Source organism: Eptesicus fuscus, chromosome 18, assembly GCF_027574615.1.
Source record: "Eptesicus fuscus isolate TK198812 chromosome 18, DD_ASM_mEF_20220401, whole genome shotgun sequence".
NCBI classification, from domain to species: Eukaryota; Metazoa; Chordata; class Mammalia; order Chiroptera; family Vespertilionidae; genus Eptesicus; species Eptesicus fuscus.
Window position 1 is genome coordinate 51,454,355 of NC_072490.1, and position 288,358 is coordinate 51,742,712.

The 288,358-nt window shown below is 45.7% G+C and overlaps 2 protein-coding genes and 1 pseudogene across 3 annotated transcripts; 1 reads left to right on the forward strand and 2 right to left on the reverse strand.

The window, feature by feature from the left end:
• Positions 1–26,333: 26,333 nt before the first annotated feature.
• ADAMTS9 (ADAM metallopeptidase with thrombospondin type 1 motif 9) lies at positions 26,334–187,159 on the reverse strand. 2 transcript variants are annotated; one of them, XM_008146269.3, is made up of 39 exons: positions 187,045–187,159; positions 186,050–186,450; positions 180,389–180,551; positions 156,447–156,736; positions 153,894–153,977; positions 153,688–153,797; positions 152,718–152,758; positions 152,505–152,610; positions 147,480–147,626; positions 145,904–146,045; positions 143,603–143,716; positions 137,335–137,480; positions 129,449–129,630; positions 129,186–129,322; positions 127,674–127,791; positions 127,326–127,421; positions 119,466–119,632; positions 119,244–119,373; positions 118,044–118,170; positions 107,177–107,387; positions 106,503–106,667; positions 104,270–104,434; positions 101,206–101,328; positions 98,492–98,596; positions 98,187–98,354; positions 96,015–96,284; positions 91,611–91,772; positions 89,197–89,373; positions 63,405–63,572; positions 55,957–56,130; positions 45,507–45,680; positions 41,783–41,977; positions 40,561–40,693; positions 39,711–39,805; positions 39,518–39,612; positions 39,299–39,432; positions 37,626–37,717; positions 33,336–33,440; positions 26,334–26,423 (listed from the first exon to the last, which is right to left on the reverse strand). In XM_008146269.3, the coding sequence occupies exons 1-39, from the start codon at positions 187,157–187,159 to the stop codon at positions 26,334–26,336; spliced, it is 5,817 nt and encodes a 1,938-aa protein (XP_008144491.2). The 2 variants fall into 2 exon arrangements, with proteins under 2 accessions (XP_008144491.2, XP_028008484.2); XM_028152683.2 differs by lacking the exon at positions 153,894–153,977.
• LOC114233322 (U2 spliceosomal RNA) lies at positions 150,073–150,248 on the reverse strand (annotated as a pseudogene).
• On the forward strand, positions 184,482–225,598 carry LOC129152166 (lysine-specific demethylase 6B-like). Its single transcript, XM_054729862.1, has 2 exons — positions 184,482–184,923; positions 225,386–225,598. The coding sequence occupies exons 1-2, from the start codon at positions 184,565–184,567 to the stop codon at positions 225,444–225,446; spliced, it is 420 nt and encodes a 139-aa protein (XP_054585837.1). The 5' UTR covers positions 184,482–184,564; the 3' UTR covers positions 225,447–225,598.
• The last annotated feature ends 62,760 nt before the right edge of the window (positions 225,599–288,358 follow it).

Here is a 288,358-nt window from a genome sequence, read left to right on the forward strand (position 1 = left end):
CTAACGAGCTTAGTGCTGGTGGTGGCGTCTCTTAACGGTAATAGCTCATTCAAAGTTCTGGATGATTCTTTTGTGCAGCCAGGATCCAGAGCCACTGGGCCTCCAGTCGGACCAGCCGCGGCAGTAGTGCCAGAGGGCTTGTTAGAACAGAGTACCGGTCGAACCCGGGGTGTCTGACTCAGGTCTGGGCTGGGCCTGGGACTTGGCATTTCTCACACATTCCCAGGTGATGTCGACGCTGCTGGTTTGGGGACCACACTGTGAGAGCCACTGCCATAGAAATATAACGTGGATCACAAAACTCTCGATTTCAATGGCTTCTCTTTGCACTTAAATACATTTTTTTAAAAAAATTGATTTTTTTACAGAGAGGAAGGGAGAGGAAGAGAGAGTTAGAAACATTGATGAGAGAGAAACATCAACCAGCTGCCTCCTGCACACTCCCTACTGGGGATGTGCCCACAACCAAGGGACATGCCCTTGACCGGAATTGAACCTGGGACCCTTGAGTCTGCAGGCCGACGCTCTATCCACTGAGCCAAAACGGCTAGGGCTTAAATACATTTTTAAAAATTCACCTTCTGTGCCATGGCCTGCCGGCAGGATGTGGCCCTCCTCTCTCGGGGCTCTCACGCCCCTGCTCCAGCCACCACCTCCCGCCTGCCTCCTGTCCACGCCCTCGGCCCAGGTGGCTCCTCCTTTAACTCAGCTCTCGTCTGCTTGCCTTTCGGTCTTCAGCATGGAAATGTCACCTCCTCCCAGAGGCCTTACCTGACGGTCCATTCAACGTGTCTCACTTGCCCTCTGCCCTTATGCTCGGTCCCCGCACCTGCTTCTCTCCTTTACAGCACTTCCCACCACGCGCGCTGATTCCCCGCCTGTGCGCACTTACATTACACCCACGTGTGCCGGAGTGCGGGCCGTGTGAAGGCAGGGACTTCGTCCTGTTCGTGGCCCTGCAACTGCAGTGCTGGGTGAGTGGTTACCGAGTGGAAACTGGAACAGAACACAGAATGAGAGCAGGTAAAATTCAGTAACAATAAGAACAGGAGCATTTCCCCCGAGGGTTACCATGAGCTGGTCTTTTCACATTCTATCTCTAATCCACGCAATGACCTAGAAAAGCAAGTAGCTTTATCTTTAATTTACTGATGTGGAAATGAAGACCCACAAAGGCAGATTTGGCTGAGAGCAAACAGCTAAAAGGGGCAGAGCCAGAGGGATCCGGGCTGCCCGCTTCTCAGTCACCATGAGATATAGCCGGGATACAGGAGTGAAGGAAGGAAGGAAAGAGGGAGGGAGGGACGGAGGGACAGAGGGAAGGGCAGGAAAGGTGGAGCTTGAAGAACTCTTCCCTCGGGGAATTTTAACGGGAAACTCTTAGCCAAGACAAAAATGAAAAACTGAGCTATAATCAAAGAACCCTCGCCCTACTTTGCAGTTCTCTGATCCTCCCACCATCTATTTCTTCAGAAAAGAATGATCATGCAATGATGGCTGCCTCAACTTTTAAGGCTTTTTAGTAGCTTGCCCAGAGCATTTGGAAGAAAAGCCCAGAAAGGGGATGGAGAAGGCAGGACCTGAACCCAACCTGCTTCCGCACGGCCCACCCTCGCTTCCGGGCACAGTACAGTTGCTCGTTCAAGGTCCTTCCGCAGCCACTGCCTCATGACTACATCAGGTTAGGAGGTACTAGACGCTATAACAGATAACCCTGCCCTCCCCATCTTAACCTAAAAAAAGTTTATCTTTCCAGTGAAGTCCAAAATCAGTGCTCCTGATGGGGGGAGGGGGGCAAGGGAGGGGAGGGGGCATTCCCACCTTGGCTGGGGAAGGGGGAAGAGTGGAAGGTTGATGGGCCAGGCCTGAAGGCGAGGCACATCACTGACCCACATTCAGAGGCTTCAACTCAATGCCATCGCTATACTTAGCTGCAAGGGAGGCTGGAAAGAGAGCCTGCTTCTCAGGTTGGGGGCAGCAAGCCAGTTTCCGCCTCACTCCCTGAGCTCTGAGGGGAGCCCTCCACCTGGTGTCCCCCTCTCTCTGGGGACAGAACTTCCTCACGGCAGAGAAGACTGTGAATACCACCGCCCGGGGAGGGGCCACCTCGACCTTCCATTCCCATCCCTGAGGAAATGAGGTCTCCAGGGTTTCCCTGTGAGGAGGCTGGAGTTGGGGAAGGAGGGAAGGAAGAGGAGGCTGGATGCACCAATTTGCTCCAGGCCAGGCTTGGCTGAGAGAGGGAGACAGCTTGTCACCACTTTAGTGTGAAAAGTCTACTTGAGGCCCATTCTAGGTGTTTCAAAATTACACGGAACAAACACTGAGCATCGACAGTTCGGCAGACATTGGCCTTTGGGACACCAATAAAGAAAGAATATGACATAAGCCCATTCTTCAGCTGGTTGAGATTTTGAAAACATCTGGATTCAAGTTTTAAATAATAATATTCAATATTATATTTAGCACGTAACATAAATGATCTCATTTAATCTTCACAATAAGAGGTAAATTCTATTATTATCCCCATTTTACAGAGGAGGAAACCGAGACCTAAAGAGATGAGATAATGTCCTAAATCTCACCACTCTTACAAGGCAGGAGTGGGCCCTAACTACAACGCCCTGTCCCTGTTGTTAGATTGCAGCTCTGTGTGCCTCCGTCACAGCACAGGCACGATGCAGTCGGCCGCGGAAGGCAGGAGCCACTGTGGAGTTCTGAACTGCTTGAAAGTGAGAACAGGTGGAAGCTGCCCTTGGCGCTAAGCAAACTGTGTGACCCTGGAGAGAGAATCCCTCTCTCACCCTTCAGTTTCCTTCTGTAAAATGAGGGAGCGGGCCCAGAGGACCTTACACCCTTTGTTCTTATAAAAGCCACAGGGCTAGTGGGAAGGGCAGAAGCTGTCACAGATTCCCATTCTTTCTACCTATCTGAGCCTTTGTATTCCCATCTGTGAAATGGGAATTAGGTCTGATTTGCTAAGTTTCCTTGTCCTGGTGTCTGACACAGGGAATATAACAGGAGCTCAATAAATCCCTCTGCCCCCGCATCTCACACCTGACTGCGGATGGCAAGAATGTGCGAGCAGAAGGCAGATCTCAAAGCTTCAAGCTGCTTCTGAGAGTGCAGGGTACCTGACCCTGCATCCTGGGAACCAGGGGCATCTGGGGAGCATCTGAGGACTGAGTGTGACATCACACAAAGCCTCCCTGCCCCGCCAGCCCCCTGCCTGCCCCTGCCCTAACCCTGCAGCTCCAGCCCTAGACAACCTGGGTCCCCAGCAATCTCTCAGAATCCCCAACAGGCGAGTTCAGGACTTTGGGGCACAGGCTGTAGCTGTCCCCGCAGCCCTCTCCAGCAGCCTTATTTCTTAGGATGGATTTGGAATGCTCCCAGGAGCCCTGTAGCCTGGCAGATACTGAGGAAGGCAGAAGGGAAGGCAGCATCTTGGAACGGTTGCCTGGTTACAGTGTGGCCTGGACCACCTGGTCTCCTCCCCTCCAGCGCCTGGGAGAGCCTGCTGAGGGTGGAGGGTGGGGAGGGAGAGGGCACATGGCCGTGTGCAGGGAGGAGAGGCAGCTCCTAGACACTGTGCCTCCCCTCCCACCCCACTGCCCAGGGCCAGGCCCTGCTCACTGGCTGACCAGCTGTAGAATTAGGGCACGTTCACACAGCCCAGCCATGCCGCCCTTTAAAATCAGGCTCAGCAGTTGAGCATCAACCTATGAACCAGGAGGTCATGGTTCGATCCTGGTCAGAGCACATGCCCGGGTTGTGAGCTTGATCCCCAGTAGGGGGCGTGCAGGAGGCAGCCGATCAATGACTCTCTTTCATCATTGATCTTCCTATCTCTTTCTCCCTCTCCCTTCCTCTCTGAAATCAATAAAAACATATATAAACACACACACACACACACACACACACACACACACACACAAATATGAGCCTAACAGTACATAGCTCATGGGGTTCTTGCAAGGCTCCCGAGGAGATCACATAGGAAAAAGGCAGTGTTGGGGCCAGAACCCAGGTGGCCGAACCCCAGGTGGCCGGACATCAGCAGCCAGTGCTGCCAGCCCGAGCCCGAGCCCGAGGGGGCGCCATCAGAAGGCCGTCAGGAGCGGCTGCCTAATTCGAGGTCCCAGTGAAAAAGGACAGGCGGGACCCCGTGTTCGGAAGGCAGGAAAGAGGGGCAGTTGGTACTGACCTGTGACCTGGTTGTGCTCGCGGGCAGCCTGTCAGCAATGGGCCGCCGTGCTCGGTACTTGGGTACTCGCTACTAACGCCCTGCCCCCTTGGGCACGGGGCGAGCAGACCTTCTCGGGAGCTGCCCGCACCTGGCATGTGGGGCACGGCCGTGCTGCCAGGAGCTGGGAGCAGGGAAATGGAGCCAGGAACCCCTTTCCCACAGGCCCTTTGCCCACCACACCGGACAGGCAACCTTCCCGCCAGGAGGCACTCGTACCTGATGGGGTGGGGAGAGGCTCACCCCTGCTGGTTTGCCCACTGAATACCCCACCCTCCCTATGCCCAGGCCCCGGACAGGCGTGGGGTGATGGGACCAGGAGAGTGGGGAGGGCAGGTGGGGCCAGGCCTGCGACACCAGGGGGTGGGAAGCTGGACGGCTGAGAACCCACCTGGGGAGGTGGTGGGTCGGGGGGCTTCACAGGAACGGACACCCAACCCTGACAGCCCGCTCTGGGGGCCAGCAAAGGCCAATGTAGAGAGACAGTTACTAAGAACAGAGAGACAGGACAGCGACAGCACCGCACCCCACGTGCAGCCGGTCCTGCTGCTGCGCGCCCCGTGGCGACGCTGTCCCCGCTTCTCGCCCGGCTGTCGCTAACGCCCCTCTCAGGGCCTCGGTTTCCCCTTCTCTCCATGGGGGGCAGGGCTGCCTGGGGTGTGCACCCTCTTCCAGCTTCCAGAGTTTATGACCTCGAGTCCACTGATGCACTAGACACGGCAGGTCCCTTCCCCTCTCCGGGCCTCAGTTTCCCCACCTGTAAGTCAGGGTCCCAGGATCCCCACAGCCTCACTAGGGGTAAAGCTTGAAGAGGCCCCTCCTCGCGCCCCTCCTGGTCTGAGGGGACCGTTTCCTCCTGTGGAGGGCGGTTAAGTTCAAGCAGGCGCTGGGTGTGGGGCTGGCGGGACATTCCTGGCGTCTTCCCTCCGCCCCCAGTAGTGAGCTTGGGGGCCACGAGGACAGAGAGGCGGGGTGCCCTGTGCTGTAACCGGAGTGTCTGTGCCCCTGTGAGATGACAGAGGATTCGTGCTGGCCCTGCCCCTCGGGCCTGGCCCAGGGCTGTCACACCGTAGGTTCCTGCGTGACAAGGACATCTTTGTTCTGACACTTGGTCTTTGCCCCGTTCCTGACTCGGGGCTCCTGGAACCCTTGTCATTGCGGGGTGACAGGAGTGTCTTCTGTTCAGTGAGGGGACTCCGGGTGGCCCTTGGATGGGGCTGGGCACCAGGAAGACCAGGCCATCATCAGAAGCTTGGAATTCTCAGCCCGCCCCCCAACTCCCGGGAAGGGAGAAGGGCGGAAAAAGGAGCTAGTGAGCCACCATGTCTACGAGATGAAGTCTTCACACAAACCCCCAAAGTGCGGGGTCCGGAGGGCTTCCAGGCATGTGGGCACATCCCTGTACCGGGAGGGTGACACCCCAATTCCGCAGGGACAGGAGCTTCTGCTGGGGACCCTCGCGGACCAGGTACCTGCTCATCTGGCTGTTCGCCTGTGCCCTGTACTGCAGCCTGTGATAACCGGGTAAGCGTGTGTTTTCCTGAGGTCTGCGAGCTGTTCTAGCAAATGGATCGAACCCGAGGCAGGGGACATGGGGACCTCCAATTTGTAGCCACGTTGAACGGAAGTTGTGGGGAACTGGGGACCCACTCCCTGTGATTGGCATCTGAGGCAGGACTGCTCTTGGAATGGAGGCCTTCCCCCGTGGACCTGACGCTGCCTCCAGGAAACAGTGTCAGAATGCAGTTCAACAGGAACCCACCTGGTGTCAGGGAACTGATTGGTGGCGGGGGCAGGGGGAGGGGGGAAGGGAGGACGGGGGGGGGGGCACATCAGAAGTGATCAGAAGTATCAGAAGTGAGGTGTTCTGTGTGAGAGTAAAGGGGAGAGACACAGGAGCAGAAGTCTAGGTTTTCCCCCAATTCACACCCCGTCCCATAATTCTTACGTTAAAGCCTTAACCCCCAATGTGAGGGCCTTAGGGTTAGATGAGGCCGTGAGGGTGGAGGATTAGTGCCCTTGTGAGAAGAGACGCCAGAGCTTCCTTTCTCTGCGATGTGAGGACAGGGAGAAAGACCATCTGCAAGCCAGGAGGAGGGCCCTTGCCAAGATCCGAGTCTGCTGGCGCCTTGATCTTGGACTCCCCAGTCTAGAGCTGTGAGAAATAAATGCTTATTGTTTAACCACCCAGCCTAGGATATGCTGATAAGGCAGCCGCCCACGCAGACTAATGCAGCCTGCAGGGAAGGCGCCCAGGAACAGGAGGCGAAGATCAGATCATCAGAGGTGAGAAAGCAGGCAGCCCTGGGCAGTTCGTTTGTTCATTCATTCATTCCTTCATTCATTCCTTCATTCGTTCGTTTACCTGGACGGTTGCAGTGGCTTCTGCCCCATCTCTCTGCTTCCGAGCAGTTATTCCCCTTTAATCCGTTCTCTTCACAACAGCCTTAGAGAGCTCCTTATATGGTAAACAACCACGTCCTTCCCTCCCGAGACCTCCATCTGTTAGGATTAAGTTCAGCTGTGACAGGTAACACACCAACAGTCTCTCTCTCATAGAAGCACTTGGCGCTGGGTTATCCAAGACACATGGAGCAGCAGCTCAGTGGGGTCAGAATCAGGCTCTATCAGCCGGAGGCACCTCCATCCCTGGCCTCCATGTCCAAGGTCACTGCAAAGTCCATCATGGTGCTGGGGCTCTGGCCATTTAGTCTGTGACCCGTGTGGCAGCAAGGGCAAGGGTCACTTTTTCTTTCAAAGACACTTCTCAGGAGTGACATACCCCACCCGGGCTTGCCTTCGAGGGCTGGAGCTTAAGTGCCATGCCCACACCTACAAAGGAGGCTGGACAAGGAGCCCACATTCCAGGCAGCCACGAGCCCAGTCCAACTCTGGGTGCTTTAGTGAGGAAGAGGGGGAAGGCGATACCGGACAGAACTGATACGCGGCACACAATCCTTCCCTCGCTCCTCTTGTACTCGGAATAAAACCCACACTCTTCACTGTGGCCACACAGCCCATCTCATCCCTCTCATCACACCGCACGCCATCGCTTCCTTGGGTTTGTCGAGGGCCAAGGCTCTTTCTCACGCCGGGTGTCCCCCATGCTGTCCCCTCGGCCTGGGACGGGCCCGAGCCACTCTGCATGCTGGCCCGACCTGTCCTTCAGGTCTTGGCTTCCGTTTCACCTCCTGAGAGAGCCCTCCTGACCACGCTGTCCAGCACAGTGCTCCCCACCATTCTTGGTTGACGCCTGCTTCTCCCTCTGTACCATGCCTGGCGGGGAAAGGATTTTATTACGTTATCCGATAAAAAGCAAGACCGTGAGCGCCAGCATCCTTTCCGGTTGATTTCCGCCTCAGAAAGGCAGCTCTGTGGGGGGAAGGTTTGTGTCTAGTTCACAACTCTGTCCCCAGAGACTCTCTGGACAAATATTATTGCTCGCCCGCTGCGTGCTGGACTTTAAAGACAGGAGCACGTTCAGGGCTCAGCGCAGGGGCCAGGAGAGGCACTGGGGTTCCCGGGGCCAGACCCAGGCAGAGGGGCCGCGGGGAGGGGACTCTTGTCCCACTTTTAACTTTTCTGGCCTGTTGTTTACTCTTCAGTCTAGGAGCTTTACATCCTTCCTGGAAGAGAGGCAGGTAACAACAAATACAAGATAAAAGATTTAAGGGATTTGGGTGTGTCCAGTTGCCAGGAATAGAAACCTGCTCTAACCAGTGGAGGCCTCTCTGAATGGCAGGGCCCGGCAAGCATCGGGCCGTCTACTGGGGTGTCTTAAAGGGCGGCGACCAGAGGTGTTCCGAAGATAGCTCAGCCTCCTCAAGCTGGTCTCATGAAACCGCTTATTTTGTTTATAAGAACTTGGTGAGTGAGAATGAACGGGTTAGCCACGTAACTAACATCCATTCAAAATACGTAATTGAGCAATAACTGATCTGGATTTAGGACTTTAAAATCGTGCTAAGTATATGATCTGTAGTTTTAGAACACTTTAGATACTTTAAGGATTACCATATTTGTTAATTTAATAGCTTTATAAAAATTATTTAAGCATCTAGAAAGATCTGTGAATATTACAAATGAGCTACTAAAAATGAAACTGAGTACTCAGAATTTATAAATGTAGGTTAATTAAGTTTGCAAATGCAATCAAACATTTTTCAAATGTCTCTTAGGAAGATGTATAGGCTGCGCTTAAACCCTTGCTTTTTTAACATGTGACTTTTAATCATTAATTTCTAAAACCAAGATGCACTTCAGAAGAGCATTTTCTATACCCTCAGACCACCGAGGACTCTAAACATTCTTTACCACATTTATCCCTCGTCAGAATGGAAGCCTCACAGAAGAATATTTTGCGTGTTGCTCACGCTGCAGTCTCGTCCGCAGGCTTTCTAGCTCACTGCTGCTCAGGAGAATGCTGAGTGGGTGAAGATGACTACTTTTTGCCTCTAGGTCCTAAATCAGGGCTGGGGAACATCCGGCCCCGGGGCCGTACAAGGCCGTCAAAATCATCTGGTCTGGCCCTGCCAGGGCAAATGGGTGAGTTAGTTAAATGTTTGACTAACTACAGCAGGCTAATTTTTAAGTTGATAATTTTGTATGGCCCGAGAATGGTGTTATAAACATCCAAATGGCCCCTGGTAGAAAAAAGGGCCCCCACCCCTGTATGATCTCAGCTCTTCGTACACCCTGAAGAGACAAAGACCAGTGGAGGATGGTCCTGGGACAGGGCTCGGGCCCTGCCTTCCTGGGCTCTCTGCTCTTCAAGGGCATCTATACTGGCTGCCTCCTCCATGAAGCCCCCCACTGGCCTCAAGGAGCATGTTACCCCATTTACATGACTCACCCGGGTGAGGCTACTTTTGTGCTTAGTTCATCTCCTTTTCTGCTGGGCTTAAAAGCTCTTCATTCTACACCACGCCAACATCTTCCTATGCCTTTCCAATGGACGGATGGATGGACGGACAGATGGACAGATGGGTGGATGAATAAACAAACAAACAAACAAACAAACAAACGGCGCTTGTGTGAAACACTGTGCCCACTGCCGCCGCCAAGGTTGATAGCCCCGACTGTGCACTCAGCCTGCACGGACCCAGTGCTCCTGGCTTCAACCCACGGTTAAGAAATATTGAGAATCTTCAGGATTTACAAGTAAATGCTAGCTTCAATCTGCTCAGCAGGCAAGATGAAAGGAAAAGCTGGCTTCAGGACGCCAGTGGCAACATTTAAAGCTGTTTGCTTAAGATATGTCAATAGATACCTGCAGAGGTAAAGACCTCCCAGTCCACGCAGGCCTTGGGGGGAGATTCAACATGGTTTACATATTACAAACAGAAGGAAATCCGGAGGGAAGGAGCGGGAGGAGATAAGTCTTTAGGTAAATAGTTTGGGAGGCACCAGAGCCGCTTCCTGGGGTGGGCCGTGACAGCCTGACGGAGGGGGTGGCTGGCTGTAGCTGGAGAGCAGGGTGAGCAGGAGAAATGGAATCGACCAGGATTCAGAGCCAGGCCTCTCACATTTTAGTGCACCAGTGAGTCCCCGGCAGCTTGAGGAGGCAGCTTGGATTCAGCGGGCCTGGGTGGGGCTGATTCTGCGTTTCCCACCGGCTCCCAGGAGCACTGGGGATGCACTCTGAGGAGCACAGTCTGTGGCATGAAAACATACACACCCTCCAGACACCTCAGTGCAACAAGACAACCCCACACCCAGAAGTACAAGCAGGGCCAGCGCTGCTTTTACTAGTATTCTTGTCATGTAGGTGTATCTTAGCGTGAACCACCTAAAAATTCTGCTGAGGTTCATTGATTTGCTCAACAAAAAATTACCCAGCATCAGACACTGTTCCGGGTTTTGAGGATATAGCGGGAAGCAACCATGACAAGGTCCCTAACCTTGGCGAGTTCACATCCAGTAGGGAAAAATCAGACAATAAACCCATACACACATATAGAAATACACAAGCAAAACAAGATAAAATTGTTTCAGTTTGTGATAAACGGCAAAAGAAAACGAAACAGGGTTATGGGTCAGAGAGGGTTTGGGAAGGAGAGCTGCCGGGAAGGGATGAGCGTAACCAGCCGTGCAGGGTCCCCAGGCTGAGCATCCTAAGCAGCAAGTAGAGAAAGGCTGGTGAGTTTGAGGAATGGTGTCTTGCTGTGGTTGAAGTACAGTGACCAACGGGCAAAGAATTAATCTGGAGCCAGAGTGTGGTAAGGAGCTGGGGTTTTATTCTAAGGGCGATGGTAGATGGTAGATGGTAGATAAAAGGTTTCCAACAGAAGAGTGATATGGACACTTTTAAAAGACCATTCTGATCGATCTTCAAATCACTAATAGAGGCCTTTACGTACCTCCTGGTAAAATAAAATGTGGAGGACACAGCATCGCTGATAGATAGTCTTGCAGAATATGTCTATAAACCTAACACCTAGTTTATAGGAACTGCGGGAGATAGAGGGTCAAGTTCAAAGACATCTCCAGGAAGCACTCAGAAAAATGCAGGTGGGACCATGGGTTGCCTTTCTTCTCAACAATCAGTGGCATGAAAAAGGGAGGGTGCTTTAGACTAAAAGGGAATTTAAAGATATCACAATCAAATGTTTGCAATGTGTGGGTCTGAATTGATTGTAGTTCCAATAAAGCACCTGTAAGAGACATTTTGGGGACAACTGGAAGCATTTTAAGGTGGAAACAGGATCTTAGGTAATAACGAAAAACTACTGTAATTATTTTAGGTGCCAGAAGGCATTGTGGTTAAGGAGGAGACAGTCCTTATGTTTTAGAGGTGAAGATTGAAGAATGTAGGAGTAGAAACTCACAATGTTTGAAATTTGCTGGTGACTTGCTTCTAGTGAATAGAATTAGTGAAGAGTTGCATGCCCCCTCTGAGATTCGGTTCTGAAAGCCCCTGACTTCCATTTTGCTGGCACCGTTTGGCTCTTTCTTAGCGCTTGCTCACTCGGATGAAGCAAGATGCCCTGTCATCAGCTCCCTGGGGAGACTGGCTGGGCCAGGGACTGAGGACAGCCCCACCAACCGCCTGCGAGGAGCCGAATCCTGCCAACAACCCTGAGAAGGAGCTGGGAGCAGATGCCTCCCCAGGCAGCCTAGCGATGACTGCAGCCGGGTCCCCGTCACCATGTGCGGCTAGGAGACCTAAAGGGGTCTCAGATCCAGCTAAGCCACACCTGGTCCCCTGCTGCATAGACATGGCTGTGAGATAAAATAACTGGTTTTAAGCTGCTAAGTTTTAGGGTGGTTTGTTATGTAGCAATAGATAACTATAGACAGATAAATATTGATATAGATGAATAACTATATAATATAACACACCATTATATAGATTTATCATAATCCACTTTCCTAATCTATTCTAAGGGGCAATTAGGTTATTTCCAATACTTTTGCTATCCTACCTAATAAAACAGTAATATGCTAATTGACTGTACCTTCGCTCTGCCCACAGCCAATCAGGGCACTATGCAAATTAACCCAGTAAAGATGGCGGCCCCCACGCACTGCCCCGCCCCCCATCACCACGGGAACCAGGGCCAGCGGGAGGCGCCGGGGACTCCTGCTGCTCCCATCGCTGAGCGGCTGAGGGAACCAGGGCAGCGCCCGCCCCGCGCCACTGCCGCCCGGGGCCAAGCCCAGACCCTGAAAGAAGGCGGAAGGCAGTGGCCAGAGCCAAGGCCTGGGTCCCCGGTGCCAGCAGAACACTGGTGCAGGCAGCCAGGTGAATGAAGGTCTATTGCACAAATCTTGGTGCAACGGGCTTCTAGTTATAAATAATATGGCAATACACACGTTAGTCCTGTCATATCCTTAGGAAAGCATTCTCTGTTTTCTTTGGTTAAGCCTTACTGGAGGATATTGTTTCCACTGATTTTTGTTTTAGAGAGAGTGGAAAGGAAGAGGGAGGGGGAGTGAGGAGAGAGAGAGAAACATCGATGTGAGAGAGCCACATCAATTGGTTGCCTCCCACATGGCATGCACCCCAACCAGGTACATGCCCTGGACTAGAATCAAACCCTTGACCCTTGGGTTCACTGGCTGGTGCTCTAACTACTAAGCAATGCCTGCCGGGTCAGGAAAGTATTCCTAAGGTACACTCTTAGTTTGGAGAATTACTGAATTGTCCTTCTGAAAGTCACCAATTTATACTCCCATCAACATGGCTTAAAAGCATTGCAGGGGGAGCCCTGGCCCCTGTGGCTCAGTGGTTGCAGGCTCGATTCCTAGTCAAGGGCATGTACCTGGGTTGCAGGTTCAATCCCCTGGCAAGAGGCAACCAATCGATGTGTCTCTCTCACATTGATGTCTCTCTCTCTCTCTCTCTCTCTCTCTCTCTCTCTCTCTCTCTCCGTTCCTCCCCATCCCATCCACTCACTGTAAAGTTGAAAGAAAAATTAGGATTAACAACAACAAACCAAAAGAAAGCAGTGCAGGGGAGAATACTTCTGCAAATATTGAATAGTGTCACTTTTTCTTCATTTGACAAATGAAAAAGATTCTCATGGATGTTTTAATTTATATATTATTGATTATGAAATAAATTGGGCATTTTCATTTGCTTGTCATTTAAATTTTCTAACAACTATCTGTTTGTGCCTTTTCATCATTTTTCTTTCTAAATTTTCCTTTTATTCTTATTCCTTTTTTCTTTTATTTTGTTTTAAATTTTCTTCAGTAAGCACTTCTTTAAGAGGTTGCTCATATTTGTTAATGAAATAATGCCTTAATCTGGCAAATAGTTTTCTCCTAGTTTATCTTTAGACCCTGTATATGGTTTTGCTTGTTTATTTGTTCATATATAAATTTTTTACTTTTATGTGATTAAATTAGTGATTTTTATTTTTTTAAAAAATATATTTTTATTGATTTCAGAGAGGAAGGGAGAGAGAGATAGAAATATCAACGATGAGAGAGAATCATTGATCGGCTATCTCCTGCATGCCCCCTACTAGGGATCAAGCCAGTAACCTGGTCATGGGCCCTTGACCAGAATCGAACCTGGGACCCCTCAGTCCGCAGGCTGCAGGCCAACCCTCTATCCACTGAGCCAAACCAGCTGGGGTGTGGTTTTTCTTCTTTATATCTTCTGAGTTCATGTCGACTATAAAAAGATCATCTTACTTAAGGATGTTGGCGGTGAGAAGGATGATGGCAATGACATGAATGGAGGGAGGGAGGGATGATGGACATTGACTTCATTCCCTGTGGGCCGGTCTCTGGGCCTGAGCTCTGTGCACTTCATGTCATGTCATCCTTGAACTTCCTTAGGAGACACATGCTGTGTGGACTCTGACTTACAAACGAGGAACTGGGTTCCAGGGAAGGAAGCTACCTGTGCAGATTTTAGAAACCCACCGGAACCACCGTGCACTTGCAAAGACCGATTCTGTGTCCTTCCCTGAGTTTACGCCAGCACTGAGCACTGGGTCTCTGTGCCCGCAAAGCGCCCTCTGATTAAAATGCTGTTTCATTACCAAGGAAACCCTCTACTGCACAGAAAGTGGAGCCATCGGTGATTTGCACGCACCAGGAGGCAGACGTGGGGATGGTTGCTGAAAACCCGCTCCTCTGGGCCTGGCACAGAAGCGGGCTCTCAGAACGGCTCACATCCTGTACCAATTAAGTCTTCGGAGCGACAATGGCTTCCTGATGTGGAGATCACTTTGAAACGTGTCCGCTGGTGGTTAGAGCCATTAGTCCCACTGGGGCTTCAAGGACAAGTACAAAGAAAACATTTTGTAAATTGCGCAAGCAGCATGGATTTGCCAACCCCTGGGTTAGCCCAAACTGGTCAAGCAACTGCTTTTAACACTGTTTCCTAAGAGGACTAATTCCTGGGGAGATGGAAAACAAACCTCCTTCAGACAACACTGGGCTTCTTAAGGTCTCTCTGCGCCAGGCAGCTATTGTGTGAAGGGCTTGGCTCGTTCCTCCCACGAAGAGTTTTTATTTCAGGCCCAAGATCAAGGGGGGGCAAGTGAGTCCAGCGCCTCTCGCCCTTTCTTTCCTGGTGGGAGCATGGCTGGCTGCTCGGGACACTGAGGAAGGCAGTTCTGAACGCTTCCCGGTCAGAGTGAACGCTGGGCCACAGAGAAAAGGGATAGGAGGGAAGTCTAACCAACTGCACAGCGGCCTCATCGCGACCTCCAGGGGCTGGGACTCAGCTGCCCGTCGGGATGTAGTTGAGCAACCACCGGGAAGGGTCCTGCGATTCTGTCTTCGTCGGCTCGCTCAGGTGCAACAGGTTCTCATTCCTCCTCTTCCGGTGTGGAAGCTCCTGGTGCGGCCTGTCAGCGTGGCGGGAGTGAGGAGATACTGGCTTTAGCCTCGGCATTGCCCTTTCAATAATCTGATATTCCGGACGCAGCTGCTCACCTGCATCTCACCTACACTGAGTGGCGAAGACTCTGGGTTTGGGAGTCAGGCTGTTGGACTCTCTTAACCCTCAGTTTCCTCATCTTTAAAATGGAATAAAAATAGTGGCTCCCCTAAACAGCTGTCCTGAGGGGACACGTGCAAAGTATTTAGGGCTCCAAGTGAATGGTACCCTCCGGAGTGGCTCTGGCCTTTCACACAGTGCACTAGTCAGGGTTCTCCAGAGAAACAGAACTGTAGGAGTTTTCTATCTTTAGATAGATGTTTAGATATAGATATAGACATATAGAGAGATATAGATATAGATATAGATATATGGGTATAGAGATAGAGATAGAGATAGAGATGAGAGAGATAGAGATAGAGGTAGAGGTAGAGATATAGATATAGATATAGAGATAGGTATAGATATAGAGATATAGGTATAGATATAGATATAAATATATAGGTTTAGATATAGGTGTAGATATAGACATGGACCTAGGTATAGGTATATAGAATTTATTATATGTAGATATAAAATATGTAATATTATACCATTTATCTAACCATCTGGAAAGATTTATTTAAGGAAGAGACTCACACAACTGTGAGGCTGGCAAGTCTGAAAGGTGCAGGGCAGGCTGCAGATGGGCCCAGGAAGAGTGGAGGGTGCAGTCCGAAGGCATCTGGAGGCAGAATTCCCTCTTCCTCAGAGGATGAAGTCTTTCCCCTTAAGGACTTCAACTGATTGGATGAGGCCCACCCACAGTGTGGAGGGTCATCTGCTTTACCCAAAGCCTACTGATTAAAATGCTCATCACACCTAGGAAACACCTTCACAACTGCATCTGGACTAGTGTTTGACTAAAACCTGGGTACCCTGGCCTGGCCAAGCTGACACACGAAATTAACCATTACACATAATAAAATGGTCAGTAAATACAATTTTCATTATTCTGATGATGAAGTTATTATTATTATTGACCTATACTAGTATACCCTTTCAGGTCCCTTCTAGTCATGACATAATCCTTGATCCACACTTTCATTCACATTTTGGGAAAGAGAACAAATTGCAGTATTCTGTAAGCAAATAGAATCTGAGGAGGAATCTTACACAAACCCTAGTTTTCTCACCTCTAGGACATGGAGTTGAGGTAAAAGTTGGGGCCATACCTTCCCCACAATAGCCTTTCCCAAATCGAAGCATGCATGATGCATGCATTTACTCATGCATTGCATGTATTTTCTAATAGCTGAGAGATATTGAGTACTCACTACATGCAGTGTTCTAAATGTAACAGCACATTGGATCCTCACAGCAACCCCATGACATGGGTGTCATTATCATCCCTCATTTCACTGAAGAGGAAGAGGAAGCCAGGAGTTAAGAGTCATGGCCAAGGTTACACCGCCAGGGAGTCGGGGAATGAAGACAAGCCATTCCATCATGTTCCAGAGCCTGTGGGTACTGACCACACACCCACCCTGGGCAAATGCTAAGTGCTGGAGTGGCGGGGTGCGGGGAACCGCCACTGTCTAGAGACTCACTGCTGAGTGGGAAAAGTCGCCTCAGAAAGGTGGGTCTCCCTTTGTGCATAGAATCACCTGGGAAGCCTGTCCAAAGGCAGATTCTCAGGCCCCATCCCTACAGCCACTGACTGAGGAAGCTTGGGTATGTCCAGGGACCGCACAGGAAGCCCCTGAGTCTCCTTCCTTTGCCCTGGCTGTGCTGGGCTCAGAGGCGCCCAGAGGTGGCCCTGTTCAGCCCCTGTGAGGCTGAGCATGAAGCAGTGAAGAAGTATCTTAGCTCAGTGGTCGGCAAACTCATTAGTCAACAGAGCCAAATATCAACAGTACAACGACTGAAATTTCTTTTGAGAGCCCACTTTTTTAAACTTAAACTTCTAACACCACTCCTTCAAAATAGACTCGCCCAGGCCATGGTATTTTGTGGAAGAGCCGCACTCAAGGGGCCAAAGAGCCGCATGTGGCTCGCGAGCCGCAGTTTGCCGACCACGGTCCTACCTTATCAAGAGAGACAAAGAAAGCACCTTACCAAGTATATCTAAGAAAGTCTCTGTACTTAGCAATGGCTCATGTCCTAAAAGACTGTCATAAGCTAAGAGAGGCCCCATAAGCCTTGAAGCAGGACAGAGACATGAGGCATGAGAGATCCCAGACCACCACTTTAGTACCATAAGAATTCCATGTCCTAGGAAGTATATCTAAAAACAGAGTTCTTGTTCAGTCTTTGGACCAAGACAGGAAGATGTTTATATATAAGAACAACATGCAAAATTCAATCAAGCAGTCTACCTGTTCACAGACTTTGAGATGCTAGGGGGGCGTGCACGAGGGAGGGAAGTTTAAGCATATGTGGCATTTTAATCCAGGAACATGGGCTATGGAACATCCTTCTTTTGAAGTGAAAGGTCATTGACCTAAAGGCCAGTGTGGCCTAGTAGGGATTTGGACAATCATATCAGCATCTGGCCAATATCTCTGGCCCTTAAATGTGTGGAAAAGGTGTAGGAAACAGAATGACCTCCACATCTCAATCTCCACACCTGTGAGTATGCTACCTGACATTCCACAGGGCATTTGCAGATGTGATTAAGTTAAGGCTCTTTTATAAGGAGGGTATCCTGGGCTACCTGGTGGGCCCTATGCAATCACACACACAGGAGGAGGCAAGTGAGTCAAACTCAGAAAAAGGTGACATGATGATGGAAGCAGAGGTCAGAGAGGGAGGTAGAGATTTGAAGATGCTTCCCTGCTGGCTTCGAAGATGGAGGAGGGGGCAACAAGCCAGGGAATGCAGGCGGCCTCCAGAAGCTGGAAACGGGGAGGAGGCAGACTCTGCCCTGGAGCCTCCAGAGGGAACACAGCCCGGTCGCTGGTCCATTTTAGAGGGCTGGGCTCCAGAACTGAGACATAACATTTGGGTTGAGGTCATTTGTTGCAGAGCAATAGGAAATGAGTGAGTGCAGAGCTGGAGTGAGAAGAACCACCCTGGGATCTGCTGCTCTCAATGCGTTTACCCTGACCGGCCCCTGAGTCTACAGCGCTGAGTGAGCACATGGCTTTTAGTCATGCCAAGAGCAAGATCTAAGATCTAAAAACGCTTCAGGGAATCAGGACCACCGTATGAACATGTGTGTGCTAAGGAATATGTGAAAATTTGATAGATGATAGTTTATATAATAGTAATAATTTTAAACATTTGAACTGTTAGAGTGGTAGTTTATAATGCCAATTTAAAATGTGTTTTAAGTTAAAACCATACTAAATTAATTTTCCACTTTGAAATATTTAAAAGAACCTTAAGTCTACTGATTTATGTAATATTTATATTTTTGTATTTATAAAGATTAAATAGTTAGAAAGAGCTCCATAAGTTAGATAAAGGAAGGATGTATGACAGAAATAAAATTCATGAAATGTATAAATACTGTATAAAATATTAGAAGGGTTTTAATTGTCTAAGTCATGAATGGAGCAAACATCATTCAGAAGTTTTTCAAAAAGTAATTGCTAAAAGCTAGATTGGTAAGTAAAATAATAGGATTTGTAAGCTGAACTCTGAAGCTTTTTAAGAACTAGGTTTTTGTCCTTGGAAATGTAATAAATTGAATATTAGTTGTCTTTTTTTATGTACACACACCATCCTCAACCACACAGACACTCCTATCAATAGCCTGTAAGGCAAGCACGTTAAACTCGCAGCTCGGAGTCCTTATTGGGCATCATTGGGATTCATCGTCTAAAACTAGCCAGGTCACCTACTGAGCAGAGGAAACATGTGCCGGGCTGCAGCAAAGATGGCCTTCAGGTTTTGGGGGGAAATTGATATTTGATATTTAAAAAATAGTCTTCATGAAAAAATACATGCCCTAAATTCATGGTCTGGTCTTATTTTTAATTTTGAGTTATATGTTTGAGGGGAATAACATAATCTTTTCAGGGCCTAGGACCTCAAAATGTCCTTGCAAAATCACCCCTGAAATAAGCAGAAAAATCAGATACAGAGAACGAACTAATGGTCTCCAGATGGGAGGAGGTTAGGGGCTGGGTGAAAAAGGTGAAGGAATTAAGAAATACAAATTACCAGTTATAAAAATAGTCACAGGGATGTAAAATACAGCACGGGGAGTGTAGTCAATACCCTTGTAATAACTATGTATGGTGTCAGATGGGTACTAGAATGATCAGGGTGATCACTTTGTAAGTTACATAATGTCTAATCATGGGGTTGTACACCTGAAACTAATATAATATTGTATGTCAACTGTAATTGGAAAATATTTTTTAAAGGGAATTCTAAGCCATGCTACCACATGGATGTTATGCTCAGGGAAATAAGGCAACTAGTATATGATTCCACTTATAGGAAGTGCCTAAAGCAATCACACTTACAGACACAAAGTAGAGTGGCAGCTGCCAGGAGCCGGGGAGGGGAGATGGGGGTTGTTTAGGAAACAACAACCTGTTTTGTAAGAGGAAAGAGGTCTGGGGTGGATGGTGGTGATGGTTGCACAACAATGTGAATGTACTTAATGCCACTGAGCTGTGCACTTAAAAAACAGTTAAGATGTTAAGATTTGTGTTATGTGTATTGTACCACAGTAAAAAACATTAAAAAAAAAAAAAAAAGTAAGCAGTAAAACCCTGCAGGCTTAACAGTGCAGTGGCCCAGACTCCAGACTGAAATGACAGAGCCGGCCCTCTCCTGCCACCTGTTGGTGACAGGGAGCGTTTCCCAGGTGGAGGCAGGCTTTTATGGTGACCCAGGGCTCTGTTCCTGGCTATGGAAGCTTTCCAAGAAGGAACTTCTTAGCAGCCAGTTTAAAACACGATGATGAACAACATAGACTGATGAACAAGAACAGACCCAGAAACAAGGAGGCGTGGACCAGACTGTCGGGCCTCAGAGGGAGGGGAGGGGAAGGTGTGGGTAGGGGGGAGAGATCAACCAAAGGACTTGTGTGCATGCATATGAGCCTAACCAGTGGTTAAGGACAACAGGGGGTTGGGGGCATGCGTGGGGAGGGGTGTGGAATGGGAATGGGGGGATGAGGACAAATATGTGATACATTAATCAATAAAGAAATTTAAAAAAATAAAATATAAAAAAATAAAAATAAAAAAAAACAAAAAACACGCTCCCCGAGGCGCTGGGCGTGCCTGACTCCTGGACCTGCTTTGTTTCTTCCTCTAGTGCTTCCCTCCATCCGCCACCCTAGGTTTTGCTCGCTATTCATTATTTCTGTATCCATCCGAAGAGGAAGAAAAATCAGCACGCTAAAGCAGAGGGAGGAACAGCATGTGTGGATGCTCTGGGAATGCAAGGCACTGGTGCTCAGGCAGAGACATGACACGTCGCCATGGGATAGGGACGGCCACGGTGGGAAACTCGGTCAGATTTAGTTCAAGAAAAGAATCGCAGAGTGTTTTACTTGCGTATTTGTCTCTTGTCTGTCACCACTAAAATGTAAGCTCCAAAAGGCAGAGGTTTCTGTAGGTTTTGTTCACTGCTGTGGCAGATGCAGTTGCCTAGTCTCCTCTCCTTCCTGTTAGTAACAGTAGCCCCTCTGGGCAGTAGCTGGGTGTGCCTTGCCAACTAGAGAGTACACTTCCCAGCCTCCCTTGCAGCTACATGAAGCGATGCATCTAGGCAATTGCCAGTAAGTTGTGAATAAAAGTTCTTCTTTAACTTCCAGGTCTTGCCTTAAAATGGCTGTCCCCTTCCTGCAGGCTAGAGACAGACATGGTGAGGATGAGCCTTGTAAGGACGATGCCTCAGAGAATGGCCAAGCCACAAAACAGCAGGAGCCCGAGTCCTCTGATGCCATGCAGACAGAGCCACCCCCAGCCCTCCCCCCTGCCCCCCGCCTACCCATCCCTGCACAGCAAACGGAAGAGGAATAAATGCCCATCTTATTTTGGGGTCTCTTTGGCATAGCCTCTGTTATGAAATGCATTGTCTTCCCAAATTTTATATGTTGGAGCCCTAACTCCTAATATGACTGTATCTGGAGTTAGGGCTTCTAAGAGGTCAAATGAGGTCATAAGGGTGGAGCCCTAATCCAACAGGATGGTAGGATGGTAGGATGGGGGTCTTTATAAGAGGAAGAGACACCAGATCTCTCTCTCTTTCTCTCCCCACACTGGGAAAGCCCATGTGGGGACACAGCAAGAAGAGGGCTGTCTACAAGCCAGGACGAGGGGCCTCACCAGAAACCAATCTTAGCAGCACCCTGATCTTGCACTTCTAGCCTATGAGGAATATATTTCTGTAACCCAAGCCACCCAATTTGTGGCATTTTGATATGGCAGCCCTGAAGGACAGCCTCTTGGTCTACATCCTAATACACTGCTGAACCTCCAGTGTCCAGAACAGAGCTTGGAAATTAGCAGAGAGGCAATAAATATTCTTTGGATAGATGAATAAATGAGCAGAATACAAAGAGAGTGTTTAATGTGTGCAGTGATATAAAAATGTAAAAGATGAATGGATTTCAGCAGATTGTATCTGTCCACTCATCCACCCGTCACCTTCCCATCCCCCTGTTGCTATTTAGAATCAAAGTGGAACCTTATCTTGTACTCATGCCAGTCAGTGCCTTCTCTCCCACAGCCCACCCTGCACTTACACACCGCCAGTGCCTGTTCATTCCACCACCAACATCACTAATTATCTGGCATTGCAATGGTCACCGCTCTAGCCCAGGCTCTGTGATCTCTTCTTACTTTGATAGCTGCTTCCAAACCTTCCCTCCGCAGTCTCTGTACCTGAACCTGTTGCAGAGACTTCTATTTGCCTCTTTCCAATCCATGTGCCTTCTTTCCTAGGATCAGATTCCTCGTTTCCTGCAGTGTGACCGTGCTCTCTGTGAAATGCCTAATTTCCCCCATGCCCCGCAGCCCAGGTGCAGCCACAGGGCTCAATTCCGGCTGAGCAGGTACAAGCGGAATCTGTGGGTGAGGCTTCTGGAAATCCTCTTACAAAGAAGGACAGAGATCTGGGACCAGGCCACCTGTTACACACCCACCATTCCTTTTTCCTTGTTGCCTGGAATTGGGGAGCGATTGCTGGAGCTCTAGCAGTCACCACTGAAATGCGGAAAATTGAGACGTACACAGAGAAAGAACCTCCAGCCCTGATGACCTTGTGGAACTGCCACACCCTCCGGGTTGCCTCCCTCCAGGTTTAATTTACACATCAGTGAAACACACCTTCCAGCGTGTAAGCCATTGCAGGCAGGCTCTGTGATTAGCCGCTGAACGCCGCTCCTAACTGGCCCCAAACCCATGCCTTCTCTGCCGTCAGCTTAACCTTGCCGATCATGCACATTCTGAGGGCTGCTCCTGGCACCACGGTGCAGGCTCAGAGGGGCTGCAGCAAACACCCAATCCTGCAGGGCAGCGGGGAGGACTATCAACAGCCTCATTTCACAAGGCTCAAGGTCATTCAGTTAGCAGATGTCAGGGGAAGGACTAGAAGCAAGGTTCAGATGATGTTGAGGAATGACAGGGATGGGACTGGGACTGTGGTGTGAGCTATGGGACTTGGAGACTTTACACATGCATGTGTGTGCGTGCATACAAACACTCACACACATGCACATAGGTGTGTGCATAAAACACACACACACAATTGGAATCTAGATTGGACACCTGCTGCTTCAGCCTATCTTCATACCATCTGCCCTTTTCTGCTGACAGAACTCTTCTGTTGTGGGAACTGTCCCTGTTCCAACTGAAGCTGTCAATCACTGGACATGACCCCAATGGGCATGTGGTCCCGCCTCCACTGCACAATGTGAAGGCTCCAGAAGTGGCCTTGTGACTCAGTCAGTCAGAGCTCTTCAGGGACTGGCCCTTATTCGCTGTCTGTGACTGAGGGCCTGTTTGCATCTCGAAGACTCTGTCTCCTTCTCGATAGAATGATGAAAATTTATTACCTGCTCTCCTGAGTAGTCACGGGGATGAGCTAAAACAATTCAGTAAAGGGCCTGGTATATGGTGAATGTCCACTTACCATTAGACTTCTTTGAAAAGCTCTCATTTCTATAGACACCATTAGTCTATAGTGTAGAAATTACTGTTAAAAAATAGACAGTTAAGCTCCCAAATCACACTTAAATCTGGTTCATTAGTTCATTTGTTCTCTGTCACACAGATGAGGTTTATATCTCTGATTTTTGGAAGAATCACTTCCACTGATTTGAGTGATAAAAAGACACACTTGGGGACAGTCCCCATCCCTTATCTGTCTCTAAAATAGCAGCTGTAATTGCTGAGATTAGGAACTCTGCATTTCTTCTCAATCTGGCAATCTTAAAAACTACAGACATTTTCATTCCCACTTGAATGAGAGTCCAGAAACCATGTGGAACACAACTGTTTGGACGTGGTCATGGTATTTATTCATAGTATACTATATTTTCGCAATGTGTTAACAATGGAGAACAGCACGTATTCATACACTGAGTATACCCTCTCCTGGCGCGCTCTGGAGTTCCGGGGCGCGGAGAACACTGCCAGGTTTTTCTTCATCTCTTTGGTTTATGGAAGTCGGCAGGGTCTGCCAGGGGGTGTTGGCAATGACTTCCCTCCGGTCAGGTCGGAAGGCAGGAGGACCATGGCTTTGGCACTTCCATTTGGAAAGACGTAGCACAGTGGGGTGATGGACGATCAGAAAGACGGGAACCTGGTTCCCCACAGTTCATGTCTTGTCACAAATGCTAATCACTGCAGCAGCCATGAACACTGGCAGGGTCTTGGGCTCGTGGCCGGAGGGAAAGGCGTGTTGCCAGCCAATGTTTTCATGCAAAAGGCAATGACTAAGCACCTGGCTCTGGACCTCCCGGTATTCTGGTGGTGCTGAAGGCCAGCCGTCCTATGTATGCACCCTCGTGTCGCAACTGGTAAACTTGGGCGTCATTTCAGAAAATGTTAGCAAAATGCTGAGAGGACCTCTCCTTCCCAAGGCCCCTGGAATGACGGGGCCCTCCCAGTGGGGCCCTCCGTTTTCACGCGGAGGGACTAAGGCACCATGAACTGAAGCAAAGCATATTAATAACCATCACAATACAAAGAACAGAGTACAACTCTCTTCCGAGAAAGACATGTCCGAAAATAGGGTAAACAGCTGGTCTCATTCTAGCCAAGTGATTCCGTCCACTGGACAATGTCCTTCGGTTCCTCCCTTATTAAATGTGTTTGCATTTCTGAGTCTGAAGAGCATTTAAATAATACAATAGTAGCACCAAGGCAGCAATTTTGTTCCCAGAGTTCACATGAAACTGAATAGATACTTAATGTAATTCATAGCTGGTACAATCTGTGACATCACTAAATTCCTTACTGGCTAATGATGCTTTCATAGAAATGGCAAATACCGCTGTAGCACCTTGATGATAGCTAGATTGTTTTAAAAAACAAATTACAATTTAAAAAAAAAAAAATGAGCAATAAAAAGATTTACATATAGAAAGTAAACAATAGTGTACCGTGATAATGAAGGATCACTTTTGTCATAATACTACATATAATGTAGAGTACGTAAAATGCAGTGGTCTGACTGCAAGGAACAAAATATTGCAAAAGGCAGTCGTAATAGAATCATTTTACGTACAAAAATATTACATCACAATAAATAATTTCAAACATAAATATTAAACTTTACATCATCAGGACATTCCACAAATATACACACCCATATCCGGAGATATGGGTGTGTATATAGGTTTATATATGCATATGTATATGTACACACACACACAAGCATACAAGTCCACACTCGCACGCACGCACGCACGCACACACACGCCCAGGTTTTAGGTGGAGGTATTGCATTACTATCCTTCATCCATCCATCACGGCTTCCTCTTCAGGGCACCTGGGAACAGATGAGCCAACCAAGAAAGGTCAATCTTCTGTCTCAAATGTCACAAGTCAAGTGTAAGCAACCCACACATTTTCACATATAGAATGAGCAATCACACATTATTCTCTTAGATTTTACAGGTAATGTATGTTTGCTATAAGAAACCTGTAGATTTCAGGGGAGCATAAAGAATAAAAAGTCACTAGCCGGAAATTCCCACATGAGAGAACGCTCTTCTCATACTGGTATATTTCCTTCTAGGCTTTTTCCTATATGTACATGTAAATATTATGTAAAACACATGCAAACATTTCTTTACCATATGTAAAGTATATAAATACACATATAACGGGGATCTCTAGTCACTTGCTGACTTTGCCTGCCTTCATCCCGTCTTCCCATTTCCGGTAACAAAACCCTTGTGCGTTGGGAACTATGTCTCTTCCAAATGAAGCTGTCCATCACCCGATTCTAGGTGGGTACATGATCTCCATTTCCTGGACATTGTGATTGGTTCAGAAGTGGCCATGTGACCCAATCAGAGCCAGAGTTCCTGTGCGGAATGGATGCTGGAGATGAGCATTTACTTGGGACCACGAGCTGTAAGGGTGGTGTGAGCTTAGAGCTGCCAGGGGCCATGGTGCGGGGAGATGACCTGCCTGAGAAGGAAGCCGTTTAAGAGACAAGCATTGCTGATTGATGGAGAAGGAACGAGTGCGGATGACTCAGTTTGAGCCTCTGGATCCAGCCATGCCTGAAGCCAGCCCACTGCTTGAATGGCTGAGTTATTTAAGACAGTAAGTTTCCTTTTGGTCTTTTGCCTCTTGCAAAGGAAGTAATCCTAACTTGAGATCATAATTTTGAATTTAGATGTTTAATTGAACCTTGAAATACTGCTTTATAAGTGACCACTAGGTTCTCCTGTGCCAGGGTTTTAAAGAGCTTCCCAAGGTAATGGGCTGCTGGAAACTGGACGGCAGTTAGTGGGTGGTCACATGAGCAGCTTGAGTTCTTCCCTTGTGGCTGAAGGCACTGGGGCAACAAAAAGAGGGACCGACTCCGCCCTCTGCCCAGCAGAGAAGGCACTTGTCGGCATAATGTAGTTAGACCAGGGGTTGCCAAGCTTCAACAAGCACGGCTCTCCTAGGCATTATTTGAATGCAGATGCTGGTTTCACAGGTCTCAGGTGAGGCCTGGGATTCTGCATGTTTAACAAGCTCCCAACTGCACCCAGAGTGTGTGCCACAGTGCAGTCAAGAGGGCAGGGGCTCTGGTGCAGGACACGCCGGGGCTCTGCCAAGGGGACTCATTGTGCCCACAGGCAAACTGCCTACTGTGTGGGCCCCGGCTCCCACCTGTAAAACGAGGAGCACAGCCCCATGTGTGGCTTTCTTGTGAGGATTCCATGAGATGATGCCTGCAAAGTGCTGAGCGTGGAGCCCGGCACCACAGTCAGGGCGCAGGGAACTCCCTAAGTATTATTATTACAACACTCCAGGCAGCATTGGCAAAGGTTGAGTCACCCACATCCAAATTCTTTGTCCTAAAAACACAGATTCCTGCAACCACCAGAGACCTCCTGAGGCAGAGCCTGCGGAGACGGAGCCCAGTGGCAGCAGTTTAACCAGCTCTGCAGCCAACGCTGACGCAGGAAGCCTCAGACCCCAGGGTGGAGGGCAGATGAGCAGGAGAGGAAAAAGCAGGACAGTCCCCTGTCTGGGGACAACGGACCTGGCCACATTTGTTACTCATTAGGCTATGGAAAGAATGAGGTAGATAGATAGACAGACAGACACAACTTACCTACCTTAACTATAAAATCCGAACCTCCAGGCCAGTGCCTGAGGATGGAGTGCATTTCCCACAGTAACCACCGCATGTCCCCACGACTCGGGTGCCATCCTGCAAGGAGATGCATGCCATTAGACTCCCCGCTTGGCCAGAGTTTCCAGCGCCTGCCCTGGCTCTGCAGGCAATCACTCCTGCACACACAGGAGCAGGCCTTCTAAAGGCAGCGGCACCTGCACCTCACTGTGGGGGAAGCTGGGGTGACGGCCGTGGGCTCAGTGCAGCCTCCACCCACTTCCGTATGGCCCACAGGTCAAGCATAGTATTGACGTTTTTATTTTACTTTATCTTTTACTTATTAATGTTGAGGGAGAGGAAGGGGGAGACACAGAGAAACACTGATTTCTTGTTCCACCTATTGATGCATTCACTGGTTGCTTTTGTACGTGCCCTGACGGGGATCGAACCCAGAACCTTGGCGCATCAGAATGACGCTCTAACCAACTAAGCTACCGGCCAGGACATGTGTACATTTTTAAACAGTGTAGAAGAAACAAATAATAATAATAATAATAATAATAATAATGCTTCTTGACATGTGAAAATTTTATAAATTCAAGTTTCACTGCCCATAAAGTTTTATTGAAATGTAGCCTTGTTCATTCACACCACGCTCCCAGGGTTGAGTAGCTGGGACAGCTCTCGTTGCTCTATATTGCTACTCTGCACACTGCCAATCACGGTGACACCTCTTCAGTCGACAGTGTTTTGAGTGCCAGGTGTATTCTTTATCATAACATTCTGCTTTATTTTTTATTACTAGTTTCAAAACAAGAAAAGAAGAGAAAAGTGGACTCTGGATGCCACACTTTAAGGTACAGTGATGTGTTGATTATTTCGTTATCAAATGGAGAGGGCAAAGCCTGGGCTTTATTTCCCAAGGACATCACAGCTGTGCGAGGAGAAAACACTCTCAACCAGCGGTCGCCAACCTTTCGGACCTCACGGACCACTGGTCTGTGGACCCCTGGTTGGCGACCGCTGCTAAACCAGTGTGACCAAACTCGGCCTTCATCACCATGTTCCCAACTCACGGGCGAGCAAGGCCCTAAGTTCAGAATGTTTAAAAAGGAGTATCTCACCGAGGCATAATTTCTTCATAAAAATAAAAAATGCAACGAGTAAATAAGTTTCAAAGTGGCTTGTTTGTTAGCCAAGAATGGAAACAGTTTACCCATGAAATCTTGTTCGATTGCAATAGCCAAAGAAGTTTGTCCAGAGAAAAGAAACCTGTCCTTCGCAGATAAAGTTGTCCAACCCCTGGACTAGAGCAGGGGTGGGGAACCTTTTCTCCGCCAGCGGCCATTTGGATATTTATAACATCATTCACGGGCCACACAAAATTATCAACTTAAAAGTCAGCCTGCTACATTTGGTCAAACATGTAATTCACTCACCCCTAATGCCTTGGCAGGGCCAGACCAAAGGATTTTGTGGGCCTTACATGGCCCGTGGGCCGGACGTTCCCCACCCCTGATCTATAGTCTTGTGTGTTCATTCCAGATACCATCACTTCCCTCTACCCTGCCCCGCGGCAGCTCTGAATTTCCTTGGGCTGTTTATCTGACGTGCTCTTTACACTAGGCCTGAGCACATGTCGTTCCTCTCCCTGGAGAGCTCTGTCCTCCTTGCCCTCTGTGTGCACTGGATCAGCCCAACTTTTGCCTGGAAAGTCCTTCAGGACCCAGCCCAGGGGTCCTTCCCTTGACATGCCTTCCTGACCCAGTTACTGCTACACAGCAGCCTGTAAAATTAGGCAGTTCCTCCTTTACATCTGTCTTCCTGCTAGAAGGTGAGCCCCAGGCTGGCAAGACAATGTCAAGTTAAGATCCCAGGGTCTCCAGAACCTAGCACAGTATACAGGGTGGGCAAACGCAGGTTTCCAGGGGAAATATGGAAAACAATGCAATAGTTAATAAACAGCAATACAAAAGTAAGTGTGCTTCACACACTCACACTGTGAACCTGCGTGGCTAAAGTGATACTAAATATGCACTTGTTGAATGAATGAATGAATGAATGAGGCTGAGGCGCACTCTTCTTTTTGATCTGGGATTCGGATCACTCTGCTTGTTAGTTCTCCTAACACTTCACCATGCAAGGAAGAACTTGTTTAACTGGCATCTCCCACACTATGAGTTCCCCGAGTCGTGGTACCCCACTACCCCCCGCTCTGCACAGTGCTTGGCATCTTAGATGTTTCCCATATGCCATTCACTATTGGGAGTAACACTGATGGGCCATCGCGTGCCTGCATTGGGTTACATTCCCAGAACTGGGTCAAAGGCCATGGATATTTGGTTCTTAAGGCCAAATTAGGAAAGTGTCTTGCAAATAAGGATACTCTTATTAGACATAGAACGTTGCCAAGTTAACAAATAAAGAGGACAAATTAGGTTCTCTCTCTTTCATATTTGCATGCCTTGGGGTATGAGTGAGATCAGTTGGGGGGTTTCTATCACCCCAATGGTCCTGGTTTTAAGGCCCATGTGAGTTCTGGAGCGAGTCTGACGCCAGCAACTGGATCTGATGCCAGACCAAGCTTCTAGCCAGGAACCTTCTCCCAGGCTGAGAATTGGTCTGGTGGTGGTAGGATGCCAACATGCTAGAATGCCTCTGTCTCATCAAAGCTTGAGCTTCACCTAAACTCTCTCCTGACCCGGTGGAGAGAGGACCTGCCGGCGGCGTGGGGCTGGTGCTGCATCTTTAAGTAACTGTAAGCCCGGGGCACCTGGGAATGGGGGTGATATTAGTCTCTCCTGACAGGTTTGCTGTAAACCAATGAAGGCATGTAAAGTGCTTGGCCTAGCACTTAACCTAGTATTTGTGGAATATTCGCTGTCTGTATCATAAGGGTGTATTTCCTCTGTGCATCTCCATCATTGCCTGTTGTCATGGAGACGAGGAAAGGCTGGTATTTGTAAAACCATTGATAATGACTTTGCAATTGTCATGTTATTTCATTAATTGGGACTCTGCTAATGTGATTTAGATAAAAACTAACCCCAAACTTATTTTTATTACAGAACAACAACAACAACAACAAAACGTACTGGGGAAATGCATAGCATAAAGTGGTTGCCATGGAAACAGTGCCTATTATTGAGAAAAGGGTCTGTTTTCCAGCATTTTAGAAGCACCCACTCACCTACAACAAATCAGTAATTGTAAATCGCTTTTATTTCTTCACTAAAGCAAATGGAGCTTTCTAGAAATAAACCCTATGACTTCAATGAACATGTGGTAGCCAGCCTGGTTTGAGCTCTTACATATATTAAGATGAATGACTCTCTGCACCATTAAGGATGGTTTATATTTCATACTTTCCCCACCTTCTCTGTTTCCTCAGTCAATATGAGAGGGGAGGTCTCCTGGTGCCTTAGCGAAGCCAGCAGCTCTGGGACTGGAGTGTGCTCATTTACCTTTCTTTGGCACGTGCTGGTGGTGAAACTGCCCCTAAAACCTGGCATGTGGATGGATGTACATTTTCAATCCGGCCCCAGACAGTTGCATACATATGAATACATGTATAAACGTGCCTGATTTCTAGAGGGATGCACAGCGTAGAAGCACAGATGTATAAGGTGATGTCACTACACTGTCTGTAGTGTGACCTTTAGGCGTGGCGGACAGCTGGGTTTTCAGAAGGCATCACGGGTGGGAGGCAGTCCACGGTAGAGAAAGGAGACCTGCTTCTGTACCACAAACACACGTTTACCTCCTGCTACCTTCATGCCACTGGCTGTAAGGGAGCTGGACAGGCACCAAGTCTACCTCCTCTAGGGCAGCACAACTTCACTCATTTTACACTTCACAGCGATTCTTCTATTACAGCTCCTCCTCTACCCTCCTCCCCCGCAACCACACAGGATTGCCAGCGGGGCCCTGGGGCCAGGCCGGAGGTCTCAGAACACAGGCCTCCAGCCCCCTATTCCCAGGCGCACACAGAGGGGGTGCCTCTCCCATGCAGCCCAACGGGATCTCCTTTCCTTCTCCCTCTGATCTCAGCTCTGGGCCACGCACCCCCTTCTGTCTGTCCATCCCTCACACGCGAGCAGAGTAGAAACGCATTAGCACCTGAGCCACGCAGGTGCAGAGAAGCCTCTGCCTAGAAGCCGGTCCCTGGGCCCAGGGGCTGTCCCACCTGCTTCACTCCTGGGTGGGGTGGGGTCCCATGTGGACAAAATCCACGTGGTGCTGTGGATACCAGAGGGCCCGGGCTCAGCCTTGGCTCAGCCTGCAGTCCCCTGGCCTTCCATCATCATCTCAAGGAAGCCCGCTTCCTTCGCCACCTCCACCAGCTCCTAAGAACTGTGGCCAGCCTCAGGACTGAGACAATGTTGGATAATCCAATATAATAAAAGGCTAATATGCAAATCGACCGAACGGCGGAACAACCGGTTGCTATGATGCGCACTGACCACCAGGAGGCAGACACTCAACACAGGAGTTGCCCCCTGATGGTCAGTGTGCTCCCACAGGGGGAGCACTGCTCAGCCAGAAGCCGGGCCCGTGGCTGGCGAGCGCAGCGCTAAGGATGTCCGACTGCCGGCTTAGGCCCGCTCGCCCAGGGGACATTGTCGGAATGTCCATTTGGGCCTCCCCAGGCTGGCCGAGTTTCAGCCAGCCCCGGAGGTGGTGCAGATGCAGGGTCGGGTCTGAGAACCACTGATGTGGGGGACTGCTAGTTTGAATAAAGTCACAGATTTCCACCCTGTGTACTTAATCCCACCTCTCAAGCCCCATGCTTGCTGTGATGCTTCGAGAAGGAGATAAAATAGAAGTTTCCTTCCAAGTGCCTTTGGCTGCCGAGGCCTGTTCCCACGGAGCATCCCTGGGGTCAGGCGGGAAGAGCGGTGTTTCCTACAGGGGCTGCCTGCAGCTAGGGCTGGCTCAGTCTGGCTCCAGAGGAGGCAGGCATAAGGAATGCCCCACACACCCTGGCGATTATTTTGAGCGCAGGCTCTCGGAACTGTTGTGGAACACCAAGATTTAAAAGGAAAATGCTGACAGGCAACTGTGGAACCGATTCCCTCCTGCACAGGGGAAACCGCGCCCAAAGCTTGGGGAGCAGCCAGGGGATCTTGTCCGGTAGTAATCATTGTTTCCACAAGGTGGCGCTCCCGGCTGTAACTATTTTCAGTTCCTTGAATAAAACTGCGATATTGACTTTGGCTGCCTAACAGAATTGAAACTTGTAACGCAGTTTCCATAGATGGCTTCCTACATAATGATGCTTCATGTCTGACCAGGTTTGGGGCAGTTAATTAGTTTTTTGTTCCTCTGGGTCATTGAAACATAATAATATGTAGGCCCTGGAGGGCAGGGGTAGGGAAGAGCCTTATAATTTCAGGGCCCATCCTAAAGCATGCGTGTGCTGCTCTCAGCTCTCCCCATCCTCTTCAGTGCAGGGAAAAGATATAATGATTAATTTATGCACAATTGATCTAATTAGAGGTAGTTGATTGGCTGAGACAAGAGGGAGTGAGACCGTTTTCTTTTCGTTTTTTTTTTTTTTCATAGACACAAATATAACTGGCAGCTTAAAACAAGGGAATCGGGAAACTCAGATTTTCCTGGGAAGTCACAATGGGATGAAGCTGCCTTTCCCGAGGGGAAGCAGATTGAACTGCTTCTTTATATTCTGATTTGATAGGATTAGCAAATAAAAATACAGGATGCCCAACCAGGGGTGAATTTCAGATCACCAACAAATACTTTTTACAATAAATATGCCCCATGTGATGTTGAAGACTTAATAATAAAAAAAGGTTCCTTGTTTATTTAAAATTCTAATTTAACTGGGCATCCCGTATTCTGTCTGTCAGCTCTACACCCCATTTCCAGTTCTCTTTTTCCTCCTTCCTTCCTCACACTCCAGAGGGGGCCTTGGACAGGGGTCATGGCTGGGGTCAGCCGGGGCCATGGGCCGTGCTCTGTAAGTTTCCCCGCGTGTCCCTGGGCCGGGTTCCCGCCGCAGGTTCACAGGACTTCTGAGGGAGCTGGGAAGGGCAGTGGTTTCTGCTCTGGCTGAGCATTAGAATCACCTGGGGAACTTCAGATTCTACCCCTGCTTCAGGGATGCCATCCCGTGACAAGCGAGGCCAGGGCACGTGCATGTTAAACTCTCCCGGGTGATGCTAATGTACACCCAGGCCGGGTCAGGGCGTCTCCAGCTGTAGGTGCTAATGCACCACCTGGCAACTTGCTCCAGCGCGGACCCCGACTCAGAGGCTGCGGCCCGAAGCTGCATGCAGCTCCCAGGTGATCTGGAGGCTCTAGCCACATGGACACACCTTGAGGCTCAAGGTTTTAGAGCATGAAAAACTGACTATTGTAGAACCCATGCGTGTTTCCCCAGCTCTCCAGAAATTGCACCCAAGTCATCCTTTTTTCCCAGCCCTGTTTGTATTTCAATTTTTCTTAAACATCCTTTCCCCTAAGCCCGTGGTCGGCAAACTGCAGCTCGCGAGCCACAGGCGGCTCTTTGGCCCCTTGAGTGTGGCTCTTCCACAAAATACCACGGCCTGGGCGAGTCTGTTTTGAAGAAGTGGCCTTAGAAGAAGTTTAAGTTTAAAAAAGTAGGCTCTCAAAAGAAATTTCAATCTTTGTACTGTTGATATTTGGCTCTGTTGACTAATGAGTTTGCCGACCACTGCCCTAAGCTCAGAACAGGGACTCCCATGTTGACTAATTGCACGGTGTCTGGTGCTCACACTCGCCGGGTGGCTTCTTGCTGCTCCCAGCCTCCGGGCCAGCACCCACTACCCACCTGCAGGTCCCCGCTCACATCTCCACGGAGAACGCTCACCCACACACTCTTAACCTTTGATTTGTTTCCTAAATTTTCTGACGCTTTGCAAAATGGTTTGTAGAAAGGGACAGCACATACGTACACCGCAGACGGCAGGGGTAGGAAGGAAGGAAGGGAGACCGAGCCCGCCCTCCCGCTCAGCGGCCCCTTACCGGTGACTTCCTAATGTTGGAGACGGCATAGTTCCCTTGCGAGATCCATCTGGCGGACTCGGTTAAAGAAAGGCCTGTTCCGTACAGGTTGATGCTAAAACGACCCTGGAAAATGGCCAACGGAAAGGATCGTTAGTCCACGTGACGTCCCAAGCAAAGGCCGCGCAATCAAAGGGAACTTGGAAAGGAGGCGGGTGGTCATTCACAACGAGTTCCTAATTATGAAGGGTTTTCTTTTTTGGGGGGAGAGGGAGTAGGTCTGGGCCAGACCCTTTACAAGCATCATCTCATCCATCATCACGAGAGCTCTGTGAAGGAGTTTCCTTCGCAGATGGGGAAACTGAGGCCCCGCAGAGCTGCTTGGCTTCTCCAGGATGCCGTGCAAGTCCAACCCACGTTGTTTTCCTGACTTCAAAGTCTTTGCTCTCAACTAACGCAGCGACCCTGATGTTGCCCGTAATTATCAGATTCCTTCAGGAACAAAATGCCACAACGTAATCTTTCTAACAAGATCTCGCTGCCAGAGCTGCCTGGGCTTGGCTCCCCGGCAGAGCACTGGGTACTGAGCACAGCAGGGCGGGACTTCAAAGGCGCGGCGCGGTCTCCGGGGCGGCCAGCAGAGGGCGCGCGCGGCCTGCTCCCGGCCCCTGGACCCCTCTGACCCAGGGAGGCCCCCCCTCCAGGCTACTGGGGTTCCTTTGGATACATGGCCCTAGTCTGTTTCCATATTTCTTCCTAAAGAGGCGGTGCAGAGAGCTGTTCTCTTGCTTTTCCCATCCGTCTCTTCCCCTCCCTCTCTCTTTCAAAAAACGGCTTTGCAGAGGCACCTGAAATAGTTTCTTCAGAGGGAAGGCAGGGGAGTGGAGGGGTAAGGGGGAGAGATCAACCAAAGGACTTGTATGCATGCATATAAGCCTAACCAATGGACACAGACAACGGGGGGTGGGGGTGGGGGGTAGGGGTGGGGGATGAGGGCATCAGTGGGGGGGTAGGGGGCAGTGGGGGGATAAGGACACATGTGTAACACCTTAATCAATAAAGAAATTAAAAAGAAATAGTTTCTTCTAGAGGTTTACTCCACGCGAGCAGTTCCCGAGTGAAAACGATCCTCATGAACACGCTCAGGGCGAACGCTTCCTCCTGAACCTTACCACCCAGTCCTTTGTCAAAAGCCTTAATAACGCCACGAGGGGCGGCTGGAGCCCCATCAGCCCGAGTGTGAATTCAGCTCTTTTCCCGGGCAATGAGAGAGACCCTGACAGGTTTTCAGCCCCTGGGACCCCGGCTTGTCTGTCCGCAGTGGAGGTAAGTAATAGTCCTGTTTTCTGGGGTCAGCGAGCAGCTCACACAGAGCGGCAGCACTGTGGGGGAGGTTCGCTTCCCTGACAGGTGTTTCCACGTCCAGGCTGAAGGAGGTTCTGATTTGTGACATTTGTCAGACCACAGGGGCAGCCTGCATTTCCTGGCTCCTGGTGCACAAATTAACGTGATCTGACCTAACCTGTGAATAAGAGGGGGTTAGGCGGTAACTCGCTATCTGGCAGAGTAGCTGAAATCTTAAAATGTGCCCTGCGGTTATTTTGTGACAGCCCCTAGGGTTGGCGGTGGTTAATCTGAGTGTCCGAGTGGCTGTACCGAGGCAAAGCCGCCCTGTGGTCCTCAGACACTGGCTTCTGCCGGCTGGATTACCCAGCAGGCCACTTTTCTTTTCTCTCGGTCATCCCCACCCCGAGGACTGTTCCATACCCCCTCTCATGCCCAGGCCACACCACTGCCAAGGACCCCTCTCATTTCTCCCTCCCCTTCCTGCTTCCCAGGCACCGGCCTATCCCACCGGCACTGCAGAAGGTAGTCAAAGTTCTTAGAAGGTCCAGGCGGCTGACCTGGCTACTAGCCCAGGAAGTCACCCCCACCCCCCCTGCACAACCCCCCTGACCTGGTGTCCAGGGTCTGAGCTGCCCTCTCCGAGCAGGTGAGCAGGTGACACACCTGAATGGAACACGCCCTCCTGCTCTCTCCTCCTTTTCCGGTTCAGGGATTTGATTGGCAGTAAGTGTCCCAGCTCTAAAGCTGAGGACTGCCAGGGGGGAAAGGACTGCTGGGAGGGGGGAGGGGGGGGAGACCTCTGTCCTTTCTCGCTCTAGTCAGGGGCATCCTTGTCCCAAGGCCTATCTTCAGGGTCCGGAGGGCAGGCGAGTTTTAGCTACTACCTCTGTTGCTGGTTTAAAAGAGAAACAGGGATGAAGCGCCATGCATACACTAGGTGACCCAGAAAGCTTGGCGAAGGACATGCCTCAGGGTTTGCTCTCTGCTCGGACGCGAGTGAACGCAGCAGAAATCCTGCCTGGAAACAGGGTCAGCCAGACAAGCAGGGCTGCCATTTGCACTCCGACACCTGGGGTCAAACCCAGCCTCTATGGCGCACCTGCTGTGTGGGTCTGGACAGTCACCCAGCCTTTCTACACTCAGTGTCCCCATCTGTAAGTAGGGAGTATTCTCATAGGACGCTGTGGGGGTCAAATGAGATGCTGACTTACAAATGCTGAGCACAGCGCCTAGAGCCTCGTAAACAATAAATGCTACCAATACCAGCATCAGAAAGTCAATGACAAGGTGGCATTCACTGGGTTATGATTTAAAATATATACATATTCTGGTATATCTTCAGGTGAGGGCTCTTGGGGACCCCCCCTCCCCTTATGATAAGTAAATCCCCAAAGTGGCAGCGATGGGTAAGGCAGAAGAAGCGGACTGTCAGAGCATCCCAGGTCGGAGGATAAACCATCCTTGAGCAGCTCGCACAGCCCTGCTTTTCAGACCTTTCCCGAAAAACCGATTCAAAAACTCACGTGGTTCATCTACATAGTTGATGCTCAATAAAGGAAAATACTTCTTTAAGTCTCCAATATGGTTCAGAGAATGGGCTGGGAAAAAATACAAATTAGCCTCTCACTAGCTTTGGGTTTGCTCACTGCTTCAATGTCAGGATTTAGCAAATCGATCCACTCATTTGTCTCTAAATTAGTGGAATAAGTGAATGCGAATTCACTCCAGTTATTTAAGCTCCCCCAAAAGATGCGCATACAGAAAAGAGAGACCCCTGAGACAGTTGACAAAGGCAGGGCGGGCTGGTCTATTCGCTGCTAAAATGCAGCCCTTACAGGGGGTGTTTGAAGTCCCCAACTGCTCTAAAGAAACTGCACTTCAAAAGTTTCCAGCCCTGGGTGATGGAGAAAAGGCCCCTTTCACCATCATGTCCTTTGTTTATTTTCGTTCCCCCCCTGAGAGCTTCTTTCTAAAGCTTGGGGCTGAGAAAACACTTCCTTAAAGGAAAATTCAGATGCGTTTGTCTTGGATGGTCCCTGTGGCTGGGTGTAAATCTCTCCTGGGAGTCCGGAGGCACCCCCTGGTCCCCACCCCCAGGCTTTCCAAGGTGCACAGGCAGAGGGGGAGAGTCCGGGCCTCCAGCGAACCAAAGGAAACCCGGGGGCCACGTTCTCCTGCCAATCACCTGGCTCCTTGTTTGTCCTGCAAAGACTGGCGGCTGTCCTGCCGAAGTAGCCCCGGCTGGTGGGGACAGCCAGGCCGATGTTGCAGAAGGAGAGCTAAGACCTGTGGCCCGGGAGAATGGGCAGGAGGCCTGCGGGCCGCCGGGCTGCGGAAGCGCCAGTGCAGGGGGAGAGGGTGCGTGTGCGCTCCCGGTCTGACCACGGCACGTTTCACACGTCTGAGGTCGGCGACTGCCTCTCCATGCCACACACCAGCCAGGGTTTTTAATGGTTGACAGGGGTGTGTTGGAGTCCTCTGCACTGGCTTTTGAGAGCTGATTGCATCTCTCCCCAGCTCTCCATTTAGTGACATAATGTCCATCCATGCTTGAAATCAGTCATGCGGGTGGGAGGTATTTGTACCACGGAAATCGGCAAATGCTACAAAGCAGGGCTGTTCTTTCCTTTCTTGGAGGGCTAGCCAGCCATTAAACATCCACCAGCATGTCACTGACTTGGTAATATTAATTTTATTACCACTTGCTTAACCAAGCTGCTTGCTAGCCCACATCTAATTTGTTTCTAAATGTTTACATTGCAATAGGTGCGTTTTGCTGAATGCGGAGGTTTGGCGTGTGGCTGTGATCGGTCCCTAAGGAAACGCTCCTAGGAGCGGAGTGAGGCTAGATGAGAAGCGGTGAGCATTTGAGGGGCTCCTGGGGCAGGGACCAAGCTGCCCCCAGAACAGCTGTTCTAACTGCATTCCCAGCAGCCAGGCCCGGGGCAGGCTCCCGGCACATACCTGCGGGCACTTGGCGGCACTGTAGCAGTCCCCAGCGGTGGCAAAGGGCACGGGATGCCCTTCGCTCGTCCTTGCGAATTGTAAGTCCGTGGCTGTGGAGTTCGGAGAAGGGTTAAAGGCAGAAGAGAGGTGACAGCGGGAGAAAGAGGCAGGGAAGGGACCGGATATTAACGAGGAGAGAGAAGGGAATAAGAATAGTAAAAGAAACAACAGGAGGGAGTGGGAGAGGAAAAAACACACACGGTATGATTAGTGAGCAAACGCATCCAGATGTGCTCTGGCTTCTTCCTCGTTGCGGGTCTGGGAGCCTCTCCCTGGGTTGTATCAGCCCTGACTGTCTCCTCACAGCACGGAAGCCCCCAAAGGGGGTCGAGGTGACTGTATGAATCATGTGTGAACCGCCTCACTTAAACACATTTCAGCGGCCGGCGGGGCGGGGGGGGGGGGGGGTGCAGGATTGTGAACCTGCTGCTCACGGCCGCCGAGGCTTCGGGACCAGGGAAGGAAGTCAGGAAGGTGTTTCCGGCGAGTTATTCCTCGAGGCTTCCCCTGTCCTCCCGTGGCCCAGTGTTATTGCCAAAATGTGGAGCAATTGGAACCCACATCTTGAAAGTATTAATGGCAGTTTCTCAAGTTTGGGGCTAACTTGTAGTTTTTTTTAAAAAGCCCATAAAACAACGGGCTCGTGTTTTTAACTGTCTTGTAGCTCTTGAGACCAGCTCTGGGAGGGGAAGGCGACCGGGTCAGGAGGCAGACGGGATCCTGCAAAAGCTGCCGCTGGGGGAACTGGAGGCCGGGGCAGCTTGTTACCTTTCTGCCGTGTCTTTCTGGAATCTTCCTGCAGCTTACCACATTGTGGTGGGAGGGACATCTGAGGGACCCCTCACCCGGTTCTGCAGGAAAGGGGCCCTGGCAGGAGCCCTGGGCCTTAGCTTGGCGGGGAGGGGGGGTCTGAGTGAGAAACTGCAGACCCCTGCCATTAGCCCTAATGGTCCAGCTAAAAGCAATTAGAAATATCTTGGTACAAATGAGGTGCAATCCACCTCAAGAGGAAAGAAGTGCAATATCATGGGTACATTGTTAATGAGGAAAAATTAATTATTCATCACTTGTTTTTCCTCTATTTAGGGGACCGTGTTTGGCTGTTTGAGCTGCAGTAACCACTCCCATGATTAATGTCCCTAACAAAAATGCAGTGTTGGCCAGAGTATAAAATCAGCCCACGCGCAGGCCGTTTTTAAAAGGTAATTGTGTGCTCCATTTATCTTGTGTGAATCAACCATCAGAAGAAGTTAGCTGTATGCCTGTGTGTGCGTACACCGTGTGTGGGAGCCATGCCCACACGGGTCTCCAGTGCCTGCTCACCCCTGCTTGACCTCAAGGCCTCAATTCTGATGTCACTTTTGGGGGTGCTGCTCTGACTCCTCCACTGCAAGGGGCCCCTTTAATATGCCTCCATCTCCTCCATCCATTCGTCATCACAGGTCTGAGGGCCCCGATGAGCAGGCACCTTCCCAGCGGGGCCCACCCAGCAGGGACAGAGGGGAGCAGCCCCACCCTCAGGGTTAGGACAGGGGATGTTGTCCCTCCTGGCATCCTGGGCACCAGGCCCGGCCGCCAGGCTGACCGAGGGGAGGACAGATGAGCACTCCCACATGACACCCCGAGCTTACTTATTATCTGCATGGTGCCCAGGTCGATCCTGATCTTCTGGAAGCTGGAGAAGCCGGCTGCCGTGTAGTCCTTCCGACACTGGCAGTCGTCGCGCCGGCTCCCGTTGTAGGGACATTCGGTCGGGTTGTGCAGCCTGCACGCCAGGGAGAACGTTCTGGTGAGGACGGACGGCGTCCAGGAACCCGCAGGGCTGGGCTCCCCGAGCCGAGCTCGCCTACCTGTGCCCGTACACCTCGGAGAAGTTCTCCGCGTCCCCGCGCACCAGGGTCAGGTACTCCTTGGGGTGGTCGGACTGCATCCCTGCACAGAAGATCTGAAAGGGAGACCGGAAATTCCCCAGGGGGCGGCTCGGAACAGGGCCAGGCCCGGCCGCTCGCGCCCCATGCTTTAGGGAGAGGACTGCTGCCTCACCTTCAGGAGCTTCCCCTGGACGGTCAGGAAGTACTCTCCGTCTTCCGTGGCGCCGCTCAGGTGCTTCACCTCCCTGCAGTTCTGGGGTAACTCGCCTGGAAAACACGAGGTGCCACATGGCCTGAGATGCCCTGGGGTGGGCGTGTCTCCTCAGGCTCGTCAGCAAAGGGGACGGTTTCTCTAAAATAAATTGCATATATCTGAAGTGGGCAGGCAAACAAGTGAACAGAAAACCCTGTTCTTCAGCCCTGGCTGGTTTGGCTCAGTGGATAGAGCATTGGCCTGCAGACTAAAGGGTCCTGGGTTTGATTCTGGTCAAGGGCACATGCCCGGGTTGTGGGCTCAATCCCCAGTAGGGGTCATGCAGGAGGCAGCTGATCAATGATTCTCATCATTGATGTTTCCATCTCTCTGAAATCAATCCTACCTAATAATAGACAAATACGCAAATTGACCGCACCTTCGCTATGCCCAAGCCACGCCCACCAGCCAAGCCACGCCCACCAACCAATCAGGACGAGTATGCAAATTACCCCAACCAAGATGGCGGCTAATTTGCATATCAAGACAGCGTAGAAAGAAGCCAAGAGCTGCCGAAGGGAGCAAAGCTGCAGAGAAGCAAGCAAGCCGGGGGGAGGAGAAGGGAGGAGCAGAGGCGGGGCGGGGGAGAAGGGAGGAGAGCAGGCGGGGCAGGGTAGAGTGCAGCAGGAAACCGTATTGCAGGATTTTTCCTGCAACGGGAATGCTAGTAAAAATATATTAAAACACACACACACACACACACACACAAAAAAAAAAAAACCCGCTGTTTTTCAGGCTCCAGAGAGGCGGCTTCGCTCAGCCAACTTACAGTTGTAGATATTATGGCAGGTTTTTCTCTCTTCCGGCTTCAGCTCCGCGGGGCAGAGGTGGCTGGGCTGGTCCTCATTGGTCAAGCACTGCACGGATCGGTGCCGCACCCCGAGGCCACAGGACACTGAGCACTGCAAGGAGAGCAGGGTCAGCGGCGGGCCAGCCGGGCACAGGCGTCACGGCAGACCCTCTGATGCTGAAACAAACAGCTGACTATCGAGCATTTACTATGGACTCGTCCCTGCGCTGAGTTTTACTTCTACCATTTATGCATGCCTACTACCTACAGTTCCATATGCATGTGTACATATGATGTGATATAGAGTTATATTCTCACCTCAGTCTTAGAGTGACCCTCTGATAGCAATGCCATTACTCTGCTTGTGCAAAGCAGAGATTAGGGCTCCAATGTTAAATTGGTTCCAGGTCCTGGTGGAGCCAGGGTTCACACGCTAACACTTTCAGCGACGCCTATACTTCTGCCCAATCACTGCGATAACAGGATATGTTAGCCCAGGCGTGTTACCCAGACCTGCAGGGAGCCGGGGGCTGCGGTGATTTCCCAGGGCAGCTCCAGTTTAAAATCTTCTCCCTCGGCCTGGCCAGTGTGGTTCAGTGGTTGAGTGTCCACCTATGAGCCAGGATCTCACAGTTCAACCAGTCAGGGCACATGCCCGGGCTGCAGGCTCAATCCTCAGTGGGGGGTGTGGCCGATCAATGATTCTCTCTCATCACTGATGCTTCTCTCTCCCTCTCTGAAGTCAATAAAAATATATTTAAAAAAATAAATAAAAGCTCTCCCTTGTACCCCTTACACGACAGGATTATTTCCCGATGCAGAAGGCCTAGACCACACTGACTGCTCAGCCACAGAGCGACGTGGCGAAGTTCTAGGTGCTTTTTAATTTTTAATTGTGGAAACTGTATGCAACTTAACATGTGACACTCGGACATAAGTGCTTTTTCTGTATTAACCCTTTCTTCTTCACAACCACCTATATGGCAGGTGAGGCAACTGAGGCCCGGAAGTTCTGCCCTTGCCCAAGGTCATTCCACTGGGAAGTGGCCTATGCGCCCAGCAAGCCCATTGGGAGGTGCTCACGGCATTTCTCACCAGGTCTCTTCTAGAAGGAGGATGACAGGGTAGGTCAGGCAGGCCGTGTGACGGCGGGGTTTTCCATCCCACACTCTGTGATTGGATAACTCAACCATCTACTTACGCTGCCCCAGTTGCCCACTCTCCAGGTGGCGGAGGCCGGGCACTCCCTCAGGTAGCAGGGGTGCACGCTGGGGGGCTGCGTGCCCGGGCAGTTGGTGGCAGCTTGGTGGCCGTACTCATAGTTCTCCTTCCCGGTGTAAATCTCGCTACAGGAGACCAGCCTTTGCTTGTAGCCCTTTCCGCAGGTCACCGAGCACTGAGGAGAGAGGGGTTGAGGGAGAGGCTGGGGCAGGGCCCAGGGCAGCCGCCACAGACCCCTGCCCTCCGAGGCGGGCATGCCGAGCCTGCAAACAGCGCTGCGAAGGCTCTCCACAGCCGCCCCAGCACGCAGGAGACCGGGACCTCCTGCATCTGTGCTCCCGCTGCCCCACTGGGTGCCTGGGTGCCTCAAGCACCCTCTGTGGATTTCAAGGGGAGAGGGGGCTGGGGGTGTGGGGGAGCCCCAGCTGTCATTGGTTCCATTTACAGCCTCCGCAGCCCACACCCTGGCTTTCCCAAACCGACAATGACCACATCAGAGAACTGACCGAGTGGGATGCAGAGAGAGCCCCAGCCGTCTGGGCTGAGTGTCCAACCTGAGCGCTTAGCCAACAGGGGACCCGGGACAGGCTCCTCTTCTGCTCAGTGGGGTTTGCTTTTCCATCTGACCTCCACCAATTCCCTTCCCTCTTCTCTCTCCCTGGCTACATATATTGACCAAAATGTTGCCTTTCTGCTTCTCTGTCTGTCCGTCTGTCTGTCTCTCAATCATGCAGTCACGGAGCCCGTCTGCCATGATCAGCATGCATTGAAGATGCCCAGAGGCACGGAAAAGGAGGAGAAACAAGTATCTTACTAGTGTCCCACTCCGTGATGGGACACCTAATTGGTTATTGATTTTATACGCGGTTCAACCTCCCCAGCGAAGTATTTCATGTATTATTTAACAATAAATCTGAATGACAGTGAATTTCGTTTTGAAGGTATTTTTAGTCAAAGTCATCAAATAACTGGCCGTCCCTTGTGACGGTGCCACCTGAGTTCAGGTGGAGCATGAGGACTGAGACCACAGCTCTCCGAGGGGCGCCCTCCCGGGACAGTCCAGCAGTGGCCGGCGTGTGCTGCTTCTCTGGGCCGAGGGACCAAAGCGTCCCTTAGCTCTTCCGCACTCTGAAAGCCACAGCCTGCTCTCTCCTAACTGCCTGAGCCGTGCTCTCCGCCACGTGGCTCTCCTCCTGAAACTCCTCCCGGGAGAAAGCTGTCCTTGAAGGCCTGCCAGAGGCAGGAGGGAGCAGGCCCGCCGCACGCACGCACGGCACCCTCCCGGGGCTCAGGGCTTGCCGCGCTGCCTACGTCTCTTCCTTCTTTGGCAGCCGCTGTTCAAATGCCGAAGACCCGGCTGACGCCAGGCCCGGGGAGTGTGAGGCCCATCTGGGGTGTTTCACGTGTGGGCAGATGGCTGAGGGCTGCCCTGGCCAAGCTGCGGGTTTAGCGTGTACCCAGCGCTTGCGTGCGGTGACCTCAGTCCGCGCGAATCTGAACTGGGCTGTGTGTCTGCCAAGGCAAGTCCTGAGGATCACCCACCCACAGAGCAGCCCGTGGCCATGGATGGGGGCACAGTGGCTGACAGGCAGCTGCTGATGGAACTGAACCCAAATATGGTCAGGGTTTACTCGGAGGCCTCCGCTTCTAAAGAGGATCTGGAAGCACGCACCCTGCCTCTGGCTCCCGAATGCATTTCAGAGCAGAGCTCCGAGGTGGAGGAGGCTCATCCCTGGGGGTGTGGGTGGGGGGCAAGTGCAGAGGTGGGGAGGTCCCAAGGTCAATTCTCTCTGCTTTGGGGTCACCTGCTGGTCATGAATGTGGGTTGCTTTTCTAATTCAAAAATAACAGTGAAGTGAAACAATAAGAATGTGGGCTTCTGGCCTCAGTGATATCTTCTGCCCGACAGGGAAACACATCAGCCCTGGGAATCCGCTTTTGGATCTGGCCCCGGCGCCCAAATTCAGGAGGCCGCGCTGCAGGGAGGAGCCCAGGAGCCATGGAGGGAATTCTGGCCTCATCCTTTGGCACCCTTCCCCGCACAGGGCCCCTGCCCTGTGGTCCTGTGTGGAGTCCTGTCTCCAGCCCTCTCAACTTTGCTTGTACATTTGCACATTTTTCAATCTATGACACATCTGGGAATTGGCAGATGTGTAGAACACTTTTTTTTTTTTTTAAATCTTCTCCCTATGTCATCCTTTAGGGCAGTGGTTCTCAACCTTCCTAATGCCGTGACCCTTTAATACAGTTCCTCATGTGGTGGTGACCCCCAACCATAAAATTATTTTCCTTGCTACTTCATAACTGTAATTTCGCTACTGTTATGAATCGTAATGTAAATATCTGTGTTTTCCGATGGTCTTAGGCTCTACAGCAGCGGTTCTCAACCTGTGGGTCGCCTCCATTGGAAAACACAGATACTTACATTACGATTCATAACAGTAGCAAAATTACAGTTATGAGGTAGCAACGAAAATAATTTTATGGTTGGGGGGTCACCACAACATGAGGAACTGTATTAAAGGGTCGCGGCATTAGAAAGGCTGAGAACCACTGCTTTAGGGGTTAAGATTAGGTTTTAAAGCTATAGGAATAATGACTCCAGACTTAGAGACCAAATTCCTCTAGCAGAATAACAACACACCACAGACCGGCTGCGGTGACGGGGAGTGTCCCCTGCACAACAGAAGGCTTGGCAGCACCCCTGGCCGCCACCAGATGCCAGGGGCATCCCACTCCCTCAGTGGGACAAGCAACAATGTCTCCAGATGTTGCCCAATGTCCCCGGGGAGGGAGGCAGAGTCGCTGGAGTAGAGGATGGAGAGACGGAGCTAGAAAAGACTTCAGGACCAACTTTCATAGGAACAATTCAACACTTGCAGACCTGAAGAGCCCTGGGCAACAGTGGGCGCCTCTGCCAGGAGCTGGGTCCTTCCCCTTCGCACCTCTAGATTCTTCTGGGCAAATCACAACTGGTTTGGATGTTACAGATCTTTCAGTGTTTGGAAATATCACAGTAATAGAATCATGCTATTATTGCTGTTGTTGGATTAATGATAAAAAGTGTCCAGATAGGCACTGTCTGCTGGAGGAGATGGTGAAAAATAGACCCCTGAGATTCCTTGGGGAATAATTATGGGAAATTATTTTGTTCCTGTGAGCAGAGTTGTTAAATGGGCAACCCCCATCTGGCCCATGAATGTGTTCGGTTTGCCCCACACAATGTTTCAAACAAGTAACTTGAGTCCACATTTTAAAATTAGGAGACCTCAGATAAAACCCCAGGCTGTGTCCTCTCCTGAAAGATCAGGTTTGGACCCACATTTCTGCACGGCCTCCGCGCGTGGAAGAGAGCCGTCCCATTACACACATGCGCTAGTGTGCCACAGTCTCCGCCTCTTCCTGCCGCCTCCCGGGCACGAAGGCGTTTTCTTATACGTAACTCTCTCCTGCACAGAGAGGCATCTTCTGAGTGTGCAGCCTCGGTTCTGATGTCTCCCTAATCATACCAGCAGGGCATCGAAGTGAACCACAGAACCAAGAGTTGAGGGGAGCTCACCCCCTCATGTGTCCTCCCCAGCACGCACACGGGGGCCTGGCCCGGGAAGGTGGAAGGACTTGTCTGAGACCTGCGCTCAGGGGCATGCCTGCCCTCCCGTCCTGCTTCCCTCACGCCACTGTGACCGCTGAGTCCCCAGACGTACCTCCGACCACTCTCCTGTGATCCAGATGTACTCGCAGGGCTGCACACTGCAGCTCTCACGGTCCGCAGGCCGCTTGCTGGGGTCGCAGTGCCCGCTGTGCACCTCGCCGCCTTTGTCCTCATCCACACACAGCACCCTGCGGTACCTGGCGCCTTCGCCGCAGGTCCTGGTGCACTGCCGAAGACAAGCAAAGAGGGCTGATGTGCAGGGGTATGGAACAGTGATGTCCTGTTCTCATGTATCTGATATGCTGCCTATTGTGTACAGAAGGAGATCTTCTTGCTGTAATTGCTCGTTTTCCTGGCTAGCACCCCTTTATGAGCAGGGGTTACCCGCAGCACTGCCCCGGCACAGCCCGCAGCAGCCGGTATGCAGCTGCCTGCATCAGGAATGGAAACGGGGGGTGATGAATTTCAGGTCTGCAAAGACCTAACGGTCTGTTTACTTAGAACACCTACCCCGCTCAAATATGGAATGCTTTTCAAACAATGGCCAAATGGTTTTCAAACTATTATTTAGTCACTTCCCTGTCTCAAGAGGTGACTGAATACTTCTTAAGTCAGGGAAGTCATTACCTGTCCACGTGGCCCATTTCATCTTAAACCAGGACTAAATGCCTCTCTGCGGGTCCCAGGCTATTGTCCTGGTGGCCGATGGCAGGCAGCAGGGAGGACAAGCTTCATTTCTCACCAGTGACCCCTCCAGGCCTCGAGGAGAGCTCTCCTGTGGCCCTACAGCCCTTTCTTCTCCAGGTGACCTGCTCGTCTGGCCATTCAGCAACTATTCACCAGGTTCCTAATCAGGGCCAGGCCGAGAGTGGACAGGGTGGGGCAGTCCCTGCTCTCCCAGAGGAGCGTGTGTGTTTCGGTAGCAAAGCCAGGCGGGACCGGCTGAGGGAGCCGGGGAGTGAGTGCCAGGAGCTATGATCTCCATTTTCAGATGAAGAAACTGGGACCTGGAAAGCCCATATGACTTGCTCCAGGTCACACATCTCTCTGTGCGGTAGGAGGGACTGATCATGGTATTCCCAGGAGCCAAAGAAGGAAACAGCAGCTGGTATGTGTTGTCCTGGGATGACCTATCTCTATGCTGTCCATTTGAGTTTGGGAGCCAATTTCACTCAAAATTCTTTCCTGAGAAAAATGGACAGATACATGCAAAAAAACAAAACAAAACAAAAAAAGAAAAAGAAAGAAAGACAGAAAGAAACTAGACCACTTTCTTACACCAGGTACAAGAATAAACTCCCAGTGGATTAAAAACTTAAAACTTAAGACTCCCAAACCATAAAACTCCTAGCAGAAAACATAGGCACTAAAATCTCTGACACTTCTCTTAGCAATATGTTTTCTGATATATCTCCTGGGCAAGGGAAACAAAAGAAAAAATACACAAATGGGATTACAACAAAGGAAACCATCAACAAAAGGAAAAGATCAATTAATTACTGATTGGGAGGAGATATTTGCCAATAACGCAACTGATAAGGGGTTAATCTTCAAAATTTATAAAGAACTTATACAAGTCAACACCAAGAAAACAAGCAATCCAATTAAAAATGGACACAGGACCTGAATAGACACTTCTTCAAAGAGGACATACAGATGATTACTAGACATATAAAAAGATGCTCAATGTCACTAATCATCACAGAAATGCAAATTAAAACCACAATGAGATATCACCTCACACCTGTCAGAGTGGCTACCATCAATAAATCCACAATCAACAACGGCTGGCAAGGATGTGGAGAAAAGGGAACCCTCGTGTACTGTTGGTGGGGATTTAGATTGGTGCAGCCCCTGTAGAAAACAGTGTGGAGTTTCCTCAAAAAAGTTAAAAATGGAACTGCCTTTTGACCCAGTGATCCCATTTCTGGAAATATATCCTAAGAATCCTGAAACTCCAATTCAAAAGAATATATATCTACCCCTATGTTCACTGCAGTGTTATTTACAGTAGCCAAGATATGGAAGAAACCCAACTGCCCATCAGCAGATGAGTGGATAAAAACTTGGTGGTACATGTATGCAATGGAATGTTCCTTGGCCATAAAAAGAATGAAACCTTACCACTTGAGACAGCATGAACAGACCAAGAGGGTATTATGCCCAGTGAAATGTCAGTAGAAAAAGACAAATACCATATGACTTCACTTATATGTGGGGTCTAAAGAGCAAAATAAACAAACAAAATAGAAACAGATTCATAGATGCAGAGAACAGACTGATGGTTGCCAGATGGGAGAAGAGTTGGGGGACTGGCAAATAAGATGCAGCGATTAATAAGTACTGATTGGTACAACACAGTCACGGAAATAGAGAGTTCAGCATAGGGAACACAGCCAATGATATTGTAATAACAATGTGTGGTGCCAGGTGGGTACTGAAATATTGAGGGGATCACTTTGTGAAGAATATGATGGTCTAACCAATATGCTGTACACCTGAAACTAATACAAAATAATATTGAATGTAAACTTTAATTGAAAAATACAATTTAAAATAAAGAAATTCTTTCCTGATATTATTATTATTATTATTATTATCATCATCATCACCATCATCATTCTTCTTCTTCCTCTCTCTCTCTCCCTCTCTTCGTCTCCTTCCCTCCCTCTCTCTCTCTCTGGTAAAATAAGGGTAACATAGCCATCTTAAAGTGTACAATTCAATGTCATTAAGTTATCCATAATGTTGTGCAATAATTACCCTATCTAGCCAAAACATTTTTATTGCTCCAAAAGGAAACCCTGAGCCTGTTAAGCAGTCACTCCTCCTCCCCTACTCTCCTCCAATCTGCTTTCTGGCTCTATGAGTTTGCCTATTCTGGGTATTTCATATAAATCCAATTATCCAGTACGTGTCCTTTGGTGACTGGCTTCTTTCATTTAGCAAAATGTTTTCAAGGCTATTCCATGTTAAGCATGTATCCTGTTTATGGCTGAATAATAGTCCAATGCAAATGTTGATGGATAAATAGGGGTAATTATTGCACAACATTGTGGGTAACTAAATGCTGTGGACATGCACGTAAGCCTGATTTCAATTCTTTTGGCCGAATTCCCGGGAGCGGAAATGCCGGGCCACATGACTTCTGTGAGCTGCTTTGCTCTTCAAGATGCCGAAGGGATGCATGGCGTGTTCTGGTAGCCCCTTATCATTTGCAAACTTAACTCGAAATTTATTCCTGCTGCTTGGAAGAAAACCGCAATGTCTATAATGTGAAGTTATTTGTAACTTTTCTGGGGCACAAATATGAATCAAAATCACTATGAGATGAGCACAGAGGAGCAAATCGCTCCCAACCAGTGTGGGGGCTGGTGGGCCCGGGGCTGGCTCCATGCTGGTTAAGTGGTTTGGGAGTTTTCTGTCTCCCTAGAGGGTGCTGGGAATGACTGCGAAGTAATAATGTTTTTGTTTCTTCATTTAAGAAATGCCAAATAAGTTAGGGAGCCACTGAATGTTACAAAACAAAACAAAGACGTGGTTAATCTGTGATGTGTAGGTATAGGCAGGAGAAATACTTAACTCCCCTCAGAAAAAGCAGTTCCCTAGAAATCAGGACTTGGTGGCTCAGAGGATGAGGCTGAGCAGCGGCCTGCCCCGGGGCGCCTGGGCCCCGTGCCTTCCCTAATCCACAGGGCTTTCCTTGTGTCAATGAGTAACAGCTTAGGGCAGCAGTGCAGAGAGTACTAAATCCTTCCTGCTCGTTCAGTGCTTCTCTCTTGGTTTTGAGGAATGTGTAACCACCATCAAAGCTCTTTTGCCAATGGCGGAAAGGGAGTTGGAAACCTTACCTTGTGTCGAGGTAAGAAATGCCCAGACCTGTAGAGGATATTAATGAGTTTCTTTGAGCCAAACTGACAATTGCCAGGAAGCAAAATCTCAATGGATGGAGAAAATGCTCTGGAGAAGGGCAGTTTGCAGCTTATTTCATACATTAGAATCAAAGCGGGAGGCGTAAGGAGGGTTACATGAACCCACTGTGGTAGATTAGGGGGGGTGGCAGCAAGCAAGGCGGGAAGTCTCTGGGATGGAGAAAAGGCAAAATGGAGAAACGCGTGCTTCCTTTACGTGAGTGGGCACAGGACAGATCATAATTCAGTTCCCAGCACACGGAGATGGTGTGCGGGAAGAGGTAACAGTGAGGGCTCTGGTCTCTGCTCTCGCAGGAACGAGGGTGAGCCCTGCGGGGTCTGGGAGAGGAGATTAGCTGACATTCCAAGGCCTGTTATCTTGGAAGCAGAAAGACAAGAGCCGCTCAGTTAGCTAAAGAGTGACCTTTGCCAGGGAGGCCACAGGCCTGGGACGTGACTTCCGGCCATGCCTCGCTTTTGGTTCGGAAGTGTTCTGTCAGACCACCCCGTGTGCTTACTGTAGGTCTCTGAGTTTGTGAGGCCGCCATGCGGGCCTCCCCTGAGCTGTCAGGTTTAGGGTGTGGCCCCCTTTTTGCCCACAATTGAGTGTAACTTTTAGAAAAATGAAGGTGAGATGTGCGTGCGCTGCAAGGAGTCTGCAGACGCTCTGGAGTCGCAGCAGCTTGTCTGCTGGCGCCTGGGCCCGAACCAGAGCCGAGGCGGGTGGTCGGAGCACCCCAGCCCCATGCTTTTGGATGATCAGCCTTGGGTAACATCACCCGCCCTCTGATTTATGAACGCTTTTCTTTCTCCTGGAGAATGATCTAGGATGTCCTGAAAAACAGCTAGAAAGATCCACTAGCCTCATTTTAATTCCAAAAGCTTTCCTCAAATTTCATTGCAGCTTTTAGGATAACGTACGCCGAGTGCCTAAGTCTTAGCGTCAGCCTCCTGGACTCGCAGCCTCACTGACGCAGACAGCAGACAACAGCGCCGGGCTGCCCCGAGCCTGCCCCTGCCTCGCAGGCCGCGTGCGCCTTTCACTGTGCCCAACAAACGGGGACAACTTTCCAAATCTGAGGGCAAGACCTAAAATTAATGTTTAAAGTTCGATTTTATTTAGCCAGGCCGGTTGGCCACAGGGGAAAGGTCTAAAAAGGGTGACACTTTGGGTAGAAACTGTCTTTCTTTAAAGATTGTAATCAAGCTGCTTTCCACTTGATGTCTCTATGGAGGATGGAATGGGTCGCCCACTTCCAGGGCCCGGCTATCCTTGTCAGACAGTGTGAGCACAGACCCCCACCAGACGGCATGGGCACCCCCCTCTCCTGTCCCCCGTCAGACGGTGTGGGCCAGGACAAACCGATAGCTTAGCAGCACGCCCTCTGTGTGCTGCGTGGAGGCCTGTGTGCTAAGGAGCAGTGCTGACCATCCGTTTACCTAACATTCCTTTAAAGTAAAAAGAGAAAAAGCCGTCTTTAAATGACCAAGAGGGTCTACTCTCAAAGCCAGGAATGTGGACTGTAGACATGTTTATCCCAATATAGTATATTTGCAAGGAAAAAGGCAGAGACAAGGCTGTGGAGACATTTCATAACTTTCAAGTCATTCGCACTCCCAGGCAATACTGTCAATGGGCCCAAATCCGTGCTGGGCGCGGAGGTGCAGCCCTGACACCCCACCCGCTCTGTCTTGGTCATGACACAGGCGGCTGCTCCCAGCCGGGGTCTCTGTCAGAACAACAGGCAAACTGGTGGCCCTGGGATTCACGTTTCGGGCACCTCATGTGGCTGTGTGAGCAGATGTGGGCTCACAACAGACTGACCGCAGCCGAGGACAGGGCGGGCTCCCACAGCTGGAGGGGTGCTGGGGGACAGCAGGCGGGGAGCAGGAGGCGGTGAGCGGCGGCCAGGGGAAGCTGGCCCTGGCTCAGGGGAGCTCCGCGTGCCTGAGGCTCGGGATGAATGACATCAAGGGGAAGGGGGGCTGGGTGACTATAGCAGCTTGGGGTCGCGAGAGCCTTCGATCTGGGATAGGGACTCCCAAGGAGGGCAGAGGTCAGTCATGAGGGGCTCATCAACCTCCTACAAGGCTCTGGAGAAAACCCGAACCCTTGCCTGGGCTACAGGTCGCGTCATAACCCTGCCCCTCCTGCGCCCACCCTCATAGCGTCTGGTCCCCACCCCCTCTCCTGCGATGCTGCGCTTTTCGGTACAAAGGCCCTGCGCTCTGTCCTCCCTCTTCCTTCGACCTGGAATCACCTTCGCTTGCCCTTGGCCCCCTGACCACCCTAGAGACATAGGCCCGGCCTGTCATTCTCTGTCTCTCTCGCGGCGCCTCGTTTCTTTCCGGCCACCGCACTTTTAACAGTTGGCAATTTCATGTAACGTGTTTGCTTGTTTTCTCTCTGTCAACTCCACCATGGCATTTCCGTAATCTCTACTGCATCCCTAATGCCTAGTGCCTGGCGCTTTGCAGGAGCTTGATAAAGATTTTTTGAATGAATAAGAAAGAGCTGGTATCCGGCCCTTGTACACACATGAAAACCTGATCACTCCCTATTGGAAACTTGATGAAAACTTTGTAGCCACTGACCAAGGACCTGCTGCTCATTTCTAACTTTTCTGTGCTAAGGCGATAGATAACGTGGGAATCACTCCACAGCTGATCTCAATCAAAGTTCTTAGAATCCAAGTCCCCGCCCTGGGCCAAACAGCTGTGGGATGGCAGCTTGCAAAGGCCACACATGCCCGAGCACAGCTTGTCCGTGGCAATATGACAGGGAAACAAAACAGCTGTTCTTACAGGAACACAGGAATTTGCTTGCCTGTTCTAAAAGACATTCCAAAGATTTAAAGAAGAAAGGCCATGGATGAGCAGTCATTGTTCTATAATTCCTTCCTTCCTTCCAACATCATCTTGTCCCTCCATTCATTTTATTCATTCAACAGTGCCTTCAATGCTTGAGGTACTGTGCTAAATGCCCGGGGAAACTCGGGAGAAGTAAACTCTCTGACCCCAAATAGCTGATAACATAGATAAGGAAAACAGGGACAACACTTCAGAGCGCTAACTGCTAGAGCTGAGTGTTTTCAGGCTGCTGTGGGGAGGGCATCTGACTCAGTCATTGGTGTGGAGGGGTGATCAGCACAGGCTTCTGAGAGGAAGTGACCTCTGAGGCTTGAAGGACAACAAGGGTGACTGAAGCAAGGGAAGGAGCAGGGCAGCCTCGCTGTGACCCAGAGTTACTAGGAAGGAAAGAGAGTTTTCCAGGCAAAGAAGAAAAAAGTTTGCAAGTCCTGGGAGGTTTATTCCTTAATGCTGAGAGATGCATAACCCACATGCTCACAGTTCAAATTTGATTGAAAGTCCTCTGAAAGCTATAAGAAAAAAATTTGTCAGATTATAATACTATTACTAAGTAAATCCTTTGTGGTTGTAATTTTCAAAGGAATTGAAAAGTACTGTTTTCCTTTTTACAAATTCAAACAGCCTCCTGAGCATTATAAGTCTAAAATGGATTAAAGACTTAAACATAACACCTGAAATCATAAAACTCCCAGGAGAAAACATAATGGGTCAGTTTCTTGGCAATAGTCTTGGCAATGATTTTTTAGATTGACACCAAAACCAAAGGCAACAAAAGCAAAACTAAATAAGTAGGACTATATTAAACTGAAAATGAGCAAAGGACCTGAATAGACATTTCTCAAAAGAAGACAAATGTCCAACAGACATATGAAAAAGTGGTCGACATCACTAATCATCAGGGACATGTAAATCAAAACCATGTCTCCCATCAAAATCAATACCACCTCACACCTGTTAAAATGGCTATTATCAACAAGACAAGAAATAACAAGTGTTGGCGGGGATGTGAAGAGAAGGGAACCCTCATGTGTGAATTGGTGTAGCCACTATGGAAAACAGTATGAAGGTTCCCCAACAAATTAAAAACAGAGCCATCATATGACCCAGCAATTCCACTTCTGGGTATTTATCCTAAGGAAATAAAATCACTAACTCAAAAAAATATATGCACCCCCATGTTCACTGCATTATTTATAATAGCTAAGAAGTCACCTAAGTGTCCATTAACAGATTAATGAACAAAGAAAATATTATATATATATATATGTATATATATATACATATATATACACATATACATGTGTATGTGTGTGTGTGTGTGTGTGTGTGTGTGTGTGTGTGTACATACACACACAATGGAATATAATTCAGCCATGAAAAGGAAGAAAATCCTACCATCTATGACATGAATGAACCTTGAGGGCATTATAGTGATATAAATCAGACAGAGAAAGACAAATACTGTATGACCTCACTTATATGTGGAATCTTTAAAAAACAAACAAACATAAGTATAGAGAATAGATTGGTGATTGGCAGAGGTGGTGGGGTGGGGCGTTGGGGGGAAGTGGGTGAATGAGTGAAGCTGGTTGAAAGGTACAAACTTGAGCCCTGGCTGGGTAGCTCAGTTAGTAGAGTGTCATCCTAAAATGCTAAGGCTGTGGGTTTGATCCCTGGTCAACCAATGAATGCATAAATAGGTGGAACAACAAATCAATGTTTCTCTCTCTCTCTTTAAAAATCAATTACAAAAAAAGGTAAATAAGTCCCGGGGATGTAATGTACAGCTTGGTAACCACAGTTAAAATATCCTATCACATATTTAAAATTTGCTAAGAGAGTCTTAAAACTTCGGATCACAATAAAAATAATTTATAAATATGTGAGGTGATATTAACTATAACATAGCTATTTTTAATAATAACTAAACTTACTGTGGTAATTATACTATAACATACACATATATCAAATCATGTTTTAACTGAAAATGAATACAATGTTATATGACAAATATACCTCAATAAAACTGGAAAAAGTGGCATTGTCACAGTACTGTAAAATGATAATAAAAAAGAATGCAGTATAGTATCTCATAATGGTTTAAGAGGAAACAAACTTGGGATCGAGTCTTGCTTCTTCCACTTGCTAGGTGTGTGGCACTTGGACAAATGACATTGGCTCTCTGAACCTCAGTTTTCTTGACTGCAAAATGGGGTAGTAATAATAATACCCACTTTGTCTAGTGGTTGCAAAGATTAAGTGAGGTGATGAACATGAAACACTTAGCCCAGTGCGGGGCACAATTTCTCCCTGTTCTAAAAACCATTCCTGGTGAGAAATTTCTGTCTTATTATCCATATCTCTGAACCTTTTCCAGCATGCACTTTCCTTTTTAAAATTAAGTTTATTGGGATAACATTGGTTGATAACATTATATAAATTTCAGGTATACACCTTATAACCTGGCCTCTGTATACTGTATTATGTGCTCACCACCAGAAGTCTAGTCTCCTTACGTCACCATATATTTGATCCCCACCCTCTTGATCCCCACCTCCTTCCTCTTGTAATCACCATTCTGTTGTCTGTATCTATGGGTTTGCTTTTTGTTTGTTTTATTAATTTGTTGCTTTTAGCTTTATATTCCACATATCAGTAAAATCATATGGCTCTTGTACTTTTCCTCCTGACTTATTTAGCTTAGCATGATACTCTCAAGATCCAACCATGTGTTCACAAATGGCAATATTTCATCTTTTTTATGGCTAAGTAGTATTCCATAATATACACACAGGGTGAGGAAAAGTAGGTTTACAGTTGTTAAGTGAAACACAGTTTATTCTTGTATTATTATTATTTAGGAACTACGGTATCACTTATTTGTAATACAACTATAAACCTACATTTGCCCACCCCTGCGTGTGTGCCACATCTCCTTTAGCTAATCATTTGTCAAAGGACACTTGGGTTGTTGCCATGTCCTGGCTATTGTGAATAACAGCATGCATTTTCTACTTCATTCCGATGTCAGTGGATGTGGTTTTGCTTCCTAAAGCTCTTTCCCCCCCTTTTCTACAATCTGATCTCCTGATACAGAGGTTCCCTCCTACTAATGTCTTTCTTTGCCAGCCAAACGTTTCCCCAGGGACCTCTGGTGTATTATTTAACTGAGCGTTAACCTGAAACATTAACGTTTTCTTTAACCAATTATTAAGAGGGAGAAAAACAAGTCTGTCTGTTTCTGCATCAACGGAGCAGTTCTTCAGATGCCCTCATTTTTCCGTGTTGAAATACTTCGCTAATTAACCGGGATTTCGGTGAGGGCCCGTCTTCTACCTCACAGCCAAGACCTGGGCGCAGGACGCGTACAGGGGAGTCCCAGCTCGAGTCTGTGGCTGTCTGCACTAACACAGAACGGCCAAGGCTGGATACACATATTTAAAATATTTCCTCCATTCCCCCTCCTCCTGGGACAGTTATCTGCAAGCATTTTGCCTTAGGCAGCCGGACCAGGAACCTTCAAGGATGTAGAGAGAGGAATTGTGCAAAAGGAGGAGCCGCCCCACCCGGGTGGGAGTGAGCTGCCTGCCTCTGGCCGCAGACCTCTGGGTCAGAGCCAGCCCCGTCACCGGGCTCGAAGGCTTCACCGGGGACGGATGTGATGACGGGAAGGGGGTTGAGCAAATGCCTGGCAGGTGCCCACTTCATGGCTCTACTTACTTCTTGCCATTCCTCTGCCCTCCAGGCGTAGAGCGGGCACAGCGGGGCTCTGCAGGTGCGCTCCGACTCCGGCCTGGTGTACGGGTTGCACTCGGTCTCTCCGGCTACCTTGCGAGGTCCCAGCTGACAGCCCACATTTCTCCGCTGCACGCCTTGGCCGCAGGACACAGAGCACTGAGAAGACAGAGTGTGTAAGTGGGAGCTGTGGGTCACTGTGTGGAGGGGGGCGGGGAGAGTCACAGACCTGGGGAGGCACCCTCATCCGATGCCTTTCACAGCTACCACAAGGGTTTCTAATTTCCAGTGAAGGAGACCCACTGCCTGCGCATGTCGGGGAGGAGGAGGATGTTGAAGTTTGGGGAATCTCTAAAGTGAACAAAACTCTTAGGATGACTGAAGGGGTTGGGAGAGATCATTGGGAAACATTTAGTACAACCTAGAAACAGAGCTGCCCCGTGAAATGGGAATCCCAAATGATGGCTGTCCGGGAGGATTTGAGGCTCTTGAAAATGGGCACTGCAGCACTCTACAGGAATAACTTCTCGGCAGGTTAAAAGAATAACCCAAGGAGAGGAAGTAGAAGAAATATTTCTCCAGCCTCTTCCTCTTTCTATTCCTGGAGATGGATGACTTTTTTTTTTTTTTTTTTAACTTTGGCACTCACTAAAGTATTTCTGTCTATCTACAGCCTAAGATGAATACATAGGAATAAAAGCTGACGAGGTAAAAGCCTTTCCGCGGGCATCATGTTTCAGCTCCTGAAAAATACTGCTAATCAGGCTGAACCATTTGGTTGACCAAGTTGCAAAACACCACATTAAATCTGCAATTAACTTTCCTCTAAATTAATTTTTTAATGGCTTCCTCATTGCTGGATTTTGTAATCTCACTGATGGGTAGGCCAAGAATGATAGTCTTTATTAAGGCTTTGACAGGTAGAAACTAAAGGCACCGCGTATTATTACACTTAGCTACTTAAAATGTTTACCAAGTTTTTGTGATAGCTCAGCTTCCATTAATTTGGCTGGCATGGAGAAAACAAGTGTGACATACATTAAAGCCATATTCCTCAGAGGAAGTCTTTATAAAGAATAGAATTACGCTCTTAAATTGGAAAGAAATTCTTATCCAATTAACCTGCAGTAGGACTCATCTCACTCTGAGCTCATGGAAATTGACTCTCATGTACACCCATGGGACTTGCTAAATATGAACTTTATTGCCATTTCAGATTTTACTGGTAAGAAAATAGGTGATACTATGTAGAAAGCAGCTCGGGAAACCATATTGTTCCAGATGAGTCTGTGCCAGGCGGAGCCCCAATGCTCAAAGCTGGCTGGAGAGGAACTATTCTGGAGGAACATAGGTGCTGTTGTTTGGATTGATTTGTATTCATTGAATTGCCTGAGTTTGTGACCCACAAAAAGCAGACTTTTAAAGTCATTATGTCCCGGTGGAATGGGGACCACCTGGACAGGAGCGACGGCCTTGTGTCCAGGGGATGGCCGTAGAATGCCACGGGAGCCACATGTACAGTATCTCCCACTGATTACCCTGGAAACGCATGGACGGTGCCACGGGAGAGTTAGACATGAATGACAGAAAATCAAACACTGTTATCACCAACAAACAACCACCACCAAAAAGCCCTCTGGCGATTTAAATTTGGGGTCTAAAATATAAATCAGTACATTTCCAGAACCATGTGTCCCAATGGAAATACAAAGACAGAAAAAGGAACAGTTACACAAACAAGTCTGAGTTGGGCACAGGGCTGATATATATTCAAAAGCTCACAGGGCCTTACCAGCCTAAAGAAAATTATTCAGGCTCACAGTCAACTGAACCTCTTTTTAATGCTGTCCTTATTGAGTAAATCACTCATGGCTCAAGGAAGGCAGGGCATCGAGACCCCTAAGTACGCAACATTTAAAAAATCACCTCCTACAATGTGTGATAACTTTCCAGAGGCAAGTAAAGACATAGGAAAGTTCAATTACATCATATATCGCTGTGGCTTCTGATTTTTATAATGTCAAAGCCAGCTATGAGATGACAACAAAGGTCCCCCATGGCTGAAATGCCTAGCAAGGCAGGCACGCACGCGTGGCTCCACGGGAATCTGTGTTAGAAGGGAGTGCCCTGCCTCAGGTCCTCTCTGGACTCCAGGCTTTTTCCTGTGCTGTCTCAGGGACGCAAGGATTTGCGTACACAGCCAGCCAGGCTTGCTTGGCGAATCCTGAGAGGTTTGTGCAGAAACCCCATGAATAAAACAGCATCAAAAAGACCTCCGCATGACCCCAGAGGTAGTGGCGGTGGTGGCATGTGCACTGTGCGTGCTTAATTCTTCTTGTTTGTCAAGGGGAAAAGTTAAGCAGCCTGTGTGAACATGTCCCCACTGCCCTCATTCCGCACGGCAGTCTATCTGCGCGGGATTGGAAGGCGATGTTTTCAGTTCTGAACGAATGAGCCGGAGCTGGGTTTCATCTCTGTGCTCCCTGCTGTGCGGAGCTAGTTTGCAGAACTCACCACCCTAAAGAGGGAACTTGATGCTTATGTGCTTCCATAGATAAAAGAATCTCTGTGGAAGTTCTGTTTGGGGAATCATAATATACACTTGAAAACCTGGAGAGAATTTTAGATACTTTCTCCCAGTATTACTGTGGTGACATTACTTAAAGGAGGGACTAGCTTGAAAAGTCACTATATGAACCAACTATCTATACTAATAATAGAGTTATGTGCAAATTGGTCGGGACGCCCTCACGCAAAGACCGAATAGCAGGCTGCATGGGGTGACTAGGCTGGCGGGGGGGGGGGAGGGGGGGGCAGTGAGTGGTGACCAAATGACTGAACAGCAGGCTGTGTGGGGAGACCAGGCTGGCAGGGGGGGGCAGTGAGGGGCGACCAAATGACTGAACAGCAGGCTGCATGGGGTGACCAGGCCAGCAGGCGGGGGGGGTTAGGGGCAATCAGGCTGGCAGGCAGAGGTGGTTAGGTGTGATCAGGCTGGCAGGGGGGGGGGGAGTTAGGGGCAATCAGGCTGGCAGGCAGAGGTGGTTAGGGGTGATCAGGTTGGCAGGCAGAGGCCATTAGGGGCGATCAGGCAGGCAGGCAGGCAGGTGAGCGGTTAGGAGCCAGTGGTCCTGGATTGTGAGAGGGATGTCTGACTGCCAGTTTAATTAATTTGGATGCCAGCCAAATTAATGAAGGCTAATCCCAAGGATCAGGCCTAAACTGGCAGTTGGACATCCCCTGAGGGGTCCCAGATTGGAGAGGGTGCAGGCTCATCTGAGCCCCCCCCCCCCATGCACGAATTTCATTTACCAGGCCTCTAGTCCTACATAATTAAGAGCTAATATGCTAATTAGACCAAACAGCAGAATGACCATCTATCTGGATGACCTTCTGGACGAAGCCAGGGCTGCGAGGGCCTACCCTTGCACAAATTTCGTGCGTCGGGCCTCTAATAATAATATAATCATGTAATAATAGTAACAACAATAACAGCAACATTTTTCTAAGCAATGACTATGACCAGTCTCTCAACTAGGGCTTCTCACCCTATATTCTTCTTTGTTGGGGACTGCCCGGTGCCTTATAGGAAGTCTAGCAGCGTCTCTGGACTCTACCCACTGGAAGTCAGTTGCATTTCCCTCCCTCCATCAGGTTGTGGCAACCAAAGCTGTCTCCAGACGCTGCCAAATGTCTCGAGAGGTTAAAAACACACCCTGGTTGGGAGCTTAGCTCCATGCTAAGCACGTGACATGAAATACCTTTTGTATTTTCTTAGTAACCCTTTTAGGCAGATACTCCACAAGTAAGTTAAGCAAAGAGCACACATAATCACTCTAACTCAAGCAGAAGCAAGGAAAAAACAAACAACAAAGTAAATTCTGTCCCTGGCAATGTACTGACTGTAGCTACTGTGGGTGAGAATGTGGTCCCAGCTTTAAAGTATGCGAATAGGAGGCAGTCTTCTGTACTCTGTGAGCAGGAGTGTGGGTGAGAGGCCTGTGTTCAAACAAGCCAACCTCTGCTTACGGCCCAAACACAAGCACAGCTATGAGAGCACACACATCTGCCTCTGAAGCTGATCATGTGTGTATGGTCATGTGGTCTCCTTGATTCCTCAAAAGACACAGCGACCTATTTGCCATGCTGCTCCCTTACACACGTGCAGAGTGCTTCAGAGCCTGACACCACAGCCAAGCTGTTCTCACTGTCGTCATGACAAAAATCCTAACCCAAATGGCCGCTAGATTCACGTTACAAGCGCCAGCTTCTATTTTGGCAATTGCTCTAAGAGCTTGAAAAAATGAATTATTTCCCTGAATCTAAGACACCAGTGATTGCAAGCACAGCATTATGTTTTTATCAGTAAGAAAGAAAACAGGGGCTATTAATTACATCATGGCATTCCATTGATTGCTAGGCCCATCCTGACCCTTGGGATGGTAAATCAGAAAAAAGACGGGTACCTCAGGATTGGTGAATGCACCCAGTGAATGAGTTCATGACTGATAAATTCTAATTCGATTATTTATTCTTTTCACTTCTAATCTTCATTTTTTAAAAAGCCTTTCAATAGGAACAGGATAAAGTTAAAAAAAAAAAAAGATCACTCTGGAATGCTTTCATATTGTGACAAAACAGGTTTCTCACTTTTATCAAGAGGAATCAGGAATCTGATGTTGATTTTTGTCTTAAATTTCATAGGCATCTAACCTTAGCTCTTGATCAAAATCATCTAAACAACCTGAACATGAACTTTTGAAAAAAATGCTTTAAAACTACAGTGAGGATGTTTCCCAAGAAAAGCGTTCCTTTCCTTGGAGAAATTTCCTTTACAATTTCAAGATTTTCAAAAGGTATAGGTTGAATGAAACATTCCACTTTAAGCCTCAAAACACCAATTTTGAGGGAGAGACTATGAAGATTAATTAGTACAACTACCCCAGTCTCCTATCCCAATATTCCATATGTCTTATTATCAGACATTTTGACACGATGAGAAATTGCACTAATTATTTTTCCTACCTTGAAGAAGAGATGACCAGAAAAATAGCTACCAGCAGAAGACACAGGGACCAGATATGAAATCTTCTAAATTTGTTGCAAATGGATCATCATTACTCTGGCTGTAATTTCGCTGCCTTGGGGATATTCCTGTCTACCACCGTATCATTAGTGAGCCAATAATCCTTAATCATGCAGACTGCCTTTCTGCATCAGCCGCTGGGTCTGGTTATTTTCCGGCACACTTCTAAGCTGCACACATTGGGTTTCACCTCTGTAGCACCTTGTCTTACCTGCTTTCATAATTCTTTTCTACAAATCAAATCAGGGCATTCGAAAGCTGGGCACAGACCATTACCCGGCTGTGTTTACTTGCATCTTCAGCTAGACCAGTGGTCGGCAAACTCATTAGTCAACAGAGCCAAATATCAACAGTACAACGATTGAAATTTCTTTTGAGAGCCAAAAACCAACTTCTGCGCATGGGCCACGAAGTTTCAGTCACACTGTATGTGCGTGTCCGCACGTGGTATCTTGTGGAAGAGCCACACTCAAGGGGCCAAAGAGCCGCATGTGGCTCTCGAGCCGCAGTTTGCCGACCACTGAGCTAGACGTTTCTAAGCAATCACTTAGAACAGGTGCGGTGTTTTCTGAGGAGGAGCTCTGATAATCCTATTAGCTTACGTTTGAAAACACCCCCGGGTTCAAACCTAATCATCGCAGCTTTGTGAGCAATTTTAGATTTCCCGTCAGGATCACAGGATACTGAGGTAAAACTCACTCTGTGTTTACCAATCAAGAGCGAACGCTTCTTTTCCTTCCCTTTTTATTGAACGACTTGGACTTTAAAATGAACATCACTTTACATGCTCTGAACTTAATATTCAGGGCAATATGCGAATAGGTAAGTAGAGGCTAAGGAACATAAAGAAAAGTGAGAGCATGGAAATCTAAAAGGACAGGCTCATTAGTGTGGAACCCTAACGCACATCAGTGGCAAGCTTTTCTGTGAACTGAAGAGCTCCCAGAATAAGTCCTAGAAGGTGGAGATGACAGCGGTCACTTAGACAACCGCTACGGTGACTCGCAGGAAACACCCCTGAAATCGCATCCCCTGAGGACACCAAAGGAGGACCTAGCTCTGGCTGGAACATGCTTTGAGGCTTAAATTAAAACAAAAGCAAAACGTGTTCATTATGGTAAAGACCTTGAGAGGAATCAGACTCCTGTGCTGGAGAACATGCAGGGAAGGGGAGTGTGGCAGGGGATATCGGGGACAGCGATGCCAGCTCAAAGCATGTAAGAAAATTCACATTTCTAGAATTTTCTACTGGTCATGTAGAAATGGAGGACTCTCATCTCCTCCCATGTTAATCCAGATGCCCAGTGCTTCTTTGGGGCCTTAGGGATCAAGACCCAGGCCCTGGCAGAACCAATCTAACGGCTGCCAACCTTGAACCTGGTGTTTTATTGATTCTCAGGATCATCTGCGTGGCTCTCCTGTGCATAGGAGAGCCACAAATTCCCTCAGACCTCCCGAAGCAAAGCCCCGGGGAGCAGCAGCGGCATTAGGTACAGAACACGCGGGAAGAAAGGCAGCCGGCGTTTCAGCGAGTGCCTTCGACCGCGCAGAGAAGGTACAAGTGTGGGGAGGCGCGGTTTACTTTAAGGACTATGCCAGTGACTAGTTTACTTGTTTAAAAGTAAAGAGCCATTTTGAGAGTTCCTTCTTGAACTCAACTGCGAAACTGTCATCCTCAATTTCTGACTAAGTCACCCAATGTTTAGAATTAGTAGTTGATTGGGTACTAACCCCTCGCGCCTTCCGAAACACACCTCACACTCATCCAAACAAATTATTCTTCTCGAGAGCCTATGAGATGCAAGTATGTGGCATTCATCATGGCACTGACCCGTCATAAGAACCATGTGAAGTAGGCTCAGGAAGGTTAAAGAAAGCACCCAAGGTCGCATAACCCCCCACCTCTCTCGTATACAAGGAAATGGGCAGAGAAGTATTTTCTAATACTTTATATCGACAGTCCTTTCTTTAAGACCCTCCAAGGAAAATTCACACGCAGTTCCTGCCAGGGGCCCGCGGGCCACCTCACTGCAGCCTGAATGCGTGTCTTCTAAGTGGTGCGTGTAACACACGTGAAGTCAGGAGGGGCTGCTCTGTGCTAGACATCTGACATCCACATCTGCTACCACTTAGAAGTAACCCTCACACCACCCTACCGCAGGGATTCATCAGCGTGCCGAGGCTTGAAGCCCCTTGCCCGGGTCCCACAGCTGGTACGTGTCCTGGCGCAGTCTTCCCTCCCAGTCCAGCGCTCCCCTCTGAAAAAGCAGAACCGGGCCCAGGAGCACGAGCCAGCACGCTGGCGTCCCAGGGCCCGAAGCGGTCATAGGGGAGAAGCAGTGCTCACCTGACTCCAGGCGCCAGCCTTCCACTTGGGGCATCTTCCTCCTCGGCACTCTCTGTGCCCACTTGGCTTAGCAAGGTGTTTACAGTACTCACTTTCTAAAAGGCTTCCATCTCTTGCCATGCAGTAAACACTTCGTTGCTTATGCCCTCGACCACAAGAGACAGAACACTGAAATATAAAGCAATGGCAAGGTTGTTGTTGTTTTTTTTTTAATCACATGGAGTTTGATAAAAACCTGTGTTGTGAGATGTTAAGATCACGCCTAACAAGAGTCACCATTCCCCTCTCCAGCGCGTTTTGGTAACATCTCAAGCACAACATGGGAGGAAGGCAGCAGCAGGGGAAGAATGTCCACATGGCGACAGCCCCAAGCCTGTGGGGTGTTTAGGGGTCACTCAAGAGAGTGGGTACACCTTGATGATTTAGGCCAAGAATGAAGCCCACGGACCTGAAATTACCATGCAATTCTGATTAAAAGCTCCTACTCTGAATAAGGACTTCTTTTCAGATCTCACTTCTTGCAATCTCTGACCAAAACATTCCTTCAACAGCATGCCTCGTGAGTCACTGATTTGGATAGAGTTGCATTTCCAAAATACAACTGTGTCCCATTTCCCAATTAAATGATTGAAGGACATTCCTCACCACTTTTCAGAGGATAAACTCTCATTTGCCCAGTCCACTGGGGAGAAAGAGGAAAGGCAAGTTGGGAACTGGAAGGTAAGCTCGCAGGTAAGTCTGCCAAGTTCAGGATGGAGGCATTACCTTTCACCTTTGGTCGGCAGGTTCATTGAACTGTTTTAAGTTTGACCTTGTCTGACCACATCTAGGAAACTTGACTTTGATTTCAGATTAGGTTTCTCAGGAAGGTCTAGGAATCAAAGTGCCCATGGAGTCGGGACAACAATGTGATGTGACAGCTTCTTGCCGCACAGGCAAGAGGCTGCCCCAGTGAGTGTGCTGGGACAGTCAGCGTCCCTTGCTCATTAGTGATTATAGAAGTCATTACCATGGGATCATAAGCTGGCTGGCTCAGGTTCTTAAGACACATTATTTCCCAATATAGTGTTCCTGCTTTTCAGAGGGAAATGAGTTTAAGAATGAAGGGGAAAATGTAAAAATGCAATGAAAATAGATTTCAAGTGTCATTTCCTTCTATTCAATATTTCTATTTCCTCCACAAACTTTGTGGTTTTGTTAACTTAAATTGCTAAACAGCCCTTTTATGCCTAATAGATAAATAGCTCCATGTAAAACATGTAGCCTAATATCAATTCAACCACTATTCTCAGCCAAGCATGCTCAAAGTTATACCATTCATAAACTTGCCAGACATGTTTTGCTAGCAGACACAAGCCATTGTAAAAATTTCAATAGTAGCTGATAGATTTAAAAATGTATCTTAACAGGTGTGGCTATGACTTGGCTTCAGGAGATGGATGCATGGTTTGGAGCAGTCATTCTGGAAATCTTAACGGAGACAGGTGTGGAAGGAAGGAGCCCACTTTGAATATCAATACCAAAACCGAAAGAGCCATCATTCAACAGAAGGTGCTGTGATGTGTATTAAGACTTTGGGGTATAATTCTAGAAGGCTTTCCGGATAAAGTTCCTAGGCATCTCCCTACAAACCAGCGATCCAGTGACTTGCACCCAGGCACACCCTGTTATCAGTAACTAATTTTAATATTTTAAAATGTTACTTTGACAAGAAAATAACACAAGAGCACAGTTAGAATTTGGGGTGAGTTAATTTGTTTATTCAACACACATTTATTGAGTATCTACTAAGTCCCAAGAATTATGCGATGTGTTGGGGATATAGTGATGAACAAAACCGATATAATACCTCTCCTCATAAAGCCTATAACAATTATCAAGGGATGACAAAAATAAATATACGCTTATTCATTGAGAAGAGGTTAGGAAAGAAAGTCCTGAGTAGTTAGAAGAGGGCTCCCTGAGGCATCCCCTGGGGCATGCAGAGCTCACAGGTCACAATACTGTGTTTGGAATTTTTTCTGCATGCAATGGGAAATCACTGAAGATTTAAGTCAGGATAAGACATGGTCTCATTTTTGTTTAAAAAATTCTACCTTGACTACTGCGTGAACCATGGGGGAGAACATAAGTGTAAGTGGAAATACGAAAACTGCTTGGGAAGCTGTTGCCTAGCTGAGAGGTGATGGCGGCTTACACTAGGTGCAGAGTGTGAGGTGGGAGGCTGGTGGATTGAAGCCATATATTTAAGGTGGAAATGATAGTACGTGGGGATCAGCTGTGGGGTGGAGAGGAGAAGTTCGAGTGAAGGATGACGCCCGAGTTTCTGGTATGGGCAACAGGATGGAGAAATGACATTATGGAGATGGGGAAAACAACACTGGGGGTCACGGATATATTTAGTTGTAGGAAATTGACTGGGCTTAAAGGATACAGACTTATCAATAGTAAATTTGGTTGATTAGAGTAATCAGATGAATCTGGGTGAACTTAAAGCAAGTCTATGCTTAGGGATAATCATTTTAATGCACAAACAGTACAAACTACCCCTTAATATCGAGAGGCAGCAGGGAATTGAGGGAAATGCCACGTTAACAATCTGCAGTGGTCATCGGAAGAGAGAGCCTACCAGCAGGCAGCAATCTTCAGAGGCCGGATTAGAAAAGGCAGAGCTTTCTCACGCTCTTATCTGCCCGGCACTTCTCTACGGCTTGAAATGCATTATCTCATTTAACCATCCCAATAACCATAGAGCTCGGTACTATTACTGGAGACAACTGGTGTCTTCAGACTAGGGCAGTGGTCGGCAAACTCATTAGTCAACAGAGCCAAATGTCAACAGTACAACGATTTAAATTTCTTTTGAGAGCCAACATTTTTAAACTTAAACTTCTTCTAACTGCCACTTCTTCAAAATAGACTCGCCCAGGCCAGTGGTATTTTGTGGAAGAGCCACACTCAAGGGGCCAAAGAGCCGCATGTGGCTCGTGAGCCGCGGTTTGCCGACCACAGGACTAGGGTAAGCACAGAGCTTTATGTGTACCTCTGCCGACACGACTCCAACACCAGGGGACAGGTGTCCACCAGGAAGTCACAGCACCATGAGAATACTACATTAGCACATCACTGCCTGCATCCGAGGGCGCCCAGCTCCTGACTGCCCAAGCAGCGGAGAGGACTGAGCAGTCTCTAAGTATGTTGCCAGAAGATCGTTTACCGTCTGGATTAGCCAGGTCCCCACACGCCTATGTGCCTTTCCTTATTTGGAGACCAAATGGAACCGACTTGGAAAAAAAGAACGAAATACGTCAGCATGACTCACAGCACATGGTACTTGCCTAACACTGTTAAGATCCTAAAGCAATTAGAAAATTCGCCAGGTATGTAATCTGATAGAAAACACCTTTCATTTTATGCTTTCTAACTTCCCAACGAAGAAGAGCAGCTGCTAGTGGAAATTTTCATATCCAACAGTGTATTAACGGGCCTATTATGACTCCATAAAGGAGCTGTGATTCTGATAATCAAATTAACACAGGATTCAGCTCTCATATTCTGAGGGAAATTTCCATCCGACACTTTGCAGTCCTTTCCCAGGCCCTGCCTTTTGCATCCACAAGCGTCGCTGAGAGAACAGTTAAATTTAGTGCGTCAGCCAGTACATGTTACTTACTGGCTACATATCTGAGGGTTCTTGCTCTGGGAAATATCTCATCCCTTACATCTGCTGCTAAAATAGCCTCCTAGTTTCCCAATAGAAATGTGACCTTTTTCCTCTGGGGAAACCACCCAATTTGTTTAGAATGATTCCCCCACCCCCAACGTCGCGGAGCAAGACTCCCAAACCATGCAACCCCTGCCTCTCACTCAGACATCAGGGCCCACAAGCAGCGCCCGGCTCCGGCTTTTGTTTCTGTGAAGCCTGCTAAGGGCATGCTTAACGTGGAGCGTTGTTCAGTTGTAGCCTCGACACTTGCCGCACACTAAGTCTCAGAGTTTGAAATCCTTGCATTTCAGCTCCTCTGGGGGGAATGAAACTCAAGGTGTGGGCAGGCTGCTCGTGGCTTGTACCGAGGGCTTGCTCTCTCTCGAGTGGCAGCCCCGCTGGGGACCTGGGTCTGCTGTGCTGTCCCGGCCTCATGGGCATCGGTCCTTCCACTCCTATTGAGGGGCATGGTCTCCCAGTCTCCGAGAAGCCAGCAAACACCACAGTGTGTCTGCCTAGAAGGGAAGCGGTGAGACCGAAAGAGAATGAGAACCCGGAACTGCTGAGGCTGCTGAGACCTGGCCGTCCAAATGAAGACGGAGGATTACTCCGGAGCCGGTAGGGATGCCACAGGAGGCATCCGAAGGGGAGGGTGGAGGTCAGGGGTTTACGTAGAACCCGAGGCTGGAGGGTGGTGGGGCTGACGCATGGTGGAGTAGACAGGACTGGCTGGGTTACATCAGGTGCCTAATACATGTGGGTCAACAGATGGACCAGGAGGAGGGCCCTGGAGTGTCTGGCTCGGCTCTGTAGGTCCAGGGGGTCCTCATCTCCAAGTGATGTAGATACAGGAGGGTCTGTAAACACGAGCTGTGTCTCAGAGGATGCTGACTGGCTAGCCCGCGTTTCCAGCACAGGGCTGGCTGACAGCAAGAGAGAAGCCGGGAGCACAGACAGGCCTCAGAGGGCTACCCACCAGCAGCCAGTAAGTCAAGACTCTCCCAGGCTTAGGGTTTCTGACAGCTGGGTAGCTCACCATCACTCCGAGACGGGTGGGCAAAGTTCAGTTTTGAGACAGGAGACCTTGCTAACTATTATTCCAGGCCTTTCTCTGTGATTCTCCAAAAGATGAAAATAACGTCTCAGGCACTTCATTTAAAAATGTTCAGTTGTGTCTGTCCATAACAACCACCAGCTCTTCTTGATTCTGCTCTCACTTGGACCTTGTTTAATGAAACATAAAGTCACCCCTCATCTGGAAAGTATTTTATCAGAAATGATGCAATGCTTGCCCTCCAGGTTCAGGCTGCTTTGCTGATGACGGCGACGAATGAAGTGAGCTGCGTGAGCACCGCGCCATCGGGAGCGGCAAAGGGATGCCAGCCTGGCCGTCCTGCTACACCGAACAAAGACACCCAACAAGGACATGGATTTAGGGATCAAAGTTTCAGATACTACTCAGTGCAAGGCCTGCAAAACCACGTGGGCTGGTCACATTGCAAAAAGTTAGCAACGACTCACACAGCCCTATTTCCTGTCGTCCACGCTGCAGGCAGGCAGCCAGTGTGTATGGAAACGAGCGAACCCCTGAAACCTGCAGCCATCGTCGGGGTGCACTGCAGGTGAAATGCCATGCTTCCCTAAAGGCCACAGAGAAAGCCACCTGGGCTCTGCCCCGCAGTGCTGGTGCCCCGCTGATCTGGTGCAATGGCTCTCGATGCCGCGGCCTCCCCACGAGCACGCCTCCACTGCAGCGGAACCATCGGAACCCACCCTGGCCATCTCCCACCGAACTCCCACCTCGAGCGGGAAACGGCTGCAGGACCCCACCTGCAATTAACCCAGCAGCAGCCTGTGGCTCAGGTCTCCAGGGTCCCTTTTCCAGGTCAGGAGGCTGAGGATTAAAGAGAGGCCACCACTTGCCCAGGCTCCCAGGTAGGAAGTGAGGGAGCCAGGTTCCAGTCCAGCATGCCCCCCACTGACCACCGTCTTCCTCACACTAGCCTGAAGAGAGGGCCCGGCCGGGGAAACAGGCTACTCACCTCTGCTTACCCAGGAGACCACAGAAAGCAAGGATCTCAGAGGAATGTTTCTGAAGGCTGTTTTAGAGACCCCTGCTTCCTTGGTCTCCCAAGAGGAGAGTCGCTAAGCAATGTCAGGACTGGGACTTAATACTCTCTTCACAACATCGTTAGCACCCTGGGAAGAAAGGCACCATGGAAAGCAAATGGGCAGTCACATCAGGAAAGGGCCACATTTTCCTTTGGCCAAAGCCACACCCCGATTTCTCTTGGCCATTTTTCAGGCTCTGATTGCCCCGGGGCCTGCTGATGCCATGTGGTGGGTGTTCACTGGGGAAGGACTCTGTCTGGTCAGGGATGGAAGGCTGCAGGTTGTAAAGTTCGGCCTGCTGTTTCTAAAAGGATGGCTCTCTAAAACAGCTGAGCTGTGGAGCATCTCAAATATTTTCAGTCCCTCTAATTATTTTATAAATTCAACACTAGAAGGAAGGAGACATGGTCACACAGGGAGGGAGGAGTCCATGCAGGTGCAGGACTCTGAGCCCCTGTCCCTCGCACACACTGTTCGCTGCCCATTGCCCTGGGATCTGTGGCCGGTTCCCGTGTCCTGGACAGGCTGCTGGGCACCACAGCTACCAGATGACTAACGGTTCCTACCCCAGTCGGCGCTGCTCACCAGCAGCTAGCAGGATGGAAGGGACTGCAGAGGCAGGTGAGGCTCGGCACCTCTGGCTTTGACAGGTAGTGAACACCGGCAGGAACAGGAGAGGGCGACAAGCTCTGGTCCCCAGGTTCTAGTTAGGAACTGATTCTAAGGGTGGGTGTGCATGCGCCACAAGGACACGGCGGCTCCTGTCCACGTGCGCAGAGAGGCAGCGTCTCAAGGCCCAGGTTTTGACAGACCTGGGCTGCAGTGCCACCTGCCACTTTTCTCTGGTGCCATTTGGGCAAGTGACTTAACATTTCTCAGCTGAGATCTGTTCTCTATGCAATGGAGACAACGGCACTATCTATACTCAAAAGAGGTGTGCACAGTTAAGTGAGACGGTGCAGTTGTGCACAGTGAAGTGAGACGGTGCAGTTGTGCAGAGTTAAGAGAGACGGTGCAGTTGTGCACAGTGAAGTGAGACGGTGCAGTTGTGCAGAGTGAAGTGAGACGGTGCAGTTGTGCACAGTGAAGTGAGACGGTGCAGTTGTGCACAGTGAAGTGAGACGGTGCAGTTGTGCACAGTGAAGTGAGACGGTGCAGTTGTGCACAGTGAAGTGAGACGGTGCAGTTGTGCACAGTGAAGTGAGACGGTGCAGTTGTGCACAGTGAAGTGAGACGGTGCAGTTGTGCAGAGTTAAGTGAGACGGTGCAGTTGTGCACAGTTAAGAGAGACGGTGCAGTTGTGCAGAGTTAAGAGAGACGGTGCAGTTGTGCACAGTTAAGTGAGACGATGCAGTTGTGCACAGTGAAGTGAGACGGTGCAGTTGTGCACAGTTAAGAGAGACGGTGCAGTTGTGCACAGTTAAGTGAGACGGTGCAGTTGTGCACAGTGAAGTGAGACGGTGCAGTTGTGCACAGTGAAGTGAGACGGTGCAGTTGTGCACAGTGAAGTGAGACGGTGCAGTTGTGCACAGTGAAGTGAGACGGTGCAGTTGTGCACAGTGAAGTGAGACGGTGCAGTTGTGCAGAGTTAAGTGAGACGGTGCAGTTGTGCACAGTTAAGAGAGACGGTGCAGTTGTGCAGAGTTAAGAGAGACGATGCAGTTGTGCACAGTTAAGAGAGACGGTGCAGTTGTGCACAGTGAAGTGAGACGGTGCAGTTGTGCACAGTTAAGAGAGACGGTGCAGTTGTGCACAGTTAAGTGAGACGGTGCAGTTGTGCACAGTGAAGTGAGACGGTGCAGTTGTGCACAGTGAAGTGAGACGGTGCAGTTGTGCAGAGTGAAGTGAGACGGTGCAGTTGTGCACAGTGAAGTGAGATGGTGCAGTTGTGCACAGTTAAGTGAGACGGTGCAGTTGTGCACAGTGAAGTGAGACGGTGCAGTTGTGCACAGTGAAGTGAGACGGTGCAGTTGTGCACAGTGAAGTGAGACGGTGCAGTTGTGCACAGTGAAGTGAGACGATGCAGTTGTGCACAGTTAAGAGAGACGGTGCAGTTGTGCAGAGTGAAGTGAGACGGTGCAGTTGTGCAGAGTTAAGTGAGACGGTGCAGTTGTGCACAGTTAAGAGAGACGGTGCAGTTGTGCACAGTTAAGAGAGACGATGCAGTTGTGCACAGTTAAGTGAGACGGTGCAGTTGTGCACAGTGAAGTGAGACGGTGCAGTTGTGCACAGTGAAGTGAGACGGTGCAGTTGTGCACAGTGAAGTGAGACGGTGCAGTTGTGCACAGTGAAGTGAGACGGTGCAGTTGTGCAGAGTTAAGTGAGACGGTGCAGTTGTGCACAGTGAAGTGAGACGGTGCAGTTGTGCACAGTGAAGTGAGACGGTGCAGTTGTGCACAGTTAAGTGAGACGGTGCAGTTGTGCACAGTGAAGTGAGACGGTGCAGTTGTGCACAGTGAAGTGAGACGGTGCAGTTGTGCACAGTGAAGTGAGACGGTGCATTTGTGCACAGTGAAGTGAGACGGTGCAGTTGTGCACAGTGAAGTGAGACGGTGCAGTTGTGCACAGTTAAGTGAGACGGTGCAGTTGTGCACAGTTAAGTGAGACGGTGCAGTTGTGCACAGTTAAGTGAGACGGTGCATGCAGACAGAGCTCTTCATGTTTTGGCTGAACAGTATAAAAATCAACACACGTTCACTATCACCACGACTACTTCTGTTCAGCAGAGTCTTTTACTGTCTCCTAAGATGCAGCTAAAAAGGTGAGTATTTTAAAATATGTGTTAACTAATGGAACCTAAGATTAACATTCTAACCAGGAATTTGCTGGGTGAAGGAGGGACTCAATCTGGCAAGATCTCACCACGTGAATGGGAGGAGCTCTCCTTTCCCGAGGGCACAGGCCTGATGCAGAGCCACCTTGCGGGACTCCCTCTGCTGCAGGGCCCTTTCACTCCTACACACAGACGACCACTCCTAACCCCGCATCTTCCAGCCACGGAAGACAGGAAACAAGTAAGAGGAAGAAAGACCACATCTTTCCTGCTCCATCATTTCCTCTCATACCTATTGTCTAAGAGCTACTTGTGTGTCCCGTGTTTTCATTGTGTTCTTTCTTAAATGTCCTGACACACAGACTCCGCATAGTAATCACCATCACTGAGAACAGATCCCTCACTTCCCTGCTCCGCTCAGCTCAGCTGTGGGAATGTTGCAGGTCTTTGTCAAAAACACTTCTTATCGGGGGTGGGGGGAAGTGTGACACATTTAGGGGTTTTTCATGGAGGCTCCCACAGCACAAGAATGGCTCTGCAGGGGGCACCAGGGAGCCACAGGCCTTAGGAGGAAGGGGAAAAAGCTTTGCCAGGAAACAAGAGCCATGACTTCAGGGCGTAAAGCCAGTGCTGACAGCCGGCCTGATGGCTGTGAGTGCCCAGGACCACCGTGGCACTTATTACCATGAAAAGGCACCGAGAAAGCACAAGATTGGCAGGGAACACCCTGGAAGCTCAGATGTGGGAGTCACGGTCATCCAGTTGGACGCCGCATTAGGCCGTCATCCCATCTCCACTGCCCCGCAAGCCCCCGGCCTTTGCAATGCTACAAAGGCCTCAGACTGTGGGAGAAAAGGAAGGGAGATGCATACGTCACTCTTGGCACACCCTTGAAGGCTGCCATCAATACTGCAGCCAAGTAGGTGGCCCTGCGTGGGCCTCTGAAGGGAGGGGGAGGTGCAAGTAAGGGGAGCCGAGGAGAGGTGCTCTGCCACTACCTCTCATCACCCCCAAGAATGAGGAGGCACAGGGCTCTCCAGCTGCCCCTTCCCACCTCATAATGAAACAACTTCATATGGGGTGTCGGGCTGTAAATGTTAACATTAAATATAGCAACACATGCGATTAGCTATGTAAGTGGTGAAGCCCAAATTGGGGTTCTTTTTGTTCTGCAAGAGTATAAATATTACAGCGTTTCTAGTTACAAGGACAGAAAACAAAAGCCAAGAAAATCTGCACGAGCAGCATCTACTGAGACCATATCCAGTGGTACCTCGGGAATGAGCAGCATCTCACACCACCAGCCCTGTCCGCTGGTGCCCTTGCCTTCCCCATTCCCAAGCACATGCACTCTTTTTACACAACTTCTTCTCCCTCAGTGTCAGCATAATGGTTATGGTAACCGACTTCAGCAGAATAATGATACCGGCATTTTCAGGAAAAAGGTGAAGATGGTGCAAGGACCACACTCGTGCTTGCACAGGATTATCTATGAGGGCAGTTAGGGACTCGGGGAGGGCGGTGGGTGAGATATTGGGCAGTTAGGGACTCGGGAAGGGCGGTGGGTGAGATATTGGGCAGTTAGGAACTCGGGGAGGGCGGTGGATGAGATATTGGGCAGTTAGGAACTCGGGGAGGGCGGTGGGTGAGATACTGGGCAGTTAGGGACTCAGGAAGGGCAGTGGGTGAGATATTGGGCAGTTTGGGACTCGGGAAGGGCAGTGGGTGAGATATTGGGCAGTTAGGAACTCGGGGAGGGCGGTGGGTGAGATACTGGGCAGTTAGGAAGTCAGGGAGGGTGGTGGGTGAGGATCCTTACTCTCAATCATTGCAAAGGTAAGTGAAGAGGTATCTGAGAAGTAATTGATGGAAAAGCTATGGCTGATGGGAATGGTGACCCAAGTTTCTTGGCATTCTGAAGGTGGACCGTGACCAAAGGCCCAGGCAGGAGGGCTCAAGGCTACCCAGAGATGTCATTCCACTAGAAGATGACAGTGCCAGGAACGCCCACTTATGACTTGTGCTATGTCACACACAGTCAGGAACACACCCGGAAGCTTAAGTCACCGTTGGGAACGTTTCCGTAGAGGAGTAAACCCTGCAGGTGGTCTCTGGACTTTCCCATACCTAACCAATACCCAGCCCTCGAATCGCTTCCTCCTACCAAAGAGCTAGTCCATGTGTTGTTCAGTTCTTAACAGATACTGGGACAGAGTTCATTTAATTGCATTTTCCAGTCTTGCTGGCCCTTCCTCCATCAACCCTTCCTCCATCAACCAGGTGTGAAAGGAACATCTTCACATGCCAATACATCAAACATCTTAATGCTGAAAAATTTACAACATTTTTGGGAAAGTAGTTCATGTAATCAATTTGCTTTGGGGTAGATATTAATGCCACCCCAGAGCTGAGAAGTGCATACCTATCTGGGTTTGTACCCAGAGAACTATATCGCAGCAGGAGGGAAAGAGTCATTTTAACCATTATTAAATTAGATGCCCGACCTCCGACTTTGCATTGCTGTATTGGGGGTTCAGATAAGACCAAGTCACTGTCAATATGCAGTATTCTAGTTCTTTGTGGCTTTTCTTATCTCCTCCTCCTGCTTATCTTTTGGGAAAGGAATGGCTCAAAAGTACCACTATGAAAGAATGACTAGAAGAAATAAAAACCAGCTACAGTGTAAATGGCTCCCAACATTGAAGACTTAGCATTCAAAGTGGCTGGAATTATGTTTGGTTTTCTGTGAATTTAAATGATTCCTATACTATTCTGAGATTTATTCAGATGGAAATACAAGGGTTGAGGCAGGAGAGGGTGATAGTTATGAACTTGGTTTTGGAATCAATCAGAACCTAGTTTGACCAGTACTCCCTCTTCCTTTGTGATCTTATGCAAAGGAAGATACCTAACCACAAGCATCTCTTTCCAATTTTGTTCAGAGAGGCATGAAGTGACGGTTAATAAGAACCTCAAATGCAGCATCCCCCGAACAGATGTCCTGATCTTCCTCTGCAGCTCTCCTCTTCCTAGAGCCTCCCCATGGCAACCAATGGACGCTCCACCTCCCAGTTGCTCAGAGCGCAGCGCTGGGAGTCATTCTAACTCCTCCATCTCTTGTACCCCGTATCCAAGGGCTCAGCTGATCCTTCGTCTCTCCCTTAAGTACATCAGACTCCCCCACTTTCACCGCTCCCATTGTGAACACTCATCTGAGCTACTGCAATGGCTTCCTCATAGTCTCCCTGCTCCCATATTGTTCCTCCTGCAGCTTCTTCTAACTTCAGGAGCCAGAATCATTCTTTAAAAAAAAATTAATGGCCCGGCTGGTGTGGCTCAGTAGTTGAGCATGGACTTACGAATCATGGTTTGATTTCTGGTCAGGGCACATGCCCGGGATGCGGGCTTGGTCCCCAATGTGGGGCATGCAGGAGGCAGGTGATCAATGATTCTCTCTCATCATTGATGTTTCTATCTCTCCCTCTCCCCCTCTCCCTTCCTCTCTGAAATCAATAAAAATGTATACTAAATAAATAAATAAATAAATATCATAAAACACATTTATGCTCCTATTCAATCCCCCTCTCCCCTCAATGGCTTCCTACCTCACCAGGTGTAAGGAACAAACCCTCCATGCTCTAACCTTTCCTCTCCCCTCCCATGATCTACCTCCATGTTCCTCTCCCGCAGCTTCATCTCTAACTTCATATCCCACCCAACCCCACCGCCCACCCACACAGGCCTCCTTGCTATCCCTGAGAGGTGCCTCGTGTGCTCCTGCCTCCGGGTCTGGCCCTGGAATACTCTTTTCCTGGATATCCACGTGGCTTGCTTTTGTCTTTTCCCAAATCTGCTCAAATGTCACCTTCTTAATGGAGACTTGCCTGGCCTCCTTCAAATTACAATTCTTCCTTGCTATTTATTCTCTCCCTCTTCTCTAATTTAGTTTTACCCCTGTCAGCAATCACTTTCACAATATATCGTTTCCCTTTTCTTACTTTGTTATTTATAGGTTATTTCCTCAGCCCCACTAGAATGTAAGCTCGGTGAGCTCAATAACTTTTGTGTGTTTTGTTCACTGCTATATCCCCAGAGGCTAAAGCAGTGCCTGGTTTATGGAACACACGCCCACACTTATGGGATACACAGATGAGTGCAAGAAACAGTGAATGAAGAGTCTCTGCTAGAATCTGGAACCACTTACATCACAAGCATTCTTAGGATTAAGTCAACATTCTGCACAATGCCTAGCCCACTGTACAGACCAAATACATAACTACTGCTCTCGCCTAGCTCCTGTGTCTATTGAGTCCGAAACCAGCTAAGTACTCTTGTGGTTTAATATTTAATGTATAGTTACAGCACCAAATGCTGCACCGGACGTCTCAGAGGAAGGTTATCTGAGAACGTGATATAACAGATGGCAGTGGCAGCAGCGAGGGACTCAGGATGCCACACTGCCCTGCAGAGCCAGGACTGACACCCCCCACACCATAGTGTCACATGTTTCTCCTCCCCAAAAATGTCACTTTAGCCAGATGGAAAAATGTAGATATACAGATTAAAAATAACCTACAAAGAAACATAATGGACGAGAATGGGTCCTATCTAGGTAATATCTATTTCCATTCTAGCTGGAGACATCTGAAAGCAAAACCTGAAGGCTCACACTGTTTTCATTTAGAAAAAGGCCCTAAGAGTGCAGGATATCCAGGACTACAAAACCAGCGCAGGTCCCGAGACTGACTAATGTAGCATAAATTGGACAGACATGAATCATGGCCACCTGCCTGCACACTCTCCACAAACTGACCACCACAAGCCTCTCTATTAGGGGGTCATTGTTACCCAAATGTTAGGGGCAGGCCATGTCCAGAAAGATCTAGTTTTAGTCCAGCAGACCCCTCCCTAGATGTGCCACGCCACACCATGCTGGGGGCTGTCAATGTTCCTGGGGGAGCCCACCCTTTTCAGATCTCCGGTCTGGGAACGCCAGGTGACCAAGCCCAGCTTCTGAGCTCCTTTAAAAATCACTCAAAACCAAGTGCAGTGTTAAAATGGTTTATTCAAAAATGCAAATATTCAGCTACCTCCCACTTTTGGTAAGGAAAATAAACAAAACCAGGAACCTGGCTGAAAACCCTGGGACATGTTCAGATGCTAAGGACTGAGCTCTATGGCTTTTAAAATGCAGAGGAGTGCTAAACGGGTTCTGGGCAAGAGATTGTTTCTTTTATGTGTCACATTTCAAAGTCAGTATTTCTAGAGGTTTTGAAAGTGGGAAAGCACTGGGGCTTGGGGGTCAGTTATGTCTGGATCCCAGAGTTACTGATTATAAGATGTTGGGAAACTTGCTTAGCCTCCCCGCAGTCCACTTTTCCTGCCTATATAACAAGGTCCATTTTGCAAGGATTACATGAGGCTTAGCAATTATGCACACAAAGGACCATCCCAGGGCTTGGCTCACAGCAAGGGCTCAGCAAACGGGGCCTTTGGTATTATTTCTACACTTCCGGTCAAGTGTGTGTCACATCAAGACGTGTAAGACTGGTCATCCTTTGGTGACTGGGATGTGGAGAGACTCATTCCTTCGGGGAAGTGAGCTTTTCAGGGGTGGCTGTGTCTTCTCATTTTTTATTTCTTGAACATGTGCTTGTGCCCAATTTATAGCCTAGAATCACTGGTACGTTTATAACTAGGTAAAATTCAAAACTCAATTTCTAATTTAAAAGGCTTTTTACATAGTCCATTGTTAATTTAAGGTTCTAGTTAACTCTGGAAGGTGGCCCCCACTTGCTGGCTAGAAAACCAAGACTTCTACATTGGGCACCAATGTGCATGTCTTCTTTTAATAAAAATTTCTGCGGTCTCCCGTCAAATAAAGTCTACCCCTTGTGGGGAAAATCCAGTATTTCCTTAGGGCTAGGTCCTGCCATAAAACTTCTGAGGTCGATGCCAGTGTCTTGGGTCCATTTGGCTTGCCTTTCCTCTACTGGTAGAGGTCTCCTCCATCTCAGGGCCTCGGAGTCACTGCCAGGTGTGTGGCCTTTGTTAGTGACCTTTCTGAAGAAGAGCTGAGAGACTGTCCTTCTAAGGCCAGGAGATGCACCACCTGAAATGTTCCCTGACGCACAGTCTCAGCGCTGAACTGCTGTTCTGAGTCTGCGTGTGTGTCTGTGGCGTGGGGGGTGGAGTTGAGTGCACATCACTCACTGTCTGTGAGAGCAGGGGCCGTTGGGAAAGGGGAAAGGGGGAAAGGGCTGTGCTGTGGTGGCAGAACTTCAGAAATCTTCTTCCCCAGAAGTTCATGGCCTGAAGAGCCAATTAGTGGCACTCATCTGGGAAAGCGGGGCACCGGCCCACGGCTTTTGAGATGGGTTAAAAAGACTGGTGGGGAAACCCGATGATCTCTGCAACATAAAAATTCATCGTCCCGAGAGGAGGAAGGGAGGGACTGTCATCAAACATGTTGGGGAAATGCTGCAGGCTCTACCAGGAGGACATGGAAGAAGAGATCTGTAAGAAACCCATACAACTGCGGGTGGGGGTGGCAGTCCTGCCTAGGGGGCACTTGGCGATGTCTGAGGACACTGCTGGTTGTCACAACGAAGAGAATATGCCATTGACACCCAGTGGGCAGAGGCCACGGGTGCTGCTAAACATGCCACAGTGCACAGAGCAGCCCCAACAGAATTATCCGGTCCCAAGTATCAGCAGCACTGAGGTAGGGAAACCCTACTCCATACCCATTTACAACCCACGGGACACTTTCTGGACCACTCACTGTCTCAGTTCCGATCAGAAAGGTAGTCTGCTATTCCCTAGATAAAATGCGAACTAGGACTAATCCTACTTTTAAAAGAGTACCACCCCCCAAAAGGCCTAAATATGCAACTCTGACACCAATTCCTAGATAGAGCTGGACCATGACATACATGCAGATTCTATCATGGATGAGGGAGGTACTGTTGTTTGAAATGTAAAATTAAAAGGAACATGTACATATGAGCTGTCAGCGCCATCAGAAGGATCCAAATATGTGAACATGTTGGAGTAAGCCAGGTTTTCTTTCCTTTCTTTTTTAAAAAGATTTATTTTATTTTGTTGCTAGCCCTGGCTTTCTCAGAGATGCCCATTCTCATTTATGCCTTTCTTTCCAAAGTTGGCCACTCCTGCCGACGTGGCCATGCAGAGGGCCTGTGGGTTGCCGTGGGCACACCTGTAAGCTTTACAAATCCCTCCTCCTCCAAGGAAAGAACACGCGACACTGCTTGCTGGTTTGCAGATTCACAGTCTGGTGATGCAACTTGGAGACCTTGAATTTTTAGCTCATCCTTTGACTGACCTTGATAGCTTCCTGGGATCCCACATAATATTTTATGGAAAATTTAACTCTCCAGAGAGAACTGCTTTCTGATAGCTAACCAGTGCCATTCCACGGGGCCTGTGGCTGTGCCTTCAACTCTGACTTTTGACTAGGACTCCTCTGTCTCTTCACCAGATGTCTCCGCAGGGTGTCTCAACCTTGGCACCATTTCAGCATTTTGGGCGAGAGACTTCATCGTTGGTGAGGGCTATGCTCTGCACTGTAAAATGCTCAGCAACAGCCCTGGCTTCTATTCACTAGAGGCCAGAAGCACCCCCAACCCATTTGTGACAACGAACGACATCTCCAGACACTGCCCAGTGTCCACTTGTGGTGGGGGTCGGGGTAAAAATCACTCCCAACTGAGAACCACTGAATTATCCCCAGGTTTTGAGAAAGTCCTTCAACACGCTCTCAAAATGGAATTGATTTTAATTGACCTGATGGGGGCAGGGCACACAGCTTCTTTTGGATGGAGTGGTAAAGGGCCTGCTGAACATCCATTCAACAAGGTCAAGATCTTAGGCTAAAAGGGTAGGGAAGCCCTGATCTATAGAGAACATGACATGTACAACGTGAAATCAATCCCCACGCACAGCAATGGAGATCCCAGCTGCCATGGACAAGCATTGTGTCCATGACCAGCTGTTGCTGAGGGGATCCTGGACACTTTGAGTCTGATTAAGAGACAACCAAGGAGAAAGAAAGAAAGATTTGACTAAGAAAGGGCCAACTGCAATGTGGGAATAGGTGAGCTGGTTGCAAGAGGGCTTTTATTAAGTGCAAGGAAAACAAACAGTACACATTTTCTTTTTCAAAGGAATCTGGGCTGTGACCAGGAGCAGCGGATAGAAAATAAAGGAGTCTGTGTATGTCCAAGTATTTACTGACAAGACTTGCAATAAAAGTGCATTTCCCTGGGAAAAGGGGAGGAGAAAATGCAGCATTCCCAGAGGCCTTTCATTTTAGCTCCTTGGGTGGGAGGTGGTAGAGGGAGGGAGGGAGAGAGGGAGACAGAGACAGGGGAAGAGAAAGCCACGGGGAAAAGGCCAATAAAAAACCAGGAAGGGTTCTGTTTATGCAGAGCTCTGGCTGCAGTACCCACTTTTATTGATGTTCCAGCACAAATCTGAGATTAAAAACAGCTTCGTAAAATGTGTCAAAAATGTTAAAGTCCTGCAATAAATCCAGACCCACTCTTCACTTCCTTGTGAAGTAAAATACACACTCTCAACATATTTATGTTTAAGAAAAATTAAAAAATAACCTATTTTGAAAAATTTCAAACTTAAAGAGAAATTATAAAAGCATCACAAAGAACTTTAAACCCCCTTATCCAGATTCCTCAACTTCCAACATTTCACATTTACTCCTTCCTTCATATATATATATATATATATATATATATATATATATATATATATACACATTTTATATATATATATATATACATATATATATATATACACACACACACACACACACATATATATATACATTTTTGGGAGAAATGTATGTACACTTTAATAACAGCTGATAGCTCAATTTTGAAAATGAAAAATATTTCAATAAACACTGCCTTTATAATTATTCAAAGTGTGTGTATACATTTTTGGGACACTACATATACACATATATGCCAATATTATTTTGTCTTTTCCTGGACAATTTGAGAGCAATTTCCAAACATCATGTCTTGTCATCTCCAAAACACTCATTTCCCCAAATCAAGGACACTCTCCTACAGAAATACCACACAAATCCCCAAGTCAGAAAATCACTATTGACACAACACCCCCCCCCAATCCTATGTATTTTTTTTTTAATGATTCCTTTCTACAAGTTAGTCCTTTATTTCCACATTTCTAGGCCAGTGCAATCAGCAGCCCAGTTCCAGAGTAGCTGGGCTCATTCATTCATTCCTCTATTGCTTCTGGTATGCCCGCATTGAGTAAGGCAGCAGGTGTGAACACTGGGCCTCTTCAGCCCAAAGGATATTAAGGTTTGGGGGAATTAAATAAATGATTTGAGAAACAGGTTTTCCAGTTGAAACATGGTGGCTACGCGTACATTTCTTCCTCCGTCTAGCTAAGAAAAAGGAATCAAACCCACCCTTTTTCCCGTTATATTTTCCCTCCCTTTATCATACACAGCTCCCCACCACAACCATGCCTGATCATTCACAGGCACGCAGACTGAGGGGGACACCGGAAGTGGGGGAATGAGGGTGGAGCCAGGAAGACTGCAGGAGAGAGCTCCCAGGGGCTGCTGTCCTATCAATGGGGATGAGCAAGACTCGGCAAAGGAAGAGTTCAACTCCTGTAGCTTAGCTTCTGCTCAAGAAATAGTGTGGAGGTATCTCACTGCAGTTCATCTGCTTTATTTCAACCAGAGTTATTAATGTGAGATAACTTTCAAATACATTTTAATTTCATCCTTTTTCAGAGTTCATTTGTACACAACAGCATATACATTCTACAACAACCCTTATCTCCACAAACATCTGCAGACCCCCCCTAACTGGCTTTAACAAAACCTAATCTATCATCCCCAAGATCTGTACATCTCTGAGTAAAGAAAACACTTCGATCTATAACCTCCCATTACTGAAGTTCTCTTTACATATTAAAATGTCAGAAACATCAACTAATGTGTGCTTACTCAATACTGGATGCTTTTTCCCCTTCCTCGGAATCTTCTAGCAGGCCCAAATTTTGCTCTTTACGGCTTGTTTTAATTTTAAGAGAAACAATTTTCTCATATTCATCCCCTTATACCTTGACTGTGCTCCTTTTGAAGCGTCTTTGACACAGAGCCCTGCAAAGCTGACGGCTCAGCCTCCACCGACTGGGCTCAGCACCTGTGCAAAGCTGCCTTCTGGAAACTCTCCTCCAAAGAGTTTCTTGGGAGTCAGGCTTCCACCAGGTAGCTACCCGGTGTTTTCCATTTTGGCCTTCTCCTGACGAGCATCAATCAAGCCTTGCCCTTCCAGCCCACTGCACACATAAACATTCTTTCTCCTGAACTGAACTTACTGCCAGGATGAACTTGAACTCTAAGCTGTACAAGAGGAGCATTTGTTTTAACAGCTGCTTTGACATCGAGGCCTGGGAGTAACTACTCCCAAGACAGCTGGTTCTGATAGCTTCTTTTTTTTATTGTCCTCTGCTCTTTCTAACGCCCAGCTGTCAGGGAACACCCACGGAAGTGTTCCAGAACAAAGGCACAGAACAGAAAGGCAAGAGAATGCCACTCACTGCAGGGACGGCCATCCTAATAGGGCCCCCTCTATGCTGAGCCAGGACTTTTCTCGCCCTCTTATTTTTATAAGTTTATTGGCTTCTTTGCCAGTTTATTATTAATTGCTAAAGATGCACTGTTGCCTAGGTTGCCCTGTCCAGTATGGTAGTCACCGGCCACAGATGGCTGCTTGAACTTAGAGTAATTAAAATGAAATAAAATTCAAAATGCACTTCCCAGTTGAACTTGGCCACATTTCAAGTGCTCAGTATTAGCCACATGTGGCTAGCGGCTTGATATTGGAGAGCAAAGCCAGACAACATTTTCCTCAACAACATTTCTGCAGAGAGTTGTTGGCTGTGCTGGCCAAGGCATAACCTCTTCCTGAGGAGAAAGGGGGTGCAGACCTGGCTAAGAATGATGGCTTTGTAGAGTTGTTGTAATTGTTGTTGTATATATTGATTATCTTCCATACATCTTCCTGTGCACTCTTTCCTAGGCTGCCTATGTTCTATTTTATAAATTTCTAGAAAGGGAAGTTGTGGTCATTAAAACCATCCATGGAAATGACCCCAGTTTAGAGGAAACAAGAAGCAAAGGTGGTAGGTGGCAATGCACACGTTCCAGACATTGGTACCCACTGAGTAACCAAGGGGTGGGGGTTTGCTCTTGGCCACAGCTCCCCACACGTGTTGGGGGCTGGGAACCTCAGCAGGGAGCGGCAGGGAGCCAGGCCCTCCAATTATCCTGGCTTCCAAGCCACTGAACTCACTTCTGGGTTCCAGTGTAAAAGCGAATAGAAGCATATTCCCTGCTGGGAGGTTTTTAAAGGTTTCATGCCATTAGCCAGGGAGCATTTATCCCTGAAAATGATTGGGAAAGTATATATTTAAAAGGAAAGATAGGATCAATAATTTGTATTTATTAAACAAAGTTCATTAGCAGCTATATATATATATATATATATCTTTATTGCCCCCCTCCCCCACCAGGGATGGGCAAAAGTAGATTTATAGTTGTGAGAACATGGAAGTATGAAAGTTTATTCTTGTATTATTATTTATTATTATAATTAACCTTCTTTGCCCACCCTGTGTGTATGTGTGTGTGTGTGTGTGTGTGTGTCCTAATAGCAATATGTATTTTTTTTATTTTTATTTCTATGGTTTAGTGAGGCTTCCAGGAAAAAAAAAGGGTCAGTTCTTTAATTACACGTGTAATTTTATTCCTTTAATACCAGATTTTTCTCTCTCCCCTGGAATGAATAGCTCTGCCTTGTTCATGCTGCATCTCAGCACCTAGAACAGTGCTGGCTCACAGCGGGCACACAAAAAGTATTTGCTGAGAAATGAATGACTTCTATTTTTTTAAGGAATGACCCAGAATTTTTTACTTCCCCCTCATAAAATAAATCTTCCCTGACTGCCTTCACTGGTCAGGATTCCCCACCAGCCCGTTAGACTTGGACTCAACCTTGCCTCCCACTCCACATTCCAGTTTCCAATCCTCTCCATTCCAGAGGGCGCCTCTGACGTGAGTCAGCAGAGGCCCCTTCCTCCTCAGGCCTAGGAGCCCTCCACCGCTGCCTCCCCCGCCCTGCCCCCGCCTTTGGACTTTTTAAAACTGTAAAAGTGGAAACCTGTCAAGCTCTCATGAAATATCAGCTGTCGGAGGTAGGAACAGAGTCTGAGACAGGCAAACAATCACTAAAACACTAGAAAAAATGGTCAGCTAAGATTTATCTCCAATGAACTAGATGCAGGCCAGCAGTGGGCTTGTTTTGAACACATTTTTAGATGAGTGGTTTGGAGACTTAATCTACACTAAATTCAGGTAAACTTAGAATTTCACATGTTGTAATGTTTTGATTTCAAAAACTATCTCATTTTTTATACTTCATATTGGTAAGCCAGGTAATATGTTTCTTTCTTTTTTTTTTTTTTAAAGGCACTAAGCAGTATGTTTAAGATGTGTCTTTGTTAGTTAAAAAAAAAAAATCTCACATTTATAAACAATGCATATGCATTTAATGTGATGTTCCTTATGGTCTAATCTTTCCATCCTCCTCCTAATCTGGCTAAATGATTTCTTTAAAATGAAAGAGAAATGTGTTTTGCCATTCCCTAAACATAACCGCTTGTTTGAAGTGGTCATAACTGCTGGTTATGGGAACTGGCCGATAACAGGATTAAACTGGGATTTTCTGTCATTGGAGTGACAGGGACAGTCAATACTCGCTCAATAAGTTTGAGGTGAGATGGAGTTTGATGTTAGGCATATCCTTTATCAAATATGAACAGGAGTTTAAAAATCTCATTATGAACATGGACTATTTGTTTCAATCAAAATAAGCAGGACTAATACAGTGAGTATACTGACACTGAAGTCTTATCACTAAAGTAGATTATCACATAGATCATTAAAAACACCTCCCTCACAGGGTAACCTGGGTTGAATGTGATGTGTACTTGCTTAACTTGGCTTGGTAAATAGTTAATACTCAATAAATGTCAGCTATGATCATATGCTTTCAAGAAGTATTAGTTTCACCTTATAAAGTTATAAAGTTATTATATTCACCTAGTCAGCACCTTATAAAAATGTCAAACTCATATAGGGACTCCCTTATTTGGATCCCTGCACCCTCAATTACCATAATAAATTACAATGAAAACTGGAGGCTCAGTAGGGAATGTGGCACCAGAAGGTGTCTGGGCTCATCTTTATGATTTATAATTTTTTGAAAAGTGCAGGATCTCTTAAAACTTCCAAGTGTATTGTTACAGTGTTCTCTTTATTTTTCTTTAATAAGAAATGATTTCTGAAATGTATTGCAGGCGAACAAAGAACAGAACTGACAAATGTGGGAGTATTTTACAGTTACCTGAACACAAGAATAAGGTCTGAGGAATTTCGGGGAGCTTTTTCCCATACCTATCTCCTCTTTCATGTGCAGAACCACTTGTTCTAATCACACGCTTGTCTTCTGGCTATGCTTTATCATTACCCATAAACTCACTAAATGGAGCATTCACATTTCATCGTTCAGACTCAGTGAATCTAACAGCGATATTAGTAAAAGGAAAAGAAAACAAATGTTAAGCCCCAGATATTTTTGTTTATATCACTAAGCATCATTTCCAATTCAAAGATATTTTTTAATGTATGCCTTTAGAATATACATTTTAAACTGTCCAATTACATAAAGCTTGTCATTTGGCTACTCAGATTTGGAGAGGAATGGGACAGGTTGCAGGGGATATACTAGTACAAAATTAAAACGTATCCTTTTAAAACCAAAAGAAACACCCAAATGCCTTTCTAGTTCCCATAGCCTATATGACTTTACAGTCTACTGATAAACACCGATTTAAACATTTGTATATAAAATTAAATAACGTGGAAAAAATAAATTATACTTTATTATATAAACACATTGAAATCTGTACTGCTCAAAATATTCAGATAATACCAGTCTTGGCTGCTTAAAGCTGTGTTCAGAAAATATGGTAGAGATGTTTACAATCTTTATTATTTTGCTAGAGAGAGATTCAGTGAGGTGATAAAATAGCTGATGTCAAACATCTCCTCCTTCTACCTACAGGAGCTGCAAACTTTACTATGGAAATGAGGTAGACAAAATTCATGAGTTGGCCACGAAGAAACGAAAGCACAGCTCCTTCATAAATTCTCATTGTTCGGGTTGACAAGCATTATTCCAAATCACCCAACGCAAGGCTCAGAGACTGCTTGGAGGCTTGTCATGGAAAACACAAAAGAGCAATTTCTCCGAGGCAAGAACAGTGGGCAAGATGGTCAGCTAGCAGATACACGGAGCGCGGCGAAAGAGGGATGCAATGGGACCAGCTTGCAGGGGTGACATCACTCACCTAGCCACCGTTTTCACTTGAATTATCTCGATGAATGGGCTTACTCTAGAAGGCTGCGGGTGTTTAACCTACTTTGGGCTGCATTTGACAGTACGGAGCTCTCTTTCCAATGCACCCCTCTAGTCAGGGGGCATGTGCACGCACTACAGTCCGCTGCTGGGGCAGCTGCAAGAGCCACCCAAAGGCCTATCAGTGGAAGAACCTGATTTCAATAACAAAACAGTACCGACTAAGAGTGCAAGGACACATGAAAAGGCGGACAGAGAAGCCTGAATTTTTGAGGATGTTTCTTATTAATCATGACTTAATCCACAGTGACCTGAGGCAGAACTAAGGTCCCCTATGTTTACAGGAGCTTCCTTTTAGACACTGGGAGCCATGCTAACAGTGATTTGGAGTTTCTTTCCTAAATATTGCTCCTTAGTTGCAACTGTTGAACGGGCTATCTCCATTCTGACCTTGGAAAGGCCTACTTGCTCAGTGGCCATTGCTGCTGACACTACCTCCAGCGTGGAGTGCGTGGGGACAGAAGAGAAAGCAAGTGGCCGAAGGACTGTTACCCTTGGTCTCATAAACCTAGTGCGCTTTCCTTTGAAAGCAACATGTTAGCACCTCACATGTACTTTTTGTTGTTAATTCCACTGTCAGTTACAATGATGGAGCACCATAGGAGTGGCTTTATGGCTAATAACACAATCCACTGAGGTATGCTTAAATTTAGGATTACTATGAAATTGTACCAAAGCATCCATAAAAATCAACAAAAGTAAAACAAAAACCCTACCGTAAGAATCTAAAAGACTTACATATATTTAAAGTAATATGTTACAAATGTATATATTTAAATAAAATGCTTTTGATTTAAATTTTTAAAAATCACAGTTAAAAGCCTTGCAGGAGTGGCCTTACTACTAGACGGCAGAGGTATTTAAATATATATTTGACTAATGATCGCTTTACAAAGGAAGCACTCAAATCAGAGGCAGCAAAATGTGTGTAACAGAGGATCAAAATCTCTATCTTTTTCTATGTGCTTCAAAAAACTCTTCGTAGGCCCAAGAATGACAACTATAGTAAAAACAATGTAAAGTATTCAGTTAAATTAAATAGCAGATCATAATTTTAAAATTTAAGCACTTGAGCTCTTAAAATATCTGTGGGGGAGGGTGGTGATCCTGTGTAAAAAAATTTGAGCTGAATTTAGAAAGGATTTTAAGAGAACGCTATGGGAAATCAATATATGTTATATAGTGTATCACAGGGTAAAACTACTTTTGCCTGACTCTGTATATATACTATACAATATATAATATACAATATATATTACATTATTGTATTGTATTATATTGGGTATACACACAGACACACACCCTCTGAGGTTTAGATGTTTTTGGTCAAATTAAAGAAACAATTTGTTAGAGAGCTAGCAGATTTTTTGAAACGTAACTTGGCTGTGGTGTTGTGGGCTTGAGTGAACAGGGTGGAAATATATGGGGCCCAGGAGGGAGATTTTCATGAGGAATAAAATGTGATGGTGACTTAGGGAAGTTAAGAATGCCAGAGGATGGGCCTGGCATTCTAAGCACATTTCTATTCTTCTTCAAACTGCTCACTTTGGGGGTGCCAGTACCGCGGGCAAGATGCTCCAAGTGAAATGTACGACTGATTCTGGCACTTCTAAGCTCTTCAGTAAAACCCTCACAGCCCAGGGAAATAGCGCCCGTTGAGAGGGCACGCTGAATGCCTCTAGAGTCCTAATGACTACAAGGCGCAGTGGCTATATCACTGTGCTCAACCTGGGACACGGCAACCTTGACCGTTAGAAGCTGGTTCCAGGAATAGTTATGACTACCCCTAGAACCATATAAAAAATTCCGGATATGACCTAATATAATGTGATTTCAGCTTCAGTGCAATTAATGTGTTTACAGGCATGTTTAGTACACTTACTTGAAACGGCCCTAATGGCTCCACAAGTTACGGCACAACTTGGCCATAGGATTGTTTTGACATAGCTGACCCTTCTGTGCCAAGAGCTGCCCCGGACTCCTGCACAGTGCGGAGCGGCAACCCATCTCACGGTGCCAGCCAAGCACAGAGCAAAGGAAGCCGAGGTCCAGAGCAAAAAATGGTCTCGGATGGGCTTTGTGTCTTCGTGGAAGAAAGAGGACATTTCAGACACCGTGTAAAGCACCAGGTCACGGAGTCCACGGTTGCTCTTTTGCATTTTTCAAATGACTTCAGTCTATTTTATGGGCACAACCTTTGAGGTGATTGTGGTGAGAGCTGTACCTGAGTGACTGCAGAAAACATTGCTTTGGCCTCAATAAGCAGGTATTTTCCCCAAAGGAAAGGAAGGTCCGCCTGCTATCGAGCTGTCTGTTTAAATCACTTTGGAGCTGAACAACTACCTTAAGGTACTTAGTTTCTTTTAAAAAATCCAAACACACCTCACCCAGTTCTTCTAGGGAAGGAAGCTACTCCCTGGCAGGAGGCTCATGCATTCTGCGGAGTAGCTTTGGCAATCTCACAAAAAGCCACTCTGTTGTGTATCAATATGAAGAAAACAACAGACTGCTGATCGCCAGGGAATGCCCTTGTGAGCATGACAACTGTCTGTCGCAGAGGAGGGCCTCAGAATGCCTCGGAACGGGGTGGGTCAGCTAGACAGTCTGGATAACGAACAGTAAGAGTTAGGGCCGTACCGAACTCCAAGGGCTGGTGCTCCATGCAGCGTCTTGGGGACAAGCGTGCGGGTTGCACTGCTCCCGGTCTGGAGGCTTGTCCAGAATTTCACAGCTCAGATCTGGAAAGCGCTCCCCGCTGGGCCGCTGACAGACCACCAGCCTGGTTCGCAGGCCTCCGCCACAGAGCTTAGAACACTGTACAGAGGCAAAGGAAGGCTACAGTAAGCTGTCTGAACAGCCAATGGCAAACTTTCTTTTCCCATAAGAAATATTTCTCAGCCAAACCCTACCATGACACAGGGCAAGCAAGCCTCTGGACAAAACTCTGACTTATCCACAGCCGACCTACAACAGACGTGCTCTCTGGCTCAACGGGGGTACTGCTTACCCAGGGCTTCCTCTCAGCCTGCACGGAAGCTCTCAGAGACATGATCTCACCCAGAGGAGAGAATAATTATTTGCCCTATTTCACATGTGGGGCAACTAAGCTTAAGAGATGTTAATTAATCTGATAAGGTACATTTAATAGCAAGAGTTTAGAATAAGATTACAGTATAAAACCAAACATCAAATATGCAAAACACCACACAGTACCACCTAAAGGAAATACTCTAATGACTTAGCCAGTTTTACTTCCTGGCAACCTCTAAGAAGCCGTGCCAACCTCTAGCTGTTCTGGGATGCCAATCTTCATGAGAAGCTATTTTACGTTATCTCCAAATCTTAGCACAACTCTGACCCTCCCCAGGGATGAACACCCAGCGTGACGGGTTGCTGGATCAGGTTCTGACTCCTGGCTGGATGCGAACTTCCAAGGCAGGGACGGATGTGTTTCTTGGACGGAACCGCTCTGCTCACTTCCAGGAACACCGACGGGCGGCCTCCCTGCTGTGCCAGGGCCAGATCTCCCGCAGAATCTGGATGATCTGGTCCTTGCTGACAGCAAGCATTCCCGCCAGTGCTGCCCTCTCCTGGCTCCAGTCCAATGACAGAAGCTTAATCATGGGCCCCACAGGACACAGCTTTTTGAGGAGTTTTGGGAAAACCATGATACATCACTCTCAAAGCCTGACTCCCTCTTCCTGCCTTTCAGCCAAGCCCTCCAGAATGACGCACTGTCAACGAAAGTCAACAGAAACCTCCATGTGACTGCCCAGGACGACTGGGCTGCGTGCGGGAAACCGTGACATGTGGACACGATTCCCGTTAGCCAGGGGCACTAGTGGGCCCAACCACTTCATTTGCCCGCCCCCCCCTTGGCATCAGGGTCTCCAAGATATTAATCCTCATGTTTTATTTTATAAACTAGAGGCCCGATGCATGAAATTCATGCAAGAGTAGGCCTTCCTTCCCCCCTGGCTGCTGGCACCGGCTTCCCTCTGGCACCCGGGATCTGGGCTTCCCTCACAGCCTCGGCTTCATCCAGAAGGTCGTCCGGAAGGACGTCCGGTCTAATGAGCATATTACGCTTTTATTAATATAGTTTGTACAGTCAAGACAGAAACACTCAAGAAGCTTTAAATAGGTGATTTCCCTGTAAATTCAAAAGTAGAGACATATTTTCTTGGTTAATTAAACACAAAACAGTAAGTATATAAGCCCTACATGTAATAGTGGTCGAAAGCCCACTTAATAATGATAGTGATGCTAATCATAATAATAATTATTACTAATAATAATAATTTGTATCATGGCAGTTGACTTTGATTGAAGGCTAATGTGCTAGGCATTTGACATGCACTATCTCAAATAATAGTCATGAATATTATGAAGTTGATGCCATTATTTTTTCCATTTATAGAAGAGGATACAGATGTCTGGCAATGTTACAAGGCTGGGAATGGTACCCAGTTTTCTCTGGCCCAAATACTCTATTGTCTTTCATCAGTCATAGCAGGTCACTCTTTAGAAAGATCTAAAAGGTAACAGCTGAAGAGTATCATTATTTGAGAATACAGCTAATTATTCACTTCCATGTTTAAAATGAGTCACCTTTGATAGGAAGAACAGAACCTATTAATTATGGTTTCATCCAGAGTTTGAAATAATGAGAGATTACACCATGAGAATAAGAGTGTATCAAAAACACCCCAAAACTATGAAGAAGATGGCAACATTTCCATTGACGAATTTTACATATATTTTCAATCACTTTAAAAGTTTCCTCCATTTTTAACCAGCAGAGGTTAACAATTTAAATTAGCATTTATCTGCACTTTTCTAACCTGCGTCATCAAGCTGTCTATAATTGATCAAAAATGCACTTTTAAAGTAGTCTAGCATTAAGACAGGTCTCCTAGTCAATTTCAAAATAAAGAAGCTTTAACTGGAGCTAGTTCTTCTTCCTTCAAATAAACTATGAACAATAACAGAGTTTGGTTAGCAAAATTACTGTTTTTTCCAAAGCACGTACAAAGGGCCTTGACTCTCACCTCTCCCCAGCTGCCATAAGCCCACTGCGGACACGGGCCGGACTCACAGGCTCTTTGCTCATCGGGTTTGATTCTCTCCACACAGTCACTTGCGGGGTATCCGTTCTCATCCTGACATACAACGACACGCCGCTGGAACCCGCCAGCACAGGTACTAGAACACTGAACACATCAGACATCGGTCAAAGGTCAATCCTCACCTCGATTTCCATTTTAGGGTCATAAAAACCAGCTGATGGGAAGGTCAGAGGCGAATGTGGCAGAAATCGTTCCCCATGGACAGAAAGCAATTGTAAGAACTTGCCTTCCGTGCGGCTGTTTAATGTGCAAGTCTTAAAATAAATACCCCGAGGGCAGAGACGCGCTTCTCCTTGGCACGCCTTGGGCCTTGAGTAGGTGTCCGTGATAAGTGTCCAATGGAGGTGTCTGATATATGTCAATGTTCCATGCATGTCTCTGAGTGATAATGTGCTGTGGTTTCCAAATGAGCCTTATGTATGGTCCTCTCTTCTCTTCTCCAGGCCCCTGACGGGTACACAGGTGTGGACTGACCCCCCCAGTCTACTGAGAAAGCCTTTTCTTTTCAAAACTCCAAGTGCTTATTCAGAACCAACCTGGGACTTCCCTTACAACAGGGGAGTCAAATGACCTGCTTAACGAATAGCCGGTTGTCGAAACTAAGCTTTCATATTAACTCATTCACCTGTGTGGAGCGCCACTTAGACATCAGTTTCTCACAGGCAATGTTCCCGTCTCTCCCTTCATAATAGGGTCTACTTTAGGGGCGGATGGCAGCAAGGTTTTTCTTCCTTATTTCTATTTCCCAATGGGCTTCCTTGAATGCCATATGGACAAACCTCTCTCCGGATGGAGGTTCCGTCTGGCACTCCCTCTCATGGTTGTTCCTAGAATGATGTTTGCATTGCAGCTCGTTTCCCACCCGGGCTTCTCATAGCTCTCCTGTTTATCTACATCGTCAGCGTGTTTGTCTTCCCATAACTGCGTTATCTTTTGAAACCCAATGTGTTTGCTAGTATTCTTCCCTCTGACCCCTAACAGTTTGCCTGTGTGATAACCATCTAGTCCTCAAAGCAAAGCAATTCCCACGAGTTATCATCTCAAATGCATTCGAAACAATGTTTTGAGTTCCGGGTTCTGGTGACCGACTTGTGCTTTCTATCAAACCTCAGCCCACACCTGCGTTATTTCAAAATACCTGCCAATACTGCTTCTTGCCGGTCGGCTTTTTCCTTATCATGATGTGAATGTAGTTTGCTTATTACATAGGTCCTCAGTTCAATTTCCCTCCCTATGCTTGTTAAAATATGAGTGGCTTAAAATCATATTGGGTTTAATTTTAAAACATGTATAAAGCAAGAAAATCGATTTATGAATTCTGTCTGAGAAAATATTTAGATAATTTTCAATTTAGGTAATTTTTGAATGTTTTAAAATATTCTACCTCTATTCTCAGATGGTCGGGTACACTTACTCTAAACTTGAAAATATTTGTTTTCTACTTTTGAAACCGAGAACTATTATTTTAATTAGCTTTGTTTGGGGACCATAATTTAAAATGTTTGGGAGGATCTTCCATATATAAATAGATTTGGAATATATCTTCCGGCCCTTGAATTTTTCCCTTCATAATAAAATCTTGTATTGTTCCTTTATTAAGTCTCCTGTGAGTGTTATGGCCCAACAAAATGGTAAACTCCTCGAGGGAGGGTGGCTCAATGGTATCAGCATGTCCCTGTGACTCCCACAACACTGATCTCAGGTTTTATTGCTGGTTCCATTCACGTTTCTGGAATCGGTACCTCTATAAGCCACAGGCCACCCTCTTCGATACAGCCCAGTGGAGCAAGGATGGATCCCTGATCCCAGGCGAGCTCATCTACAGCTGCCCATTGGCCAATCAGATGCTTCCTCCTGAGGATCTGACGGAAAGGTGGAGAATGCTCCGCAGGGGCCAAGTAATTGAACCGCCCAGCTCTGAGATCGCACCGCACATTTCCAAACCCAGGGCCGGCTTGGGTCTGTATCCTCCCACACACGCGTGGCGTGTTGCACTGCAACAGTGCCTAGGCTGCAGAATTTCTTGTGGCCCCTCTTTTGTTAACAAGTTTCCTATTCTCTTTAGATGACATATTTTTCTAGGTAGATTTTGAACAAAGCCCTGCTCCTATTATCCCCACTGCACGAAACAAGGAAAATGAACTTTAGAAAAGCAAGAGGTAAGGGACATCTTACCTGCCTCATATACTTCCCTACATCTGGCAGCGCAATTCTCTTTTCCTCCCCAAAGGATGCCACCTTGTTTGGCCTGTCTATTAAGATACTCTGCCCATCCCTGGTCAAGGTGTGAGTAAGCGGAACAAGCTGGACCAATCAGACTCACCTGGGAATTTGAATACTGAGTAGAGTAACTCAAAGGTAGTTCAGAGGTGAAAGGGATTAAGACAGAAACTCCTTAAAGAAGTTATTCTTTAGTTACTGGTCCATCTAGATCAGGATTTGGCAAACCCCAGCCCGAGGGCCAAATCTGGCCTGCCATTTGTTTTTATAAATAAAGTTTTATTGAAACACAGCCATGTCTGTTCATGCATTGTCTATGCCTGCTTTTGCGCTGGTTAGTTGTGTCAGAGACTGTGTGGTCCACAGAGATAAAAATGTTTACTATCTGGCCCTTTGCAGAAGGAAACTGCCAAACCCTGAGCTAGATCCCCGAAGGAGCTCGGTCTCTGCTTGTGCCAGGGCTAAGTGAATGCTTTTACTTGAAAGAGTCAGTTTTCGTTTCTTTGGCTTGCAACCAGAGACCCCTAATTGAGAACACACTGAAAACCTCACACAGGGTTCATGTTTATGCGAAATCTAGTGTAAAACGAGGCCCTTACTCTAGAATCCAGTACAAACTTGACATTCGCATTCTCTCGTGTTCATGATTCTTTGCTGCCTTTTCTGCCACGGAGGCAGGAAGACCCCCGCACACTCCTGAGAGTAGGTCAGGCAGCACAGGCCGGCCTAGAAATCATGGTCCTTAACTTAGAAAAAATCCCCAAACAAAAGCAGGCACACTGGGGGAAGAGTGTGCTGCCCACTGCTGCGGAAAGGTTACCTAATCCTCCCTAATTGGGAACTCTGCCCAGGCAGAAGCACTCAGTCTTAAAGGAATGCACTTTCCCAAATGCAGTCCCAAATAAGAACAGCTTTCAAATGGTTTTTAAAAACTTTCTAGTGCTGTCCTTAGAACACACACACATGCGTTCCGTACTCTTCAATCAGAAAAATTGTGGGACACCCTGTGGTTACCTCCCTGAGTCACCCTTTGACGTCCCTTCTGAGCCCAGGCGAAGGGAGACAAGCAGGAAGCAAGCCAGGAGGAGGAGATGGCAAAGGTCCCAGCCACTTGGCCGAGAGACAACCCACACTCGCAAATGTGCCGCGGCTAATCAGAAACCCCGGAGCGTCAGTGTGACTCCCTGAACAACCACGTGAGAAACAGACAGACTCCCTCTAATCCTTTCTAGTCCACACATAATTATACACAATTAGCAGGACTACAAGGAAATGCAGTAAATCATTAAAAAGAAGACCTCGAGTGATGGGTAAGCCCTTACTCGGCAGGCCGAGCTTCCTCACCCCCTGCGGTTTCATTAGACATGGTCAGTAATCACAATGTAATCATTTAAAAAAAAATTATTTAGTTTAAAAAAAACATTCAAAAGCATATCTTTCCTTTGAATATTGGATATTTTTCAAGGTCTCCTCAATTTGAAGGACAATGATGATGATAAAGATCATTGCGGACATCTATTAAGGTCTCACTCCGTGGCATGCAGAGTGCCAAGCACTTTATTTGCATGATTGTATTTAATTTTTACAGCCCAGCAAAGCCAGAATGATGGTTCACTTTGTTTTACAGATGAGGAAACTGAGGCTCGAAGAGTATGCTACTTCCCCTTCAGCTCAGATTTCACCCAGCCTCCTGTGTCACCCATCCCTCACCCAGGACGACGATCTACTGCCACACACTCTGACACCGCACGGGTCTGGGAAACAGCGAGAAGGAAAATGAGGCTCATGAAGCGCTCCCTTTCAGAAAAGCGCCTCTGCCCCTTTAATGGCCCCCAGGCTCCCGCATTGTGGCCTTCACAGAGCCTTCTGGAGGCCACTGCACCTGGAAGGGACACCCCCTCTTCCCACCAGTCAAGGGAGCTTGTGACACCTTCTCAGGGACTGCAATGAACCCACTGCGGTTCGCCCCCAAACAAGCGAAAATGCATGTCAACCCTTGTGAGAAAAAATGCTCCAAAGTTGTTCCTAGTCCATTCCCCACTGCACCCCAACACTGCCCCCAGTGAGAGAAGAAGGCAAATTAGGAAAAGACTCAGTCATACTCACTGCTCCCCAGGGGCCGGTCCTCCACTGGTTCCCACCGAGCACGTGGGTCTGGCTGGGGCCGAGGCTCCTGGGGTGATAGCCTGCGTTTTGGAAAGGGTGCTGAGCCAGGCTCCTGTCTGGGGTCTGGCGTGAGCACGGTGGCAGGGAGCAGTCCTGCGCGGTTTCTGGGATATAATCTGTGTCACACTGGCTTCGATCAATCACGTGGTCACTGTAGTCCACACACAACACTTGCCGGGTCGTCCTACCTTGCCCACACGTCACGGAACACTACAGGGAATGTTCAGGAAGAGAAAGGGTAGTCATTCGGCAGTCATGAACTCATGAATGTGCATGTTTTGTAAATCGCCCTCTACTCACCCAGTGGACCAGGTCAAAACCTTGGTGTTATCCTTGACTCCTCCCTTTTCTTCCCATCCCATAGCCATTTCATCAAGACATGATTTAGCTCAGTGGTCAACACATAACCCCAGCCCAGCCACTTCTCCCCACCTCCTCCATCACCTCTCTGGTCCAAGTCATTATCCCCCCTTGCCGGGACTATTGTAGTAGCTTTCCATGTGGGCTCCTGCTTATAACCTTGACCCCGTCCCCAAGTCTGCTATCTATATATCACAAACAGTGACCCTTGCAAACAAAAGTCAGGTCATGTCATTCCCTCCAGCGACTCTCCAATTCCTCGTCCTTGTAGCTGACATGCCTCATCCGGGTCCCTTTCCCACAAATGGCTGAGTACTGGGTGTTGGAGCAAAATAGTGTAGAAATGTTATTAGAATCAGCTGCTAGCTGGACAGTAATCCACTTTCTACAGTCATGTCTTCTTCCCCTTTGGACATTATTCAAGGTCCAAAGTCCTGACTTGAATTCAAGACCCTTAGTGATATGGCCACCAGCTATCACTTTGACACACCTCCTATCACTCTCCTCCCTGCATCCCAGCCCAGTGGCCTTTTGGATGCTTTGTTAACCTGCCAAGGACACTCACATCTCAGGCAGGTGCACCTGCTGTACCACATGAGTACCCACGTGGCTTTCTCCCTCATTCATTCGGTCCTGCTCAATCAACGCCAGTCCTTTTCCGACCACCTTGTCTGAGTGCACGTCCCAGCGTTCTCTGTGCCATTCCTCTGCTACAGTAGCCCTGTACTTATCAGTATCACCACCTGTTCCATATCACACACCTATTTCTTATTTTCTCAGTGATTGGCATCTCCATTGCAATAATCTCCATGAAGGCAAGGACTTTATTATTTGTTGTTCACTGCTCTTTGTACAGTGAGCCCTAGTGAGTAAACAGTTGTACCCGGTGTATGTATGTACTAGTATGTATGTTTGGAGACTCAAAGAATGAGGATGAGATTACCTATCATTTATTGAGCACCTACTTTGTGCTAAATATTGAACATATATAATCTCAAATAATTCCCAGAACAACCTTGAAGGTAGGTATTTTTTGGTCTTCTTTGAAGAGCAGAAGAAACTAAGGCTCAAGGTCTTTAACCAGACAGCTCAAGGTCATGCAGCCAGTAAATGACCAGGTCTGGATGCTTACACAGCTCTGTTGGAATCTACCTCTCACATTTTATATACATGCTATGATATCTTTGACATGTTAGCCTCCGTTTTCCTCCTGATGTCTCCTCGCCTATCCTCAGTTTGTAGTTCCTGGACTCTGGTTCTGACAAGGCAGAAAGCAGAAGCTGCCTGAAGACAAAGGTTTTCCTACTTTTAGAAAATCCCGTAGATGGCGCCCGGTGTGCACAGAGGCCGGGTTGCAGCACCGGAGGAGGGTTCTCACTGCCTACTCTTGGCAGGGAGCCCAGAGCCACTGGACTTCAAGGGACCGCAGGATGCAGGAGGCACCCAGACTTCGCCACTTTGGGTACCATACACACCTAGGACATTCTGATGTGACTGGTTTCCATTCAGCCCCACAGGATAGGGGCTTGTGTCCATTGTAAAGTGATTAACATGTTGTTGGTTTTTAAAAATGTGCATTTCTTGTACACCTGGCTAAGATTTATACCAGCTGCACATGTATGAAGCACAACGATTAAAATCACAATCTAAGTCCAATTCTAAAATATTACCCATCGACATCTGAGACCTCCTATTAGTCCTCCCCCTTAGTGCTCCCTAATCCTCCCCCAGTCCCCAAATTCCCTTGCTTACAGGGCTCCAGTCCAAAGCCTTCCACCGGCCACAGGGGGTCCCCACACATTCCTCCTCTGCCAGTGGTCGAGGCAGGGCTGTGCAAGCGCTCTCATCAGCCACGGAGCCGTCCTCTTCCCGGCAGCTGACATACCTCATCCGGGTCCCTTTTCCACAGGTGGCTGAGCACTGGGTGTTGGAGCAAAATCATGCAGAAATGTTACTGGAGGCGGTCGCTACCTGGACAGTGACCCACTTTCTATGGTCATGTCAGAGAGCACCTTCCCTCCTGCCACCGCCCCAGCTTCTATCATTCGATCTCTTACCGGAGTCCAAGACCCAAATCGCCACTGGGTTCTTGGCACAGTGTGCGTGCTCCTCCTTGCTTCAGGGACAGCCGGCGGAGGGTGACAAGATGGCAGTTCGCAGTCCTAGATGTGAGAAGGGGGGACACCAGTTACCTTTACGTCAATGCACTCTTTCATGGTCATGGCAGAGAAAAAACAGAAAAACTGAAAATTCTAAGACTTCAGATTTGTGTGTGATTTTGAGAGATATCAAGTAACATGCTATCTCAGCCCAAATTTCTTTTTTTTTTTAACTTTAAAAAATCATTGATATATAGAAAGAGTGAAAAGCGGGGGAGAGAGAGAGAAAAAAAAAGAGAAAGAGAAAAATATCACTGTAACAGGGAAACATCGATTGGCTGCCTCCCATATGCACGGTGACCTTTCTGTGCACAGGATGACACTCGCATCAACCGAGCCACACTGGCCAAGGCCAGCCCCAATTTCGTTAACTGTAAATGGAATATAATTTGAGTCAATTTGTGGGCGCCTTTTAGGGGTCTATTTAATGATTTTTAATACCATATTTACTAACCTTTCAAGTGGAAAGAGAAAAAAGTATTGTAAAATGGCAGATAAGTTGGGAAAGAGCAGAATATCCCTTTAAAATGATCAATTATTAATTTTTCAAAATTCTGAAGGCCAAACTTTGTTCCCAAACTTCAATTAGTTTCCTAATCAGAATTCACTGATCATGAACTTGCTTTCCGAGTTTACTTAAAGATAACTCCTGAAGTCCTGAAGGTCAAATCTAGATAGATAAGGTATATTCCATATTCCAATGACTTGACATCAAGTTTATATGACACCCCTCAATCACTCCAGAGAAAAATCTCTATAATGAATGAGGCCATCCGTGTGTAGATAATATCCCTAGACTTACAAATGGGAAAACAGAAGTATACACCTGCTCACAATTGCTCCCAGCCTCAGTGGTTAGCAGATATTCTTTGGTGAATACCTGTCAGTAAAATGCCTGTGATGTTATGCATGGTGTGAAGTGCTGGGAGAAGGATGCATCCTTGACTTCAGGGAGCTTATGATCTGAATGGGACATTCTGACCTCACCTATTCCTCTGTCCATGGTCCAGAGAAAGCCACAGGGATATTTTCTTACCGAGAAGAAATGAATCACATGCTGCAACTATGGGGCTGCCCTCTAGTCCAGTGGATATTATGGAACAGTTTAGAGAGAAATGTATGTTTTGAATCTCTAAGGGAGCTGCTAAGTCCTTCCTTCATGACTGCTCAGATGTAATAGCTAACATTTCACAGGCCTATATAATATGGTGGTTTGAAGTATTTCAGTTAAGTAATAAAAATAAAGAAGACACAACTCACAAGTTGTGTTTGGCCAATCAATCAGCATGGATGGCCCTGCCATATCCTTTATTTTTCTGACATGCCTCATCCAGCGACAACCATGGCGACATGCATAGACTAAGGGTATCCACACAGAGTCCGTGCCCTGCCGGATGGAGCCTGGGAGCACGAGTTCTGGGCACAGTCTGTGTTCAGATCTGGTCTTCAGCAATTAGCAAAGCTGATGTACAAACCCAAGTCTTCTCATTACAAAAAAGGATGCCCAAATCAAGGCCCACACAGAGTGGTGTGCTGGTGAGTGATCGCCAACTAGCTCTCAAGGAAAAGGTGTGCATGTTTTTGTGTAGATAGATATATGTTTACACATATACATATATGTTTATTATAAATTTTACTGATATAAAGAATATGCAGCATACAATTTACAAATAACAATAAAGTATAGAATTCTTCACTTAAAATTCCATTGATTTTCACAGAATAGTTTTGATGACTTTCGCTGAACTCTGTAATCAGTTGACAAACTATGGTTGTAATTGCCAGACAAGTGTAGTGCTGACATAAATGTTAGTTGATGTTTTGTTTACTTTTAAGCATAAGGTGAAAGTGAAACAATAAAGATGTCTGTACAAACTAGGCTCATTCACCAATGACATGAACAATTTCTTTGCTGAACCAGATAGTAATTTTCAAATACCGGAAAAACATTTCTTTAATTTTTGTGCTATTCATAATATAACAGCTACAGACACTAGACTCTTAAGTTTTATTTGCATGATTACTATTTTCTCCATAACCTTCTTACATCTAAAGAATGAACAAAACAGTGAATAAAACCCTGGAATATGTAATATTTGTTGACTTCTGTGCCGTAAATACTCTCACCATGGCTAGTTCAAGCCACCAATTTGATGTCAAGTTGCGCAGAGATATACAGTAGCCATTGTTATATAGTATTTCCAGCACACAGACACGCACACAGCTAAAAGCCTCAAGAGCACAGTCAATAGTAAGATGCAGGAACAAGCCAGCACCAGGACCTGCTGCCTGAACATACGACACTATTAGCTGAACCTTACATTGAAATCATTAAAACAACAAAGAAAGTAACACCAAACAATAAACATTTGCCATCAAATAAGAATCAGAATCAAACCTACATACATCTCAAATGACCAGAGAAGAACAAAACTGGTACATCAAAATACTAGATTAAAAATGTAACAAATAAGTAAATCCAGAACCATTTAATCAGTTTTCTCTACCTACATACGTACCTGTGAAAAGACTTGCCTATGAAAAGAACCACTGGGAAGTTTGGGCATCTCAGTGCCCAAAGCCAATAAGGGAGTTGAACGAAGGAGACTCACCTGGACCTCAGTTGGTCTAGCTGCTGTGTTGCAGACATTGACATCCACCACTGACACGCCATAGGTCCCAATGATGCATTGCACCACTCTTTGCTGGTATCCCCGTCCACAAGTGACACTGCACTGGGGAAACAAAACACAAGTATATACAATTCAGCAACATTTCTCTTTCCCTTACTTTCCACATAACATTCTACAAGAGAAAAAAATAGTCCCATCACTGTGGGCCAGAGGGTAGGCACCCAAAGAAATTAGGTAAAAGTAGGCAATCCTGCTTTGTACAAATTATCACTTCAACACTTGAAATTATTTCTATCTCCATTGAAATTATATCTGTAGGAGTTTAGTTCCTTAACTGTGAACCCATGGAAGAAGAAGAAGAGTACATTTCAATAATTTTTACACCTTTCACACTATAGTTAGAGAGAGAGAGAGAGAGAGAGAGAGAGAGAGAGAGAGAGAGAGAGAGAGAGAAACATTGATGTGAGAAAGAAATATCGATTGGTTACCACCTGTATGTATGCGCCCCAACTGGAGATTGAGTCCTACAACCTTTTGGTGTATGGGCTGATGCTCCAACCAACTGAGCCACCTGGCCAGGGCAATGGGTAGAGTTTTCGTTTCGCAAGATGAAAAGTTCTGGATGTTGGTTGCACAGCGATATAAATATACTCAAGACTATTGAACTATACACTGACAAATGGTTAGAATGGTAAACTTTATGTTATCTGTATTTTACCACAATTACAAAATTTTAAATAATGGGATAAGGACTTGAATAGACATGTTTCCAGAGAAGATATACAAATGGCCAACAAGCTCATGAAAAGATGGCCAACAAGTCCTTAGGGAAATACAAGTCAAAACCTTGGGTGTCATAATTAAAAAGTGGGAAAATAAGAAGTGTTGGCAAGGATGTAGATGAATTGGAACCTTTGTGTATTACTGGTAGAAATGTAAAAGGGTGCAGGTTCTGTGGAAAACTGGTAGTTAAAATGTTAAACACAGAATGATCACATAACTCATCAACACCACTCTTAGGTATATTCCCCAAAGAATTGAAATCAGGTACTAAAAAGGATACTCATTCATAGCAGCACTATTCACAATATCCAAGAGGTGTGAATAACCCAAATATCCAATGAGGGATGACTGGATAAACGAGTGTGGTATGTCCACACAATGGAATATTACATAGCCATAAAAAGGAACAGAGTAAAGAGGTGTGCTACAGTGTGGGTCACCCCTAAAAGCATTATGCTATGTAAAAGAGCCAGACACAGCCCTGACCGGTTTGGCTCAGTGGGATAGAGCGTCGGCCTGCGGACTCAAGGGTCCCAGGTTCGATTCCAGTCAAGGGCATGTACCTTGGTGCGGGCACATCCCCAGTAGGGGGTGTGCAGGAGGCAGCTGATTGATGTTTCTCTCTCATCAATCTTTCGAACTCACTCTCCCTTCCTCTCTCTATAAAAAATCAATAAAATATATATATTTTTAAAAAGCCAGACACAAAAGGTCCAATATTGCGTGATCCCATTTATATGAACTACTTAGAACAAGTAACTACATGGAGGCAGAAAGCAGATCGTGGGCTCCAGGGAAGAGTCAACAGGGAGTAACTGCTGAGGGAGTGTCCTGGGGGCCATGGAAATGTTCTGGAAGTAGACAGAGGTGGTGATTGCACACTATGAATGCACTCAATGACGCTGACTTGTTCACTTTGAAATGGTTAATTTTGTACATGAATTTTACTTCAATTAAAAAAGCCCAAGTCTAATCTTAATATAAAAATACTTCTCATAAAAATATTATAAGAAAATCATATACAAATTAATAATGTAATATCTGCAGTGTAGAGTTAGAAGTATGTTTGGTTTTCTTCTCTTTGATAAATAACATTTAGCAAAATTTTTCTTATGAACAGGCATGACTCCTAAACAATATTTTTAAAAGCAATATTCTGTTGCCCTGAATTGCACTTTCAGGCAAAGGAAGAACCAGTCTCTAGCTAGGATTGGTCTGGTGTGGACAGGGGTAAAAAACAGGCCCAGCAGTTCTAACCGATGCTATATTCCAACCTTATCAGCGACCCTGAGCTGTGCATCTCTCCTCTGCCAACTCCCTAAGACTATGCGGATGGAGACAAAGAGGAGGCGAGAAGAGAAGTGGGCGTGGACTCTCCCTGTGTATGCAGAGTGATCAGCCCATGTTTTGACTGGGGACGCTGGGCGATGGGGAGGATGCGGAAGAGTGTGGATGCTAATGACAGAAACCGCAGGCATGGAAACGAAGAAATCAGCTGGAGGAATGAAGTGGCTGAAGCTGGAACTGGACCACGTGGAAGGAGAGTCATTCTTCAAGATATTACATAAGTGACAGCAGACAGCTGCTTTGCTTCCCTTGGGAACCCAGAGAGCTACTTAAATAGGACCAGAATGCTTTTTGCTTCCATAGTGGGAGGGACTTAATCTCAAGAGCAGTGGCTTCTGCACGGCAAGCGCAAGGGAGACGTCCACTCTCCCCTTTAAGAGCAGGTCTCGTCAAGAGTTAAAACCCACTCGGAAAAGACTCTTGCAAAGCGAGATGATTCTGCAGCCTTGGACCTAATTAATCTGTTTGAACAGTCTGACTTATTTATGAGAGATGAGTATTGGAAACACGATAATGGGAGCCACGTCCCATCCTAATCCCAGTCCAGACCCTCCTGCAAAGATGCTGGGGCCGGGCCCTTTTTCTATGACAGACACACAGGACACACGAGAAGAGAACATCAGCCAGACTCCAGATCTGTTGTGACAAGTTCCAATGCTCGTGTCTCAATCTAGTTTTAATCCCAGAGAGGAGACAGGCACGCGGGTCTGCAAAGGGGACAGTCGGCTGCAGGAGGGCCAGGGCAACCCTGGGAAGCGGGGCGAAATGGGGGCAGAGTTTCTCCTGTTGGGCCCAGAGCATGAAGGCCCAGGGCAGTGAGACCCAGCGGTGAGGTCTGCCTCTGGCATGCCCGCTGTAAGCACTCTCCAGGTGAAAGGAAAGAATGCAGTTAAGAACTTTATCTTTGAAATACCTGTCCCCAGGGACCCGCCTGCCAGGACGCACATTCTGGCTGCTGACAGGTCTGCACGGAGGCCGGCTTGGTCTGAGGGTCACAGATTCTGTCGTCTAATCGATCTTCGCCGAACTGACACCAGACCTGCCGGTGCTTGTGCCCTTCCCCGCAGGTGACCAAGCACTGCAACGGAAGCACAGCCAGTCAGGCCCACTTCTCAGCACTGAGGGGTCCCGGGCCACTCCTGACCAGCAGGAACAGGAGTGCTCTTTCCCACAGCAATTCCTCTCTCCCAGCACCATGGGAAATAGCGAGGCTCATTCACTCACTCCCCCATTCACTCATTCATTCATTCATTCACTCACTCTGTATTTATACAGAGTCCAGTTTCAAGCACAGAAGAAACACGACACAGCGCTATGCTCTGAAGTATGAAGAGCAGCATTCACAGTTTTCTAGCGAGGGTGTCAGGTGTGGGGAATTCAGAGTCAGATCAATCTGGGTTTTAATTCAGAGGTCAAGTGGCCTCTCTGTACCTCAGTTTTCCTATCTATACCAGGGGGACAATAGCGCCTACTGCCAGGACTTGTGAAAACTAAATGAAAACAAATCCAACTAAAGTGCTTACCCCATGTTCATCTAATAAATATTAAATATAATTGCCGCTATTGTCTATGCTCATTGTAAAATACTTGAAAAGTACAGGAAAACATAAAAGAGAAATCTATAGTGATCCCCAAATTTCACTACCCAGGGAGACTCATTAACATGTTGCTGTCTGCTTCCCAGTCTGTTTATCTATGGAATGCTGGATCATACTGAATATATCCTACTAGAGGCCCGGTGCATGAAATTCATGCACCGGGGAGGGGGGGGGAATCCCTCAGCCCGGCCTGCACCCTCTCCAATCTGGGACCCCTCAGAGGATGTCCAACTGCAGGATGGGGCCTAAACTGGCAGTTGGACATCCCTTTTGCAATCTGGGACCGCTGGTTCCTAACCACTTGCCTGCCTGCCTGATCGCCCCTAACTGCCTCTGCTTGCTGGCCTGATTGCCCCCTGACTGCTGGCCTGGTGTCCCCCTAATTTCCCCCTGCTGGCCTGGTCGCCCCTTAACTGTCTGGAAGGAATTTGGACAGAAGATGTCTGGTCGACCTGGTCTAATTAGCATATTACCCTTTCATTAGTATAGATAGTTTGAGAACCCTGGCTTGCACTTTATCAAGCATTCTTGCACAAGTTTGTTACTTACTTTGAAATGCTACTTTAGTTCATACTAGCTATCTAAGAAAAATAAACCCAGTACCTTCTTTCATCTTTTTAAAAACAATACAGGGGTTTAAGAGAAGGCAGCTTGTTAACAGTGAAAGCAGGAGGCTTGTTGGTCACTGTCCAGAATAAGACACTGCTAAGCACATGCACCACTGCTTGCCTGTCATTAAAGGGGCATTAACAGTGTCCTCTTAAGATTCACATTCTCTTTGATGCTAAAAGCGAACAGCTCCCCTGCACTTGTGTATGGGGTAAGGGAGTGCACGCAGAGGGAGCTAACAGGAAAAACCTCTTCCCCACATTCCTGACTTGGCCCATAAACCAGGGAACTTCGGTTTTCCTTCCATTTGCTGGCCAGAAGGAAGGTGGAAGGAGTCCCCACTGGGTGAGAGTCCCAGGGGTATGCTAGTGGTGAGCGCTAACAGGCCTAACAGCACGAAAGAGGCTCCACCGAGCTCCGCCCTATGCTTTCCCAGGTAAGGGACCAGAAGGCATAAATCCGGAATGCCCAGCGGCCCTTGCTCTTTCCCGTTTCCACTAGCACCTGGATGGATACGTGAGAGAGGCCACTCGCTGGGGTCTGATTCTCCTACGTTACAGATGAGGAAGCAGGATACCTCATTATTTATGTAGGCCTAAGCCAGTGCGTCTTTATCATTCCTAAAGCCTGGATTCCCTTTGCAGTGACCTTGTGGGGGCTCAAAGGGGAAGGGAGGGGAGAGAAGAGACTGGAACTTCAAAATCACCAACAAAAGCTGCCATGGCAGGTGATACAGCTAGCCTGGCAGTGCCTCCAAAGCTGCCAGTGGACCCTCCCATCCAGTATGGCAGTTGGGTCGTTTCCTCAATGGAAGGTGCAAGAAAGACGCAGCAGGTTTAACCCTGAACCGCCGGGGCGGGGGGGGGGGGGGGGGGGAGAGGGGGTTGGAGTTGGAATGTCAGAGATAACTCAGGGAAAATGACAGCCCTGCCCTCTCACCTCGGACCAGTCTCCCGATTTCCACCGAGGACAAGGGAACTCGTTGCATCTCTGAACAGTGACTTTCTCTTGATATGTGCATTTGCTGTCATCCAGGACATCATTTTGGGTGTTGACACAAACAGCCCTTCTCCTCTGGATTCCACCATCACAGCTTTCAGAACACTGAAAAGACAAAAGATAAAATAAAACCGAGTTTCTTACCAAGCATGCTTGAGATCCTGGCTGAGCTGGCTTGTCTCTGCCAGACCTTAAGACCCAACTAATCAACCAACCAACCAACCAACCAAGACTGGCCAATCTGGTTGTTATTTTGGGGCTATCTGTTCACGTTATCAATTTACTTAACAGGTTTACAGTGAAGTCAATCAATGGGCACAGAAAAATAAAATTAGGAATGGCCATGGGGTATGAGAAAGTGAGTTGCTGAGTAGGTGGACCATTCCCAATTTCCCACATGCCATGGCCGCGTCAGACATTACAGATTAACCATGGCACTCTTCTTTGCAGATTTCGAATGGGGTCAGGCATTATAAATCAATCATGGTACTCTTTCCACACAGCTACACAGGGTTTCTCAACACAGCCCTGAGGAGTGAATTAGCTGATTCATCCTCATCCACTAATCAGACTCAGCACTCGAGAAGACTGTCTTTCAGAGAGAAGCCACTCACTTCAGTCCAAGCAGAATAGTGCCAGCCCCCGGTGATACATTCTCCTGAGCATTTTTCCTGGCTGCTTGGTTTGGGGTGACTGCTGCAAAAACTGTCATCCACCTTCTCGGTCCTCCCGTCCAGCCGGCTGTACTTGGCACAGTAGATGTCTAACGTGCGGTAGCCCAGGCCACACTGGGCACTGCACTCACTCCTGCTGGCCACCTGCCACCTGTGCACACCGGGAAGACACCAAGACTTCTGTTAAATATGTCTCATCTACATTCAGCTGGTGGGAGAGTTGATTTCATCCCCTCCCCCTTTAACTCAAACACCATGAACCCACGGTCAGTTATTGAAATCCAATTTTTAACCAACACATCCCTGTATTTTTCATGGCTGCCAAGGTACATGGAAGTCACAGACTGATAACTAGAGGTTCTGTCTTTGTAAAGGTTCTTTCCTGATACAGTCAATCTAAAATACAAGCAACCAAAAGGGAAAAAGAAACAGCAGAAGTCAACAGAGCAAAAGAGCAATTTTATATTTAAAAGGTTCATGCTACCCAGCATTTCATTTATCAAGAAGGCTGCTTCCAAAAGAGAACAACTTTGGAATCCCCGGAAACCTCCCTCATGTGGGCCTGTGCTAGAAGGTGCGCAGTGAACACTCTGTGAGTAATAAAGGAATACCACTGAGCCAAACCAGTTAGGCCAAGGAATAGATCATTTGGACTGTAATTGCGAAGTTAAGCGTGCTAAACTGTGAACATTACTACCTGTGAGTAAAGACCTGAAGTTACTTGAATACAAGGACCATAGTCTATACAACTCAATTATACAATTAAAAAAAAGAGACTTTATTTTTTTTTAGCAGTTTTAGGTCCATGCTAATGTTGAGAGGAAGGCACAGAGATTTCCCATATACTCCCTGCCCGCGGCCCCCCCCCCTCCCCCGTGCCTCGCTGGATCCTCTATTATCAGCTTCCCCCACCAGATTGGTACATTTGTTTAATAAATGAACCTACGTTGATGCATCCTTATCACCCAAAGCCCCTAGTTTACATTAGGACTCACTCTTGGTGTTGTACATTCTATGAGTCTGGACAAATGTGTAATGACAGGTTTTCATCATCCTATATAATAAAAGGCTAATATGCAAATTGACCAAATGGCAAAAACGACCAGTTGCTATGATGTGCACTGACCACCAGGGGGCAGACGCTCAACGTAGGAGCTGCCCCTTGGTGATCAGTGCGCTTCCGCAGGGGGAGCGCTGCTCAGCCAGAACCCGGGCTCATGGATGGCAAGTGCAGCGGGGGTGGTGGGAGTCTCTCCCACCTCTGCAGCAGTGCTAAGGATGTCCGACTGTGGCTTAGGCATGCTCCCCACAGGGCACGGGCCTAAGCCATCAGTCAGACATCCCCCAAAGGCACATGGTCTGCGCAGGCCAGGCTGAGGGACTTCCCCCTACCAGTGCACAAAATTTCGTGTACCGGGTCTCTAGTTATAACATAATATAATACTCTAGAGAGCATTTGTACTGCCTTAAAACTCCTCTGTGTAAAGCAGACATGCTAACCGCTACACTGTCAGAATGGCTATCATCAACAAATCAACAAAGGATAAGTACTGGCGAGGATGGGGAGAAAAAGGAACCCTCGTCCACTGCTGGTGGGAATGCAGACTGGTGCAGCCACTGGGGAGAACAGTGTGGAGTTTCCTCAAAAAACTAAAAATGGAACTCCTATTTGACCCAGTGATCCTACTTCTAGGAATATATCCCAAGAAACTAGAAACGCCAATCAGAAAGGATATATGCATCCCTATGTTCATAGCAGCACAATTTATCATAGCTAAGATTTGGAAACAGCCTAGATGCCCATCAGCAGATGAGTGGATTAGAAAACTATGGTACATCTACACAATGGAATACTGTGCTGCTATAAAAAAGAAGGAATTCCTACCATTTGCAGCAGCATGGATGGACGGACCTGGAGAGCATTATGCTAAGTGAAATAAGCCAGGCAATGAAAGAAAAATACCACATGATCTCACTCATTTATGGAAAATAACAGAACATTATAACCTGATGAACAAAAAGATAGCTACAGAGGCTGACAAATTACAGCGGGAAGCCTGGGGAGTGTTGGGTAGAGGGGGAAAGAGATCAACCAAAGAACTTGTATGCATGCATATAAGCACAACCAATGGACACAAGACACTGGGGGTGGGGTGGGATGAGGGCATGTGACAGGGGTTAGGGGAGGCTGGGGGAAGGTCAATGGGGGGAAAAAGGAGATATATGAACTACTATATATAATACTTTAAACAAAAAAATAAAATTTTTAAAAAAGTGACATACATACTACCAGTAAAAATAAATAAATAAATCACTTAAAAAAAACAACCCCAAACTCATCTATGTTTCACTTGTTATTTTTCCTTACTGCTCTACAATTATATATTTTAAAAACTAGTTTTGAATCTACACATCTTTGTAGCCTTTCTTGGCACACAGCAGGTGCTCAGAATGGGATAATAAATTATTTTAATGCTCAGGAACATGGTCAGTGCTTAAAGAAAAAAGGCTTAAGTTGAATTTATTTAGAATAGTCTAAATAAATTTGAAATATATTGTGTTGATTAAATCTAATAATCCAAAAAGATTGCTTTCTTTATCATCTTCATTTGGATTTGCTCTTTATTGTTAATTCTGTATTGTTCAGAAATCCAGTGGCGTGGTGAGGCCCTAAGAATTCTTCCATCCACACCTGTCCAGGGCAAGGACGTGGGAAGAAAATAGTACTGGACACATGCTTATCTCGGAATTCCTCACTAATGCTCACAAGCAGGTCAGAGTTGACCTACTTTTACATTTGGCATGTAAAGTGGGCTGATGGGATTTTGCTCTAATCGGAACATGTTACACGAGGGACAGTAAATCAACGCTTTATCTCATCCTGCCAAAGTTTAATCAGGGCGAACCCTCACTTCCCTGAGGAAGTGAGGCAAAACCCTGCACCAGTTCAGCAGAGGCATCTGGAACTTTCATCTGCCCTTCGGTTCCTGGCTACCTCCTCTTCGCCTTCCTCACCGTTTCCGTGTGGAAAGGTTATTTTCCATCCTGGATGAGGGAGGCAGGAGTCCCGCTCCTGCAGCATAGGCTGGAAAAGCATGGTGGAGACTCCCTGATAGTCACACAATGCCCGGAATCCGAGCAGAGAACCTGGAAGAGTGTCAAAGGTCATACACTGCCCTGGGAAAGTTCTCAAAATGCCATCCTTTGCTTCACAGCCTCTCCCTCAAAGATGGTATCAACTACAGTGTTCTGAATTTATTCAGTTCATTTCATATAACAACTAGAGGCCCAGTGCATAAAATTCATGCACGGGGGAGGAGGGTGTCCCTCAGCCCAGCCTGCACCCTCTCCAATCTGGGACTCCTTGAGGGATGTCCAACCGCCCATTTAGGCCTCTCACAATCCAGGACTGCTGGCTCCCAACCGCTCGCCTGCCTTTGCCTGATTGCCCCTAACCTCTTCTGCCTGCCAGCCTGATCACCCCCTAACCACTCCACTGCCAGCCTGATAGACGCCTAACTGCTCCCTGGCTGGCCCGATTGCCCCTAACTGCCCTCCCCTGCTGGCCTGGTCACCCCTAACTGCCCTCCCCTGCAGGCCTGGGTCCCCCCCCAACTGTCCTCCCCTGCAGGCCTGGTTGCCCACTACTGCCCTCAGCTGCTGGCCTGGTCACCCCTAACTGCCCTCCCCTGCAGGCCGCCCCCCCCCCCCGCCCCCAACTGCCCTCTCCTGCAGGCCTGGTCCCTCCCAACTGCCCTCCCCTGCTGTCCTGGTCCCCCTCAACTGCCCTCCCCTGATGGCCTGATCGCCCACAACTGCCCTCCCCTGCAGGCCTGTTCTCCCCCAACTGCCCTCCTCTGCCGGCCCGGTCACCCCTAACTGCCCTCTGTGGTGGCCTGATTGCCCACAACTGCCCTCCCCTGCAGGCCTGGTCCCCCCCAACTACCCTCCCCTGCTGGCCTGGTCCCCCCAAACTTCCCTCCCCTGCTGGCCTGGTCCCCCCCAACTGCTCTCCCTTGCAGGCCTGCCCCCCCAACTGCCCTTCCCTGCAGGCCTGGTCCCCCCCAACTACCCTCCCCTGCTGGCCTGGTCCCCCCAAACTGCCCTCCCCTGCTGGCCTGATTGCTCACAACTGCCCTCCCCTGCAGGCCTGGTCCCCCCCAACTGCTCTCCCTTGCAGGCCTGCCCCCCCAACTGCCCTTCCCTGCAGGCCTGTTCCCTTCCAACTGCCCTCCCCTGCAGGTCTGGTCACCTCCAACTCCCCACAACTGCCCTGCCCTGCCAGCCATCTTGTGGTGGCCATCTTGTGTCCACATGGGGGTAGCCATCTTTGACCACATGGAGGCGGCCATCTTGTGTCTTGGAGTGATGGTCAATTTGCATACTTGGGGGGAGTCCCTCAGCCTGGCCTACGCCCTCTCGCAGTCTGGGAGCCCTAGGGGGATGTCCGACTTAGGCAGGGAGCAAGCCTAAGCCAGCAGTAGGACATCCAAAGAGGCTCCCACCACCGCCACTGTGCTCACCAGCCGTGAGCTCGGCTTCTGGTTGAGTGGTGCTCCCCCTGCGGGAATGCACTGATCACCAGGGGGCAGCTCCTGTGTTGAGTATCTGCCCTCTGGTAGTCAGTGTGTGTCATAGCCACCAGTCATTCCGCCATTCGGTTGATTTGCATATTACTCTTTTATTAGATAGGATTGTATTTTGTTACTCTATTTCAGAAAAGCAAAGTGTCTGTTAATAAGTGGAAACAAAATGTGCTGTCTCAATGGGCGTGTGCGGCATTACTTTGGGAGCTACGATTTAAGGAGAGTTCTACATGCAGAATTTTTCAGAGCCTTCAGAATGCTCATCAGCACTATGGATATCCATACAGGGGAGGAGACAGTTAAACATCCTGGCCACCAGGGATCATCTGGTAGAACTAGGCTTCCGCAAACATGCTTTGGGCAAAACTATTTTAGAGTTTGACCATCAGTAACAATCCTCTCCTCAGTCTTTTAGCTTTGCACATGGCCACTTGGCAATACTCAGTATAAATCACAATTATAGAAACTGTCAGGGTAACGAAGAAAGAGAAAACATCTCCTTTGGGCTCAGTTTGTGTCTGTGTGTTTTTCAGTGAACAACTTCCACCAGACGTTTCCACTAAAAGACATGGCTACCACTCCTTCCCCTTTTCTTTTATCAGCCACAGGTGCTATCCAAGCCTGTGCCCTGAGCTGCTGTCCTCCTTTGGTCTCAGTAGAGTCGAAGTATTTCTTTTTTAAAGCTAAGTATAAAAAAGATGCCTTTCTCTGAGTAGGAAATTTAGAACAGCAACTTTGACATACCTATTATATGACGAAATGAAAAGATTTTAAATCCTGGTTTCACCTTGGTTATGGGAAATTATTTTTAGTAAAAGTGAGAGGATGATTTATGAAATCAGAAAGACTTAGGTGTGAACACGAGCTCTAACACTTTTTAGCTATAGACCCCACGTAGGTCACTTAACCCCAAGCTTCAGCTTCCTTATCTGTGAAATGGGGAAAATGGGATTCTTTTCACGGGGCTACAGGGAAGATGAGAAGACCAGGTGTGTGTAGCATTGAACACACATGACACCCACTCAAGAAAAGTAGCTATTAATTACTACTACTGCTCTCAGTGTTTTATTCTGTGGCCAAGTTCAAATATCACGTACCTCTGCAAAAACCACAACACAGTTTGAGGAGACATCCAGTTGAGATCTGTCATATACACTGAGTGGCCAGATTATTATGATCTCTGAATGCATAATAATCTGGCCACTCAGTGTATATCCTATATAATAAAAGGCTAATATGCAAATTGTCCCCTTGACCAGGAGTTTGATCAGCAGGCAGGCTGGCCAACTACCCATGTCCCCTCCCCCTGGCCATGCTGACTGGACCCACTCATGCATGAATTCATGCACCGGGCCTCTAATATATATATACATAAATACATATATACATATATACATATACATATATACATATATATATACTGAGTGGCCAGATTATTATGCATTCAGAGATCATAATAATCTGGCCACTCAGTGTAATTCTTAGTAAGTCTCATGGATTTGAGGCGCCTTCTCAATGTATTTGCTTTCTAAAATTTGCTTTAATTGTGATTTTATATCTGAGAGCTTCCAGTGCACGAGAAACTCTGGGAGACCATCGGATTAGCCGGCATCACAACCAACTACCTGGTAGCTGACTGGAATTTGTTTGAAGTGAGCATTTTTAGTTCCTTGAAGTAACAGTTCAAACATCAGCTCCACCTCAAATTGTTGCTCCTTGGGTACACTTAAGCAGGTTCTTAAAGAACTTTTTTTTTTTTTTTTTTTTTACTGGTAAGGTCATGTCCTAGTACTGGAGATGCTTTTCACAAACTTGTCTTCCCCACAATGAGAGGAGCATGCTTAGTGCTGCAGCAGGAGTCCCACAATATCTGCACTTGTCACTCGAGACTCCCCCATCATCATGGTCTCCTGGTCTGACCCAGCCAGTGCACAAGTGACAAAGAAGGGGTCAAGTAAGAGACAGAACAAGGATGGGGCAGGAATGTCCTGGGAGGTGTTTCTTTTCACAAAGGAAGAAAAGCTACACAAAATGAGATCAAGGAGTATCACTCACTGTGCCTGAATTCAAAATGGAAACAGCTCTCTCCAAAGAGTAAGGCTTAAGGGTCAGTCAGAGAATATTTAAATCCTGCCCCTTCACTAACTAGTTGTGTGACCTGGGGAAGTTTGCTTGACTTCTCTCACCCTGTGTTCCTTATTTTATAATTTAGAGGAATAATAATAATATTAGGTACTATTTTGCTTATTAGATCATTAACAAGATAAATAGGACATTAATATAATATATTAACTAATAAATAGGATAATATTTTATATATATGTGATTATATAAGAACTATCCTATTAACAAAAGACTGTTAATAGGATCATATATTACTTAAAAATAATCCTTGAGGAAGAATCAAGATAGCGGCATAGGTAAACACCTATACTTGCTGCCTCTCACAACCACATCAAAATTACAACTAAAAGGCAGAACAACTACCACCCAGAACTGTGGGAAAGCTGGCTGAGTGGAAGTTTCACAACTAGAGAGGTGAAGAAAGCGCATTGAGACTGGAAAGAGGTGCGGAGTAAAGTGCTGGCACCTGGATGTGCTGCTCTTTTAATCGGGAGGGAGATACAAGCTCTCGCTTGCTCTGAACTCCAGTTCCCGGCAAGACTCTGGGAGACCCAGACACATATGGGGAGAAACTGGACTGTCTGACATCGGGACAGGAATGCGAGGGCAGCTTTCTCTCAGAGGTGCTTGCAGCGATCATTGTTCCTGCACAAGGGCGCAGGACGGGGAGACCCGGGGACCTCTCCGGTGCAGGGTTGACTGGCAGCCATTGCTGTTTGCTCCACCTTGGTGATTCCCAGAGGCCCCACTCCACCCAATTTATAATCCCACCCAAGCTGTGCGCATCGGCTTTTGCATATGAATAGCCTGTCCTTTCTCCACCTAAAACCTGTCTAACTGAAGCTGGGTCAGAGAGCCCCAGAGCTTCCAAAAGAAGGCCCAAGGCCTGGCAGCAGCAGCCTGCCTTGCTTCACTGCTGGGCCTCATCTGAGCACTTCCAAACCCCATACAAAGAGGAGGAATCTGCAGATGTCTCTGTAGCTCCTGCTGGGCGACCCCAGACAGGGGCTGACCTTGCACCTCCTTGGAGATCCAAGAGCCAGTGTACCCAGTGGACAGAGTGAGACCATACAGGATTACAACCTTTCACATCCATAAGAGACACACTCAAGGGGCAGACTCAGTGAGCACCAAAGCCCCACTGAAGCAAGTCCTGCCCCATAAGGGTGTCTCCTGTGCAACAGATCTTCCAGTGTAGACACAGCTGGTAATCACAGCCAACTGGCCTGGAGGTCAATTCCTCCCAGTGATACCAACAACAATCAAGGCTTAACTACAACAAGACTGTGCACAGAGCCCACAAGGGGGTGCACCAAGAGCGTCCACCTCAGGTGACTGGTGAGGCTGAGCCACTGGGCCCTATAGGACACCTACCACACAAGGCCACTCTATCAACTCAAGGAGACTTAGCAGCTACCCAGTACATAGAAACAAACACAGGGAAGCAGCCAAAATGTGGAGTCAAAGAAACAAGTCACAAATGAAAGAAATGGATGAAAGCAAAAGACTGGATATACAGTTCAAAACCATGGTTATAAGGTTACTCAAGAATCTTCTAGAAACCTCCGAGAAATTTAGTGAGACCCTCAAGGATATGAAAAGGACCAATCAGAAAGTAAGCATACACTGACTAAAATAAAGAATAATATACAGAGATCCAACAGCAGACTAGAGGATCACAAGAATCAAGTCAAAGATTTGAAATACAAAGAAGCAAAAAACACCCAACCGGAAAAGCAAAAAGAAAAAAGAATCCAAAAATATGAAAGTAGTTTAAGGAGCCTCTGGGACAACTTCAAGCATACCAACATCCGAATTATGGGGGTGCCAGAAGAAGAGAGAGAGCAAGATATTGAAAGCCTATTTGAAGAAATAATGACTGAAAACTTCTCCTACCTGGTGAAAGAAATAGACTTACAAGTCCAGGAAGTGCAGAGAATCCCAAACAAGAGGAATCCAAAGAGGACCACACTAAAACACATCATAATTAAAATGCCAAGGGCAAAAGACAAAGAGAATCTTAAAAGCAGCAAGAGAAAAAACAGTTAGTTACCTACAAGGAAGTACCCATACGATTGTCAGCTGATTTCAACAGAAACTATGCAAGCCAGAAGAGAGTGGCAAGAAATATACAAAGTGATCAATAGCAAGAACCTACAATTAAGATTACTCTACCCAGCAAAGCTATCATTCAGAATTGAAGGTCAGATAAAGAGCTTCACAGACAAGAAAAAGCTAAAGGAGTTCATCACCACCAAACCAGTATTATATGAAATGCTGATGGGTATTCTCTAAGAAGCGGAAGAAGAAAAAGGTAAAGATAAAAAATTATGAACAACAAAGTGACAACAAATACATATCTATCAATAAGTGAACCTAAAAATCAAATGAATAAAAACCCTGATGAACAGAACAGACTAGTGAATGTAATAGAATCAGGGGCATGGAAAGGGAGCAGACTGATAATTCTTGGGAGGCAGGGCGGGGGGGAGAGGTTGTGGGGGGTGCGGGAAGAGATTGGACAAAGAGCTTACACCTATGGATGAGGTCAGTGGCGGGGGGGAGGCTTGGAGTGTGGTGGGAACCAGGTGGAGGGGAGCTATGGGGGGAAAAAAGAGGAACATCTGTAATAATCTGAACAATGATGATTTAAAAAAAAAAAAAGAAAATTGGCAAAAAAAAATGTTTGACATACAAAAAAAAAATCCTTAGTAAATGGTTGACTCTTTTATTACTTGCAGAGCAGTTACCATTCTGAATAATATAATTACTATTATTGTTACAATATTATTAGTTATAATTGATATAAGGTTAATTGTAAAATGTCACCTTCCCCAATTTATTGAGGCTGTGCCTCAAAGAATCTCTCCTCCATTTCAATGTTTTCCCCCTAAACTTTAGTGATTAATTCAGTTCAGCATTAACTAGATAATCATTTTCCTGAAAAGACCTTGAACTTTAGTTTAACTCAATTGGCTGAAGCAATGGGTTTGTATGGACATTGCCTATAAAAAGAATTAATGCTGCCTGTGTAAATGTCTGCCTTTTAGGGCCTTTCTTTCTACAATGACCTCTATCAATGTTTTTTGACAAACACACGAGCAAGCAGGTCAGTGACACGGATGGAGAGGCAGGGGAGTGGGGAGAGAGCCAGGGCTTTGAAATCAGAGACCTCAGACCAGGACTCGCAAAGATGTGGCATGCGTGCCATGTTGCCCCTCCTATTCCTATGACAGACATGACTAATTGATTGCAGCACTGCTCATCTCTTGTAACCTTGAGAATGCCTTACCATCTTCCCTCTAGCCAACAGGCCTGCCAACACCACTTGACAGGATTTGGTATGGTGATGTGGAACCTGCAAAGTGCTTAAGTGTCTATTTTGCTTGTGGTGAGACCTTTACAAGTTCCCATACCATTCTATATTAATCATTTATTTTCTGTCAAAGGAGACTAAAGCACCAACTCATCTTATCTGCATTTAACTAATATGTAGACTATACAATGCAACCCCCAGGCTACTTACTATTCAAATGTGACACAATCAAGCTTATAGGCAAATGGGAAAACTATAGCATTCTCCACTCACCCACCATTTCTTGCCTCAGATTTCAGATTTAAATACAGAATTGTTTGGATCCTTAGACAGCGATATATACAGATTTCCTTCCAACTCCTATGAGTCTACCTTACCATTGCAACCTTCATGTGCATGAGTTCCCCTGGGGTGGATACACTCTGGGTGATTACAGACTATTCCAGGTATTTCAAGGGATAAAGTGTCCCCCTTTTCTGTTGAGTTTCAAACTAAACTTTTGCATAAGATGTGATGCAATCATAGTGATACCATACCTACACAGAAAGCTGTTTTTGGCAAGTGCCATACTTTACTAGCTATTTTTAATTCTTAAAAAAGAGGAATAAGAAATGTGCAGGTGTGTGTGTGTGTGTGTGTGTGTGTGGATAATCTCCTTTTCACAGAAACACAAGGATGGGGACAAAAGACCAACATCCCCTGCTCCTGTTCCTCACCCAGAGACCCCCGGCGAGACCCCCACAGCTCAGGAGTAAAGACCGTGATGAGACGCTGGCCTTACCTCAGGTCGCAGTCTGTGCCGCAGGGCTCAGTGATGGGGCTTGGCTGGGGCAGCAGAGCACACCTTTGATCAGAAACTGTGAGCTGATTGAACTCCCTGGTGCAAAGGGGTTTTCGTTTCCGCTCTCCTAAGCAGGGGGACAATTAGTCAGAGAGAGTAACCTATTCCATAAACTGCTCAGATCAGGGCTTGGCAAACATTTCCTATAAAGGGTGAGGTAGTAAATAGTTTGGGTTTTGTGGGCCCAGTGGCCTTTGTTGAAACTCAGCTCAGCTATTATGAGACAAAAGCAGCCGCTCATAGACAGTATATAAACAAGTGGTGTGTCTGTGTTCCAATAAAACTTTATTTATAAAAGCAGAAGGTAGGCTGAAATTGGCCCACTGTCTGTGGTTTGCCAACACCTAATTCAGACTAAAGGAAACAAAATAAATAATATGTCATACAACTACTAAATAGATGTTTCTGGAAAGTGACAGAGCCAATTGGTTTGGCTTCCCAGCGTGTGTGAAACTCTTAGACGAGGAAAGCTAACAGAGCCCTCAGCCCTCAGAAAGCTTACCCAGCAGCCAAGTGTGAGACAAATTTAGAGAATGCACAGTAGAGAATGCAGGCAGATAGAAAGTTATATAAACAGCATGTATTTGCCTGATTCTTAAAAATAAATAAAACACTGCAATTCTTCTTCTTCTTCTTTTTTTTTTTTTTTTAACTCAAAAACACCTCAAAGTGAACTAAGTCAGATAGAGAAAGAAGAACTGTGGAATCTAAAAAGAAAACCAAGCTCATAGAAACAGAGATGAGATTAGTGGTTGCCAGAGGTGTGGGCCGGGGGTAGGGATGGACAAAATGGGTTGTAAGTGGTCAAAGCTACAAACTTCCCCTTGGAAGACAAATACGTCCTGGGAATGTAATGTACAGCATGGCGACTGCAGTTAACAGCACTTTGCTGTCTACCTGAAAGTTGCTCAGAGAGTAGATCTTAAACGTTCCCATTGCAAGAAAGAAAACTGTAACTACGTGTGATGATGGGTGAGAACTAAATTTATGGTGGTGATCCTTCTGTAATATATCCAATCATTACACTGTGTACCTTAAACACACAATATTATAATATCAATTATATGTCGATAAAAGTGGAAAAATGAACACACTCAAAGGATACCTCACATCCCCCAAACTCAACCAGAAAGCTGGTACCTTGGCAGGGTTTGCTGCAGGCCTGCCAGGGCCCGTGACTGTTCCAGTAGAACTGCGGGGGCCTGTCTTCGATGGGGACATTGAAAGAGTAGTACACTTTGGGGTTGAACAACTGCCCCACCGACAGCACCTGGGAGGAGCAGACAAAATGGACATGGTGTTCGCAGGCCTTGTCGGCTCGAGTGGAAGCAAAGGGTTGTGGGCTGACGGCCACGTGTTTACCTGAAGCAGGAGTTCTTGTTCAATGCGGCCTGAGCAGTTGAGTTTCTCCACGAGGTTGTCGGAGCCGCTGTACTCGATCAGAGCCTTCCCAATGCGGATCTCCTTCTTGGTCATTGTGATAACAAAATTCCCATTTAAGAAGAACTCACCGTCACTGTTCGATAGTGCTGTAGGTAAGAAAACAGATTCCACCGATTGGCCGCCAATGGCTCCGTGATGAATGATGACATAATGCTTTGATGAGGAGTCAGAGTGCAAAGGATGTGGACTTTTCGGGCGAACAGGCCTGGACTCCAGTCCTAGCTCTGCCACCTGCCGGCTCCGGGGCCTGGGGAAATCACGTCCTCACCTCAGCCTCCATTTCTTTATCTCTCAGACAGAGATAACAACACCTATCCTTCAAGGTGCCTCTCAAGGTTAAGAGAAGTCCAAGCATCCTGATTAGCCTAAGATTTGTTATACAAACCCCACAATTACAGGGTTCGACATGGAAACAGGAGTGTCCTGATGTAAAACTAGGTACAATGAATTGAACACTTACAGAACGGATCCCCACGCAAATATCCCTCCCTACTCCACATGGGCTTTAGTCGGGCTTATGAAGTCTTGGTCAGTCTTCTTTGTGTGACAGATGTGGAGACCTGAAAACCCATGGACAATCTGCCACACATGTGCTCAAATGCCACATTTTCCATGAGGCCCGCAGCAGTGGCCAGCCTCCAATCGGACTTCTGCCTCCTGGAACTCACCTCGTGGGTCATCCCCTCCCCCATGGGCATAGCACTGACCATGTAGTCTTTAGGACACTGCAGAAATGACACTGTGACTTCCAAGGCCAGGTCAAAGACATGTGGCTCTGCCCTGCTCTTCCTTGCATCTCTGGTTTCAGGAAGAAAAGCCAGCTGCCATATTGCAAGGAAGCCTAAGCAGCCCATGGAGGGCCTTCTTACAAACAGCAGTGAGGACTGAGGCTTCTCCCAACGGGTCCGAGGGAGGCACCTGGGAAGTGGATCTGCCAGCCCCAGTGAAGCTTTCAGATGCGCAGACACCTCCCGTCAGAAACACGCAGCCGTGCTGCCATGGAATTCCTGACACACAAAATCTGGAGACTGTATCTGTTCTGCGAAGCAGCCATGGTTTTGGAGGGTTTTGTTTTGTTTCTTTTTTTAAATCTTTTTTAAAGCTTTTCCCCGTCTCCACAAAATTCATGGAATTCAGTCCCTGATCCAGCACTTCTCTACGCGAATTCCCACCCGGGGAGCCCCATCTGGGCCCTGAGGGGAGTGTACGATGCCGTCATTTGAAATGGTGGGGAAGAACGTGGAGACAGGAGAAAAAGCTTTAAAAAAGATTTAAAAAACAAACAAAACAAAACCCTCCAAAAACATGGCTGCTTCACACATTTTGAGATCATTCGTTAAACGGTAAAAGCTGTTCAACAGAACCATTAGTTTTGAATCTGCCATCCCTCCCACGCCAGCACAGATCCCCATTTCCTATACCGTCCCCCACCTGCATGCCTGGCCACAGCACTGTTGATGCTTTCCTCCCCAAACAGGAATGTAGGCCCCCTGAGGACAAGGACCTGGGACCGTCTTGTTCACTACTATGTATATGCCAGCTTCCAAAGAGCACGTGGTAGGTGCTCAGTAAAGACTTTCTTTGGCAGAGTGAATGAATCTACTGCAGATCTTACGGAAGAGGAAACCATCAGCGAAGCTGGAAAAATAATGTTGGAGAACTGCCTGAGTCAAGTGCCGAAACATGAGCCAACGCAGAACGTGACAGACAGTCAGACCCGTGAGGAAGGTACACAAAGGCCCGAAAATGGACAAGGAAGATGAGATGGCGGCTGCTTTCCGAGGAATAATTTATTTATCAAGTGTCAGGAGAGAGCAAATAAAGCCCCAGGAAGTTTTTAAGAAGGGACTCCCTCTCAGAGATGACTGTTGAACTCAGACGGTAAGGAAAGAATGCACCGCTCTGACATCATGACTGGAGTGGGAAACTGGCAGAAATATTTACCAACTGCGTTAGTCTCCATCGACAAAACCGGGCACGATAAAAATTAAAATGTAATCCTGTTGAACATAAACATAAGAAAAAAATAAATGTATTCTTATACTTCTTGACTAATTTCTCAAGATAAAATCCTCATCACCTCTTTCCCCCTCGTATTTATCATTAAAGTTTTGGTTTGACGTACCAGTTGGTTTTCCCAGTGCCCCTGCTCCCTGAACAATGAATCCTCTGAGGACTGGGCTGGACATGCAACAGGCACTCAGCAAATCAGAGATACAAACATGTGGGCTCTGCAGAAAATACCGGAGAAAAGGCCCCTCACCTTTTGTAAACTGTGCCTGATTAGCAAATCTCAGCAGGCAGGGAGCCCGTGAAATACCCAGGCCATGAGTTTAGGTGAATAAAAGGAACACGAACAGTTAATGCATAGATAGCAAATAGGTTTCGCCCCAGCACCATCGTCCATGGGTTGGTACTAGCTGCCCAAGAACCTACACAGGACAGGGTCCCTGGCAGCTTCCTGTCTCCGCAACATGTTAATGGCAATCTGTCTTGGTTGTGAGATGAGGAGGGGCCAAATGTTGGCCAGGAGCTCGCCCGGCTGTCAGAAGCAAGCAGTGCACTTCCTGCGCAGGCAGAAGCAGCGTGTGTGGGAGCGTCAGAGGGCTGGGAGAGAAGGCCGGTGCCCCAGGTGGAGATGAAAGCGGGCTGGGACTTGCAGCTCAGGGGCAGCAGGCTCTTGCTTCTTGCACAGGGAACCTCCCAGAGCTCCCTCAGCTGGACACTGTCCCGATGCAAAGACTCTGCAGGGTCAGGGATTAACTGCATGGAATTCTGCCCCTAACCCAGCCCTCCTCTTCCCGAATTCCCACCCTGGGAGCCCCATCTGGGCCCTGAGGGGAGCGTACAATGCCGTCATTTGAAATGGTGGGGAAGAACGTGGAGACAGGGGAAAAAGCTTTAAAAAAGATTAAAAACAAACAAACAAAACAAAACCCTCCAAAACCATGGCTGCTTCTTCTTAGCTCAAAATTCTTTGGCAATCCCTACTGCCTACAGAATTTAGTTCACATTCCCTAGGACAGTGGTCGGCAAACTGTGGCTCGCGAGCCGCAGTTTGCTGCTCTGTTGACTAATGAGTTTGCCGGCCACTGCTAGACTAAATGTTACCGTGTAGTTGGAAGCTGTGAGGATTAGGCAATTGTGGCATATTGGGTGCAAAGAGGTAAAGGGTAGTATATGACAGTGGTCGGCAAACTCATTAGTCAACAGAGTGGCAAACCACGGCTCGCGAGGATAACTTTCTGTACCTTCACACATCTTATCCTGACCTATTTCTCCAGCCTCACCATTCACTCCCACCAATAAACCTTAATTTCCAGTCATGTGTATCCCCAGGGCCCATCAGCCATACATTTTTCTACAGGGAGGCAATACCATGAGGTGGTTAAGGGTATAGGGTCTGAAGTCAGACCAAAAAGCAATACAATTCTCCTCTTCTGTTTATGTGACCTTGGGGGGGGGGGGGTTATTCAGCCTCTCTGAGCCTCAGTTTCTTCCTCTGTATAATGGGTTTCTCACAGGATTGTTAAGAATGTTAGACACAACAGGACACACAGACTTCCGTTCCTGGCCGATCAGAATGCCTTTACTCGTATAGGCATCGTCTCCCTATCAGACCGCTATTGGTGCCTAATATAGACGAGAAAAGCATGACTTAAATACTGGCAAGTCCTTTCCCAAGGCAGGCCTCTTGTCCAGAAGCCTGTCTCCAAAGCCTGCTAACCACTAGGGTTTTCTAAGAAGGACGTCAACAAACAAAAACGGATTCATGCATTCTTTCTCGTGTGTATACAACCCAAATAGCTTTAGCTACACATTTTTTAAAAATTTAAATTGTTTGCTGCTAGACTGCAGGAGCCCCTTTAGTAAAGTGACCATTTACAAATGCACGTTTCTAAGGCCGAGGAAGATCCCAGTAGGTGCTCAATCCGTGATGTTAAAGGAGGAGTGATTGGCTGAATCTGACATCAAGACGAGGAGACAGAGTGCTTCCAGCCAAATGCCTGTTTCCTTGTCAGTGTGAGCCCGTCAGCCTCGTCTCGCCTGCAGCTCCTGCAGCGTGAGCCCCACCAGCCCGGTGAGACGCACGAGATTCAATGGGTCACTGATTGGAGATGAAGTCGTTTCCATGGCACCAGGGCATCCAGAGACTCCTAATGTGGGTCCCTTACATGGTGATGGCAGGGCATGCTGCCAACAACATGACCCAGTTTCTCAAGTGAAGTCGCCCGCTAGCCACCCAGCTGATGCTTCAGGAAAAGGGGGAAGTAGGTGTCACCAGGCGGGTCTGTAAGTGAAGCTGCAATCCAGTTCTGCTCGTATTCAAAGAGCAACCGTTTATTCTAGGGGACTCTGGGCTCCTGACCCATGTCTCCAGGCTTCCTCTCATGCTCTTGCTGACTTGACCCTTCACCCTTCCCTGCATCTCCTTGTCCCAAAGACGGTGAGCAGGGAGAGAGATGGGAGTCACCAGGTGAGATGGCGCTCCCGCTTTACCTTGAGCCAAATCGATCCCCGTCTTCCCACTGCCACAGCTGATCTGGCGCTAAGTGCACTGGAGGCAAGTGAGTATCCCAGCAACGGCTCTTTTTTCTCAAAAAACCAAAACCAAAAACCAGCATCCTCGTGGTTCTGGGGGCAGCGGGCCTTCAACCCAACAGGAGGGAGGGTGTGTGTGAAAGGGTGACCTTTGACAGGGAAACTTTCTGCTTCGGTTCCTTGTGAAGGAATCATTTCCTGAAAACAACAGTGGACTGCCCAGCCTCCCACTAATGCGATTAGGGGAGCTAATTTCCTGGCTTCCTTCCCCACCACTTCCCCCATCAGAGCTGGGCTCTCCAAAGGCCCTCTCCCTTGGAAGCGGCTCCCTCACCAAAACACGCGGAAGGACTGTGGCTGGGCTGGCCTTCACACAGGAGGGATAAGGATGAAGATGGCTTAGCACCAAAACAGCTGTGAATGGACTCAACAGTGCGTTTTTAACCCTTCTTTGAGCATTGACTGTACCTTCCTGCAAGCCAAGAGCGAGCCTTTAGCGCCCGATCTGATGGTGTCCCTTCCTTCCTAACTGGAGAACCCACTGCCGGGCTCAAAGGCTCTGAGGTGCCAGCGGTCATGCTCCGTGAACGGTGACTTCCAGGCCTGTACCCTTCTCATGTGTGACCAGAGAGGTCCTTCTGCTCACAGGTGACTTTACCATATATTCCGTTAAAGAGCCACGGCTGCCTCAGACTGCCTGTCGCAGATGGCAGATCTTGCACGTTGCTTGCGTTCTTTACAAAAGATGAAGAAACTTCCCTGAGGAGTAAAAGGCTGTCAGGAGGCCCTCCTCCATCCAGGCGCCTGACCTGGTGGATGAAGCTGAGTGGAAGTGAGGCCCCTATGTGGAAAGAGATTACTTTTCCAAGAAGGAGGCGAATAAGGGAGAATCGTTCTCCCTTTCAAGGAAAAGAAAGGAGGAGGTCAACATGGCTTTCAGCTCACAGGAAATTAATTTATACAGGAGGTTGTATGCGATGCTGCTGATGTGATTAGGAAGTAGGAAGGCCACATACTCAAATTAATAACCCAGTGCGTACCGAAAAATGCTCGATCCATTCTGCATGGTGGTGGGATGCGGAGTGTGGGGTTGCCAAAAAAGTTAATTTGTAACAAAACCCCAAGAACTTCGCTAAGTGTCTTGTGAAGTCACCGCTCATTTAGATACTCGGATGTGGAAAGCTGAGTGACTGGTTTCAAGTAAGATGTGATGGTCTTTAAAAGAAGGGGCGGGCCGAAACCGGTTATGGCTCAGTGGATAGAGCGTCGGCTTGCGGACTGAAGGGTCCCAGGTTCGATTCCGGTCAAGGGCATGTACCTCAGTTGCGGGCACATCCCCAGTAGGGGGTGTGCAAGAGGCAGCTGATCGATGTTCTCTCTCATCGATGTTTCTAACTCTCTATCCCTCTCTCTTCCTCTCTGTAAAAAATCAATAAAATATATTTAAAAAAAAAAAGAAGGGGCGAGTCTGTCTATTTCCATGGTAACCCCACCCCCCAGGGGCACACAGTGGGCACTCTGTAAAGACAGCATGAGCAATGGTTGTTCCCAACTCAGCAATCATGTACCTATTTCGTGTGTAGGCTTTGTATCAGGAGCTAAAGATATAACGGCACAGCCTCTGACCTTAAAACCTCCTGCTCATGGGGGAAGGAAGAAACAAGAGTTTGATCTCAGTTGATGGCACTTCCTCCCCTCAGTTGCTCAGGTCCAAACCATGAAGCCCCGCCCCCCTCTCTCTCACAGGCCACATTCAGTCCATCAACACACCACGATGCCTCTGGCTTCACAAGATACCCAGAGTTCTACCACGTGCCACACCTCTGCTGCCCCACTTGGGGCCAAGCCACCAGCACCTCCTGGATTATTGCAGTAACTCCCCAACCAGTCTTCCTGCTTCTGCCCTGTACCCTCCCCTGCTGCCTATTCTCAACATCGCAGCCTGCTTGACTAAAGGGTCACTGTCTATCTTAGGAAGGATTCCATGCAGACATTCCAAAATATAGACACAGGTACTAGCCTGATTCAACTAATACTCATATGGCGAGTGTTTGGAGAAGCCTCCCACAGAGGCCGTATTCAGATGGATAAACAGGGTTCCTGTCTGGGCAGTATAGGAAAAAGTCCATTAGCACGCTCATTTCTTTTAACCTGACTGCCCGCAGGCCTGCCCGATCTCCCCAGATCTGAGTGCAGTGCTGGCACGCTGCTTCTCACGGGCAGGGGTATGGTGGTGCCAGGTGACCAGCCGGGTCCTCTCAGTCATGACCTCTCTCCCCATGTCCTTCCTTTAATTAAAAATGGTTGGCAAATTTCATCATAACTTACTAGTTTTCGGAATGATAAATGGAAGTGGGACTCGCCTGAGCAGACTGTTGAAAATGGACACAAGGTTGTCGGGGTGCTATGGTTTCAATATAAGGAGTATGTATGAACTAATCACGTGCCTGAGTTGGGGAGAGAAGGATGAAGCATCGGTAAAGTAACCAGACGGGCCTAGTCATGACATGAGAAAAATACTGCCACTATCGATCCTTTTGGAATGACCAGCTGTAAGCAAATACTGAGTAAGTCCACTCTTGGTTAGAGTTGAGAACATAAACATAAAGTCAGGTAATACCTCTAATAAAACATTTGCAAGTCATTTACTCACAGGACAGATTTTTTTGAAAAAGACTCAAAGAGCAATGATTTTATGCTAAACTTACAAGACAAGTACTTTCAAAATTTGATGTAGGGCTCTGGCCAGTGTGGGTCAGTTGGTTGGAGCATCATCCCATACACCAACAGGTGGTGGGTTCGATTCTCCATCAGGGCACATACCTAGGTTTCAGGTTTGATCCCCAGTAGGGACACTCACAGGAGGCAACCGATCGATGTTTCTCTCTCTATATCTCTCTCTCTCTCTCTCTCCTCTCTCTCTCTCTCTCTCTGTCTCACTTCCTCTCTCAAATCAATTTAAAAAATGCTTTAAAATTTTTGATTTAGGGCCTTTCTATTTTCTAAGATACAGAGTAAATCCCTCAATATCGACTGATATAACTGCATGACTCTTACATCAATACTCTGAGCATCTATACATGTGGGAGAAATAAAATTGGTGAATTTCAAGACCAACTTCTTTTGTGAAAATACACGCCACCTGAAAACTCTCCAAGTGCAACGCAGGGAGGGAAGTGTCCACCAACTGCTCCAGAAAACAAGAATTGCTGCCAACGCCAGGGCCACCCATCTCACCTAAGTAGTTATCGTCCTCCAGTTTTCCTGACTCGCTCTCCTGCTGCACGTAGATGCTGGTGGCACCCGCTGGAATTCGGACCACGAGATTATAGCCTGAAAAGAATTGGGCAGAAGTTCAGTATTCCATAGCATGGCTCATTTCTCTAAGCCTGGAATAAAAAGTGGGCAACAAAGGAATACACTATCACTCTCACTCATTCGGTGCCTTCTAGCCAGATGGGTAACGTGCCTTCACAAGACTGATTTTACGCTTGACACTATTACTTTTTTACATATTACACACGGTGAGCAATTTTTAAACGGTGACCACTTTCCTTCTCATGGGAGTTAGGAACAGAGTCTTACCATAATGCACTGCTATACATGTTCCTTCCACTGTTTTGCATGAAGAATTATCGCCACCGCACACCCCGCACTTATCTCTCCGGGCTTTTGAGTTTAAAACATGATCGCATCCAGCTTGCTTTTAAAAAGAAAACACTTGACATAAGTGGTAATTACTACAAAGATGATGAAACAACACGTAATGTGTTTCTTTGCATGCTGGACATTCAAAACGAAGTCAGACTTCCTATGGAAAATGTGGTCGGGGCCAGCAGCCGGGGGCACCCCGAGCCTGTGGGATGTGCAGATCCTCGAGCACCCTCAGATCTGCTGACTCGGGGAGATCTCCTGGCGTGTTCACAAGCTCCTTAGGTGTGGCATCTACAGATTCGAGTTTGAGGAGCACTAGCCCACAAATAAAATGAGTAAATGAAAGACCCACTTGGGACTGGGAGAAGGAGCAGTGAGGGCGGTATCCAATTAAAGAGCTCCAGTCCTGTCTTAAGGGGGCAGCACTGCTCACTGCGGCCACCGCCGCCACGCCACGCAGAGACAGGCGCCCAGTGCTGACACTTCCCAGTTGTCTAAGACCAGCCGGAAAATGCACTTGATGTGAAACCGCCTGTTTAAATATTGCCGATGCGCACGGGCCCGCGATGGCTGCACACCCCAGTTGAAGGCCTGTGGCTCCCACTGGCCTCCCGGATGTTGGTCTCAATGCAAAGCGGCAGCGTAGCCTGGGCTCTGAGGACACCAGTGCGACCCCGAAACCCGGGGGGCGGCGCTCACATTCCTGCCCATCTGGTTCCTTTGTAGGAACCAGTCTTCAGGGAGGAACTCCGGTGCTGCTGCAAAATACGCTGGCAAGGGGGACTGCGCACTGTCAGCCGGGAGCAGGGCGTGGGTGGCGCCCTCAGGGGCTCTTGCAGTCGGACCCTCCGATTAGGAATCCAATCTGCCGTGGACTACGAGCAAGGAACCCACAGGCCATCTAGCCTTGCTGTGCTAGGGACGATCTGTGACGGGTGAGCGCAGTGAGATGGGATCAGCCCCTGAGAAATCACTGCTCTGATGCTTTACCATCGGCCAGAGCGTCTCATTTCCCTTCAAAGAGTAAATGACCGTGTGCCTCAGGCAGCAGCTATCCTGCTTACAGTCAGAAAGACGAATCTGAGTGAGACCAGACCTTCCTCACGAGGGCATCCTGGCGCAGAGCTAGTCAATCTGGAAACTGCTGCCAGGGAGCATGTGGGTTTCACCGTAGCGCTGAGGTTACAGTGAAGGCGTGTGCGGGGAAACTTGCAATAAACCTTCACAGGGAGGCTCTGTGCAGGCCCGAGAGGCTGAGAATATCAAGAAAAATCCACGGCAGCAGGTTCAAGGGGTGTTGATGCTGCTCTGGGGACCCCACTTGGAGAACCACTGCCCGGAGACAGTGCACAGGTATTAGCGGCTGCTACTCTGTCAAGAAAGCCACAGACCACAGCTTGGCAGCAAGACAACGCGGTGACGGAAACACCAGCTGGGACTTACCCGGCAGAGGCCTTGGACACAGATATCGCTGGTGTCCTGGCCACATGGGGTGCCGTCCACCACTCGGTCTTTGAGCTGGTAGTAGGCTGTGCTCGTTGCCACCCTGCAGAACAGCTTGCACCGGTCCTTCAGCAGAACTAGAGGAGACAATGAGTGCAGTGCGCCTCGTGCTGGGACGGCCCTGGGCCCCCAGACCGCCCTGGGCCCCCGGACAGCTCTGGGCCCCCGGACAGCCCTGGGCCCCCGGACCACCGAGCACTCACTTCCGCTGTACTTGGGCACCCAGCGCACGTTCGGAAGGATCCCGTTGATGTTGAAGTGCTTCCCGTCAAACTGAGCACACTGCTCCTCTCGGAAGTCGAGCTTCTGCTTGGGACACGGCTCCGCGTTGCAGGACCTAAATTTCATCCTACGCCCGGTACAGTACTTTCCGCCGTTTTTTGGCCTGAGCAAAAGGGAAGAACACATGCTGTTTATAAGGTATTTCTCTCACCTGTGGCTTCCGGTCTTCTAGGGAAGGACATTTGAAGTGGCCGGTGACAGGGAACAGGGCCAGGCCTCTGAAATCTGCTTTTGCATTCTGCCTTCCACACCATTAACCGTCTAACCTTGGGCAAGTCACTTAACCTCAAGCCTCAGTCTGCCCATCTATAAAACGGGAAGGTGCTATTTGATAAGGCTGTTTTGAGGGTAAAGTATGAGAGTGTATAACTTAAAGTATAAGATTCGAAGCCTGGAATCGATTAGCCCATATTCTCGCCTCTTTCTTCCAGTCAGTCAGTCCTTAGATTTCAAAAAGGTAGAAGGTGAAAGGTACAGATGAGTGGTTAGGATGCTGCCTGTCTGCCTCTCCGGCTGACATTCTCCCGGAAAACCATCCTAAACCTTTGTATCCCACCCCCATTCATGCCCTCCATCCTCCCTTCCCACGAATAACCACTGTATTTGTTTGTTTTACAAATAAGATGGAAGAAAGGGAATGAATGTGTCTGTAGTTCCACTAACTTAATAGCAGAAGCAGGAGAGCCCACTGGCTTCATTGCCTTTTGTGGGACAAGAGCATGGAGTCTGGCTTACAAAGCATCACAGTGCACATTTAATCTCTGCATGCAACCCGTGCATGTCCTTTCCAGATGTGACCGGAGAGTAAATTATACAACACGTCTCCCAGCAGTCAGCAGCCTGCCAAATTCATCATGGAAACTGGAAGATCAGAGTCACAGGCAGTCTGGCTCACCCACCCAGGGCTGGTACAGCTCAGACTTCTCTGCCACCCTAGGACACCTCTCTAACCTTCCCGCCTCTCTTCTGCGGAATGAAGCTTTCAGAGTGACTGGGACCCTAAGAAGTGTTTTTTGTTTTGTTTTGTTAAACCAGGCCCTGGAGGAATGCGAAATGTATCCAAGCCCAGAGGAGCAGGTAAGAGTTGCTCAGAGCTCTGCTCTTGGCCGCATCCCCGCCAAGTGACCGTAGACAACGCTCTTAGTCTCCCCACACTTCAGTTCTCTCCTCCTCTCACGTCTGCGCACAGTGGACGCCTGGAAGGTTAACTACTGTGAGGTGCATGTGAGCACTCCCAACCTAACCGATCCAGGTCAGCAGCTTGCGTGTTTGAGAGCCAAATCCGAGCTACAACGTGGCTTGCCTCCTGAGGCAGGATGCCCGCGCCTCAGGCAGGGCCACGTGGCCGGGACACTGTCAACGTGGTCCCTCGATCGAAGATTGTGGAGGAAGGTAAGAGCGTGGGCTTTGCAGTTACAGCTGAGGACTTTTGTGTAAGTCCCCTGGCCTCTCTGAGCTCTATCCTGCACGTGTAAAGCTTTTATGAATAGTTGTCATGAAGAAGACTGCATCTAGAAATGTGAAATGACACATAACCCAGCAGTATCTGTCTGATTGTTTTCCCATCAAACACAGTTAAATCCACAGGCTTTTAATCTGCACTGTGCATTTGACTAGCCAAAACGCACGCATGCTTTGCCCAAGAGAAAGGCAGAGGTACTTTAATACCATGCAAGGGGAGGTTCAGAGAAGTTAAGTACTTTGCCCAAGGTCACACAGCTCATAAAAGAGCAGAGACAGGAGTAGAGGTCACGTTTCCCAGGTTCCTGCTCTGTGCTCTTTCTGCTACATGATCTGGAGCTATGGCCTGGAATCTTTTCTTTTTCTCTTTTGATGCCCTTTAGAGATACAGCCTAGGTTTCCTGGATACCAAGCTCTTCGCTCAATACAAAGGCACCCAAGTCTCATACATACAACGTCAGGTTACACATGAATGATAGCTCAGGCCCAGGTAGCTGTGCAGGTGAAACTTGTTTTAGATGTGCTACAAGGAGGAGCCCCTTCAACTTTCCCTCAAATTGAAATGATCTTTGTGAATCGTTTTGATTGCCCCAACTAACTCTGGTGGATGGATCGTTTATTTGTTGCCTGAAAATAATTCACATCCCTTTCTCTTTGAAAATAAATTTAAAAGTTGATCTTTTTGGGGGGAAGGGGTTCTGTTACCTAATGAGTCTTAGCTGACTCTAGTAACTAACCAAATGCAAAGAGTTCTTTGGGCTGCAAAGAGTTAATACTTGTAGGTGGCTTCCCTGCAGATGGTGACACCTTCCACCTTTGCTTGCTGTGACCACTATCAAACGGCAAATTGCATTTAGTGATGTATTTTTATAAATGATATTTTAAAAAATATATCTTCATTGATTTCAGAAAGAAAGGGAGAGAGAGAAAGAGGTAGAAACATCAATGATGAGAGAAAATTGTTGATTGGCTGCCTCCTGCACACCCCAGACTGGGGATGAAGCCTGTAACCTGGGCATGTGCCCTGACTGGGAATTGAACCATGATCTGGTTCACAGGTCGATGCTCAACCATTGAGACATGCTGGCCGGGCTATAAATGACATTTTTATAAACAACTCATAGGAAACACTCTATGTGAGAGGCCATGTTTCTGAGGTTATAAAGTCGGACCCTTCAAACAGAGGGTTTGAATCCCAGCCCGGCCTCTTAATAAGAGAGCAATCTTAGGCAAGGCGCTTCATCTCTCTAAGCCTGCTCCCCTCCTGTAACAGGGAGATGATGCTAACGTCTGCTTCATCGGCTGAGGGAGGGTTAACTGGGTGAATCCATTCAAAGCACTTGAGCGAGGCCTGCCACACGATAAATGCTGAGCTGTTACAAGGGTCTATGAACGACAGCATATGGGCCAAAATCTGGCCTATTACCTGTTTTTTACATAGCCAGCGAGAAAATAATGTAGGGTTTTGTTTTTGTTTTTGTTTTACATTTTAGAATAGTTTAAAAACTTTTTAAAAATTGGATACACATAAAATTCAAATTTCAGTGTTCATAAATAAAGTTTTATTGGAACACAGCCACTAAGATCCTCAAAGTCTAAAATACTTATGAAATGTTTTACGGAAAAAGTATTCGTTTATGAAAAGAGTGTGCTGGCCCTGAGCTATTCTTTTGAGTGTGCAGGGACACACTCTGAGGTGGGCAGTGGCATTCTGGTGTCTGAAACTCTGTGAGAAATGGGCTCAGAAATGTTAAGCATTCTGTCAAGGTCACATGCCAATTAAGTGAGATGTGCTGGCTGAGACCAACCCCGTCTCCCTGACCTTTCACTCATCATCCGGCCTCACTGCTAGGCCTCCTCTCTTGAAATAGGATTCTTTTCATATCAAAACTCATCCTCTGATCTAATTTGCTTTTTATAATAAAGGCAGATGATATTTGATTAATAAGCGTAAATTTGCCCTTTTGAAATATATGGCTTATCTTATATCCCAGCCAATTCGATCCTGGCCTGCTTTGCATTTATCGTATAATGGGGAAGGCGGCTTTAGCCAACTTAACTTACCTTTCAGCACGGAAAATTTCATTTTACACTTTAGTAATTTAGCTGGGTAGGCGTACTTTTTTCCATGTAGGAAAATACTGAAAATTATAGGAAATGCAACTTGAAAAAATATTAACCACATTTTCCAACCATTAAGATCCTTTAAAAATATTGCATGTCAAATAGGGATGAAAAGGACTTAAGGAAATTGTTATATTAATTACTATGAAAGTAACTATATTCCACACAGCCACACTGAATCTTCCCTTCCAGCACATATTACACAACCATGCTTATTCATACATACAAAGGAAATTTGCAATGCTGCATGGCCAAAGATGAAGGCATTTGCCAAGGATCATCACAGGTGCATTCTACCATCAAGGGAAGCCAACCTTTAGTCTGCAAATGGCTTTAAACAGAAATCTTGACTTCTATGTTTACTTACAAAGACTTAGGGCAGGCAGATTAGGGTCAACACAAGGCAGAAATTTCTAATAATACAACAGCAGCCCCCGAAGGTAGTGTATTTCCTAAGTTTGGAGGGGTTTTAGAAGGAGTTAAATGACCAACTGCAGAGGATGCTGAAAAGCTATTCAGGGATTAGACTGGACGAGTCAGGAAGCAGTACTAGTCATCACTGAGGATCCTGCCAAGAGGGGCAGCCTCTGGGACTGGATACTAACTCATTGGTCCATGGCCCTCCCACAGTAGTTAATTCTGGACATTTTTAAATAATTTCATCCAACTCAGTGCCTCAAAGAGCTTTGCTGCAGTTTTTTGTTTTACAGCCAAATGAAAGACTGGTTTTCTTAGACGAAATAGGCATATATATCTACTCTCTTGTATGTAAGATCTCATCAGCAGTTGCTATGGTAAAAGCCTATATAAGAAATATCCAGTTCACAACCTTGTCTTTTCTTAAATCAATGAGTTTATTGTTATTAAATTTAACCTACCTTTGAATTTAAAAGCAAAACAGAAGCACTAGAAGAGGGAAATACTTTGCCTTTCCTAAAGAACTGGCTTGATTTTTTATTTTGATGGACGTTAACAATTCTATAAACCGTTTCTTCCAGTCACCAGGAAGCTCAGGGCCGAACTGAGAGCCCAAAATAGCAAGTGTGGGCCCACAGGCCTGACCATGCCTCTTCTGGTTCCATTGCTGGTCTTGTTCTGAGACTCTAAGTTAGAATCTGCTGGTTCTGACTTAAATTTTTGCCCTATTATGTATTTCTCATGGATTGGGTGACCATATAATTAATTGTCCAATCCAGGGCACTTTGAGAGAAAAAAGGGAGCTATTAAACATCTCCAGGACAACAGATGCAAATGGGAACCAGAACAAATGCTCCTTTTACCTATAGGACATGGGTCAAAAATAGAATTAAGAACAATAAATAAAGCATTTAAAGACAAAATATTGTCATGACGGCAAATCTGGACCACTGTATACAAACTGAGGCCACGATTTTGGACTAAAATCAGAAAGCATAGGGTTTATACAGCTTTCTCGTGGGCGTGGCACAACCCATGTGCATAGCAAGGCCACTTTTCTTTTTCAGCTTTTATACTTTAAAGGAAAAAACCCTCAACATCCAGCATCATGTGTCTGGATGCTAAATAAATGCATTCTAGAATCACATGGATACTGTAAAAAAATTAAAAACAATCCAGTGCTCTTAATAGAGACAATCTTGAATTCTGAAGTTGGAGTTCAACATTGAACTCTCAGGGCTCCTGGCACTGAGGAAAGGGGGTCTCCCTGGGGGGACCTCCCCCCTCAGACTGAGGATCAGGGCAGCAACCGCTTCCATGGTCCCTAATGAACCATCCCTCTGCCAATGTCTCTGAACAAGCTTTTGAACTGAGGTTTGCATCTGATTTCGCTGTTCTGTGCTCCCTTCTCTGGTCAAACTGACTCGCCGGTTCACTGGGACCTCGCTTCAGAGGCAGTCTCCTTCCTCAGCCCCGGGCGTCCTAATGAAGTGGTGTCCCTGTGGCCACTGGGCTAGGCGGACTGCCTCCGTGTAAACCCCCAGGGGCAAACAGCAAGAACAAGGGCCTCTCACTGACGGCCTCACTTCTGAATGTGAGGCTCTTCGCTTCACTTGGAAGCTCAAGATCCTTTCCCGCGGGGACCTTGCCGCGGGTGACTGTGTCTGGCCCAGGCCAGTTCTGCAGGATTCATCTCTCTCCCCCTTCCACAGCACTTCTAGAACTGCCCTGATGCTTAAAAAAAAAAAAGAAAAAACAAACATTTCGTTTGAATACAATATTCTTGAGTCAAAATTTCAAAAGTGCCTACTATTTGCAACACCTATACCCTCGTAATAATATAGCTTACTATAATAATAATTTGGCTCACTGTAACTACCCACTAGTTTTTAGTTTTTAAAAAAATTCATATTTGCTGTTAGCTTTAAATGTTTTATTTTAAAATTTCAACAGTGCAAATAGCTATATATTTGATTTTAAAAAGCAAGTTGTAGAAGACTATATAGTGTGATCTTTATTTTGTATAATGCTTATTTAATACAATACATAAAATTGTTTTTGGCAGTTATTTCTTATGGGGATAACTGGGGATTAAAAATAACAATGATAAGGAATTTTTATATCATATACTTTTATATTTGCATTTTTTAAAGCATGTACTATTTTATACCATTATTTAAAAACAAATACTAAATATGGGCAAATCTGATGTTTATTAGCTCATATACATAGCTATAGTGTTAGTTTTATAAACCAGAGCCTATATCTCATAGCTCTATAGTTGTCTTCTATAGAGACTACTAATACGTGGACGTGAACACAATGTTGGGCTGTGAACAAAAATATATTAAAATAAATTGATCATGCTGAAACCGGTTTGGCTCAGTGGATAGAGCGTCGGCCTGCGGACTCAAAGGTCCCGGGTTCGATTCCGGTCAAGGGCATGTACCTTGGTTGCGGGCACATCCCCAGTAGGGGGTGTGCAAGAGGCAGCTGATCGATGTTTCTCTCTCATCGATGTTTCTAACTCTCTATCCCTCTCTCTTCCTCTCTGTAAAAAATCAATAAAATATATTTAAAAAAAAATAAATAAAATAAAATAAATTGATCATCATCTGTGATTTGTGCTACAGAGTATTTACAGGGCTTGCAACAGTGACCTATACTATGTTGTTTTCTGGTTCACACAACTCAGATTTTTCTGGTAAAAAATCTGGAAGCTTTGTCAATAGCAGGCCCTTTTCCTGCCAATCAGCACTTGGTCTCCACCGCTCTGCAATGCAACCCTGTTTTACTGAACCAGCCCACTCTGCTACTGTACCTGCCTGCTTCTCTCTGCAACCCACCTGCGCTCCTGCGTGCAGGCTGTTACAACTAAATGAGTACAGCTGGGCGCATCATTTTACATTATCCCAAAGCAGCTGGCTCTTAAAAAATGGTTGTTGCTTTATACATCTAGAAACTATGCCGAATCTGTGAAGACCTCTTGGTGTCCCCACCTATATAGGTTCAGTGGCAATAATATCCTGTATTATCTTCTATTCCTTTAAATTTGATACACCTCCTAGCCACACAAAATTGGATGTCATTCCTCACAACGAAGAGAGCAATTTTTAAAACCTGCTGGCTAACAGCCTCCCAGCAAACACAGGATAACAAACACATGCCAGGATAGGTGCTGAGAAAAACCCCACTGACTTTATTTGACCATGCAAGTCCTAACAAGGCCGGGCTGGTCACACGAAGGTTATCCTGAAGAGCAGGACACTCCCACTATGTAAATGCTCAGGTTGTCTCACCTGTGAAACAACCAGATTGATTCAAAAAGTAATTTCTGGCTTGGGGTTCCAGATCCATTGGATCTGCTGATGCTGCCTTGGGGGTCTGGGTACCCTTCCCAGCATTTCAGACGCTCACTAGAAAGGGTGCATTTCTCTATAATATGGATGCAAATGGCCAGTTTGTTTGTTTCCGCAGGAAAAATTTATCTGTTTACTTTAGTAGCGTGCAAGCTGGGGGTGGGGGGTGGGGGGGGGGGGGGGGGGCGGGCAGTGAGCTATGCCTGCCTGTCAGAGTTGTTCAACAGGCCAAGCAACACAAACGCATCTACTGTTGGGTAGAGAAAACTTTTAATAATAAAGGAGCATTGGAGGAAATAATAAACATTCCTTTTGGCAGCCCTAGAAGTCCACCCACTCTCTTAATTTGGAAAGAGCTCTTCGTCTGCCCCCAGCTAAAGGATTCCCCTGAGGCGTTTTTCGCTCCTGCTATCCCGGCAGTAACAGGGAGGAGTTCTGGGACTTACTCTGGTCTGTTGCACTCCCGGACAGCGATGCGGACGCCCCCTCCACACGTTCTTGAGCAGGTTCCAAACTGAGTCCAACTTCCCCAGGATCCATCAATCACGGGGGCCTCCATTTCTTTGGGAACACAAAATCCAAACTTGCAGTGCTGTATTTAATAAGGGAACAATGAGGGAGAGCTCGGTGCTGAGACATTGCAGGACCCGCTGTCCTTCCAACACACCCTGTTCTAACGGACTGCCAGGTGCTGGTGGGAAAGGCTGCAATGCCATCAGCTGTGTGAGTAATGGACACTGCAGGGATCTTAATCTCCTACTGACTGATTTAAGGCTGAGTCTTCATTTACAACTTGCTTGAATAAAACTGGCCAATGAGCGGTGGGCTCCAGGCTGGTCAGGGTGGCCAGCTTCGAGGAGCTCAGTGAGTCGCCGTGGAGAAGTAAGGAGTGGAAATGGGCAGACTGGCTGGAGACAGAGCCAAAAGGAGTTACTGGGTTTGCAGAGCAAATCTCCATTAACAAGGCCCAGCGATGTTGCGAGCCTGTTAAAATACAATGCTTTACTGCTTCCCGTGGGTTTGAAAACCCATTTTTTAATGAAACAGGAAAGAACAAAAGCTAGTTCCAGGATTCCTATATCGTCACTCCACCAAGGCACAAGGACACACTAAAGCAAATGGACACATCACAGAGAGCCCTGAGCTTTATTGCTTTTTTGTTACTAATGGTTTCACGTTCTCCAGCCCCGAGCTGGAAGGAGGCCATGGTGTTTACAACAAAACAAAACACAAAAGTCCTCAGCAGGACAGGGAGGCCAAGAAGGCCATCTCAGGCCTCTGCCATGGCCGGTGTGAGGCCGCACACAAAGCCGAGGTCACTGAGCAGGGGACAAAGGGAGAGTGGCAGCCAGGCGGCAGGAGGGTGATGCCCCGCAGCTCACTCAGGTCTCCACGCAGAGCGAGGGTGACTTATCCACAGGGAGGGGACAGGCCTGGAGCCACAAAGACCGGGGCGTGGGGGGCGGGGTGCATATTCAGGGAAAGTGGGCAAAAAAGAGGCAGGTGAAGGTCCCAGTCTAAATGGCGGTCCCAGGAAAGACTTGGTGAACGATTATTTAAGAGTTTGTAATTAAACTGTCTATTCTGCTGCGTCTTCTCCCTCGTAAGTCACCTCTCTGAGTATCTGAGGACACGTCCCTCTCCCTGGGCTGTTTGGATGAGGCCTAAAAGGTTCTGCATCCAAAGAATCCTGGGCAACTCGGTACCCAAGGCATGTGGGCAGAGGCAGAGGTGCCCACAACACCCCTGTAGTCACTTCCCATGAGTCTCTACCCTGGTCTTGAACATTCCGGGAACACACGCACTAGAGATAAACGAGAGCGGCAGCTGTCTAGGCAGTGGTCGCCAACGGGTGGCCCGCGGACCACTGGTGGCCCGTGAGGTCCGAAAGGTTGGCGACCGCTGGTCTAGAGCGCCACTCCCCAAGGAGAATGTGACTTGAGTCACATATTTAAGCAAATCTAACAGTTCCAAGAAGCCACATTAAAACAAAAAGAAAAAGGAAATTAATTTTAATATCTCTTACTTAGCTCAAAATATCCAAAACATTATTGTTTCTATATGTATAATCAACACAAAATTATGAGTGAGTTTTTAAATCCTTTTGTCCATCTAGGTCTCAACACCTGGTGTGTCTTTCCACTTAAGCACATCTCGGTTCAGACTGACATTTCACGTGCTCACCAGCCGCACGTGGCTAGTGGCTGCCAGTCGGGACAGTGCAGGGACAGGTGCAGCAGGCACAAGTCTAGTTCCCACAAACAGCGCTGTGCCCTCCGGGGAGTCACTGAATTCTGCTTCCACAGATGAAAAACGACCCAAGTTGTCTTGGAGTGTCACAGGAGAAAGTGCATCAAAGCACCTACTACACAGCTGAGCACATAGGGACCAGACTTAAATAGAGTTAGCAAAAATAATGGCAAACATTTGCACTTAATATTTGTCAGGCCCCGTTCTAAGCATTATTAATTTACCTAACTTACATATTAACTTACTTAACTCTCACAGCACACTACAAAGGAGTACTGTTAGTTACCCCATTTCTAAAGAAAAGGAAGTGAAGGCACAAAGGGGTTGAGGCCAGACCTCAGTAAGAGGCAGAGCCTAACCATTAGACCATCTGAATCAAGATTGCAACCCCAGCTGTGACACATGCTACCTGTCTCTCCATTGTGAGCAAATGGGGCCATTCTGACATCTAAATAAAGACTGAAATTTAAAATAAAAGCAAATTAATGAAATGGTTTGGTAAATTTAAGTTGTCTACTTGATATCCATTCTCCCTTTCATCCTTGGTACAGACTCTGTATACCCCCAGATTCTTGAACAGATAAGAGTGGTCAAAGAGATGTTAGCAGGATTCATTGGGTGAGATTCTGGGAAGGTTCTTTGCCCCTTTGTTCCTTGCCCTTTGGCTTCATTCTGCCTGGAACTCAGACGTGATGGCTGGAGCTGCAGCAGCTATCTTGTGACTTTGAGGATGAAGCCCATTTGCATACGATAGTGGAGTGGAAAGTAATTAGGAGCCTGGGTCTCTGATGATTTTGTGGAGCTGCCACAACAGCTCCATAGCCTGTTTCAGTGTGGACTAGTTTTTTGTGTGTGTCAGAAAAAAAAAAAAAACCTGATGCAGTTTGCTTACACTACGATAATTGGGTCTAACCTGAACAAAATTTCTAATTAATATATAATTGAGGTCATAGCTATTGCCCAAATTCAGCTTTCGAGTCTTGGTGCTAGATACAGTTTGTAAATTCTACAAAGTAAGGAAAAAGTTCCTATGACGATTCATGGAGTTTAATAATAAGAAATTGCCTGGATATACAGTTTTTCTCCTCTTGACACTATCTTCAGTCTGTTGCTCTCTCTATTCTATAGACCAGGCGTCCTCAAACTATGGCCCGCAGGCCACATGCGGGTGTTTTTGCCGTTTTGTTTTTTTACTTCAAAATAAGATATGTGCAGTGTGCATAGGAATTTGTTCATAGTTTTTTTTTTAAACTATAGTCCAGCCCTCCAACGGTCTGAGGGACAGTGAACTGGCCCCCTGTTTAAAAAGTTTGAGGACCCCTGCATAGACGCTACTTCCATAGAAGAACAAACAATAAACTTCAGAGCAAAATGAGGACACAGGTGTTGCTTTGCCAGAGTGCTACCATTCAGCACTGCACGCAAATGCCCTAACATGGCCCCTTTAAAAAAGGAAGCTTCTAATTGAAAACTGGTCTACAAATGAAACATGTCTTACTGATATGACCATGGACAAGTATTCAAAGGACAGGAAGAGCCTCAGAGGATCAGGGGACTGCCTCAGGTGACAGAGGCTGGAAATCATGGCTGTTTGGCAAATATGTACCAAGATAGTCTATTTTTCCAGGCAAAGCTGACAAACAATAATTACATATAGGAATAGCCCTTACATCATAACAAATCATTAAGTGGCTAGTAGAACCCCAGCCAAAATATAGTCAGCCTTTCCTAAAAGTGTCCAGAACCATTTAAATGATATTCTACCTAAATAATCTCCAAGTTGCTTAAAAATATATATAAAAGAGGTTGGAAAAGGGACTTGGGGATCAATTTTGTGCCAAGGAGGCTTAAAACAAAATTTCAAGCCTGAGATTCACAAACAGGGTTTAAATAAAAATGTTAATGGTCTTAACAAGAGAATGGGGAAAATAAAGAGACAGAGACGTTCATCAAAATAACATTTGTCAGCAGCCTGGGAGAGCTCCCTGAAGTGGGAGCAGGGCGGGAAGAAAAGAAAGGAAAAAAATGAACCCCTCAGCCAAGGGAGGCAGAATTTGCTAGAGGAAAGTGTATGGTTTTACTGCCAATTCTATAAAAACAAAATGAAGAACACACAGAATTTCTATGCCAACATCTCTGGCATTTGTAAAATGCATAAATACTCTTCGGGGGAATAAACACACATATACCCAGTTCTCTAGTAAAAGCTACTAGACTCGAACACTTTCCCCCACTTTCCTAAAACACAACTAGAAGGTCCCCATCATTTTCTCACAGTTGCTGCTCAGAACGTGTTCTGAATCTGCCCTTGGAATGCCCTGAAGTCCCCCACTCTTGCTGAACACAAGCATACATCGAAAAAGCCTTCCGAAGGATCTCCCACATTTCCCATCCCTCAGGCATCAGATTACCCTGCAACCCTTATCAACTGCGTCTGCTACAAAAACAGAAGCTTGGAAAAAGACACAACAGACGTCCTCCAAAGTTCTGTGTTCCAGGACTGAGTGGGTACCATGTTACTATATGGCGCTTGGCAGCTTGTTCATGACAACTTACTAGATATACTTCACTGAGAATCCTTCTTTGTTAGAGTTTCTTAAAGCAACAGCATGTGTCAGAAATAGACATTTGGGTGGGTATATCAGATGGACTAAGAACCACAACACAATGCTAGTGATTTTTCCGAGATTAAACAGGTTCAATTTAAGTAATGTAGTTGACTAGCTCTAAATCAAGCCAACTCACCAAGTCATCAACAGGGTATCATGTCTTCTGGCATCTCCCACCAACTGGTGGCAGCAGTCAAGGCCACTGTGTTTAGGACTCTGAGGCCTCTTCAGTTCGTAACGATGAGTGAATTCCTACTGCTGCCATAAAAACCCAAGAACCGTATTCCCACTCAAAGCTATGACCCTCTGGCCAACAACACGTTGAGTTAAATGTCCCACAAAAAGTGAAAGATTCGCTTTGACCAAGAAGATATATTTCTTTTTAAGCTAATGAAAGGTACAAAGGTAGCTGTACCTATGTCTGCATGTAGTTTTGGTGAGTTTGTCATTGGGGAAAGGTGTATACTTAATTGGTGAAGTCCTAGCCTTCAAGAAGTGATAAGTTGAACTGGTTTAGTCATCAAGACAAGTAAAAAATCATTTTCATTGTACTTTTGTATTGAACTTGATGTTTTTCAAAGAACGTTCATGCCCTCCAGCTCATGTAACTATTACCGCCTGAGAGATGAGCGAAGAAACCACTAGTCCTCCTGTTTGACCAATAACTCAAGCTAAGTTACGACCCCTTCAGACCAAACAAAGGCGGGGGTTCCGGAGGGCAGGGGCTCAGGTGTCGGGGACTCTGCCCTGAATGAACTGGGAGATCTTGGGCAAGCCGCTTCTTTTTCTGTTCCCCATCTATGAGATTGGGGAAAAGAGAATTCCGTTCTGTCATCTCTTTAGGACCCCTTCCATGGAAACTGGTGCTATTGATTCTATAAGGAAAAGTGGAGGAAAAAATGTGAGATGAGAATAAAATACTAAAAGTGAGCAAAGTAGACAATGGGAAGAAGAGAGAAGACGGGAAAAATATATGTAAGAAAGACAAAGGACTCAGAATATAACTCAGGAGTTGCATCAATGCTGAATGAAATCCATTTTCCATATGGATTAAAAAAATCAGGGTTTATATGGATTAGAAAGCACTTTCTAACCAAATTTTTGGGTGATGATGATATCACTAATATACCATATTTTCCGGCGTATAAGACGACTGGGCATATAGAAGATTTTCCTGGGTTAAAAAGTCGTCTTATATGCCGGAAAATACGGTAGTTCCTTTTTTTTTTTTTTTAGATGGCTACCAGGTGAAGCAGGTTGCATTAGTCATGCTCCTAGGTGCATGGGATGTTGTTATCATCGGGCTATGCAAGTAGCAGTTTTGTGTGGTTACTAACAAGTGGGAACCAGCTGAGAATTTGCACTTGGATATATCCCAGGTGACATCATCACTTCTTAAAGGGACAACGGTTGGGAAAAGCCTGGCATCCCAGTAGCGACCACAGTAAGTTTACTGTATTTCTGCATTTCTTTGGTTTTTAAGATGCTTCAGCATAGATGAATAGAATTCCATTGCCACCTCCAAAAGAGACAGAAAGAAGAAAAAGAAAGATGACCTCACATTAAATGTACCTATACATTAAAAAGCACACGGGGTTTCAGAAATGTTAAAATGAGAAAAAGTATGTCTTAAAATGCAGGCAATAGTGATAGCCATGTCCATTGGATCAATATTAAACAACAATTTTAAGTTTTCACCATCTTCAATAGTAAAATAGAACCTCTCACCTCAAAAAAAAGTACTCTGCATGCTAAAACACGCTGCACTAACAGCAAGCAGCGGTGACTGGCCCTGCAGCTAAAACCTGGCCCCTTTCTGCCCCAAGACAGAAGGCAGGGCTGGGGCACTACTTGCCTTTCCAGGCTCGCACTCGGTGCCATCGGCCCAGGGCGTGTGCTGAGTCTGGCAGCCTTTGCTGTTTGCATCCGCTCCGTCCACGTTACTGCACCAGAGTCGTCGGCACTGCATCTGCTCATTCCAGCGACAAGCAATCAGAGACAACATGATTAGATGATGGCAAACAAGGACCGAATTACTTTCAGTTCATGTTTTGCCAATGACACAGTATCAGTTGAAAAGGGGTTTTATTTCTTGGTATGATAAGTGATCAAATATTCCGAGGGACACAGAGGCCAGCTCCTGAGACACACGTCTATGGCTGGCAGGACGTGAGATGGTGTGAAAAAGGGGTGTCCATGCATCCAGTGAGACTGGAGATCCATTGGAGCCGTGTTGGGATTAGCTTCGATTTCAGTTTAGGTTTGGCCTGACCACAAAACTAATGCTTTCTTCCAGTAGGCTACATAATTCCAATCATCGGATGACTCCTTTCTAGGGTGTCAGGAATTATCAGAGGGAAAAAGGGACAAACTATTGTGAACATTTCAGACTTACAAAAAGTGCAAATAGCCACATAATGCACAGCCATGGACCCACCACCCAACAAAAGAAAGAAAACCTCACAGGCCCAGCTGAAGGGCTGGTACATCCCTCCTCCGTCCCAATCCCTTCCCCTCCTCCCAGAGATGACCACTGTCCTGAGTGGTGGCCATCATTTCTTCACTCCCGTTGCTTTGACCACAAATGTATATTATACATTTCAACTTGAAACAAACAATAGCATTCAGCATTTCAGGATATGCTCATCGGCCTTGCAACCTGCTTTCCCCCTCGACACACACACATTATGTTTTAGATTTACACAAGTTGATATATTTGGCTCTATTTCGGGGCACACATTTTAAAGACCTTTTTCCTGATTATTACACTAAACCATGCTCATAATAGAGACATTTAGAAAGTACTAAAATTTTATTTTATTTTATATTAATCCTCACCTGAAGAGAGAGAAACATTAATGTGAGAGAGACACATTGATTGGTTGCCTCCCACACACACCCCAACTGGGGCTGGAGATTGAACCTGTAACCCAGGTACATGCCCTCGACCAAGATTGAACCCAAGACTCTTTGCTGCATGGGACGATGTTCTGACCACTTAGCAACACCACCGAGGGCTAATAATTTATTTATTAAAAAATAGAAGAGCCTCAAACTACTCAGTCTTTCCTATAGTTTTTTGCCTTTTACAGTTGAGAAAATACTCTACAAAATAATTATTTATCCTGTTATTTTAACTTAAGAGATATGTCAGGATCATGTTTCCAAGTGTAGTTAATTTTTTAAAAATATATTTTTATTGATTTTTTACAGAGAGAAAGGGAAAAGGATAGAGAGTTAGAAACATTGATCGGATGCCTCCTGCACACCTCCTACTGGGGATGTGCCCACAATCAAGGTACATGCACTTGACTGGAATCAAACCTGGGACCTTTTAGTCCATAGGCCGACACTCTATCCACTGAGCCAAACTGGTTAGGGCTCAAGTGTAGTTAATTTTTAATTGTTGTATAGTATTGCACTAACTAGAGACACCATAATAGGCTGAACATTTCTATTATTGGGCATTTGGATTACTCCTAAAGTTTACTATCATGAATAACACAGAAATGAATATAATCATGGATAGATTTTACTCAAAATATTTTATTATGTATTTCCATGGAATCACTGTACTTCCCAATTCACCATGCTATTTCTAAAATTTCTCCCAGCAAAACAAACACATATACCCAGTGAGAAAGAATAGGGTACCCCAAAGGAGCACAGTTCAGCTCCTCTGAAATCTGAGAGCCACTGGATCATATCATTGGTCCACATGTCCACAACACCTACATCAAAATGCCACACACCCACCAGCTGAGCTACCACCAGAAATGATTTAGCTTTGATGCGCTAAAACAGGGAAACAGGTGTGTCTCATGAATTGTACTGAATCTAGAAGAATTCCTATAATAAAGGTCAACTAGACAGGTCAATGGGCATGAGAAGAGACAAGGAGAGAAAAGGCTGAGCTTGGCCATCACCAGCTCTGTACCCTGTCCTCAGTGCGCATCTCCCTGTTGGAATGAGAAAGTGCGGGGAAAGCGCCATCTAGCAGTGAGCACTGTGACTACTTACCACCATCATCATTTCTACTACCATTAAAAGTCAATGGACCATTCTCAACTTTTCCATGGGCGGTTTATATTCGGGTGAAAATCTAATGGAAAACTACGAATACAAAGAAGTCCAGAATCAACCCCCACACACTTACCATATATGGGCACACCTGATAACCTTGTCCAAAAATCAATTCACATTGTTTATTCACGTTGTAAAGGAGGCCTGGCAGTTGGGAAGGCAAACTGTAGGCTCTGTATCCTGGTTCGTTAAGCAAACACTCGCCGTAACCAGTGCTATGGAAAGCAAAAATACAGATGGTGAGTGTGGTGGGTGACTCATGGCTTGTCAACACCTCTAGTTGAAAGGGAAGGCCATCTGCCATTGTAATGCTAGATTGGACAGTTCCTTTTTTTTTAATTTTAAAAATATATTTTTATTGATGTCAGAGAGGAAGGGAAGGAGAGAGAGATAGAAACATCAATGATGAAAGAGAATCATTGATGCGCTGCCTCCTGCACGCCCCACACTGAGGATTGAGCCTGCAACCCTGGCATGTGCCCTTGACTGGAATCCAACCCAGGACCCTTCAGTCCACAGGTTGCCGCTCTATCCACTGAGCCAAACCAGCTAGGGCAGGACAGTTCCTTTCTTATATCTGTTTTATTCTTTTCACCCAGGGTTAAATCTAGAAGCTGAAGTTATATAATTTGGTGTATACTTGTTTGTACTCTGATTGGCTATGTATACAACCCAGCTGGTAGGAAATATGTATCTGTTACAGCATTGATCACATTTTAGGGCAATTATCTTTTTGTTATAATCTTTTCCAAAAGACTGTAAGCTTCTTAGGGGCAAAGATAGTGTCTTTTTCATCTTCCATAACAACAGATATTTAGTAAATGTCCGTTGAATAGATGAGTGAGTTAATCAACAACTATCTCGAGAAACACCTTAGGCCACCTGACTAAAGAGGAAAACCAGCAGCCCTCCAGTCCTTTTGACTTTTCTACAAACACTTCTGGAAAATTCACACCCAGTGAGTTCTGACTAATAAAGCCCTCTCTTTCCTGTGGTTGCAGAAATATACACCCAGTGACCTCCGGACAATCACTTAACCTTTCGTACTTCTGGGAGAGAAAAGCAATAAATCCGTGACACAGGGATACTGTACAATGTAATTGGATCTTTGAGCAGCCTGGCAGGAAGCTCAAAAAACAAAACAAGAAAAGAGAGGACAGAGAAAGAGAGAGAGAGAGACAGAGGGAGAGAGAAATGTCTTCCATTCAACAACAGGAAGGTGTGCTGCAATTTTCATCCACCCAGATAACTTCTTTGGGATTGCCTCACGATCCTACCCCTCTCCAAGCCAAAATGACCAAGTTAAAGCCCATAAATATTTGTGGACTTTCTTCATCATATAATCACATTCATGGTCCCTCCCCTAAGATCAGAACAGATTGCCTATCTTTACCAGGAATAAAGCAACATTTACACATTCTCTGTAAGGTCCAATTTTCTTTTTAGCTCAGTCTGTAATCTTCTGAACTCGGGCAAGGACATGAACTGCACAGATGGCAGAGAGTATTTTTTTTCCCTCCTCCAAGGAATGTCAACAAAAAAACAACTCGAAAAAAAATGCTTAGCTCTACATTTTCTTTCCCACAATTAGATTACTACACGAAGGCCAGATACCAGAAGTCTGTGCTACAAGAAAATTCAAGTCTTACTCTAAAAATTCAGTGATGTATTTTCGACTACACTTTGACCACATCCAGGGATTGGTGTAAAAGTTCAATGTTGGAGCCATGACATGCTGGGGACTCTTGACTCCGTCTTCTTTGCACTTATTGCTGTCGTCATGAGGCATATTAAACCTAAGGCCAACGAGACAAGGATGAGGATGTCAATAAATACCAAGGGATCGAGCTGTTATCATTGATTTCAAGAATGCACCTGTCCAAAAACATTTTTATTAACTGATAGGAAGCATTTGTCATTCCAGAAACATCAGTTGTATGATCAACATACCATTGATAACTACCCACTAGCCATCAAGCTCAGAGGGCTGTCCTGTCTGCATGACTTTCCCCAATCACAAGTTTGATTCATATGAATAATTTAGCATTTAGGGAGGAATTTACTTCACTAGTTCATCTTGAAATATGGAAATCAGTGAGTCAGAAGTGTGTAGACTTGCTTCATATAAAAGTAAAAGCTGGGATAAAAGTCTCTGAGGTCCAGTCCATTGATTTTTTGTATGTTTGGTATTCTTTTTCTTTCAAAAATTTGGGTCCCATGCTCGGCTGGTATGGCTCAGTGGTTGAGTGTAGACCTATGAACCAGGAGGTCATGGTTTGATTCCCGGTCAGGTCACATGCCTGGGTTGTGGGCTCGATCCCCAGTGTGGGGCATGCAGGAGGCAGCTGATCAATGATTCTCTCTCATCATTGATGTTTCTAACTCTCTTTCGCTCTCCCTTCTTCTCTGATATCCATAAATATATATTAAAAAATATTTGGGTACCACAATAATTACCAGATGGAATAATTGCCTAATGGAAATTGTGAGATGGGAAAAACTCGAACTGTCTTGTTTGAACTTAAAAGGAGTTCTTAATGCTTACAAGTTCATTTTCTTAAAAGAATGACTGCCCAGGTTTCTAGTTTGCAGCTGCATAGTCAGTAATACTATCTGTACCACCAAAGCCAACCCAAGCCAAGCATCCAAACCTACTTTAACTGTTGGGTTCTCTGCTGGTGTTTACTCCCCACCCCCCTCCAGACTTTGACAAAATCCAGTCTATTTCATCACGTAATCAGAAAACTTTTTTTCATTCAAATATCAGGCACATTTGCTCAAAGCAGGGGCGAGGCAATAATGCATATTCATTCATTAAGCACTTACTAACCAATAATAACCAAAACTTTTTTTTGCATTCACCACATACAGGACAGTGTGTTAAATGTGTTAGATGCTTTTTTTTTTCCACTTAATTACCTATTTGACCCAATGAATAATACAATTACTATCTATGTTTTACAGGTAAGGAAACTGAGTTGTAGAGGTTTAATTACTTGATTGAGATACTAAGGCTACTAAGATGGGGGAACTGGGATTGGAATCTACTTTGGTCTGGTTCTAAAACCTCTTGTTTTGGAGTATATATAAACTATAGTCCCTCCTGTTAGATGAGTTGTGATGTTTTGTCATGAATATTGTGGAAAGATTTCTATATCCAGAAGACACTGAATTACCTCCCCACCTTCCTCTTCCACTCTGTGTCTATGGACATTCCTGTGCGAGCGGGGAGGGACGTTTTGTGAAGCATCCCCAGATACACTCAAAAATATAAGAGCAATTGCTCCCCTACCCCCCACCTCAATAGCTGTTGGGATTTTTATTATCAGAGAGTACCCACTGAAACACCTTAACATGTAATTGTTAAAAGGTTCAGTAGAAAATCTGCAATTTTCACTTTCATTCACTGTGAGTAAACCTAACTACACGAGATCATAAATGCCATATGATCTCACTTATATGTGGAATCTAATAAAGCATCAAAACAAAAAGCATTCATTAAAGGTTTAGGAATATACTTTTTGTTTAACTAATAACTCACATCATCCACCAAGTATTTCATATTTCACTTTCTGATGCTCTTGAGATGGGGTCTATATGTATTGTGCCCACCTCACAGGAAGGGAAACAGCATACATTTTCAAGTCAAGCAGAATGTGGAACAATTCAGTCCAGAACTTGGTATCTGGCTCCCAACTGACCTCTGCCTGAAAGCAGGTACCCCAGCTTAGTACTGCCAGGTCAAGCCCAGAGAAACAACAACCCCTGCCTGTGCGCCTGGTGAGGACTAACGGACATTATGGAAATGGAAGCCCCTCTAACAATGCCGCCGACTTGGGTTTTGTGTAGGGAAGGTATTTGTTAACTACGCATTGAATTTTCTCAACAGCTGAAAATAATTTAGTTTTTGCTACTCAAAATTCTCACTTTCCTCAAAATGTCAACATTATACACAGTCTAAAAGAAGTTTATAAGCTCTTGTTGGAAATAAATTAATAATATTTCTTCAAATGGTACACTTTTCTTAGCCATATGTTGGGGAGAAATGTTAGTCTGCTAATGGAAATTTTCCGCCTTTGAATGCTTTCCTATCTGTAACTTATCCTCTTGCCCTGTTGAAATGCCACCTATTCTTCACAGTTAAATCTACCCTTCTACTTAAAGTTCCAAAGAAATGTTCTACATTTTATGTAAAATAAACAAATATCCCTAAAAGATTCTGTTACAATAGGTTCGGGAAAACTGAGTTAAACAAAATCAACAGTTTACTATAGAACTTGTCAGAGTCTTTATTTTATACCATTTAGCCTTATGACTCCAACCAGGGATAGACTAGAAAAACATTTTTTTAAAAATCACATGACTGCTAAACTTAACAGATACTACACTTGATCTTAGCCACAAGGCTGAGGAGTGACCTGGAGAGTATGTGAAATACGCCATTCAGAGAAAGACGAATGCCATATGATCTCATTTACATGTGGAATCTAACGAACAAAATAAACAAAATAGAAACAGACTCATAGATACAGAGAACAAACAGACTGACAGCTGTCAGAGGGGGGGCGGGGATGGGAGACTAGGTGAAAAAGGTAAAGGGGTTAAGCAAAAAACAACAACCACAACTCATAGACACAGACAATAGCATGGTGATTACCAGAGGGAAAGAAGCATGTGGGGGAGGTAGAAGAGGGTACAGAGGAGATATGGTGATGGAAGGAGACTGGACTTTGGGTGGTGAACACACAGTACAAGATACAGGTGATGTATTGTGGAATTGTACACTTAAAACCTACATAATTTATTTATTTTTTAATATATTTTATTGATTTTTTACAGAGAGGAAGGGAGAGGGATAGAGAGATAGAAACATCCATGAGAGAGAAACATCAATCAGCTGTCTCCTGCACACCCCCTACTAGTGATGTGCCTGCAACCAAGGTACATGCCCTTGACTGGAACCAAACCTGGGACCCTTCAGTCTGCAGGCCAACATTCCATCCACTGAGCCAAACTGGTTAGGGCAAAACCTATATAATTTATTAACCAATGTCACCCAAATAAATTCAGTAAAAAAAATTATTTTTAAATCACTTTTACAAAACGCATCTTTCTCCCTCTATCTCTCAGTAATAGCATGGATGGACCTAGAGGGTATTATGCTAAGTGAAATAAGTGCAACAGAGAAAGACTTCACTTATATGTGGAATCTAATGAACAAATAAACACACAAACAAAATAGAAAAAGACATAGGTACAGAGAACAGACTGACAACTGTCAGAGGGGAAGGGGTGGGGGCTGGGTGAAAAGGTGAAGGGATTAAGAAGTACCGATTGGTAGTTATAGAACAGTCACAGGGATGTAAAGTTCGGCATAGGGAATAGAGTCACTAATATCATGATAACTAGTGTGTGATAAGTAGTCTGGGGCCAGGTGGGCACTTGAAGTGGCAGGGAGACCACTCTGGAAAGTACACACTTTCTAACCTCTTTGCTGTACACTTGAAGCTAATATAGCATAACCCTGAATGTCAACTGTAATTGAAAAATAAAAAATATCACGACTACAAAACTCCTTTTGCTTTCACCGACCATTCTTTTGGAAACGGTGTTCAAATCCCTGTGCTTTGGGGAACACTGGTGGGGTCAGTAGTTGTCAAACTGAGTTCCAAGAAATCCTTGAGTTTCGTGACAGCATTTGAGAAACCGAAAGGACAGAGAGAAAGCTGACTGATGGGACTCCGGCCACCCACCACAGCTGCTTAACGGAAAGCCACGCCTTTTGTGCGCTATGAATATTGGGGATCTGATAACATTTCCTTCAGAGAAAAGAAAAGGGGTATGCTCTTAAAATATGCTTGGAAGGTGCTAGTTTTGAAAATACCCATTCTATATCTACCTTGCTCTATGCCTAGCACCGCACACCGCACAGAGGTGCCTTCGGAAGCACCTGGGGGATGATAAAGCTTGCTTAACAGGTGATTTTAGTTATAAAGTTAACATCTGACATAAATATTGATATACAACTCCACTAGTGACAGCTGAGAAAATGATTTCAAAAAGATGTAAGTAATTTAATTATTACTTATGGAAAGAAAATGATGCAGCTCAAGTAGCAGAATAATTTCTAGCAAATTTACACTGTTTTGCCACATGTTCTAACCATGCTCTGCCTCTAAAAGAAAAAAAAAAGGAAAAGCCAGTTTCATAATGACCACGTGGTAACCAAAATTAGTGTTTTCCTTGCTCTCTCTCTGTTCATTCTCTCCCATGACAGAGGGGTGTCCCTGTCTGAATTATAGGCATAAAACCAGAAGCAGGGAGGATCTGGATTTGTAAAAATCTCATGAGCTTGGGCAATGATAGACCTTCCTCGACAAAGATGTCAAGCCCCCCTCCTCCGATTCCCAGTGGGAAGGGAGAATATTAGACTTTCCATAGAAAACGTGTCCAATTAAACCAAAGAGCCACAGGGGCTGGGGCCAACGAGGGTGCACGCATTCACTCAGCTTTCCAGAACCGAAGTCACTTCTCCCTTCCAGGGTCAAAGCGCGTCAATCCTGCTGTGACCCAACAAGTGTCTCACCCTCGGAAGGCAAGGAAAGGCTCACTGCTGCGAAGGAAGGAAGTTTTAGGTCACTCTGAATTCAATGAAAATAAGAAAGGAAACATACAGATGGCCCAGTTCATGGGCTATCGTAAAAGCCGTGCTCAATCCATTATCTTCGCTAATAGAACAGCTTCTGGAGGGGTCACAGAGGGTTCCCAGTTCAGCCAGACCTATTGGAAGGAAAGAACCAGGGTTTACTTGAACAGGCAGTGGTGGCTAAAGAGTGAAAACATGCAGGAAAGGGTGGGCGCCACAGAGGATCGCACAGCCGACTCACCTAGGGTGTCGCACTTGTCCTGAGCTCTGCAGATGTCCTGTCTGAAAGGAAAGCACACTTAGGGCCTTGACACCAGAGAGGAAACATCAGTACCCGTCACCACTTCAGAGCCTTCTAGGCACTCACAGCGTACCCGCCGTCGGGAGGGGGTTACAAAACCACTGCTTTCAGGATAGAAAGCCACATGGACAGGTCGCCTGCTGCCTCAGGAGCGGCCTGGAACCAGCAGAACCCTTTCTGACCAGGGTTCTTCCTCATACACCGAGGAAGTGATTCTAGTTTGTGCACCAAGATTCCTGACAAACAGGCCTCTCCTCTATGCTCCCGAGTGCGTGCCCGGGAGCGAATCCGAGGCGGGTGGTGGGCAGCACAGCAAGCCAGCAGGCCTCTTCGCTGCCCCACACAGTGTTTGAGAATGTTTTCTAGGTAGGAGCTACGATTTAAACATTGGGAGAGTTCACTTTAAAGACACATGCGTATCCCCGACTCCTTGCAAAAAAATCACAGAAGTTGGCAGCACTGGACTGTACCCCGCCTGGTAACAACGGGCTCCATCTGAAGAGCCGCTGGCCCCTAGAAGGCCACTTCCTTCCAGGCCTGCCCAATGCTCTCACTGTCCACTCAGCACCTACAGGAAAGTGGTTCCCAACAGGGGTGATTCGATGCTCCCCTCCCCCACCCCCGCCCATCCCCGCCCTCAGAGGGCATTTGGCAACTTCTGGGGGGCTGAGGACACTGTTGGTGGGCACAACTGAGAGGAGCGATTGCTGCGGGTCAGTAGTGGGCAGAGACCCAGGACAATGCTAAGCATCCTGACATGCACAGGACGCCCCACAACAGGGTTATCTGCTCCCAACTGCCAACGGTGCTGCGGCTGAACAGCCTCGTGCCGGGAGCTGGCTGCCAGGAGCATACACCTGCCATCACCTTGCCTGGAGACTGCGAGGGGAGGAGCATCAGGACTGCGTACCTCGTTATCAGGATGGCTGTGTCATACTGGATCCCACCTGTATTGTTCTTCTGCCACTGGCAGAAGTTCCTTAATGTCGTCTGGGCATTAAAAGAGATGGGCGGTCCTTCCTGAGCACAGAAAAGAATTATGGTTGGTCGGTTGTACCGATTGCATACGCCATTTCGGATACAGAGAGAAGAAAGAAGAAAAAAAAACTTGATTACCTGTTCATTATGAATCACAACTAAGTTCACAACAACAATATTAATTAAATTTCCAATACTGGGGTCTTTATAGATAGAGGCTACCTGCAACCGAGATAAATTTTTCAAAGTTAATTGTGAACTCCGTGTAAGCAGCAAGCAATTCACTTCCTATGTGCGGCTCCACCTATTTTTACATTTCATGCAACATATGCATTTTTCAGTTTTGAATTTTCATTCATTCATCAAACACTCATTAAAACTATCTTTGTAAAATTATTTATAGATGAAAGTTTTAAATAATAATAAATTCTAACACATTTAAGTTTTAAGGTATTTTCTTTAAAAATTGCATGGCCATCCATCTTAATAGTTCTCTATGCCAAAATACTGGATATTAACTTTTCATCAAGCTCCTTCATCCCAGTTGAAGTCCCAGATTGCCAAATTATGGATCTCACATTGACCACGACTTTGCCGATACTGCTGCTCTGCATGCTTACCACGCATCTGTGTTCTCCACAACCTGGTAACCTAGTTTTTTCATCCATATTGTTAAATTATGAGAGCTAACATTCATCGAATGCTTCTTGTAGACTAGACCGTGCTGAAAACTGCATATGCATTTGCATTTAGTCCCAGTAACACCTGTGCTAGGCATTAGTCTAACCTCTACTCAACAAATGAGGAAACGAAGGCTCAGAGAAATTAAGTAACTCATCCAAGTCTATATACAGTGGCGAGTAGCAGAGCCAGAACTCTCAACCTCTGTCAACTTGACCCAAGTCCATGCTCACAATTGGAATTCTTAGGACAGGTCTGAATTTATGGGTTGGAAACGGAGTTGAGTCTGTGTAAGGTCTGATTAGATTTTTCTTTCTCTGCTCCAGGGCAGGAGAAGGCTGGGACACATAGGACTGAGGGTGGCAGAGGTGGGTAACGGGAGGGTGGAGGGAGGCAGGCTCCAGTGTGGGGTGGAGAGCACCGGGGGACTGGTTCACAGCAGTGAGGGAAAGACAAGGAGAGCCACAGGCCAGGGAGCGGGAAGAAGAAAATCTAAAGTAATGTTCCCAAACATGGCTGCTTTCCACATTCATTTGTGGAATATATAAAAAGTAGATTCCTGTTCAAATACATTAGGGTCAGTGAATGGGGGCAAGATCATAGGGACTGCTATAGAAAACAACCTCCAATATTTCAGGAAAAAAGCAATGTGTAAAAGAGTCTAGGACAATTCTGCATTTCTGTTTGAGAACCACTTGTATATGCATACATATATGCTTAAGAAGTGTTCAGTGCCTCGCCATCCCATATGGTAGCCACTTGCCACGTATAGTCACTGAGCACTAGAAACGTGGCTGGTCCCAACTGAGATGTGCAGTGAGGATAAAACATACTGGATTTTGAAGGCTTAGTATGAAAAATACCAAAATATCTCATTAATAATGTTTGAAGTAATATTTTGATATAAAATAAAAATGCATTATTAAAATTAATTTACCTATTTGTTTTATTTCATGAGGCTACTGGAAAATTTAAAGTTATATATATGTGGCTCACATTATATCTCTATTGGGCAGAGCTGTTTAGAAACATGTAAAAAAGCTTACTAGTGGCTGCCTCTGGGAAGGGGTGGAAGCATGAGTAGGGAACAAGTTATTATTATTTTTTTTAAGGAAACAATGACTTTTTTATTTTGTTAATCCTCATCCAAGGATATTTTTTCCATTGATTTTTAGGGAGAGTGGAAAAGAGAGGGAAAGACAGAGAGAAACATCGATGTGAGAGAAACACATCGATTGGTTGCTTCCCGCACGAGCCCAACCAGGGCCCGGGCTGGGGAGGAGCCTGCAACCAAGGTATGTGCCCTTGGCCAGAATTGAACCCAGGACTCTTTGGTCCACAGGCCAACACTCTATCCACTGAGCCAAACTGGGTAGGGCAGAACAAGTTATTGTTCATCAATGGGCTTTTATGTTAGATATTTAAAAATTATGCAAATATATTGCTCTTTCAATTCAAAATGGGCATAGGAAAAATAGAGTGAGAGATTTCTAGGCCCCATCCAAGGGCTAATTAGAATCCTAGGGAAGAGCCTAGGTGACTCTGATTCACAGCCAGCATCGGACGCCTAGAGACTCACACCTGGCTGTGCAAGCTCACATGTCAGACAAAGACTGCTGCTATCGGCAACTGGACCAGCTAGATGTCACATCAGTCTCCAAGCCTTCACACGACCATGGGCAAGTGACCCAGCTCCTCTGAGGTTCAGTTTTCTTATTTATAAAATAGGGATGATAATCCTACCTAGCAGAGTTGCCCAAAGGTTTAGAAATTATGCCTTTTAAGTAAACAAGCACATTGTCAAATGATCACAGAACAAACACTCAATGTTGATAGCCATGACTGTCACAAAACAGCAACCAATGAATAATCTTATGTTCTTTCCAGTCACTTGCCTGAGTTGGTGAAATGCCAGCCCTGAATGGTCCTCCAAAGCCCTGCAGGGAAGCCCCCCACGCCCCAATGGCACCTGTAGGGGCTCATAAATCAGATTCTTTTATGTGTACTTACAATGGACATTAAAGTTAAAACATAGTGTTGAAGGTTTGCTCCATGGTATGACATCATTTTTCGGTCTGCCACCACCGTCACTTCTACAAACCGTGGGTAGGATAAGAAACGCTTTGTTCTTCTGTGGGGCCTCTGTTCTCTAGCGCTGTCCGACTTGTTACCATCGGCAGAAAGCACCTGTGTTTGGAAGCCGCTCTGGAGCACTGCCACGTCGTCAGCCAGGCTGCTCCGTCCTCCCCGTTCCCTTGCTCTCGGTTTCCTCCTGTCTTTACTGTGACTATCTCTGTGTTCTGTAACAAATCAAAGGCAGGCATTACATATCAAGCCACATCTACTTCGTATTAAGAACTGAACAGGACACATCTTGAAATAATGCCGCTAATGTCAAATTGCATATAAAATCAAGTTCAACGCACTTTGGACTCTGCCGGTGAACCTCAATCTGCACTCTCACCTAAATGACTAAGGACGTGAAATTGGCCTCCCCTGAAGTTTCCAGAAATGCTCCCTGAAGGTATTAGAAAAGAAATCAGGCCTGAGTTTAACAATTGCAAATTATTCTTTTCCTTTGGTAACAAAAGCCTTGGCTGGCATTTAAGCAGTTTCTATTAATTGTGGCATAGATATGGTAAGGGCCAATAGCAGCCAGAGAGCTCTAGAGAATGGAAATGGAGATGTTTCCTATACACCACTTCAGATATTCACTAAGATACAATATAAAGAGGTCTGAGAGGTGGGCAGCCTAATAGACAACACAAAGGAACTATAGACAATGCATGACAAGGTAGACATAGTATTATTTTATTACTGCATTTGATCATTATGATAAGCAAAATTTAAGAATAGAATCACTGCCATCCAATGCCCCTGAATTTCAGAGCTCAGTTAAGAAGGTTCATTAAACTCAGAGAGTGTGAACAGATAGTGGGGGCCATGATGCATAACTACAGATAGCGCTAGTCAGTTCCAACTCATGCCCCGCCCTCCAGGGTTCTACACAGCCTTCCTGCTCACAGTGTGGTCCCTGGACCAGAAGCACTGGAAACTCTTGGAAACTTGTTAGAAATGCAGACTCTCTGGCCCCTCCCAGGACCTGATAAATCAGAATCTACATTTTAACAAGATCTCCAGGTGATTCATATTCATGTTAATGCTTCAAGAAGCACTAGCCTCAGTCTCGGCTTGCAGCTTGTATTGCTGGTGAGAATATTCCATTTCAAAGCCATCAATCACACAATAAACAGAATAAGCATAAAAGCGCCTGCCACAATATGCTTTGAATAATAACATGATTCAATCAGTTATCTTGCCTATCATTTTATTAATGTGCTTGTGTTTGGGCCAGGAAAAAGCTTCCTTTTGCCCTTCTAGGTTCTTCTGGCTGGTCTAGATATTAAATTAACATGAAACACATTAACAGGAGAAAATAGCCAAATTCCGTCACATACATATGTATGGGAACCTCATGCACATGAGATAGTCAGAGACCCCCCACATACATGAGAGGTTCAGAGACAAAAAGATAAAATGAGATATACATGACATTCTGAGCTAAGGAGGAGGTAAAGAGCCTTGGGCTTCAGAGGGGAGAAAAGTCAATCATTGGAACATAAGAGGAGCAGATGTTGAGTAGTTACGTGTTTGTCTGCCCTATGCATAGATCATAAAGTCACTTCTGGTGATAACTGTAATATGTGCAAGGCCCTTAATATAGATCTTTTAGGGAGAGGGAAACATTCCTTGCGAGCCTGTGGGGTCTTAACTGCCTTCAGCTCAAAATAATTCAAGTGCCAAAGGGGCACATCTTTGGGGGGCCTGTTCTGCACCCCTTCAAATGCCACGAGCTGTAGTCTAAAACAGTCCGCAGAGCTGTATAACTAAGAAGTATGCTCACCTAAGACAGAGGGATACGATTCTTTACACCACTAAACATATACAATGACAACAAAAAAGTTAAACTGCAAGTGGCTTGGTTTTTTAAGGGTGCAAATATTTCATCTTTGTAACTTATTGCTAAAACAATCAATTTAGGCCAGGATGTGTATTTTGCCCAAGTTGAGTATTTTAGTTGTTGTTGAAACAGTCAAATCAGTCCAAATTATCAAATAAGTTATATGTGGTACAGCTATAGATAATAGGACTAGCCCAAAGCTTGGTACACAGGATTCAACGTTACATTCTTTTCTTCAATTCTCTTCTTCAAAAGCATATTCATGGATGTGTACTCATGCCATATGGGTAATTAGGCTGTCATTCCATTTTTAAATCATAAGTGATTACAGAATAGGTGCTACTATGTGCCAGGTATTGAACTAGGATCTTTTGGGTATGTTCTTACAATTCCTCTCAGACTAAGAAAATTAATCTCCATTTTATAGAGGAGGAAGATAAATCTCAAAGATATTGAGCAATTTGTCCAAAGTCACATAGCTGGAAGTGGTGGCATGAGGAATCAGGCCTGGATTTGTAAACAACCTAAACAGTACTCTATTAGGTCAGATTTCTGAAAAGCTTGGAATTGAAATGGACTCAAGGTTTGATGGGCAGTTTCCAAACAGAATCTGAATTAGAAGAGAGCACCTGGTAGATATTTTCACAAAGGTTAGCTTCTTATAACAGGTATGCAAGAAACTATGTTGAATCTGATATTTTTAAATATATAAGAAAATATGTCACTTATTTTGTAAAAAAATAATCCCTGTTTAATGTTTTCTGTAAATATTTTAATACAATCCTATCTAATAAAAGAGTAATATGCAAATTAACCATACCTCCACTACACCCACAAGCCATGTCCACCAGCCAATCAGGAGTGAGTATGCAAATTAACCCAACCAAGATGGCAGCTATGGCCACGGAGAGAGCAGGAGGCTTGGGTTACCCTGGCAATGGAAGAAGCCAAGCTCTCCACCTGCCCTGGTGGGCCCAGGCCTCAGCTCAAAGCTACAAAGTTTCAATTATAGAAGATAAATAAATCCCAACAAAAATGGCTGCGGCCATGGAGCGAGCAGAAGGCTTGGCTCCACTCAAGGCTACAAAGTTTCAATTATCTAATCTAATAATAGACAAATATGCAAATTGACCGCACCTTCGCTACACCTAAGCCACGCCCACCAGCCAAGCCACGCCCACCAGCCAATCGGGACGAGTATGCAAATTGCCCCAACAAAGATGGCGGCTAATTTGCATATCAAGACAGTGTCGAAAGAAGCCAAGAGCTGCAAAGGGGAGTAAAGCTTCAAAGAAGCAAGCAAGCCAGGGGGGTGGGGGGAGGAGAAGGGAGGAGCGAAGTCAGGGCCGTAGGCGAAGGGAAACGAAGGCGGGCTGGAGGAGAAGGCGGGGCCGGCGGCAAGGGCGGAGCGGAGGCGGGGCCGGGGGTGAAGGGAAACGCGGGCGGGCGGAGGAGAAGGCGAGGTGGGCGGCAAGGGAGGAACGGAGGCGGGGCCGGGGGCGAAGGGAAACGTGGGCGGGCTGGAGGAGAAGGCGAGGCGGGCGGCAAGGGCGGGGCGGAGGCGGGGCCGGGGGCGAAGGGAAACGCGGGCGGGCGGAGGAGAAGGCAGGGCCGGTGACAAGGGCGGGGCGGAGGCGGGGCCGGGGGTGAAGGGAAACGCGGGCGGGCGAGGCGGGTGGCAAGGGAGGAACGGAGGCGGGGCCGGGGGCGAAGGGAAACGCGGGCGGGCTGGAGGAGAAGGCGAGGCGGGCGGCAAGGGAGGAACGGAGGCGGGGTAGAGTGCAGCAGGAAATCCCATTGCAGGAATTTTCCTGCAACGGGAAAGCTAGTAGAAGATAAATAAATACCAGATACCAGGGCCTCTGCTTGGGTCGCTGGGCGGGGGGAGGGTGTCGAGAGGACGTGGCCGGCCTGCAAACCACCACAGGCCCCTTGCCCAGGCAGCCCCATGCCCCAAGGGAACCCCCACCCTGATCCAGGACACCCTTTAGGGCAAACCAGCTGGCCCCACCCGTGCACCAGGCCTCTATCCTATCTAATAAAAGAGTAATATGCAAATTGATCATCACTCCAACACACAAGATGGCTGCTCCCATGTGGTCAAAGATGACTGCCCCCATGTGGACACAAGATGGCCACCACAAGATGGCCAGCAGGGGAGGGCAGTTGGGAGGGACTAGGCCTGCAAGGGAGAGCAGTTGTGGGTGATCAGGTCAGTAGGGGAGGGCAGTTGGGAGGGACCAGGCCTACAAGGGAGGGCAGTTGGGGGCGATCAAGCCTGCAGGGGAGGGCAGTTAGGGGTGACCAGGCTGGCAGAAGAGGGAAGTTGGGGTCGACTGGGCCTGCAGGGAAGGGCAGTTAGGGGCAAACAGTCTGGCAGGGGAGTGGTTAGGGGGTGATCAGGCTGGCAGGCAGAAGCGGTTAGGGGCAATTAGGAAGGCAGGCAGGCAATCAGGAAGGCAGTTGGAAGCCAGCAGTCCTGGATTGTGAGAGGGATTACTGATTATAATAAACTAGAGGCCCAGTGCACGAAATTCGTGCACGGGGCGGTGTGTCTCTCAGCCCAGTCTGCACCCTCTCCAATCTGGGACTCCTCGAGGGATGTCTGACTGCCCGTTTAGGCCCGATCCTACCGGATCTGTTTATAATAATCTTTTCATTAAATAATAACCTTTTCATTGAAAAGCTAGGCTGTAATTTTAGTCCTGATCCTACCAGGATCGGGCCTACATGGGCAGTCGGACATCCTTCGAGGGGTCCCAGATTAGAGAGGGTGCAGGCTGGGCTGAGAGACACACCGCCCCGTGCACGAATTTCATGCACTGGACCTCTAGTTTATTATAATCAGTAAAGTTTCAAATGTTTAAAGTCTCATTTTCCTATTCTCTATTTCATTAATTTCTGCTCTATTTTTTTCTTTCTGCTTGCTATAGGTTTAGTTTTTCTCTTCATTTTCCAGTGTCTTGAGTGGACTTGTTGGCAGCTGTAAAAGTGGCAACAGGTGTTAGACAGGTGGAGTCAGAGAGGACCTTGGTTTAGCAATCTTAGTTCTTGAGTTCCACTAAGAAAGAATTCAGAGCCAAGACTCAAACTATAAGAGACAGTTTATTTAGAAAGTCACAGAGATAGAAGTGAGCCATAGAAGAAACAGGCTTTAGGAAACAGGTTACAGAGGCAAAAGAAGGGCCCTTGGAGCTTAGAAGAAAGAGAGACAAAAAAACTGTGTCTGGGAGAAGGAGGAGGGGGAAAGGCAGATGCTGATGTGCTCCGTAGAGAGAGCCCAACTGGGCTCTCTGCCTTGAGGGTATTTATCTGGACATCTCAAGGGAGGATGATCAGTAGACTATTCATCAACTTTCCAGGTATGTCCTTTCCAGGTCAAGGTCTCTACTGACTGGTAGGCACCCAGGCAGAGGGTCATTAGTCAACACAGGTAGAGTGTCACTTATCTAGTGTTGCTGCTTTTCTGGGCCTGGAGCTGAAACACAACTGAGGCTAGATGTATTTGATGGGGGTCATTCGACCTCTAAGGGGATCTAACTGCATGACTAGCAACATGCCAGGGGAGGAAACGTCAGGGAAGGGTCTGAACTGCATAACCAGCAATATGAAAGGTCAGGTCTGAACCGCATGACCAGCGATATGCTAGGGGAGGAAAGGTTACCCTGGAGGCAAGGTTCTTGTTTTCCCACTTTGCCTGTTGCTAAGTACTTGAGGCTTTCCAACCTAGTGACCTTCTGTACCTGGCCCATTGTCCCTTCTCTGCTCTAGTTTGTCTAGCTGCCTGCCACAGAAGGTTATATTATTGACTTGAGATATCTGTTTTTCTCCTAATAGGGGTATCTATAGATATACATTTCCCTCTAAGCACTGCTTTTGCTGCCTCCCATGAATTCATTTTCATTCATCTGGAAGTATTTTATGACTTCTCCTTTGACTTACTGGTTATTTAGAAGTGTGATGCTTGCATTCCACATAGTTTTAGTTACCCAGTATTTTTCTTTTCTTCCTGTCATTGACTTATAATTTCATTTCCACTGTGGTCAGAGAAAATACTTTGTATTATTTCTGTCCTTTTATATTTATTGAGGTTTTTTATGACCTAGTATATAGTCTATTCTAGAGAATATGCCTGTACACTGCAGAAGCAATGCGGCCTCTGCTACTGCTGGGGCAGTGTACTATAGTCATCTGCTAGTGTAGCTGATTACAGTGCTGTTCATGTTTCCTATTTCCTTGCTGATCTTCTGCATAGCTGTTCTACCCATTATTGAATATGGAGTATTGAAGTTTCCAACTATTATTACCGAATTATCAATGTCTTCCTTCCTTTGTGTCAGTTTTTGCTTCATGTATTTTGGTGCTCTATTCTGAGGTGCATCTATGTTCGTAATTGTTAAATCCCCCTAATGAACTGACACTTTTTTATTATAAAACTCTTTGATAAACTTAACCCTATCAGTAAAGTGAAAGAAGCCAGTCACAGAAGACCACCTACTACATGATTGTAATCATGAAATATCGTGAATAGGGAAATCTATAGAGATGGAAAGTAAATCAGTTGCTTAAGGATGGAGATGGAGTGGGGACATAGTGGAGTTGATAGCTAAAGGGTACAAGGTTTCTTCTTCCAGTGATAAAAAATGCTCTAAAATTGACTTTGATGTTGGTTGCACATATTTTTGAATACAATAAAAACCACTGAATTGGACACTTTAAATGAGTGAATAGTAAGGTATGGGAGTTATCCTAATATATAAAAACCCAGGGTCCGTAATGTCCAAAACGACCAAGGCCTCGACTGAACACTGGAAGTCAGTCCTGCAGTCAGTGCTGGGTTGCCATGGCGACCCAGCACTGACTGCCTAGGGGGCTTTGGATCAGGCCGGAGAGAGGCCCAGAGAGAGAGGCAGGGTCTGATCCGCAGCCTCTGTGGCAGCTGTTGATCAGCCGTTGCCTCTCTCTTTCTCTCCAGACTTTGCCAGTACTCTCTGATCAGGCCCGGAGATAGGCCCAGAGATGCTGACTGGCATTGAAACTGACCAATCAGAACCAAGTATGTGTGAACTGTGAGGAGCCAATGGCTACCTAGGAGGCGGAGCTTTTGATGCTGACTGGCATAAGAACAAACCAATCAGAATCAAATCTGGGTGAACTGTGAGGAGCCAATGGCTGCCTAGGAGGCGGAGCTTTTGATACTGACTGGCATAGAAACCGACCAATCAGAACCAAATTGGCTGGCAGCAGGGGAGGGCAGTTGGGGGTGAGATCAGGCCAGCAGGAGAGGGCAGTTGGGGGCAACCAGGCTGGCAGGGGAGGGTAGTTGGGGGCGAGATCAGGCTGGCAGGGGAGGGGAGTTGGGGGCAAGATCAGGCTGGCAGGGGAGGGGAGTTGGGGGCAAGATCAGGCCGGCAGGGGAGTACAGTAAGGGGTGATCAGGCAGGCAGAGGAAGTTAGGGGTGATCAGGCCTGCAGGGGAGGGCCGTTGGGAGCAAGATCAGGCCAGCAGGGGAGGGCAGTTGAGAGCAACCAGGCTGGCAGGGGAGGGCAGTTGGGGGTGAGATCAGGCTGGCAGGGAAGGGCAGCTGGGAGCAAGATCAGGCCAGCAGGGGAGGACAGTTAGGGGCAATCAGATAGGCAGGCAGAGGCAGTTAGGGTGGATCAGGCAGGCAGGCAGAGAGGTTAGGGGTGATCAGGCAGGCAGGCAGGTGAGTGGTTAGGAGCCAACAGTCCTATATTGTGAGAGGAATGTCCGATTGGAGAGGGTGCAGGGTGGGCTGAGGGACCCCCCCCCCTCCATGCACAAATTTCATGCACTGGGCCACTAGTATCTCAATAAAGCTGTTTTAAAAAGACGATATGTCACTTAGGTTGTGAAAAGTAAATAATCCTTACTTAATGTCTCCTGTAAATATTTTGACTTATTGGTTATTTAGACCAGGGGTCCTCAAACTTTTTAAACAGGGGGCCAGTTCACTGTCACTCAGACCGTTGAAGGGCCGGACTATAGTTTAAAAAAAACTATGAACAAATTCCTATGCACATTGCACATATCTTATTTTGAAGTAAAAAAACAAAATGGCAAAAATACCCTCATGTGGCCTGCGGGCCGTAGTTTGAGGACACCTGATTTAGACAAACGTATACCTGCAGTGAGAAAAACACTCAAGAAATGCTGTGCAGAATTTACTCTTTTTGACTACTAAAGGGGAAATATGTAGTCTCAGAGTCATCAGGAGGGCTTTGGGCATGAGAAAACCAGAGGATGACTTAGGGCCCTCCTTGGAAATAAGGAACATTTATTTAAATAGCAAAGTTGAAAAAAAATTAAGGCATTAATCAGCGAAAGGCTACAATTTCTATCACAGCATAATCCATGTAAATTCCAACATGCCTGGAAGATACTCCATTCACAAGTAACCTGTGGCATGAAAATGCAGGAATAAAATTACTTCTACAGAGTAGATATGTCTTCTTCTAATACACAACATTTCCCTATCTTTTACCCAACTGATCTTTTATCCTAGTGAGTTAGAGTCAGATTTATTGACCTAATTAGCCCAACCAACTAATTTCTATCACATTAATAATTTAGCATTAAAAATAGTATGAGCTTCAAAGATTCAAAGATTCACTATGACTAAAACATAAACATTTTTACTTAGAATGAAAAAAATTATAACTTGTAAACCTACTCAGCTCTCTTGCCTCTGAACAGACAATGATTTCTACCAAGTGACACACTGGTAGGATGGAAAGGAAGCCACCCACACCTCTCTTTAATGATCTTTCAGCAGAATGGAATCGGGGCAAATAGTTCTAGTTTGCAATGCTCTTTGCGAATAGCTTTATCAGAATGGGCTACACAATGAAATTTCATCCTTGTGGAAAGTAGAGTATAAAAATTATATATATATATATGTATAGATAGATAGATATAGATATAGATAGATATTTTTCAAGTAATCCTCATCTGAGGATATGTTTTTCATTAATTCTAAAAGAAAGGAAGAGAGGGGGAAAGGGAGGGAGAGTGAGAGCGAGAGAAACATGGATGTGAGATACATCACTTGGTTGCCTCATGCACGCATCCTGACCTGGGATTGAACCTACAACCTGAGTATGTGCCCTGACCGGGAATTGAACTCACCACCTTTGGTGCATGGGACAACACTCTAACCAACTGAGCCAAGTGGCCAGGGCTGGTCTGTATATTTTTTGATCTTCCTTTCCACACATTTATTATTACTTTTATTGAGATATAATTTGTATATTACACCTTCAAAGTATATAGTTCAGTAGTTTTTAGTGTATTCATAGAGTTGTGAAATAATCACTATTATCAAGTTTTTGAACATTTTCAGTATCCAAGAAAGAAACTCTGTGCTCATTAGCAGTCACTCCCCATCCCCCCTATCCCTCCAGCATCTGGCAATCACTAAACTGTGTTTTGTACTTATGAACTGTGTCTATGAATTTGCCTATTCTGGCATTTCATACAAGTGGAGTCATACAGTATGTGGCTTTCTGTGTCTGGCTTCCCTCACTTGGCATATTTTCAAAGTTCATCCATGTTGTAGCATGTATCAACACTCTATCACTTTTCATTGCCAAATACTATTCCGCTGTGTGGCTGTCTCACATTTTGTATATCTATTCATCAGTTGGTGGGCATATGGGTACAACAACTCAACTGAATAACACTTTTATGAACATGTGTGTGCAAGCTTTTGTGTGGCCACACTTACATTCTCTCGGGTAGACACCTAGATGGAGAACTCCCGGGTCATATGGTAACGATGTTTAACATTTTGAGGAACTGCCAAGTTGTTTTCCACAGTGGCTGCACCATTTTCATGCCTCTTTCTGATGTTCAAATGTGCCACTCAGAGGTAGGAAATCCTTTTTTATGGTTCTTTTCTTTAAGAATGTCTCAATAATTAATCATGTTTACTTCATTAAATAGCTGATGAGCAACCTGACCTAGTTCAGATCTTAAAGTAGCAAGTTGAACCAAAGAAGATATACAGATGGCAGATGAGCATATAAAGATATGTGCTCCACATCCTATGTCATCAGGGAAATACAAATTAATACAACAACAAGATAACACTACCCACTGGTTAGAATGGCCAAAATCCAGCACAGATGCTGGAGAGGATGTGGAGCAAAGGAACCTTCACTCATTCCTGGTGGGAATGCAAAATGGTACAGCCACGTTGTAAGAGAGGTTAGGTGTTTCTTATAAAAGTTCCTTATATACTCTTAATGTATAGTATAGCAATTACGCTCCTCGGTATCTACTCAAAGAAGCTGAACATTTGTGTCTGCCAAACACATCCACGTGGGGGTTTCTGGCAGCTTTATTCATAATTGCTAAAAGTTGGAAACAACCAAAATGTCCTTCAGTAGATGAATGGATAAACTGTGATACATCAGACAATGGAATATTATTCAGGACTAAACAGAAATGAGCTATCAAGCCATGAAAAGATCTGGAGGAAACTTAAATGCACATTACTAAGCAAAAGCAGCCAATCTGAAAAGGCTGCATACTGTAAGATTCCAGTCATGTGACATTCTAGAAAAGGCAAAACAATGGAGACAGTAAAGGATCAGTGACAGCTGGGGATTGGGGTTACGGAGGGATGGACACATGTCAATCAATATTCGTCCAAGCCCACAGAATGTACAACACTCATAGGGAATCATAAGTAAGTTATGGACTTTGGGCGATTATCATGCATCAGTGTAGGTTCATCAGTTGTAACAACTGTACCACTCTGGTGAAGGATGTTAAGGGTGGGAGGCTGTGCATGTGTGGGGATGGGATGTATGCAAATTTCTGTACCTTCATCTCAATTTTTCTGTGATATTAAAACTGCTCTAAAATATGAGACTTAATAAAAAGCATACTATGTGGTACCTCCAAAAATCAAATGCACATTTGCATTATTTAGCAATTTGAACCCTCACATGTGCATGTGCATGGAAACAAAATTCAGGCATGTTTAGAAGCTACCACTGGCCATACTGTGCTTCCTAATGAAAGTCAGAGGCACTGCAGCCACTATGTTTTATTCCAAGGACGTGACAACTGTTTGGCCTTGATGCCATGAGGGGAAGTGGTGACGCTGACTCCACAGACACCCAGTGTTTTAAGATCGCCTGCTCTGAGGGGAGCCAGCTCCAAGTTCTAGTTGACCTTGGGCAAGTGAGACTCGCCACCCTCCTTCTCCCACGTGTGAAGATGGGTAAGAACAGTGCCATCTCGTAGAGTTGCTTTGAGAACCAGCTGTAGATCATACAGGTAAAGTGTCTACCACATAGGAAGAAACCAATAAATATGGTAATTTTTTCCTATTTTTAGTAGTCATAAAGTAAGTTAGAATGAAAAGGAACCACTTATGGGAGAGTGACTAACTGTTAAAAACAATTTTCTGGCTTAAAATAACAATTTCAAAGATAGAAGCTGTTTATACTCTAAAATGACCTTTTCTAAGTCCCAGTTTCCTGACCTCTTAAATGAGCATAAAAATATCTGCTTCCATCTTAACGCTGTTTTTTTCAAGTAAGTGAGAAAGTATATGGAAAATCCCTTGTGAATTATAAATTGACTTTATTATTTAATTATTATTACTTCTTGAGCACCTACTTCGTGAAAGGCACTGAGCTGTAGATAAGCTGAACAAAACAAAACAAGAATAAAACTTAAAGAGAAACTATTATAAAAATTTAAGATGGTATCATTATTTAAAAAACCCATAACAAAAAACTTGAATATTTGCTCACTTATTGGTAAAAAAACTGTTCTAATCGAGTTTCACTTTCCCAATGCCAGGCAGCACAATACATTTTCCATTCCTAAGTCCTGGACTCGTTCAGCAGTTACTCACCCAGGGTTTCCCACCACCTGCGGTTGGGCTGAGAGGTGAATGCTAACAGTGGCGCTGAGAAGTGCACTGCTGCCCTCTGTTTTTATAAGGTTTATCAAAATTTAACTCAACTTCCTAAGGCAACCAGCCACCTGCCACCTCACGGCGAAAGTGGGCAGCGCCATCCCAGCCCAGGACCACAGGGAGGACAAGAGCAAGTCCCTTTCTGCTCCGCCCGGGCCGGCTTGACAGCCAGGAGGAAGCTGGACAGGAAGCACAGCCCTGGGGTTTGCACGTGGTTCTGGAGCCCACCAGCCCTGGCTCACCAGCCTGCCTCCAAGCCTCAGTTTCCTCCCCCGTGAAATGAGGATAATACAGCACATACTCTCAGGCTAACTGTGCCGACGGAAAGGGAAAGCACAGAAAACGCCCCTAGAGCTGTGTGTGACGCACAGGGAGGAGCCATGAAGTATTTCACATGGTAATTACTAGCTGGTACTGTTACACTAGTAGCATGCGACACCCTCTCCTCATAAATTAGTATGTTGGCATTAGGGTTTCTCAAGCAAAACAACTTCACTTTAGAAGGAACCTTCTATGGGAAAGGAGAGTTAGAAGGAAGAAAGGGAAGGAGGGAGAGAGGAAAGGAAGGAGAGAGTAAGGGAGAGGGAGAGAGAGGAAGGGAGGGAAGGGAGGGAAGGAGGAGGAAAGGAAGGAAGGAAGGAAGGAAGGAAGGAAGGAAGGAAGGAAGGAAGGAAGGAAGGAAGGAAGGGAGGGAGGGAGGGACAGAAAAGGCCAGGCCCTGCCTCCACAGAACTTTCAATCTAGGTAGCAACACATGAGGATTGACAGTGAGAAGACATAGTCTTCGATGTAATTCCACGTAAACAAATGCAAACACCTGCACCTCTCAACTGGCTCCAAGGGCTGATAACACAGGAGCAAGAGAGGAAGCCGAGCCAGCTCCCTGCCCTCTGAGTCCTCCTCAGAGCTAAGCTTGGGCTCTGGGCCTGTGCTCAGAGCTACTCGGCGGGGCCTGCAGGGGAGGACGGGAGAAGCAGTCTGCGGGGTCAGTGGGAGGTGGATAAACAGCGTGCGGAGGAAGAGATAAAACAGGAAAACAAAAACAGCCATAAAACAACGAATGTTCTAATAATACAGAACAATGTGTTTCCAAAAACTGGGGGGTGGGTGCTGAGGGAGGCGGGGTTGCTCTGTGTTTATAAAGCTTTAAAGGGCATGAATGCAACTACCAGGGTTTACTTTTTTTAAAAGGGCCCTCAATTTGCTAGTTTTAAAAAACAACAGTGAATCTTGGACACTCACTAGATCAAGTCCCCGTGTGCATCACTGTGAGCTCTGTGCGTGCATGCATGTGTGTGTGTGTGTGTGTGTGTGTGTGTGTGTGTGTGTGGCATGCCCGTGCCTGATGGCCCTCCATGCTCAGTACTGATGAAATGTGTGCAAAGGGCAGTGGAGGAAGAGATTAATTGCTAAGCCTTCTTTTTGGCTCCCAGAACCTTTATGTTTCCCTGAGTGGTTTCCGGAACATTAGTCCCAGAAGGTATTTCCAAAAACAAACCAGGTAGCTTTGCAAAAACCCTTTAAGCGCATTCACATCTGGGACCTCTCCCAGGCACATTAGCATTTTAAGAGCTTTGAGAAGTCTTGCAGCAAAGAAACCAGTTTACATTGGTTTAACCATGAACTAGGGCACTCCCAGGACCTTGGCCAGTTTGTGGGGCAGGTGAGGGGACAGAGCACCCTGGGAAGAGGGATGGAAGGAGGGTACTGCCGGCTGCTGCTCAGGGAAGAAGAATGTGAGAAGCTTCTTGCAGTTCAAGGGGCTGTGCTGGGAGGTGGGTGGCGGGAGCCATGTCTGAGGGTCATCACACTGTTTTCTAGGGGTGGGTGCCTCCCGCTACCTGGGGAGTTAAATCTGCTGACTCAGGTCCCAGAGCTGGGGCACCCCTCCCAAAGGCCCTGCTGCTCACCCTCCCTCAGCATCCTGCTGCTCCTCCGGCTAAATGCAGTCATGGCGAGACGGCCGCTACCACAGTACCAACTCACCGCGTCGGAGGCCTCCCTGTCAGACTCTCCTCAAAGCACTTCAAGTGGATTAGTCTGTTATTCCTCACGGCACCCAGACACAGTGGGGACTGCTGTCTCCAAGGTATACACGAGGAAACTGAGGCACACTTGAAACAACTTGAGAAAGTATTTAAAGAACATCTATTTGAAGTTATAAAATGCTGAACATACCCAAGTCTATATTTTACTACGAGACTGTTTGATTTTGCTATTAATATCCTGCAAAATACCCTTCGGGAAATGTTGGTTCTGACTCACTCCATCTCTAAGCAAAGGGGAGCTAGGCCCTTCTGGCTGGCGGGTGCCAACTGCCCACAGCCCCCGCCCCTTTCTGGCTGGCGGGTGCCAGCTGTCTGTGGCCCCGTTTCGACATGCCTTGGGATCTTCTAGGTCAGCACTTTCCAGTAGAAATAAAATGTGAGCCACACCTGGAAGCTAAGAATGTCTAATAGCCACATTAAAAGAAAATGCCAAAAGAAACAGGTGAAATTAATTTTAATACTCTACTATTCTATTTAAGTCAATATATGCAACATGTTGTCATTACAATACCACTCTCCACATCTCAAGGGCTCAGGAGCCACACGGGGCTACTGGCTGCTCCATAGGCCGGTGCATTCCAGGCATTCAGTGTTTGCAGAGTGAATACTGGCGGCAGTGGGATATGCTAGATAAGAGTTGGGGCCTGGGAGTCAGAGATGAGTGTTCAAATCCCAGCTGCTCCACATTCAATCGGTGTGACCTTGGCAAATCACTTAAGTCCTGTGTCCCCGTTTCCTCATCTGTGAAATGGGATACGAATGGTTCCTCCCTAGGAGGGGAGTTACATGCTGTAATACCCGTAACATGCTGCAACAGGGCCTGGGGCTTGGTACACGCCGAGGGTGTTGGCTGTGGTGACTCATTCCTGAGGGGAGCACCCTTTTTGGGCTGCGAATGGAGTGGCTCCAGGGCTTCCTGCTATCTGACAGCAGCTCCTGGGTGGCCCAAGGCGGAACAGAGGCCTGTGGTGGGTCTAGGTATCACTCCCTTATCAGAGATTAAAGAGCAGTTGGGCAGGGTCTCTTTAAAAAGCTTCTAGCAGATCCTGGAGAGCATATCTCCCACATTCCTTTGCTGCACAGCCTCCCAGTTCCCACAGGATGAGGACAAGTTTGCACACCACAGTCGGCAGTACCAGCCCTTTCTCATCCCGATGTCAGTGTTCCAGCCACTATGGCAACGGCCATTGCAGGGACACGCTGTGCTCTGATCACAGTGGAGCTCCCCGGGAACCCTCCCAGCCACAGGCCACCTTCCCACAGCACCCGGTCAGGAACCCCCACAGCCACAGGCCACCTTCCCACAGCACCCGGTCAGGAACCCCCACAGCCACAGGCCACCTTCCCACAGCACCCGGTCAGGAACCCCCACAGCCACAGGCCACCTTCCCACAGCACCCGGTCAGGAACCCTCCCAGCCACAGGCCACCTTCCCACAGCACCCGGTCAGGAACCCTCACAGCCACAGGCCACCTTCCCACAGCACCCGGTCAGGAACCCTCACAGCCACAGGTCACCTTCCCACAGCACCCGGTCAGGAACCCTCCCAGCCACAGGTTACTTGCCCGCAGCACCTGGCCAGCTCAAATATTTAGTTGCTGTAAATTCAGCTCTCCTGTAACAACTTAATTCCTTAGATGAATTAAAAGTCTGTGTCTTTCTCCATAGCCTTACGATAACTGAAATGATCCCACTGGTTTCTTCTTAATTGTTCTTACACTTAAATCCTGTGGCACTTTCAATATGTCACTTGACTCCCACTTAAAAAACAATGTTTCTATTGATTTTAAAGTGAGAGGAAAGGAGAGGGAGAGAGAGAAACATCGATGTGAGAGACAAATATCGATCAGTTGCCTCCTGCACACCCCCTACCGGGGATCCAGCCGGCAACCCAGTCATGTGTCCTGACTGGGAACCAACCCTATGACCTCTTGGTGTATGGGAGGCACCACTCAACCAGCTGAGACACACTGGCCAGGGCTTGAGTGGCACTTTGGAGCATCCTCTTTCTAAGCACCTTCCCAGCCAGCTTTTCTGTGACTTGCAGCCTGAAGAGAACACAGGGCTTGGAAGTAAAAGGCCGGTCAGGGCCACTTTTCCATTTGCTCTAGCTTCAATTGCCAATCCCTTTGAAATCCCAAGTCTTGATCCTCTTATTCGTGAAGAGACGAACTGGGATAGAAGTTCTCTCCAAACTCCCTCTAGTATTAAAAAAACGAGTTCTTGCCGAAACCGGTTTGGCTCAGTGGATGGAGCATCAGCCTGCGGACTGAAGGGTCCTCGGTTCGATCCAGTCAAGGGTATGTACCTTGGTTGTGGGCACATCCCCAGTAGCGGTGTGCAGGAGGCAGCTGATCATTGATGTTTCTAACTCTCTCTCCCTCTCCTTTCCTCTCTGAAAAAAATCAATAAAATATATATAAAAAAAAAAAAAGAGTGTTGGCCTGCGGACTCAAGGGTCCCAGGTTAGATTCAGGTCAAGGGCATGTACCTTGGTTGTGGGCACATCCCCAGTAGCGGGTGTGCAGGAGGCAGCTGATTGATGTTTCTCTCTCATTGATGTTTCTAACTCTCTCTCCCTCTCCCTTCCTCTCTGTAAAAAAATCAATAAAATATATATATTTTAAAAAAGATAAAGGTGAATAATGCTGAAAAATGAAGTCCTAGGATTCGAAAGGAGCAAAACCCAAGAACCTCTTCTCTTGGCCACTGTCGCTCAGGGCTCAGGAGAAATAACCACACAGCGACAGGGTGGGCAGGCCGGAGACAGAGTAAGCCAACGGGGAGACCAACACGAAAGAAGTGGGCTGTGGCTGATGTTAAATAACGTCAGGGGAAGTACAACTTACACATCTCCATCACTTACTGTGAAGCTTTTATTTTGGACCTGCTGAAACAGATAACAGTGTCTGAAAACCACTTCCATTCTCTCTAATCGGATTTGTTACAATGGACCAGCATCAAATGTAAGGATTAGGAAACCTTCGGGAAAACTCTTGTATTGCCCACAAAGCACAGGATAGGAACTCGGGGAAATCATGGGGTTATGTGTCCCATTCCTCTTCCCCCAGGAGTGTGGCCTTACAGGGCTGGGCTGAACGTCACACCACTGCCCCTCCTTTCTCTCCGTGTGCGGTGCGTGCTATGTGCGAGAGAACATAATCGCATCCTCGGGCATCCAAAGCTTCCTCTGTAACTGCTTCACTTGTGAGGCTAGAGAGCACACTCCCAGCATAAAGCACACTCCCAGCATAAAGCACACTCCCAGCATAAAGCACACTGGCTTGAAGCGGGTAGCTGTCTGCATACATCAATGAGAAATAACAACAGCGCCTTCTCTGTGGGCACAGGCACTGCTTTCAAGAACAAGTCGCAAACAAGCCTTTCCTAGTCCATCTCTCTTCACCTGCGTCTTGAACACACTCTCTACCGAATCCCGCGCTGTGCTTTGTCTGTATCGTCCTGACAGCATTGTCTGTGCTGCACGCAATGTCTGCACTCAGGTAAGGAAGCCATGGATGCAATAGTGTCTGCAAATGAGTACAGTGACAGCCAAACCACTCCCCCACCCCAAGCATGTGCCCTGGGGGAAGACACTTGAACTACATAGCTGATGCAGGGCTTATATCCAGAATATATAAGGTAATCTCAATTCAATAATAAGAAATATTCCAGTTCTTTATAATGTGGGCAAAAGATTTAGACTCTTAACCAAAGAAGATACACAGATGGCAAATAAGCAGACGAAGAGATGCTTAGTCATCAGGGAAATGCAAATTAAAACTGTGAGGCGATACCACTATGCATCTATTAGAAGGGCTAACATTAAAAGGCAAAACCAAATATTGGCAATAACAAATGCTAGGGAGGGCGCAGAAAAATGGAACTTTTATACCCTGCTGCTGGGACTGCAACATGGCACCGCCACTTTAAAAAACAGATGGCAGTATCTTATGAAGTTAAACATATTCTTACCGTATAACCTAGCAATCTCCCACCTAAGTATTGACCCAAGTGAAATGAAAACGGATGGATTTATTTGTAATTGTCAAAACTTTGTCCCTCAGCTGGGTCAGATAAACAAACTGTGGTATGTGTATTCATGCAAAGCAACACTGCTCACAATGAGAAAAGATGAACTCTGATGCAGGCTACCCGGATGAACCGCAGCACTATGCTTAGTGATTCTGTTTCTATGACAGCTGGGAAGGGGCTAACCTGCGGACACAGGATAGGGGTCTGACCACCAAAGACACTAGGGATTCCTCTCTGCGTTGACTGTGATGATGGTGACATGACTATACACATGTTCTAAACTTTGCAAAACTGGACACTAGAAAGGATGACCGTTACTGCATGTAAATTATACCTTACTAGAAACATGGGGAAAGAAACCTAGAAAATAAAACGATTTGTAAAACAGAAACTAACAGAAAAACGCTGAGGCCAATCACATCAACTAGAAGCTTTTCCACGCACCACAGGCCAACTGCTTTCCACACCCACTCTGATCCCCGCGTCCCGTGAGAGATGGGGGTCCATACAGAAGGAAGCGCTTGGCCCGCATTTACACTCCTTTTGATTTCGTTCCTTCTCAAAGCCCACAGCCCACACATGCACAAACCATCACACCTTGCATTTCCTCATCCTTTTCGTGATACTCAGAATGCTTCCTATTCATTAATGATTTTCAGTTGAGTACAGCGGTCGCTAACAGGTGATCCTCGGACCCCTGGTGGTCCGTGACATCTGAAAGGTTGGCGACCGCTGCTAGACACCGCATCAAAAAGCCACCTACCACAGTGCCTTCTGTGCTCAGGGAAGCTACTCCGACAGGGGCTCCTTCCGCTGGCGGAGTTCTTGGTACCTGCTCTGGGTTTGGGTGCTGACTCTGCTCTTTCAAATGGTTGCAAATGCAGCCTAACCTTATGATGACAAAGGCCAAGCAAAGAGCCAACGAAGTAGAAAGGAGAAAAGGGGCCATGGGAGCAAAACTAAAAAACTAAAACTAAAACGGCAACTTTAACAACTACAATGACAACAAGTGAAGTTGCTTAAGAGACATAACCAATCGCAATGTGTGGATCTTGTTTAGATCACAATCTAAGCAAAAGGACTATAAAAAGGCATTTTGGGGACAATTAGAAAAACTTTACTATAGGAACTCTTTAGGTGATATGGAGAAACTATCATTGATTTATCTCACCGTCATAAATAATGTTACAGTTATATAAGAAAATATCTTCAGCCCTAGCTGGTTTGGCTTGGTGGATAGAGCGCCAGCCTGCAGACTGAAAAGGTCCCAGGTTCAATTCCAGTTAAGGGCACATGCCTGGGTTGCGGACTTGATCCTCAGTAGGGGGCGGCCAGGAGGCAGCCGATCAATGATTCTCTCTCATCATTGATGTTTCTATCTCTCTCCCTTCCTCTCTAAAACCAATAAAAATATATTAAAAAAAGAAAATATCTTCATCTTCCAGACAGGTAGATTGGAGTGTTTAGAGAGAAGATGCCATGATATCTGGGTTTAGTTTAAAATACTCTAGCAAACAGGAAAATTAAGCAGCAAATGTGGAAAATGCTTTGTCATTGTTAAATGTAGAGGGTATGTTTGCTTTACCACTGCCTCTAACTTTTTTAAATGCTTTAAAAAAAAAACAAGATGAAAAGTAAAAAAATAAAATGAAAAATTCAATGAATAAATGAGAACAGATGAGAGAAGGAACCGTTCCTATATTAGAGGTTTCTTTTGTTCTCTCCTTTAATGACTTCGTTGGCATATTACACTATAGCTTCCAAAGTTAAAAATAGCAATCTTTATAGATGTGCCGCAAAGAAGATAAAGCTGAGGAAATAAGCTCAAGAATTCAGTTATTTAAAATAATAGTTTTCTAATAACTTACTAAGGCTTTTAGAGGTCATTGCTTATATTGACTGTTTATTAATCATCAAGTCATTGAGGAACATAAAAAAGATAAAAAGGTATGAAGGCTGAGGAGGAACAAAATGGGGAAAGTGAAAGGTAATTAAGTCAACACAATAGACCCCAAATGGCAGGAACTGTCCTGAAGGGTGAGCCAGTCCTGGCTGGAGCACCCCTGGTTCCTGTACACACTGCGGCAGGCCACTGACCCTCCGAGTCAGTCTTCTCAGCTGTAAAATGGGAGTCACTGGAGCAACTGCCCCCCAGAAAGCTGCTCCAGGCTAAAGGAAGCAACCACGGCCCCTCCTGTTGCCTGTCCTGTGCACAGGCCCAGGGGCTGGAGGAAGGGTCTGAGGGCTTGAGCGTGTGTGGGAAAATGGAGGCTGGCTAGCTTCTCACAGAAATCACTAATTAGCCAACAGCCACTGCCCTGCTGGGACCCAGCCGGGACTGTGAGGTCAGCCAAAGCTTCCGTTACTGCCTGGAACCCTCGAGCTGTCCCAGAATTGTTTACTTAAAGCCCCCTCAGAGGTCTGCTCCTCAGCTCTGTCTCTCACTCCATTTGGGACCAACTCTCGGGGCAGCTAATCTAATCAGCTAATCTATGCTAAATTATTAATGGATTGAAGAGGTTAACGTGTAACAAGCCTCCCCTCCAATCTAGGCACGCTGGAGACACAGGCCCTGGTGACTCATTAGTCTGGGTGGGAATTCCGGGCACCAGGCAGCCCTCCTCACATCAAATCAAATTCTGGGAAGGCATTTAAAAAATCCTACAGAAAGGTAATTCATATGTGAATACGATTGAATCAACAGAGGGATAGGCCAAAGAATCCTCTGTTTATGAGCTTTGTGACCTTGGGTAAGTCAATTTCATGGAATTCTGTGTCTCTATTTTCCCAACTGCAAAATCAATCCAGGCTGAGGTAAGGATTAAAACATATAATCCACGTAAAACATGGGTAATAGTGCCTGCCACACAACGCATGCTCAACAAATGTTAGCCATTGTTAGTGACATTTAGAGATTAGATTAGATGGAAGTCAAAAAGGATGTTCTGAAATCTTAAGTAAAAATGCATTTTTAGAGGCAGCTTCTTCCATTGTTTTCAGGGTAATCTGGCCCACAGTGGACCACACTGGGATCCGATCCAAGATCAAGTCAGCCCACTTCCTACCAGCTGTGTGACTTTAGAGCAGTCATTTTCTCAACTGTAAAATAAGGATAATAATACCTACCCTGCAGTGTTGATGACTGGATTACATATGATAATGTATGGAACATGTGTAGCACTGAGACTCATATGCACATACTATGAGACCAACAAATGATGACTTTAATTATCATCTTACATTTTTCCGCCTTTATGATCATATCCTTGGGAACCTAACCAAAAAGTGACAGTACATTCTAATGGGGTGACAGGTCCCCAATCCCTAATGGAGGCTAAACCATGGTAATCCCCAGGTCAATCCAATAGGTACAAGGAATTTAGTGAGGTGGTGAGGAACCCTCAGCTCTGACCAGCCCAGTGTTCCAAAGAAGTAGCTACAAAGCAGGATTTTTATCTGTGTGGTATTGAAACTCTCATTCCCAAAAAGAAAAAGAGAAAGCAAGCATAGGATCTTGGCTTGGCTGTTGGTCCTTGGTGACACAAGTGCTATGGGGCTACCCAATAACTACATGCCACCCCCCCCCATTTCTTTTCAAACTCCATTTTCTGATTATGAAACTGCTATAGAATCATGGCAAAAATATAAGAACATAAAAGACTGCCAAACAGAAATAATTACTCTTAATATTTTCATGCATATTGCTTCAGATTTTTTTCTTTACACCCCCATGCACCCACACACACTTCATTACTTTAAAAAATGAAGTCATACCATATACACTGAATCATCACTGCCTATTCACTTAATATACATATTTCTGTGTTTGTTAACATACATCTCTGCCATCATTGTTAATAGCTGCATAGGAATCCATCAAATGCATACCTCATCCCCCACCCATGGGCACTTAGGTTGTGTCCAGTGTTTTTCTATAATAAACAACACTGTACTGAGTATTCTCCCATAAATATCTTTACACAATTGCCCGATTATTTCCATAGAAGTGGCATTGGTGGGTTAGTAAGTGTATAATTCCTAAATGCCTTAAGAAACAAAAACAGCTGGCCTTGCTGAGATGGGAGGGTGAGAGAGGTATTTTAGCATCAGATAAACACTGTCTTCTACACCCAGGCAAACAAGACAATCTTCTTCCTGTTGGCCCACTCCCCTGCCTTTCACTCACCTATCAGAAAGCATGTCTATCTCACTGATAAGGACAACTACATCCCCTTGTGCAAAGTTCAGGGTCAAATAGAGAGTGTCCATGTGACAGAATGTGGGGTTGCATCTGGAAATGCAAAGGGAAGGATGGGCAGAAAGGGGCTTACAAAAGAGCAAAGGTCCTTGAATGGCTCCCATGGGCAGGCCACTTGGTTACTCTTGGTTACCACTCAGTGATCTTGGGCGGGGGGCGGTGGGGGGGCATCCCTGAAGCTAAATGCATTGATTTACTGAGAGAATGTTTTCCTCTCTGACCAGAGGGTCTTCTCCCACCCCCCACCTATTTTCACTCCCTGTGCGAAGGCTACCTGGTTTCGGAGGTTGCCATGACCTGCTGACCCATCTCTCTAATGGCAGCTGGCAACTGTGCCATACTCCAAAGTTCTTTCCAACTATTGTGAGCCCCTGCATCTGAGCTGAAAGAAGAGGTGCAGGAGCAGCTGGAGGAGAGAAACCAGAGTGGCGAGTCCAGCAGCAGCCTTGGGAGGAACAGTCAAAGCTGCTGGAATGAAGGAAGGGCCCACCACACTGGTCACTGACAAGCCAAAGTCAGAAGGAAAAATAAAGGCTGGCCGTGGTGATCTGAAATGTGGCCCTTAAAGGCCCCAATACCAACAATGCCCAGAACCCAAATAAGCTTTTGTGAAACAGTAAGGCATCTCCCACTGTCCTCAATCTTCACCTTTTTAGATTGACTCTTCTTTATGTTTAAATAAGATTTGACAATGACTTGTCCTCTAGCCCAGAAAATCAATCCAAAGTCCATTGACTTGGGTAGTTAATTTAAAAATAAACCTTGAGGGTATTTTGAAAGGCGTTATTAAGTCTTCTCCTTCTCTCTCTCTCTCTCTCTCTCTCTCTCTCTCTCTCTCTCTCTCTCTCTCTCACACACACACACACACACACACACACAGACACACACACACACACCTGCACAGAGAAAACGAACCATGGAATAAGACAGGCAAACAAGGGTTTTCCTTATGGTCTAGCTGTGAGATCCTAAGTGGGGTCATGGGGTCATCTCTGAAAGCCTCGGCATCCTTGCCAGGTGCAGTGGCGGTGAGAATGCTGCCCACCTCACAGGCAGCATGCAGCCTCGGTGCACCTGGCCAGGATGGAAGGCAATCAGCTGTGGGCATCTGAGAGAAACGCAACCGTGCGACCCACACTTCAAGTCACATATTCCTGAAGCCACAGAACATGAGCTAAGCTGAAGCTGATAGGAAAAATCCCAGGAAACACATAGTTTTCCTGAGTTCCACTTGTAACCTTACAGGATAAAATAAATAGAACACAAGAAACATAAACAAACGCTGACTGAAGATAAGGCTCTAAAAGCCTAGGACAGCGGTCGCCAACCGGTGGTCCGCAGACCGCTGGTGGTCCATGAGGTCGGAAAGGTTGACGACTGCTGGCCTAGGACATCACTAACCTTAGTCATATTCAACAAAAGAGGCAGCTCTGCCAGAGTGGGCTCAGAGTCACCGCTATTTGAGTTTGAATCCTGGCCTTGTCACTTATTAGCTGTGCCACCTGGGACAAGGTGCTAAGGATCTTTTTAGCTTTCACATCAGTACAATGGGGGTATTCCGATCTCACTTGAAGATCAAATAAAAGACAATGGCAAAGGCAGTGCTTTTAGCCTATGCAAGAGCTCCATCTCTGTAGCAGGGCAATGAGCCATCACAGGGGTGGGGTCTCTCTGAAGGAAGACACGAATACCTGAGGTGTCGCACGCGGGCCTTTCCGTGGAGGGCTCTCCGTGGGCAGTGCCGAGCCTGTAGATAACGTGGGGTTTGTTTTGTTCATCTTCATCTTCTTGTTCGTCAATGGACAACAGTGGTTCAATAAAATAATCCCCATCCTGGGACCGGAACGTGCCCAGCTGCAAAGGAAGAGATGAGAGGTTGATTTCATAAAAATGAAACATTTGAAAGTGGAGATGGTGCCATTTTACCCAACCCCTTTGTCATGAGGGCTGCTTAAACCGAAAATGCTGCGGACACATTTGGAGAAGCGATTTATTCTCACTCTCAGCCATACCAGTACCTTCTCCTTGACTTGACTCTATTGTACCTGCTCACCAAATCCGTCTCTAAGGAATACTTCCTTGGTGCTCAAGTTCTAATCACATATTCCCTTCTCCAGGCTGTTGACAGTGTGTCTCTGTGTGAAGACAGCCTGGAAATTTAGGGACCCGTGTGAGCCCCGAGAGAAAAGCTGACCCGTGCCGGCATTATCATGACTTCAAATTCAGGAAGCATATGTTGACCACAAGGCACTCAAGGTGGTGCCACCTGTGACACCAGCACATGAGTCTCTCCCAGCCTTCCCTTTGCAACAGGGAGTGATTCGATCCCACCAGGCTTTGGAGCCGGGCTGCCCAGCATAGGTCCCAGTCCCAGCACAGCCGCTTATCCACCCATCTTGGGCAAGTTTCTTAAATGCTGAACCTCAGCTTCCTTGTTCGTCAATTAGGGATAAAAATACTTACTATAAAGGATTATCCTGCAGATTAAATGAGATAATGCACTTCAAGTGCTTAGCAAAGTGACACCTTGTAAGGGCTTAGAACACATTAGTGGCTTTTGGTGTTGTGGGGTTAGCCTCTCCCCGCCAGGATACAGTTGTGTTTGCCAATCATTCTAAGCACTTTGGAAGAGGCAAGTCTTTCTCCTCCCCTTCTCACATACCCACAAGTTTTGCAATGATGAATGATGCCTCAAGGTTGACCCACCCAAACAAAACGTTACAAGAGCATGAAAAAGTTCCCCATGCCGTGCAATGTGTTAGAAGTCAAGCCCTTCTCTCATCTTCCATTGTTTTCTTTCCTGCACTACGGGAGAAAAAAAAAAAAAAAGGAAAAAAAGAAAAAAGAAAGGAAAAACAGAGACCTTTTACCTTCCCCTGGACACAAAGGAAATGACTGCCCATAAGGTTATAAGCATCATCCAGAAATTTGTTAGAAATTCAAATAATCACACTCCACCCCAAATCTGACCCACTGAATCAAAATCTCAGGGCAGGGCAGGAGTTGGAATCTTAATGAGCACTCCATGGTATTCTTATGCACGATAAAGTTTGTGAAGCATTAGGCTAGGACAGGTTCCAAACCCGGCTAAGCTTCAAAATTGTTTGGGAAGTTTTTAAAAAATTCAGATTTGGGGCATTATCCCTTATCTGCAAACTGGAATTTCCAGGGGTAAGGTCTAGCATCTATGTTTTTTTAAAAAGTTCTCTACATGATTTAGGGGCCACTAGCTCAAAGAGGGAACAGCTCTCGTGTGCACAGAGTAAGCAAAAGAGTAGCTGGTATCTGGCCAAGTGATTTAACAAATGTATTCTCACCCAGGCAGCTCTCTCTGTTTCCAATATTCAACTCTGGTGTTCTCTGAACACAGCGCAGGATATATACTACGATATGTAAAACCTACTAGAGACAGGCCACAAATACTGGGAAAAAACCTGAGAGTTCATCTGGTGAGGGTCTGGCCCCTCTGGTGAAAAGGGAAACCGAGGGAGAAAGTGGCTTGTCCACAGCTGCCCTTTGGTGGTACAGAGCCGCTGAACAGCGCCAGTGCTGAATCCAGAACTCAGGTATCCCAACTTCAGTCCAGTGCCTTTTTATTATCTTTACTATTATTTTTAAATCCTCACCCAAGGACATGTTTTTATTGATGCTTAGAGAGAGTGAGAGAGAAAGAAACATGGATATGAGGGAGAAACATCGATTGGTTGCCTCCCGTATGCACCCTACCAGGGATGGAGCCTGCAACCTAGGAATGTGCCCTGACCAGGGATCAAACCCACACTTTTTGATGCATGGGGTGACGCTGGCCAGGGCAGTGCAGTGCCTTTTTAAATGAAATTCTCTTTAGGAATATAGATTCAGTCTCTGAGTGGCTAAATGCATGGGTCAGAAAGACTGGGTGGGAACCTCAGCTGTGCCACGTAGGAGTGTGAGACTTCGAGCAAGCCTCCAACTCTCAATGCCTCACTGTCTCCATCTGTAAAATGGGTTGAGCATTGGACTGTTGTGAGGGTTTTGTATGAGATGATGCATACATAAAGCACTCATTACAGGGCAAGACACATAATGAGAGGTCAATAAATGGTACCCATATGGGGCCAAATTAATTTTACTGTTGATTCACAAGTAGTTGCTTGATCTAAGAGTAATTCTTTCTTGGTCAAGTGAACATTTATTCAAACATACAGGCTATCCTATATAATAAAACCCTAAGATGCAAATCAACCAAACAGCAGAACGACCGGTCGCTATGACGCGCACTGACCACCAGGGGGTAGATGCTCAATGCAGGAGCTGCCCCCTGGTGGTCAGTGCGCTCCCACAGGGGAGTGCTGCTCAGCCAGAAGCCAGGCTCACGGCTGGTGAGCACAGCGGCAGTGGCGGGAGCCTCTCCCGCCTCTGCTGCAGGCAGGCAATAAGGAGCAAGGGGTCCTGGACTGCGAGAGGGCACAGGCCGGGCTGAGGGACACCCCCCCCCCGGAACAAATTTCGTGCACCGGGCCTCTAGTGTACCTATAATATATAAGGCTCCAATACAGAAGAGAAATGCAGTGATGCTGATCCTGCTGCCAAAGAGAAAGGAACAGAACACACCTACCAATAACTGTAATTATAACGCAGGGGAGCGCATACAAGAACCATAAGAGAAATACACATACACATGTGCATCTATGAAGGTGAAGAGGGAGACAGGACAGCAGTCCGTGGGACCAGGAAGGCGTTTCCTGGGAAGGAAGATATCTAAGTTACATTGAAGTTACACTTCAACAGAAGGGCATGATTGGAGCATGTGAAGCTGGGTGAGATGAACAAATAAATCTGGAGGCCCAAGGGCAATGAGGCAGGATTCGGATAGAAGGGAGATTCAGAAAAAGAAGCAAAAGCAGGTTGCCTGAAATACAGGCCTTGGGGAGGAAAGCTTGAGAGATGCCCCTGGACCTGCCGGCATGAGAGGGGTGAGAAGTACTGCCGATGGTCTCAAGGACCAGACGGAGTTCACAGTTGTGACTGGGCATGCGCTGTGCAGAGCCGGTGAGCAGGGGGACGATGTGGCCTTGCACCCGATGATCATTCATTTGTTAGTGGCAGAGCTTAAGAGAGAAGAGTCTGGAGGAAAAGCCAGAGACACATATTTCTTAGACATCAGTCCTAATGAGAGCAGAGAAGTGAAGAGGGCGAGAGTTAGGGTAGAGATGCTCAGAAAAGGTAAGAGACACGTCTGAGATGGAAGTCAGGGAAACTGATACTTTACCAGTGAGGTGTGTGTGTGTGTGTGTGTGTGTGTGTGTGTGTGGTGATGGGGGGACGCAGAAATAGCATGGTCCACCCTGAAGAGTGAAAGGTTTCCTGGGAGATTTTAGGCCACTGGGAACATCACAATTCCACAGCTACAAAAAAATGGTAAGGGGAAGTCTTGGGGGAGGGGGAGGGAGGGGGAGAAAGACAAGTTTCAGAAGGAAGATAAAGGGGCGAGGGTTTGGGGGATAGGTTCATCACTGACGTGTGCATACATTTAAGATGTATGTTAGAACTGCCCCCCTCCTCCCATGAAATGCAATATAAATGGGATTATCAGGGTCTAGGCATCCTTTCTGAAGAACCAGTCCCCAGTTGCCTAAGTTACCACTCGCAGTTCCACGTGCGAGTTGCTGCCTAAACTGCCAATAGGAATGAAGGTCCAGCGCAGCAAAATATTCATACAACCGCAGGGGCCACTCAGCGGGGTGTGGAGGCGGGGAAGGGGAGGAGTAAAGGCTGTTTACAAACTTGACGTACAGACGCAGCCCTACCCCTTAGGTTCTGAAATTCGGGGTTACAGTCTTGGGATCTGCAGGCGTTCTGATGCCCTTGGTTCCAACACCCGAACTATGCCCACCCCGGCCGGCTGGAACCTTTCGAAGAACAGAAGGATTCCTGGGCTCCAGCCCTATCTAGGTCTGGAGGCAGCGATGACGCACCAGCACCCCCTCTCCTTCGCCGAACTGCCGTCTCCGCCCACCCCAATCTCCCCGTCGCGCCGCGGCTCTCTGCTGGGGGCTGAAGGGGCTCATCCTGATGCCCGCATCCCGGAGGCTCACCCTGCCTCCTCCCAGGCTTCAGGTGTGCCTGGCTCCCCACCCGACCCCTCCGCTGAGCGGCGGAGATGGATGCGACCTCCACCCGGGGATCTCTGGACTCGCCGGACGGCAGCCGCAGCGCGCAGAGGGGTAGCCGAGCGCCCCGGGGGGTAAGTATCCATGCTCCCACTTTGAAGGTGACAGTGGGCGTGCGGGTGCTTAGGGGACGACTAACGCATCAGCCGGGCGCCCTACGCTAGGAGAGCCTGACCCGGGAAAGTTTCTGCGTCACACGCGCGTGGCAGCAACGCATGTCGCTTGAGAAAGTCAAGGACTGCTATCAATCGGTCCTCAAATGTCACGGGAGGGGTGTGTGTGTGTGTGTGGGGGGGGACGATGCCTTGTAGGATCTCCTGAAAGCAAGTTGGGGCGGGGGGTTGTACGTGGGGGGTTGAGGGGGGGCGGTCAGGATACTTGGATCCCAGGCTAAGTCTATACTTTGCTGCGCAGGGAGGTGGCCTCCCCGCCCTCTCGCCCTCCCTCTCTAGGGAAACGTGCGGCGCAGGCTCCCTTTTCTGATTCTAGGGAAACTCCAATGGGTGACAGAAGCCCCCAAAGAACTGACGTCTCCGCCTCTCCCGCAATCTTTCCGCTTCTCCGTGCCACCCCACCACTAGGGTGCAGAGTCGGACTGCGCCGCACCCCACTACCCGTTTCCTCCCTAATTCAGTGTCCGAGGCAGGCGCCGCCTTCTCCCCGCCCCCGAGCGCTGGGCCCACCCTTCCGTTCCGGGATGGGACCTGTTCCCTGTCAATCCTGGTTAGCCTCAGGGTTCCTGGCGCACGAAAAAAGGCCGGGGGAGAACGCGCGGACTCTAGATTACGCACGGCCCTCCACGATACACAGAGGGAACTCCCCGCACCCCAGCCTGTGGATCCTCTGCCCACACCCCCAACTCACGACGCACCAATAAGGAGTCGGGCCCTCCCTACACTCAGCGGCTCCTGGGCGGCCGAGTGTAGAAACCAACTTCCAAGCCGTCACCCGGCGTTAGGCAAGCGCAGCGGAGCAGGGTTAGGACCCTAGAAAGCTCCCAAATTCCAGAACCCCGTGGGGGCGGACGCGCGCTCGCCTCTCGAGTGTAAGCGCACGCTCTGGGCTAGCCACCGCAGACTCCCGGCTTCCAGCTCACACTTGAGGCCGGAGCCGAGAGTCGCCGCAGTGAGGGTCTCAGGCTGGAGAGCAGCGAAGTCTTCCAGAAGCGGGCGAGGGGAGAGGGGGCGCGCGCCCACTCACCATTCCTGAGCAGAGGCTGATGACCGCCGTGTGCTCCGGCTCGGTATTGACGTGGCCTTTGTAGAAACAGTGCTTGAGTTCTGCTTCGTCCTCGGAATAAAACTTTGTCTGGTTCTCCTCGGGCGCCCCGAGGAGGGTGACAGTGAACTGTGGAGCGATAAATCCGGCATGGGCGGTGAGATTAAATAGAAACTGCTGGCCGAAGGCGGAGAGGCGGTAATGCGCCTGGGAGGAGGTAGCGGAGGAAGAGGAGGAGGCGAAGGCAGGCCAGGGGTCAGAGGCAGAGTTAATGCTCCGTCGCCTTCTTTTGAAGTGCACGTTCGTGGGAAAGGGCTCTCCGAGAGCGTTCACTCGGACCGGAGACGCGATTTCGTATTCGCTCAGGGTCTCTAATAATTTCACTGCGGAGAGAAGCAGAGGCACAGAACCAGTCATTCAGTTTTCCGCAAGTTTTAAATTAAAATAAAGGTGAGGGAGGGCTTTGTCCTGAGTGGCTTTCCAGCGGGTTTTCTTTTCCCATTTGACTCAACCCCTTCACCCTCAGTCAGTGGACAAATATTTGCTGAGCACCTACTGTGTGCTAGGAAGAGCCAGGAAATGTGCAAGACGCCGAGGATACAACTTTAGGAGCCAGGAAAATGAACAAGTCAAAATACATAAAGTAATTTCAGATTCTGACAAATACCCTCCATAAAATAAAACATGCTGCTAGCCGTTGCCCCCCCAGTTACTAAGTTATGGTGGTTTGGGGCACAGAGGTTGGGAAGGGCGAAAATCGGGCTAAAAGCAAAGGGTGTGGGGGATAAGCTCCTTCCCCAGTGTCACTCTCTGGAAATTGGCTGGGCATGACCTAAAGAAGGGAGAGGCTGCAAAGCGGGAAATAATTCTTTCTAGGAAAAGGAAAGAGGCTTCCGCTGCGGGGTGCCCGCTCCCGGGCGCGGGGGCTGGGGAGTGGGGACAGGGGCAGAAGGGTCCCGGGGCCGGAGCCTCATTACCTTGCCTCGGGTGCAGCCTGTCCGTGCGCACGGCCGCCGCGGCGTCTGGGCTCGCCATCTCGGCCAGGTCCCGCACCAGGAGCGTTAGCAGTGTGGCCCAGGATACAAACTGCATGGTGCTCCTCACCCCTCCCCCGCTGCCCTCACCCCCTCCCACCTGCCCCCCTTGGCTGCGGCGGCGACCCGAGGCAGCGGCCGCGTAGAGCGCGCGGAGGCCGGCGCCCGCCGCCAATTTTTGACTTTAGGAGTCGCTGAGGTCCCGCCGCGAGGGTCCCGTCTGCGCTCGGCTGAGCAACGCCGCCGCCTGCCGAGAGCTGAGCCGCTCGGGCCGCAGGAGGAGCCGCCGGAGGAGCACTTGGAGGACTGGGGCTCCACTGCTCGGCAGCATAATGTCCGGGGAACGTGTAGGAGAAAGCGCGGAACGTGCGCTCCGAGGCGCGGCGCGCGCCCTGTGCTGGCGCGGATAGCGGAGCGGCTTCTTGAATGGGGGGCGGAGGCGGGGGGGCCGCGGGTCCTCCGCCGCTCAAATACCCCGGGTGCCCGCCTCCAGGAGAAGAGGGGTGGAGAAAGCGGAGCGAGTGCGGACCGCCTCCTTCCAGACCGCGTCCCCCGCCTGCCAGGCCAGTGCGGGACTCCCGGCCTCCGGCTTCAGGAGGCGGCGGCCAGAGCCGGGAGCGCGGTGGCTGCGGGTCGCGGTCTGGGCCGCCTCGTGGAGATGAGCTTTTCGGGGACTCCCCGCCCCGGGAGAGAGAGCTGATTTGCGGTCTCTTTCCTGGCGCTCGCAGTCCCTCTCCGGGTCTCTCGGTCTCTCGTTTCCTCTGCCCTCTCTCCTCCCCGCTTTCTTTCCCCTTCCAATCTCCTCTCTCCTCCGCGCTCGCTCTCCAGGCCGCTCGGAATCGGCCTTCCTCCACCCCACCCCCTCCGTGGTCTCTACTCCTCCTTCCACGGCGCCCCTCTAATTCCCCGTATTTCTCTCTCTCCTTTTTTCTTTATCTCTCGTATGTTCCCATCTTTTTGTAACAGTCCTCCTCCTCTTCTCTTCTCCCCGGTCTTCTCTCCTCCAAACCCTTTCTTTTTGGTTTCTTACAAGTGAAAGTGGCCGAGTGCAGAAGTGCCTTCCCTTCTTAGTCTCACTGGGGACGAGATTTGTTACCTAATCGCCCCAAGCCAGGAATTTTAGGGATGGGGTTCCTAATCTTACAGTTGGGGGTGTGTTTCAAGTCCTTGGCCTCCTGAAAGTTTCGAAAAACTTTCTAGCTGTGCCTTCCCCAGACTCTCGTCCCATTCTGAGAGGGTGCATGGCTTTCTGTAGGTCCCAACCCAAAAAAGGTTAAGAACCTCTCCTGGCAGCCAGAGGGGGCGGGGACTTTGGCGCTCGGACTGCCCGGGGTGGGGGAGGGGTTAGAGGCATGGGGGGTGGGGGCGAATGCAAGAGGAGAGTCCTGGCCCCAGAGGGGAAGCACCAGCCCTAAGAGGGGTTTCTCAGTCACTTATGCATGCTTTCTGCCAGAGATGCTTCCAGCCCCGCAAAGCTGAACTTCAACCTACACTTACCTCCGCCCTGCGATGCAAATTTGAAAGTCAGAAAGTAAGCCAGGGAGGGAGGATGCCAGTCTGTGAATGTGTGAGTCTGTGTGTAAATTGTTTAATCCCCGAGGGTTCAAAAGCACCTTTTCCTTTACCAGTCCTCAGGAAGATGGGCTGTGCTAATTTCAAGGGAAAGGAAATGACAATTTTTGTAAAAGATGTCACATGTGCATTTGCCTAAGTTTCCCAGAACCAGAGTTCCCTGTCACTTAGTAGGCTGGCACTCAGGGTTGAAAATACTTAAGGTTGCCAATACCAGGGACCAAATAGCAATATGCTAGAAATGTACACTATTCTGGAAATATTAATGCACATATTTCTCCTGGTAGAAGGGAAAATAACCTGGCAAGAATGGAATATCCTAAAGAAGTTGTTAATCCAAATGCCATTGTCCAACTGTATTCCTGAAATGTGTAACTCCTGGGTGTATGCAATGATGCATAAAGACGGTAAAATAGTAACACCTGCGTAGTACACAATAAGATATTTTTAAGAGATGACATTTAAGTATTTGTCTTAACCCTTCAAAGTAATTCACTAAAATACATTTCTTCTAATACAAGATCTTTCTTCTCATTATCAATAAAATTCCTCACAATCACAGCATCAGGGAATTGCTGAGAGTTTAGCAAAGAACAGAAAAATATCAATAAATCAAACTATTAGTTGATTTTCAGGGAAAGTATTGTAGGACTCACACTATAAAATCGCTAAAATATATAGCACCTTTATAGGCACTTAGGTGAATGGAACAGCATAGAGAACCCAGAAGTAAACCGATGCACACATGGTCAATTTATTTATGACAAAAGAGCTGAGAATGTATGATGGGGAAAGGATAATCTCTTCAACAAATGGTTTTGAGAAAACTGGACAGCCACACGCATGCAAAAGAATGAAACTGGATCGCTTTCTTGCATCATATACAAAAATTAGCTCAAAGTGGATTAATGATTTGAACATAAGACCTGAAATCTTAAAACTAGAAGAAACATATGGGGTGATCTCCCTGACATCGGTCTTGATGATACTTTGGATTTGACACCAACCAAAAGCAAAGGCAACAAAAGCAAAAATAAGTGGGATTACATCAAACTGACAAACTTCTGCACAGCAAAAGAAACCAGCCACAAAACGAAAAGGCAACCTATGGAGTGGAAAAAATATGTGCACGTCACATATATCAGAGAAGGGGTTAATATCCAAAGTATATAAAGAACTCCGTAGTAGAACATACACACACACACACACACACACACACATACATTTAAAAATGGAAAGAGGATCTGAATAATTTTTTTTTCAAAGAAGACAATGCAAATCAAAACCACAATGAGATACTATCCCGCACCTGTTAGAATGGCTTTTATCAAAAAGATGAAAAATAACTGTTGCAAGGATGTGGAGAAAAGGGAACCCTTGTGCACTGTTGGTAACGGTATGGAGGTTTTGCCAAAAATTAAAAGTAAATTAAAAGTAGAACTACCATATGATCAAGTAATTCCACTTCTTGGTATTTATCCGAAGGAAATGAAAAAAACTTAACTCGAAAAGATACCTGCACCCTCATGTTCAGTGAAACATTACTTAAAATGCCCAAGGCATGGGGTAACCTAAGTGTTCTTGAATGGATGAACACTTTGTATTTCCCTTCCCTTCAGCTCTTGTGAAATGATTGGGTTGTATCAGCAGCAACCCAGCCTGCTCAGTGGTTGAGTGTTGACCTATGAAATAGGAGGAGGTCACAGGTTTGATTCCTGGTTAGGGCACATGCCCTGGTTGCTGGCTCAATCCCCAGTAGAGGGCGTGCAGGAGACAGCCAGTCAAAGATTCTCTCTCATTGATGTTTCTATCTCTCCCTCTCCCTTCCTCTCTGAAATCAATAAAAATATATTTAAATAAAATAAAGAAAGAAATCTTACCACCTATGACCACATGGATGGACCCTTAAGGGCATTACGAAAAGTGAAATAAGTCATACAGATACCATATGATCTTATTTGTATGGAACCTAAAAATAAATGAACTTATAAAGAGAACAGACTAGTGGTCTAGTGGTTGCATGAGGTGGGGGTGGGCAAAATGGGTAAAGATGGTCAAAAGGTACAAAATTCCAGTTATAAAATAAATAAGTTCTGGGGAATGTAATGTACAGCATGGTCACTATAGTTAATAATATTCTATAGTAGATTAGAAAGTTGCTAAGAGAGCAGATCTTAAAAGATCTCATCATAGGAAATGAAAATTTTTGGTGATTTCACAATATATTCTTATATCAAATTATTATGTTATACAGCCGAAACTAAAATAATGTTATATGTCAATTATACCACAACTAAAATAAAGGATTAAAAGTAGCACTTTTCAGCATTTCCTATTAAACAATTTCCCTCTATTTTCATTTAAACCACTCCTGATAAAGAGAAGCTGGTTCTTATATGTAGGGACAGAAGCTTCTTTGTTTATTCTCTCTTTAGCTTACTTTCTAGGATTTGGTTTTAAAGGATGAACTTTGTTTACTGTTGTTTAAAATTGCTGCTGATACAACCCAATCATTTCACAAGAGCTGAAGGGAAGGGAAATACAAAGTAGCTCTTGGTGACCTCGGGAGGTGACCAAGAGGCTGAGTTTCTGAATTCCTCATCGTCAGTCAGTCTATTAATCCTTTCTCAAGTATATTATCTTGCCTCTGAATTTACAGCTGTACACAAGTCTCAAAGAGTCTTAGGAAGATGTTTGAAATCATAAGACATGAATAGAACAATTGAGCTATCTAAATAATTAAGGTTTAAGATATTTTATCTGGATAATAATAGTTATAATAATCAAATTTTATGTAGCACGTACCTTGTGTCAGACTGCATGCTAATATAAGCATTAAATGTAATTCTTACAACAGCTCTATGAGCAGGTGGTATTAGTAACTTCATGATACAGGTAAGGATTTTATGGCCTAAAGATGTGAAATAATTTGACAGGGGTTCCCCAACTACTAGTAAGTGAGAGACATAATTCAACTTCTGTTTCAGCAGCTTAGTTCAAGTTCATAATTATTATATCACATATAATGAATAGATGATCAGCAGGTTGCTGGGTTTGGGGAGGTTTGGTTTGGGGGAGGGTGGCTAAAATAACCTACAGAATTGCCTCAGTTTTCTTTCATATGTATAATTTTCTTTGGCTCTCTAACTCCTTTTTCCAGTGCTGAATATTTCATGATAACTTCTTAGCTATTTCATTGATATTTCACAACTTTTTCCTCAGCACCTAGAACAGGTCTGGCACATAGTAGGTTCTCAAAACATGTTTATTGAATAAATATAACCCTTCTACTTTGGTTCAACTGTGATAAATAACTTCTTTATTACACACACACACACACACACACACACACACACACGTGCAATCTGGAGGTTGGTCCTATAAATAGGAGTATCGAATTACCTGAGTTGGGTGGGGGGGGGGGGGAGGGAAGTGGTTTTTATAATAATTTGGCCCATCACAAGGGTTTGCTCTGAAAGAAGTAGAGCTTTTTTTCCTTTCTTATATTTTTATTGATGTCAGAGAGGAAGAAAGAGGGAGAGAGGGATAGAAACATCAATGATGAGAGAGAATCATTTATTGGCTGCCTCCTGCACACCTCACACTGGGGATCAAGCCTGCAACCCAGGCATGTGCCCTGACGGGGACTCGAACTCTGACCTCCTGGTTTATAGCTCAACGTTCAACCACTGAGCCACGCTAGCCAGGCAGAAGCAGAGCTTTCTGAGCTTACCCAGAGTTAACAGAGGGACAGTTCTTAGCCCATTTTCGTCTCCCGGGCTTTACTGGAATTGAATGTTATTGTAGGTTAAGTGGAGACTTCTTTGGCTGATTCCTCATTAAAATTGGATCTCGGGGGAGTGGTAATTGACATTAGTCACTAGGGAGAGACAATCTGGTCACTGGAAATATGAAAGATGCTATCACACGTGACTTTGCAGAACTCCACTGAAAAGAGCAGGAAGGAGATTTGAAGCAAAGCCACTTATTTCACAGAGAGGGAACCCCACACCTGAATGCCAAGGAGCGAGCAGGGGGCCAGAGTTAGAGGGAATCGTTTCCTGAGTGGTCAGCAGTGGGTGGCGTCTAGAGTAGACAAGCCCATGCTATGGATACCACAGGATTCTGGTGAGCCAAGTACCAAGCAGGGACTTGGTGTGGCAGAACTCTGTGACCTGGGGCAGTCTGATTTCTGACCCAGTTTCATGTTTGCAGAGTGCAAGTGGGGAAACACCATGTCATCTTTTCTTGCCACATGGGTGAATGGCCCTAGTATTTTTAAAAATAAATTTATTTGGGTGGCATTAATGGATAACATTACATACATTTCAGGTGTACAATTCTACCATACATTACGTGTATATTGCATTCTGTGCTTATCACCCAAAGTCTAGTCTCCTTCTGTCACCATAATTTTGACCCCTTTACTCTCTTTATTTCTTTATTCTCTGCCCCTACCTTCTGGTAACCACCATTCTGTTGTCTGTGTCAATGAGTTGTTTTTGTTATTGTTGTTCATTTGTTGCTTTCTGTTTTATATCCCCATGAGTTCTTGCCCTTTTCCATCTGACTTACTTAGCATGGCTCTCAAGGTACATGTTGTCGCAAATGGCAATATTTTATCATTTTATGGCTGAGTAGTATTCCATTGTATATATGTACTACATCTTTATCCAATCATCTGTTGAAAGACACTTAGGTTGTTTCCATGTTTGGCTACTGTGAATAATGCTCCAGTAAACATAGGAGTGAGTGTGTGTGTGTGTGTGTGTGTGTGTGTGTGTGTGTGTGTGTATATATATATATTTAAGAATAAGTCATTTCAAATTTTTCAAATAGATAGACGAGATACTGCTGGGTCATATGGTAGCTCTATTCTTAATTTTTTTAAGGAATCTCCATACTGTTTGCCAGAGAGGCTGTACCAATTTATATTCTAGTCCCACCAGCAGTGTACAATAGTTCCCTTTTCTCTTCACACTCCCCAATACTTATTTTTGTCTTATTGATAATAGCAATTATAATAGGTGTGAGGTGATAACTCATAGTTTTGATTGGCATTTCTCTTATAATTAGTGAAGTTAGCATCTTTTCATATATCTGTTGGCTTTCTGTATGTCTTCTTGGGGAAAAGTGTCTATTCAGATTCTCTGCCGATTTTTTAATTGGATTATTTGTGTGTGTTTTTTTTGTTGTTGAGATATATGAGTTCTTTATATATTTTGGATATTAGCCCCTTGTAGACTACTGCCTGACACCATACACAAAAATTAACTCAAAATGGATTAAAGACATGAATTTAAGACCTGAAACAATAAAATACAGAGAAGAAAACATCTGCACTAAACTTATGGACCTTGGTCTCAGGTTTTTTTGTGAACTTGGCCCCAAAGATAAGGAAAGTAAAGCAAAAATAAATGAATGGAGCTACATCAAACTAAGAAGCTTCTGCACAGCAAAAGAAACCATCAATAAAATAAAAAGGTAACCAACCAAATGGGAGAAGATATTTGCAAATAATACTTCCTAGTGTATTTTTTAAAGTTTTCAACTTCAAGCAAAGCATAATGTACAGAAAACATAATGTTAGTGTTCAGTGAGTATACGGAAGTATAACAGTGAAGTTATACTGTTAATGACAATAACATAAGATTCTTTTCATTGAGTTCCTAATTATTCAATCCTCCTAGCAGTCCTGCCAACTGGGTTTTATTCTCCCCATTTTACATGTGATGAAAATGAGACTCAGCACGTTAAAGGGCTTGCCTAGAATACAGAGCTAGATTGTGCTGAGTTGGGATTTGAACTAGGGTCAGGTTACCTCCAAAGCTTATGATCTCCATTAATCAGAGTAGCCTAGTAATCTAATCTAATAATAGACAAATATGCAAATTGACCATACCTCCGACACACCCACAAGCCACACCCACAAGCCACGCCCACCATCCAATCAGAGAGAGCATGCAAATTAACCCAAACCAAGATGGCTACAGCCACAGAGAGCAAGGTTTCCTAGGTAACAGAGGAGGCCAAGCTTTCCGCCTGCCATTTCCAGGCCTAAGCCTCCACTCAAGCTACAAAGTTTCAATTATAGAAGGTAAACAAATTCAAACAAATGGCGGCAGAATGGAGCTTGAGAGAGCAGGCCAGGGTTGCCGCCGGCAACAGGGGAAGCAAAGCTTTCCACACACCCTGGCCGGGCCCACCTGCTTAAGGCAACAAAGTTTCAATTATAACCCCAACACAAATGAATGGCTGCGGGCCTCGGAGGGAGCCCCAGGCTTGGCTCTGCTCCAGGCTACAAAGTTTCAATTGTAGAAGGAAAATAAATTCCAGATACCAGGGCCTCCACTTGGGTTGCCAGGGGGCGTGGCCCACCTGCAAACCACCACAGGCCCCTCGCTCAGGCCGCCCCATGCCCCAAGGGAACCCCACCTTGATCAGGGACACCCTTCAGGGAAAACCAGCTGGCCCCCACCCCTGTACCAGGCCTCTATCCTATCTAATAAAAGAGAACTATGCAGATTGATCATCACTGCAACACACAATATAGCTGCCCCCATGTGGTCAAAGATCCTGCCCCCATGTGGACACAAGATGGCCACCACAAGATGGCCAGCAGGAGAGGGCAGTTGGGAGGCACCCGGCCTGCAAGGGAGGGCAGTTGGGAGGGATCAGCCCTGCAAGGGAGGGCAGTTGAGAGGGACCAGGCCTGCAAGAAAGGGCAGTTGGAGGTGATCAACCCTCCAGGAGAGGGCAGTTAGGAGTGACCAGGCCGGCAGAGGAGGGAAGTTGGGGGCAAACAGGCTGGCAGGGGAGCTGTTAGGCATCAATCAGGCTGGCAGCGGAGTGGTTAGGGGGTGATCAGGCTGGCAGGCAGAAGCGGTTAGGGCCAATCAGGAATGCAGGCAGGCAAGCAGTTGGGAGCCAGCAGTCCTGGATTGTGAGAGGGATGTCCGACTGCCCGTTTAGGCCCGATGCCACTGGGATCAGGCCTAAACGGGCAGTCGGACATCCCTCAAGGGGTCTCATATTGGAGAGGGTACAGGCTGGGCTGAGGGAGAACCCCCCTCCGTGCACGAATTTCGTGCACCGGGCCTCTAGTATAATATAAAGACATTCACCAAACTGTGTGTGTTTTTTAATCCTCACCAGAGGACATTCATTGATTTTTAGTGAGAGGGAGGGAGGGACGGAGGGACGGAGGGAGGGGAAGAGAGGAGAGAGAGAGAGAGAGGGAGAGAGGGAGAGAGAGAGAGAGAGAGAGAGAGAGAGAGAGAGAGAGAGAGAGAGAGAAAGAAAGAGAAACATCAATGTGAAAGAGAAATATCAACCTCCACCTCCACACACTCTCTGACTGGGAATTGAACCTGTGACCTTTCGGTGTATGGAACCACGCTCCAACCAACTGAGCCACATCAGCCAGGGATCACCTACTTGTTCTTGGCCATTCAGCCTTTGTACTTGGCCTGATAAATATGACCTATAAGAACTTTTTTTTTCTTTTAGTACTAAACTAAAGTTCTCAATAACTTCTCTTGAGCCTATTGTTAAGTTCCAATGTTTAAGGTGGCTCTATATAGCTCATGACTAGCTATGGCAATTCTACAAAGTTGTTTGCTCACCAGGTGCTCCTTCCTTGCCATTCCAAAAGACCTTTTCCACCCTCTCTAGTATCCTGTGCAATGAGACCTTGACACCCAGAGTTCAACATCACAACTACTCATGATTCAGGAGTGCTGGACTTCTAGCTCAGATCCAAACCACTCTTAAACTGAAGCCAAATGAGAAAGCAATACAAAGTGTGCAGACAGAGAGAAACCAAGATGGCGGCATAGGTAAACACCTGAACTTGCTGCCTCACACAACTACTTCAAAACTACAACTAAAAGACAAAACAGACATCATCAAGAACCACAGGAAGGCTGCCTGAGTGGAAATTCTACAACTAGAAGGGAAGAGAAAAGCACACTGAGACTCAGAGGAGCTGCGGAAGTAAAGGCAGAGGTACAGAGGTGTGCGCACACGGAAAGGGCTGGCAATTGAGTACACGGCTGTCTTTTTCAATCCACAGGGAGACACAAGCTCCCGACTGCTCTGAATTCCAGTTGCAGGTGAGACTCTGGGGACCCAGACTCATAAGGGGAGAAACTGGACTGTCTGGCATCGGGGGGTACTCGAGGGCGGCTTTCTCTCAGAGGTGCTTGCAGCAATTACCAAGGGACACTGAGACACGGGGGCCTCTTAGGGCAGGGCTGACGGGAAGCCATTGCTGTTTGCTCCGCCCTGAGACTCCGCCCCACCCCAGCTGTGCACTGAGGCTTTTGCATATGAATGGCCTGGTCCTTTGAAATCTAAACTTACCTAATAAACTGCAGCTGAGTCAGAGAGACCCAGAACATCCAAAAGAAGGACCAAGGCCCCACAGCAGCTTGCATTGCTTCACAGCTAGGCCTCATCTGGGCACCTCCAAAACCTAAACAAAGAAGAGGAATCTGCAGATCTCTCCATAGCTCCTGCTGGGTGGCCTCAGGCAGAGGCTAAATTAGCACCTCCTTGGAGACCCAAGAGTCAGTGTACCCAGGGGTCAGAATAGGACCATCCAGATTACAACTCCTCAGATCCATAAGGGACACACTCAGGGGGCAGACTCAGTGAGCACCAAAGCCCCACTGAAACAAGTCTTGCCTCATAAGGGTGTCTCCAGCACAGAAGTTCTCCCATCATAGACACAGCTGATCCTCACAGCAAATTGGCCTGGAGGTCAATTCCTCCCAGTGATACCAACAACAATCAAGGCTTAACTACAACAATACTGTGCACACAGCCCACAAAGGGGTGCACCAAGAGTGTCTACCTGAGCCACTGGAGGCTGAGCCACTGGGCCCTATAGGACACCTAGCACACAAAGCCACTATATCAACACAGGGAAGCAGCCAAAATGCAAGACAAAGAAACAGGTCACAAATGAAAGAAATGGAGGAAAGCAAACTACTGAATATAGAGTTCAAAATCATGGTTATAAGGTTTTTCAAGAATTTCCTAGAAAAGGCTGATACATTTAGTGAGACCCTCGAAGATATTAAAAAGGACCAACTAGAAATTAAGCATACACTGACTGAAATAAAGAATAATATACAGAGATCCAACAGCAGACTAGAGGATCACAAGAATCAAGTCAATGATTTGAAATACAAAGAAGCAAAAAACACCCAACCGGAAAAGCAAAAAGAAAAAAGAATCCAAAAATATGAAGATAGTGTAAGGAGCCTCTGGGACAACTTCAAGCGTACCAACATCTGAATTATGGGGGTGCCAGAAGAAGAGAGAGAGCAAGATACTGAAAATCTATTTGAAGAAATAATGACAGAAAACTTCCTCACCTGGTGAAAGAAATAGACTTACAAGTCCAGGAAGTGCAGAGAATACCAAACAGAAATGAATCCAAAGAGGACCACACCAAGACACATCATAATTAAAATGCCAAGAGCAAAAGACAAAGAGAGAATATTAAAAGCAGCAAGAGAAAAACAGTTAGTTACCTACAAGGGAGCACCCATATGATTGTCAGCTGATTTCTCAACAGAAACTATGCAGGCCAGATGGGAGTGGCAAGAAATATTCAAAGTGATGAATAGCAAGAACCTACAACCAAGATTACTCTACCCAGCAAAGCTATCATTCAGAATTGAAGGTCAGATAAAGAGCTTTACAGATAAGAAAAAGCTAAAGGAGTTCATCACTGCCAAAACAGTATTATATGAAATGCTGAAAGGTATTCTTTAAGAAGAGGAAGAAGAAGAAAAAGGTAAAGATAAAAATTATGAACAACAAATACATATCTATCAACAAGTGAATCTAAAAACCAAGTGAATAAAAAATCTGATGAACAGAATAATCTGGTGAATATAATAGAATCAGGGGCATAGAAAGGGAGTGGAATGACAATCCTCAGGGGGAAAGGGGTGTTGGGGGTGCGGGAAGAGACTGGACAAAAATCATACACCTATCGATGAGGTCAGTGGGGGCGGGGGTAAGGGCAGAGGGTGGGGTGGGAACCGGGTGGAGGGGAGCTATGGGGGGAAAATAGAGGAACAACTGTAATAATCTGAACAATAAAGATTTAATAAAATCAAATAAAATAAAAAGGAAAAAAACAAAACAAAAAACGAAGTGTGCAGACATAGTTTCACCATTTCCTAAAAGGGCACATTCAACATAGGTAGTTGTTAGAGATAACGCTGGCATGGAATCTGCTAACTCTCAGAGTATTTTTAGGTGCACCAGGATGCCACGTGCCCACGGGGCCCTGAACTGCTGTCCTAGTTTGTTCCACACTTTTTGTTGTTGCTTAGTGTCCTGTGTTAGGGGCAAATGTATCTCCCTCACTGCTGTATCCCCTTGGTGGCACCTAATCGGCCCTTAATAAATATTTGTTAAGTTGATGAATTAACTATCACCACAAAATTATTTCTAGAGCATTTCTTTTAATTTATAAAAGTATTCTTTCACCCTGGATCCAGGTGAGGCTGGGTCCCGTGTCCGGGTGAGGCCTCGCGCACCCAGGTCCGGGTGAGGCCACGCGCCCCTGGGTCTGGGAGAGGCCATGCGCCCCTGGGTCCGGGTGAGGCCATGTGTCCCTGGATCCGGGTGAGGCCTCGCGCACCTAGGCCCAGGTGAGGCCACGTGCCCCTGGGTCTGGGAGAGGCCACGCGCCCCTGGGTCCGGGTGAGGCCATGTGTCCCTGGATCCGGGTGAGGCCTCGCGCACCTAGGCCCGGGTGAGGCCACGTGCCCCTGGGTCTGGGAGAGGCCACGCGCCCCCGGGTCCGGGTGAGGCCATGTGTCCCTGGATCCGGGTGAGGCTGGGTCCCGGGTCCGGGTGAGGCCATGTGCCCCTGGGTCTGGGAGAGGCCACGTGCCCCGGGGTCCGGGTGAGGCCATGTGTCCCTGGATCCGGGTAAGGCCTCGCGCACCTAGGTCTGGGTGAGGCCACGCGCCCCTGGGTCTGGGAGAGGCCACGCGCCCCTGGGTCCAGGTGAGGCCATGTGTCCCTGGATCCGGGTGAGGCCTCGCGCACCTAGGTCCGGGTGAGGCCACGTGCCCCTGGGTCTGGGAGAGGCCACACGCCCCTGGGTCCGGGTGAGGCCATGTGTCCCTGGATCCAGGTGAGGCTGGGTCCCGGGTCCGGGTGAGGCCTCGCGCACCCAGGTCCGGGTGAGGCCACGCGCCCCTGGGTCTGGGAGAGGCCACGCGCCCCCGGGTCCGGGTGAGGCCATGTGTCCCTGGATCCAGGTGAAGCTGGGTCCCAGGTCTGGGTGAGGCCACGCGCCCCTGGGTCTGGGAGAGGCCACGCGCCCCTGGGTCCGGGTGAGGCCATGTGTCCCTGGATCCGGGTGAAGCTGGGTCCCAGGTCCGGGTGAGGCCACGCGCCCCTGGGCCCGGGTAAGGCCACGCGCCCCTGGGTCCGGGTGAGGCCATGTGTCCCTGGATCCAGGTGAGGCTGGGTCCCGGGTCCAGGTGAGGCCTCGTGCACCCAGGTCCGGGTGAGGCCACGCGCCCCTGGGTCTGGGAGAGGCCACGCGCCCCGGGGTCCGGGTGAGGCCATGTGTCCCTGGATCCGGGTGAGGCCTCGCGCACCTAGGCCCGGGTGAGGCCACGTGCCCCTGGGTCTGGGAGAGGCCACACGCACCGGGGTCCGGGTGAGGCCATGTGTCCCTGGATCCGGGTGAGGCCTTGCGCACCTAGGTCCGGGTGAGGCCACGCGCCCCTGGGTCTGGGAGAGGCCACGCGCCCCCGGGTCCGGGTGAGGCCATGTGTCCCTGGATCCGGGTGAGGCCTCGCACACCTAGGTCCTGGTGAGGCCACACGCCCCTGGGTCTGGGAGCGGCCACGCGCCCCTGGGTCCGGGTGAGGCCTTGCGCCCCTGGACCCGGGTGTGGCTGGGTCCCTGGGCCCGGATGAGGCCACGCGCCCCTGGGTCCGGGTGAGGCCTTGCGCCCCTGGTCCCGGGTGAGGCTGGGTCCCTGGGCCCGGATAAGGCCACGCGCCCCTGGGTCCGGGTGAGACCACGCGCCACTGGACCCGGATGAGGCTGGGTCCCTGGGCCCGGGTGAGGCCATGTGCCCCTGGGTCCGGGTGAGGCCTTGCACCCCTGGGTACGGGTGAAGCCGGATCCTGGGTCCGGGTGAGGCCGTGTGCCCCTGGATCCATCCGGGTGAGGCTGGGTCCCGGGCCCGGGTGAGGCCACGCGCCCCTTGGGTCTGGGTGAGGCCACGTTCCCCTTAGTCCAGGTGAAGCCGTGCCCCTGGGTCCGACCGAGACCAAACCAGAGGGAGTCGGATCTCCGTTACCACCATTTGTCCACCATCCAGAGCTGAGGGGTCAGTGCTGACATGTACACATAAGGAACTGGTGGACATTGAAATTGGGTCTCAAAAGAACTGTTGGTCCAGAAAGAAACTCACTACAGACTGATTCATTTGCCTGTCAGCATAACTATTGTTGCTCGTCTCACATTCAGTTCTTATAAGTATATATCTAGTGACATATGATCTCGCTCATCTAGGGGAAATGATGAACAACATAGACTGAGGAACAAGAACAGAACCAGAAACAAGGAGGCATCGATCGGACTATCGGGCCTCAGAGGGAAGATAGGGGAGGTTGGGAGGAGGGGGGAGAGATCAACCAAAGGACTTGTGTGCATGCATATGAGCCTATCCAACGGTTAAGTTCAACAGGGGGTTGGGGCATCCGTGGGGAGGGGTGTGGGATGGGAATGGGGGGATGAGGACAAATATGTGACACCTTAATCAATAAAGAAATTTAAAAAAAAAAAGTATTCTTTCACACACACACACACACACACACAAACACACGCACATGCACGTGAAATCTCAGGAATTACTGAGGTCATCTCTGTGTCTGACGGTATCATTACTCACGGGCCACAAGTCCTACTTTAATCAGAATCGCATCAAGATTCCTTTTTTCCCCCTGGAGTAGACATTTCCAGAGCTAGGCTTTCCCCAAAGGCTATTTCAGGATTCTGAACATTGGCCAGTAAGAGACCAACACTGTAGTCAGGTCCCATATCCTTTCCATATGCCAAAAACAGGGTAACCATAGTTACCTGCCTGAGAATGAATGGACCTATGAACACACACGGTGGCATAGTGGCTGCATGGAACAAGTGGTCTGTGAATGCTCCAATCAGCGGTCCCACTGGGACCTAGCTGCCAGGGAGGGTCCTGACTCAGGTGATGGAGAAGGGTGCTGGCAGCCTCCCACTCCTCTCCAGCTACCTCCCTCCTCCCCACCCATCGTGAGCCTCCATTCCTCTGGGAAGGAGGACAAGCCATGTGTAAACTTGTAGTTCTTCCACTGTGTGTTTTTCCCACTCAACTTTGCTGTTAGCCTTTTTGTACTTTATTTTTTTTTTTTTCATTTTTTAAAACAGCTTTACTCACCTTCACACTCTGCTTAAATTAGCATTTCACATATGTTCAACTTAGCAGTCTTTCAACCACTAATCTTTTTTTCTGGTTGAATTTAAAAAATAGAACATTTTTTAAAAGCCTGTTTTATATGGTAAATAATTTTTACATGTGCAAAATAGAATTTCCTGTGCCAGATAATGCTTAGTCAGTTGTCTGTCCTAATGGTATTTGATGATAATGATAAACCTTAGTGATTGCTTCCTACATCTAGGCACAGTGGGTAATACTGTATGCAGTCCTGACAGGCCCATGAAATGGGAATGCCATGAGCCCCACTCTTCAGAGGAGGAAATGAAGGCACAGAAAGGGGAAGCTGCCTGCCAAGGTTGCACAGCTAGTGAGTAGCTGAGTGGGTATTTAAAGCCAGGCTTTCTGACTTCCAGGCCATAACATTATACTGACTGTCATATGTTTTGATGCTTTCTTAAGCTTAATACAGGATGAATTGTGATGCTTAGGGATGCAATCACAAAGAGCGGACACTCAGACATCAGTAGAAATTCAGATATCGGGCCAAATGGGAAAGGAGGCCAATAGAAGGTCTGAGTTAGGGTGTCAGTCACATGTGTTGGATTCTGGACAGCAGGTCACATGCGGTTGAAGACAGTGTCTTTCCTACACCCCAAACCACTCATTCACCTAACTAATAAGGCTGGCTCTTCAGTGGTCTTACTGCTACAACCATTCTTTTAAACTCCCATGGCCCTTAGGTCAGCTCAGTGTGCTTGTGTTGTTTAGACCGTGTTGTGGCCCTTGCTGTACAAACAGCACATGCCCAGATTCCTGCTTTGGAGTTTCGAAATGGTGCAGGATTTCAGTTTCCCATAATGAGCCTATGTGGAGGCCTACTACAAGGAAGGTTTTCAAAGAACTATTCAAAAGAGTGACTGCCCAGGACAATGGAGACGGACTGGGGCCGGGAAGGATACCTTCGTTTTCCAAATCAATGTGCAAAAACGTAGATTCGTGCCATGGATCACCTTGACCTGGTAATGAGATTATGTGACATCAAATCAATCCCAGTTATAAATGGTATATTCGCCGTGCACTGCCTTGGTGTTACTTGGCACCGATAACACCAAATAGAATGCTTCCTGAAATGTAAGCCTAGCAATTAGTGCCTAGTCAAGTCCCTATCAGATGTTGGCAAAATAATTGGTTTGCTTTTTTTTTTTCTTCATTAAAGACAGATCTGACCATACACATTGGCGGCATTCATGGCAAGCATAACTGGATAAGCCTCAGCTACCGCTGGGCTCTGTGCAAGAGGTGCCGCTACAAAGAGCAAGTGTTTGGCGCTGTCATTTCCTTTCAGGCACTCTCATCACAGCGCTGGTGGGGCCTGATTTCTGGTTGACAACAGCAACACGTATTCACCCACGTCAGTTTATGTACAGCCACACTCCTACAGCTGACTGTTCAGTTCATTAGTTCCGAACACAGGTCTGGGCCTCACAGAACTTCTCTTGGCTCTACGGTGTCTTTCCCAACAAGACAGAGGCGCAGCAGAGAAATGGCTTGCTCAGCAGGGGCTTTGGTCCTTGTGTCCAGGAGTGGCAGAGGTCCCCAAAATCAAAAAGTACATTTCAAGACCCTCTCCTCCCCACTTCACCCATCAGGTAAAAACGGAAGGGAATCACCATCAGGAGACAATACGTGCAATGAAATGTTAGGAAATTATTACAGAGTAAGGAAGAGCTGGCTTGTTTTTTATTTTGTTTTTGTTTTGCTTTTAGCACATAAACATATCCAAGATGTATTATTAAGCAAGCAAGTCACTGTGTTGTTTATCTAATTGGGTCCTGTAGTAGCAAAACCAAAATAAGACAGCAACAACATCAGCCTGGGCCAGGACAGAATATGCACAGAAGAAAGTCTAGAAGGATGGACATACATTAAACTAGGATCGATGACTCTGATCTTTGGAACTGGGAATTGTGGAAATATTTTATATTTTCTACATTTCTATGATACCCAGTTCCATATTGTTTGAATATTTTTACAACAAGAACAAGTAACTTTCTTAATGAGAAAAGTAGTTGGTTTTTTTTAAGAGTTGTTTTTTTATACATATACATATGATGGGCATTTTTTGCTCATAAATTATGTATAGCTTAAGCTTTTTCTTTTTTTTTTTAAACAGTGAAATACCCACTCTGATTTAAACCTTTTATTTATTTTTATTTTTTTAAAAAATATTTTATTGATTTTTTACAGAGGAGAAGGGAGAGGGATAGAGAGTCAAAAACATCGATGAGAGAAACATCGATTAGCTGCCTCTTGCGTGTCCCCCACTGGGGATGTGCCCACAACCAAGGCACATGCCCTTGACAGGAACCCTTCAGTCCGCAGGCCAACGCTCTATCCACTGAGCCAAACCAGTCAGGACTAGCTTAAGCTTTTTCTAGAGCATTCAGGGTGAGTTTGAAAATAATCATATATATAGTGAGTATGTGAACAAACATTAGGAAGAGATTTATACTAGTTAAATCAGGCTCTTGAGGGAATTTGAGGAATGCTTGTGTCTTTTTTTAGAAATATAAGCACTTGATATTCTGTGACTGTGGATTTAAAATGTGAATGGAGAATAGTAGGTGCATAGCAGGAAAAATGATATGCTTACCCTACCCCTGACTATATACACAGAGAAGAAGATATTTGTTCATTCATTCAGCATATATTTACTGAACACCTACTATATGCCAGGCACTTTGTAGATAGCAGAGGAGTTTGCAGTCTAGTGAGGAAGAGAAACACAAAATGAGTACACCTGGGAACATGTATGTAATTAAACATTGCTCTAAGCTTTGTAAAGGAGATTAAAGGGAGATAGAGTAGGTGAGCAGAGAAGGCCTCTTTGAGAAGTGAAAGGAAACTGAGACTTAGAGAATGAGAAGGAGCCAGCTCCTTAAGAACGGGAAGAAACCTATTCCTGCAGAGAACAGCAGGACAGGGTCTGCGACGGAAGTAGGGGTGTTTCAGAGCCCAGAGAAGCCCAGTGGCTAGAGTTCTGTGAATGAGGAGGAGGTGAATGAGAACGGGCTGGGCGTGAGCCAGGGCAGGGTGATACAGGGCCTTTCAGTGAGGAGCTTCCATTTTATTCAGAGTGCAAGGAAAGCCATGGAAATATTTTAGGCAAAGGGATTTCAAGATGCTGTTTTTGTTTTGAAAAGATCCCTCTGGCTGCTCTGACTATGGAGTCAAGGAGGCTGTTGTTGTTCAAATGAAGATCCAAGTGGCTTGAACTAGGGTGGTTGGTAGTGGAGGTGGCAGGATTTGGACAAATACGAAGTGTATTTTAGAAAGAGAATCAACAGGACATGGTGAAGGATGTTGTAGTGGGACTGAGTCCCAAAATTATTATGCATAATACAGATACGTACACCCATGCACACACACAGAGACACACACACAACCATATAGAGAATATCCTATCTAATAAAAGAGTAGTATGCAAATTGATCATACCTCCACTACACCCACCAGCCAATCAGGAGCAAGTATGCAAATTAACCCAACCAAGATGGCTGTGGCCACTGAGCGAGCAGGAGGCTTGGGTTTCCCTGGAGATGGAGGAAGCCAAGCTTTCCGCCCACCCTGGCCTGCCCTAGCCTCTGCTCAAGGCTACAAAGTTTCAATTATAGAAGATAAATAGATCCCAGATACCAGGGCCTCTGCTTGGGTCACAGGGGGGCATGGCCGGCCTGCAAACCACCACAGGCCCCTTGCCCAGGCAGCCCCATGCCCCAAGGAAAACCCACCCTGATCCTGGACATCCTTCAGGGCAAAACAGCCGGCCCCCACCAGTGCACCAGGCCTCTATACTATCTAATAAAAGAGTAATATGCAAATTGACTGTCACTCCAACACACAAGATGGCTGCCCCTATGGGGTCAAAGATCCTGCCCCCATATGGACACAAGATGGCCAGCCTGGGAGGGACCAGTCCTGCAAGGGAGGGCAGTTGTGGGCAATCAGGCCAGCAGGGGATGGCAGTTGGGAGGGACCAGGCCTGCAAGGGAGGGCAGTTGGGAGCGATCAAGCCTGCAGGGGAGGGCAGTTAGGGGTGACCAGGCTGGCAGAGGAGGGAAGTTGGGGGCAACTAGGCCTGCAGGGAAGGGCAGTTGGGAGGGACCCAGGCCTGCAGGGGAGAGCAGTTGGGGGGGACCAGGCCTGCAGGGGAGGGCAGTTAGGGGTGACCAGGCCTGCAGGGGAGGGCAGTTAGGGGTGACCAGGCCTGCAGGGGAGAGCAGTTAGGGGCAATCAGGCTGGCAGGGGAGCAGTTAGGCATCAATCATGCTGGCAGGAGAGTGGTTAGGGGGTGATTAGGCTGGCAGGCAGAAGCGGTTAGGGGCAATCAGGAAGGCAGGCAGGTGAGCAGTTGGGAGCCAGCAGTCCTGGATTGTGAGAGGGATCCCAGATTGGAGAGGGTGCAGGCTGGGCTGAGGGACACCCCCCCCCCCCGCCCCAGTGCACGAATTTCGTGCACCAGGCCTCTAGTAGAAGGATAAAAACTCAGCACACAATTGCACCAAAATCATAGAGAATAGAAATAACAAGAACAAGAAACGTGCATTGCCTGTATGATAATATTTTAAAACACTAAATGAAGGTTTCAGAGGAGATGTGAGTAGATGGAGAAATACCATATTCTTACGACAAAGGTGATGCTAATACCACAAAGATGATGCTTTCCCTAAAATAGTTTATAAATGTTTGGAATCTCAATACAAATAACAACAATGTCTTTTTGTTATTTTCTTTTGCTCAAATGAGACAAATTGAGCCAAAATTTATTTGGGAAGAGAAACAAAAAAAGCCAGCTTGGAGAACTTTAAAAATGAAAAGCATTGTGGAGAATCTAGTAATACAGATGTTAAAATGTAATATAAAGCCTCAATAAATGAATAGATGATACTGGATTGTGAATGAACAGAAAAACCAATGGAGAAGACTAGGAAATCCAGAAATAGATCTAACTGTGAGAATCCTTCTGAAACTAATTGGGAAAATATGGAACACTCAATGCTAGAATGACTTGTTGGCCATATGGTTTAATAATAATAGCAAAACAATAATAAAGTTGAATCTATACCTCATACTTTATTAAATTTTTTAAAAATTCTCACCTGAGGATATGTTTATTGATTTTAGGGAGAGAGGAGAAAGAGACAGAGAAACATTGATGTGGGAAACACCAATTGGTTGCCTCCCATACCCACCCTGACCAGGCATCAAACCTGCAACCCAGGTATGTGCCCTGACTGGGAATCCAACACGAAACAAATTGAACCCACAACCCTTTAGGTGTATGGGCTAACGCTCCAACTAACTGAGCCACCTGGCCAGGGCCCTCATACTTTACTTTAATATATACTTGATTCATATAAATTGGGTCAAGAGTTGAAGGTAAAATAAATCAAAACAGATCTAGAAGGACACAGGAGTGAATAATTATATTTGAGGCATAAGGAAGGTCTACTAATTATGACTCAGAATCTACAAGCCATACAAGAGAAAAAGCTGAAACATTTAATTTTATTATAAAACAAACAAAAACAAGTTCTGCATGACAAAAATCAAAAGTCAAGTGACAAACTGAGAAAAACATTTTCAGCTCATAACGTAAAGGAACCTTTTCTTTAATCCAAAAGAAAAACCTGCAAGAGGTGTCAGTTGGCAGCTCAGAGCAAAGGAAATGTGAATGGTGCAAACTTATGATGAGATACTAGGTTTTACTCATAATAAAGAATATTCATTTTAAAACTATGCAGTACCAGTTTTCCAGCTATCAGGCAAAATCCTAATGAATATGGTCAATTTCTAAGGCTTTGGGGAACTTTTATATATTGTTGTTGGGTGAGTACATTAGAACAACCCCTTAGAACAGTGGTTCTCAACCTTTCTAATGCCACGACCCTTTAATACAGTTCCTCATGTTGTGGTGACCCCCAACCATAAAATCATTTTTGTTGCTACTTCATAACTGTAATTTTGCTGTTGTTATGAATCATAATGTAAATATCTGTGTTTTCTGGTGGTCTTGGGCTATACAGCAGCGGTTCTCAACCTGTGGGTTGCGAACCGCTAGCAGGGTCGCCTAAGACCACCGGAAAACACAGATATTTACATTACGATTCATAACAGTAGCAAAATTACAGTTATGAAGTAGCAACGAAAATAATTTTATGGTTGGGGGTCACCACAACATGAGGAACTGTATTAAAGGGTCGCAGCATTAGAAAGGTTGAGAACCACTGCCTTAGAAGGTCATTTGACATCTGTCAAAACTGCAAAATCATATACTCTCTGACTTAGCATTCTGCATTTTATACATCATATATTTTTTCCCTATGTGGAAAATGACATGCACAGGATTCTTCATTGATTGCAGTATCATTCCTAATAGCAAAACATCACAAACTAAAGATATAAACTATGGAGGACTGATTAAATAAGTTAAGATACATGCTTACAATGAAGCACAATGCATCTGTAAAAGAAATGATGCTTTTGTGTGTGTTTGTGTAAAAAAAAAAGGGGGGGAAATAACATTAAATGTTTTTATTTCCTTATATATTTAAAGAAACTCTGAACAGATGCATAAGGACCTAGGCACAGTGGTTATCCTGGGAGGGAGATTGGGAACTGGGCAGAGGGGGATGTGTTAGTTGGCTAAGGCTGAAATGTAGTCATACTTCTCCAGAGAGACAGAACCAAGAGGATGCATATGTATGTGTGTGGGCTAACACACACACACACACACACACACACACACACACACACACACACATTTATTTATTTAATATATTTTATTGATTTTTTACAGAGAGGAAAGGAAAGGAATAGAGAGTTAGAAACATCAATGAGAGAGAAACATCGATCAGCTGCCTATTGCACACCCCCTATCGGGGCTGTGCCCGCAACAAAGGTACATGCCCTTGACCGGAATCGAACCTGGGACCCTTCAGTCCGCAGGATGATGCTCTATCCACTGAACCAAACAGGTTAGGGCCACATTTATTTATGTAAAAATTTATTTTAATTACAGTGGACATTCAATATTATATTAGTTTCAGGTGTACAGCTTAGTGGTTAGACATTTTATAACTCATGAAGTGATCCTGATAGGTCTACTACCCATCTGGCACTATGCATAGTTATTACAATATTAATGACTAGATTCCCTATGCCAGTGGTCGGCAAACCGCGGCTTGCGAGCCACATGCGGATCTTTGGCCCCTTGAGTGTGGCTCTTCCACGAAATACCACGTGCGGGCGCGCACGTACAGTGCGAATGAAACTTCGTGGCCCATGCGCAGAAGTCGGTTTTCGGCTCTCAAAAGCAATTTCAATTGTTGTACTGTTGATATTTGGCTCTGTTGACTAATGAGTTTGCCGACCACTGCCCTATGCTATACTCTACATCTCCATGACTATTTTGCAACTACAAATTTGTATGGTTTAATCCCTTCATCTTTTTTACCCAACCTCCACCTCCAATCTGGCAACCATCAGTTTGTTCTCTGCATCTATGAGTTTGTTTCTCTTTTATTTGTTCATTTTGCTCTTTAGGTTCCACATATAAGCAAAATCTTTTATTTCACTAAGCATAATACCCTCTAGGTCTATCCACGTTGTTGCAAATGGTAAGACTTTATTCTCTTTTATGACTGAGTAATATTCCATTGTATATATGTACCACCTCTTCTTTACCCAGTCATCTATCGGTGGACATTTAGGTTGCTTCCATGTATTGGCAATTGTATAAAATGCTGCAATGAACTTAAAGATGCATATATTTTTCAAATTAGTGTTTTGGATTTCTTCAGATAGATATGCAGAAGTGGGATTGCTGGGTCATATGGTAGTTCTATTTTTAATGTTTTGAGGACTCTCCATACTATTTTCCACAGTGACTGAACCAATTTACATTCCCATCAGCAGTGCACGAGGGTTCCCTTTTCTCCTCATCCTCAGCAATGCTTGCTGTTTGCCAAGATCTGCAGAGTGAGTCAACAAGTCACTCCCAGGAGAGCTGCTGGTCTAGTGTCAGTCTAAGTCTCAGACCCAGGGGAGCTGGTGGGTTAGTCCAGTCTAAGGTCTCAGACCCAGGGGAGCTGGTGGGTTACACCAGTCTAAGTCCCAGACCCAGGAGAGCTGGTGGGTTAGTCCTAGTCTAAGTCTCAGACCCAAGAGAGCTGGTGGGTTAGTCCTAGTCTAAGTCTCAGACCCAGGGGAGCTGGTGGGTTAGTCCTAGTCTAAGTCTCAGACCCAGGGGAGCTGGTGGGTTAGTCCTAGTCTAAGTCTCAGACCCAGGGGAGCTGGTGGGTTAGTCCTAGTCTAAGTCCCAGACCCAGGAGAGCTGGTGGGTTAGTTCCAGTCTAAGTCTCAGACCCAGGAGAGCTGGTGGGTTAGTCCAGTCTAAGTCTCAGACCCAGGGGAACTGGTGGGTTAGTCCAGTCTAAGTCTCAGACCCAGGGGAGTTGGTGGGTTAGTCCAGTCTAAGTACCAGACCCAGGAGAGCTGGTGGGTTAGTTCCAGTCTAAGTCTCAGACCCAGGGGAGCTGCTGGTTTAGTTTTGTCCAGAGGTTGGCAGGCTCAAGACCCAGGAAAACCCTGTTTCAGTTCAAATTTGAAGGCAGAAGAAAGACAATGTCCCAGTTTGGAGGCCACCAGACAGGAAGAGTTCTCTTACTCAGGAGAGGATCAGTTTTTTTTTTGTGTGTTTTTTTTTTTAAATTCTGGATTTCAATTGTCTGGATAAAGCCTTTCCACATTATGGAGAACAATCTTCTTTATTCAGTCTACCAATATAAATGTTACTCACATGCAAAAACACCTTCTCAGAAACACCTAGAATAATGTTTGATCAAATATCTGGGTACCCTGTGGCCCAGGCAAGTTGACACATGAAATTAACCATCATAGGCTGCCGTCACAAAATATCCCAGACTGGGTGGCTGGAAGTCACAGTTCAGGAGGCTGGAAGTCCAAGATCAAGCTGTCTGCAGGATTGGTTTCTCAGAGGCCTCTTGTAGCCTGCTTGTCGGCAGCTGCCTGCTCACTGTGTCCTTGTTTGGCCTTTCCTCTGCACACCAAACTCCTGGTGTCTCTGCCTCTTCTTTATAAAGACCCCAGTCCTATTGAGTTAGAGCTCCACACTTATCTCATTTAACCTTAATTACCTCCCTAAAGGCCCTATCTCCAAATATAGTCACACTAGGGGTTGGGGCTACAACATATGAGTTTGTGGGGGACACAATTCAGTTCATAACAGGATGAGGGTGGGAGGGAGACTTTCATTGTTTACTTTTTAATTTTTATTATTTTTTTAAATTTTTAAAATATATTTTATTGATTTTTTACAGAGAGGAAGGAAGAGGGATAGAGAGTTAGAAACATCGATGAGAGAGAAACATCCATCAGCTGCCTCCTGCACACTCCCTACTGGGTATGTGCCCGCAACCAAGGTACATGCCCTTGACCGGAATCGAACCTGGGACACTTCAGTACACAGGCCGACACTCTCCACTGAGCCAAACCGGCTAGGGCTGTTTACTTTTTTATAACTTCTGGGGTTTAAGATACATGAATGGATTATGTATTTTAAAATATTTTAAAAATCCACATTTCTGCCTCTAACATCTTGGAGGATTTGATGCCACTCACGGGAATGAAAAAGGCTGAGGGAAACATTGTTTGGTAAGGTGGGAGCGGGTGGGAGCATTGGAGATGCTGGAGAGACACCCTAGTGGAATGTCAGGGAGGCCGTTGGTGTCCAGGAGAGGAGTCTAGGATGGAGATGAGAAAAAGGAAGTCTTCTATGTGTTTACAAAGTCAGGGAGATTAATGCCATCACCTAGCTCAGTGGTTTTCAAATTTCACTTAGCATCCTTCAGGATCATCTGGAAGGCTTGCTACAACACATATTGGACGGCCCACCTTCCAGTTTCTGATTCAGTAAGTAGTCCTGAGGCTGGTACTGATGGTTGGAGACCCCATTTGAAGAACCACGAGCCCAGGCAATGATGCTCCATTCTAGCATCTCATTAGTATGGCATGGAGGGCCATGCGAATGCATACCTCCAACCCTCCCCACTGCAGGCCAATGAAGTCGGAGCCTCTGGGAAGGGGCCTGGGCACTGGACATGGAAAAGCTCCCCAGCTGTTTCTACTGTGCAGTAGGGATAAGAGCTTCTGACCAAGGGAAAGAGACGGGAGAAACAAGAGAAGGCCAAGACCAAAGACCTTAGGACATCAACCTTTTAAATGACGGGTAGGCAAGGAGACGGAGAAATGAAGAGATAAAGGAAGTGTCATGGAAGGCAGTTATTAGCTGGCAGGCTCTGTGTGGGGTTGTGGTGACCAGATACAAATAAGACTACACAGCCTTCAAAGAGTCCTTGTTGTTAAGGCCAAGACGCCCTGTCAAAGAAGCGACGGCATAATCTATCCACTTCTTGGTGTGTGCCCCAGAGAACTACTTGCTCACGTGAATCAGAACCGCTAGTGGAGATGCTCATGGAGTCGCTGCTTGCAGTAGTGACAAGCTGGACACTACCATCTGTAGAGGCACGGCCTTCACAGACTATGGTGCGGCATGTGGTGGAACACGGTGCAGCAGTTCAAAGGCGTGAACTGGGCAGGCATCGATTGGCAAGATCTCAAAAAATATTGTTGAAGGAAAAAGCAAGTTGCAGTATGATGAGTATATAATATATGTGAAAAACAAGTCATACATACATGTTTTTGTGCAGAAAGATATAAGAAGTCACCTAGAAGGATGCACTCCGAATTCCTGTCTGGAGAAAAGGAGAGGAACGCGTTTGAGGATGATGTACAAAAAGGACTTTAGATGTATTTGTAAAGCTCTTAAAATTTTAAGACTTTTGATAAATACACAAATTTAACTACCTCAGTGCTTTACTACTTTAAAAAATGTAAAGGCATTTACAGATGTCAAGAATTACTATCAAATCTAGAGTTCATGTTCGCACGCACTAGACTCTTACTTTGTGTGGGGTCTTGAAATAATGCTCTCTGCATCCCCTCCTGACTTCGAGGTTAACTCAGAATTTCACTGACCACATGAAGTATATCTCTCAACGCATTTCCTAAACTGAGGAAAGGGCAGAAACTATGACTTCAAAGGAAAAACAAACACACTGCTTGGCCATGACTCTCCCAGGAATTATACTGCATAACGATGACCCTGCACTCCCGCCCCAGAGTGTTGCCTGGCAGACATGCTGTAGTTATTCAGTCAAGCGGCGGTGCTGGAATGCAGCACTGAAAAGACATCCTAGATTTTTATTTTACCGACCGCTGCCTCTTACAGAGCAGGTGCATGATGCTGGGAGACTGCAGGCAAAGATGCAGAATCCACTGAAGCATCCTTTAGCCCAACCACACCTGTGACTTTCTAGACAAGTGAATTCTTTGGAGCTACCTATGTTGGCAAACCTCAGTTGTCTCCCTAGAAAGCAATGACTTTTCAATCCTCGGGTGTTCATTTCCAGAGTAGGAAGACAATCTCCCTAAAAACGTTCTAGAAGAGCAAGAACCTTGTCTGATTCATTGCCATTGTGTGCCCAGTGCCCTGCATACTGCCTGGCTTATAGCAGATGCCCAGTAAACATTTGTGGAATGAAGGAAGCCATGCAAAAGAAAGATAAAAATAAGACCATGGAGGAATTCTATATACTGTTGAGTGAAAGAAATCAGACACAGAAAAGTACATCCTACATTTTTTATTGATATAATGTTAAAAATAGGCAAAATCAATTGATCATGATAGAAAATGGTTCCTTTGGAGGGGTGGTGATTTGGAAGGGCTCAGGGGGCTTCTGGGATGCTGGCCACGTTCTATTGCTTGGTCTTTGTGGTGGTTACAGGGAGCTGTGCACTTTGTGAAAATTCATTCAGCTATCCAATTATGATTTGTGCACTTTGCTGTATGCATGTTATTTTTGTAACGTTTACTTAAAATAAATGAAATACACTTTGCCATAAAAATTCACTGTTAAATAAAGTCATATCAACCAAGGTTTTAAAACTTTAAACCTTTATGTAGTAGATGATCAAGTCTCTGGAAAATTATTTCCAACCCTAGACATATTGTCCTTCCAGATTTCTGAAAAGACTATGCGTCATGTCAACTCCAGGACTTGCCGGCTTCGGCCCCTCTTCCACGGTGTGTGCTCCTCCTTTTGGAGTGTAGGAGAGGAAGCAGCTCTGCTACTGGGATTTTAGCACCCATCCTTTTCCCTGCCCGCCCCCTCTCCCCTCTTTTGAAATTTCCAACCCCTTAAACAGATGAGGGAGATATTGAAAGAAAACCAGAAACTTCAGAGATGTACACTCTGGGAAAAACATGTGACATTTCCCACCATTTAATAACCACCAGATTCAATAAATTTCCCAATTGTTTTCTTTGCGCTCTCTTCCGCATTCCTTTTTCCTTTTTGATAATATTAAAAAGAAATGTTTAAATCTATGATCATTTATGTACATCTGTTTGAATCATTGATTTCAATTATTTTACCTAGCAGTGACTTGCTGGATCATATTGAAATTCTAAGTTTAACATTTTAAGGAACTCTCAAACTGTTTCCCGCAGAGGCCGACCCATTGTGAATGTCCACCACAAATGTCCAAGCGTTCTTGATTTCTCCACACTTGTCAACTCTTGTTATTTTCATTTTTTTAAAAATTAGCAATCTTAGTGTAGATGAAGTGGTACCACTGTGACTTCAATATGCATGTCCCTCGTGACTAATGATGCTGAACATCTCTTCCTATGTTTGTTGGCCATTTGTCTATCTTCTTTGGAGAATGTTCTATGCAGGTTCTTTTCCCATTTTGATCAAGTTATCTTTTTTTCCTTGATATTAATTATAGATACTAGACTCTCCTATCAGATATGACTTGCAAATATTTTTTCCCATTGTGTAGATTGTCTTTGCACTGTTTTGATCATGTCCTTGGATGCATTTGCTACTTTTACTGACTAGTGTTTACATAAAGAAATATTATTTTCTGTTCTCCCAGTTTCACCTAAAAGTAAACCTTGGACATATTTTTTGTCATTGACCTTATTATCACAATCACATTATTATCATTTTTATGCCTGCATGATATTCTGTCATATTGATACATTTTTTAAGGTTCTCTTGGTAACAGGAACAAATTAAATCCAATTAAACCCATTCAACAACCAGGCACTAAGAAGGGCAGGAACCAGGTTGGTCTGAGGATCACATGAGTTTGTGGCCTTGGCCTCAACACTGCAGTAAACTCGCCTCCCCACTTCGGGTTCTCTGTCTCCCATCTCAGACTCTTATACAATAGTACCTTGCTGGCTCACCATGGGTCGGTGTTGACCCTTCTAGGGGATGCCCAACTACCCAACCCCGAACCCCACTCGGGACCGAGGTGCTCTTCCTCCCAGATGTCGCAGTGTGGCTGCTGCCAGCTCCCTGGGACTTGCCTTTGCCTGAAGATAACCTTTCACCCCAAGTCGTGTGTCTTTTCCTAGGACAGCTCACATGTAATGATGACTGTGCAGTTCACTTTTCCCTGTGCTGCGCCCTGTTTACCTCACTTCCCCACAGGTACTGACCCCCCAAATACCTCCTGCATCTAATATCTGCCAGAGACCTGCCTCCCAGGAACCTAGCCTGTTAAAATGTTTAATCCAGTCACCACTGGCCCAGGCCTTGGGGCAACACTGAGGATGTCAAAGCGGGAAGGGATGGCTTATGGTCTACTCCTGTGGACTATTGAGTAACACTGGAGTAGCAGCTTTACTTCTATTATTGCGTTTGAATAAATCCCTAAGAGTTGGGTTATCATTCCTCCTATGCTTTTGTATGCTGCTTTCCAGAAGGACTTCTCCAATTAACAAGGCCACTAACAAGGAGTGAATGCAACTCTGAATTCCTAATACACCTGTAACAAAAAGGGGATGGATAGCCCGGGCTGGTGTTGCTCAGTTAGTTGAGTGTCATCCCATGCACTGAGAGGTCACCGGTTCAATTCCCTGTCTGGGCACATGCCTGGGTTTCGGGCTTGATCCCTGTAGGAGGCATGCAGGAGGCAGCCAATAGATGTCTCTCTCTCTCTCTCTCTCTCTCTCTCTCTCTCTCTCTCTCAAACCAATAAAAACATATCTTTAAAAAAAGGGTGGGATGGATAAAGACAATATCATGTGTGCCAGGATATCTGCTAGGGGCTTAAGTAAGTCCTATGGTGTCTCCTAATACTTCATTTCCAATATTAACAATAATTTATCAAAACTCCTAACTTATTTGAGTTATTACTGCTGAGAATGAACAATGTATTTCCTAACTTCTCCCATATCAGACACGTGCCTACATTCTGTCCCCTGGGATGGGAGTACTTGATGTGGGAAACTTAGTGTCTTTGAAGGAAGGGGCAGCCCTCCGCTCCTCCTTTCCCCTTTCTGTTGGGTTGAATGAGATCATGGAGCTGAGCCATTCCAGACAATTAAAGATGAAAACTACCCAGTGGGGAGGGAAGAGTCACAGGACAGAAGGACCTTGGGTCCGTGACACTGTGCAGCCACAATACCAGCCCCAGACTACTTGTACCTTGTTTATTACATGGGAGAAAAATAAGGTATTTTCTTGTTTAAACCAGTGATATTCTGGATCTTGGTGTCAGCAGCTGGACATGTATACTAACTAACACACAGCATCTCTCTTCTCGCTCCATCCTTTGGCAATAGTTATCTGTACTGTTTTAGATCCGAAGAGATGGAAGGTTGTAAATATTAAGGAATTCATCCCAGAATCACATAACAGGGGTCAAATCTAGTCCAGATCAAATCCAGGGATCCAATCGGAAAGCCCAGATTTGGTCATTGTTCTTTTCCTGAAGAATTTATAGTTTTTCATAGGCACCTAATTTTTAGTCTCTATCTTGCTGACTATCTGACAAGATTTTTATACAGATTTTAAGTCACAGTAATCACATCGCTAACAATGTAGAAATAAACATATTTATGCCTATTTTTCTCCACATTTGTCTTTTCTACCTTTTGTGATTCAACTTTTTCTGACCTCTGAACAAAATAGGTGTGAAAGCTATTTTGGGGTGATCATAAGTTTTAAAAATTATTTTGTTGCTAGTAAAGCTTTTGAGGCAAGGAAACTTTAGGAATTTGATGACCTTTGAAAGGAACCATAATTATGGGTAGGGTTCTGTATAATCAAGCTTGTTTTTGGTGACAAAAGCCCAACTCAAACTCGTTTAAGCAAAAGTAGAAAAAGGTGTTGGCTTGGCTAACTGGACAAACCAGGGTATCTGCTTCAGGCACAGTTGGGCCCAGGACATGTAGATGATGCCGTGCCCATGTCATGGCTGTGTTATCTTGTACTGACTGTGTTTTCAGGTAGGCTTCTTCCTCATGTATGTAGGGATGAACACCAGCTTTTCCAGGCTCCCCCTGTTACCAGCTCCATTACTTGAGCAAAAAGAGAGTGCCTGTCTCCCAATAAACCCAACAAAATATATGAACGGGACTCTGTGTGGCCAGGTCTGGATTGCAAACCCACTTCTGGGGTTGAAGATAGGCTTAGCTCCACCAAATTGAGGTTGGGCAGGATTGAGCTTGGACAGGAATGAGTGTTTTAAACTGAAAAAAAAAAGAGGAGAAATGGGTGCTGGATAGTAAAAACCAAAACCACAAACCAACAAAATAAAAATAAACAAAAGAACCCCGATGTCCATATCAGGCTTCACAGGTGGAGATGAGAATGGGGAAGGAGTTTTAGGTGGAAGCCACAGCCTGCATAAAGGCATGGAGGCAAGGTCCTTTAGGAAAGTCAAGTCTGAGGAGAAGGTTGAGGAAGAGAGAAGCATTGAGCTGAAATGTGTTGTAGAAAGGCCAGCTGTTTATGCCCAGTTTCAAGGGCAGTGGGGAGCCAAGAAGCACCCACACTATCATCATGTATTGCAAGTACAATACATCATCAACTGCAGTTGAAAATCAGTTAGTGTTCTACACTTTCTTTAAGAGTCTGGTACGTAGCTGTAGGCTTCATTTATAAGGCATTTATTTTCAATTAAGTGATATAAGCTTGCCTGACCTACTACTGGGAAAAGTTTCATTAGGTTTGTTGAATGCATCTGTCTCCCCCAGCTTATTAAATTTCCTGTTGCCTATAACCTTGGGATTTGGCAATCCCAGGTGAAGAACCAGGGAACTCTCAGAGATAAATAAAAAGAGTTCACCCAACCATGAATCCTTAGACCTGATGGGCAATTTACAGCCCACCACTTGAAGGGAAGGCCTGCACTTATTTTTCAGGTAAAGTTCTCTGAACCTTAGCACAGACTATGGGGAAAGGAATGCTTTGTTTTATTAATGATTTAAAAATGCATTCGGAGGAAATAACTTGCTGATGAAGATTAATTTCCCTCTCCCTTCTTCTCCTATTTTCTGTGTCTTCTCTAAAAACAGAAGTGAGAAAATGATTGACCAGAGCCCAGAGTAATGGGCCACAAAATTCCTGATGGAGGGTCAACCCGAGTTGACCGTAACATAGTTTTAATGGCTTAACTTCACTGTAGATTAAATGAGAAAGGGTTTTGCAGACAGCAAAGTGCGACACATGAATTAATTATCATTATCTCAATAACCAGGTGAGACCTACAAGGTGGGTTACTATGGTTCCCATGTTTCTGATGCGAGGCAGTGTAGCTTCATGATAGCTAGGTTGTGGGCTCCTGTATAAGTCCTAGGTTTTTGATGTTTAATATACTTGAGCTCCCATCGCCTTATCTGTAAGATAGGATAAAAAACTACTAAAACTAATAGTAGTTTTCAGATAATGAGATGAGATAAAAATGAGTAAAAAAACAACTAGTTCAGTGCAGGGTGACTAACTCATCCCAGTTTTGCCAGAATTTTCCTGGTTTTAGCTCCATAAATCCCATAGCCTGAGAACCTTGTCAGTCCTAGGCAAACTGGGATGACTGGTCAGCCAAAAATCAGGAACTCAGAGAACTATCTTAGAAATATTGGCCATTTATTTCAGAGGAGAAAAGTGAAGATTGAAATATTCAGTATGGTGTAGGGAACACAGACATTTTGTGTGTTTTTTTTTTTAAAAAGCATCCATTATAATTATAGAATTAGATGTCTTGGGATTCATATGTAAGGCTTCTAAATCCAAATCCTGTTCTTTTTCTATGGAGCTTTCCTTCTTTCTTTCATTCAATTCTTCATTCATTTAATCAAATCCTGACCTCACAGACCTTTAACAGTTACCTTACCACTGATTTAAATTGCCATTGTGCTGATTGCGCCTGAGTGGTTTTCCCAGACATTTTCCTGAATCCACCCACTCTCGAGTGTTTCCTTTGGCAGTGGAGGAGGAGAAAGAGAATCAGCCTGAATTGACCACATTTGGTCTGGTTAGTGGGGTTTCTCTTTTTACATTTTCATCGATTAGCAGACTCAAGGAGTACAGGGTCCTCATCTCTGTCACCTGGATTAATCCATTGTTGGCAGGCTCCTAACCAAAGGGGAGGCCCTCTCAGGTCCCTGCAGGTGAACCTGGTAGCCCAAGGTCACGAAATATGAAAAGACCCTGGAGCCTTCCATTCAACCCATGCTCCTACCATCCACAGAGAACCTTCCATTCAACCCACATGCTCACCATCCTCAGAGTGCCTTCCATTCAACCCATGTGCTCACCATCCACAGAGAGCCTTCCATTCAACCCATGCTCCCATCATCCACAGAGAACCTTCCATTCAACCCATGTGCTCACCATCCACAGAGAGCCTTCCATTCAGCCCATGCTCCCATCATCCACAGAGAACCTTCCATTCAACCCATGTGCTCACCATCCACAGAGAGCCTTCCATTCAACCCATGTGCTCACCATCCACAAAGCCTTCCATTCAACCCATGTGCTCACCATCCACAGAGCCTTCCATTCAACCCATGTGCTCACCATCCACAGAGAGCCTTCCATTCAACCCATGCTCCCACCATCCACAGAGAGCCTTCCATTCAACTCATCCTCACACCACCCACAGAGAGTCTTCCATTCAGCGCTTGCTCCCCCCATCCACAGAGAGCCTTCCATTCAACCCATGTGCTCACCATCCACAGAGAGCCTTCCATTCAACCCATGTGCTCACCATCCACAGAGCCTTCCATTGAACCCATGTGCTCACCATCCACAGAGAGTCTTCCATTCAGCCCATGCTCTCACCATCCACAGAGAGACTTCCATTCAACCCTTGCTCCCACCATCCACAGAGAGCCTTCCATTCAACCCATGCTCTCACCATCCACAGGAAAGGGAAGTAGGTTTTCCAAATGTGTTCCCATTTGCAGTGCTGTGTGGTCTTTCATTTTCATCTCAGTAGAGCCAGACAATTCAGAATCAGTCACTTAGTCCAAAATATAATAATCTTCTGGCATTATATTTATAACAACATATCACAGGGAAAGTGGATATTTCATCTGGGAGCCCGGGCGGTCACTGAGGGACTGACTTTCCTAGGCAGTACTGTGTTAATAAACTTGAGACAGCCCTGTGCTGGGTTAAAATGCACCCCCACCCCCACCACATGGCAAATTGAACAGGGAAGCAAAACAGGATTAGATTTCACAAAAGATATGGAGAGGGATACAAAATCTTTCACTGTGTTGCCTCCAAAATAAAAGAGCCAGTGGTCATTTATTCAAAGAAGAACCTTCCCCGGACTGTTTTCACTTAAAATCTACTTCTTTCTTACACTTCGGTTTAGTTGGCTGGTATTTAGCAAAATCTTTACACAGTTAAGTGTTTTTTATTTTTTGTCTTATTTGTGACACTTTTCAGGAAGGACTTTCAGGCGTTTGGGTTTAGAAGGAAATTCTATGATCAGGTCCTGAGAAAATAGTGTTTATTTTTGGTTGGGACACACATGGGACAGGCAGTCAGGAGATTATCGAAGAGCAAGTGGTTCTGTGGTATCAGGTACCAGGAGGCTGCTTTAAAAGTGTGGCCTCACCCTGGCTGGTTTCTCAGTGGTTAGAGCTTCGGCCCTCAGACCGAAGGGTCTCAGGTTTGATTCCCAGGCAAGGGCACATACCTTGGTTGCAGGTTCAATCCCAACCCCTGGCTGTGTCTCAAGTGGGCGGTTACCAATCAATGTTGTCTCTCTCACTTCAATGTTTCTCTCTCACTTGGATGCTTCTCTCTCTTTCTCTTTCCCCCTCCCCGCCCCCCCCCCCCTTTACTCTCTAAAAATCATTGGGTGAGGGTTACAAATAATCATAATAAATAACAAAAAATAAATAAAAGTGTGGCTCACCACTCAGCAAAGGGCTGGTGTGGCGGTGGTCCTACCCTCCTCCCACTCAGACGGGAGCTCAGGAAGCTGGGATTGGAGGCCTAAGAGGTCAGGCTGGGTTTGGGAAGGGACAGGCTTCCCTGCTTATGTGACACCAAGCCAAGAGACCCAAGAGGAAACAAGCAGGACAAGAAAGCAGTCGCAAGGGAAACTGTTCCAAGCAAAGGGTGCGAGGCAGACTCATGGGAAGAGATACTTTTATAAGAAGTGGGTGGGGGAGGGGCGAGTGAGGAGTCAAAGAATGAGGGCCCAGGATGCACGAGTGCTGGAGAGGGAGGTGGTCTTTTGCTCATTCATTAGCCCTCCTCTAGGAAGCCTTACAGTGTCTCGCCTCTCCCTCCATCACAGATTTGGTTAGTGAATGAAGAACTAATGAACTGGTGAACTTGTAGTGAGTCAAACACATGGGGTTATTTACTCTTGGATTTGTGATGATGTGCCTCTTTCTGTTGTTCTGGAAGCATCTTCAGCCCAGGACACGATCAATTTCAAAAATAAGATACCAGCACTCGGTGACGTGGAACCTTGAGCAGATAAGCCTCTCATGGCCTCCCACCCAAATCCCTCTTAGAGCTTGCCCAAAGGCAGGGGAGAATGAGGGAATTTCAATGTCCATGAAAAGAAGGGGAACAGAGATGTGAGAATGGCATGCACAGAGGATGGAAAAAAGCAAGATGGACAAGCAAGAGATGGTGACAGGCCAGATCAGCTGAGGGAAAGGATTCTTGGTGGGTGGAGTGGGTTAAATTGTTGCTGCCAAAAAGATATATCCAGGTCCTCTGGAACCAATGAATGTGATCTCATTTGGAAAAGGGGTCTTTGCAGGGGGGTGGGTCCTAAATCCAACAAGCATCCTTATAAGAGACAGAAGGGAAAACACAGAGGAGACAGCCATGTGAAGCTGGAGGCAGAGGCTAGAGTGATGTAGCCACAAGCCAAGGATACCTGGAGCCACAAGAAGCTGGAAGAGGCAAGAAGGAGGCAAGCAGGATTCTCCTCTAGAGCCTATAGAGGGATCAGAGTCCTGACAACACCTTGATTTCAAATTTCTTGCTGCCAGAATTGTGAGAGAATAAATTTTTGTTGTTTAAAGTCCGCCTCTCCCCTACTCCCACCAAATATCAGCAGCAATATTTTTATTAGCATTCTCTTTTTGTTTCTTTTTTCTTTTGAAATTGCAGCAAATCTGTGACTATTTCTTAAAGAAATTTAATGCAAAAGTTGTGCCCCTTGCTAATCTGAGATCTTGCCCAAGATTTGAAAACATGCCCAATGCAGATATGTGTTTGGAGACTTCAAGTGAAAGAAATAAGTTCAAAAATATTTTTTTCTTTTGGTGGTGGTGTAGGGTGGGGGAGTGTTGGAGAGGAGCTACATCTGTTTCTCTTTCCTTTATTCTTTTCTTTTTTAAAGGAAGGTTCTTTGTTAATCAGACATCATAGCAAGAAAGAAAAAAGGAGAGATCTTGTCATGCTAATCTTGTTCCGTGATATGGGTTGAATTATTCCTCCTCCAAATTCACATGTTGAAGTTCTAAACCACACTGCTTTAGAATGTGGCTGTATATCGAGGTTGGGCTTCTAAAGAGATAATTAAGATAAAATGAGGTTCTATGTGGAATCTCTAATCCAATATAACTGAAGGGAAGTTTGGACTCAGACATGGGCACACAGAGGGAAGACCAGGTGAGGACACTGTAAGAGGCATCGATCACAAATCCGAGGAGATGCCCCAGAAAGAAGTCAACCCTGACAGCACCTTGATCTTGGACTTCTAGCCTCCAGAACTGTGAGGCAATACATTTCTGTCATTTAAGCCACCCAGTCTGTAGCATTTTGTTATGGCAGCCAGAGGACTCTAATACACTAAGTCAAGTCACACTAAGTTAAATGACTGTTTCTGCCAAAGCATGTTGCTAGTGGGCATGGAAACTCTTGTCTGAACAGAGAACAGTGGCTTGCTTTAGGTTCTTAGTTATCTTTTAATATATTTTTATTGATTTCAGAGAGGAAGGGAGAGGGAGAGAGAGAGATAGAAACTTCAACTATGAGAGAAAATCATTGATCAGCTGCCTCCTGCACTCCCCACACTGGGGATTGAGCCCACAACCCATATATACACCCTGACCGGGAATCAAACCATGACCTTTTGGTTCATAATGCTGACTGGGCCTTAGTTATCTTTTAAAACTACATACAGAACTCAGGGAACCTAGGTTTCTGTAGAGTTACTGGAGGGCAGAGAAAGGGATGTGAGAATGTATTCCAGTCACATTTATTAATTTGAGTGCACTTTAATATGCTTAATAAAATTCTCAATCATGCATGGCCTATAAGATAATTTTTAAATTAAAGAATATTCATATATTTTTAAAAGCTTTTTATTTCTTTGCATGGCCTAACTTGGATTTCTTCTTTTTAACTTAAAATGACAGTGCAAGTTTTTTTTCCTCCTGACCTTTATAAGTTGCTTAAAATGTCCATGTTCAACCTCAGAATAATTAAAATAAATATGATACAGCTGTAGATAGAATAAAATGCAGCTGTTTAAGAAGAATGTAACTGCACACTATCAAAAAGCATTTTTAGTATTAACTGAAAGAATAATTTTAAATCATTGTATGTATATTATTACTGCAATTATGCATAATTACATGTAGAGCATGTATATTGTAATTATATATATAGTATCATTCCAGTTGGGTTTGTTTTTTCAAGCCTAACCATAGAAAATTTACTGAGGAAGTGCACGGAAATGAGTACTTTTGGGGAACGGGGTTATGACTGCTCTTCTCCCCTAGCCCCCGTTCATTTTCATTTTTGCCTACACTTCTTTCATAAGCATTATTATTTTTATGATTAAAAATTATCTGCCAGCAGTGTGAAAATGCATATGAATTTGTTATACATTAATAGTTAAACGAGCTAACCTTCAGGTGTAAACACCTGGTATAGTGCCCGGTCCAGACCATGAGCTCAGTCAAGGTAATTCTCTTTCTCCACATGTCAGACTAGTTTCTAGCCATACAACGGGATACAGGTGTCCTGGGGTGGCTACTGATACTCACTGTAACTGCCCGACACACGAAACTAAGAGTCAACACATTTTAAAATGTGGGTAGAAAGTGGGAGGGGAAGGAATGTAGTTCTCACAAGGAGCAGAATTTAATCTTCTTAGTGAATTAGTGAATTAGTAATGTTTATTAAGCATTTATCAGTTATATATTTTTGAGGAATTGCAAATATCATGGATGCTCCCATTCCCACAAAAGGACATTGTCCTCCAGAAAGTTGGGTGGGAGAGGAAAGAACATGTTGCAAGTTAGAAAAGTACACACTCTGCCTTGAAGTTCCATTTAAAAAGCATTCTGTAGGCCTTGCACGGTCTTTCTGTAAAATACTGTTTGGGGAGCTATAGAAACAAGGGGAAGCTGTTTCTTTGATCGGCTGCCCTTGCCTGTTGACACGAGGAAGGCACGGGGGAGAATATCTAGGTGCCTGAATTAACTGTTCAGCACATGTGGCTAATTTCAGGCGAGGGCCTGAAACGGGCCAGCGTTCCCAGAACTGTGTTTTTTATCTCGCTTCTCAGCTTCCTGGCCCTCCTCCTTCCCTAGGGAAAAAAAATCCCTAAGCCGCTTTTAGAACAGCGAAGGAAGTTGTATAATGGAGTGCAGGAAACCCTGGTGGCTTAGAGAAAGGGCTTTTCAATACGGTCTGGCCAAGTGCAGACTGAAAAATTCTAGATTTTTTTCTGGAGACCTAGAACCCAGCAACACATGAAAACAGGTGGCAGTGTGCGGTGTGAAATCTTATTTTTTCTCTGCAGATGGATGGGGACCTTCAATAACGACAGGCAGCTTTCGGGCCTGGCACCGTTTCTCACCTGACAACCCTCTCAGGTTCCCAGCGGAGTGGAGATATGAGGCTGGAGGAAACTCTGAAAGGCTGCCCCAGGCACAAGGGGATCACGAATCACTTGTATTCCTAGATGCTGAGCTGAGTCGTTCCTTCTCCACTGAATAAAGCACTTTATATTCCAGTTGAGTGTGAGCTGACCTGAAACTCTAGGCCTGGGCCCAGTTACAATTCCTACCAGGAATTGGCCTTGTTAACAAATTCCTAACTGGAGTCCCATTTTTCCTGAGGTCTAGCTGAACCTTATAACGGCAGTAGGGCTCATTGGAACAATGTGAGCTTTCATAGCCTTGCTATTTAAGATTCTTTCTCTCAGACTAAATAAGCAAAACTGCTCCCAGACATCCATCATGAGGATCACAGAATGACTTACATCTCATGTAACTTAGCCGGGGGCGCAGGCCCTTCAGGCTTCCTGACTTCAGGGAGCTGCATCTGCTAAGGTTGGAAATGGGTTTTGAAGACATTGTATCATTTGGCCAGGAATATGGAGGCCCAGGTGGCTTTGAAAGAATATTAAATGGCAGAGGCTCTCTTGGAATGCTTAACTGTTTCTAGACATCATGCTTATATTTCCTAAATAGTGTCCTCTTTGGGGAAAATTTTTGTTATTTTTACCCAAACCAGAGAAAATAAAGAAGATGAATACTTTCAGGGTATTTTCTAGAATAAAGATGATGAAAGCTTTTGAAAAGTGATAAATATAATTTTGAATATCTTTGATGGTATGGTAGTTTATCTTACCGACACATTCTGTTTTATCAGGGAAGGCATAATATTTACTGTTAGTATCCAGCAATGTGTTTCCTATGGTGAAGGAAAATGTTTGAAGACTAGAACGATAACCTTTGCTTATAATGTGGAAACTTAAGTATACACCGGGAAGATCTGAAGAAGGAAAGTTGATCTTTACTGTCAGTGGGATTAATAAAATATGTACCAAAAACCTGAGAATGATGCCTGGCACATTCTAACTGCTCAGTAAATTCAATTGCTGTTATGATGAGGGTCCAGCTGTAGGTTCAGGAAGCCAGCTTCTTATTTGAGGTATCTTGGCTCTCTCCCGGCACCTCAAACTTGACAAATTCAAAGATGAGTTATTTATTTTTTCCTTATTGAATCTGGCTCCTCCCACAGTTTCCCTCATCTTAATAAATGTCACTCCAAAATTTTCAAGCCAGAAGTCTGGGATTTATACCTGATACTTCCTTTTCTCCCAACATTCTATATTCATTCTTCACTAAGTCCGATTCATTTCATAGTTTAAAAGATTTTTAAATTAATCTCCTTATCTCTATCACTATTGCCAAACTTCCAGCCTAGGGTTTCACCCCCTGTACTGTTGATACTTTGGGTCAGATAATTCTTTGATGTGGGGGGCTGTCCTGTCCACTGTAGGATTAGCAGTACCCCAATTCTCTACTCAGTGGATGCCCCTGGGACCCCACATTTGTGGCAACTTAAACATGTCTCTAGACATTGTCAAATGCCCCCGGATGTGGGAATCTCCCCCAGTTGAGAACCACTGATTAAGCCCAAATGACTATCTCCTACTTTTACTCCTTCAAAGCCTCTTTAGTGGTCTCTCCCCAGAAGTATAAGGCCCGCCCCCACTCACATTAAAGCCTTTCTCCACAGAGCACTCAGAAGTCTTCACAACATATGAATCTCATCGGTTCACATCCCAGCCTCAACCTTTTACCCACTTCCCTTCACACTTAGAACAAACACTCCCAACCTGTCCTGGTCCTCCCTCCAATCCAATCTTGTGCATCTTCCTGCACACCAGTCTCAGTGGATTCTTCCTCAGAATATCAAGCATCTGTGCACCTCACACCTTCACCTTGGAGAGCTCTGCAGACGACTTTAACACTCAGCCGTGAAGGGCCCCATCACAGGTTTTTCCATCAGTGCCTTCATCATGGTTTGTAATTGCACACTTTTTATCTTATTTTTGTCTCATACTAGACTACAATTTTCTTTAAGTCAGGAGCAGGTCTGTTTTATTCCTTACTTAATACCAGCAGCCACCACAGTGTCTTGTACATAATAGAGAATCCATGCAGATATGAGGAATGAATGAGTGATGAATGAATGACATAAGAAAGCAGTTTTGGTTGGAAATTGCTTTCCCCATTCTTCACACTAGGGGGTGCCAAATAAAATAAATAAAAATTTTACAGTATTCAGGAGTTGGGATGTTCCTTTCCCATGATGCCATTTAAAGTTAGTAGCTCAAAAATTGTTCTTCTCACTTCAGAGTAGTTTTTAAGTTCAAAGTGTTGTGCTAATTAAGTGAGATATGCTTGCAACACACTGAGCACAATAGAACCAGGCAATCAGAAGAGCTCAGTAAGAGCTAATTACTATTTTAATCTATTAAATTATTTAAAAATTCAATTTTAATCAGCCTTGCCACCAAAATGATTAAGGGAAATAGTTTAAAGCAGAGAAACATTAATTACTAACATATATCCCCTAAACAATTCCATTTCTATGCCCCAGGGTTTTCATTATTTGCATTGAACATATAACTTCCAGCCCATAATAAAATGTGATCATGTTTAAAATACAGAATGGCTAAAATTTGAAGAATGAACTGTTCAATAAAAATAGTAGATTGACTTCATTTTAAGCCAATCATTGGTGTTCTAATTTCTAAATAAAAATGTCATATGATGAGATATATACTAACTGAAAATTAAATCTTGACTTCATTTAAAATTTATTAGGGTTTTTGCAAGCCCTATTGCTGAGTGAGGATTTTATGACACATTTCGCTAAATTGGAATAGCTACAGGTTAAGGGTATTCCTTAGACAATACGGGAGCCAAGTCTTAGAGAGTAGTGCCAAATGCTAGCATGTTGCTCTGATTCTTCTCAGCGCATTTTGAGTCAGTCTTCATTTCATGCTGAAATTCTACCACTTAAGGACATTAAACCCTCTTAGACAGAGTATGTGACAAAATAGTGTCTTGCAGACATCTACTTGTCATATATGGAGTGGTTTCTCACTGCATGAATATGTCCTTACAAAGTAGAGCTGTAACTTCACTGTTTTTTTGCTCTCCCTTCAGGTGTTCGGATTGCCCTGATTGCTTCGTTTTTTCTATGACATTTGTAAACTTGTGCCTATTAGATATCTCATCACAGTGAAATGGTTATTCTTAAGTCCCAGAAAGGCATGTTACCTCTTTCCCAAGCCTTTGCCCAAGGATCCATTGTAATTGGAATTAAAATATCCCCAAAGAAAATTCACTGAGGATAAAAAAAAAAATTTATTTAATAAATAATAAAAATATTTCTTGCAGAAAGTTCTATTATAGACCCAAAGAAAATAACTCAGGGACTAGTTTGGGATTTCATTCTAACTCCATATCAGACTAGTTAGCTTGGTTGGTTATGAGGTTATGAGTGTGGTACTAGTGAGGCCATGATATCCAAGTTGGGACCTGATCTTGTTCACAGGGTGGCCTGCCTTAGGGATTCTGGAGGGATAATTTCAAGTTTGTCTATAAAAGCAGAAACACAAGTCAAAGAGTTTTGTTCTGTAATGATAAGAGTTCCATTATTTTCAAGCTGCTATATCTATAAAATTGGCAATTGAATAGAAGGTAGGGATTAGGAGGGAGAGATAAAGAATCACTGAGTTCACCAATAGCATGCTCATGCTCACCTCAGAGCAATGAGGCTGCCAGCTTCTGTTCTATGCTAACCTTGTGTCCAAAGGTTGGGTTATCTTTTTCTAACAAAAATTTTATTGTGGGAAAGTTTAAAACTCTTTGGAGGGAAAACTTTACAGTGACCCAATTTCTTGTGACCTAAATTCTCCCTGTTTGCTTACATTATGAAGCACACTTCTTTTCAACTCCCCTAAAGAGTGCACCTTGCTCAGTAGATGCCCATGTACAAGTGAAAGCTGCCCCTCAGATGCCTGAGACCCAGACACACTGTGGAGATAAACCCTCCTCTCTGCAAGGAGCACCACAAAGATTCCGAGAAGAGATCCGCCTAATAATGACAGTAGCTTACATTATCAGGCATTTCTCCATTCTCTCCAGATAATGTCAGTCAATTATTTTAAATATTTATACACAAAATGTGTATATATATAAAGAATATTTGAATATATATTCATGTTTGATAGTATACCTATTTTTTTTCTAATTTTATATGTGGGATCCTAAGAATAAGAATGGTATTTTATCCTTGTACCCACTACATAATAACTAATTACAAGATGATATTGACTTATTACTGTAGGAGTAGACTTACTGTAGTTTCTAGTTTATGAGCTCCACAGATATGTCTGCCTTGATCATTGCTGTATCCATAGCACCCAACACAGTGCCAGTAATATTGTAGAGACTCATGATGAATAGTCGATTAACATTGAATAAGACTAAAGCTTACTTTTTAACCATTCACTGTGTCCTACGCTGTGTTGGACACATAGCATGGGCTCACTTATGTTTTAGAAATTTCACAGTGGCTTTTGGCCGAAGGAGTGGAGATTTGACTACTGCTGCTTAGCTCCCTGGTAATGGGTTTGCACTGATCCATCCTCCCAGTTCCACTCTAACTTGCAATGCGGCTGCCCATGGAATGGGACCAATCATAGCAATAACATCTTAGAACTTGAATAAAGGGAACTGACCCCTCCACGGATCAAAGCCATGACCTTCACCTCTTTAGTTATTGCTATAGTAATAAAAAAAAAAAGTAATCTCATAAAACAGAAAGGTTAAGTTTAGGAGCAAGCGAATACCATCTGGTCAGAAACTCTATATTACAATGCTGGGTACATCCCAAAATTTCTCCCTAGCACCCCATTAAATTAAGTTGTATTTCCTAAAGGGAGGTCTGAGCTACCAGGTGACATGTAAGGCCACTTTGTGAGGGAAGGTGTTTTTATTACTAAGAAGCGAGTCTAGAAAATTCATAGGCTAGGCTCAAAACAACAATCACAAACACCCACCTTGACCTGAATACAAGTTCTGCTATCCCTGTGGTTGACCTTGAGCAAGAGATAACTTTTCTGAGCTCAGTTTTCTCATCTGTAAATTAGAGATTAATCTCTTAGCCTAGCTCAGTGGACTCACAAGGGCCATTTGACCAAGTCTCAAGTTCACAAAAAGTTTCAAATGTTTGACATAATTATCAAATGAGGTTTCATTCAATGCTCCTTAGAGATACTGACAAGATGGAAAGAAGTTAATTATATTGGCTTTAAATGTATGTTCTATTACTAGACCACACTACTTAAGGTGCATTACAAATTATTATATTTTTTGCAAAATAAGCCAGTCAGATAAAAACAAGTATCACATGATCTCACTTATATGTGAAATCTAATGAACAAAACAATCTGATGAACAAAATAGGTCCAGAGGTGAGGAAGCATGGAACAGACGAACAGATCTTAGAGGGAAGGGGGCGGGGATGTGGGAAGAGATTAACCAAAGAACTTATATGCATACTAGAGGCCCGATGCACGAAATTTGTGCAAGAGTAGGCCTGCCTTCCCCCGGCTGCTGGCACCGGCTTCCCTCTTGCACCCAGGACCCAGGCTTCCCTCACAGCCCCAGCTTCGTCCGGAAGGTCATCTGGAAGGACATCCGGAAGGATGTCCAGTCTAATTAGCACATTACGCTTTTATTATTATAGATATGCATTGCCCATGGACACAGACAATAGGGTGGTAAAGGCTTGCAGTGGAGTGGGAACCAGATGGAGGGGGGCAAGGGGTATATCTGTAATACTCTTAACAATAAAGAAAATTTTAAATTATCTTGCTTTTGCACAAGTATATTATACTGCATTTCCTTCTACTTGAAAAGCATCAATCTGGTGAGTGTAAATCTTTAAGAAGGTAAGATATTTCCGACGGCGCAGTCTCTGCTGCTTCGGAAGCAGCACCGTGGGAAGGCTGGCTTGAGACAGCCCTTTGAAGCTGCTCAGCCCAGAATATTGCACCGAACTCTACATTTAAAAATGGTTAAGATGGTAAATTTTATGTTATGTTACATTATATTTTAGCACATTAACTGTTAAAAATTACTTAACATTTTGAAAGGAAATGATTTTTAGTTCTCATTTTAATCAATGAATAGACCAATATAAAACTCTCAAAGGAAATAACTTAAAACCATGGTGCCAAATTGGAATTTTAGATGGGAAAAAAATGGAGCGTTGTGATTTCCTGTCCTCCTCCAAATATTTATCAAGCACCCACTTACTTGCTGACACTCTTTGAAGAGCTGGGAAAGAGGAAGAGAACAAAGTTTCAGTGCTCAGGAATCTTACCTTCCAGGGAGGGGTGGGGCATAAACAGAAAAACCAGTAACATCAGGTGGAGATAAATGCCATGGAGAAAAATCATCAGGAGCGATCACTGAAGAGACTGCTCTTCTACTCTGGGAGCTGCTTAGATGTTCAAAGCCTTTCTGTGGTTTTGTCCCGGAATTTCTCTTGACTGTACACAGCCATCTTGAAAACCTGACCCAATTCTTTCTTTAAAAAAAAAAAAAAATAAAATAAATATATATACATATATTGTTTTCAGAGAGGAAGGGAGAGGAAGAGCAAGATAGAAACATCTATGATGAGAGAGAATCATTGATCGGCTGCCTCTTGCATACCCCCTACTGGGGATCGAGCCCACAACCCGGGCAGGTGCCCTTGACCAGAATTGAACCCGGGACCCTTCAGTCCGCAGGCCGACGCTCTATCCACTGAGCCAAACCAGTGAGGGCCCAATTCTTTCTTTTTGGCTTTTCCTGCTGAAACCTGTAATTGAAATGGTAATTATGCTGGATGTTAACAATATTAGATTATTAACATACAGCATAATTTACAAGCAGATCCCTAGGCAGTTGCCTTCTGATATAGGTATGCTCTATGTATCTCTGTGATAGTTACTCATTATTTTGTTTTTCAGATTATTATATAGCATTAATTTCTACTTATGGGCATTAAGTTTTTTCCCAGAGTTTTAAACATGCTTCATTTTCTCACCACACTAATTAAATTCTGATCTCAAACGGGGCAGAGCCAGAATGCAGCTCCTCTCACTGGACATTGTTCTGTGGTTCTGTAGTGACTTAGAGAGGCTCCCCATCTGTGAAGGGGGATGATCCCCCTTGACACACCTCCCCAGACTGTTGTTTGATGAACGGAGACAGAGAGTTTTAGAAGTAAAAGGGTCTATACAAATTCTGGGCTTAGTTACTCCTGACCGGCATTTGGCGGAAGAAGTGCCCAGTTCTAAAAGGCTCTGTGGCTGTAGAGGGTGCTGGGATCTGGTCTTCAAACTCTGCAGGAAGACAGCTTCTCTCTCTTTGGCCGCCACACCTGCTGCCAGAGCAATCTTTGGAAGACAGATCTTGATCCCCCACTTCTATTCTGGGATCTCTTCAGGGACTCTCCAGGCGCAGAGGACAAAACCCATGCTCCGTAGTGCGGCTGAAAGGCCTCTTTGCTGTCTCTTGCCTCTCCCCACCATGCGCAGTCCAGCCTCGACTAAAGAACCAATGCAGACGGGCCTGGCATAGCTCAGTGGTTTTGCTGGATCCACTGTTGCCCCTCAGTCAATACTCTGAAAAGTACTGGACTAATACATAAGCTCACTAACTCCATGTTTCTGCCCCCAGTTCACCTCCTCCCTGCGGATCCTGCCAACTCCAGACCACCTCCTTCCTGCGGATCCTGCCAACTCCAGACCACCTCCTTCCAGCGGATCCTGCCAACTCCAGACCACCTCCTTCCTGCGGATCCTGCCAACTCCAGACCACCTATGCTAATGAACAGAGGAATGGTGTTGAATAAATGTCTGTTTTGGTAACAGTATTTTATTTATTTATTTATTTATTTATTTATTTATTTATTTTAAATCCTCACCTGAGGATATTTTTCCCATTGATTTTTAGAAAGAGTGGAAGGGAGGAAGGGAGGAGGAGGGAAAGAGAGAGCAAAAACAATCAATGTGACAGAGACATATCGATTGGTTGCCACCATGTGTGCCCCGACCTGGGCTGGGGATCAAACCTGCAACCCAGGTATGTGCCCTTGAATGGGGGTGGGGGAGATTGAACTTGCCACCCTCTGGTGCACAGGCCAACACTCTCAGCAGTGAGCAACACTGGCCAGGGCAATGCTATTTTTAAAGGTAGATGTTTTTGAAACATCACTGCTATATGAATTTGGAATGTATTACACATCTTAATTCCTCATGTCCAGCAAGTACCTCAGCTTGAGTTTTTTAGATTATTGCCAAGGTCTGTTTGGATGTCCCCCAACACACACCAAGAATTGTTTACCAGAGTGTGAGCAACCGAGTGACCTCTGGAAATGAAGTGTTTCTTCCGGGTAATTTCCTAATGTGTGTCACAGACATACACTTTATGGATGACTGGAGTCTCTTAAAACCATTTTTACTTAAAAAATAGAAGTTAGGAAATATAACTGTGCTGTTCACTGAGCCAATGTGTATTTAGCACACATGTAAAGCCCTGGGTTGGAGCTTCATTCTTATTTGACTTCTGTATATTAGGGTTTCCAAATTCTTTCCTTTCTAGCCAGTCCTTCTATAGCTTAGACTCCCAGTAGTGCTTATGTTCATTCTGCCTTTCCATTATAGTTTAAAGGGACCAAGACAGGACGTGGGGCAAGCCCTTTGGAAAGTGAAAATCCCGGTACACATTGTCGGCCTTCGAATTGCTGTCATCCCTGGTGTACTTGACTCTTCTGCCTGTACAGCTGCTTTCTAGTTGTGGTGGACTAAAAAAATCGACTTTTTGTCAGTCTACTCACTGCTTAGCACTTCCCAGCTTCTTTACAGTTTTCCTGGGACAGGAAAGGAATCCACGAATAAAGTGTGCTCTCTGCATATCTTTTCTCCTCACTGCATGCCCCGCCAGTCAGGGCAGACCAAAGGAAAGGGCTTCAGCGTAGATACAGCTCTACAACTCGAGACTCCTGTTTCTCGCAGGTTTGGGTCCAGTTTCCCAGATGTTACACACCGATGGGTGATGATGGGCATGTTACTTATCCTCTGTGAGCTTTGGTTCTCTCATCCCTAAAGTGGGGATGATAAGAGTACCCCTCCTTGTATCGAATGAGGTAATACAGGGAAATCTGATAAGTATCACATAGAGAGCAGGTACTTAAATGCTGGTAATACACAAGTTGTTGGGCAATATCAGGGGTGTTGAGCTTCAAATCAGCCCTCGTCTTCTATTCAAAAAATGTATTTAAGATACAAGTAAGAAAAAAAAGTGTGGTTGGTCTAGATAACTTGATTTCCCAACCAACTTATTTTTAATAGAGACCTTCACATACATTAATACCTTAACTAAAATTTGTAATAGGTCTCTTTAGTCAATCTTCATCCAGCTGATGGGAACCCATCAGGGGTTAAGACACCATGCTCATACAGGTGTACTGGTCTGGAACAGCGTGCCCTCCTGCAGTCACCCTAATTGCTACCAGGTGCCCTGAATCCTTCTGAATGGCCACCAAGTACGTGCTTCGTGATTGACAGCCTGCATTTCTATGCATGAAAGAAGATGGGTCTTCAATAACAATAGTTTAAAAATATAATTATGATACTAATAAAAGCAACTATACTTTACTGGTGGCTACTGAATCCCAGATTTTGTGTTGGATTTGTATGAATTGTCTCATCTAATGCTACAGAAGCTACTGGGTCCTTGTACTGTATTATAGTTGGGGAAACCAGGGCAGTGAAAGATGAATTGCCCTTGATCATACTCCTAGGACATAGCAAAGGTCATTGAAGCCAAGTTGTCTAATTAGAGAGTCTATGCTCAATCAATAGCTTCTGTTTGATTTCCCTTGTTTCATATTTTCATTTTCTTACAAGTTGGAGAACTTCAAGAGATGCTCTAATGATAGGACCTCACATTACTTGAGCACATACTACATCCTGGGCTTTTTGTTGCTGTTGTTATACTTTTTCTCCATTTCATTGCAAGAAAAGTTCTGGGAGGGGAGGAAGGAAGCTTATAGTGTAAGTACCAGATCAGGAAACAGAGGCCCTGAGAATCTCTGAGAAGCTGGATGACCTAAAGTCAAATGGCTCCAAGGAGGTCTCTAGCTCCATCCCAAACACATTCTATTTTCCACCACAGATATCCTCAAGCATCTAATCAGCAGGCCTTGGAAAGATGTGTGGACTGTGCAAAGACATGTTGCAAAGGTTTGATGCCCTGTGATTGGAGAGCATCTGGCCACAAGCTATTTTAATTGTGTTGACTCTACAAACCCTAGAATGAAAATATTTTCTTCTGAAAGAAAAATAGCATTTTCAGCCAGAGTCAAGTCTTGCAAATCACAGCACCCTTTCAAGCTTCTCCAAAGTCTACATGGATCCCTTGATGTTTCTGGTAGGAAATGTCCCAGCCACTGACATCCTATTGCATGAAAGAAGACAACAGTGGTAAAAGGGACTTTCCCAAATGTGACTCCAAGAGGCCGTTGAGATGTTTCCAGGTTCTAAAATAGTCACTTCCATCCCTGTCCTGCAGGGTAATTGTAGTGTCGCCATCATTCTGGGGCTAGCTGTGATCCAGAGCTGTGTGTGCGCTACCCCGCACTGCCTCGCCTCAGCCTGACAGAGACCCATCACATGGATGTGAGGATTTGCGCAGGTATCTGAGCAGCTTCCCAGTCCAGCCTGCCCCTAAACATCCCTGAATGGCCTGGGGCAGGTCATGAGGAAGGAGAGTTAAGGAGTTAACCTTCAAAAGAGAACAGAAGCTATTCGATAGAGCAAATGGAATGTTTTGTTGTGCATGAGGCAGAAGTTATGCTCTTAATTTTTTCTCCAGGTTTGGGTGTGTATTTATAGGCTTTTAGAAGTGGAGGGTTTTGCGTAGACAGACTCCTCTCTTAAAGGAGAAAAGAAAAACATTCTCCCCCACCCCATGTCTTTTTAAGGCTGCAGTTGAATTCATGCTCACCTTCCACGATCAGGAAGAGTGATGTTTTTCTAATTGTCTGAAGTCAGGTCTGCACACTTCCTTGACAACGTTCCTCCTTCCTGTCGGGGATGGGTCCCTGGGGCCAGGCACGCAGCAGGCTCCAGCCTAGTGTGCCAACTCAGAAATCAGGAGCCACAGTGTCTTCCAGACGTGGATCTGGGGCATGGGGCTCAGACTTCTCAACTGGAACGTGACTGGAAACCAGTACAAGCCCCAGCACACTGCAGCTGAACACACGCGCTCTCTTCCTCTCTGCACTGGTGTCTCATAGTCCTTCAGTTAGTAGCCTGGTCATTAGAAGTGCCTTGGGCAACACCAGAGCTCTGTGCATGGCTTGGCCAACACCAGAGCCAATGCACAGAGGATGAGGAGTTAGCCAAAGTGTGTTGTCACCACTAAGCATAGCTGGGTGTTTCTCAGACTTTATCTCAAGTTAAGTACTCACAACCACCTCCCAGGATAGAAATACTCCTATTATTTCCATTTTACAGGTAAGGAAACCAGGGTTTAGAGAGAGAAAGAAACTTGTCTAAGGTTATGCTCAGTGTTTTCTTGGTTTGCATACTGACTTGAAATACAGCGTGTGACAAGGATTTGAGTGAAAGTGGCTTATTTGGGATGTTCAGGAAATACCAGTAAAGTCATGGGAAAAATAGACACAAGGGCTAGCTGCTAATAAAGAGTGTTATATCAAGCCAATAGGAGAACAGAATGCTACCCTGCGAGGAAACCTGGAAATAGTGTACAACGTATGCCTGGGAGTTATCCCTTCCAGAGCGTGAGGGAGCTGGATGGTTTTTTATACCGAATTGATGAAGGGTAGGGTGCAGATGGAGTGTTAATTTCCCAGCTTGGACAGAGCCCTTACCAGGGCTTTGGAGAAAGCCCCCAGGCAGAGAGATCCAGATACTGGTAGTTGGAAGCCAGCCAGTCTGCATGAAGTGGTGAGCCCAAATAATATGAGCTGGGAATAAAGTGTCTACCACACACATCAAATAGCAGAGCCATTTTTAGTTACCTCTTGCTGCAGAATAAACTACCCTACAACTTAGCAGCTTAAAACAACAACCATTATATGTATTTATGTTATGGGTCTGCAATGTGCACTGAGTTCAGCTGGACTGTTCTGCTGGGCTCACCTGGGGTCACTCATGTGGTGGTACCGGTCTGGGAGCTTAACTGGGAGCTGCTTATTCTAGGGAGACCTCTGCTGGGACAGCACCCCTTTGTTCCGTCTGGCCTCATCCACCAGCAGCTAGACCAAGATTCAGCTAACTTTTGTGTAAAGGCTCAGGTAGTAAGTATTTTTGGTTTTGTGGGGCATTTAGTCCCTGGTACAGCTATTCAACATTGTTGTTATACTGTGAAGGCAGTCATAGATATTATATTAACAAATGGGCATGACTGTTTTCCAGTAAAACTTGATTTACAGAAGCAGGTGGTGGGATGGATTTGGCCCATGAGCCCAACTCTGCTGGTCCCTGAGCTCAACCAAACTTCATCACATGGAGCTGTGAGTCCCAGAGAGTTTAGGCAGAAGCTATCAGGTCTCTTGAGACCTAGGCCTAGAAGTCACATGGTGTCCCTTCTGTTACATTCTATTGCTCAAAGCAAGTCATCAGCCCAGCCCAGGCAGGGCAATAGACTTTACCTTCTGATGGAAGGCTCTCCAGCATCCTATCACAGAGTGAGGTGCATTCAAAGATGGGAGAAAATTTTGTGTCCATCTCTGCCAACAGTTTACCCTTTAATTCCAGAGTCTTCTAAACTAGTCCACACTCTACTTGCTCTCTATATTGCCTCATGTAACTTGTTGGGGAATGAGGTCAGGAGGCTAGGCAAATCCTGACAGTTTTATATCATATTCAGTCCAAAATTGGAACAAGGTCTCTGCTGCTCCAGAGTATGAGTTTTGTGTCTTTGGTGTGTTAGTTCTCAGCCTTAGAAATAGAATTTGAGCATCCTAGAAGGTTTTCTAGCCCACCCACATACCCCTTATATGAAGGAATTGCTTCTATAAACTGTCCAGCAAATGACCATTTAGCTTCTGCTGGATGACCCCTTCAGACAGGAAGCTCACTACTTCAGTCCTTTTTCCTTCAGTCATTTGCATGTCTCATTCATCCCTCCGTTCATCAAATCATTCAGCCAAGTGCTTATTGAATGCCTCCTGTGTACCAGCTCACGAGTTAAGTGATGCACAAATAAGCCCAGTAGCTTCTCTAATGGAGCTTAAGGTCAGTTCATCTTCAGCATGGCTCCTGTTTTCGATTTTCTTCTTGGTCACATAACTCTTTTTGTTCTTTATGGTTTTTGTTATCTTAGGTCTAGAATAGTTGTTCTTAACTCTGAGGATATTTAAAAATACTCTCCCCTTCTTACTGAAATGAATTTTATTTTTTTTTCTGAAATGAGTTTCACAGATACATAGGTATCTACACAATTTTGAAAGAATCAGCATTAACTATAATTAATAAAACTTAAAGGGGAATTAACATAATAAAATCATGCATATTTTCTTAAGTAAATATTCTAGGATTAAACTAGATTAAGTAATTGGATGTTGGCAGGAAACACAGAATCAGGTATATAACAGGGGTTTGCCAACATTTCTGTGAAGGGTCAGATAGTAAATATTTTCGGTTTTGTGAGCCATTCTCAGCTCTGCTCTTGTACTGAGAAGACAATCCTATATAATAAAAGCCCAGAGATCATAATGGCAGAACGACCAGAATGACCGCTCGACCAGTCACTATGAGGTGCACTGACCACCTCTCAGTCCCTTTCCCCAGCTGGCAGGTTCCGATCACCAATGGCAAACTGGGAACTGGGGTGGGTAGCAGTGGGGGGCAGGGCCAGCTGCTGGCAGCCGGGGAAGATGGCCCTGATTGCAGGCTAGGCCTAGGGACCATACCCACACACGATTTCAAGAGCCGGGCCTCTAGTATGTAAATAACAAGCATGGCTGTGTTCCAATAAAACTTTATTTACAAAAGCAGGCAGCAGGCTGGATTTAGCCAGCTCACCATGGTTTGCTGACTTCGCATATACAACAGCTATGAATGAACACTGATGAGAATATGGTGTGTGGACAGTTCAAACATCTTTAGGAGCATTACTGTCAGCAATCAAATTTTTTCAAAATGGTGATGAGTACCATTTGGCAAAGTTCTGAAGAAAACAAAGCACAATCCTGTCTTAATCTACATAGTAGTTACTTTCCTAGGAAATTCACTGCATAATATTGCCTAGCTCCCCAAAATTTTACATTTTTCATAACCTTAGATAATTAATTATACACAGGTTTCTCCTCTACATGAATGTCCTGTGGGATAGTTAAAAAATAGAATTCTTTTTTGTTGCAAGGACTGAACTAGACACCGAAGAAGATTTGGCCTCCCTGGCTGCTGTCCACTAATGGCTCCTGTGCTCCTTAGGCGTTGTAACCACCAGAAATTACCCACCTCCCCTTCACTCTACTTCATCCCCACCAATTTCTTCAATGGGTGCAGTACCAGTCACTATTGACAACCACAGTTCTAATAGTCTGCTTAGGCTGTGATACAGAATACCATAGCCTATATGGCTTAAACAGCAAAAATTTATTTCCTCACTGGTCTGGAGGCTGGAAGTCCAAGAGGTAATTTCTCCTGAGGTCTCTCTCCTTGGCTTGCAGGCAGCCACCTTCTTGCTGTATCTCACATGGCCTTTCCTCTGTGTGGGTGTGCTCCTGGTGTCTCTTCCTCTTCTTATAAGGACATCAGACTTATTGGATTAGGGCCCCACTCTATGACCTCATGTAACCTTAATTATTTCCTTAAAAGTCCTACCTCCAAATGTAGTCACATTGGCGGTTAGGATTTTAACATATGAATTTTGGGGAGACACACAATTCAGTTCATAACACTGTTTCCCCTCCACTGCCTACCTCAATCTTTTCATCCTACCCTTTCTTCAGGTCTTATGGGAAGTTCTCTCCTCAACACAGCCTTCCCAGTCCAGGGGAATGGGAAGTTGGTTTCAAGAATTATCACTACCTTTTAATTGTGATATGGTGTTTCATTGCATGAAGATGCCACAATTTATCCATTTCTCTTTTGATGGGCACTAACTTTTTGTAATTTTTCATATTAAAAACTTCTGTTCATGTCACTTTGTACACAGGTGTGACAGTTTCTCTGGAGAGCTGGGAAAAGAAATCCAACAACAGTGAGTTAGTGGCATCAGAGGTTCCTCTTCCTAGTATCACAATAGCCTGGAGGCAGGCATTCCAAGGCTGCATGGCAGGTAAGCGATGCCAACGGGATCCAGGTTTGGTCCCTCTCTCTGCTCTGCTGTCCTTAGAGGATACACTTTTATCCTCAGATTTGCTGTTTCATGGTCACAAAATAGTTACAGCAACTCCAGGCATTGTGTCATGTTACAGTCAGAAAGAAGGGAAAGGAACAAAAGTCCAAGAAAGCCATCTGGTCATATTGTCTCTGTAAAAAAGTTTCCTAGAAGCCCCACTTAGTGATTTTCACTTACACCCAATTGGCCAGAACAGGATCATGTGGATCAACCCTCAGCCAATTAGAAGAGAATTTCTGGATGGTGTGGGGCTGTGGAAGGGGGTTGGCTCAGTTGACCAGTTGAATCTGCCATACTGCACAGGGAATCATGGCCAGGCCCTAGGATATGCACATCTTCAGTACTCCTAGGTGTTGTCAAAGTGATTTCCAAAGTGGTTAAACCAATTTATAGTCTTGCCAACAAAGTATGAAAGGTCAAATATCAAAGAATTATTATGAAGCTACTATATGCACAAAACTGGATCAGGTCATTTATGAAAAAGCAAATAGAGAAACAAAAACCAAAAATCAATATTTCCAGAGCTTTAAGCAATGTGACTAGAGCTTAGAGTACACTGTCAGACAGGCCTATTGGGTTCCCTGCTCTGCCACCTACAGGATGGTGATTCTAAGTTTTTCTGGGCCTCAGTTTACTCATCTGTAAAATGGCATTAAAGTAGCATCTATCTCATAGAGATGTTTTAATGATTAGAAGAGAAAGTATCTATGAATGACTAGCATAGCCCCAGCTACAGAGGGAGGCTGCAATTAATGTTTCCTACTGATTTTAACATCATTACCTAGAGATTATATGTTACTTGTATTTTGACCATATTTTTTGAGCTCCAAAATAGGAAAAAGATATGACACTTATGAGTTCTACTTATGGAAAAATGGGTCCAAATATTTAAAATGGGACCATTCTGGAAAATGTGGGATGATTTCTAATGATTTAATGTAAAGACTTATATCAAACCATGGGCTTCACATCATCTCTCTTTTTTAGAACATGCTTTTCTATGAAGTAGAGCATGTTTCAAAACATGAGCCTCAAAGAGCAAAATTAAATAAATAAATAGACTAATTGAGACCAAATGTTTATTACTAAACCCATATTTTACTCTTCAATTGATAGATATAATCATTGAGTTTTTCTTTTTTTGTCTTTAAGCCCTCAGAGAACAAAGGTAAGAATGTGAGGCTCAAATTATTTTTTTCTTTGTGATATTTAACAGTAAGTGCTAAGATATGAGTAATATGAAAAAGTGAGAAAGCAATGAATAGTATTAATAGATTTTATGGGGAAAAGTTTAAGAAGCTGAAGTTATTAAATTCCAAGAAGGGAAAGCTAAAGGGAAATGTCATAATTATAATTCAGTCCCCGAGCATTCCCTTCGAGAGAACCAGAGGAAATGGAATGAGTTTAAATGACTGGAGGAGGGACTAGAAGTCCCTTTAGGAAAGACTGTTCCAGTAGTAAGCACTGTTAAGCCTTCTCCGGGTTTCCAAATTATTGAGTGGCCTGAGAAAATAGACTGGGTATTACTTTTCTGCAATTGTTAATATCCCTTTCAGGTCATGAAACACTTGGTCTTCAAAATTTCATTATATAAGTTCAAACCTTAAAAGAAGTGGCATGCTTTGTAGTTCTCCTGGCACCATGTCTACTGAGATGTCTAATTACATGTCAGGCACTATGCTAGACTCGGGATGTGGAAGAATGCCTAGTGGACTAGCCCCTGTCCTCATGGAGCCTACAAGCATTGCATTACAAAACTACAAGGGATGCTGCACAGTCCAGGAAAGGCCACTGAATCCTGGCGGAGAGGCCGGGCATGGCGGTCTGGGAGGGCCTGTGGAGGAAGTGCGGCCTAAGCTGAAATCTGATGGATGAGCTGAAGTCCGTTGAGTGAAACTGGAGGCCTATAGGAGGTGGGTGATTAGAGGTGGGGAGAGAGAGGGTAGGGACAGAGAATAGCTTATTCTCTTCTGGGGAGAGTGAACCTGGGTGATGGGCTCAAATGGAGGAATGCAGGACCTGAGCCACAGTTTACTGTAACCATGTTAGTGCTTCTCTATTATTTTTCTTGTTGTCTTAATCATAACGTCATCATTTTATTTTAAAACTTGTTGAGAGGCTCTGAGAAAGAGCCCTGGTGGAACAAACCTCTCCTCTATTTTCTTCTTAGCTACATGGCTTAAAAAAATCAAGGAGTGGGTCCTGACTGGTGTGACACAGTTGGTTGGAGATTCATCCCGCACACCTAAAGGTTGTGGGTTCCATCCCAGTCTGGCATGAATGGGAGGCAACCAATCAATGCTTCTCTCTCACATTGATGTTTTTCTCTCTCCCTTTTTCTCTCTTCCTCCTCCTCTGTCTAAAATCAATAAGCATGTCCTCAGGTGAATATTAAAAAAAACACAACAGAGTGGTGTAGAGCAGGAGGAAGAGTGGGGAGGGAGACAAGCAGGGCCCTGGCAGCTAAATGAACCCGCCTCTCCTGCTCTCCTGTTTCAGGAGTTCATGTCAGACATCACTGGGTTTGTGGCTGTGAACTACGCCCACATGTAGCATATGGTCAAGAGACACGTGCTCTGGAGTTCAGGTGCCTGCTTTCAGTGGAGAATGACTGGCAGTGTGACCTTGGGCAAGTAAGTATACCTCTCTGGACCTCAACATGCCCATCTGTACAATAGGAATACAACAGCCCTTTCTCATTGATGAATTGCTGTGAGTGTTAAGTGAGTTAAGGTATAGAAGGTGCCTGGTATGGTATAATAAATAAATGGTGAGCAATGACCATCATTATTGTTTATCTTATATAGAACCTGAGGCAGGGATCAATAATAATAATAGTTCTCATTGACTAAGCATTTATTCTTCTACAGTCTTTGTGCTTTGCCTTTATTATTTCTCTTAATATTCTCAAGCACCTCCTTTTGCAGACAAAAGGCCTCAGAGAGGGTTGGTAAGTTGCTCAACAGCAGGGCAGGGTGGCCATTGCACCAAACCCAACCTTGCACACTTTGATGAGGGATATTGGATCCTGGTTCCTTTAACTTTCTACTCAAAGTGCCTTGTTTCCTTTAGAGCTGTGCTGGTAGACCTTTCTAGAACTGTGTGTTCAGTCTGGAAGTACGGTCAGCTCTTTAAAAACCTCCCAGCAGTTATATTAATAAACATGGCTCAGATAAGTACCAGGGAATTGGCCACCATAACCAAAGGACAGTCAGAGGAAAAGTACCCAAAGAATTTGTGTTCTAACATCAATAAGCAGGCTTGGGCACACGGTGAGTGTGACTTGCTACCAGGGACATAGATGGTGACAGAGCTGAGGACAACCGTGTATTCTCAGTCTTCAGCTGCTCACACGGGGGCCAGCAGTCCTGCTTCTGAGAAGCAGAATGGACAGATCTCACAACCCCTGTGAGACCACAGGCCAAGCAAGTGCACAGGCTTGCCGCTCCTACCAGGCTGTGCTGTGGGCTTCATCACTGCCAGTGAGGTGAGCATCGCCACATGTTCTAGTTCTCTGGACCCATTTCACTTGCCTGTGAGAGTGGGATATGGATACTTACATCCCCAACTCCTTGAGGACTTTTTCTAATACTAATTGAAATAAAGAGCACAGCACCTGTAACACCGTAGATTGCAATTGGTTAGCACCCAACATTAGCGATCACTCTTTAGGCTTAGACACAGCATATTTAATGCTCTGTTTTTGGACAGAGTACATCACTCTCCCAAAGGATCTTGGAGAATGTACTCTGATGCAAAGGAAAGTGTAAAAAAGAAGAATTTCCGAGAGGGCAGAGACAATGTTCAGAGGGCTAGTGGGAAGCCATGGGCTGCGCTTGGGATGCAGCTTCCGGTATCTCTCCCTATAGACTGTGGTACCCAAGTGTTAAAGGAGCCTGAAATTTGGGGGCATGATAGTACTGGGAGGTGAGAGAAGAAGGCTTCTTAGATGGGGAATAGGGTGGTCCTGTCTCTCCTTCCAGACGTAGATTAACAATGACTTAATTCCAGAAATATTGTCAGCAAGTAAAATAAATAGACTAATCACTGTGGGCAATTTGTATGTTAATGTATCTAGGCATTGTTTCTAGTCTGACCCTTAAATATACGTTTAATCAATCTAGATGGATGAGTCATCCTGTTCTTAATTAATCTTTTCGGACATTTATAGAGAAAAGGCAAAGTCTTTACAAAGATTTTATAAATGTGTTTAACTTTAGGATGGATTTTTATTTATGTGCATAGCACGAGCAGCCGTTACTTGGAAATGATGGCTTGTTTTGAATGTTCTCAGACCTTCAAAATGTTTTATTTCCACCCTTGAGGAGGGACTCAGGGGTGAGTTGAAAGGAAACACATGATGGCCATTTTCCATGGCACGAGCTGGCTAACCTTTCCGGAGTGTACATGTTTGTTTGGATTTTATAGCATTGCAAGCAGAGAACGGGAGAAAGATACGGTGTCTTCGCTCTTCTGGAAGCTTGGTTGGGAAATGGTGTCACATCAGAGATTTGTCTTAGTTGGGATGACCCTGGGCTCAGTCCTTTGCCACAGAAATCATCACTATTACAAAGGCACTTCCCTGGATCCTAAAGGCTCTGGCTCTTACAACAAACACCAAGGCAGTGCCCAACTGCACTTGTTGTCATGGGCTTTTGTTGTGTCAGACATTGCTGGGGATCAACCATCTGATAGGACTCTGGGGTTCATTTCTAGTGCTATTTGCTGTAGGGATTTCACTTAAATTGAAGTCAGTTCCTCTAAGACACCAGGCTCTGTGTGTGTATTGCAGAGAATGGCATTATCACTCATTCATCCAGCTCCTCTTGTCCACCAGCATTTGGTGCTCCAGGGTCAATTATTTTTCTACTTCTGTGGTCCAGCTTTTAGCTTTTGGCATTCATGTGTATTGAGCATCTATGTTGTAGGAGCCTTTGGGCTAGGTGTTGAGAATGCAGTAGTACATACTATATTTTTAGAATAATCAGAATTCCAGATATTGATAAGTGTCATTTTAAAAAAATTAAACAAAGTGCTGAGATAAGAATGGCATATTTGAGAGGCAGAATAAGTCCAGTGTGGCTGGGAGTGGACAAGGCAAGGAGCAGGTTGAAATGCAGCCAGAGATGTGGGCAGGGGCCAGATCACAGAGGGTGTCAAGGGGTATAATAAGGTATTGGATTTTACTTGAACTGCAGTGGGAAGCCATGGGAGGGTTTTAAGCAGGGGACTGGCATGATCTGATTTAGGCTTTAGGGAGATCTCTTTTGCAGCTGTGTAGAGCCTTGCTATTCAGAGCCTGGTCCAGTGGTGGACCAGCAGTGTGAGCATCATCTGGGAGCTTGTTAGAAGAGTCTTGGGCCCCACCCAAGTCTTCTGAAGCAGGATCTGCTCTTTTAACAAGATCTATGTTTGAGAGCAAGGAAAAATCATCTCACAAGGTTCCCAACCTCACTGTCTTCTCAGGTATAGGAGGTAAGTCCTAGATCTTAAAGGGCCAACCAAACTTACTTTCAAATTCCACTTCTGATTGAACCATTAACATAACTTTTCATTTGTTCACTTATTTCTCCAGTTCTTAGGTAACTCTTCTTTCCTTTTATCCATCAGTTGAACTTTTTTTTTTTTTTTTTTTTTTTTTTTTTTTTGGTGTTTCACTCATCTATTGGTTCTATAATTCCCCAGCCCTTAAGAAATGACCACTATTTCCATCATAAATGAAGTGGCAGTTGTATAAACTTCCCATATCTTAATAGAAAGATAACTGGATTCTGTTACAAGGTTAGCATAAGGTTGACATTCATATTTATAGACTAGACATTATTACTATCGGGTCTAATGCTGTTGGCATGTATGTAAGTTAGGATTAGGTTTGCCTTTAACAAGTAAACTTATAACAAAGGCTTATAGATAGAAATGTATTCTTTCTCATTTCAAAATTTGGAGGTAGGCAGTTATTATGGGGTTACTAGAGGCCCGGTGCATGAAATTTGTGCACGGGGGTGGAGGGTGTCCCCTCAGCCCAGCCCGCACCCTCTCCAATCCGGGACCCTTCGGGGGATGTCGGACATCCCTCTCACAATCTAGGACCACTGGCTCCTAACTGTTCACCTGCCTACCTGCCTGATTGCCCCTAACAGCCCCCCCTGCTGGCCTGGTCGCCCCCAACTGCCCCCCCCTCTGCCAGCATGGTTGCCCCTTACTGCCCGCCCCCCTGCTGGCATGGTCTCCCCTCACTGCCCCACCCCTGCCAGTCTGGTTGCCCCCAACTGCCCCCCCTGTGGGCAGGTCGCTCCACACAGCCTGCTGCTCAGTCGTTTCATCGCCCCTCACTAACTCCCCTGCCAGCCTGGTCACCCCACGCAGCCTGTTGCTCAGTCATTTGGTCGCCCCTCACTGCCCCCGCTGCCGGCCTGGTCGCCCCCAACTGTGCCCCCCGCCCCCGCCAGCCTGGTCACCCCTCACTGCCCCCCTCTGCCAGCCTGGCTGACCCTCACTACCCCCCCCCCCCCCCGTGGGCCTGGTCACCCCACGAAGCCTGCTATTTGTTCGTTTGGTCGCCCCTCACTAACCGCCCTGCCGGCCTAGTCACCCCATGCAGCCTGTTCAGTCATTTGTTCAGTTGTGATGGTTGCTTAGTCTTTTATTATTATAGATTATGAAAGTTCTATTCCATGAAGACCTCAGGGATCCAGACTTGTTCTATCTTATTGTTCCACTGTGTTTGGCCTTTATTGCCAAGGTCACCTCATGGTCCAAGATGGCTGCTTTACCTTCAGCCAACATATTAAAATTCCAGCCATCAGGGAAGAAGGAATAAAAATAATGGTGCAAAGGAAGCACAGCAGCAGACTTTTCAAGAAGATTACCCTTATAGAGTATTGGCCAGAATTTAGACAAATGGCCCTGACTCTGGTAAGTGCAGTCTTTGTTTTGGGTGGCTAGATACCCAGCTTAAAATCAGCAATCTCTTACTATAGAGAAAGGGAAAGCAAGTATTAGGGAACAGCTAGCAGTTCCTAACACAGCATGTTTCAGGAATGTAATTTGACAGATCTAAATATATAATGGTACCTCCCCACTAAATTTAATCTAGGCTGAATATTTTGCACCATCATCTCATTATGGTGTTTTGTAATTCTTTCCACTTTTCTTTCCAAAGAAAAAGAGGTGTCTGATTTAGCAAGAATGCATTTCTGAATTCAAAGTTGAAATGTGAAGATAATCCCCACCCACTTGAAATAGGATAAAAGAAAATCCCCTGATAGCGGGAAATAGGCAAAGTTCTATTAACACATGTATCTTTTTCTGAGCTTGGTCTTTATGCAACAAAGGAATTGGAGGTAATCCACCCCTCATCCTACAGTCAGTTCCTGACTCAGCAGCTGCAGGTGCTGTTGTTACCACCAAGGCAATGAAAAGGATGCAAACAAACATGGGACTTTCAGAGGACTCTATCCCTTAATTTAAAAATTTAGGTCTGGAAAGGGTATGTTTAAAACTTTTTAGTGCACTGGCTGGGAGGACAGGCTGTGGAATCAGCTAGGCCAGAGATGAGCAATGAGCTGGCTACTTTTGAGTAAATAATTGCTGATCTCAGAACATATGCTAGTTAACTGGAGATAAATTACCAACTCTGAAGGGTTCATTTAAAAATTAAATGAGAAATTGCATGTAAAGCTCTTAGCACAAAGCTTGTTCCATTGTAAATATTAAAAAAAAAATGTTGGGTATTACAAATTCAGCCCAGATTACAGATTAAAAAAGAGGAAAGAAATCTAGCTGTCCTGGCTCAGGCTTCAGACTTTTCTAAAATCTCTCAAACAAGCAACAGCTGGTGTCAGCATGCACCATACCTATCAATAAGAGGCCTAAGACCTGGCACTAGCACCAGCCTGCCTTGTTCACAGCTTGGCCTCACCTGGGCAGTCCAAGCCCAATACAAATAGCAGCCATCTGCAAATTGCCCTGTAGTTCCAGTGTCCCCAGGCAGTGGCTGACTTTGCACCTCCCAGGAGGTCCCAGAGCCAGTGCACTGGCCGACAGCTTCAGACTGATTACAACTCTACAAATCCACAAGTGACAAACTCAAAGGGCAAACTCAATGAGCACCAAAGCACTACTGAAGCAAGTCCTGCTCCATAAGGGTGTCCCCTGCATAGAAGCTCTCCCACTGTAGTTGCAGCTGGTCCTCACAGCCAATTGGCCTAGAGGTCAACTCCCTTCAGTGACACCAACATCAATCCAGGTTCAACTACAATGAGACTGTGCACACAGCCCACACAGGAGGGCACCTAGAAAGCCCAGCTCAGATGACTATAGAGGCTGAGCCACTGGGCCCTATAGGGCATCTACTACACAAGGCCACTCTACAAATTCTAGGATACATAGCAGTTCTACCTAATACATAGAAACAAATACAGAGAAGCAGCTAAAATGCAGACATAAAGAAACATGTTACAAATGAAAGAAATGAAAGCAAGCAAAATACTGGATACAGAGTTCAAAACAATGGTTATAAGGTTGACCAAGGACCTTATTGAGAGCTTCAAGGGACTCAATGAGATTTTTAAGGATCTTAGTGAGAATTTCAAAGACATAAAAAAAGACCAGTCAGAAATTGAGCATACACTAACTAAAGTAAAGAATAATTTACAGGGATTCAACAGTAGAGTAGAAGATTCTGAGAATCAAATCAACAATTTGGAATATGAAGCAGCAAAAAACACCCAACCAGAAGAGCAAATAGAAAAAAGAATTCAAAAAAGTGAGGATAGTATAAGGAGCCTCTGGGACAATTTCAAGTATACTAACATTCACATTATGGGAGTGCCAGAAGGAGAAGAGAGAGAGAGCAAGATATTGAAAACCTATTTGAAGAAATAATGACAGAAAACTTCCCCTGCCGGGTGAAAGAAATAGACTTACAAGTCCAGGGAGAACAGAGAGTCCCAAACAAGAGGAACCAAAGAGGTCCACACCAAGACACAGCGTAATTAAAATGCCAAGAGTAAAAGACAAAGAGAGAATCTTAAAAGGAGCAAGAGAAAAGTGGTTAGTTGCCTACAAGGAATGCCCATACAAATGTTAGCTGATATCTCAAGAGAAACTTAGCAGGCCAGAAGGGAATGCCAAGAAATATTCAAAGTGATGAATAACAAGGTCCTACAACCAAGATTATTCTACCCAGCAAAGCTATCATTTAAAATTGAAGGTCAGATAAAGAGCTTTATAGACAATAAAAAGCTAAAAGAGTTCATCACCACCAAACCAGTATTACATGAAATGTTGAAAGGTATTTTTTAAGAAGAGGAGGAGGAGGAGAAAGAGGAACAAGAAGAGATAAAAAAAATATGAACAATAAAATGGCAATAAATACATATCTATCAACAATTGAATCTAAAAATCAAAATAAACGAACAAGGAATCTAATGAAAAAAATAAACTGATGAATAAAATAGAACCAGAGGCATGGAAACATGGAACAGACTGATGAATCTCAGAGGAAAGGAAGGTGGGGCAGGAAGAGATGAACCAAAGATCTTACATGTATATATGCATTACCTATGGACACAGACAATAGGGTAGTGAAGGCCTGGGGCAGGGTGGGAATTGGGTGGAGGGGGGCAATAAGGAGACTTCTGTAAAACTCTCAATAATAAAGCTTTAAATATATATATATATATATATATACATATGAAATCTATAATTTAAAGGGTCTTTTAGGGATATTCTTCTTTCATATTCATATTTGTTTATTCACTTATTGGTCCATCCATTATTTCAATACTTATTTGACTCCTACTTTGTACCAGACCCTAGTAGGTACTATTTGCTGGAGAGGGCAGGAAACCAAAACAAGTAAAACAGCCCCTGTGCTAAAGGAACTTACTGCTTAGTGGAAGAGAAAAGAACTAAACAAAATAATTATGTTCCAGTGAGAAAAACTAAAAAGTATAAAGTATTATTAAAATGAGAAGAGCCCTGGCTGGTTTGGCTCAGTTGTTTGAGTGTCACCCTGTGCACCCAAAGGTCACCAGTTCAGTTCCCAATATGGACACATACCAAGGCTGTGGGTTTGATCCCCAGTTGCGGTTGCGTGTGGGAGGCAACCTGTAGATGTTTCTCTCTCATATCAATGTTCTCTCTCTCTCTTCCTCTCCCTCCCCCCCTCTCTAAAATCAACACACACACACACACACACACACACACACACACACACACACATATTTTAATGAGAAGAGAGAATTACAGTCATGATTTCTTAATTTTTGTTTTTAAGTTAAGAATAGTAGTGAAAAGGGGACCCACACATGAAGAGGAGAAAGTAAGTTTTCTCTGCCGTGCATCACATCTACCTGGGCGATTTGTTAAAACACAAATTCTGGGGCTCCATCTCTATAATTTCTGCTTTGTTAGGGCAGGTGTGGGTCTTAGGAATTTGCATTTCTGATGAGTTCCTAGGTGCTGCTGCCGCAGGGACTAACAGTACTTTGAGAACCACTGTACTCGGATGATCCTGTTTGACAATTTGGGGTGGAAATAAGGATTTTTCCCAAACTTACCATGTTCCTTTTTGACAATCTGACCCTGTCTAAACAGCATAAGCAGTTCCACCCAGGAGAGCAAGCCCATGATCATTTTTATGTGTCTGTACCCAAGTTTTTTCTTAATCATGCCTATATGAAAAACCTAAAATGCCCCCTCCTTCCTTAAGCGATTGGAAACTCTCTCTGCCCTCAATGTCCACAGACTGAAGAGCTCACTCTGGGAACTGACCAGCTCTCAGGGAGCCTCGTGGTTGTCCTGGAGCATTGGATGAGCAGCGTGGTTTACAGGTGTCTGGCACTTGCTAATGGCTCTTCCAGCATTGTGCCATTTAACCCTCATGCCACCCTGTGGGCAATCACTCCTACCTCTGGAAGGAAACAGAGCCTAGGAAGAGGCTAAGTAGCTTCCCTGTTCACTGAACAAGAATCCAGTCCAGCCAATCTGGCCCCAGGCCTAAATCTCAGCAGCCCAGTGGTACCATCTATTAGGTGAAACCCCACGAGAGAAGTAAACTGTGGTGTCTCCACACACACACACCCTAAAGAAAACAATGAAAGGGCTGATTCCTGAGCACCTATTAATCAGACAGAAGCAAAAGTCCCTCCCACAGCACGCCGCTATTCATGCCCGTGTTGCTGTAGAGAATTTACACCATCCATTATTTTGATGGGTGCTGGAGGGAGGATAAGGATGAGATCAGCCCCAAGTGGATCCAGAAATTATTGGCAAATACAGCTGTGGAGGGTGTGTTTTGTACTTTCTTCAACCTTTCACTGAAGATAAATAGCATGACAGTAAGCAGCTATCTGTTTGAATATGCAGCCCCAAATAAAAGGTCTTACAATGGGAAAAATGAAGAGGAGCAGGAAGAGAGGAAGAAGATAAAGGTGAGTGCCGCATCTCTCCCTCCTCAGACACAGCCAATAGGGTGTCATATTTCAAGCTCATGAAATGACTGCCACTCAAGCTATTTTTAAACTTCTGACCCCAGGTTTGTCCCAGGCAATGAAAAAGCAACCCGAGATTTGTCTGTATGCATTGATCAAAGATAATTTTTTTGTTTTTACTTCCAGAGAGCTATAGACAACAGCATGGGAATGAGCTAAAACTGAAGTGTGTCTATAAACAGTTGGGCTGGGATGACAAGAGCGTGGTGGGCTTTCGCCACGTTTGCTCCTGTAGAAGGTTGTGTGTGTAGATTTGCTCCGCAACCTGCCAGGCAGTTTCATGTGGGTTAGGACCTGACTCCCATGTCCTTTGTATTTATTATTTTAGAATCACTGGCCCCAATAAGTCTTCCCATTCAACATCGGTTTCCAGTAAATGGCCAAGGCCCCTTAAATCTGTCTGCAGTTTTAGAACAAACTGGCCCAAAGCCTTCATAATAACCATGGGTGGGCATTTGTTGAAGGGTTCACTGTCATGTTTATTTACTCAGTTCAAAGGTAGGAGGTTCCCTGACAGCTCCGGGAATGAATGCAGATGCTATGATGATCAGCAGTTGAAAGCCAGTGCAAGCTAAATGGTTGGGCTTGGAGGAAGCTGGCTGGAACCATAACCCAGCCAAGGTCAGTGTGGAATGCTATTATTATTTCATTAGCATTATCATCATCACAATTATTTCCCAAATTACCCGTTAGTGGGTCCAATGTACCTTCACGTTGTAACTAAGACATAGATCACTTCTCCTCTCTCAGCAGTCATTAGAAAGGTCCCAGGCAGATGTCAACCTGCCAGCTCTAAATCTAACCTTGATCTTCTCCAGTGTTTGCTCTGCTTTTATTTATGTGTCTGCATAGGATTTGCCTTTAAACTTTTTCTCATGGAGTGTAAAGCCACAATTAGTGTTATTATATATTCAGGTGTTCATAGCTTTAATATTCATGGATAGACGTTTAAAAAACATTTTCCAGTATTATTTTGATATAGATGGTTTCATTATGCCGAGACATTTCTCATGATAACACTGTTGAGGGGGGTTGGAGTTTTCTCCCTTGCCTTTTGCTCTGAGACTTGGTTTTTCTTTGACAAATTCCGCCTGGTATAATTTTAATGTTAGAGGTGGATGGAGGTAAAGTACCTGAGGTGTAGTCAGTCATCAGTACAGTTTAGCTCCTTTCCCATTTCTCCAGTTCAGCTATGTTTTCATTCTTCTGATCCCAAATTCATGCAGTGACTTTAGAGTTGGAAGGAGAGTTAATATATACCCAGTTTGCACAGATAATGGGTTGACTTTCTTTTATTTGCCAGTTGAAAAATCTTGAGAGTTTTTTTTTAGCTCAAGTGCTGTTCCAGGCCCATTTCTCTAGCCTCATAACCCAGCAGAGTGCTTGGCTCATAAAAGGTGCAGTAAATGATGTTGAATTAAGTTGTCTCATTTCTAAATAGCTCTAAGTACCTCAGTAAATACAGAATGATAGAATAAAATAAAATAACTGAATGTTAGAAAGGTTATCATTTTAAAGATGAGGAAGCAGGTATGAAGAGATGATGTGACTTGTCCAAGGTCACAGAGTCAGAGCTATGGGGATTGGATTCAGGACACACCATCCCAATATGAGGCTTTGCCTGCCACAACCTTCATTTATAACCACAAACATTTATAAGGGTATCATATTTTCCTTAAAAATTATATATTGCCCAAAATTCACATGATGAAATTTGAACTCCCGGTCCCTCAGATATGAACTTATTTGGAGAGAGGGTCTTAATAGAGATACTCAAGTTAAAATGAGGTCATTGGGGTGGACCCTAATCCATTATGACTGGTGTTCTTTCAAAAGGGGAAATTTGAACACAGAGATGCGCCTAGAGGGAAGATTATATGAACAGACATAGGAAGAAGGTGGCCATCTACATGCCAAGGAGAGAGGCCTGGAACAGGTCCTTCCTTACAGCTTCAGAAGAAACCAATCTTGCCAACGCATTATTTTTGACATTTATTTTGATTAAGCCGCCCAGCCTGTGGTACTTCATTACAGCAGCCCTAGCAGACTAAAACAAATTTTGGTATTAGTTTCTGAGGGTTGTTGTAACAAACAAACAAACAAACAAACAAGCTGTGGCCTGGGTGGCTTACACAACAGAAGTGTACTGTCTCAGTTCTGGAAACTAGAAGTCCAGAATTAAGATGTCAGCAGGGTTGGTTCCTTCTGAGGGCTTCGGGGGAAGGATAGGTTCCAGGTTTCTCTTCTGGGCTTGTTGATGGCCATATTCATGTTTAATGCTGTTCTCAGCATCTTAGTGTCTTTTCCCTTTGTATGTTATGAAATAAGGAAAACTATTCTTTCCCTCCTTAGGCAAATACAGGCAATATTAGGACTTTACAGGTTTGCCTCTCTGTAGTTCCACAAAATTTTATTTAATGTGTAAAGTTCACAACAGCATTTTTATTCTTTCTTGCCCTGTCTCCATACTTTACCTTCTTTCCTTTCTCACTCCTGAGCTGACTCCAGGTCCCTTTCATTCAATTGCTTTTCCCCAAGTCCACTTCCTGTATGTTCATGTCAGAAATGTAATGTCTTAACATTCATTTGTCAGCTCACAGTTCTATAGATCAGAAGTCTCAGGTCCTCCACCTGGGCCTCACAAGGCTGAGATTAAAGGTGTCAGCCAGACCAGAGTCTTATCTGAAGACTCTCAGAAGAATCTAGTTCCAACGTCATTCCAGAATCGTTTCTTGCATCTGTGAGACCAACCTTTTCTTGCTGGTTGTCATGTGGGGATTTGCTGTCAGCTGCTGGAGGCCATTCCCAGGTCCCTTCCCCTCAACCCCATCCAACTTCAAAGCCAGCAACAGAATATCTCTCTTACATCATATCCTTTTCATACTTTGAATATCTCTGATTTTCCCTTCTGCCACCAGCTGGAGAAAACTCTCTGATTTTAATGAACTCATGCGATTGGGTTAGGCCCATCCAGATAATCTCCCTGTTTCAAGGTCAACTGATTAGTAACCTTAATCACATCAACAAAACCCCATTTACTGTGTAATCATGAGACTAACATTAGGGAGTGAGGGTTATGGGAGTCACCTTAGAACTTTCCTACCATACCCTGCTACTCAATCTAAGGAAAATCAGTGGGTAAGAGACAAAAATCAGTAGTTTTATCCATTTGCTGGAAATGGGGGCATTTAAAAGTTAGCTGGCATTTGAAATCTAAGGACAAAGTTAGAAAAAAATGTTCATATGAGGAAGGCCTTGTTCTTTGATCCATATTATTTATTAATCATAATTGTAAGAGTAGCTGTTATTTATTAAGGGCCTATTATGAGTCAGCCACTTTGAAGGAGGCAGTGTTGGCATTATTTTGAGTTTTAACAATGATTCTCCAAAATGAATTGCATCAAAGAGGAAACAGATACTGAGAAGCTTAATAACTTGCACAGGTGCTAGTAACAGATACAAAATTCAAACCCATGTCTAGACAGTGCAAGGCCTGTGTTCTTTAGAGAACCACATGCTTTCTCCTTGCCAGGAAAGCTCACGACCTTGCATGGATTTTCTCTGCAGAGGACAGCATCGTGAATGCAACCTGCCTGATGAAGTGATTTTCTGATAAAATTAAGGTGATTCCATAGATGCCACCAAGAAGCAGGTATCTTAGAATCTGAAACTTGAGAAGATTATACTGTTTTATAAAAGTATGCTGAAGTGAAGAAGGCTGATGGATGGTGAAGGCAAAATAAAATAGGATTATGATAAAAAGGGAGATTCAGAGTAGCATTCTGGGTTGATATTTCTCCATTTCCCTGGGGGAAAGAATGACCCAGTGTTTAACTAGGAAAGACTTCGGAAAACAAAAGTGTAAATAAACAAACTGTACTCAGGCTTGACAGCAACACTGTCTTTAATGTCTAACTCCCCTGCTCAAACTCACGTCTATCATTTGGTACCTATTTTTCAAGTAAGAGGCTTTGTCTAGAAAATTAAATTTTGTTCTGGTGTAAGATGCTTTCTCCCTTCTTTTACCCCTTCTTTATTAAATCATTCAGCCAATCAATAAACACTTAGTGAGCACTGACTATGTTCCAGGTATTTATTAGACATAGAAAATAGGCTATCATCTGTGCCTTCTAAAAGCTTCAGGCTTGGCAAATTATTTTATACTAGAGGCCTGGTGCACGAAATTCATGCATGGTGGTGGGGGGGTGTCCCTCAGCTCAGCCTGCACCCTCTCCAATCTGGGATTGGGCCTAAACGGGCAGTCGGACATCCCTCTCACAATCCAGGACTACTGGCTCCCAACTGCTTGCCTGCCTGCCTGATTGCCCCTAACCACTTCTGCCTGCCAGCTTGATCACTCCCTAACCATTCCCCTGCCAGCCTGATCAACGCCGAACTGCTCCCCTGCTGGTCCGATTGCCCCTAACTGCCCTCCCCTGCAGGCCTGGTCCCCCCCAACTGCTCTCCCCTGCCTGCCTGGTTGCCCCCAACTGCCCTCCCCTGCAGGCCTGGTCCCTCCCAACTGCCTTCCCCTGCTGGCCTGATCACCCACAACTGCCTTCCCCTGCCGGCCATTTTGTGGTGGCCACCTTGTGTCCACATGGCGGCAGCCATCTTTGACCATATGAGGCAATCATCTTGTGTGTTGGAGTGACAGTCAGTTTGCATATTACTCTTTTATTAGATAGGATTATTTCACCAGGTTACACACAAACCAAGAAAATAAGATCGAGTTGACTAGTGGTGACATTCAGAAATACTGGTGGGACCACTGGAAACTGGACAGGTTGAAGTTGAAGAATAGTCTTTGAGAATTGTTTCCAAGGTCTAATCCAATGCTGTCCAACAAAACTTTCTATGATGAAATAATGTTCCAGGCCTGCACTATCCAACATGGTAGCCAGTGGCCACATATAGCTAGTGGGGCTTAAGATGTGACTAGTGTGACTGAGGAAGTGAATTTAACATTTCACTTAATTTAATCACTTTATATATAGATACTTATACATAGCCAGTGCACTGCCCTTGCATTGGATGGCACAGAAAATGCACACATAGCTGACGGTCTTCGTTCTATCAGTTGCTTTGAAACCTTTACTACCCTCCTCCTTCCTGACTTTTAAATGTATTTTATCCAGTATCTGGGTTATTTCCTCATGTAAATTCACTCTCCAAGATTAGTTTCTGGTATCAGTGTAAACATACTGCAAACCAAACGATTTTTAGAGATGGTATCACAAAGCAAAACAATATATTTTTAAACAAGCTGGAGAAGGTTATCAGACTTACAAGCATACCAAGGACTGGGAAACAATTAGTCGAATTGCGTCATTTTAATCCCGTGTCTGGGTGTTCTAAGCAAACGCATCTCCTGCCATTTGACAGGAGTTGCCAACGTTTGCCCTCTTGTCTGTTGAGAAAACATGCCAAATATGCTTCGTTTCATCCTGTTTAGACAGTTGTTTTAATGCCCTTTCCTGATGTTATCCTTGAACACACAATTAACAGATTTCTACTAAGATGCCAGCTGCAATGAGAATTGTCTGCCTGTCACTTATATGTTGCGTCAACCCTGGCTCACTTACACTGCTTGGCAATCAGATTCTATAATGACTTTAAGCTGTTCTGTCCAAACAATAAAATCTATGGAATTTCAGTCCAACATGTTTTTTCTTTTCTTTTTTTCCCGGGCAAATTGACCTCTTCTGTTCTTAGCCTCCACCGAGACTGCTATGCCACTCTTAATAGCCTATGAAAGTTTTATGGGTTCTTGACCATTTTGCCTCTCTGAGGGCATTTTGATGCCAAAAGATATAAGAGATACATTCTAATTTCTTTCAGCCAATGGCTTGTCTTTGCTGGCTGCTTTATTAAATGGGTGTGCATTTCTGGGAAGGAGCCCTGAGATTTTCTGGCACAGTAAGATGAACTATATATTGAGGCTGTTGTTTCAGATTCCAGCCATCGTCCTCTTCAGTTCAGCAAACTAGTAAGAATGTGCCCTTTGGGCATGGCACCTCAAGTCCAGAACAGGGCCCCTCTCTCTCAGGATCAAGTGGACAATACTAGTAGTTGACCTTAATGAGGATTTTGAAAGAACTGTGGGCTCTCCAAAGCCATTTTTAAATAATTTAAAAATTACTCATGTAATATGTAACTTTAGAAAATATTAAATATAGAATGTGCAATGAAGATAATAATGTATATGTCCTATGACCTAGCAATTTCATCTTCGGGCATTGATCATGGAAAATATTTACATATGTGTAGGCACATTAAAGGAAGAGAACAGCAGCCCTTGAGACTTGCAAGTTTTAGGACCATCTATATCAAGCATGTCAAACTCAAAGGCTAACGGGCTAAATAAATGAAGCATGTGGTCCGCGGACTGCGGGTTTGTTTGACATGCTTGATCTATATGTTCATTTGTAGGGTGATTGACTAAACTATCATAGGGCATTCCTATAATGGAATAATTTTCAATCAATTGAAAAGATGACAGATTTATATATAAAGGCTGATATTAAATATTTAGACTGAATTAAAAGGGGGGAGGGAGCAAGGTGCCAAACAGTGTATTGCGTTTGTATCCTCAAAAGGCGTATGTATACCAAGGAAAACCCAGTTACTCATGTATGTGTTTGTGCATGCGGAAACATTCTGGAAGAAGAGAAGACCCAAGAAACTGTTAAAAAGTTATTTAAAGGAGATAGACTTATTTTACTTGGTGTTCCATTTGTACTGTGATTTTTTTAAAACCAGCTGCATGTTTTAATTTTTCCAGCAAAAATTACTTAAAAACAATAAGATTCATCTGTAAGCCCACTACTCAGAAAATGTTTTATTATTTTGGAGAATATTCTTCTAGACTTACTTTTGTTCATATGTGTCATATGTTAGTGTACTACAGCCATGATGTGACTCATTTTCTGACCAAATAAAAAGCTCTCATGTTAATAAATACACTTTATCTTTTATGTTTTAACAAACTACATCGACAATAAAATGCAAAGACAATAAAATCCACCCATTTGAAGTACATGGAGTTTTGACAAATCTGCACAAATGTGAACATATCATTTTTAATGGTTGCATAGAAGTGCTCCTTACTGGACAGTAATCTGTCTTCCTGATCGTGGAGACTAGTTCAGGGATAGGTCCATGAACCACATCAGCCCAAACTAAGCCATTCCTGGAATTTCTGGTGGAAATACCATATTTAATTGCCAATTCCACACAGATGAATGTTTAAGATGTTTTAAATTTTAAACTGTTCTAAATAATGCTGAGATACATGAACATTTGTGTGGCAAGTCATTGTGCATATCTTTAATTATAGTATTTTCTTAGTATAAGTATGTAGAAGTAGAAATTCTGGGTGGAAGGATATAAATAATATGTTGCTAAATTTTCCTCAGGAGAGAATATGCCAATTTATATTCCCTGACCCTTCACCTCTTGTTGTTCACCTCTACCTATTGTTTTTTTTGTCACCTTGGTAAGTGCAAACAGATACATAGTTGAGCATAGCTTACTGGTTGACCAAAGGGATATGGGAGGTTGGAAAGCATTTGAAGAAACTGTGATTTCCCAGAAGGATGATTTGTTTTACAAAGCAGGACTTATGACTTCTACCTCTGGGCTAAAACAATTGCTTGCTGTGCTTGACCTTCGCTTCCTCCATTCTCAGATCTGGTCTTTTCGTCTCCCCGACATGTTGTTGCCATTGGTGGCAGTTGTTGCTGTCACCTCCTCAGCCAGGTTACATGGGTATCCCTTGTACCTCTCCCTTGCTTGATTTCCCTTCACTACATGTATCCCCTCTGACTTAATAAGTATTTTTGTTTTTTTTTTGTTCTGTGTTCCCATGTTAAAATATAAGCTTCATATGAGCATGCACTGCCATATGTGCACTGAACACAGATTAGGCCTCTAATAATTTGTTGAATGAATGAGTCACCCTTTATAGCATATAAAGGGCTTTTAGACGCACCGATCACTTGATCATCACAACATTCCTGTGAGATGAAAAGGGCTGGCTCTGTGATCATCTTCCAAACAAGAAAACTGAGTCTTCAAAGGACAAGTGACTTGCCCAAGGTCATGCACACCTTTTCTGGCTCCAAGTTCAGTTTTCTTTCCACCTCACCCTGTACCTCTCTAAGCACGCAATTACAGGCACTATCTTTCTTCAAGGAAATGGTCATATTCCCTTATCAGTGGAGTAATAGTACAGACAAGAGTGGAGCCAGGGACTCAGTGGAGCAAAAATAAAGGGGTGAGAGTCAGGAGACCTGAATTCTAATGTTGGATCAGCCACTAAGTCACGTCTGCAGCTTCAGTAAACATTCTCTTTGTGGGCTCCAGCTTCCTTCTTTATCAAATGAGGAGGCCAGACCAGCTGGTCTGAGGTTTCTTCTAGCTTTTCCATTCAATGATCCTCAAGGGAAGTACCCACCATTGATAAATGGATGCTATTCACCAGTGGAGGCCACCCCTCCTGCATTTAAGCTATTGAGTCCAAATTGTCTCCAGTTCCTCTTTGGCTCTAAAAACGCCCGATGTGCCTGGCCTGTGTGGCTCAGTGGTTAAGCATCAACCTATGAACTAGGAGGACACAGTTTGATTCCCGGTCAGGGCACATGCCTGGATTGTGGCCTCGATCCCCAGTGTGGGGCATGCAGGAGGCAGCCAATCAATGATTCTCTCTCATCACTGGATGTTTCTACCTCTTTCTCCCTCTCCCTTCCTCTCTGAAATCAATAAAAATACATAAAAATAAGTAAATAAAAACGCTCCAATGCAAGAGAGTGGGTCATCACCTACAGTTGGCTCCTCATAGGAGAAGGTGGCAGGATGAAGTACTACTAAACTCGGCAGAAAATCCTGCGCCTAGATGAGGAATCCTAAGCTTTTGTAAAGTTTAAGTCTGTCCTAGGTACTATGAGTGTATAAACATTTCTATTAGGATTCTTTTAACCTGACTTTATCTGACTTATCTAAAAATAGGATTTGTTGTTGTTGTTCACACTCGTGAAAATTTCTGGGGAATGTTAAACTCTAGTTAAGGCTGAATCAAGGGCTCAAGTAAAGTCATGGGCACCCTATCTATCAGCTCTGCATCCCTCTTTGTTGACTAAGTGGATGCCAGTTGTCCCTGACATGTACTTTCCTCTCAGTTCACCTAAATCTTCCCGGGATTTCCATCAGGAGAACCAGCCTCGGTTTGGATCAGCCTGACCGGAGACAGAGGTCTATCCCTCTGTCTCAGTCTCCATGACCAGGGAAGTGGAGTACGCAGATTGGCAAGGCCTGAAACGTACACCCACCCCTGGATCGTAGTGCTTGGTCTTATCTCATCCAGACCAGGAGAACTGAGAGATAGGGGAGGTTCTCTGCCTGAAAACACTAGAGGAAAGGGGGTGTGGGCTGGGCAGGAAAACAGAACAAAAGTTCACTGTCTTTTGCCAATCCCCTTCTCCTTCCCTCTACCTCTCCAGACAGCTGCAGGGCATGTATGGCTTTTGTTCTCAGGGTGATGGTTTCGGTGGTTGCAGAATTGGAGCATTTAAAAATTCATCTGGTTGTGAACTACTGGGGGAAGGAAGGGAATTCCCTCTCTCCCCAGAAGGTCCCTGGAGATACCCAGGGCTGTCCAAACACCAGGGCTAATTGTCACTGCTTTAGAGAAACAGCAGAAACTCCTGCCTGGGAGTGGCCCAGGCTTGCTGGAAGTGTAGCAGGATGCAGTGGACAGAAATGTGTCCGAGCGAGATAGTGGAGAGGTCAGACTGCTGCGGGCCCTCTGTGCAGGCCCAAGGAATGATGCTCAGCAGACCCTGCCAGGATTCTGGGAGCTGGCAGGCTTACCAAGTACAATCTGGAATCTTGAAAAGAGCCAGCTAGTCAGGGCCTAAAGATTTGAAAGGAAGACATTTCCCGTGTCCTTGTTTCCCCCTCAGAGGACAGAAAAAGACAAGTTTCAGACTAACTAATCTAGCCCTTGTTGCCATAACACAGCTTTGGTGTGTTAGGAAATATGTTATGTCGTGTCTCACAGAGAAAGGACTGATGGTGGAAGAGTGACGTAGTCACAGAGGTTGATTGATGGAGCCTTTCCTGTTCCTTCACCCGCACTTTCATGTCAGCCGCCATACACCATGCCTGCCTGGGGCCCTGGCCCAGCAATGCAGAGCCGCAAGGTGCAGTCCCTGTCCCAGGGGGCCCCTGGTCTCTGATTAGGGTCTTGATAAACTAAAGCTTAAGAAGCTATGGGAATGTAGAGGAGGGGTTGGCAACTGCAGCTTGTGGCCGAATCCAGCCTACCATTCGTTTAGGTCAATGACATTTTACCGGAACACAGACTTGCTCGTTTGTGTAGGCATTCAGACCTCAATGGCAGAACTGAGTAGCCTAGAGTTTACTGTCTGGATCTTTAGAGAAAGCTTTCCAGTCCCTGACATAGACCAGAGTACCCGTCCCAGATATGAGGGTGGTGGTGGGATCTGGGGAGGCAGCACAGGGGAGGCAGTGCCGGAGTTGAGACTCAAGGGATAGGGAGGAGTTAACCAAACAAGACTAGGTAGGAAGCAGGGTAAGCCACGGCAGAAGGACTGCTCTGGCCACGACAGGGAGATAAGGGAGCGCGTGCCCTCTGGCCCAGCTGGGCTGTGCAGAACTGTAAGAGTGGCCAGAGCGGAAGCGTATAGCCTGTGGCCACATTAGGATTCTTCAGAAGTCAAGAGGAGCCTGGGAGGTTTTAAGCAGGGGAGGGCTCATCAGGGTTGCTTTTTTGGAAGTTTGCTCTGCAGTAGCTTAGCGGGTGGGAAACAGGACCGCTTCCTTTCCCTTCGATGCTTCCCTCCTCCACCTCTCAAAATATTTAGACTCTTGGAAGCAAACCAGTATAAATGTCCCAAACCATCTTGTCTGTGCCCTGATGGCCTTGGGATACCCACTCCTCCTCATGGGCCCTGAGCTCTGTGAGGACTGGTCCTTCTCCACTCAGGGCCGCCCTGCCCTGCGGTGTAACGTGGGCAGCAGCAGGGGACGCGGGAGGCAGAAGAGGCCGTTTCTGCACTTGGCACGTGCAGCCCCCTCAGCCTGCGGACAGAAATCTAAGTGGCAGGAGTTGGATAAACAGTTTAATTTAATAGTAACAGAATTCTGGGCCCAGCGCAGGGAATCTCATTGCCCTTTTCTCAAAGTGACTTTCCTTCCCATGCAGCAAGGCCATTGGGGATGCGCAGAAAGAGAAGGCATTGATTTTTCCTGGCAAGAAGGTCAGCCTGTAAGAAAGGATTTGAATGGTCATGCTGTGAAGCGGACATGGAAAAGGCTAGATAGATCAGACCTGGGAAGTCAGGAGGAGGAAAAAAAAATGTATTTCCTGTTTATTTCTTTAAGTATGATATGCTTTTACAAAATAATTAATTGTTATCTCTTCTTTTCAAGTTGCAATTAAACAATTTCTTAATGTATTTGGGGCGTTATCTTCTCTTCTTTATTTGAAAGAACAAAACATTCTTGCTAGAGGCATATTTTTGGTTCCTTCACTTACATAGTTACTAAATTTAAAATGTACTAAAACATTTCCAAACTTAAGTTCACAAAAAGTCCTTCTTTGAGACTCTTCAAATCCTTGCCTCCCCAGACAGAGACCTCAGATCCTGAGCTTCTAAGTGCAGACCAGCCCTTGCAGCAATAAGGCAGGCCTCTCACCCAGGTACCTGGTCCAACAGTCCCTATCAGTGTCCAATGATAACCACGATATTAGCTGATATGGATTTGACCCTCCCCTGAAGATGGTCCAAGTTCCATTCAGAGGGGACAAATGTCCATTGGCCGCACACCTGGCTGGCACTGGAGGCCAAACTTGTGATTCACTAGGGCAGTTTCCTCAGCACTGGCGGGAGTCCACTACCCCAGTGGTCAGCAAACTCATTAGTCAACAGAGCCAAATATCAACATTACAATGATTGAAATTTCTTTTGAGAGCCAAATTTTTTAAACTTAAACTTCTTCTAACGCCACTTCTTCAAAATAGACTCGCCCAGGCTGTGGTATTTTGTGGAAGAGCCACACTCAAGTCGCATGTGGCTCGCGAGCCGCGGTTTGCCGACCACTGCACTACCCTATCAGAAGCCGAGAGAGGCAACGTAGTCACAGACAGCTCTCCATTATTCGCTCAGAATTTGGGAAGCAGTGGCAGGAATAACCACACACAGCAGAGCAGCAAAAGCCCTTCAGAGATGACTCTACAATAATTCCCCAGCATCTTCCACCTTCTCCTTTGGACTTCACTTAATGAACTTGCACTTCCTGCGCTATTTTGTTCACTAAGCAGCTACCAGTGTAGGGAAGCAATTCAAGTAGGAACAAAGCGGTGCAGAGAAAGTCGATGCAGACGTGAGCCAGTGGCAGCTCCTAACCGAGGCTTGTCCTCTGTCCCCGCTCCCTCCACCTTCTTCCTTCTGCTTCTCTTTCTCTGATCTACATGTGTGTGTGAGGGGGTGAGGAGTGGGGGGAGGAGGGCTCTAGGGAGAGGTCTAGCCAGGACCTTCTTCTTTTCTATGTGATGAAACAATCTTGAAATAATGGCTTCACTGCTGAACAGATTTGAGAACTCAGGGTCTGAAGTGAGATGCGCAGAAATGGGTCTCCCAAGTCCCAGCGTACAAGCTCAAGTGAACCTATGAATTCTTCTGATATAGAAGAATTAAATTGAACCCTTATCTCACTTCATGATTCCCGTCTGCGCCTTCCTGCTATCACCTGCAGCATGGTAAAGGTGCTGGTCCTGACTTCCCATGTTGTTGGGATGACTAAGTCAGAGAACACAGGAAGTGGTCAGCCCTGTGCCTGGGTGTCATAATTCTGTTACCCAAATGTCTTGCATACAACCAAGTGAGTCATATCATGGTGAGTGTGTTTGCAGAGCTGTGGGCACGGTGCCTGCCACCGGTGTCACCAAGGTGCTCCATCTCTCCCTCCATCAAAGGTTCGCGGGGCTCCTTCCTGGGATGAGCCATGGTGGATGACAGCAGATAAGAGGCAAATGTGAATAGTTCACAGGGCGGGGACGGAAAGGAGAGGAAAAGAAGTAGGTCGAGGACCAGATTTTAATTCAATCAATAATTATTAAACTCATACCACACTCTAGCACAATGATAGAGTGTAAAAAGTCATGAAGGACACAAGTATGGTATCTGCTCACGGGGACAGAACTCTCATAATTGGGGTTTAGGAAGGATAGGTTAGCGTAGTAAGGATATTAACATACAGAAAGGAAAGCCAGAAAACACTAGGAAGGAGCCGATGGAGATGCAGTGTACCAATTACATACAGTTAAGCATCTATCCTGTGCTTTTAAAATGCCCTGCTGGAATGGAATGTCCTCTGTCATCTCTGGCTGGTGAAATAGACCAGATACCCACCTCCACTGACGTGTCCTCTGAGAAGTCTTTCAGCATCATTGAAGAGAGAGCGCTCTTCCCTCCCCCCACTCCCCGCCGGCTCCACCAAGGAGGAGGGATCCCTATGGCACTTACTATAAACTGTGATTAGTTAGCTATGCTGTCTATACTGACACTGATCACACGCCACTTGCAGTCTGTGTGGACACAGGGCTTCTGAAGCGATGGCAGCCACAATGTTGAACCAAAGACTCTCAAATGGCATTTGCCTACCCACCAACCACATGCTTACAAACACAGCTGTATAAAAATTATGAAATCAAGAACTATTTACCTTTTCTTCCCAACACATTACTGCTACATGATTTTGATGGAGACCAAACGAGGAGGCTTGAACATGACACCTGGGGGTGCAGCTGTGTTTCTAAACACCACGCAGGGCTTGACTCATTCAGAGTTTACATTAAATACCTCGCAGTATTAACAAGGTGCAGAGCAAACTGTTTACTGGTGAGGCCTGCGCCTCCAGATAGGATGAACTCTTCTCAGTAGCTTACATTTTACATCGGCAAAGCAAGCAGTCACAGTCAGCACCCGTGGGAGCCTAGAGTCAGTTTATCTTTCTAGGAAACCAGGTATGACCAAGCATCTGAAACCGCTCAAATACCGTCTAGAAACTGGCCAAGTGCTTGGCTTCTGCCAGAGGGAATAGAATCTCAGCTCTCAATTTGCAAACACTAAGGATGTTTGTTTTCATCTCCTCTACCAGGAAGATAGATGCAGTTTACTCATTCAAGAGCATCTTCGGAGGCCATTTATTTGCCTTGACTTCAAACAGAAGCTGCAGAGATGGGCCAATGGTGTTTAAACACTGGGTCCTTTTGGTTAGTGAGCAGGTTAAGGCCATGTGTTCATGTTGTGGGGCATTAATGGGAATTCCCAGGTTCCAATCTAGGAGCCAGGCTGGGTCACCAGAGTCTGGCCACATTTGATGAGGAAAGATCATCTCAAAGGATTTATTTCTATGTCCAGAAAAGGGCATTTGGTTGTGAGCTTCCTTGAAGTTTACCCTTGTAGATGTGGGTGGACCATTAACTAATATAGAGACAGCTAAAAAACCACATAGGCCGGCCGGGTAACTTCTACTTCCCTGGGTCTGTCTTACTATTATTTTTTTCTTTTTGATTTAGGAAGATAAAGCCAAAGGGTTCTAGAATTTATGCCTAGTTTCTTAGGCTACCCTGGTGGCATTTACATATAACTGAAAATTGCTATAAATCCTTCTTAATCTTTTTGCTGGTAAATTGCTAGAAAATGCTGGAATGCCTTTTTTTTTTTTTTTTTGGTTTGGCCCCAGCTCCATTTGAAATGCCAGACATAGCAAGGCTGAATTTGTTCATGTTCATGTGGGGACAGGGAAGCAGAGGATTTTGTGCAAGGGGTTTGGAAATGGATAAGGTGAGCCGTGGGACATGGGGGCAGGCAGGGCCAAACAAATCCCTCACAAAAGGTAGTTTATTATTTCACCAAATATGCCTTTCAGAAAAAGGCCATTTCTAACCTGCAGCAAGTTACAGCTGAGGGGAGATTGCAAAGATAGGGATGCTTTGTACTTCTAACTCAGGGAACTTGGAGCATCTGATCTTACTGTTAAATTCAGCAAGAAAAAGAAATCCACTATCCAAAGTTAAGATAATTGAAGAGGAAAAAATAGGATGAAGATTATATAAAAACTGCATTCAAAAGGGAGTAATATGATATAGAAGAATTAAATTGAACCCTTATCTCACTTCATATAAAAAAATCAATTCAAATAGATTGAGGAATTAAATGTAAAATTGTAAACCACAAAATACTAGAAGAAAACATTGGGAAAAAGCTCCTTAACATTGGCAATTATTTTTTGGACATGACCCCAAAAGCACAGGCAACAAAAGAAGTAACAGATAAACAAATTGCATCAAACATAAAGGCTTCTGCACAGCAAAGGAAATGAAACAACAGGATGAAGAGATAGTCTATGGATTGGGAGAACATATCTGCAAACCGTACATATCATAAGGTGTTAATATCCAAAATATATAAGGAACTCAAACAACTCAATAGCAAGAAAACAAATAATTCAGTTAAAAGATGGGCAAGGGATCCGAACAGGCATTTCTCAAAAGAATACATACAAATGGCCAACAGAATTATGAAAAGGGTACTAACATCACTAATCATCAGGAAAATGTAAATCAAAGTCATAATGAGATGTCGCCTCACACCTGTTAGATGGCTATCATCAAAGAGACAAAAGATGACCAGTGTTGGTGAGGATGTGGAGAAAAGACAACCCTTGTGCCCTGTTGGTGGGAATGTACATTGGTGCAGGCACTATGGAAAACAGTATGGAGATACCTCAAAAAATAAACAACAATAGAGCTATCATACAATCCAGCAATTCTGTACTGGATATTCTATATAATAAAGAGCTAATATGCTAATTAGACCGAACAGCAGAACAACTGTCCGGACAACCGTCTGGACGACCTTCTGGATGAAGCTGGGGCTGCAAGGGCCGAGGCAGCTGTGGCTGTGAGGGCCAAGTCGCTGTACGAATTTTGTACATCGGGCCTCTAGTTTATATATTAAATGAATCAGAGAGATATCTGCACCCCCATTTTCATTGTAGCATTATTCACAATAGCCAAGGTATGGAAACAACAGAAGTGTCTGTTGATGAATGAATGGCTTGGCCCAGCTCCATTAGAAATGTCAGACCTAGGAGGGCTGAATTTGCTCATGTTCATGTGGGGACAGGGAAGCAGAGGACTTTGTGTAAGGGGTCTGGAAATGGATAAGCTGAGATGTGGGACATAAGGGCAGGCAGGGAGACCAAACATGGAAGCTTAAACATGACACCTGGTGATTATATATATTTCAAGAGGGAAATCCTGCCATTTGCAACAACATGGATGAACCTGGAGGACATTATGCTAAGTGAAATAAGCCAGACAGAGGAAGTCAAATACTGTATGATCTCTCTTCTCTGTGGAACCTAAAAAAATTTTTTTATGAAGGGAAAACTCATAGGAGCAGAGTGTAGAACAGTGGCTACTAGAGTACTAGGGGCTGGGAGGGGCAGTGGAAATGGGGAGATGTTGGTCAAAGGGTATAAATTGCAGTTATGTAGAATGAGTAAGTCCAGAGATCTACTGTAGAGACATGATGACTATACTTATTGAATAATGAAATATGCTGAGAGAGTAAATTCAGGTACACTCAGCACACAAAAAAATGGTAGCTATGTGAGAAGGTTATGTTAACTAGCCTGATTATAGTAATCATTTTACTATGTATATGTATAGCAAATCATGTTTATACCTTAAATATATGTAATTTTTATTAAAAAATAAAAAAGGGAGTAATGTGGGATATAGAAAACCTTTAAATGAAATTTACATATGCATATCTATCTATCTACATCTACATATAAATTCTTTAAAGACCTAGATTCAAATCTTTGATCTGCCACCTACTGGATGAGTGACCTTGAGTAACTTATTTAATTTCTCTGAACTTCAGTTTTTATTTCTCTAACATAGGGTTGGTGTGAAGTTGCAGTTACATACTGTGTGTACCATGCTTTGCATGTACTATATACCTATAAATAATCAGTAGCCTTAAAATTATATTTAGTATTTTATATTAAGCATGGCAACACAGTTTTATTTCTAGTGTGAACTCTGAGTAATTAGTTACAACTGCTTGGGTGCTATGTTTAGAGTGACTATGAGACTGGGGCTAGGCTTGGCAGAAAAGTGTACTGGATCAATTTTTGATGTCTGCAATCGGCACCAAATGGGGAAGTGTATTTGTCAGCCTGAGTCCAGTGAAAAGGTCACAGGGCGTCAGGAGGCCTGGTCTTTCTGCCTCCAGTTACGTGGATAACCTGAGAACAGCTCCATTTACCTCATTTCCCCCGAAAGTAAAATGAATGAACAGAATTTTATGATCCCTGGGGTCTCTTTGAACCTGAAAATTCTGACTCTAATCTGGAAAATATTGTTACTGCTTCACAGGTTTGGAATGTTAATAATGTTTTAGAAAACATGTTGCATTAAGTACACTTACCCATGAGAAATTGTTCTATGGCCCTATTTGGAGGAGCTGTCACGATCCCCTAAACCAGGCGTCCTCAAACTACGGCCCGCAGGCCACATGCGGGTATTTCTGCCGTTTTGTTTTTTACTTCAAAATAAGATATGTGCAGTGTGCATAGGAATTTGTTCATAGTTTTTTTTAAAACTATAGTCCGGCCCTCCAACGGTCTGAGGGACAGTGAACTGGCCCCCTGTTTAAAAAGTGTGAGGACCCCTGCACGAAAGCAATGTTTGCGGCCTCCTCTTACCTGCTTGTGCTCCTTTCTCAGTCAAAACCTCTCTGGACATCAGTTCCATCACCTGCAAAATGGGAGAAAGACAATGTCTCTTCTCTCCTGACTCTTAGAAATGTGGAGCAAATCAATGAGGTCACGTGTCCTCTGCGCTTTGAACGTGTCAGAGGGCAGATCTTCTGTGGCTCTGAAGTAGGAGTGTTCACATAAAAATGTGCCCAGAAACTGCTCCCTTGCTATGACGCACATTTACATCCACATGATGAACTACAGTTTTATTACAACACAGCCATGCTTCCAGAGGAAAGAGGTTGGGTAAGAAACCCAGACTTTATCGTTTTCATCGGAAGCTGAGCTTCTCTTTTACTTAATGTCAATCCCCGAGTGTCCAAGGTTAGAAACACGGTCCAAGCTGAAAGAAGCTTGATGCTGAAGCGTCCGCTCTGCAAACGCAGCCTCCACAGGAGTATCTGTACATCCGCTACTTAAATACAGGGCGGGGCAAAAGCAGGGTTACCGCTGTTCGGATGCAAATCATACAATAATTAATAAATAAGACAAGAACAAACTCTGGTTCGCATCCCCACAACTCTAAACTCATTTTGCCCCACCCTGTATACATAAAACTAGCTTGCTGTTGAAAATATGCAAAGATGAGTCTACATGAAGTTGAAAAATCTTGGCCCCATAAATAGTTATGACAACTGGTCCTAGAGCCAGATTCTGTCCTGTGGATGAAGTCAGAGCTTAAAAGATGCCACAAAGCCAACATTCCAAAGAATGACGGTGGCCAATGGGAAGAAGTGCCCCTTGTAGGAGAGAGATTAACTGAGATAGGTAAGTAGAGTGAGTTTGCTTCTTCCCCATCACTCTGCATCAGCGGACTGAGTGAGCAAAGAGAGAAAACAGTTTGCCAGCATTTCCCTGTTTGACTATATTTCTTTTGTGCCTCTGTAACCACAGATTCCAGGCAGTAATGATGACGATAACAGTAATGGCTCTTGCTTGGAGACTTCAGAACAGAACTCTTTCTGTCTCAGTTTCAATTGAGGTGTCAGAATGACAGGTCCAAAATAACACAAATCCACATGCACAGATTCAAAAGGAAGTCCAATACACTCTGACCGAGCACTCTTGGCAGACGGCCCTTTATCCCACCCCACACCCTGTTTTTGAGGATTCAAAAGAGGCCAGAGAGTGGCGAGTGGGATTGTGAGGACAGAGTGGTGAAGAGGTTTTTAGAGTGACAGTTGGAGCTCCTGTATGACTCCTCATTTTGCTCTGTTTTTTTGTGGGTGGAATTCTACCAGCGAACCCAGGGGTCAGGAAACCATGGTCCGCAGTTCAGATCTGGCCCACGTCTATGGCTGCTCTGGCACCACAAAGGAAAGCTGAGCAGTTTCGACAGACAGGCTTGCAAAGCCTGAAGTATTTATTGTGTTGGTCTTTACAGAAGAAGTTTGCTGACCCCTGTTCTAATGACAAGCTTGGTGAAAGAAACGCGGTTTTGAGAGGCACTTGGGAAAGTTTGAAATGTGTCCCCTGTGTGTGGGAGACATAGATGACTAGTGTTTTGATTCAGGCCTGAAAAATCTTGACTAAGGGGACTGTGGTCCAGGGACCTCCTCTTTCTAGGGAATCCAAAGGCCAGAGAAGAGCCAACCAGCTACTCTGTGCTGGCATGGGCCTGCGTTTCCGGAATATGCTAGGGAACGGATGCGTGAGAACCTCCCAAGGATCAGATATGGGACATAGGAAAGAGGGTTGACATGGACTCTTCTTAGCTGCCTGGAAGGGACCACGGGAGGAAGTGGTTGGATGTGCCCCACTGGAGACCTAGGGCTTGACTGAGGAAGGGGTCACAAGGGACCATCTGGAATAGTCTACACTTTGCCTTTCTGCCCAGCTAAGCATGCCTTTCTTTTTTTTAAAATATATTTTATTGATTTTTTACAGAGAGGAAGAGAGAGGGATAGAGAGCCAGAAACATCGATCAGCTGCCTCTTGCACACCCCCTACTGGGGATGTGCCCGCAACCAAGGTACATGCCCTTGACCGGAATCGAACCTGGGACCCTTGAGTCCGCAGGCCGATGCTCTATCCACTGAGCCAAACCGGTTTTGGCTAAGCATGCCTTTCTATCTTGCTATGAGACAGCAGTTAATAAAGAGAAGGTGATAGGGCAGGTGAGAGGTGATGAAGCTTGCCATGCCCTATGCATTCTTTCCAGCTTTCCCAAGATTACCTTCACCAATTCTATTGATTTTTAGAGGAAGGAAGAGGGAGGGAGGGAAAGAGTGAGGGAGGAAGATAGAGACAGGGGGAGGAAGGGAGGGAGAGAGAGAGAGAACCATGTGACTCTACACTCATATTCCCATTTAATTATTATGACACTCTATGAGCTTGATATTGATACTGCCATGTTATAGGTGAATTCAGAGTATTGATACTGCCATGTTATAGGTGAAGAAACCAAAATTCAGAGTTTCCATGACACTGGTACACCCAGACCTCACAGCAGTGAGTGGCAGAGCCCTTTCCCCTGTGATGACAGTGTTCATGAAGCTCTTTTGTTGTAAAGGAACAAGCATTCTCTAGGTTCCCTTAAGAGAGGGGGTTGTGCCTGGCCTGTGTGGCTCAGTAGTTGATCGTCGACCTATGAACCAGAAGGTCACGGTTCGATTCTCTGTCAGGGTACATGCCTGGGTTGCCGGCTCGATCCCCAGTGTGGGTGTGCAGGAGGCATCTGATCAATGATTTGCTCTCATCACTGATGTTTCTATCTCTCTCTCTCCCTCTCCCTTCCTCTCTGAAGTCAATAAAAAAAAATATTTAAAAAAAGAGATGGAGACGTATAGCCAGGGCACACATTGCCCTAAGTCAAAAGCAGAGGAATTCAAACTCTGCAGGTTCTGAACCCCTGTGTGGAGTGGCCTCACAGTCATTGGTGTGTGGGGCACTTTATAGCCATCCAAGTGATTTCACACATTCCTTCACAGAGTCCGTGCAATAGCCTGGGGAAGCAGGCAAGGAAATCATTGTCTTTATTTTTCAGGCCCCCATGCTCAAAAAGCAGCACTCAATGAATATTTGTGGAGTGAATAAATAAATGAGTACGCCTCATCCCTGATGTACATGTACATAGCCAGCTGGTCACTGACCTATGCTTATTTCATTCTTGGACTAGATTACAAGCCATGGATTCCCTGTCTGTGTGTCCCACATTTCCCAGCATGAGGCCCTGTACTGAAGGATCCGCTATGGGTGACAGTGGTGTCTTTGCTGTCCTATAACAGAAGACTCTCGTTCTAAGCAAATACTAAGTCGCCTCTTGAAGTGACTCAATGCAGTAGAGGTTTCTCTTCTTCAGAGGCCAGGCTTTGGGGAGAACAAAACATGGACATGAAACCTGTTGTTTCCACCTACTTAGTTATGATTCCATGGAGCTAGCACTCAGAGTTTCCAGTCCTACTCTGCTGCTGATTGGCCATCGGACTTTGAGGACTAAAAAGTAAATCTACCCAGCCTATCGCAGGTACTTGAGAAATGGTGACCATTTTTATTTAAAGTGGTCAGCTGATGATTCCTCTTCAGATCACAAAGTACAAGATTCAGTTCCCAGGGAAGGGTCTAGGCTCTCTATTCTACCCAAGCACTGGGAGGCGCGTTCCGTGAGCCTGCTCAGCTGCCCACTCTGAGAACCCTCAGGGGCCACAGTGGAGAACAGCAGAAATCTACAAACAAGCCAAGTCAGAGCGTGTCCTAGGGACAGAAAGAAGCTATGGTTTCAGTTCCTCATCCAAACCTAGACTTAATTAAGATTTTAAAAAATTTCCACTCTTGTCTTTTCAACTAAATCAGTATTTAAAATACGGCAAACATATTAAGCTCAGAGGATAACTTTCCTTTTACACAGGTATGACCTCAACCATTTTGCTCTTCTCATTGGAAACTGGTGATTACTTTGAAGGATGAAAGATTAGGTGATTAGAGAATGAGACTGGGGGAAAGATTTTTGTTTTTAAAGTTTTCTCTGGACGTGTTTCCTCCCAAACAAATTGAGCTCACTAAATGAATTAGCTTCCACTAAAGCATGACTTTCTAATTCATCAATTAATTCCTCATGGACATAATGACTGCGGCAAAGTGATTTTACTCCATTGGTGTAAATTGCTACTTTGCAAGTGAGAAACAGTTTCTTGTGAAACCACCGAGGAGCACCTCCTTTGGAAGTGCCTGCAGTATCTTTTCTCGAAGCAAAAAATTCTGCTTGATGCAAATTCTTGGTGTCATCAGGTTCTTCAGACTAAATTCAATAAGATTATAATTTGATCATTTGTGTTTTATTTTCTCTCTATGGCCATCACTCCCAGGCCTATGTGAGCGTCACTGGTAGAGCGTATTGTTTCTATTTCCCAATCATGTCCTCTTCTGGCAGTTTTCTGACCGAACAGTGTGCTCCTTGAAGACAAAAACTTATTTTTACTTCTGATCTATTCCTATCCCTTCATCTAGCACATTCTAGGTAATGAATCCTTTGAAATTCATTGAATGGCTAAGGTATTTCCTGCTGAGAAAGGCGAACCTTGACAATCAATGGGTGGCAACCGAAGGGGTAATTAGAAAAGAGAATTGAGTGGTAGCACTGTGATATCATAGGGTAATGTGGGCATAGAGGGATGCATCTGGGAAACACACTTCCCCCTAGCTGGAGGTATTTGATCTTCTCTAACCAGGTAGCCCAACTAGAATCCTCCACACTAATATTATTTGGTCACAGGCCCCTTTATTTTCTCTATCATGTCACATTCTGCCTTGAGTGTTTCATGTCATAAAACACATGGTTCGGGAGCCTGTGACGAAGTGCAAGATTTCCAGATTCTGCTTCCTCAACTTGCTCCATCATTTCATCTTGTTTCTGTGGCCACATGTCTCCTCCATGAACTGAAGCATCCCCGGTTACGAAACACTTAACAGCCCGCAGGCTGCAGGGCAGGCGTTTGCTTCAAGTCCAAACAAACAGAGATAGAGCTTCTCTCCTCTGGGCACTGGTCTTTACAATAATAGCAGCATGCTGCTCTCGGGCTAATTCTAATCTAAACACCCAATATTTAAAATGACATAAACTGTTTCCCTGGGAGTCTGGAAAGTTTGCAGGAGACCTCACATGGCCCTCCTTGAATACTTCAGTTCCATACTCCCCTTCGTTGTGGGTCATAAATGCTGTTCCTTTGCAAGAGCTGGCTTGGGAGATCATTTGGACTTGATCCTGCTGGCCTGATCCTGCATACTTGGCTGGTCGGGACTTCCTGTCTCTGCGGATGATATTCTACAGCAGGAGCAGAGAAGGATTCTTGGTAAATCAGACACCCTGCGCTTGGGCAGTTACAGGGTTCACCAGGAACAGACAGAGACCCACATGGGAGTTTCCCACAGAGGCTCTTGTCCATCCTGGATGATTTGCAGCGATGGAGCTGTGCAGTGCACCTCCTGGAGGGCGGCCCCTCACACGCATTGAGCACTTACTATATGGCAGGCAGTGGGCCAAGCACCGTCCATAAATGATCCCAGGCATTTCCACAACAATCTTAGGAGTTTTCACTGTGTGTCTTTTCCACAGGAGGGAACTGAGGTTCAGAAATGATGTTGAGGAAGTTACGAAAAGACAACATTATTAAGAAAAAAGTAGAGCCCTAACTGGTTTGGCTCAGTGGATAAAGCGTCGGCCTGCGGACTGAGGTTCGATTCCGGTCAAGGGCATGTACCTTGGTTGTGGGCACATACCCAGTGGGGAGGTGTGCAGGAAGCAGCTGATTGATGCTTCTCTCTCACCGATGTTTCTAACTCTCTATCCCTCTCCCTTTCTCTCTGTAAAAAATCAATAAAATATATTTCAAAAAATTATTTAAAAAAAAGAAAAAAAGTAGAGTCTGTGCTAAGTGAGGATCATTAGTAAGTGTGTTCTACTTGTGGTCCTCAACTACAATTCAGTTCTCCCTGGGGGGAGGGGGGCACGCCAGACCCTCCCCTCCACGGGTGGGATGATGAAGCGGAAGGAGAGGTTATAAAAGCATAGTCAATATTGTGGGAAACATTTTTAAAAACTTACAATTTTTGTAATACAATTGAGGGAAAGTAAAGTTCCACAAATGTTGCCATACGTCTTAGTAGTGAGAGGGAGGAAAAGGTGAGCCCCTCCCCCCCCTCTCTCCTCCACCCTCACCCCCACCTCCACCCCTAACCAAGGGTGTGTTTCAGAAGTGCTGGGTTTATTAAAAGGGAGCTTGGGTTGTAAATGGTTAAGACACTCCCATCATCACCAACCAAGTGAAACTGACAATTACCACATTTCTACTAAAATCTGTCTTTTTACCCTCGTTCCCACTACACAGAGTCAAGTTGCCGAGCAGTGCCCAGTCTTTTATCTGCTCTCGGTGCAGTTCTGGCTGGGTGCAGCTGGGCATTGCACCCAACACATACATTCCCCGCGGCCGCTGTGAAATCCAGACTGGAAACTAGAGGATTTATGGTCCTAGAAGCAAAACCAGCGCCGCAAGGCCAAACAAAGATTAGGCAAGAGGGATGGGGACTGAGAACAGCAGTAAATGCCTTTTGTTTCCCTTACATGGCTATCTAGGAATTTTTCTCCAAAATCGAGATTAGACCAAGAAAACCGTGGCTACCTAGAGTCGGAGGGCCTTTGGGAACTCTTCCTGAGAATCGCTGCATTTACAGTTAGAAAATTAAAGGCTTGACTTGGCCGACCTGAGGATGCAGAGAGGGGGAGACTCAGCCCGGGCTTAGAGCCAGCACGCCCCGACTCCAGTCTCTTCCATTATGTTGCTGCCAGTGACTGGTGCCCCTCCTTATACTCGACTGAACAACAGACCAGACTGTCTCTCCCTCAGGCTTGTACTATGTTTTTAGTGGATGATGCAGTTTCACAGATGTCTTTTAAACGATAGTTTGGGACGTACTGTATGTGATGGCAGAATATTTTTGTTTTAACGCCAAAATACCCGCCTCCTTTCTTATGGGAAAGTAGAGTATCTGACCACAGTGCTCTGACCCCTGGCCTGGAGATGGGCACGTGACCGTGCTAATGCAATGAGACCCTCCCTGAGATTTGTTTAAACTTGAAGCCTTACTCACTCTGATCCGGGGACCAATAGCACAAGAGCCGTGGGGCTGCTAGTCACCATGAATCTGACTTGGTAAAGAAGGACCCTGGCAAGCACAGAACGAAGCCAGCACTCCGTGTTCGGTGTTTGAGTGTCTACTTCAAATGCCTGCTTTGCATCTTCTTGTGTGACCCGAGGGTGATTACATCACTTCTAGGAGCCTTAGTTTCCTCATCTAAACATGGGAATACCAGGGTGAATGCTAAGTTACATAATGTGTTAAAAGTAGCACTTAGAGTGCCTGAACAAAACAACACAGAAGAATGGAAGCTAATCAAGGCTGCTGCTATATTTATCTCTATGTATTTTGAATAAGTCTCTTGCTGGGTTCTGCCTTCTTGTATTCATTAGCTCTTGACAGAGCTAATCCACAACACTTGCTGTGACTTACATAACAGCTCTGCTTTGCTGCACATAGAGTTCTTTATAGTAAACTAGAGGCCCAATGCACGAGATTCATGCACTTGGGGGCGGGGTGGGTCCCTCAGCCTGGTGTGCGTCCTCTTGCAGTCCGGGAGCCCTTGGAGGATGTCCAACTGATGGCTTAGGCCTGCTTCCCACAGAGAGCAGGCCTAAGCCATCAGTCGGACATCCTTAGCGCTGCCACGGAGGCGGGAGAGGCTCCCGCCACTGCTGCTGCACTCGCCAGCCATCAGCCTGATGGTCAGTGCATGTCATAGCGATCCATCGTTCCACTGTTCGGTCGATTTGCATATTACCCTTTATTAATATAATATTATTATATAGGATGGCATCCTAGTAAAAATTCCAGAAAATGTTTTTTGGAAGTTGATAAGTTGATTTTAGAATTTACATAAAAATGCCAATGACCAAGACTAGCCGAACAGTTTTGAAAAGCAACAAAGTTGGAAGAGTGACATTACCTGATTTTAAGGCATATTATAATGTGATCACATCAATGTGGTATTGACAAAAGTATTGATATATTAATCAGTGGAGCAGAAGAAAGTCTAGAGATAAACCAATACACCTATGGTCAATTGGATTTGGGCAAAGGTTCCAAAGTAGTTATATGGGGAAGTAAAGTTGTTTTTAATAAGTGATGTGGGAACAACTGGACATTCATATTACAAAATGAATTTTGATGTCTATCTCATGCCATATACCAAAATTAATACAAAATAGGTCCTAAGTCTAAATGAAAAAGTCAACACTATAATATTTCTAGACTAAAATATAGGAGAAAAGATTTGTAACTTTGGGGTAGGCAAACATTTCTTAGACTAAACATAAAAGAAAAATGAACAATGGACTTTATCAAAATTAAAAACTTTTGCTTTCCAAAGGATATCATTAGGAAAACCAAGGGGAAAGCTACTTGGGGGAAATGTTAGGAATTCATGATTCTCACTGAGCTTTTATATATAATCCAAAATATATTAAGGCCGCTTAAATTTTATAATAAGATGCCAAACAATTTGATTAAAAACCAGGCTAAAGACTCACTATCATATTTGACTTGGAGGAATGCACATTAAAACACGAGTGCCACATCATTTCAACAGAATGGCCAACATTCAGATGACCAACAATAGCAAGTATTGGTGAGGATAAGGAGCAACTGGAACTCTCATACATTACAGATCGTTATGTTTTTGGGAAAACAGTTTTTGATAGTTTTTTTGTTTTTTATGAAGTTAAACAAACACTGACCAAGCAACTTCTCTCATAGGCATTTACCCAAGAGAAATGAAAACATATGCCCACAAGAATTGGACACAAGTGTCACAGCAGCTATATTCATAATAGGCAACAACTGGAAACAATTCAAATGCCCATCAAAAGACGAGTAAACACACTGTGGTATATCTATAAAATGTTTCATAAAGAGGAGTATTATAAAATATAAAATGGCATATTTATAAAATCTGATATATTATAGAATAAAAATTATAAAACAGAACACTGACCAATAAAGGGAAAGAACTAAAAATGCATTGACAACATGGATTGATCTCAAAAGCATGCTGAGTGAAAGAAGGCAGACACGAAGAGAACGTGCTATGTGGTCACATTCCAAGTTCTAGAACAGGCAAACCTAATCTACACTAATAAAAGAGAAATATGCAAATTGACCATCACTTCGCTACACCCACCAGCCAATCAGGAGTAAGTATGCAAATTAACCCAACAAAGATGGAGGCGTCCTCGCCCCCCCAGCCGCTCCAGGCCTCTGGGCAGCATGCTTGCAGGCATGGAGTGGCCGGGTGGGGCTGGATGCCTGCTATGAGGGGGTGGGCGAGGGGCGGAGGGAGCTACAGGAGTGGCGCTCCTCCCAGAGTGAAGACTGAAGGCAGTGGCCAGAGCCAAGGCCTGGGTCCTGGGTGCTGGAGGAAAACCGGTGCTGGCAGCCAGGGGAAGGAAGGCCTATTGCACGAACCTCTTCGTGCAACGGGCCTCTAGTGTATAATAATAGAAATCAGATCAGCCTTTGTAAGTCTATAATCCTGAGAATTAATAGTTTCTTAGTTCTGTACCCTAGACACCTCAGTCACCTCACCCCAGTTCTGGTTTTGTGAAACAAGTGCATTGAGAAGTGAGTTTTTGTTAAAGATGTGGTTTGTAACCCCCTTACTCTCCCCATCCAAGTTATTGTTCATAATCTAGAGGCATCAAAGTTTTATAATAAATAACTGTGAAAAGGTTTGATTGGGATTTTATCTTGAAAATACAATACAACTTATGAAAACAGTCTTACTTTATGTTTAAGAGAATTTAACTCATAATTCCAATTGTGAGATATGCTTAGAACAATCAAAGCAAGACTCAAGTGCTGTGAGTTGTGTCTAATTTTTCTTTAAAAATGGAACTAGATGACATCTTTAGTGTTACTTTTGCATCATGATCATAAAGATCAGTTTGCAAAATATACAAGGACTTTATTCATTTTCTCTCAAGGACTCCTCCTAAGTTTGATGTTAAGGTGATTCCCTTTTGAGGCATCTATAGTGCCATCTTACTTACTTATAGGCCTTTCTTTTGTTACCAAATAGTCTAATTTTGCCATTTCACCATCTGTCCTTACCTTTGGGAATGATTAGAGCAATTCTGCTCAGTTGGTAAATCCCCGTATCTTTTACAAGATTTGTAATTTTACTTGGCTCTCCATTTGTATTGTTTTGGTACTGTATGTGGGTGATTTTAAAACAGCTAACAACCTATGAGGTAATGACTGGCAAATACTGTTGACATAGTGAGGGAAGAGAAACCAAAATTAAAGCAGAAGTTGTTTGAGGGAGACTAGCTTTGAAAGAGGCCATTTCTTTGGGGAACACACATAATAAATACTAAGATAATGGGACCTCCAATACTTGGAGCATAGTTCCCAGAAACAACAGTGTTCTGAAATCAAGGTGCTTTCTCTAGTAAAGTCAGCTCTACATTTTAATGAATGGATCTGGGATAACTTCTCATCCATATGGGGAAAAAATGAAATTCAATTTCTATTTCACTCCACATACAAACATGAATTTTTCTTGGGTTAAAGAAAAAAGCTAAAGAGAAACTTTAAAATGATTAGAAAAGAATATAGGAGAATATGACATTGAGATAGGGAAGGAGTTCTTAAATAAGACAAAGGCACAAAACAAAGAAAAAAGACTGATGAATATGACTATATTAAATATAATACATGAGTACGTCTTAAATAAAGAATATAAAGGTAAACTAGAGAGAAAAAATTAAAATATCAATAACACGAATAAAAATTGATGTGATATAAAGGATTTCTAGCCCAGCTGGTGTTGCTCAGTGGTTGAGCATCGACCTATGAACCATGGTCACAGATGGATGTTTCTCTCTCTTCTTTCTCCCTTCCTCTGTGTAGAAAATAAAATTGTTCTACATTTTTTAATGTTTATCTTCTCTTTATAACAAGTAGTGTTTGTTTTCTTTTTATGAACCTCGGATGCACAGAATTAGATTAACTATAATCCCTGTTTCATGACACAGTTGTCATTGGTTTTTGAATGACCTACTTTGTTTTGCTAGTTATTTTATACCAGGGGTCCTCAAACTTTTTAAACAGGGGGCCAGTTCACTGTCCCTCAGACCGTTGGAGGGCCAGACTACAGTTTAAAAAAAAAACTATGAACAAATTCCTATGCACACTGCACATATCTTATTTTGAAGTAAAAAAACAAAACGGCAAAAACACCCGCATGTGGCCCACGGGCCATAGTTTGAGGATGCCTGTTTTATACCATAATAACCATCCCCAAATTCACCACACAAAACAAACGCTAAGATCTTACAGTAGCCAACATTTACCCATATGCTACACTGGTTGTGTTCTTCTGCTTCCTTCCACTTGACCCTGTATACCATGACCATCATTCTCTTGCTTTCTGTTTAAATAGTTGAATTGCCTCTCTATTTCTAACTTTATTAACATTGTGGGAGGTATTTAATAATTGAATTATTTTATAAGTTCTGCTCTTCTTTTTAATTATGTATAATTGCATATTAAAACCGAATAGAGCCCGGCTGGCATGGCTCAGTGTTGAACATTGACCTGTGAACCAGGAGGTCACGGTTCGATTTTTAGTCAGGGCACATGCCCTAGTTGTGGGCTTGATCTCCAGTGTTGGGTGTGTAGGAGGAAACTGATCAATGATACCCTCTCACTATTGATGTTTCTATCTCTCTCTGGCCCCCCTCCTTTCCTCTCTCTGAAATCAATAAAAATCTACTTTAAAAAGCAGAACAGAAGACTATATTTCCTTTTACATCAAGATATAATTGACATATAACCTTATATTAGTTCCAGATGTACAACAGAATGACTCAATATCCTATATAATAAAGAGCTAATATGCTAATTAGACCAGGTGGCAGAACGACCTTTCGGAACGACCTTCAGGAACTACCAATGGGTGGGGGGCGGGCCAGTGAGCTTGCGCTGCCAGGCCAGTCATGTTGGCAGAGGTGGCAGGAAAGGCAGTGGCACGGTCCTGGCACCTCCACAGAGGCAGGACAGGGTGTGACCGCAGTGCCTCAACCTCCTACGGCCCCGCTCATGGCCGGCCCGGCCCCCCTCCCCAATCAGGCCCCCCCACTAGTGAGTGGGAGGCAAGGCCAGCACTAAGGAGCAGCAAGCCGGCTTCTGGTTGAGCTGCACTTCCCCCTGCAACCCCTCTTCCCACCCCACCACCATTCAATCAGAAGCTGGGCTCAGGGCTGGCAAGCGCAGCCATGGTGGCGGGAGCCTCTCCCACCTCCATGGCAGGTAGGCGGTAAGGAGCAAGGGATCCTGGACTGTAAGAGCCCAGACTGCGATAGAGTGCAGGCTGGGCTGAGCGCACCCCCCCCCCCCCCCCAGTGCACGATTTTCGTGCACTGGGCCTCTAGTTTATATATATTGTGAAGTGATCACCATAAAAGTCTAGTTAACATCTATCACCACATGAATTTTTTTTCGTGTGATAAGAACTTTTAAGATCTACTCCCTTAGCAACTTTCAAATATGTAGTACAGTATTATTAACTACAGTCACCATGCTGTACATTCTATTTTTTTATGTTGGTTATTTTTAACTTTATGAAAAGGACATCACACTTGGGGACTATTATCACTTACTATCATGTTGCTAAGAGTCATCCATATTGTGTTACATGATTGTAGTTCTCTTGGTTTGACTGCTGTATTATATTCCATTGATGAATATACTGCAGTTTAATCATCTACTCACCCACTGATGGGTACTTGGGTTGTCTCCAGGGTTTTACCTTTGTGCACAGTGGTCTCTGACCATTCAAGTACATGTGTCCGGTTGGACATGAGCAAACATTTCACTGGAGTAGAACTGCTGGTTCATAGAGTATGTGAATCTTTAACTCTTGGAGATGACACCAAGTAGAATTCCATGAGATGGCACCAATTTATACTCCTACCAGTAATGCATATTAATTCCTATGGGTCCATATCCTTTTCAATATTTGGTATGATCAGCTTTCTTCATTGGGCCATTCAACTATCAGTAAAATGGTATCTCATGTGATCTTGATTTGTGTTCCCTCATCACTAATAATATTTTTTCATGCATCTATTGTACATACATGTTCTCTCTTCTGTGAAACGCTTTTTCCTGTTTTTTGCCCACATTTCTCTTATTTTATTTGTGGTATGCTTATTGATTTATAGACATTTTAACATATTTTGATGCCAATTTTTTGTAGATTGTGTACTTACTGCAGAATATCTTATTGAAGTTGGTAACTTATCTTTATAATATCTTTAAGGTGTCCTAGTGAATAAAAGTTCTTAAGATAACATACGTATGACATTCCACAATACTCAAGTAGACTTCTGGATAGCATAGCAGGGAGTAAAATTACCCAGTTTCTTCCCTTGTGAAGTGGACTGTGGTAGAGGTTTAGCTCTTTTGAGTTGTTTGTGAACTAGAACCTAGTGCTACCTCCACTTTCATAAGGTGCTAGGCACATCATAGGCACTCAGCCAAAACTTGCTGGAATGAACTAAAATATACTCTGCAGAAATAGGCACATTAATGAGAGCATCCATCCTCCAAGCTGTTTAAACAGATAGCTTATTTTTGAAAGACAAAAAAAAAAAATGTAAAGGAAACTAAAGAATAGGATTGATCTCCAGTTGAACCTTATAGTGGTAAGAAAACTGTTTTTGGCAGACTATCTCATGTGGTTAGATTGGGCAATTTCCCCCTTTTCTAGGATTATATTTTGGGAATGCCTTGGTATAGGTATTTTTTACTGACTCATCTAAAAGAGACTTTTGCACATAATATGAAAATTTTCTTTGGAGCTAAAGAAGGAAAATAAATAATTAAATGCTACTCCTACTTATAGGCCACCCATGACCTCAGATTGCCCCCAATGGAGCTACCTCTCTCTTTTTCTTCTTCACTCATTAGCTTTCATACAGGCACAAAGCTGGACATATCAATATGCTATTTCATGTGAAATAACAATGTAAAAATGCTTCTTTTTAATGTGCTTTATACCTAAAATATGGGGTCAACCAACCTCGCTGAGATTGGCCCTGTGACCCCCATGAGGACCAAGGCCGAGGCAGGAATAAGTTGGGTCCAGGGGGTGGAGTGAAGCTGTCTGTTTTATACTTTACCTGGTAATGTTTCTCAATATGGAAGTTCAGTAGTGTATTTTTAAATTTTAAAAATATATTATATATAGTTCATAATAGAGACAACTGCATATAAGGAATACTGTTAAGACACGCTGGGTGTACCCATTGTCCAGCTTAAGGAACAACTTTACCAATCCTGCTGTAACTCCCATGCCAATCCTGTCTCCTCATTTATGGATTCATTAAAAAATATTTATTAGAGTGACTATGTGTCTAGCATTGTGCTAAGTACTGCAAAACAGTACAATTTTAAAAAGGAGACAAAAAGCCCTGACTCATGGAGCTTCCAGGAAAGTACAGCAGTGCCCCCTGATCCACTGTTTTGCTTACATGGTCTCAGTTACCTGCGGTCAACCATGGACCGAAAGTATTAAAAGGAAAATTCCAGAAATGGGCAATTCATAAGTTTTAAACCACATGCTGTTCTGAGTAGCGTGATGAAATCTTGCAACTGTCCTACTTCATTTCCCTGGGACGCAAATCAGCCCTTTGTCCAGCGTCTCCACACTGTATATGCTTCCTGCCAGTTAGTCACTTAGTAGTCATCTCAGTTATCAGATCAACTGTCACAGTGTCACAGTGGTTGTGTACAAGTGAGCCTCACTTTACTTAATAAAGGACCCAAAGTAAAGAGCAATGATGCTGGTTTCAGATATGCCAAGGAGAAGCCATGAAGTGCTTCCTTTAAGTGAAAAGGTATGTATCTACAGGGAGAAAAACAGTCTATATAGGGTTTGGTACAATTCATGGTTCCATGGGGGTGTTGGGACATTTGCCCCATGGATAAGGGGGACTATTTTTAATTTGGGGTTCATCATTCCCTTTCTACCTCTCATAGTTTATATCTATATATCCATATATCTATATATCTATATGTCCATATATCTATATCTAGTAGTATATCTATATCTAACCTATCTCCAAACAATATATTAGTTTACTATTACACTATCTCATATTCTTCTAAGCCTTGCTTTTTTACTTAATAGTTTTGTGCATAAAATACTAGTTCATTTATTTTTGGACTTATATTATGTGAATACTATACAGTGTATCCATTTTTATATTTATGAGATTATCCTTAGATCTTATCTATTGCAAACAATATTACTATGAAATGATACTACAGATAATTTCTGTTATGAGTAGCAATAATTCATTACTGTTTATTGTTGTATAGTTTTTTAATGTATGTATATACCCAATTTATTTATATTTTTTTACTTCAACATTGAGTTATTTCTATATTTGTTTAGTGCCATCCTATCTAATAAAGAGGGAATATGCTAATTGACCATCACTCCATCACAAAGATGGCTGCACCCACAGTTGAGGCCAGGCTCCTTAACGAGCAATCAGCAGGGACCTGAGGCTACGCCCTCCCCTGCCCCGTGGGGCTTGACAGGGGACCTCAAGGTGCACCCCCAGTGCTGGGTCAGGGGAACTCAGGCCATGCCCCCACTTAGCGGGGCTTGACGGGGGACCTGAGGCTGCACCCCCTCACCTAACGGGGCTTGACGGGGGACCTCAGGCCATGCCCCCCCCCCCAAGCGGGGCTTGATGGAGGACCTTAAGGCATGCTCCCCACCCTGGTCTGGGCTGGGGGACCTCAGGTCATGCCCCCCGTCCTGGCACCGGGCCAGGGTACCTGAGGCTATGCCCCCTGCCCAGCAGGGCTTGACAAGGGTGGGACTGGTCAGGTCTGGATCTAGCCCAATGCGGGGGCCGGCCGGGTCTGGGTCTCATGCGATTTTGAGGTGCATGTGGGTGGGCCGGGACTTGATTCTGACAGGTGTGCCCCAGACTCTGACAGGAGGAAGGTTTTCATATACATTTTACTAATTTTCTTTCATCTCTGATACTTCTATCATAGAGAAAGGGCAAACAGCAATATTAAATTATTTCCTCTAATTAACCCCCTTTCAATGTGCAGGAATTTCATGCACCAGGTCACTAGTGTTTATATATTAAACTAGTAGCCCGTTTGCACGAAGATTCGTGCAATAGACCTTCATTCACCTGGCTGCCTGCACCAGTTTTCTGCCGGCACCGGGGACCCAGGCCTTGGCTGTGGCCACCGCCTTCTACCTTCTTTCAGGGTCCCGGCTTGGCCCTGGGTGGTGGCCTTGGGCTCGGCTGCACCCAGCGTCCCTGCGACCCGATCGCAGGAGCCGACCCCCCAGGTCGGCTCGCTCCTGCCATCGGAGCAGGCACCCCGCTGGCGCCCAAGGCCTGGAAAGCCTCTGGCGGCTTTCCGGGCCTTGGGCTCCGCTGCACCCCAGCATCCCTGCGACCCGATCGCAGGAGTGAGCCCAACCCCCCAGGTCGGCTCGCTCCTGCCATCGGAGCAGGCACCCCGCTGGCGCCCAAGGCCCGGAAAGCCTCGGGTGGCTTTCCCAGCCTTGGGCTCCACCGCACCCCAGCTTCCCTGCAACGGTTTCCTGGTGGGCGTGGTTGGTGGGCGTGGCTTGGGCATAGCGAAGGTGCGGTCAATTTGCATATTTGTCTATTATAAGGTAAGATTTCCTTGGGGTTTGAAGCACATATTTGTGTTGGGATAGATGTAGGCCCTGGCTGGTAGCTCAGTTGGTTGAAGTGTTGTCTAGTCACTCCAAGTTGTGAGTTCAATCCTCGGTCAGGGCAAATACAAGAATCAATCAATAAATGTATAAATAAGTGGAACAATGAATTGATGTTTCTCTCTCTCAAATCAATTTAAAAAAAGTGATATATATGTTTAATTGTCATAGATACTGTCAAACAGTCATCCTAAGTGGTAATACAATTCACACTCCCACAGCAATGCCGGAGAGTAACCATTCTGGAGGCTGTGTATCCCACTGGCTTTTAATTTCCACTCACTTGATGACTGATAAAGGTGAGCACTTTTATAAAAGTTTATCAGCTGTTTAATATTGTGTTTTATTAAATAACAGTTCAACATTTTTACCTACTTTTTTCTGTTGTCTATTTTTTATTGATTTATATATTCCCAAATATATAAAGGATAGGACCAATGGTATGCCATTTACTTAAAAAAATTTTTTTAACAATCACTGAGTGTTTTTTTAAATATGTTTTTCAATTAATTTGAGAAAGAGAGGAAGGGAGAGTGATAGAGAGATAGAAACATCGATGAGAGAGAGCCATCAATTAGCTGCCTCCTGCATGCCTCCCACCAGGGATCGAGCCCACAACCCTGGGCATGTGCCCTGACTGGGAATTGAACCGGGGACCCCTTGGTTCATGGGTGGGTGCTCAAACCACTGAATAACACCAGAAAGGCTACTTTTTACATTATTTTTCATTGATTTTGTAAGCTGTACCATGGACTTGGGCCTTATCTTAAGAGCCACAGGAAGCCATCCAATAGTTTAAGCCAGGGAGTGACATGATTAGACTTTTCGCTTCATAAAGAACAAGAGGCAGAAAAGATCAATTAGATTAGGTAGAGGCTGTACAGGTGGGCCATGGTGGTGACTGGAAGGAATGGCAGTGAGGGTGGAGAGAAACAAGCAGATTAGAGAGTTATTGAGGAGGTATGGAAGTGGACTCAAAGAGTGATTAGATATGGGGACCAAATAAAAGGGGCAAGTCAAGAATCATTTCCACTCTGGGTAGCTGGGAAATGGTAGTGCCAGATGCCGAGATGAGAATATGAAAGAAGAACACAGGCATCTGGTATATGCATGCCATTTGGCCTGGCATTGGTTCACTGTCCGATGAATCCTACATTTTCCTAAAACAGTATGGCTCACAAGCACTAGAAACGACAGAGATCTTCTTGTTCCCAAACACTGGGACTGAGCTGGTAAAGACACTGCCACAAGGTACCATAGTAAGGACCTTTAAGGGAAGGTTTCCGAAATCCATGAGCTAACATTATACAAACTGGTTCACTTCATTTTGTAATTCC

Excerpts from the sequence above, each read along its gene's own strand:
- ADAMTS9 (XM_008146269.3), bottom strand. The coding sequence starts at position 187,159 with ATGCAGTTTGTATCCTGGGCCACACTGCTAACGCTCCTGGTGCGGGAC. Across the intron at positions 106,668-107,176 it reads ACTATTCTGCTTGGACTGAA|TGTTCTGAAAGCTGTGATGG; the intron begins GTGAGTGGCTTC and ends TTGTCTTTTCAG. Across the intron at positions 89,374-91,610 it reads CTTATGGCAGCTGGGGAGAG|TGTTCTAAGCTCTGTGGCGG; the intron begins GTGAGAGTCAAG and ends GCCTCTGTACAG.
- LOC129152166 (XM_054729862.1), top strand. The coding sequence starts at position 184,565 with ATGCCCACCCCGGCCGGCTGGAACCTTTCGAAGAACAGAAGGATTCCT. Across the intron at positions 184,924-225,385 it reads GTAGCCGAGCGCCCCGGGGG|ATGGATGGGGACCTTCAATA; the intron begins GTAAGTATCCAT and ends TTTTCTCTGCAG.